The sequence below is a fragment of the Hemicordylus capensis genome, chromosome 14, assembly GCF_027244095.1.
Source record: "Hemicordylus capensis ecotype Gifberg chromosome 14, rHemCap1.1.pri, whole genome shotgun sequence".
Lineage (NCBI taxonomy): Eukaryota > Metazoa > Chordata > Lepidosauria > Squamata > Cordylidae > Hemicordylus > Hemicordylus capensis.
This window is the reverse complement of record NC_069670.1, coordinates 14,237,007-14,479,915: the sequence shown is the minus strand read 5'-3', so window position 1 is coordinate 14,479,915 and position 242,909 is coordinate 14,237,007. Positions and strand designations below refer to the sequence as shown.

The 242,909-nt window shown below is 53.7% G+C and overlaps 10 protein-coding genes, 1 long non-coding RNA gene and 1 other non-coding gene across 25 annotated transcripts; 9 read left to right on the top strand and 3 right to left on the bottom strand.

Moving 5' to 3' along the window:
• The first annotated feature begins 2,065 nt into the window (after window positions 1-2,065).
• KLC2 (kinesin light chain 2) lies at window positions 2,066-20,549 on the top strand. 4 transcript variants are annotated; one of them, XM_053278607.1, is made up of 16 exons: window positions 2,066-2,159; window positions 7,415-7,727; window positions 7,853-8,083; window positions 9,161-9,233; window positions 10,080-10,302; window positions 10,657-10,744; window positions 11,412-11,513; window positions 12,223-12,396; window positions 13,150-13,249; window positions 13,994-14,043; window positions 14,158-14,231; window positions 14,549-14,657; window positions 15,378-15,527; window positions 16,907-17,031; window positions 17,661-17,721; window positions 18,747-20,549. In XM_053278607.1, the coding sequence occupies exons 2-16, from the start codon at window positions 7,479-7,481 to the stop codon at window positions 18,825-18,827; spliced, it is 1,890 nt and encodes a 629-aa protein (XP_053134582.1). In that variant the 5' UTR covers window positions 2,066-2,159; window positions 7,415-7,478; the 3' UTR covers window positions 18,828-20,549. The 4 variants fall into 4 exon arrangements, with proteins under 4 accessions (XP_053134582.1, XP_053134581.1, XP_053134585.1 ...); XM_053278606.1 differs by having other exon boundaries at window positions 2,070-2,201; XM_053278610.1 differs by lacking the exon at window positions 2,066-2,159 and adding an exon at window positions 3,896-3,917.
• Window positions 20,550-22,031: 1,482 nt separating this feature from the next.
• Window positions 22,032-41,945, top strand: NDUFS2 (NADH:ubiquinone oxidoreductase core subunit S2). Its single transcript, XM_053278611.1, has 14 exons — window positions 22,032-22,160; window positions 24,242-24,345; window positions 25,535-25,725; window positions 26,003-26,123; window positions 27,920-28,032; window positions 30,465-30,539; window positions 30,652-30,729; window positions 32,011-32,096; window positions 32,310-32,429; window positions 34,560-34,689; window positions 35,921-36,016; window positions 37,065-37,148; window positions 39,923-39,980; window positions 41,349-41,945. The coding sequence occupies exons 1-14, from the start codon at window positions 22,072-22,074 to the stop codon at window positions 41,384-41,386; spliced, it is 1,383 nt and encodes a 460-aa protein (XP_053134586.1). The 5' UTR covers window positions 22,032-22,071; the 3' UTR covers window positions 41,387-41,945.
• Window positions 41,946-45,211: 3,266 nt separating this feature from the next.
• Window positions 45,212-54,449, top strand: FCER1G (Fc epsilon receptor Ig). Its single transcript, XM_053277235.1, has 5 exons — window positions 45,212-45,980; window positions 50,193-50,284; window positions 51,441-51,488; window positions 52,041-52,061; window positions 53,723-54,449. The coding sequence occupies exons 1-5, from the start codon at window positions 45,926-45,928 to the stop codon at window positions 53,840-53,842; spliced, it is 336 nt and encodes a 111-aa protein (XP_053133210.1). The 5' UTR covers window positions 45,212-45,925; the 3' UTR covers window positions 53,843-54,449.
• A 3,717-nt stretch (window positions 54,450-58,166) lies between these two features.
• Window positions 58,167-78,807, top strand: KHDC4 (KH domain containing 4, pre-mRNA splicing factor). Of its 4 annotated transcripts, none has more exons than XR_008312117.1 (14): window positions 58,167-58,321; window positions 60,347-60,587; window positions 61,678-61,806; window positions 63,392-63,471; window positions 64,955-65,007; window positions 65,249-65,415; window positions 67,310-67,521; window positions 68,374-68,434; window positions 68,831-68,888; window positions 70,053-70,303; window positions 71,323-71,475; window positions 74,921-75,005; window positions 75,992-76,071; window positions 77,376-77,442. XR_008312117.1 is itself a non-coding variant. In XM_053277258.1 (14 exons), the coding sequence occupies exons 1-14, from the start codon at window positions 58,275-58,277 to the stop codon at window positions 77,564-77,566; spliced, it is 1,836 nt and encodes a 611-aa protein (XP_053133233.1). In that variant the 5' UTR covers window positions 58,167-58,274; the 3' UTR covers window positions 77,567-78,807. The 4 variants fall into 4 exon arrangements, 2 of the variants coding, with proteins under 2 accessions (XP_053133233.1, XP_053133231.1); XR_008312116.1 differs by having other exon boundaries at window positions 77,367-77,435; XM_053277258.1 differs by having other exon boundaries at window positions 74,893-75,005; window positions 77,376-78,807.
• LOC128337745 (small Cajal body-specific RNA 4) lies at window positions 65,823-65,952 on the top strand. The gene has a single exon (XR_008312427.1). It is a non-coding gene; the product is annotated as a small Cajal body-specific RNA 4 (non-coding RNA).
• Window positions 78,808-80,095: 1,288 nt separating the features above from the next.
• RIT1 (Ras like without CAAX 1) lies at window positions 80,096-90,970 on the top strand. Its single transcript, XM_053277255.1, has 5 exons — window positions 80,096-80,333; window positions 83,807-83,863; window positions 85,316-85,389; window positions 86,689-86,880; window positions 88,193-90,970. The coding sequence occupies exons 1-5, from the start codon at window positions 80,189-80,191 to the stop codon at window positions 88,421-88,423; spliced, it is 699 nt and encodes a 232-aa protein (XP_053133230.1). The 5' UTR covers window positions 80,096-80,188; the 3' UTR covers window positions 88,424-90,970.
• Window positions 90,971-94,389: 3,419 nt separating this feature from the next.
• Window positions 94,390-114,853, bottom strand: SYT11 (synaptotagmin 11). Its single transcript, XM_053277253.1, has 4 exons — window positions 114,619-114,853; window positions 106,982-107,805; window positions 100,211-100,334; window positions 94,390-99,040 (listed from the first exon to the last, which is right to left on the bottom strand). The coding sequence occupies exons 1-4, from the start codon at window positions 114,650-114,652 to the stop codon at window positions 98,730-98,732; spliced, it is 1,293 nt and encodes a 430-aa protein (XP_053133228.1). The 5' UTR covers window positions 114,653-114,853; the 3' UTR covers window positions 94,390-98,729.
• Window positions 113,665-115,569, top strand: LOC128336934 (uncharacterized). The gene is made up of 2 exons (XR_008312115.1): window positions 113,665-113,925; window positions 115,149-115,569. It is a non-coding gene; the product is annotated as an uncharacterized LOC128336934 (long non-coding RNA).
• A 3,332-nt stretch (window positions 115,570-118,901) lies between these two features.
• GON4L (gon-4 like) lies at window positions 118,902-150,606 on the top strand. 2 transcript variants are annotated; one of them, XM_053277244.1, is made up of 32 exons: window positions 118,902-119,045; window positions 121,352-121,871; window positions 123,104-123,250; window positions 123,810-124,000; window positions 125,388-125,462; window positions 125,638-125,688; window positions 126,315-126,365; window positions 127,631-127,729; window positions 128,993-129,112; window positions 129,950-130,123; window positions 131,084-131,276; window positions 132,449-132,550; window positions 132,805-132,845; window positions 133,702-133,844; window positions 135,651-135,852; window positions 136,131-136,217; window positions 136,417-136,588; window positions 137,211-137,355; window positions 138,284-138,434; window positions 138,713-138,829; window positions 139,297-140,931; window positions 141,069-141,333; window positions 141,569-141,750; window positions 142,124-142,321; window positions 142,527-142,670; window positions 143,001-143,144; window positions 143,352-143,471; window positions 144,711-144,833; window positions 145,694-145,883; window positions 146,776-147,553; window positions 148,003-148,105; window positions 150,097-150,606. In XM_053277244.1, the coding sequence occupies exons 2-32, from the start codon at window positions 121,379-121,381 to the stop codon at window positions 150,253-150,255; spliced, it is 6,795 nt and encodes a 2,264-aa protein (XP_053133219.1). In that variant the 5' UTR covers window positions 118,902-119,045; window positions 121,352-121,378; the 3' UTR covers window positions 150,256-150,606. The 2 variants fall into 2 exon arrangements, with proteins under 2 accessions (XP_053133219.1, XP_053133220.1); XM_053277245.1 differs by lacking the exon at window positions 118,902-119,045 and having other exon boundaries at window positions 121,742-121,871; window positions 123,124-123,250.
• Window positions 150,607-150,724: 118 nt separating this feature from the next.
• On the bottom strand, window positions 150,725-160,468 carry MSTO1 (misato mitochondrial distribution and morphology regulator 1). 6 transcript variants are annotated; one of them, XM_053277248.1, is made up of 15 exons: window positions 160,172-160,287; window positions 159,214-159,309; window positions 158,622-158,757; window positions 158,462-158,531; window positions 156,705-156,780; window positions 156,144-156,189; window positions 155,874-156,018; window positions 155,609-155,768; window positions 154,252-154,383; window positions 153,440-153,592; window positions 153,188-153,319; window positions 152,577-152,761; window positions 151,911-152,015; window positions 151,701-151,816; window positions 150,725-151,038 (listed from the first exon to the last, which is right to left on the bottom strand). In XM_053277248.1, the coding sequence occupies exons 2-15, from the start codon at window positions 159,217-159,219 to the stop codon at window positions 150,806-150,808; spliced, it is 1,695 nt and encodes a 564-aa protein (XP_053133223.1). In that variant the 5' UTR covers window positions 159,220-159,309; window positions 160,172-160,287; the 3' UTR covers window positions 150,725-150,805. The 6 variants fall into 6 exon arrangements, with proteins under 6 accessions (XP_053133223.1, XP_053133226.1, XP_053133221.1 ...); XM_053277251.1 differs by lacking the exons at window positions 159,214-159,309; window positions 160,172-160,287 and adding exons at window positions 159,646-159,677; window positions 159,969-160,147; XM_053277246.1 differs by lacking the exon at window positions 159,214-159,309 and having other exon boundaries at window positions 160,172-160,468.
• A 1,458-nt stretch (window positions 160,469-161,926) lies between these two features.
• On the bottom strand, window positions 161,927-173,672 carry DAP3 (death associated protein 3). Its single transcript, XM_053277254.1, has 14 exons — window positions 173,538-173,672; window positions 172,708-172,819; window positions 171,543-171,589; window positions 170,517-170,630; window positions 168,998-169,099; window positions 167,683-167,791; window positions 166,589-166,681; window positions 165,432-165,562; window positions 164,733-164,813; window positions 164,342-164,500; window positions 163,032-163,091; window positions 162,640-162,729; window positions 162,249-162,366; window positions 161,927-162,097 (listed from the first exon to the last, which is right to left on the bottom strand). The coding sequence occupies exons 3-14, from the start codon at window positions 171,585-171,587 to the stop codon at window positions 162,012-162,014; spliced, it is 1,188 nt and encodes a 395-aa protein (XP_053133229.1). The 5' UTR covers window positions 171,588-171,589; window positions 172,708-172,819; window positions 173,538-173,672; the 3' UTR covers window positions 161,927-162,011.
• Window positions 173,673-174,021: 349 nt separating this feature from the next.
• Window positions 174,022-241,021, top strand: ASH1L (ASH1 like histone lysine methyltransferase). Of its 2 annotated transcripts, XM_053277242.1 has the most exons (28): window positions 174,022-174,448; window positions 181,849-182,392; window positions 191,632-196,423; window positions 206,196-206,297; window positions 207,818-208,562; window positions 209,646-209,825; window positions 215,221-215,315; window positions 217,989-218,062; window positions 219,938-219,983; window positions 220,179-220,287; window positions 221,101-221,307; window positions 221,449-221,595; window positions 222,868-222,976; window positions 223,662-223,823; window positions 224,694-224,788; window positions 226,046-226,203; window positions 226,711-226,863; window positions 227,742-227,796; window positions 228,412-228,544; window positions 229,592-229,840; window positions 231,184-231,270; window positions 232,138-232,228; window positions 232,909-233,047; window positions 233,787-233,959; window positions 234,897-235,063; window positions 235,468-235,508; window positions 236,286-236,590; window positions 238,313-241,021. In XM_053277242.1, the coding sequence occupies exons 2-28, from the start codon at window positions 181,964-181,966 to the stop codon at window positions 238,402-238,404; spliced, it is 9,135 nt and encodes a 3,044-aa protein (XP_053133217.1). In that variant the 5' UTR covers window positions 174,022-174,448; window positions 181,849-181,963; the 3' UTR covers window positions 238,405-241,021. The 2 variants fall into 2 exon arrangements, with proteins under 2 accessions (XP_053133217.1, XP_053133218.1); XM_053277243.1 differs by lacking the exon at window positions 206,196-206,297.
• Window positions 241,022-242,909: the final 1,888 nt, after the last annotated feature.

Here is a 242,909-nt window from a genome sequence, read left to right as displayed (position 1 = left end):
CTTCCAAACTGCAAACCGGATGCTTCAGAGGAGAGTGCAGCCCTGACCACAGCAGGCTGCAATCGATCTGAAGATCACCAACAATGCCTCCCACTTGTCGGAATTACACTTCAGTGTGTTTGCAGTTACGTTGTTCAAAGCTGATCCCAGATCTCTGTTCGCCACTTGCACTCTTTCACTGGGACAGAAGCCTGGTGGGGTGGCGGAGAGCTGGGTCTCATCGGCATAGTGAAGAAATCCCAGCCCAAATCTCCCCATAGCCTCCCCCAGTGATTTCAGACGGACTTGGAGAGAGAGAGAGACGAGATGGAGCCTTGCACTATCTCGGTTGAAGAGCTACTTTGCTTATGGTCCTAGTCCCCTCTCCTGTTTAGTTGGTACACACTTAACATTTGTGGGATTGTACTTTGGTGGGGCAGTTGTCCAGCTGGCAACAGATGGGATGCCCCTTCACTCTCTCTCCCCTCGACCCAGGAGACCTAGACTTCTGCCTTCACTAAGGCCCGAATCTTCTTTCAAAGAAGATTTATTGACACATGTCTGTAACTCAGAAGGGACTGCAATAAAGATGATGATTGCATCCATAATAAAACAGGGCTTATGCCAGCCGTACACAACTCTCAAACAGCAATAAAACCAGTGTCAAGCTTCATTCTTCAGGCTGTTACCTGATTGTTTATCTTGGTCAATGAATGGGCTATGTTCTACAGCCCCATTCTATGCAGGTTGACTCAGGAATTAAGTCCTACTGTTTGTTGAGCGGTTTAACTCCCAGATGCTGTTGTTGCAAACTTAATTAAATCTGCAGAAAAGTTGTATATGAATAAATGCTGCTGAAGAAGGTGGCAGGGAAGGGGTGGAAACTTGAAGTGCAGGATGCATCTATTCCAACAAGAAAAAATTAGCAAGGCCATCTAGAAGCAGAGAGGTAAAGGGAAGGTGTGCCATCGAGTCGGTTTTGACTCCTGGTGCCCACAGAGCCCTGTGGTTTTCTTTGGTAGAACACAGGAGGGGTTGACCATTGCCTCCTCCCGCCCAGTATGAGATGATGCCTTCCAGCATCTTCCTATATCGCTGCTGCCCGATAGAGGTGTTTCCCATGGTCTGGGATACCAACATACTGGCAGGGATTCAAACCAGCAACCTTGGGCTTGATAATCAAGTTATTTTCTGGGCTGTGCCATGAGTTCAAATCTCTGTCCAGCCATAAAACTCCCTGGGTGACTCTGGGCCAGGCATCTCACCCCCTACACTCCACCTAACCTACCTCACAGGCTTGTTGTGAGGAGAAGCACAACTTTGTATATTGCTCTGGAGTCCTTGGAGGAAGAACAGGGTATTTCACATGTAAAAGTGAAATAAATCTACTGATTCCCTTAGGCTTGGAACAGGAATCCTTACTCCAGAGTAAAGGAAACCTCTGGTAATGCCTGTATCTATACATATGGGCGGGGAGTGGGGAGCCTCTTCCCCAAAAGAGGTATACATTTGCCAAACTGTATCTGGCAAATGATATTGCGTCATTTGTCAAATATAGTTCTACAAAGATTATAAGAAGATATATGTGTGCACACGTTTGTAATGGGAGGAGAGTTGGTCTTGTGGTAGCAAGCACGACTTGTCCCCTTTGCTAACCAGGTTCTGCCCTGCTTTGCATTTGAATGGGAGACTACATGTGTGAGCACTGCAAGATATTCCCCTCAGGGGATGATGGAGCCACTCTGGGGAGAGCATCTAGGTCCCAGGTTCCCTCCCTGGCAGCATCTCCAAGAGAGGGCTGAGAGAGATTCCTGCCTGCAACCTTGGAGAAGCTGCTGCCAGTCTGTGAAGACAATACTGAGCTAGATGGACCAAGGGTCTGACTCAGTATATGGCAGCGAGCTGCCTATATTCCTATGTCTGCCAAATACGACATACACATAAAAAGAGCATTTAGACAGTACATACAGAGACACCCACCCCTCTATGTCGAGAATGTGCCCACATTCTTATTTGTCCGCCGACATCAAATGCTCCAGCCCGCCTGGGATCCCGAGAGGCGCCCTCCCCTTTAAGCTGGTTGTTTTGGGGCGGAGCCACACGCCGGCCGGTGCCGCTGCCGCAGTGCCTGCTGGGAAGGATGAGGCCGCTGGCGGCTGCTGGAGAAGCAAGAGGAGGAGGTGGGTGCTTGAGAGCCGCACCGGCGGAGGCTGCGCGCGCAGGTACGGGGGGGTGGGAAGGGACAGTGGGGGATGCTGGGCTGGGGGCTTCCCCCCAGGATGCCGGGAGGGGCCCCTCAGAGAAGGAGGGGGGTGGGGTGTAGCAGCAAGGGGAGCCCCCCACAGCGGGTGGGGGCTCTCCCCACAAAGCCCTGGCATGGGGGGATTGGGCAAGGGATGGGGGCGCCCCCCACCCAGGCGAAAGGACGGGGGGCTATGGATTGCAGGCAGCCAAAGGGGCCTCTCTTGGGTCAGTGGGGAGGCAAGGGGTGTCTCCCCAAGCTTGAGGAATAGGGCGGTATTATAGCCCCCCCCAAAGAAGGAAGGAGGTCTGGCTAGTGGGGACCTCACAAGCAAAAGGGATCCCCCCACCAAAAATGGGGGGTGAGGGCCAGGTAGAGTGAGGGGGACTTTCTTAAGAAAGGAGAATGTTGGGGGGTGCTGGGTGCCCCCTTGCCCCCCTGCCCCCCACCTGAAAAGGGGTCCCTAGACAGGCTGGGGAGGGAATGAGAGGTCCAGAAAGGGGATGAGTCCCTCCCAAGCTAAAGAGTTATATGTGGGGGGGGGGGTTGGTAGAGGGTCCCAGGTTAGGGAGAGGGGGGCCAGCCCACAGGCAGAGAGGCTTCCTCCCAAGGATGAGGGGCAGTGCGGGGGGGGGTGTTCGTGAGACCTGGTCAATGAGAGGGATTGGGAGAGATTTTGCGCGCCCCCCTCACCCCACCCCTGTGTCAAAAGGAAGGTGAGTTAGGGTCAGAGGGAGAAGTGGGGCTCCCCAGGTAAATAGGATTTTTTTTGTAGGGAGGAAAGTGGCTCCTCCAAAAAGGCAGGTGTGGAATAGATAGTAAATGGGAGTTTCCCCACAAAGAAATGCGGGGTCAGGTAGGGGTCGATTATCTCAACGAAGCAGAAGATGAATATGGGGTGGCGGCGAGGTGGTGGATTATTAGATCACTGTAAAAGGGAGGGAGTGAAGTTACCCAGAAATCTGACTGTCTCCAGATCGCAGTCAGGATCTGCCTGAAAAGCCGGGGTGGGGAGTTGGCTCGGTGGGAGAGTTCTCAGCCCCTGAGAGAGAAGAGTTATGGGGTGGGGTGGGAGGGGCGTGTTCCGGAATAGACCGAAGAAGCCAGGAGCCCCCCAGCCAGGTGGGGGCTGGGCAAAGAGTCCTCCACTAGGAAAGGGGTATATGGTGGGGCAGCTTTATTGGAGTCTTTTCCCTAGAAAGGGGGTGTTGAAGTGGGGGGAGAGCTCCTGTACACATATGCAAGGTGGGAGAAGCCCACCACCCCACTCCACCCCCAAGTATGTGGACTGGCTAGAATGTGCCTGCTTAGGTAAGAAGTGGAGGACGGGCTGGAGGAGATACCTCTCCCCAAAGATGAGAGATCTGTCAAAGATGACTCCCTCCCTCTCTCCCATCCTCAAAATCTGGATTGCGGAGGAGATGAGGCTCAGGTACAGCTCTCTTCCTGGACCTAGGGAGGAGAGGAGCTGTGGGGTGGACCAGAGAACCCCTTAGAAGAGGGAAGCTGTTCAGAGGTGATGCTTCTCCCCCCCTGAGCAAGAAGAGGTGTGAAGATCAGGGAATCCCCTTTCCGAAAGGCGAGTTTCTATATCTCTAGGGAAGTTATGGGGGAGGCAGTTCTCCCCGCCCCCATTCCTGAAAGGAGCAGTCACGTGGGAGGCAGCCTCAAGGTTTCCCCTGGAGGACAAGGGAAGGTGAATTTTCTCTCTTCTCAGTGCCAATAAAGTGGGGTGGGGTCTCCTGCCACCATCAAAGGTGATCAGGGACACATCCCAGTTCCATGAAGTTGAGAGGGGGGCAGAGAAGTGGGGTCTCCTTGGAGCAGAAAGGAAGGCTATCCCCCGCTGAGGTGGGGAAGGGGCTTTAGGGTCCCTCTCCAGCAAAATTAGGAGGGGGGAGTGATGGATGGATAAGCAAAAAAGGGGGCAAAGCAAGACTGTCCTGCCACCCCCAGAGAAGGAGGAGGAGGAGAAGGTCAAGCTGTGGTTGAGTGAGTGGAGATGCCTCCTTGAACATTTGAGAGTTTAGACAGATGGGAGACCACCCCTACCCACCCCACAAAACCTTTGGGGCAAAATAGCACTGTACAGAACACTGTCAAGAAATCCACCCCCCCTCCGCAAGAAAGGATGCTTCAGACCCAAAGCAAGGCCTACAGGAAAGTATTTAATAGGCATAAATCTAGATGATGACAGAAAAAGGGACCAATGATGTTCTGAAGGGCTTGGATGCTCCGCTTGCCGTTCACGTGGGATTTGGGGGGCACCTTTTTGTCGTTCTGTGGGTCTGCAGTGTCCCCTTGTTGGGTCTGGAGCCTGCAAGGCAGAGTAGGGGTGGATTGCTCTGTTTTCAGAAGCCTATATACTTGTCTCTCTCTCCCTCTTTAAATCTGCACCCCAAGCCCTGGTTTCTGCCAGTTTCTGCTCGACCCCTTCGCTTGAAGCATCGTAAATAAGGAACAGCCAAGAGAAAGGAATACATGCAGAAATGTCCACTCACTTGGGGGCGGGGAGATGCATAATTTAGGCTGACGGGTTGTTGTTTAGTGTCTTCCTTGGCGGTATAGGTGACCCATAGAAAGGACAGGTGTTCTTAAAGATAGATAGATAGATAGCTAGCTAGATAGATAGATAGATAGTCCGAATATGCCTGAGAGAAGGAAGAATCCAGTACCCCAGATATGGGGAGTGGGTGTGGAACTTCTCTGATTTGTGGCCTTCGGTGCCGTCCCTCACTCCGCAAGACCTGGGCGGGAGAGGAGATATGAGGCAGAGGCTTCATGCCTACAGCCCTTTGGAGCAAGATGAGGGGAACTTTGCTTCTATCGCAACGGGGTGCCGTTCGTTTCCATCGGGGTGTTTGGCCGGGGTTCCTGAGGCTGGTTGGGAGGAGATGCTGGTGGCTTGCAAGAGATAAGAGTGTGTTTCCTTGCTAGTGGGGGTGTCGGGCGGGGCAGAAGGGGGCAGCTGAGTCCATCTTGCCTGTGCTGTGCCTCGGTTTGGCTTGCTGGGCACACGGGACTCCTCCAGCCGCAATGCGTCTCTCTTGCCGGAGCCGGAGCCGGCCACCTGCTGGGGGGAGCCTAGAACTACAAAGGCAACCGGACACCAGAAGGAGAGGCCACTTTCTCTCCCCCACCACCACCGCCCACCGCCAGCTCCTTTACATTCCTAAAATGCTGGAACTGAAGTTGACCGGCAGGTCACACCCTCTGCAGGACTTCTGCTCCAGTTCCAGGTGCTGTGGTGGGGCTGGCTGGGGTTACTCAGCGGTGAATCATCACGCGCTTCTGGGTCTCCGTGCAACCCTCTGAGGCATCTCCAGCAGGTTCTGCGGCCCGGCCGGGCTTCGGATTGAGCCCTGCCCTGCTCCAGATGATTGCTGGGTGCGGAGCCTAGCAGAGACGCAGGCCGCCCGAGGTGGTGATGGTGGTGGTTGCAGCTCTGGGTGTGGTGTTGGGGAGGACAGCCAGAGAGAGTTCGACTTGGCACCTCAATAGCAAGCTCTAAGTGCTTCGAGTCCTCTGCGTTGCTGCTCTTGGCAGTCGGCACAACGTTCCTGTAGAGGAGGCCAGTAGGAGAATGTCCGCACTTGGCCTAAGGAAGCTGAGAGAGACCAAGTGGTTTGCTTAAGGCGACCTAGTAAGCTGGTGGTGGAAGCCAGATTAGAACCTGGAGCTTCTAGGCTTGCCTCTTTGGCCGCTTCACTCGCTCAGGAGGCGTTGCACGAGTGGTGAGTCCGCCTGCCCACCCTTGGCCTCCGCAGGCAACAGGGCAGATCTGTATTAGATAGGCAGGGCTTTGGCCACGGTGGCTGGGAATCCATGTTCCCTTAAGAGGGATCCCCAGATGTTGTTGACTACAGCTCCCATAATCCCTAGCTGCAATGGCCTTGGCTAGGGATTATGGGGATTGTAGTGAACATCTGGGAATCACTCTTACAGGGAACCTTGCTGGGAATGATGGGAGTTGTCCAACTCATCTGGGGCCCCAAGCTGGCGAACGCCTGCGATAGTGTTGGGCGAGGGCTTTGGAGACGGGAGTCCGAAATCAGATGCCTCTCAGCCCTGATGCTTGCCAGGCGGCCTTGGCTTAGGCACTCCCTTTGAACTTAACCTGCTTTACAGGGTGTTTGTGATGATGGAAGGGAGGAGAGGCTCTGTGTGCTTCCCAGAATTTCTTAGATGGAATCAAAATGGCAACCGCAGCCACCCTACAAGCCTGGTATGGCGCGTGTTACTGGCTGCCACCGGGGCTCTGCGAACTGAGCAAAGAGACAAGTGGTTGTGGGAGTGGTTTTGCTTGGATTGACCATCTCTTTATACCCCTGTCCCCAAAGTTGCCCGAGCAGAAACTTGCAGGAAGGGGGCAAAAAAATGGCAGGCTTGGTGCAGCAACAGGAAACCACTAGCTTGTGGTTTTTGCTGGGAAATAGGTTTGAGAAAAGCCCCTGGAATAACAGTGCTTTGCAAGACCTGTTTCAACCATTCAGTGGTTGGGATGACCTGTTTGATGTCCACGTGTTGATGTCCGTGGCAGGGGCATAGCTAGGGGAGGGAGGGATGTGTTCACTCCTCCCTCCGGCGGCCCCTCAGAGTGAAGGAGATGCTGAAGAAAATAAGGTGGGGTGGAGCTGGGGGCCCCTCAGGGGCTCAAGGGCCCCGGTTCTTTGAACCCGTCGGCTCAGTTATCGCGACACCCTCCCACGTGGTGATTCTCTTCAATTTTGGTCTTCTCCAACCCCCGCACAGCACCCCTCCAGTGGAGGTCGCTGGGTTCTGCCTTGTGTTTCTTCTTAGATGGCGAGCCCTTTGGGGAGGGGAGAGGAGAGCTGGTCTGGTGGTCGCAAGCCTGACTTGTCCCCTTAGCTAAGCAGGGTCCACCCTGGTTTGCATTTGAATGGGAGACTAGAAGTGTCAGCACTGGAAGAGATTCCCTTCAGGAGATGGAGCCGCTCTGGGAAGAGCATCTAGGCTCCAAGTTCCCTCCCTGGCAGCATCTCCAAGATAGGGCTGAGAGAGACTCCATCCTGCCTGCAACCTTGGAGAAGCCGCTGCCAGTCTGGGAAGACAACCCTGAGCTAGCTGGACCAGTGGTCTGACTCAGTCTATGGCAGCTTCCTGTGTTTCTGACGGGGGGGACCATCTTGATGAGTTCTGTATTGTTTCTTTCCCTACGTAAACCGGTTGCAGAACGGCATCTCAGTACCTGCCGCCGTCTCCCCCCGCCCCTTTCCTCCTGGGCCCGGGCCCAGCGATGGCGACCATGCTGTGCCTGCGGGAGGAGAAGCTGGAGAAGCTGAGCCAGGACGAGATCGTGCTGGGCACCAAGGCGGTGGTGCAGGGCCTGGAGACGCTGCGCACCGAGCACCACTCCCTGCTGGCCGCCCTCGTCGACACCGTCAGCCGCCTGGAGCCGCCGCCGGAGGCCAGCGCCAGCCAGGAGAAAGCCGCCCTCCTCCGCAAGTCCCTGGAAGCCATTGAGCTGGGGTTGGGCGAGGCCCAGGTAAGGCCCGCTGCGGGGGGGTGGGGGGGGGCGCCCGGCGGGTAGCCTGCCTGAGCCGCCGGAAGGAGCGAATGGCATCGACCCAGGGGGCGGCCTGCTCCCCTCTCTCTCCTGCCCCATCACAGGTGATCATCGCCCTCTCCAGCCACCTGAGCGCCGTCGAGTCGGAGAAGCAGAAGCTGCGGGCGCAGGTGCGGCGGCTGGTGCAGGAGAACCAGTGGCTGCGGGATGAGTTGGCCACCACCCAGCAGAAGCTGCAGCGGAGCGAGCAGGCCGTGGCCCAGCTGGAGGAGGAGAAGAAGCACCTGGAGTTCATGAACCAGATTAAGAAATTCGACGAGGACGTCTCGCCGTCGGTAGGCCGCCCCCCCCCCCCCCCTCCTCCGCCCAGTGAGCCGGGCTGCACGTGTCAGGACTGGTCTGGAGGAAGGGACGCTCCCTGAACTTGGGCTGCGGCATCCGCCACACCTCAGGCACTCGGAGTTGGGTTTGTGGGGGCCGTGTTGCGCCGTGGGCACTCTGTGTATGCCCAGAGGCTAGGCTTTGGCCAGCCGTCCAGTGTATGAGGTGAAGCTAATTCACGAGTCCGGGTTCCTCCCTAGATCCTCAACAAGTTGACGGCTACGGTTGACAGCTACTAGTCGGAGGGCTGTAGGCCACCTCCAGCCTTGGGAGCGGGTTGCCTCTGGGTACCAGTTGCGGGGGAGTCACAGCAGGAGGGAGGGCAGGCCCCTTTCAGCTCCTGGCTGTGGCTTCCAGCGGCATCTGGTGGGCCGCTGTGCGAAACGGGATGCTGGACTAGATGGGCCTCCTTGGGCCTGATCCAGCAGGGCTGTTCTTATGTTCTAATGTTCTAAATGAATTTAATAACATCTGATGGGTGTTTTGGGCGTGCTGGCATTAGTCTCCGTGAGCTCTGTCTTAAATCAAACTGAATTCCGTTTTATTTTTACACACACACACACACACACACACACACTTACTTGTTTTTAAAGTGGGTTTTACTGGGTTTTTAAAATTGATGTCCACTGCTTTCAGTGATTGTACTGGAAAAGGGGCCCACCTGCATTCTTTGCCTGATAATGCCTTTGTGTGACTCAGCTGCATCCGTGGCATTTGCTTTCAGACCGATGCATTTATAATGATGTTCTCAAACATTTGCTTGTGCTTGTACATGACGCTTTTATTTCATGTGGCTTGTTTTGTAAGCCTCCTTGTGCTTATTTTAATAGGGAAAGGTGGGGTACAAAACTTGCTCGAATTCAGCAAATATCAGTAGGTGTCAGAAGTGGTGCGATGCATGTGTCAGAGTAGCTCCGGTGAAACACGGGCATCAGCACTGTGTCTTGCCAGAGGAAGGGGGCGGAAGGAGGCCGCCTTACTGTTTCCTCACCCCTTGCGTTCCAGCCCTGATTTGCCTTCTCTCTGCCCAGGAGGAGAAAAGTGGAGAGACGGCCAAGGACTCCTTGGATGACCTCTTCCCCAGCGACGATGACCAGGGGCCAGGTGAGTGATGCAGGCCAAATTTGCCTCCTTGACTCTCCCTTTTGGGTCACGTCTGTTTGACCTTAGCAAGAAGCAAGTTTAGCTGCACATTGTTTCAGCTCCTTGTGCCCATTTCACCTCCAGTGGAGATCTTAATGACTGCATCCTGTGTTTTCTGTGGATCATGAGTGAATTTTGCTCAGATTGCCTTATCTGTGATTCCTCCAGATTCTTCCTCCTGCCATCTGAGTGGGGTGGAGACTTTCTAGGAATTTGTCAGGCATGGTAAAGGGTTAGAGGAGTGCTGAAATCTGGACTGGGGAGAGGAATTGGGAGCTTGGGATTATGGGATTGCTAAAGAGAACCTTCACGTCCAGAAATCTGGTATCGTCTGAATCCCAGGGTGTTTATGCATAATACAATCCAACACAACAAATATTTATATACCGCTTTTCAACAAAAGCTTCCCAAAGCGGTTCACATAGAAATCAGGTAAATAAATAAACAGAATGGCTCTCTTTCCCCAAAGGGCTCACAGTCTAAAAAAGAAACAAAAGATAGACACCAGCAACAGCGACTGGAGGGTTGCTGTGCTGGGGACGGATAGGGCCAGTTGCTCTCCCCCTGCTAAATAAAGAGAATCACCACTTCTAAAATGTGCCTCTTGGCTCAGTGAGCAGGGGACTGATCGTGTCTTTCTACACTAATGTGTAGAAAGATTCTCTCTCTGCCTACTCTGGGCCTTTAAAAAAAAAAGTGGATAGCCCTAGGGGGTTTGTGGTTTCAGTGTCTATGGGACATGGATGAAGGAGGCTCGGGCTACGGAGCCTGCTGTCTCATGAGCTCGTGGGGCTGATTCCTCTGCAGGGCAGACCCACAGCAGTGGAGACGCAGCCGCCCAGCACGGCGGTTACGAGATCCCGGCGCGCCTGCGGACGCTACACAACCTCGTGATCCAGTACGCCTCCCAGGGCCGCTACGAAGTGGCCGTGCCCCTCTGCAAGCAGGCCCTGGAGGACCTGGAGAAGACCTCGGGCCACGACCACCCCGACGTGGCCACCATGCTGAACATCCTGGCTTTGGTGTACAGGTGTGGCCTTGAGCGGATGTTGGGTCAGAGGGCTCTGTGTGTGTGTGTGTCTTGGCCTTTCAGAGTGGAATCAACTCCAGGCGTGCTGAGGGTGGGGATCATCCACAGAGGACTATCTCACGTACGCTTGGCACATGTGAACGGATTGGGACGGCCCCTGTGTGAGGAACCTAGCTTGTTGGGGGTAAACTTGTTAGGCTCCCTGATGGTTTGGTTGGTTGGTTGGTTGGTTGGTTGGTTGGTTGGTTGGTTCCTTCCTTCCTCTTTCTTTCTTTCTTGCCTGTGCCGTGTGTCTTTTCTACACCGTTTGAACGTGGGCTTTTCTTTGTGTTCCTCCCCCCCCCCGCCCCGCAGGGACCAGAATAAATACAAGGAGGCCGCCCATCTCCTCAACGATGCCCTGGCTATTCGGGAGAAGACGTTGGGCAAGGACCATCCTGCCGTAAGTGCCCTGCCTGGTCCCAGGGGTGCATCCGGGAGCCCTCTGGGCCCCCAACAAGCCTCGGCTGGGGGTTGCCTCCGCCCTGTGGGGAAGCAGGGTGCCTATGTGGCTTGTAAAAGTTTCCAATTGGCGTGGGTTTCTTTTGCAAGCGCCGGGTGCTGCTTTTTGAGCCGACGCCCCCTCTGTGGCCCTGTAACAATGCTTTGTGATCTCCGTGGGGTGGCAGCAAGGGATGTGTGTAGCAGCGAGGCCTGACTCCCTCAGACAGGCACACGCATGCACGCTTTCTCGTTGAGAGCCCCTAGCTCAGGGCTGCTCAATTCAGCCCCCTCCCCCAGCTGGGTTTGGACTACAGCTCCCATAATCCCCAGCCACAGTGGTCAGTCGCCAGGGATTGTGGGAGTTGTAGGCCAACATCTGCAGGCGGGCCGGCGTTGAGCAGGCCTGCTCTAGCAGAAGCCGTCTGGGTGCTGGTGGAGATCTTTCCGTTCTCATGCGGGCAAGATGGTACCCTCCTCCGTTTTAAACAAGAAAGGGAGCTGTGAGATCGCCCAGGTCTCCGCGCCTGCCAGATTTCCGCGAGATCTTCGGAAGCAGAGCCCTGGGGGCCGCGGGTCGGAGTGGGACGGTGGTTGCTCAGGCCCTCTTCCTGCCTTCTCGCGTGCAGGTGGCTGCTACCCTCAACAACCTGGCCGTGTTGTATGGGAAACGGGGCAAATACAAGGAGGCAGAACCGCTGTGCAAGAGAGCCCTGGAAATCCGTGAGAAGGTACCCGAGGAAGGATTTCTGGGGTTGGGGAGCTGAGATTTCCTGTTGGTATTGGTTCACTGGGGGGCGGGGGTGAGAGAGAGAGAGAGAGTGTGTGTGTGTCAGTGTTGGGTCCGTGTGCAACCTTATTTTTTTATTATTTATTTTATTTATTTACACAGTCAGACAGGTGTTATTGACTGGTTTGTTTTATCCAGACATCGAGTCCTTCCCAAGGACCTGGGATGGCTGAATGTTATTATCAGTGTTGCTGTTATTATAGACATCGTCGCAGAATATAGGCTGTTCCCAGATGATGATGATGATGATGATTTTATTTATTCGATGTCTATCCCGCCCTTCCAAAAATGGCTCAGGGTGGTTTACACAGAGAAATAATAAATAAATAAATAAGATGGCTCCCTGTCCCCAAAGGGCTCACAATCTAAACATGTTATAGGGAAAGCTCTTGAGACAGAAAGACGATCGATCTCTCTCTCTGCCCACTCTCACCCCTGATGTTCAGCCCACCAGGGTGAAAGTCAATGTCCTTTCTCCGGGAGAGGAGGGTGATCTCAAGAGACGCCTGCTGTGCTGGCGTCCGTCCTAGCTAGAAATACAAATGATGGTTTGTGATGTTCAAGTCGTGACGGGGATGTGGTAACGATATAGGGGGGTAGTGTTTGAAGTTTCCCTGGGCCCCCGATGATCACTGCCCCACCCATCCCAGGTCCTCGGGAAGTATCACCCGGATGTCGCCAAGCAGCTGAACAACTTGGCCCTGCTGTGCCAGAACCAGGGGAAGTACGAGGAGGTCCAGTACTACTACCGACGCGCTCTGGAGATCTACGAGTCGCGCCTCGGGCCCGACGACCCCAACGTGGCCAAGACCAAGAACAACCTGGTGAGAGAACGTGGGGAGAGCCCAGCTGGATCGGAGCCAAGTTCCATCTAGCCCTCTCCTCCCCCCCCCACCCCGCCATTCTTTGCCCTTGGCAGCCAGAGCCCGGAGGTAAACTGCCTCTGTCCCTGGAGGCTCCATTGCTCGCAGTCGTGGCCCTTGGCACTTTTTGGCCAAAGCACTGGAAGGTGGGAGCAGGTTTCTTTGGGCCCATGGCGTAAAATCGTGGCTGCACATTCTGCCTTGGGAGGAGAAAGTGCCCTAGAATATTTTTCGAGGATGGGTCTAATAACATGGGGCTGTAATAACAAAAGCAGATGCTGGTTTGGGTGGCATATGTACAAGTTCTCCCCTGGCTGCAGAAAACACTTCCTTGGCGTTCAGGCATTTGATGCAGTGGGGCCCCAACCATGCTGACCTCAGGCCAGACGGCTGGGATTTTGTCAATTTCTAAATTTGTGACTTCTGTGAATGTGGCCAAGTTCTGTTTTGTTGCATCCAAACTTCGTCGAGCTTGTATGAGCAATTTGAATATTTTGTAAATTATAGTGGTATTATTTTAAATGTTAGGCTGGCCGAAGGACCGTAATAAATTTACTTACCGACTGGGATTTGGCCCGGTGAGGCAAGCATTGTACAGATGCTCTCTGGACACCGTGTCTGATATTGGCAGTGGAGGCTGCTGTCCCGGAGAGGGGGTGGCACCCCCATGCCCTCCGCCCGCTCCTCTTGACTCTGAATCCTCCTCCCGTGCAGGCCTCCTGCTACCTCAAGCAGGGCAAGTACAAAGATGCCGAGGCCCTCTACAAGGAGATCCTGACCCGAGCGCACGAGAGAGAATTCGGATCCGTCAACGGTGAGCTCCCATGTGACTTGTCCCCTTGGCTAAGCGGGGTCCACCCTGGTGTGCGTCTGAGTGGGAGACCACACGCGAGCACTGTAAGCTCTTCCCCTGAGAGGAGGGGGCAGCTCTGGGAAGAGCGTCGATCTGCCTGCTTGCATGCAGGAGCTTCCAAGTTCCCGCCTGGCGGCATCTCCAAGATCGGGCTGAGAGAGACTGCAACCTTGGAGAAGCCGCTGCCAGCCTGGGTCGGCCAGGCCTGCTCAACTCCGGCCCTCCTGCAGCTGTTGGCCCACAGCTCCCAAATGTTTTGGATGATTTTAATTGTTAACTGATCTGATGTAAACAATTTTAATTGTAAACCACCCAGAGATGCAAGTTTGGGGCAGAATAGAAATATTTTTAATAAACACAATCAATCAATCAATCCCTGGCTGTTGGCTGCTGTGGCTGGGGATTATGGGAGTTGTAATCCAAAAGCAGCTGGGGGCACCCTAGGTGGAGCTGGCCTGGTGTAGGCAGTGCTGAGCAAGACCAGGGTTTCTTAACCTTGGGCCCCCAGATGTGGTTGGACTACAACTCCCAGAATCCCCAGCCGCAAAGGCCATGTCTGGGGATTCTGGGAGTTGTAGTCCAACCACATCTGGTGGTCCAAGGTTAAGAAACCCTGAGCTAGACGGACCAAGGGTCTGCCTCAGTCTTGGGTGTTCTTAAGGCGCCTTGATGTGTTCAGTGCGGCCTCTCCTTCCTTCTCCGCAGGAGACAACAAGCCGATTTGGATGCACGCCGAAGAGCGGGAGGACAGCAAGGTGCTTCTTGGGGACGGACCCGGGACCCTTGCACAGGCCTTGGGGGGCAGGACTCCAGTCGCCCTCCCTCAGCCCCTCCCCTTTAACCCTTCCCCTTCCTTGTGGTCCCCTCAGGATAAGCGCAGGGAGAAGGACAGCGCCCCCTATGGGGAATATGGAAGCTGGTACAAGGCCTGCAAAGTCAACAGGTAAATTCCGGGCCTCTTGGCTGAAGATGGAGCAAGCAAGTCGGGAGGGACTCGCTTCTGACTCGAAAGCAAAGAGAAGCCCAGGACCTTGAGACTCGGGGCCGAGCTGCAGTTGCTGGGACACCCAGGCCCTGAGGAGTCGAGGACCTCCTGTGTTTCCTCTCCCTCTCTCTTTCCGTTAATCAAAACTTTCTCCTCGCCAGTCAACTGGCTAAGCATGAGCATGCAGCCCCTCCGGAGACATCCCCTTGAGGGGGAAGGGCCAGGAAGGGCTAGTCTGATGGTGGCGTCTCTGGTCTCCCCTCTCCTGTCCGCAGCCCCACAGTCAACACGACCCTGAAAAGCCTGGGGGCTCTTTACCGGCGCCAGGGCAAGCTGGAGGCGGCGGAGACGCTGGAGGAGTGCGCCCATAAAACCCGCAAGCAGGTGAGGGGCGGGTGGGAGGGAGGGCGATCCCGGTGGGCGGGGTGTGTCTGCTTGATAGCCCCCCCACCTGCTTGCCCGTGGCCAGTCGGAAAGACTTCTAGGCGGCTAGATAGGGACGCTTTCCTCAAAAAGACTTGGCAATATAGGAAGGTGCCTTGTCCCAAGTCAGACCATTGGCCCAGCCAGGCCCGTGTCCTCTACTCGGACTGGCAGCAGCTTCCCAAGATTTCGGGCGGGAGTCTCTCCCAGGCTTACCTGGAGATGCTGTCAGGGAGTGAATCTGGGATATCTCTCTCTCTCTCTCTCTCTCTCTCTCTGAATGCACCATGGGCTGGGAGAGCAGTCTGGGGACCTTGGATCCTTACATAGGAACATAGGAAACTGCCATATACTGAGTCCGACCCTTGGTCTATCTAGCTCAGGATTGTCTTCACAGACTGGCAGCGGCTTCTCCAAGGTTGCAGGCAGGAGTCTCTCTCAGCCTTATCTTGGAGATGCTGCCACGGAGGGAACTTGGGACCTTCTGCTCTTCCCAGAGGGGCTCCATCCGCTAAGGGGAATCTCTTCCAGTGCTCACACTTATAGTCTCCCATTCAGATGTAACCAGGGTGGACCCTGCTTAGCTCTGGGGACAAGTCATGCTTGCTAGCACCAGACCAGCTCTCCTCTCCTGCCTCCTTCCCCATGTGCCCCCCAGCCTAATCACCGTCCTTCCTCCAGGGCATGGACGCCATCAACCAGAGCAAGGTTGTGGAGCTGCTGAAGGACGGGAACCGCTCGGAGCACCGGCCAAGCCGCGAGGGGCTGTCTGGGGCCAGCAAGTGCGAAAATGGGACCGAATCGGAGGAGGGAGCCGCCGAGTGGTCTGGGGTGAGGGCAGCGGGACCCGAGCCCAACCCCACCGGGATCGTTTAAGGCTTTCCTTTGGGAGCGGAGCTTGCAAAAAGGCTTCCTTGCTCCGTCATGGTCTCTGAGATGCTGGGCAAGCCCAAACACTTGGGGCTCCTCCGGGGCTCTTTGTGTCTTGGGCGCGATGCACGGATCCGTGGACCTCGTGACAAGCCCAAGAGGCGGCAGGAGGCTGGAAGGGCAGGCTGGTTCTTGCCACCGACAGCCAGGCTCCAAGCCCCCTGCGTGCTCCCAGGGAAAGGTGTGGTGTGTCGGCAGAAATCAAGGGAGGAGGTGTCGGGGAGGATGACCATGTCCCCGCCTCGATCTGGGCAGGGCGGCGGCCAAGGGTGAAGAAAATGATCAGGAAAAAATGATCAGGAAAAAATGTCGAGGAAAGAATAGTGTTAAAACTGCCATTTTAAAAATGCTGAAAAAATGATCACAACGAGCACACAAACAATTTCCTACCCTTCCCTGTTTTTTGCCGAGGCACTGCATTTTCGGAGGCGTGTTCACAGGGCTTGGAGCCTAGCTGGATGCCGTCTTACCCAGCGGCCAGCCATAAGAACAAGCCCAGCGCTTACTATATTTTTAGTCCTTTCCCGAAAGAGCTCAGGGTGGCCTCAGTGATTCCCAGGTTGGAGGGTTCATGAGTTGGTGGTTCTCCGAAGAGCTCCGGGTGTCAGGTGTGATTCCCGTGCTGGGCGGTTTAACTATGGTCCATGGTTAAGACCTCCTCCTGGTTAACGATGCGAATAAGCAGTGTCGCTTCTAGTTTTTTCCCCACCGGTGTGCAGAATCAGCTTTGTTCTGGGCGGCAGTATCAAGGCAGTGGGTGCGCATGTGCGTTCAGAGGGGGGTCTTCCCGATTCAGCCTGAGCGGGCTCTAGAATGAACTGGGCAGACGTCAAGCGACTGGTGAGCGCACGCCTTTAGAGTAGGGCTTCTCCACTTGGGCCCTCCTGCAGACGTTGGTCTACACCGCCCATCATCCCTGGCTATTGGCCACTGTGGCTGGGGATTGGGGGGGTTGTAGTCCAAAACCAGCTGGGTGGGTGGGTGGTGTGTGAAGTTGACCAGGCCTGCCTTAGAGGGCTAATAAGGACTTAACCGGGACCCTCCACTCAGAATCAGCTCACCTAGCTGAGCAAACGCTATTAGTCCCCACCTCCCATCCTGGTCAGTGTCCTCTCTTAACAGGGATTCCCAGATGTGGTTGACTACAACTCCCAGAATCCCCAGCTACGATGGCTTTGGCTTGGGGATTCTGGGAGTTGCCGTCAGCAACGTGGATCCCGATGGGCTCGCTTCCCGTCAGGGTGCTGACCGCCCTTCCTCTGCGCGCTTCCCCCTTCCAGGCGGGCTCCGGGGCCCTGCGGCGTAGCGGCTCCTTTGGGAAGCTCCGGGACGCCCTGCGACGCAGCAGCGAGATGCTGGTCAAGAAGCTGCAGGGGAGTAGCCCGCAGGAGCCCAGGAACCCGGGGTGAGTACTGGCCTGAAGGCTCGGCTTCTGCAGCAGAGAAGGGCAGCAAGTTGCCTCCAGGCTGGCAAGAGCCGAGGCCTATCGGCTGCAGCATCCTGCGGCCCCCAGAGGGCCCCCCTGCCAGGGGCCCCCAGGAAGCAGCACATTCTTCTCCTAAGCGGCTGGAACTCTGTGGTAGACTGCCTCTGTGCATGGGGGTTTCCCTTCCCAACAGACACACCGATAACACAAGACCAGCCCGGTTGGACCCAGACCCAAGGCCCACCTCGTCCAGCTGTCTGTTTCTAGCTGCGGTTCCCGAGTCATTTCCCTCCAAACTGAGCAAAGAGGCACCTTTTAAAAGTGGTGGCTGTCTTGTATTTAGCAGGGGGAGAGCAACTGGCCCTGTCCACCCCCAGCACAGCGTCCCTCCAGTGGCTGTTGCTGGTACCTATCTTCTCTCTCTTTTTAGATGGTGAGCCCCTTTGGCAACAGGGAGCCACCTTATTTATTTATGTAACGTTCGTTGAAAAGTGGGATATAAATATCAATACTGTATTATTTGCCTCTCTCCTTGGCCGAATCCCATTTCCTTCACCCTGCAAGCCAGCCTGCCTGACCTCTCGGGCGCTTTTCTCTCTCTCCCGCAGGATGAAGCGGGCTAGTTCGCTCAACTTCCTCAACAAGAGCGTGGAAGAGGAGTCGAGCCAGGTACATGGGGCGGGGAGTTGCAAGGGGGCCTTGCCTGGAGGATCGTGTGTGCCGGTGTGTGTGTGTGTGTGTGTGGGTGTTCCCCAACCTCCAGCTGCTTCTCCCCAGCCTGAGCGGGCCTGAAGGGGTTAGGGAAGCCTGTCCCGTTGGGGTTAGGCACTGCTTTCCTGGGGGCTCTTCCCAGCCAGCCAAATCGAGCCAAGGAAGGGCTTCGGTTAGACCTGATGGGTTTTTGGTGCTCTTGTATAAGGAGCCGTTTCCCCGGATTTCCCCTTTCCAGATGGATTGATCAAATTTCAAATCAAATCAAATCACATTTCGAACAAATCACATTTCAAATGGGATCAAATGAAATTGATCAAATTGATTGCTCAAAGATTGGTCAGATTTCCCCTTTCAAGATTGATTGAACTGTTGGAAGCGAATGGTCTTCTTACCCCACTCCTTCCTCCCAAGGTGCCGAGTTGCTGAGCCTTTCCTCCTCGCCACGACCTTGTGGTTTCGGCCAGGGCGTGTGTGTCTGGCCCCGGGTCGTGGGTCCGTAGCTCAGGGGCAGAGCCTCTGTTCTGCATGCAGAAGGCCCCGGGTTCAGCCCCTGGCAGCATCTCCAGCTAGGCCTGGGAGAGACCCCTGAGCCTGGAACCCTGGATTGCCGCTGCCGGTCCGTGTAGAGAAGACTGCGTTAGAGGGACCAAGGGTCTGACTCGGCGCACAGCCGCGTCCTCTGTTGACCAAACTGAGTACAGACTTGAACCCAGGTCTCCACAGTTCTACTCTAACCACTGCACTGGCACACTTGTCATGAAGCCAGCTTCACGGTTAGGACAGGGGGACCCCCCCCCCGCCCCCAAAGCTCTGGTGCCTGGGGGGGGGAATCAGGTGGCAGTGGCACCCCCAGAACCTTCCCCACTCTCTTAGCGGTAGGGCTGACCCTGAGCGGAAACGGCATCTTTATCGCTCTCGCTTCGGCGGCAGCTCCCCGTGTACTGACCGTGGGCTCCTTCCCTTCCTCGCTCTGTCTGCAGTTGCCCAGCAGCCTCTCGGAGAGCCGGGGCCTCAGCGCCAGCAACGTCGACCTCTCCCGCCGAAGCTCCCTGCTGGCTTGAGGAGCGGCAGCATCTGCTCCGGCTCGGCCCGGGTCGGGGCACGAAGATCGGGCTCGTGTCGGGCTGCCCGCCAGCAGGTGCCGCCCGGAAGAGCCCCCCACACACACACACCCCGCCCCTTGAACAGGGCTGGGGCCGCTGCCACTGCCCCTGGGCGGACTCGCACAGACTCACTCGCTCACTTACTCACTCGGTCTTCCTCTCGACGGCCGGCATGTTGCTGCTACACTTGTCTTCACCTTGTGGCTGGAAACGAGACTGTGTCGTGGCCGGGCGAGTCGTAGGGGCTCTGAAGCCGGCCCTCTCCCTCCCCTCCCCTCCCCCTGGGATCCCTCCGCTGCTGGCTGCCTTGGCGGGAGCAGGAGGGGTCCGCCTATCCGGACCCAGGGGCCCGAGTCTGCACTCCTTAGAAACGTTCTGGGTCCCCTCAGCCCTCCCGCTGTGCCCCTCCTCAGTGGCCGTGGGGTGACAGGAGCTATGGGGCCCCTCTCTGGAATCGTCCCCTCCCCGGAGCGCTGGCAAGTGACCTCCCTCTGTCCCAGCATGCTCTGCCTTTCCCACGCCAACTTCCTGGGCCAGACCTAGGAACTGGAAGGCGGCGTTTCATGAGCCCGGAGGGTCCTGCCTCTCCCGGATCCAAGGCCCCTGGCCCAATTTACTTGCCTCAGCCTGGGCATCCTGTACACTCCTTGGGGCAGTAACCTTCCATGGAGGAGGAGGAGGAACTACAGTTCCCAGCATTCTTTGCAGCACTTTGGTCAGCTGAGGTCCCCCCCCCCAGCTGCCTCCTCCCTTGCCCCCCGTCTGTCACTTCGCATCCGTGTGTTGGCCTCAGGGAGATGTTGCTTCAGCGTCCTGGTCCCTGCTGCCGTCCCGTGTGCCCGTCTGCTCCCCTCGGCCCTCTTTCTCCACCCCGCACCCCTTTTGATGCCCTCGATCGGTGGTTTCCAACCTTGGGGTCTCCCCATCTTGTTGGATGACAGCACCCATCCTCTCTCGCCAGAATAAATCACAGCTGGCGTTGGATGGGCATGGCCAAAGCAGCAAGAGCGGGGCCGCTGGGCTTTCTGCCCTGGGCCGCGAGCCTGTCTTGGCCAAGCACTGCCCGTCTTCCGTCGGGCTCCCTTCTTCCGCAAGGAGGCGGCGTTGCTGCTGGGAGGGGAAGAAGAGAGTCCTCCGGGTGGGGAGAAGCAGCCCTTCCTCCTCCGAATTGTGTGCCTGTTCTGAGGCAGGCTGGCCCAATCCTTCCCTGCACCCCCCCACCCCCCCTCTTGAAAGCACTTTGGAACTCCAAGCAGCGACGACTGGGCCTGCCCCAGTGCCAGGTGGGACGTAAACGGTGGCTGGAACCGGGCAGGGTGGGGGGAAGCAACACCCACATCTCTGTGCATGCACCTGCACGCACATCCGCCACTCGCCCACCCCCTTTCCCCCCACAGCCCAAGAGTGCACTGTTCCTTCTTGGCCGGTCTGCTGCTCGCCTCGGGCCCCCCGATTCGAATGCTGCCCAGGACGAGGCTGTGTGGCCGTGGATGCGTTCAGGGCCCCTCCCTTACCCTCTCCCCTTGCTGCCGTGGATGGAGAACCTTCCCGTTGACCTGGCCGAGGAAGGGACATGCCAGTGGGGAAGTGGGGTGGGGTGCAGAAGGTTGGGGCCAACGTTGCTCTGTATTTAATTATGTTGCTGTAGAAATTAAAAGTGGGGGGGAAACCTGGGAAAAATGTGTCCGTCTTGTCTGTGGTTGGCTTTTTCTCGACTGGTGGTTCAGTTCATGCACCCAATCTAGCAAGAGCAGGGAAACTGGGGTGTGGGGTGGGGGAAGCAGGGTCAAGAAGAACAAAATAACATTTTGTGCTTTGGCTGCAGTAGGGAGAAGGTGGGGGAAAGGGGAGGTTCCAAGGGAAAGAGGTGGCATGTTTGAGGAATTCGGAAGGAGAAAGCGGAGAGGCTTTTGAATGAAATGGTTAAAAAAGAAAAAGCATTTCTATGAACTACCTTGAGTCTCTGATGGGTAAGAATGTCCATGCATTTCAAAATAAAATATAATTACATTTTAATACGCGTATATAATATCCATAATACTTGAATATATCTGTTTCATATAATAACTTCATTGGCACACGTGTACATGCAAATTAGAAATTCTGTGGATAGAGAGGGAGAGAACCTGCTTCGCTTTTGCTGATTCCAAATGTTGCAGCGCGGACTTCATCTCCCAGAGGCCTCTGAGGGGCAAGGCGCGCTGGTGCCGGTATCACGTGACGACAGGGAAGCCCGCCTGCAATCGCTACATCGCCCTGCATGCATAATGCGGCATGCTCAGTAGCAGAGCTTGAAGCCGTTTGCCCTTACTTGCTCTGTTCTAAGCCACGCATTGGGTGCACAATCGAGATTATTACTGATTGATACTATATTTTATATTATAATGATTAATACGTCACACCATGCCATTTCTTAATAATACTTGTAATATAATCTATAAGATAAAGCCGCTTTGGCTTCCCCCACTCACTGGTATGCAACTCCCAGACCCAACCATAAAAAATAGAAACATACCATTGTCGCTGGTAGGTTCCAGACCTCGCCCAGTCTACCAGAAAAACCCCAAACCCTAAAACAACAACAATAATAAACTCATTACTTTCCCAGAAAATCTTGATAAACTCTCCCACTGGAGAGCTTAGGGAATGAGACCTCGTAGAGCTAGGAAAAAAGCCCAGAGTCACAGTGATTGCATTTGTTTGTAGCTTGATTATTACAGATAATATGATCATTATACTAATACTTGTAATGATATAGAATATAAAGCTGCTTTGCCTTCCCTCACTCACTGACATGAAACTCCCAGACCCAACCATAAAAAAATAGAAACATAAACTCATTACTTTCCCAGAAGATCTTGGATTAAACTCTCCCACTGGAGAGTTTAGGAAATGAGACCTTATAGAGCTAGGAAAAGTCTAGAGTCACAAGGATTCGTTTGCAACTTGATGATTAATCCTCAGTTATCATTGATAACATAATGATGATTATTATACTCATAATTGCAAACTGCAAGCCCTTTTACTAAGTCACATCGCACCACCTTCCCGTTTGCAAACCCCTGCACTGCTGCGGAATGATGGGGGGTGGGGGGAGCGCCAGTTCTTTGACCATACTAATAATGGCGGCCTTGAAGCGCTGGACAAAACGGAGCATGCGCGCCCCCGACGTCTGTTGCCGTCCGCGGTGCTGCAGGCAAAAATGGCGGCGCTCAGGTCCTTGTGGCGGCTGCGGACACCTTCAGGGTCATCTTGGGTGCAGGGTATTGCACTGGGGACGGCGCCCCACAGGTAACATTCCCCTTCTTGCATTGAGATTGGATGTATATTCCCCCACCCCCCTTTTTTTTTTGTGGCTGGTGTCTTGGAATTGTTGCAATTGCTACTCATCTGCTGCCCCAAGTTCATTTGGAAATGTCAAGCTGCTAGTCCTGCGTGTGGACTCAAGTTCTGACCGATCTGCAAGTCCTGCTGTCTTTAATCCTATGCATGTAGTAGGTATGATTACTTGGAGGCAAGGCAAGGGCATTCTGTATGTGGCCAGAGACACTGTTTCTGTCTCGGTGGCATTTGTGTGTTTCATTATTGAAAACATTTTGACATGGGGTGGGGGGAGGGTTGAGTCTCACTTTGCCTCGGGATATTTTATTTATTCATCTAGCACTGCTGACATGTGTGGTGCTTTACAAAGTAGGAGAGGAGTGGTCCCTGCCCCCAAGGGGCTTACAATCTGAAATTAAAGGAAGATCCTAGAGAAAGGAGAGGGATGTGAAGGGGAACAGGGAAGCAAACGTGGTTGTTATTATTATTAATAATTATTCAATTTCTATACTGCCCTTCCAAAAAGGGCTCAGGTGGTTTACACCGAGAAATAACAAATAAATAAGATGGATCCCTGTCCCCAAAGGGCTCAAAATAAAAAAAGAAACATAAGACAGACACCAGCAACAGCCACTGGAGGAATGCTGTGCTGGCTGGGGTTGGATAGGGCTGGTTACTCTTCCCCTGCTAAATAAAGAGAATCACCACGTTAAAAGGTGCCTCTTTGCCAAGTTAGCAAGGGTTTATACTAGTTAGGTACTAGTCTATCCTCTAATGGGGATTCCTGTTAGAGGATAGACTAGTACCACAAATCTTTAAGGTGCAACAAAAATCTTTTCCATCCCTTTAACAGTAGCTTCACGTGCAAAAACAGAGCAAGTTATGTTTTTTCATCTTTCCCCACTTTATCCCCATACTACATAGCAGGCTGCTATCGAAGACAGAGGAACGGACCAGTTAAAAATGGTGGCAACTCCACTAGGCTCATGCTTGTGAGAAGGTGGGGTCAGGTACCTAGATTCCTTCTGGAGATGATAGAGAAAAATGCAGACATAAGCTGCAGCTTACTAAATTTGCTGTGCCTGAGGAACATCTTCCCTGATGAGCAAGCATTTCAGCTGATCTCACTTCTGTTCCTTGCTACATAGGTATTTAAGTGTGATTCCTGATGGAGGCTCTGTGCCCTTAACAACCACACTGAGAAGTCTAAAGTTCAATTCCATGCTAGGGATCATTAGGAAGGGGATTGAAAAAAACTGCTAATATTATAGTGCCCTTATACAAAATTGTGGTGCGGCTACACTTGGAATACTGTGTACAATTCTGGTCACCACATCTAAAAAAAGGGACACTGTAGAACTGGAGAAGGTGCAGGGCAATCAAGATGATCAGGGGCCTGGAGCACCTTTCTTATGAGGCAAGGCTACAGCCATTGGGGCTTTTTAGTTCAGAAAAAAGATGGTGGGGAAACATGATAGAGGTCTATAAAATCATGCCTGGTATGGAGAAAGTGGAGAGAGAGAAAATCTAGGACCAACAAACAGAAGTACTTTTTCACACAACACATAATCAACTTGTAGAATTTTCTGCCACAAGATGTGATGACAGCCAACAACCTGGATGGCTTGAAGAGGGGTTTGGATAACTTCATGGAGAAGAGGTCTATCAATGGCTTCTAGTCGGAGGGCTGTAGGCCATCTCCAGTCTCAAAGGCAGGATGCCTCTGAGTACCATTTGCAGGGGAGTAACAGCAGGAGAAAGGGCATGCCCTCAACTCCTGCCTGTAGACTCCCAGTGGCATCTGATGGAGCACTGTATGAAACAGGATGCTGGACTAGATGGGCCTTCTTGGGCCTGATCCAGCAGGGCTGCTCTTAGGTTCTTATCATCCCCAGTTCTGCTGTGGTGGCTGGGGACCCTGTTGGAGAACCCCTTTTGTGGTCTGTTTATCCTTAAGTTACAAGCCTTGGTATCCACACTTCTCCGTCTTGTGGCTTTGCGCATAAATCTGCCAGATCTTAAAATAGTTTTTTGTGTTTCCCCCTTCTCAGATCAAAGCAGTGGCAACCCGATGTGGAATGGATCAAGGGGTATTCTGGTGCTGTCATGTACCCCACCAAAGAGACAGAAAAGTGGGTCCCTCCCCCTTGGAATGGTAAGTTTCCCTTGTGGTGTGCTCTTGAAATCACTGCTGTATTGTGAGGGCAGCACGGGGGGGGGGTCTCCATTAAGAGCAGAGTGGCTATCCCTCCCGAAATTCCAAAATTCAACTGGATTTTAAGCATCTCACCCAGATAGTTTAGCCCACCCAGATTTGCCCGGATTCCAGCTTTTTTTCTTTCTTTTTTTTTAAAGCTCAGTTCCAGCCCTTGTAGAAGCGGAGCTATGGAACAAAAATTATTTTCAAGCCAATTTACATAATATGCAAATTAGGCACCTGGATTTGGAAAGCCAGAATATGGCAACCCTAACCTGAGTTTAGTACCGTTGTGGGGGTGGGGGGAGGTGAGGCAAGCTCCCAGATCCAGCCTAGCCAAAGGCCACCAACCCTGAAAATAAACCAGAGTCTTAACCCAGGTTACCGTGTGGAAGGAGGGTTACTGGAGCCTGGGTTTGTCTGCTTTGCTGAGTCATCTTGAGATTTCAGCAGCTGCCCGCCATGTTTTACAGAGAGGGCTGCGGCTGCCAAGGCAGGGAGGCGGGAACGTGCCGCTCTGCACAGCCCTCTCTATGGTCACCAGCTTGTACTGGCATGAATGCAAGTTGCCCCGCCTCCTCCCCCCCCCCCGCTTGTGCAGCCAATCACATAGTAGCTGTGACATGCTGAGGTTTCCCCCTTCTGGTGTCTCGAGGCGCAAAGGTTTCAGAGAAGTGGACGGAGCCCGGTGTGAGGCTGGGTACCACCCCAGATACAGGGCGGCGTGGCACTTTGAGACGCCTTCCGCTCGCGCATGCGCAGGGGTTCATGGAACACCACCCAGAGATCTTCACCTTTCCCTCACACTCCTTTGGATCTGAGCCAGTCTCTCCGCCCCAAAGCAACATCAACGCAGCATCTTCATAATTAGGTTTCAGTCGGACTGCACGTTTTGCTCCATCATTCTGCTTCTACAAGGGCTCGAGCTTAGCTTTAAAAAGAAAAGAAAAGAAAATCTGGGCAAATCTGGGAGGTGGGCTAAACAATCTAGGTGAGGTGCTTAAAATCCGGGTGAAACCTGGAATTCCGGTGGAGGGCATGGCAACTCTAACCCAGGTTAGTCCGCCACGCACCTGGGTTAGTGCCGTTGTGCGTCGAGCCTGCTCAGTGTCCCACCTGCCGTCTTTCACTCTCTTGGCCTAAACAGACAAGGACCCTCCGGCTGAGAAGAAAGTCTCCAACCTGACCCTCAACTTTGGGCCCCAGCACCCTGCGGCCCACGGGGTCTTGCGGTTAGTCATGGAGCTGAACGGGGAGACGGTGAAGAAGTGCGACCCCCACATTGGCCTGCTCCACCGGGGCACTGAAAAACTGATCGAGTACAAGACGTATCTTCAGGTAACCCTGCCAGGATCGCTCCTGTCCCCCTGGTGAGCGACTGAGCCTCCAGGTTGGATGCTGCATCTTTTTGACGCAGGAGGCTCCCTGACCGGAATCACTGGCTGATAGAAGCTTTCCCTAACTTACTTAGAAATTATACCAATGCATTACATTTTTAGGGGGAAAGTTAGTGAAAGAATGCAATTGCCAGATGCTTGCTGTTGTATGTGTATGAAAGTCCGTGCTATGTGCGTCAACCAGCTCTGTGTATTAACACAATCCTGCTCCGTCTCAGGCTCTTCCATACTTCGACCGGCTCGACTACGTCTCTATGATGTGCAACGAACAGGCCTACTCCTTAGCCGTGGAAAAGCTGCTCAACATCCGTCCGCCCCTGAGGGCTCAGTGGATCCGAGGTGGGTGAGGGCCAGACAGCTTCTGTCTACCTCTTTTTGGTCAAAACAATCCCGGCTATCCACATGGTCACTTGCTGTATTGCTAGATTGTGTGGAAACAGCTCAGCAGTCCCCCAAAAATCAATGAATGGAAGAGGTTTGGCAAATCTGCTTCCCTTTGATATATTATAAGAATAGTCTCCAAGGCCTGTTTCCCACAGTGGCCCACCAGATGCCTCTGGGAAGCCCCCAAGCAGGAGATGAAGGCATGCCCTCTCTCCTGCTGTTGCTCCCCTGAAACTGGTATTTGGAAAGAGCCTGCTTCTGAGCCTAGAGGTAAGCACTAGCCACCAGCAGCTTTCCCAGAAAGCGGGCCAAAATACCAAAGCAAAATGTGGATTTTTTTTTTTTAAACCTCGATATATAGCGGGGAGAGGAGAGCTGGTCTTATGGTAGCAAGCATGACTTAGTTAAGCAGGGTCCACCCTGGTTGCATACGAATGGAAGACTTGATGTGTGTGAGCACTGTAAGAGATTCCCCTAAGGGGATGGAGCCGCTCTGCGAAGAGCATCTGAGGTTCCAAGTTCCCTCCCTGGCAGCATCTCCAAGAGAGGGCCGAGAGAGATTCCTGCCTGCAACCTTGGAGAAGCTGCTGCCAGTCTGTGTAGACAATGCTGAGCTAGATGGACCAAGGGTCTGACTCAGTATAGGGCAGCTTCCTGTGTTCCTATATCAGGCTACACTCTTAACGCACGATGAAAAACCAGAGTTGTGTGTGAAGTGCTCCCCGATAGCTTGCAGAGATTTGGGGGTAGATTTGGCGGATATGTGAAAGCACGCCTCCATTCTAGAGGAGATGCGATCTAAAAGCCAGGTGTGAAAAAGCCTCAGGATTAGTAGCCATTGATAGTCTTGTCACCCATGAATTTTTCTAAGCCCCTTTTTAAAGCTACCCAGGCTGATGGCCATCACCACCAGTCAGTCTTCGCTCTTATTTTATTTTCATCTGTGTGCGGAATGAGTTTTGTTCTTGGCGGCAGTATCTAGGCAGTGTGTGCAAACATGCAGTCAGAGTGGGGCCTTCCTGATTCAACCTAAAATTTGAGCGGACATCAAAAAATGTGTGAGCGCACGCCTTAGAGGGAACACTGCCACCAGTGTTCCTTCTAACAGGGACTCCCAGATATTGTGGACTACAACTCCAATAATCCCCAAACAAAAGCCATTGCTGCTGGGATTCTGGGAGTTGTTGTCGTCAACATCTGGGAATCCCTGATAGAAGGAACACGGGTCACCACATCCATGGAGAAGAGAGGCAGAGAATTCTATCGATTCATTATACGCTGTGTGGGAAAGCCCTTTCTTGTGTGGGTCCTAAATTTCCTGGCAGACAATTTCATGGGATGACCCATGATACTACATTGCAGCTGTTCGTCCCCATGAGCCAGTGCTGCCTCGAAACAAAAGCATATACTGTGTTTCTAACTTGGTACGGTTACTATAATTTCCCTACCCTTTAGTGTATCGGACTAGTCCCAGGGTGTTCTGAATTCAGATCCTCACTTGGCCGTGAAACTCAGTGAGTTATCTCGGGCCCGTCGTGCTTTCTCAGCAGAGCCTACCTCACAAGGTTGTTGTGAGGATGTGGTGCATGGGTGGGGGAGACCCACACCACACCACACATGCTGCCCTGGCGAGAATAAAAATGAAAGCAAGGCCTCTCTTATTTGACTGCCACCTGTCCTCTCTTCTTCCCCCATCTTGGTTCTTGGTTCTGTGTCTCGGTAGCTAACCCAAGCCTCTGCCTCTTTACCAGTTCTCTTTGGTGAAATAACACGTCTCTTGAACCACATCATGGCCATCACCACCCATGCCCTGGACATTGGCGCCATGACTCCTTTCTTCTGGATGTTTGAGGAAAGGGAGAAGGTAAGAACCAGCCCGGCTAGATTGGTCTACTCTGCCTGCAGAAGGCCCCAGGTCCAGTCGCCGGCAGTGCCTCCAGCTAAAAGTTTATTATTGGTTATTATTAAGGATATTTATATTCTGCTTCTCAACAAAAACGCTCTCAAAGTGGCTTAGGTAGGGAAAAGCACAATAGGAAAAAGATGGTTCCTTGTCGCTGTCCACAACGGGGCTCCCAGTCCAAAAGGAAGCCCACGGAAGACCCCAATAACAAGCACGGGGAAAGAAGCCATGTTGGGTTGGAGAGGGACAGTTGCTTTCCCCCTGCTCAAAATAAGAGAGCTGCCATTTTGGAAAGGTGCCCCTTGGCGCCATTTTGAGAAGGTGCCCCTTGACCCAGTCAGCAGAGGTCACTTAATGGGGCTGACCCTTGCCTGAGGGGGGCAAAGTTCATTCAAAGTTCATTAGTTATGGAGCATCTGCTTCTGCAGCTCAAAAGTTCCCGACACAGTTTCCATAGCCAAAGGACTGAGGAGATGGCTTCCTGCCTCAAAGGGGCTCCCAGTTTAAAAAAAAGAAACTCAAAGGAGGTCCCGACAACAGCCCCTGGGCTGAAAAGGCACAATTGCTCCCGCCCTGTTCTCAAATCAAGAGAGCCGCCATTTTGGAAAGGTGTCCCTTGGCGCCATTTTGAGAAGGGGTCCCTTGACCCAGTCAGCAGAGTTCACTTAACGAGGTCGACCTTTGCCTGAGCGGGGGGGGGGGGCAGGGGGGAGCTCATTTATTATTGATGGCGCACCTGCCCACTCTTTCTTTTTTCCCCCAGCCAAAAAAGTTCCCAAAGTGGCTTCCATAGCCAAAGGACTGAGGAGATGGTTCTCTGCCTTCAAGGGGCTCCCAGTCCAAAAAGAAACCTAAAGGAGACTCCAGCAATAACCCCTGTGAGGGACATTATGCTTTATCAAGGACATAGGAAGCTGCCATATACTGAGTCAGACCTTTGGTCCATCTAGCTCAGTATTGTCTTCACAGACTGGCAGCGGCTTCTCCAAGGTTGCAGGCAGGAGTCTCTCTCAGCCCTATCGTGGAGATGCTGCCAGGGAGGGAACTTGGAACTTTCTGCTCTTCCCAGAGTGGCTTCATCCCCTAAGAAGGGGAATTTCTTCCAGTGTTCACACTTCTAGTCTCCCTTTCATATGCAACCAGGGTGGACCCCGCTTAGCTATTTATTTATTTAACATATTTTTATACCGCCCAAAACTTATGTCTCTGGGCGGTTTACAAGAAGATAAAAACAAAAGTTAAACATTAGTTAAAAACAAAAACAAGAAATTTAAAAACAAGAAATTTAAAACACAACAACTTAAAATTTTAAAACAATATTCTAAAAACAACATTACAACAATCAAAACAATATCAGTTAAAAGCCTGGGTGAACAGAGGGGTCTTTAAAGACTTTTTAAAAGTGGTCAGAGATGGGGAGGCTCTTGTTTCACTAGGGAGCGCATTCCAAATCCTCGGGGCAGCAACGGAGAAGGCCCGTGTCCCTGAGTAACCCGCAGACGAGCTGGTGGCAACTGCAGACGGACCTCTCCTGATGATCTCAACGGGTGGTGGGGTTCATGACGAAGAAGATGTTCTCTTAAATACCCGGGGCCCAAGCTGTTTCGGGCTTCATAGGATGGGACCAGTCATGCTTGCTACCACCAGACCAGCTCTCCTTTTCCAGGTCCCTCTCTGGAAAGTTTGGAGCACTGATGCCGGTCCGAATAGATGCCGCTGGGTTAGATCAGGGCTTGGCAGCTGTTCCTCAGCATCAGCTCCTCTCCACCCCAGCCTCAGTGGCCAAGAGTGGGGGAGCTGGAGTCCTGCAAACCCCCCCTGATCTAGGCTGAACAGCCGTCTGACTTGGGGTAAGGCAGTTTCACCTCTTCAGACCAAATCCGGCCACTGCCTCTCCTCGCCCCAACAAGTTATTTCATAGCTCGAGGAAAGGACTTCGCCCAATTCCGCTCCCTGAAACTCAGGCTGGGAGAAGAGAGCTGGTCTGGTGGTAGCAAGCATGACTTGGCCCCAGAGCTAAGCAGGGTCCACCATGGTTGCATATGGATGGGAGACTTGATGTGTGAGCATTGGAAGATATTCCCCTCAGGGGATGAAGCCGCTCTGGGAAGAGCATCTAGGTTCCAAGTTCCCGCCCTGGCAGCATCTCCAAGATCGGGCTGAGAGAGACTCCTGCCTGCAACCTTGGAAAAGCCGCTGCCAGTCTGGGAAGACAACACTGAGCTAGCTGGACCAAGGGTCGGACTCAGTATATGGCAGCTTCCTATGTTCCTTCCTATGACCTTGTGCTTGTAGAGCGTATGCTCTTCCTAAAAATGGCGAGGGTTGTCCACGGGCTCTTAACAGATGCATTTCTTTCTCTCCTGCTCCCACCTTTTCTGGTCTCTCTGCAGATGTTTGAATTCTACGAGCGGGTCTCCGGGGCCCGGATGCACGCTGCTTATGTCCGCCCAGGAGGGGTCCACCAGGTCAGGAGTCAGTGGGGTTCGATGCCTTGATTCTTGGCGGGGAGGGCGGTTTGCTCTCCAGATGCTGTGGTGGGCCCTGGACCACATGTGCCCTGCTCTCCTTCCCCTTCAGGACATGCCTCTGGGGCTGATGGACGACATCTACGAGTTCGTGAAGAACTTCTCCATCCGGATCGATGAGGTGGAAGAGGTGAGGCTTTCGGGAGGATCGAAGGCGGGCTTTCCTTGCAGCTGCGGCCTTTGTCTGGCTGTGCGTCTTGTAATGTGGCAGAAGTCAAACGCACGGTTTCCCAAGACGTTGCTGCTGCTGCTCTTCTGACAGTTTCTCTGTGTAGCTGTCTTTATAACCATGCGGCATGTAAGAAACAGGTTCCTTGGTGGGGGGGGGGAATCCTCCAAGTGTCCTTGGAAAGGAATATAAACATCACATAGGAACACAGGAAGCTGCCGTCTACTGAGTCAGACCATTGTTTCCATCTAGCTCAGTTCTGTCCACACTGACTGGCAGCGGCTTACTCCCAGGTTGCAGACAGGAGGAGTCTCTCTCAGCCCTATCTTGGAGATGCTGCCAGGGAGGGAACCTGGAACCTTGTGCATGCAAGCAGGCAGATGCTCGTGCCAGAGCGGCCCCATCCCCTGAGGGGAATCTCTTACAGTGCTCACACATGGAGTCTCCCATTCAAGTGCAAACCAGGGTGGGCCCTGCTTAGCCAAGAGTACCGTTCATTGCACTCATTCAAATTGAAATTTGAATTTGAAACCTGCTGTAAGGTGGTGGCACCTTTTTTAATAATGCCAGCAAAGAGTCTCGGCAGAGGATTGGGCTATCAGCACCTCCCACCCTTGGTAGCTATATACCTCCATCAGGATCTGACGTGGCATCGCCCTGAGTGCCAGGGAACACCGAGGGAGAGGGGAGCTGCCCTCTTTCCTCCACTTCCAATCCCAAGTGTGCCTGGTTGGCCACTGAATAGGGCTGGGCTGGACGGGCCACGGCCTGATCCCGCCTGGCTTTTCTTAAGTTCGTATGTACCGTATGTGTCTTTTTCTGGACTTAAATAGTATCCCAGCGTAGACAGAGACCTGGCCAGAAGTGATCATCTGCTTTAGGATGAACTGATTTCCACCAGCACCAGCACCCTGTGAATCTAGTTTAATTCCTAAATCTACTCAGCAGTCCTGATTCCTACTCATGGAACTTCTTCATGCATATTGATCCACAGCACAGCCCACTGTGGAAATCGTAACATCCAAGCAAACCCTTCCTTTGGTCTTGGCCAGGAGGCCAAGAAACCTTTTGATCAATGAGATTCTTAGTAGTTTACAGATTATTTTCTTCATTAAAACAACATAGAACAATTTGTTTGGGGGGCAGCGAACAAATAAAGGATGATGATTTTTTTGAAAGATACCCATTTAAGGATCGTGTTTTTTGGAGTGGATACTTAATGCTCCGTTTTTCACTCATCAGTTGCTGACTAACAATCGAATCTGGAAGAACCGCACCATTGATATTGGCGTGGTAACAGCAGAGGAAGCCCTCAACTACGGTTTTAGGTAATTAACTTACAGAAATGGTGCATCTCATAAGAGTAAGGTAAGCCTGCCCCTTCTCCTCCCGTGTGGTAGGCACTGGAGTACAGGGGTCTGTATTGTTTCCAGCCGACAGAAAATGACCAAGACTCAAGATGCAATCTCCTTTTGACCTTGTGTTGAGTGTACAAATGACACATTCCTAGCTGTACCTCTCCTCTCCTCTCGCACTGTTAGTGGAGTGATGCTTCGTGGCTCAGGAATCCATTGGGACCTTCGCAAAAGTCAGCCCTACGATGTCTACGACCAAGTGGAATTTGATGTCCCAATTGGGTCACGGGGAGACTGCTACGACAGGTGTGTCTTTTCTTGGAGGAGGGAGGGAAGAAGTTGTGTGGGTGACGATGACATGGACAGCTTTCATGGTGCTCCAGCTGTCGCTTGCTAATTGCGGGTTTGAGTATCCGTGACTGGCAAACGGTCACGCACCCCACCAACTGTGACTTGAGTATTCATGGTTGGCGCCATTTTTTAAAAATTTCCAGCCATTTTTTGGCCAGTTTCCAGGGTCAATCCGAGGGTCCTTTACAGAGATCAGGGGGCAATTTTGGGTTTTTTTAGAGGAGTCATTTCTGGATGTCGGGGAATTTTTTTACCTTTTTGTGTGTGTGTTTTAGGCACTTTGGCACTCGCGATTTCCCTAACCCCCGTTCTCCCATTGAAGTCAACGACTTCCTTACCATGAATTTGCCAGCCACGGAGAAACAACTGTATTTATTTATTGTTCAGTTTTTATACCGCCTTTCATAATGCATCTCAAAGCGGCTTGCAAAAGTTAAAATACAATAAAATTCCAGAAAAGTAGCATTTAAACCCTTAAAATCGGTGCACACTCATTGAAATCGTATGCCGTGTCTTAGGTGGCCTTTGGTCCCCCATGGGTGCTAGGGCCAGTGATGGGGTCATCGCCTGAGGAAGAGGGTCTTGCCCAGTTCTGGTTTGATCCTGATGGGAAGGATGGAGTACATAAGACACGTGCATGGTGTGTGATGACGGAGGTGGGGGTGGCTGTTGGCACAGCCTTTGTTGTGTAAGAGGATCCGACAGATATAAGGCACCAAAGTCTGAATTCAGTGCAGGGCCCTGCCGGATTGGAAGCAGAACTGCCCAGGACCAGAGCGAGAACTCCTCCTGTCCCTTGTGAAGGGTAGCATATCTCTGTTCTCGGGGCATGGTCTGAAGGCCTACGGCGCAGCTCCCTTGCCGAAACAAAGCAGGTCTATCTCTGGTCATGCCTGGATGAGAGACGGCCTGGAATTCTTCTGTAGGTGGCCTTGAGATCTGCGATGGGAGAAACGTGAGAGAGAGACCTAAATACACTGTATTTAATACAGGCACGCCCTGACTTAGAAACATCCAGCTTAAAAACACCCGTACCTACCAACACAGCTCCATAACAGATTGCCTTAAGCAAGACCCCAACTTATAAATTACATACACACACGTCGTCCCTCTTGGGAACCCGGTGCGTTCCGAGGTGTGGACCTCCAGCTTACAAACCAACTTCGGGAACGCAACCTGTTTGTACGTTGGGGGCGTATAAGAACAGCCCTGCTGGATCAGGCCCAAGGCTCATCTAGTCCAGCCTTCTGTTTCACACAGTAGCCCACCTCTGGGGAGCCCACAGGCAAGAACCTAGGAAGCTGCCATAGACTGAGTCAGCCCACTGGTCTATCTAGCTCAGGATTGTCTTCACAGACTGGCAGCGGCTTCTCCAAGGTTGCAGGCAGGAGTCTCTCTCAGCCCGATCTTGGAGATGCTGCCAGGGAGGGAACTTGAAACCTTCGGCTTTTTCCAGAGCGGCTCCATCCCCTGAGGGGAATATCTTCGAGTACTCACACTTCTAGTCTCCCATTCATATGCAACCAGGGCAGACCCTGCTTAGCTAAGGGGACCAGTCATGCTTGCTACCACAAGACCAGCTCTCCTCTCTGACGGGAGAGGGGAGGGCATGCCCTCTCTCCTCCTGTTGCTCCTCTACAACTGGGATGAAGAGGCATCATGCCTCTGAGGCAGGAAGTGGCTCGCAGCCACCAGACTAGTAGCCATCGAGAGACCTGTCCTCCTCCATGAATTTGTCCAAGCCCCTTTTGAAGCCATCCAAGCTGGTGGCCCTCACCACCTCCCGTGGCAGAGAATTCCATAGATTCATTCTGCGTTGTGTAGGAAAAAGTCCTTCCTCCCGTCGGTCCTAAATTTCCCGACCTTTGGTTTCATGGGGGTGACCCCTGGTTCTGGTGTTGTGGGAGAGGGCTTGCGGTCAGCCCATCTCCTCCTCTGACCCGGAAGGCCTCTCCCACCATTCTGTATCTTCACTGTCCCCACCACCGGGACACTTACAGTTCCTTCCCAGGCTCTGTCTCTCGTCCCGGTCCTTGAGTTTCCTGAGCCCCGGGACCGTCCTCATCCCTGCCCTTCTCCCCGCAGGTACCTGTGCCGAGTGGAAGAGATGCGGCAGTCGCTCCGTATCATCTTGCAGGCCCTCAACAAGATGCCCGAGGGGGAGATCAAGGTGGACGACGCCAAGATCTCCCCTCCAAAGAGATCCGAGATGAAGGTAGAACCGAGCGGGAAGGGTTAGCGAGCAACGCCACGAGGCAGACCGGCGGAGGCCAAGTCTCTGGGCCACAATGGCTACGTGCTCCTTCTTTGGAAGAGGCCCGGGGACAAAACGTCAAGATGGGCCCCTACCTGCCTCCCCCACCTCTTTCTTCAGAGGCGGAGGGAGTCGAGAGCAAGCGGTCACTCCGCTGACAGCCCTCTTCTCCCTCGGGGGGTCCAGGGTTGCTGGTTTCCCCCCTACCCTTGCTCAGTGTTAGCTACATCCCTGTTGGGAGGCAGTCGGACTCTGAATATCAGTTGCCGGGGCCAGGAGAGGGCTATTGCCTTGCTTGCCCACTTGCGGGGGGCCTTCTGGAGGTGTCTGGGTGGCTACCACAGGAACGTAGGAAGCTGCCATATACTGAGTCAGACCCTTGGTCCATCTAGCTCAGTATTGTCTTCACAGACTGGCAGCGGCTTCTCCAAGCTTGCAGGCAGGAATCTCTCTCAGCCCTGTCTTGGAGATGCTGCCAGGGAGGGAACATGGAACCTAGATGCTCTTCCCAGAGGGGCTCCATCATCCCCTGAGGGGAATATCTTACAGTGCTCACACATGTAGTCTCCCATTCATATGCAACCAGGGCGGACTCTGCTTAGCTAAGGGGACCAGTCATGCTGGCTACCACTAGACCGGCTCTCCTCTCCAGTCCAGGCAGCAGGACTGGTGGCCTTAGAACGAGGGCCCTCTCCGTCGGAACCTAGGAAGTTGCTTTATACTGATGAGTCAGGCTCTTGGTCCGTTGAGCTCGGGATTGTCTGCTCTGACTGGCAGCAGCTCTCCTGGGGTCTTCCCCAGGCTTACCTGGAGATGCTGCCAGGGACTGAATGGAGGGACGTCCACATGCAAAGCGGGTGCTCTGCCACGGAACTGCGGCCCCTTCCCTCTCCATCTAAACATAGCCAAGGGGCCTTGCACTGAGTCAGGCACTTGGTCTGTCTTGCTCAGTCTTGCCAGCACTGACTGGCAGCGGCTCTCCAGAGTTCCAGGCAGGGGTCGTTCCCAGCCCTCCTGAGAGATGCTGCCAGGGACTGAACCTGGGGCCTCCTGGGTGCGACGCGGGTCCTCTGCCCCTGAGCTGCAGCCCTCACTCCTCCCCTCGCTGCCCAGCCCAGCCCAGCCTCGGTGCAAGGGGTCTCTGGCTTGGCTGCCGTCTCGGTCTTTCAGTGTCTCCTCCTTCTTTCGCCAGACCTCGATGGAGGCCCTGATCCACCACTTCAAGCTGTACACGGAGGGCTACCAGGTGCCCCCTGGAGCAACGTACACCGCCATCGAGGCCCCCAAGGTACCAGCTTTTGAGTTGCGCATTGTAGGGAGTTGGAGGGGACCTTGAGGCCGACCGTCAGACGGCCGGTCACCTTGTGGAAGCGCCTGTGAAACTTGAATCTGAACCTGGGCTCAACCCCCAGAACCAGCGTTCCCTGTAACAGGGATTGCCAGGTGTTGACTACAACTCCCATCACCCCCAGCTGCAGTGGCCTTTGGCCAAGGATGATGGGAGTTGTAGTCAACCCCTGGGCAGCGCTGTAGCAATCCACATGGCCCAGGACGACTACGACTTCTACGACAAGTGTTTATATGCCGTTTTTCAACAAAGGTTTCCCAAGCGGTTTACATAGAGAAATTATGCCCAAGTAAATAAGACGGCTCCCTGTTCTCATAGGGCTGATGTTTTAAAAAGGAGCCTAGGGGAGACACCGCCAGCAGCCACTGGAGGGAGGCTGGGCTGGGCAGGTCCAGGGGCTCTCCCCCTGCTCCAGTCAAGAGAATCGCCACTTTCATAAAGGTGCCTCTTGGCTGAGTTACAGGACTCTCGGCCAGGGTGATGCTGCTGCTTTCCCCCCTTGGTGTTTTTGACCGATTGCAAACTGATTGGGTCTGGTTTCATCTAAAGCAGGGATGGTGGGAGTTGTAGACCCACAACAGCTACAGACCCAAGTTGGAAAAACCCCGACCTGAAGGATTGCGTGGTTAGCCGCCTGTCTTGCTGAGAAAGGGTGGGATGCAAGTGTCTGAAATAAAATGCCCAGTTCAGGTCTACATTTCATGCATTCCCTGCTAACTGGGCAAAGAGGCACCTTTTACCGTGGTGATTCTCTTGTATTTAGCAGGGGGAGAGTAACTGGCCCTATCCACCCCCAGCACAGCATCCCTCCAGTGGCTGTTGCCGGTGTCTATCTGGCTTTTTAGACTGAGAGCCCTTTGGGGACAGGGAGCCATCTTATTTGTTTATTATTTCTCCGTGTAAACCGCCCTGAGCCATTTTTGGAAGGGCGGCATAGAAATCAAATTAATAATAATAATCATTTCTCTCTCTTGATCTCGTGCTGCAGGGAGAGTTTGGCGTGTATCTGGTCTCCGACGGCAGCAGCCGGCCCTACCGCTGTAAGATTAAAGCTCCCGGCTTTGCCCACCTGGTAAGGGGGAAATGCGCCCCAGGGGTCTGCGTCTGTGAAGGGAGAGGACCCAGGGTTCTCTGCAGCAGGGATTCCCCACTGCTGTTGACGGCCACTCCCAGAATCCCTAGCCGAGGACTGTTGCAACTGGGGATGCAGGGAGTTGTGGTCAACATCATCTGCTGAATCCCTGTGACAGGGAACCCTGAGGAGCACCTGGGAAGGGGGAAATGTAGTCTGGGTTTTAAGGTGTGTGTGTGAAGGGTGTGACTGGTGCCCGCAGAGGGTCTCAAACTGGTGACCCAAGGCATGTCAGGCAGGGATTAGGGATGTGTGAACCGGCTCGCCCTCGAACCGGGCCCGGTTAGGCTCGAGCCATCAGGCCGGTTCAGAGTTGAAAACTGTAAAAAATAAAATCCCTGGGTTCAGTGGACTCCGGGGGGATGCTGCTGCAGGGTGTGTGTGCGTGTATGTGTGCACGCACACGTGTGTGTCCAGCAGTTCTCACCCCACCCTTGAGGTCTTCTGTGAGCCGTTTTGGGATTTTTTTCCCTGACCACGGCCGCCGCGACCACATATAGGGCTGAAACTGCTCGAAAACAGGCCAAAACGGCCCATTGAAAACCGCAGTGAGGGAAACCGAGAGAGACAACCCGCCCCCCCCCCCCAGCAGGACCCCCAGAGGCCGCCAAACCCGGCAGTAAGTTTAAAATCTTATTTTATTTATTATTATGACAGTTTAGAACCCCAAACCGGCTCTAATTCGAGCTGAGCTGAGGTTCTAGTTCGGGGATGCCAGAACCAAACATGCCCGTTCTGGTTTGAGTCTGGTTTGGACTTGAACCGGACCGGGCTAATGGGCTTTGTGCACACCCCTAGCAGGGATACAACCCAAGGAGGTGGGGGAGAGATCAAGGTAGATGATGCCAAAGTCTTCCCTCCAAAGAGAGCAGAGATGAAGGCAGAACGGAACAAGGAGAGGGGGTGGTCTACTCCTTGGCAAAACCACTAGACAGATGGATAGGAACGTAGGAAGCTGCCATATACTGAGTAAGACCACTGGTCTGTCTAGCTCAGTATTGTCTTCACAGACTGGCAGCAGCTTCTCCAAGGTTGCGGGCAGGAATCTCTCTCAGCCCTGTCCTGGAGATGCTGCCAGGGAGGGGACTTGGAACCTGGATGCTCTTCCCAGAGCGGCTCCATCCCCTAAGAGGAATCTCTTCCAGTGTTCACACTTCTAGTCTCCCATTCATATGCAACCAGGGGAGACCCTGCTTAGCTAAGGGGACAAATCATGCTTTAGGTGCAAGCTCTGGCTTAGGGCCTCACCCCATGAGGGGCCTCCGACTTCCAAAAAAGTGACTAAATTTTAAGCTTTGCACAATGTATTTTCGTTTCTAATGCAGATAGGCTTATTTCCAGACAACGCTCTTGGTTCAGTTAGTTTCATGGGCCAAGATTGCTTCACAGGGTTGTGGACTTTCCCAGCTGTGTTGGCTGATCTTCCTTCCTCCGGTGCAAGGAGAGTGTCCAGCAGAGTGAACGGGAGGGCCCTCACTTCTGGCAGCGTGGCCAGCAGAAGGGCCGCTTCCTTCCCCAATCGTGTTCCCCTTCCTTCTGCCTAGACGGGCACCCGTTTCTCTCTGCCCCTGGAAGCCCCTTGTCACGCTGCTGTGGTTTGTGGTACGTGCACAAGGAAAGCTGTGTGCACTTCACGCTTCTGAACAGCTTAAAATAAATCTCAGAGCCACAATCCTGTGCCTGGAAAAGCCTTCGTCCTGTCGATCTCGTTGCACTTCATGCAAATCTTGGTTTCACTTTTGCATAATTCGGTTTCAATTGATGATGCAGAGAGACGCTCGGGTCTTCTCAAGTGACGGGAGTCTGTGACCGCTAGGAATCTTGTTGGGTGGCCAACTGGATTCAGATGACTTCATCAGGCGTTTGACCACGCACTGCAGCCTTTTTGTTTTCGTTTTTTAAGCAAGTTTCTAGGCCTTATTAAACTTCCTCTTTTTAACAAACGAAAGCTGGGATTTCTCGGGCTGCTGCATAGGGTGTCCCAACCTCACGTTCTGCATTCCTGCGGTCCTGGTACTGCATGAACTGTGGGAAGGTTTTTTTGTTTCGTTTTTGTTTAGTAAGCTGCTGGTACTTTCTCTTAAAGCATTAATTTAGTTACTTATTCCATTCATATACCACCTGATATGTGTATCTCTAGGCGGTGTACATAATATAAAATACAACTACTATAAAAACAGAATAATTTCACAGAATAAAAGCAATTAAACAGTTGAAACTTAATTTTAACAGGTACGCCTTGAGGGTCTTTTTAAAAGCAATCAGAGATGGAGACACCCTTATTTCGACGGCGGGGGGGCGCATGCCAAAGCCCTGGGGCAGCCACAGAGAAGGCCCCGTCCCAAGTTGCCACCAGATGAACTGGTGGCAACCGTAACCGGACCTCCCCAGATTATTTTGATAGGGGGCAGGGTTCATGACGGAGAAGGGGCTCTCTTAAGTACATTGGACCCAAGCATTAACTTGGAAGCAGCAAAACCTTTGGGTTACTTTCGCCCTCTGCTTTAAGGTGTAAACATAAATGTTTGTAAAAATAAACGCAGACCATCTTTGATAGTACAGGTAGCAGGGTGGGGATCCTCTGAATATATCTCTGTTGTTTGGGGTCTCCCTGCTGTTACCCCAAACTCGAATGGGCAAGCCAATCCACAGATCTCTCTCTTTCTCTCTCTCCTCTCTCTCTCTCTCACCCCAAACTGTGTCATCTTCCACAGGCCGGCTTGGATAAGATGTCGAGAAACCACATGCTTGCAGATGTGGTGGCCATAATCGGTAAGTGACCCTTTCTGCTGCATGTGGGAGCTCTGTGGGGCAGAATCAAAGGTTTGTCATGTTGGTGGAGGAGTGAATTTAGGAGTTCACAAGTAACCTGCCTTGGGAGCAAGAGGTTGCCGGTTGGAATCCCCGCTGGTATGTTTCCCAGACTATGGGGAACACCTCTATCGGGCAGCAGCAATATAGGAAGAGGCTGAAAGGCGTCATCTCATACTGTGCGGGAGGAGGCAATGGTCAACCCCTCCTGTATTCTACCAAAGACAACCACAGGCCTCTGTGGGCGCCAGGAGTCGACACCGACTCGATGGCACAACAGCTTGTGGTACTTCAGGTGTTGCTGAACTACAACTCCCATTATCCGCCACCACAGTAAATTGTAGCGGAGGATTCTGGGAATTGTCGTTCAGCCACAACATCTGGCGGGCCGCGGGTTGGGAACCCCTGAATTAGCCCATGCAGTTGAGAAGGAAACGAGGCCAGCGGTGGGGATGGATTCATAGCTTGCGGGGAGGGGAATGTCTCTTGGGCACAGTCCTCGGCTTCTCTAGTCAAATATTCGGGAATGCAGATTCCGGGCCAGACCTCCTTCGCCCTGCGGCTTTTGGAAGGCGCTGCCTGACACAGCAGATATTATTGAGCGAGGCCGACCAGCATATATGGTCGCTTCAGATGTCCAGCCCTTTCTGGGCCCACCTCGGATCTTTTCCGCTGGCTCCCCACAGACCTTCTTTCTCCGCTCCAGCCCCGCTTCCATCTTGGGGACCCCGAATCGGAAGGCAGGAAGGACGTCTGACACATACATAGAGACCTTGAATCTGCCTTATACCGAGTTAGAGCTTTTGGTCCTCCTGCCTCAGTATTGCCCACACCAAGGGTTCCCAACCTGGGTTCCTCCAGAGCTGTTGTGGAACTACAACGCCCATCACCCCCCAGCCGGAATAAATTGTAGCTGGGGATGATGGGAGTTGAAGTTCTGCGGCTCTTTGAATGAGACACTGATTCAATTGTGTGTTTAATTGTGTTTCAATAGTTTTGACTTTTTAAATTTTAATGGTTGAAATGTTTTTATCTTTTTATTGGTTATTTTTATTGTCTTGTAAACGGCCCAGAGAACTTGCGTTTCGGGTGGTATAAAAATATGTTAAATAAATAACATCTGGAGGAACCCAGGTTGGGAACCCTTGGTTTACACTGACTGGCAGCATCTCTCCGAGGTTTCAGGCAGGCGTCTCTCCCAGTCCTAACTGGAGATGCTGCCAGGGATTGAACCTGGGACAACTTTCTGCATGCCACGCAGATGCTCCTCTGCTGAGCTACGGCCACATCTGTATCCCTTCATCTTCTTCTCCTTCTTCTTCTTCTTAGGCACCCAGGATATTGTCTTTGGTGAAGTGGACAGATAAGCTCTGTGCCCTCAGGCCGAAGTGAAGCCATGCCTGGTACCCAGAGACTGTGTCCTCCGCCCAACACAGGATGTCGAAGTGTCGTCTTGCGTGTACAGTCCCCCGCGCGCGTGTCGGTGTGAGTGTGTGTGGCCGCCGCACACCTCGGGCGGGGCTTTGCTCAATAAAAAGTGTTCTCGGCAAACCTGCAGAATGTACCCAACCAGCCTGTGAAGTGAGGCCTCTGTGACCAGCTGAGGAGTGAGGCTTCTGCTGCCCAAGGCGGCTTCTCATCTGCCCTCGCCTTCCCAGCTGGGCTTCTTCCCCTTCTCTCTCTTTTCAGCGGTGCGTTTATGTTGGGCCCAGAGCGGCTCTGTCGGCAGCCTGCAGGCCTCTCCTTGTGGTTTGCTTCCTCCCTTCCTCTCTGCCACAGCTCCATCTTCACTCAGGCCTGTGTGCAGCTCATGCCAAAAGCATCCCAGCAGCGGGCAAGCCATTCTCCACGTGGCCCGCTCGGTCGCAGCTGGCGCAGGCCTGGCCTTCCCGACTGCAATAAAAGCCGTTCGTTTTTATTGATCGATTTCATGGATCTCCTGCTCTTCCTCCAAGGAGCCCAAAGTGGTTGCACGTGGTTAAATTTCTCCTTACAACAGTCCTGTGAGGTTGGTTAGGCTGCGAAAGACGCGACTGGCCCAGAGTCACCCAGCGATGGCCTGGGCTGAACGGGGATTCGAACTCGAGTCTTGGTCTAGCATTATTGTGCGTGGGAGAAGGTGCCTCGCCCTTCTCCTCCCAAAACTGTAGGCTGGTTCTCGGGACCGACAGCTGGGTCAGAAGAGTGGGGCTCCAAGCCTCCCCCTGCGTGTTCCTGAGAAACGGCCACCTGTGGGCCAAAATTGAAGAGTGGCGGTAAGGGACCGACGTGTGCTAGCTGTGATCTGGGTAGGGATGCGGTGGGACCCATGTTCCCTCTAACAGGGATTCCCAGATGTTGCTGACTACAACTCCCAGCTGTAATAGCCTTTGCTTGGGGACTATAGGAGTTGTAGTCCACAAGATCTGGGGATCCCTGCTAGAGGGAACACTGCGTGGGACGTGCTTTTCCTCCACCATGCTGGCTTCACAAGACGGGTTGGCCATTGACCGACCCAGATTGCAGCTAGCAGATGTCACTCACTCCCCTCCCTCACTTCTGTGTTTGCCTCCCCTGATAACTGGGCAAAGAGGCACCTTTTCTAACATGGTGATTCTCTTGTATTGAGCAGGGGGAGAGCAACTGGCCCTATCCACCCCCAGCACAGCATTCCTCCAGTGACTGTTGCTGGTGTCTATCTGGTGTTTCTTTTTTAGATGTGAGCCCTTTGGAGACAGGGAGCCATCTTATTTATTTATTATTTCTCTGTGTAAACTGCTTTGGAAACATTTGTTAAAAAGCGGTGTATATAAATAGTAGTTGTTGTTGTTAGCGTAAGAGCAGCCCTGCTGGGTCAGGCCCAAGGCCTATTTAGTCTAGCAGCCTGTCAGACTTGGTAGAAGGCTGCTTTTCTGTGTGAAGGGTGCCGAAGAGGGCAAGGAAGCCGCTGAATTTTCTCCATGCCTCCACATCCTCTTGGTTTCCCGAACGAAATTCCCTTTTTGCATTCTGGACCGGGTGGTGGTCTGAGTTCTTAGCGTGGCTCTTGATCGTATGTCGCCCACCCTGCAAAAGGACTGCTTTTAGAAGCGAGAGCGCCGTGTTTTGATCTAGGCGCCCGCTGCAGGGAATTGCTGCTTGCCTGCTGCTCTCGAAGCGTGTACTGAACTTGGAAGATTTGTGGCTTCTGCGGGTATTGGGCAAACAGTCCTTGAGCAACCCGGTTCATGGTCCCACTTCAGGGCAGGCAGACGCGGCATGAAAATAAACAAACGACACTCACAGTTCCTCTCCTGAGAGGCAAAAATAACACACACACACCCCGTTTCCCACCTTGGCTAGGAGCCCTCAGCCAGAGGTGATAAGATGTTTGCACATCATGTGTTGTGATAAGTCAGATGTCAAGAACTGATATGTGTTTTATGCATGTGGCAGTTTTGCCGGGGAGAGGCAGGAAGGAGGAGTAGCCCAGTGTGAGGTGGGGGAGATCCATGGGGAAAGCCAGGATTTCCTTCCTGTGTGTTTGACCTGGAGTTTAAGGGGTCCATCTCTCTCTCTTGTATAAGCCTGTAGGTTTTTACCGTATTTCCCTGAATCCAAGATTACTTCCCCCCACCTCCCAAGTTCTTTGGAGTTAGAACTTGGCGGAGCGTCTTAAATTCAGAGTCCTGTTCCATTTGGATAAAGATAGATATAAGCTCTATTTAAGCTCAGTTTTGAAGGGGGTCATCTTAAATTCAGAGTCGCCTTCTATTCAGGAAAATAAGGTAAGTGTAGGGAACCCCCAGGTTTCTAGTGTGGTGGTGTCAGGGCAAGAGCCATTGCCATTTTGGTTGGGCAGCCGTCAGACTGAATTGAGCAACTGTATTAGTGGTGTGCGCCAAACCTGTCTGCCTAGTTCAGTTTGAGTCTGAACTGGACTCAAACCAAACTGGGTGTGTATGGTTTTGTGGGGCACACCTGTGTGCACACACACACACACGCCCAGCTCAAATTTGAACTGGTTCAGGAGTTACAATTAAAAAAAGGTTTTTTAATTTACATTCATTGCCATAGTCCGGCAGCCTGCCAGGGGTGGGGGATGCTGGTGCAGCCGCGGGAGGGGTCTCTGCAGTCTCCCTCTCCCCCCACTGGCCTCACCCTGGTCCTGCAAGGGCCTTTTCAGCCCATTCCAGCCCTTTTTCTGGTGGCAACGGCCATTTTGGAAGCTGTCACGCGTGCTCCCTGGTCATTTGTGTGGCCTGGGTCATGACCCAGGCTCGAGCAGAACTGGGCCCAATCCAGTCCAAGGGCAAGCCCTCGAGTCGGACCAGTTCGATGGCGAACCGGCTCGACCTTGAGCTGGTTCGCACATCCCTAAACTGTATTGGGAAGCTGATTTAGAAATAAGATAGTTAGCAGATACCCAAGTGCTCTCAGTGAGTGAGTGAGTGAAAACTTACTTATATGGCACTAGTAAAAAATAACAGTTCCCCGCCCCAAGGGTTTTACAATTGAAGCCGGGCTCTGGAGTCTGACTCTCCAGAAATAAAAACATGAAAAGAGCCCAGTCGGATTGGGCGAAAGGTCTGTAAATCTCAGCATCCTGTCTCCACCGATGGACAGACAGTTACCTCTAGGAAGCCCACCAGTATGTAGGCAATCGCCTTTCCTTGCTGTCGCCTTCTCCCAGCAACCTGTGTTCAGTGATATACTGCCTCTGAACATGGAGGTTCTATTGAGTTGTCATGGCTAATAGGCAATGAAAGGTCTGTTTTCCTCCCTTAATGGGTCTGATTCCCCCCCTTCAAGTCTGTTTAAGCTAGTGGCCAGAGATCTGTCTCCGTTATTCCGTGAAGACGCTTTCACCAAGCCTTCCATGCCAGTGAGCAAAGGCAATTAAAATAACGCGTCTCTCTGTACACGGCCCCTGCAGCGGGATGCTACCGTTCGAGCAGAGGTCTCAACCCTGGCTATTGTTGGACTACAACTCCCATCATTCCCAGCCACAGCAGCCAGTAGTTGGGGATGGGTGGGAGTTGTTCAACACCTACGGGGGGGGGGGCCCTAGAGAGCCTCATTAGATTTCTCCTTTCCCCCCACCCCAATGCTTAGCAGTGACCATATAGTTCCTTCAGCCTTCTTGTGGGGCGTGGCCTATATGTACCTGAATCACCATGAGGACTAGAAGCTTGTGCTTTTATTTTCCTTGAATTCAAACGGGTTGTTTTTCCAGCCTTAATAGATGGTGGTTGGATCCCTGCGGTCGACAGTGAGTATGTGTGTGTGTGCACATATACACCCCCTTCTCGCTCATCTAAAAAGGCCAGCTGGGGCTGGCTTTCATTCTCGCTTTTGAGGCCTACAGCTGCCCAGGTGTGAACCAGTTTCACGTGAGCACCTGAGCACGTGGAAAACCTTGCCCAGCTTGCCTCCCGGACTGCGGCCAGACAGGTGTGTGTGCCAGGAGCCAGCCTGGCATGCCACCACAAGCATCACACTGGCACGTCCCCCCAACACTAATGGTAGGCCCTGTATTTGGGTGCACGCAGGACGCTGTGAGCAAACAGGTGCAGCAGGGGTTTCCTGCGTGTTGTTTTCTGCACCCCACGGCATGTGCATGCCTGTCCCCTGCTCTCGGCCCTCTCTGGGCTCTCTTGCCCAGTTCCCTAAAGCAAGCTGGAGAAAGGGGAACTCGAGGCCGTGCTGCTGATGGGCTATCGCCGAGCGCGGAGTCGAAGGCACCAAGCAGCGCGTTCAGGAAAACATGTGCTTGTGGTTGTGGGCAGCCCCGCCACATCGAGCACAGGGGAGCAGAAGCGGAGCTCGGGCGCTGGACACTGCCTTGGGAGGAAGCCGTGCGCAGAGCTGATCTCCCCGCGGCTTCGCCCTGCGTCCGCTGGGATTGATACGCCACTCCAGAGGGCAACTTCACCCAGATCTCCAGGATGAACCAGCATCTCCTGACCGTCCTCTTGGTTTTCCTGACAGCTGAGGGAGCAGGTAAAGGAGTGGGGTGAGGTGGGGTGGGGGAATACTCTCGTTGATTTACCGGACTTCTTGGTGTGTCACACACACTTGCAAGGGTTAAAAATCCGCTCTGTGCCAGACTCCGCAAAATAAATACTAACGGATTTCATAATTTCCTCCCAAATAAAAACCCCATTAACACAGCCCACTATCTCTCCCCACAAAGAATCCATTATCCGTTCACAACAATCTCTAATAATAGATTTATTTACCCTACCCTGATTCCAAAGGGCTCAGATATTCCCTTTCCTCCAGTCCCACTCCCAGTTTTATTCTTCCAGAAATCCTATGAGGCTGCAAGAGAGAAAGTGAGTTTTAACAACCAGCCCAAAGTGGCCCGACAAATGTCATGGCAGTTGAGGCCACATACTTGAACTGATAGATTAATCAACTTAAATTTGGGTTGATTAAGTGACAGGGCCAGTTTTACTTGGGTGGGGCTGCAATCTCACATCCTCCATTTGAAAAGACTCGTTTCCTAGGCTATCTGGGTTTTGTTGTGTCGGTGTATAATACTCCCATGTTCACAGAATGAGAAGGCCAATCTTAAAGATGGCCTCTCTTATTGCATCTACTCGCTTGTGTACATTCACGTCCTCACACTTTCTGTATCTCAAGAAGGTGCCTGTATTGAAGTTTTGATCGTATACAAATGTATTTAAAATGAGATTGATTCAAAGGAAGATGATCAGCTAAAGGATCCTTTAACTGGGCAACAGCCCTATTGAGCGTAGGTTTTGAAGAACTGGCCGTGTTGGATAGAACTGTGAAGTGCCAGCCAGTTCAAGCAGTTATTTGAGCTGAAATAAATATCATGTATGCAATACATTGTTTAGAAATATGCATGGCCTACTAGACCTTGGGATTCTCTCCTGAGTTATTTCTGGGTAAGGGGAAGTAACTCATTTCTGGGTGAAGCTCAGTCATGCAATCATAACAGCATTCTTAAGATCCCGACAGAAAAATCGGAGACTGGGCAACCAAGCCACCTTCCTGCAGCCCCAAAGCCTGCCGGAAATTATGAGCCTTTTGGTCGGCCCTCTAAAAGACAGAAGAGAGGGGGCAGTGGGGTTTCTTTTGACCGGGCCAGATTCTCTCACTACCATTTTAAGAAGCCGCGAGACTCTCTTCAGTGTCGATTATGGGAACAAATGGCTTTCTTCCTGGAAAGTAGAGCCAACTCTTTCGCCAGGGTCATTGCCATCCACCGAGATTCTGCAGAAAAGCAGTTCAGTTTCCTTTCTTGGATTGTCCATGCATGTGTGTGTGTGATATCCTGGTTTCACCCGCTAGTGGGTTTAATCCTCCCCGGTACAAGTCATAGGAACATAGGAAGCTGCCCTATTCTGCATTGGACCATCGGTCTATCTAGCTCAGGATTGTCTTCACTGACTGGCAGCGGCTTCTCCAAAGTTGCAGGCAGGAATCTCTCTCAGCCCTATCCTGGAGATGCTGCCAGGGAGGGAACTGGGAACCTTCTGCTCTTCCCAGAGCGGCTCCATCCCCTGAAGGGAAGATCTTCCAGTGTTCACACATGTAGTCTCCCAGTCAAATGCAAACCAGGGCAGACCCTGCTTAGCTAAGGGGGCCGTTCATGCTTGCTGCCACAAGACCAGCTCTCCTCCCCTTTACTATCTTTACAGGGGCTGCTGTTCTAACAGGGCCAGCCTATGAAAGGAAACTTTTTTAAAGTTCTGACGGACTTCAATGTCGTGGCTTCTAGAAAGACACTAGAAAATGTGTCTGCAAACATGAGAAAAGTAGGGTGTACCAGAAGCACAGCAATGTTGGAGCATGCCCTGGGAAAGTTGAGCCCCTGACCACCCCGTTATTTTCTCCAGAGAGGCACCAGAGGGAAAGCAAAGAGCAAGCCATTGCCAAGTGGGGTAGGGGATACGTGTCTCCCCACCACAACCACCGCTCCTAGCTATGTCCCCGGGGATCATAACGCCTCTTATCAGCATGCACACAGACGTGCCACCATGATACACCCATATCATTTGCATACAGCCAGTGTCTGTATATGCTTAAAAAGCGCAGTGCATCTATTTTTTCCCCCGAATAACCATACACACTCCGAACATAAAGCCAACCTTGCTGAGTCGGAACCGAGGCCCATCTCGTCCAGCAGCAGCAAGGCCTGAAGGCCCCTCCTCTCCCCGGATGTTAATCCCCATCAGCCGCTGCCATTTGCAGGTAGACTGCCCCGGGGCATGGAGGATTTACTTTAGCCGTCATTAGCTCATATTGAAGGCCATGCAATGTTTAAGGCCGTCAATGCACATCGGGGCTTCTTGGCTGACGGCTCTTGCTCCTGGCCGTGGTTCAGCGATGGGGCACTTGAGTTGCATGCAGAAGGTCTTGGGTTTCATCCCCTGGCAATATCGCCAGGTAGGGCGGGGAAGGGCCCCTGGCTAAAACCCTAAAGAGCTGCTGCCAGTCAGTGCGGACAACACTGAGCTAGATGGAACAGGGACCTGACTCGGTAGAAGGCAGCTTCATACATTCATCAGGAGTATTCCTAGCTCAGTGGCAGTGCACCTTCTTTGCATGTAGGAAGCGCCAGATTTAATCCCTGGCATTGCCCGGCAAGCCTTTGAAAGACCCCTGCCTGAAACCATGGGTTGCTAGAGGACCCACTGCTACAAGAACAATGGTCCAAGGAAGCATTTCTAGTTTTGGGAAGGGCTGTAGCTCAGTGGTAAAGCATCTGCTTGGCATGTAGAAAGACCCAGGTTCAGAGCCCGGCAGCATCCTCAGGTAGACCGGGGAAGGACTCGTGCCTGGAACCTAGGAGAAGCTGCTGCCAGTCAGTGTTGACAATCCTGAGATAGCTGGGCCAAGGGTCTGACTCAGTAGAAAGCAGCTTCCTACGTTGCTAGTGCTGAATCTCAGACAGGATGCCTGAAATCTTACGGCTTAAGCTTCTGAGACCACCACTGGGTACTCTACCCATTTTAGTTTGGATAAAAGGCACAGGAAAATGCCCACATCTGTCGTGCTGGTGTTCAAAGGAGATGTGTTACAAGACACCCTCCTCACACATACACGTACGCTGAGCTGTTAGTGGTCAGGTCTCAAGAGCTGGGTAGCCTTCCCGTTAGATTATCTACACTGGGGCCCTATCAATCGCATCGGAGCTGCTGTCACCTGTGGTTTAGCAGAGCGTTGGCTGGTCTGATGCTTTTGTGGTGGAGAGAGAGGCAGAGAGAGTTAGGTTCTGCTCTAAAATCATCTCTTGTTTGGGAGTGGAGTGTACATTTCAAAAAAGACCCGTCATGACACGATCTGGGTGTTTTTTTCAAAAGGTGGTACAAATCCCAAAGCTAATGTCGGAAGATAGCATCTATATTTAAAAGATGTGCCCTATTAGCATCCTGTGCTCATTTGTTTAAAAGTTCAATAGCACCAAACATCCTGATTCTCCCTGTTCTGGAATATCCCTGTTCCCACTTTGGTCCCTATTTCTATCTTTTTTGAATGTGTCCCTTCTTCAGGGTTGCTAACTTGGTCCTTTTTTCAGGGTTCTCTCCCTCGGGGCAGTGGTAATAATGTGGCATGGTTAGATAATTGATTATTGTGTGGAACGAAGAAGCAACCAGCGTATTGTAGCAAAAGCTTTTGTGGACTGCAGCCCACTTAATCAGGTGCCTTAAGTAGTGTTCTCAGGATCACACACACACACATACACAGACGTAAACAGTGAAGTCAAATGTTATTGAATTGCAGCAGGTTTGCTGACGGTTCTCGGTGAACCTTTGATATGCACCAGATAATCGCAGCTACCATTTTTGTTTGCAAATTAAATTTTTATTGATTTTGACAATATTTTTATTAACATTCACAACAAATAAACAAATAAGGACTTCCCGCTCAGACCTCTTCGTGAATCATCAACTATCAAATTTACCTTTGCTATAATAATGATTCAAAATATAGATGTAAACCTTACAAACACAATTTTAATCTACCCAACCTGCTGTTATTACTCAATTTCAAACCTTGCTGTAAAAATCCCAGCTACAATTCACAGCAGGAATCTAGAATAAAATCTTTCTCTCCTTGCTAAGTTGATGAACACGTGTTATGAGACAGGACAGTGCTTGTTTTCTCCGTTCAGAACTGAATAAACAGAATCAAGCCTCCTTGATACAGGTGTTTGAAATGTGCCTTGTATCTCTGCAGAGGCCCTGAAGGAACCAGAGATATGCTACGTCTTGGACGGGATTCTCTTTGTCTACGGCATTGTTCTCACTTTCCTCTACTGCCGCCTTAAGGTGAGTCTCACAGGTCTCCAATATTCACCCGTCTGCATCTTAACTCAAGTGTTGAAATACATAGAAATCTGGTCCCGTCCCATGCAAAATCAGGATTCTGTACCCTCCTGAAATTATGCAAGTTTGCATGGTATCTTTTGCTTTTGCAAGTCACGAGAAAGGGAAGGAACCGTGTGGTGGTCTTTGAAGGCCCGCCTCTCACAGGCATAGGTGACTCTAACAGAGTCTAGGGCTGGCTTGACAGGTAGGCTTCCTGCCTTCTTACTAACCCTTGCTCCTCTGCCTACCAGCGTGGTGTCGTGGTTAGAGTGCTGGACTAGGACCGGGAAGACCTGAGTTCAAATCCCCCTTCAGCCATGAGACTTGCTGGGTGACTCTGGGCCAGTCACTTCTCTCTCAGCCTAACCTACTTCACAGGGTTGTTGTGAGGAGAAACTTAAGTATGTAGTCCACCGCTCTGGACTCCTTGGAGGAAGAGCGGGATATAAAATGTGAAGAATAATAATAATGTTGAGCAGGGGCGTTATGCTTTCCTCTGCCCAGATCCTCTGCTGAGTTTTGCAGACCAAGTGGTGCTTGACGGCATGGGAACAGGCCAGGTGCTTTCTGGCGACTGACATCAATCTCCAAATGAGTGTAGTTCGGGAGATGCCCATGGCCCGATCCTGTGAAAAAGACCTCAGAAGATATTGGGGGTAGGCAGAAACTCTCCAGGAATGGCTTCTGTCAGAATTGCAGCCCCGGTGGACTTGGAGGAGGGATTTGAGGTCTGAGAGGCGACAACGCACAGGTGTTCTGTGAGGCAGTTGCGTGCAGAAGGGGCAACAAGGGAGGAAGAGCGGAGACGTTGGGAAGAGCAGGAAACCTTGGGGGCAGCAGAGGTGCAGTGGCAAGCAGTGTTCCCTGTAAGAGGGGCCTCCAGATGTTGACTACAACTCCCAGCATCCCCAGCTGCAATGGCCTTTGGCTGGGGATGCTGGGAGTTGTAGTCAACAACATCTGGGAATCCCTCTCACAGGGGACCCTGGTGGCAAGATCAGGGTGGCAGTGCTGATGTGCCCATATCTGAAGTGTCGAGACTTCCCCCTTACCCAAAATATGTGTTTGTTGTTGTGTGAAAGCTCATGCCCATTTCTTTCTTTGCCTTTCCTTTCAGCTCCAGCAACGAAAGAAAGCCAGAGCTGAGCCCAGCCCCATCTATGAGGTATGCCCCCCTCTGCAGTTCGCTTCATTCGGAGACGGGCCCTTTAGGAGGGTTTGGGCGTGAGCAGGCGCCTGCGTTGCTGCAGGTCCTCGGCAGTGACCCCCCAGCCCAAGGCCATGGCTGCCGCTGGGGATGCTGGGAGCTGTAGTCTACATCAGGGGTTCTCAGCCTTGGGTCCCCAGATGTGATTGGACTTCAACTCCCATCATCCCCAGCCCTGATGGCCTTTGGTTGGGGATGATGGAGTCCAATCACATCTGGGGACCTCCAGGTTGAGAATCCCTGGTCTCCATCATCTGGAAGCCTTGTTACAGGGAACACGGGTGCTCGGACCGAGGGCGGAGGACCCCAGAGACAGGGCAGTAGGCAGCCTGGAAGGCAGAATCAGTGGTGGGAATCAGAATCCTTGAGGGAGCACGAAAGGAACAAAGTGTATTTCTGGGGGGGGAGACAAACCTTTCGTTGCTTTCTGTTGCTTTCTGTACTGTGTTTTGCTTCTGAGCTTCTGAAGTCCCATCCCTCTCTTCTTCTTCTCTCTCTTCCCTCTTCCAGAAAGTGGAAGGAATCTATACTGTAAGTACCATCTTTATTTACTTGTTTATATCTATGTAAACCGCTCAGGGAACTGTTGTTGAAAAGCGGTATATCAATATTTGTCGGATTCGTGCCTATGCATGTGTTTTTTGGGGGTGGAGTGGGGTGTGGTATAGGCAATGGAAAGCATCTTTGTATAGGGATGTTTCCTGTCTCTAGCTAGCTGGTGCATTGTATCTTTATTTGAAAACCACTGTTTTGTGTAAATAAATGCTGAAGATGTTAAAGAGTTAAAAGCAGCCTTTTAAAAAGGGGAAATAAGATATCTGGGGGGGGGAACTAAACGAAAAATGACAGTCAGCCATAAAGTATAGCTATTTTTTCCTGACCTTTTTAGAAGACCTGTGAAAGCTGGTCATTGACGACTCTGGTCAACGGAATGGTTAACCATGGGCATCACCAACTATTTCCCTAAACACACATTTTATCTCTACATTCCATTTATATCTGACCCTTCCTCCAAAGAGCTCAAGGTGGTAGGTTTCTGTACTGCCCTTCATCCAAGGAAACCAGAGTACAACATGGAAAAGGGGAAAAAAAAAGAAATACAACCAATCACTTAAAATCAGCCATGCAACTACAATTAACCAAAAATGCAGCAGTCAAAACATCAAGGAAAGCACCTGCACTGGAAGTGACTAGGACTTCCTTTGCAGTGGCTGGGACCAGTTCTGAAGAGCAAAGTCAAAAGGAGACATGAAAAGTGACTCCTAAGAGCATAGGAAGGTTTTGGCTTGACCCCAAAAATAAAAGTGACCCTCTCTAGGGAGGGAATTCCAGAACTGGGGCACCCCACATAGGAAGCTGCCTTGTATGGAGTCAGACCACTGGTCCATCTTGCTCAGTATTGTCTACACTGACTGGCAGTGGCTTCTTCAGGCTTTCAGGCAGGAATCTCTCTCAGCCCGACCCGAGGATGCTGCCAGGTTCTGCAATGAGCTACGTAACCGTCCCATACAGTGCTCACACATAGTCACTTGTCCAAATGCAAACTAGGGTGGACCCTGCTTAGCAAAGGGGGCAATATATTAGAGTTGCCATGAACCTCAACATTCCGGGTTTCACCTAGATTATAAGCATCTCACCCAGATTTCTTAGCCAACCCAGATTCGCCCAGATTTCAGCTTTCATAATAAACAAACAAATCAATAAAAAGCTGAGCTCCAGCCCTCGTAGAAGCGGAGTTAGGGAGCAAAAACGTGCAGCCACTCTTCTGCTCAGAAATGATTTTCCAGCCAATTTGCATCATATGCAAATTACGCATCTGGATTTGGAAAGCCAGAAAAGGGCAACCCTACAATGTAGGCTGGTGACTACACATTCAGCTTCCCTCCCCACGAGAAAAAATTCTCTCTTTCTCTGGTAGCCACCAGCTTAGTTCCCAAAAGCACCAGAAGGAGAGCATTTTCAGATGAGTGCAGGTGGGTAGAGGAGCAATTTATTTTATGTAGCTTATTTTTTTAATTGTTCAATTTATATACTGCCTTTCATTAAAAACAATCCCAATAGCCCCTTTAGGCAGGCCAGGAGTCATGTGTTTTTAACTAGGAAGAAAGGAAGGCCAAGAGTGTTTCGGTCCTTCTTCCCGAGGCAGAAATGCGACTGAACAAACCCCCTCCTCTGCTTCCCTTTTCTCCTAGGGTCTCAGCACTCGGGATCAGGAAACGTACACCACCCTGGAACTCAGCAAATCCAAATCGACCCTGCCGGCCCCGCCTCCAGAAGAAGGGCAGCTGGTGGGATCGGGTTCGGGCTCCTAGAAACCTCCTTCAGCATGCCAAGCTGCAGCAACCCTGTATCTGTTGCCGCCAGAAGCTCGAGCACCTGTGCACCCCTTGCTGGCCCTGCAAAGCAAGAGAAAAGACTGACCTCTGTGACGTTGCCCATGGGGCTTCGATGGCAACAGATATGCACTGTGTATTAGCTGGGCTTGCTTGCTTATTCTAGGCAGCACCTTCTGGGGTGGGGTGGGCATCGCTTCTCAGCCTTTTGGCTAAGATCAGTGAAACATTCGCTAGGAAAGTCAATGTGTTCATTCATCCCAGTCGCTTCTTGCCTGGTGAAATTTGGCCATGGGATCAAGTGACATCTCTCCACGACCCCCACCCATCCCAGCTGCAGGCTACTTTGCAGCCCAAACCATCACAACAGCATACTTTATTTTCTTTAAACATTAGCATTCCCCGCCCTGTCCCATTCGGAGCACGTCTGACAGCAAGGAGAAGTGGATTCCCACCCACTCCCGGTTTCACGACTACGGGATGCACCTTGCATTTACTCACTAAAGGGCCGTGTATACATTGATGACATGATGTATAATGCCTTGCTTGCAAGCCGCGCCTCAGAAATAAATACGACGACCCAACAGTGGCGTGTGGTTCATTTAGGACGGCGGAGGCTGCATCTGTGCAGGTGAGAAGAGATCGGCCCAAACCCCTGGAAGCGTGGAGGTGTCGGTTAGCATTCAGGAACGCCAGGGAGGCATGGCCAGTGGGTTGGGTGTTGGCGTTCTGCTCCCTTCCGGAGACCATGTGGGCAGCAAAGTGAACACCCAGATGTAATCTGCTGTTTTTTTTCCACCCGACAGAGGAGAACTCAACAAGTACTTGGTTCATAATAATCACTGATGAAGGGGAGCAGGGAGAGAGTGTGTGTGTGAGAGAGAGAGTGAGAGAGAATATTGCAGAACCAGTTTAATTTTTTATTCTGCTATATATTTTATAGAAGCTATGTTGCAAACGGATCAGAGGAACAGCCCTACTGGATCAGGCGCAAGGCCTGCCTATCCCAGCATCCTGTTTCTCACAAGGGAAACCATTGTGAGAAATCCACTCAATGATAGCTATACCCCTGAGTGTGCCAGATCTAACTAGGAGGGCATAGGTTTCCATGCATTGTTACTGCTGATGCAGGTATGGGATCTGTGCCAAATAAAAGCGATTTTGGCTGGATAAAGCCACTGAATGCTATTTATCATGTATGCAGTACAGATCACGGCTTCTGTTTGGGGCAAGGAGGTTGGGTTTAGCTTCATAAGCTACAGGCTGGCCAGAGATTGCTATGTCACCCCAGAATGTAGGGTAGCCCCCGGATTTTGGCTCCTCCACCTGGCTGCTAAATTCCTCCCGGTTTAACATGGTTTTCAAATTCCCTGCCTGGATTGCTTGGATTTTACTCAGGATCCGATCTCATGGGAGGGCAGAGAAGGGGGGGGGAGTATACAACTCTGTCAAATTAATGAATAAAATGCACATTAGTTGCTGCATAATTTGCACAATATGCAAACCAGGTTGCCCGGATTTGGGAAACTTGAAGATGGCAGCCTTACCGGAGGTGCACCTATGCAATTTTGGAGCTTGGACCTACAAACCGTTGGAGCCTCTCCCCTCGCTTTCAAATTAAGCATCACCTTGCTCGGCCAGGCGGCCACACCACCTGCTAAATAGCACCTTTAGCACACCACAGGCTAAACAGGATGTGGGGTCTTCAGTGGCTGTGGAGGTAAGAGTGCCAGGGGTAAGAGTGCCTCTGAGGCTGGCACGTTTTAGGGAAAAACTAAAGTACCCTCGACACCATTTTTTCCACCTGTGGGAAAGGCCAGGTAATTCGACCGCAGCAGCAGAGACTGACTAGAAGGGAATTGATTGATTGATTGATTCGATTTCTATGCCGCCCTTCCAAAAATGGCTCAGGGCGGTTTACACGGAGAAATAATAAATAAATAAGATGGCTCCCTATCCCCAAAGGGCTCACAGTCTAAAAAGCAACATCAGATAGACCCCAGCAACAGTCCCTGGAGGGATGCTGTGCTGGGGGTGGAGAGGGCCAGTTACTCTCCCCCTGCTCAATAAAGAGAATCGCCACGTTAAAAGGTGCCTCTTCGCCCAGTGAGCAGGGGTTGCCAAGTTAGCAGGGGTGATGTGTTGATGTGTTTAGGAAACCAAAAAAACTCCATGTTTGCCCAGAAGACCTCATTCTAACTGAAAGTAACCCCAGCCCAGCTCAGGGACATCACTGCCTCTCATGATTGGCGTCGTTATCTCTCTCCAGCTAAAATGTATCTATGAAACTTGCTAAGACAGCTAAGCTTCCCAGGCCAGAAAACAGGATTTAACCAAATAAGGAGTAATCACCCGATGAACAATGAATCATTCGCATGCGTACTAGATACCCTTTTATTGCCACGTATACTGTGTCTAGGGGTGTCAGCATCATTTAGATCAGTGCTTCTCAACGTTTTTGGAGTCATGGACCGGTATATTATTCATGCACAGTTTCCTGGACCAGCCGTTAGTAAGGGGGTTGCCCCCCTTGCCTCCACCCCCAGGCACCCCCCAAAAAACAATTGTGGGCAGCTCTCCAGAGCTCCTTTCCAGGCAGTCCTCACTGCTGGATAATGTTCATTTTGAGGAAGTGAAATGAATGTTATCCAGCAGCAAGGGCTGCCTGGAAATGAGCTCTGGAGAGCCCCCAGAGGCCCCCTCCGGCCCAAAATTGGGTTTTTTGGGGTGGGGGTATTTTTTATTAGTGATGTCTCATGGACCGGTACCCAACGCTTCGCGGACCGGCACTGGTCCACGGACCGGTGGTTGAGAAACACTGATTTAGATTGTTTGTATAAATGTAAGATGCACCTGTAACCAAACTGTAATCGGTTTGAGAGCGTGAGCCTATTGATTACCTATTGCTGACTGCAGAGCAATAAACCTCAATGAATAATTCCCAATCCTTGTGTCTGACTGATTGGCTAAGCGGACCCAGGAATGAGCCCCATCCACATCAACAGCAGCAGAGACTCTTCTCTGCACCAAGTCAGAGCGGAGGAGAACAAGCCCTGCAGCCCCCTTTAGCCTGGCTTTATCTGATGGAAGCTTCCACGTAATCAGGCACATGTCCTGTTCCCCCCACTTCCATCATGATAAAGGGCATGCACAGGAAGACCAGGAGGGGGGTGGCCCAGGAAGGCAGTGGCCGGGTGTGTGTGAGTCATTTCCCTTGGTTTCTTGCACTCGAGGCTTATTTTAGCCCGGTCTGCCCTTGATGCAGGCAGCGATCCTTGATGCAGCCCCCAAAGAAACACTTTTAGCCCTGGCTGTGCCTGCTGCTAAATATGGGTTGCAGCCTCAGGTGGGAGATAACAACAACAACAACAATAATAATTCGATTTCTATACTGCCCTTCCAGAAATGGCTCAGGGCAGTTTACACAGAGAAATAATAAATAAATAAGATGGATCCCTGTCCCCAAAGGGCTCACAATCTAAAAGAAACATAAGATGGGCAAGGCTTCACCAGAGCTGAAAATGGAGAGGTGTTACGTTCCAGGTATTTGTCCGAGGATGGATCCTGGCGAGACAGCTTGTTGGAGGCCTGCAGCCGGGCCGTTTTGCAATATTGCCCAGGGCCATAAACAGGTGGCGTGTTGTTGCTACACAACATCAAGAGCGTAAATGCGGGTTGCTTGAGAGGTTGGTAGTAGTAAATATGAAGGGGATGAAACAAGAGCCTAGACCTCGTAAGTCCAGTGCGCTTTGCGTGCACTTGTTAAAATCCGAGCATGTATGCATGTACCTAAACCTTCCCAGGAGATCAGGGTGGTGGTCCTAACCCTCCACTGCTCCTCTTATGTTCACAGCAACCCTGTGAGGTAGGCTAGGCAGAGTGATCTGGCTAGAGGGTTTGGCCCAAGGCCAACTGGTGAGCTTCATGCCTGAGTGCAGAATGCTTATAACTATTTAATTTCCTGTTTGTCTTTTTGCAAAACTCAAACAGTTTCTTTAAGCAGCTTCTAACGCAGGGGATGCTTCACCTTTTATCCCTCCTGCAGATGTTGACCTACAACTCCCATGATCCCTGGCTACTGACCGCTGTGGCCCGGGAGTTGCAGTCCAAAAAGTTGAGCAAGGCTGCTCTAGTCTTTTTTCTACCTCTATGCGTTTTCACCCCATCAGCCATTGCGGGGGCGGGGGGGACCGCTGGGGGAGGAAGCCGGAAGCTCGGTCTGGCCCCGCCTCTCCACACCGGAAGTTCCTGTGCCTCGCCGCGGGCTGTCGGGCGCTCCTTCCCTCGCTGTCGCTAGGACGACGAGCGGAAGTCGCGTCGCCGGGGGCGGAAGTGACGAGAGAGGGGAAGTGTCTCCGCGGAGAGGAGTGGCGGAGGCGGCGGCCTAAGGCGGGCGGGGGTCGCCTGAGCCATGTCAGCGGGCGGCGCGGGGCCGCGAGAGCCCGGGGCCTCGGGAGGGTGAGAAGCGGCGGGGCCGGGCTGGGTGGGAGCCCGCCAGGCCCAGAGGGGAGGGCGGCGCTGGCGGCCTTGGTCCCCCCCCCGGGGAGCAGGGCCGGTGGGGCCTTCCTGGCCTGCGGGGGCTTATTTTGGACCCTTAAAGAGAGTGGGGGGGGGGCTTCCGCCTCTCTGCCTGGCCGCCTAAGCCCTCCCACCCCCAAACCTGTGGAGTGCTAAGGGAATGCACTCTGCACATGCTCAGAGGGATGAACGTTCCCACATCCTGCTGCTTCTGAGATATACTGCTTATCCACCTGTGTTTCCAAAGCGGTTTTCTCTCTCTCACACACGCACACACACAGCCAAAGGAGATGAGTTCCCTCTCCTGAAAGGGCTCGCCATCTAAAAAGACATGTAAGGCTCAGTGTGTTCCCTGTATCAGGGATCCCCAGACGTTGTTGACTACAACTCCCAGCTTCCCTAGCTGCACTGGTCTTTGGGGGTGATGGGAGTTGTAGTCACCAGTACCTGGAAATCGCTGTTGCGGGGAGCGCTGGTGAGGCAGACCGCTAGCAACAGCTGCTGGAGGTGGGTAGGGCCAGTTGCTCTCCCTGTCAGAGAGTCTTCACTTTGAAAGGTGCCTCTTGGGCCAGTTAGCTCCTTTTATTCTAGAGCTGGGTTTGGCTGCTCCGTGCCTCTCCCCACAAATGTCCCATTCATACAACAGTATAGGACATAGGAGGCTGTCCTGTACCGAGTCAGACCTTTGGTCCATCTAGCTCAGGTTTGTTTACACGGACTGGCAATGGCTTCTCCAGCCTTGCAGGCCGGAATCCCTCTCAGCTCTACCTGGAGATGCTGCCAGGGATTGAACCTGGGGTCGTCTTCTGCATGCAAAGCAGATGCTCTTCCACTAAGCTCCCACCCCAACCCTAAAATGAGGAAAATCTTGAAAAACTAGTATGTTGCATTGTAAAAAATGTGAAGGACTCTTTGGCGGGGTCGGTGGGGACTGAGAGGAAGTTTGGTATTGTAAACTGCTGGTAGGAGTCCGTTTTGAAAGGGATCAAGCCTGTGGCTTAGACTCATTTTGGGTTGATGGTTGATAACTGGTGTAGTATAGAGCAGGGATTCTCAACGTTGGGTCCTCAGATGTTATTGGACTTCATCTCCCATAATCCCCAACCAAAGGCCACTGGGGCTGGGGATTATGGGAGCTGAAGTCCAATAACATCTGAGGACCCAACGTTGAGAATCCCTGGTTATAGAGAGTGAAAAGGCTGATCTGCATAATGGAAGACACCTCCCCCCACCCACATGCCTCTGCCATGAATTATTTTGGTGGCTTTAGGCAAGCCGCTCTTTCACAGCCTTCCCATCTGTAAAATGGGGATAATAAAGTTGACCTTCTTTTCAGGATTCTTGTAAGGACAATAAGATAACATGATATGCTTTGGCAGCATTTGAGAATGGTGACTCTTAAATAAAGCTGTTATGATTTAGCACAGGGGTTCCCAACTTGTGGTCCTTCAGATGTTGCTGAACTGCAGCTCCCATCATTATTGTCATCCACAATAAACTGTAGCTGGGAATGATAGGAGTTGTAGTTCAGCAACACCCAGAAGACCACAGGTTGGGCATCTGTTTAAGCACTATCAGTGTATATGGTGTTTTACGGTGAACGAGAAGATAGATCCTCGCCTAAAGGGGTTCATGGTCTGCGAATGGACACAAGGAAGATGACAGAGAAAGGAGGGAAGTAAAAATGGACACGCTGAGGAATAGGAGGAGAATACTAACTTTGTTTTACAGGTTGTTGTATAGATTATAGTAAGAGAGTATATGTGATGCACTTTGGACACTTGAAAGTGTTGTATAGCTGCTATATTGTTAGCTCTGTGCAGGACCGAGCACTGGTCTAGCATAGAATGTGCTCAGGGAGATTCCCCTTTTCAATTCCAATTCTGGGCTCCTTGGAGGAAGACCGGGATATCAAATGTAAAAATAAAATAATAAATAAATAAATAAATTCTTCAAACTTCCCAGGCGTCGCAGCAAATGGGACCAGCCCGGACCGTCTCCAGCTCTCTTCCTCCTTCCTGCTACAACTCCGGTGGCCGGCCGCCCCGTCCAGAGCAGCGGAGACGGTGTGTCTGGGATGTCGGGGTCTGAGGGCTCTGCGGCTCCCCTGGGTGCTCTCGACGCAGCTGCCGCCGTGGCAGCCAAAATCAATGCCATGTTAATGGCCAAAGGGAAGCTGAAACCAACCACAAATTCAACAGACAAGGTCAGTGACTTGCAGGGGGGAAGGCATGAGAGGAGAGTGTCTGTCATTTAAAAAAATGTTGTTTTGGTGGTTGCAAGCACTTCAGATTGGGAGTTGGCACTTGATTTTTCATCTCCAGAGTTGTCACCATGTGCTGATTCTCATTATTTTATTATTTACTGTATTAATCTGAATCCAAGGCTACATTTTTTTCTAAGTTCTTTGATGTTAGAAATTGGAGGGGTTGTGATATTCAGAGTCATCTGCCTTTCAGCATAACTTGTATTTAACCTGTATTTTTAAAGGGAATTGGTTTAAATTCAGAGTCATCTTCTCTTTGGTAAATATGACACTTTTATGTTTGGCATCACTCTTCCAGGCAAAACTCCCAAAACAGATAGCTGACGTACACATGCAGATAGCTTACGTACACATGCAAGATTTGTAAGTTGATGCTAGTCAACAAGTGATGTCTGAACGATCTCATAGAATCGGAATTGCAAGTGTCCAGAAGGACAGTTAGTCTAGCTTTATGCCCAAGAAGCAGCCTCGGAAAATGAAGGAATTCTGGGTTCTTCCCGGGTGCCTGTTTTAAAGAGTCTAGATTAGCAGGAGAGAGTCTGGATTAGTGAATAAACTGTCTCTTGTCAAACAAAGAAAGGCAAAAGGGATCCTTTGGATGCTGGAAATTCTGTCTCAATGTCCTTGCATCAATGGAATAGTTCAGTTTTGTTAGGGGTGCAGATATTCCGTGGGAAATTCCATTGCCACCAAAACAAGTGAATGTCCAAGGGGGGCTGTAGAAGAGAGCTGGTCTTGTGGTATCAAGCATGACTTGTCCCCTTAGCTAGCAGGATCTACCTTAGTTGCATATTAATGGGAGACTAGAAGTGTGAGCACTGCAAGATATTCCCCTTAGGGGATGGAGCCGCTCTGAGTTTCCTGCCTGCAGCCTTGGAGAAGCCGCTGCCAGTCTGTGTAGACAATACTGAGCGAGATGGACCGATGGTCTGACTCAGTATATAGCAGCTTCCTATGTTCATAAGGGCAAACCTGCTGTTCAGATGTCAGGGCTTGAGTTGAATTGTGATGTTGTCCTCCTCTGTTACAGCTTCAGGCACCAGGAAAAGGCCCAGCTGCAGGCAAAAGCAAAGACGACCTTGTTGTGGCGGAAGTGGAAATAAACGACGTGCCCCTTACGTGCAGAAACCTCTTGACGCGAGGACAAACTCAGGATGAGGTCCGGCCTGCCGGTGGCTCGGTCTTTTTGTTGGTTCTCCTAGTTAACTGTCTGGGGGCCTCCTAGGATTGGGCATGTGACCAGTCAAATGCTGCCAAGTATTGTGGTGTGTTAAAGCAGGGCTCGGCAACCTTAACTCTCCAGCTGTTCTTGAACTACAGCTTGCATCATTGCCAGATGTAATCCATTTTGGCTGGAGGTGATGGGCATGGCAACTGAACAACAGCTGGAGAGTGAAGCAGGCCTACCCCCTGATTAAAGCATGACTTGATGAAATATGACGTTATATATGTGCTTGGCTAACAGGCAGTCTCGAGACCTTCTTAGTGGATTTAAAGCAGGGTTTTTGTGGCTCAGTTCAGTTGATTTACAGTCACTGACCAGATAAATAAACACACACACACAAATAAATATATATGTATACACACCGCTCAAACAGTAACAATAGCTAACCCAGCTATTTGTAAACCTTATAGAATCCAGCTATTCAGAGACACTCTTTACTTTGAATTCTGAGGGTTTTGGTAGACGTATACAGGAAAGAGACCCACCTGTTGTAAGAGGAATGTCCTCATCTTGGAGACCTCTAAAGTTCAGTACTTTGAGCTTGCATCTAAGACAAGATGTTGCACGGAACTAAACTGCTGCATCTGGGGAGGAGAGGTGCACTGTGCATTAAATGGAGTCAAAGCTTCCATGGGCCTTTAATGGCCTTCCCCCCCCCCCCCACCGCCATCACACTCTGTGTGTGTGTGTGTGTGTGTGTGTGTGTGTGTTGAAATTCTGTAGACAGAGTGCTCAGCACCATCATGAGAACTCACTGTTCTGAGCCTCGGCTTCCATTTAAGAATCAAAACCAAAAGTCTATTAAAATTTTGTAGATGGGCTTAAAAGGCTGTGGGTGAAATCTTGGAAGTAGCGATGGGGTAAATAATGTTTACTGTGATTGGGATGGCGCTTCTGCGCCTTGTTTTGCCCCCTTCAGCGCTCAGCAGCAGCACAACCAATGCTAGAAAATGGACTTGTTGAGAAAAATTGCAGACTACCGTATATTAAGCAAAATAAAATTAAGCAAAATATATTAAGCAAAATAAAAGCCATCGTGCACGTTATGCTCGGTCTGCGAAATTACCAGCTGCAGAAGTCGGCTGTTCTTAGTATGGAATTGAGATACTTTGCAGGTTCTTGGATTTTTCTGGAACCTCACAATACACACAACCCTGGGCGGCCTTTTCTAGAAGTGGTTTCTGGAAGCAGTCTTGAAGCAAACTCCAAATTAATATTTGGAATTTGGTGTTATAAAATGCAGCAATGGCCAATGGCATTTAAAGAGTGGCTTCAAAGTGGGAGTAGACCTGTCATCCTCCATAAATATTTCTATCGGTGGCTTTCAGCTGGGAATAGCAATATGGAACCTCCATGTTCAGAGGCAGTCTACCTTGGCATACCTGCCACTGGAGTTGAGCTGTTGGCTTCAGAACCTGCTTGTGGATGGGGCATCTGGCTAGGTGGACCTCTGGCTTTGGTCCAGCAAGGTGTTCCTTTTGTTACGTTACCTAATCAGAGGTGTTTTTCACGTCTGCAGATCAGTAGGCTGAGTGGAGCTGCAGTCTCAACTCGGGGAAGGTACATGACGGCAGAAGAGAAAGCAAAAGTCGGACCTGGGTGCGTATCTCTTTCAGTGCTGCCTCCTCCTTCTTCTCCGGGATGAAACAGTTGGCAGAAGGCACTCATTTCTGGTGGACATTTCCAAGTGTGTAGCAGACCTCGCCCTCTCCTGCCTGCCCTAGAGAGCTCCCAAAGCCGCAGCAGCACCGCCTTGCGGAATGCTCAGCGGACACCTTTCCCGCTTGCCTTCCGGTCTGATCTGAGCATCCGGTTGCAAGCTGGAGGGGGCGGAGCACAGGAAGCGGCCTCCGACTGAGCCAGGCCCTTGGTCCTTCTGGCTGAGGATTGTCTACACTGACTGGCAGTGGCTCTCCACTGTCTCTAGCATGAGTTTTTCTCAGCCCTTCCTGGGGATGCTGCCAGCGGTTGAGCCTGGACTTCTTGCCTACAATGCAGTGGCTTCTGCTACTGAGTTACAGACTTGTCCCAAGATAAGGGAGGCAGCGTTCCCTCGGACAGGGATTCCCAGATGTTGTGGACTACAGCTCCCAGAATCCCTAAACCAAAGCCATGGCGGCTGGGGATTCTGGGAGTTGTAGTCCACAAGGTCTGGGAATCCCTGTTCGAGGGAACACCGAAGGGATGGATTCCATTTATTGTTGTGAGCCGATGAAGCTGTTCACTTCTGCATGCAGGGCAGATGCTCTTCCACTGAACAATGGCCCCGTCTCCTATCTGCAATCCCAGTTCACATGTAGCCACCCATCCAAATGCAAACCAAGCTAGACTCTGCTTAACAAAGGGGACCGTCTAGGCTCACACGCCCACAAGTCTGCCTCTCCACTCTGAGAAGGAGGGATGTAAAACTTTTGTATCAGAAGCCTGATATAAAGCCAGACTGCTTGCTTGTCTGACTCCACCCTGCTCGTGGCAGATCTCCACGTCCTTGAATCGAGTTTGTTCCCAGGTGTCCAGGCCGTGGTTTTCTGCATCCTCCTTGCATGCCCGCCCCCCCCCGGCCAACGGAAGTGAAGTGTCTTCATGGGTAGCGTTCATAGGAACATGGGAAGCTGCCATATACTGAGTCAGACCCTTGGTCCATCTAGCTCAGTATTGTCTTCACAGACTGGCAGCAGCTTCTCCAAGGTTGCAGGCAGGAATCTCTCTCAGCCCTCTCTTGGAGATGCTGCCAGGGAGGGAACTTGGAACCTAGATGCTCTTCTCAGAGTGGCTCCATCCCCTGAGGGGAATCTCTTCCAGTGCTCACACTTCTAGTCTCCCATTCATTTGTAATCAAGGTGGACCCTGCTTAGCTAAGGGGACAGGTCCTGCTTGTTACCCCAAGAGCAGCTCCCCTCTCCATTCTGGGAAGCAAACTGAGCCCTCTTGGGAGCTAGGTTGTGGTTTTGGCCCAAGATGAGATGCTTCATACTTTTGACACAACAGCCAGGTGGATTTCGCCAGCTCGGGGGGCGAGTGCTGAGACCACTTGCCTCGAGCAGAGACCCACTTTTCAGTGCAGCCTGTGTTTGTTTTACAGCGACCGTGCGTTGTACTTGCACGTCCAGGGCCAGACGCGAGAGCTGGTGGACAGTAAGTAAACTCTTGCTTTTAACCCCTTGAAAATGACTCGTCCCTCAGAACGCCTCGTCTCATTTGAGTGCATGTGTGCTCCATGCGTACCCTTGTCATGCGCACAGGGAGCTGCCTCTTAATGAGTCAGACCCTTGTTCTGCCTAACTCAATACTGTCTACACTGACTGGCAGCAGCTTGCCAGTGCCCAGCTTGGAGATGCCGGGGACTGAACCTGGACTTCTCTGCTTTTGCCTGCAGGAGCTGTCAACCGAATCAAAGAAATCATCACGAACGGCGTGGTAAAAGCTGCTACAGGCTCCAGCCCAACATTTAATGGCGCGACGGTGACGGTCTACCACCAACCGGCCCCCATCACACAGCTGCCTCCAGCGGTCGGACAGAAGCCTCCGTTCCAGTCAGGAGGAGTGAGTGGTTGGGCGGTGGGGGGCCCAGTAATGGCTGAATTAGCGTGGAGGGTCGAACGTGGGCTTTAGGGGTGCCCTTAGAGCAGGGGTGGGCAAACTGGGCCCTCCAGCTGTTGCTGAACTACAACTCCCACCATTCCCAGCCACAACATTTTAGATTGTGAGCCCTTTGGGGACAGGGATCCATCTTAGTTATTTAATCTTTCTCTGCGTAAAACGCCCTGAGCCATTTTTGGAAGGGCGGTAAAGAAATCGAAAGAATGAATGAATGAATGAACGAACTGGTTGTGACTGGGAAAGATGGGGGTTGTAGTTGAACCACTGCTGGAGGGCCCAGTTTGCCCACCTCGCCATGTACCCTACTTGCCGTCCGGTCCTTGTGTTGTTGAATTGGTTTGAACCATGTGCCTAGAGGACTAAGAAGGCAGAGCCTGCTCAGCACTGGGCTCTGCTGATACTGTCCTCTTAGAGAAACCGGATGGGGAGAGAGGCCCAGCTTGCAGACATGTACGGGCCTCACTGTGCCATCCGACACCACCCCATGCTTGCTTCCCAGGGGAGTATCTGGACAGGAGCATGGAAGAGGCTGCCTGAACTGTGTTTCCTATGTGCCACATCTGAAGCTGCTGTCTACTGAGTCAGACCTTTGGTCCCTCTGGTTCAGGATTGCCCGCACCGACTGGCAGCGGCTCTCCGAGGTTTCTCTCCCAGCCTTTCCTGGAGATGTTGCCAGAGGCTGAACCTGGGACATTCTGTGTGTACAGCTGATGCTCTACCAGTGAGCTGCACCCCTATGGCTCAGGGTGGCATCGGTACTGCTGTCCGGCAATATTTCTACATCCCCTACTCCCAGGGTCTGATCACTTCTTATGGCAGCAGGAGATGGGCAGCGGGGCAGTTTTCGCCTGCCAGAGCAACTCTTGACTCTATCAAGCTCCCTCTCCTTCTGGGTTAAGCCCGTTGCCAGTTCCGTAAAAAGAAACACACACACACCCCCGGAATTGCATCCTTTGGAATCCTCTGTCCCTGAACCATCACTCCTTAAGCTTGAGATGCAGAGCCAGGCTCTCCCTCTCCGCACCCCCCAATAAATATTTGTCAGCAAGAACGAAGCAAGTGTGGACATGGGTCCCGGCATGGCCCCGTCTTAGGTGTCTGCATCTGGTCTGGCCCTTCTGTGGGCTTTTGAAATGGGTGGGAAAGCTGGGGATAGACTGCTTTGCAGGTTTATGTCATTCCCATGAACATTTTAAAACAAAAACAATGGCATTTGTAGAAGAAGTAAAGGAAAGTTGTGCCGTCGAATCGGTGTCGACTCGTGGCGACCACAGAGCCCTGTGGTTGTCTTTGGTAGAATACAGGAGGGCTTTACCGTTGCCTCCTCCCACACAGTATGCCTTGCAGCATCTTCCTATATTGCTGCTGCCCGATAGAGGTGTTCGGGGATTCGAACCAGCAACCTCTTGCTCCCTAGGCAAGTTAAGGCAGACCCCTAATTCTAGAGGGTTCTGGGAACTGCGGGCTTTCCCCTTCCATGCATTACAGGTGAGAACCTGAAGAATCCTGGAGTAATGTGGTGGCTAAGAGAATAAGCGATGATTCAGCCTTGCCTAGTTGGACTCTTGCCTTCGTCATGCTCTCACTTGCCAGCCTCGGGCAAGCCATGCTGTGCCCTCAGCTTCACAGCTGGAACGCGGAGATGGTGATACTTCTCCGCCTGTTGTGCAAGGCACTCGGAACAGTATACAAATGCTCCATCAACGTGATTTTATGTTTGTTTGTTTATTGTTAAATTTATATACCGCCTTTCATTAAAAACAATCCCAAGGCAGTTTACAAAAGTTAAGAAACATATAATAAAAAGGTTGCTAAGAGGATCTCTCTTTGTGCACAGATGCACTACGTCCAGGACAAGCTGTTTGTGGGCCTGGAACACGCCGTACCGACGTTCAACGTGAAAGAGAAGGTGGAAGGCCCCGGCTGTTCGTACTTGCAACACATCCAGATTGAGACGGGCGCCAAGGTCTTCTTGCGAGGGAAAGGATCTGGCTGCATCGAGCCCGCCTCTGGCCGCGAAGCCTTTGAGCCAATGTACATCTACATCAGGTGGGGCTTGTCTCTGGGATCCCTGGCCGATAGTCTTACCTGAAGACTAGAGTTGTAACATTGAGTTGATTAGCTAAAATCAAATTTAAAATAAGGTGGGTGCTTGCAGTTAGTCGGGCAGCAGATTTTACAGGGTCTTTACATTTATTTGAATGCAGGTACTATAAAAGCTGCAGGTAGGCTGGTGCCATCTGAAGAGGCATTCTCCCTTCTCAAATACATAATGGGGCGTGCTTCTTCTAATACCATCTGAGAAGAGGGATTCCCCCTTTTCTCTCACACTACATGGAATGCCTCTTCTGAGATGGTGCCAGTGTGATGCCTAATCTAAGAACAAAATGTGCTCTTTCCTTCGAAACGCGTGTCCACATGCAGATTTGTGTAAATTTCTTCGAGTTTTAAGATGCTTGAAAGGAGTGACAGCCCCTTTAAAGAAGGATTTTATTTTGAGGATAAGTTTGTGTCAGGTTGCCTGGTCTAACGCAATTGACTTTATACCTCCTAAATGAACTCAGAGCAGTGCTGTGGTGCTCTAATTCTACACAGTGGAAGAACTCTGAAGAGGGTCCAGGGCACAAAGCAGCCAAGTAATAATCAGTGTTTCCTCTAAGGCTTGCGCATGTGTGCACGCTCACATGTTTTTTTAATGTCCGCTCAGTTAATTTTAGATCCCGCTCAGGTCAAATGAGGAAGGCCCCATTCAGAATGCACGTGCGCCCACACTGCCTTGATACTGCTGCCCAGAACAAAATTCATTCCGCACACAGATGAAAAAAATGAGAGAACACTGGTTATAATTGACATCTTTGTAGGTTTTCCACACTAATCTGACTCGTTGTTGATTTTTCCCAGCCATCCGAAGCCAGAAGGTCTAGCAGCTGCCAAAAAACTTTGTGAGAATTTATTGCAAACCGTAAGTAACCCTTCTGCTTTTCATTTTGCACTGGCTTGCTCAGGTCATGTGAGTCTTAAATTCCTCCTTGGCTTTAAAAAAAAAAAAAGAAAGAAAAATTGCAACATTTGTATCTGCCAAGGTCTTTACAAATGTGCTGTGCTGGGTTTTCCATTTGCTTCTCCCTTTAGTCTCTTGATAAATGTGTGTTAACCATTCTGAGCACTGTGGCAGAAGAGAAAAGCGTATAAATCTAATAAACAAGCCAGCAAATAAATGACTAAAATCAGGAAGGGAGCAGCTCCCACCCACCTGGGGGTGTACCTTGGACCAGGGTCTTAGTCTTGCATTGAAGCAGCCAGTCTGGACGCTGGATTCCCAAACGGAGCATAACAGATCTGCTTGATCTCTCCCAAGGTTCACGCTGAATACTCCCGGTTTGTGACCCAGATAACTACGGCAGTGCCCTTAACAGGTGAGGATTGGCAGGGAGCCTAACTTGCGATGAAGGCTGAAGGGTTATGCGACAGGTCTCGTGGGAATGCAACGAAACCGGGCATTTCCAAGTGTGTATTGGCCACATGGGCAAAATCCTCATATCTGTTGTATGTGTGTTAATTCAGTTTCTGTGCCACTTCTCCGTTTCTGTACAGGAGAACCCCATTATTCGCAGGGGTTCCATTCCACGGGGACCCCTGCGGATAGCGAATCTGCGGATAACGCTGCATTAGGGCAATTGAAAATGGGGTTAAGTTCCCGCATGCCGGAAATTGGCCAACAAGTGGCAGTTTTTGCCCCATTTCCTCCCCAATCACCCCCAAAGGCCCCTCAAGCTGTCCTACCATGTTGCACTGTTGCCCATGGGGCCGAAAATTGAACAAAACCCACCTTTTCCGCCTCCATTTTGAGGCATAAAATGGCTCCCGATCTCTCTGGCAGTCAAAATGGTGGCCGGAGATTACCTCCGAGGCATGACAAGGTAGCAGGGATGTTACACTGGAACATCTGCAAAAAATACAAGCTACCTGTAGCCAAAAATTGGTGGGACCATAAAAAAGTTGTTGAAAATGAAGATGCAAAAATATTATGGGACTTCTGACTACAAACAGACAAACATCTGCCACACAATACACCAGATATAACTGTAGTTGAGAATAAAGAAAAACAAGTTAAAATAATCAACATAGCAATACCAGGGGATAGCAGAATAGAAGAAAAAGAAATAGAAAAAAAATCACCAAATACAAAGATCTACAAATTGAAATTGAAAGGCTGTGGCAGAAAAAGACCAAAATAATCCCAGTGGTCATTGGCGCCCTGGGTGCCGTTCCAAAAGACCTTGAAGAGCACCTCAACACCATAGGGGCCACAGAAATCACCATCGGCCAATTACAAAAAGCACCTTGACTGGGAATAGCCTATATTTTGTGACGATATCTATAATAACGGCAACAACATTGATAATAAAATCCAGCCATCCCAGGTTCTTGGGAAGGACTCGATGTCTGGATAAAACAAACCAGTCAATAACACCTGTCTGACTGTGTAAACAATAATAATAATTGTTACTATTAATAAATGTGGGGCCTTGGTCAGCGCAGGAGACTAATGGTGACCTTTTCCTTTTCGACGCCCCCAGGGTTCGCGCAGCCAGCGACGATAGCGACGGTCCCCCCCCAGCCACCCTATTACCCCCCCAACGGCTTCCAAGCGGGCTATCCGGTGGTCCCTCCGCCCCAGCAGCCAGTGCAGCCGCCCTACGGGGTGCCGGGGATTGTGCCTCCCGCGGTCCCCTTGGCGCCGGGCGTATTGGCGCTGCCCACCGGAGTCCCGCCTGTGCCCACCCAGTACCCAATCACCCAAGTGCAGCCTCCGGTCAGCACCGGCCAGGTAAGACCAAGAATGGATGGCCCATTGGTCGCTTTGAGTGAGTTGAGATCCGATTCCGCACGGCCTGTATCCCGCCCACCACTCTATGAAGCACACACAGTGCTCACCGTTTCACGAGGCAACATGTTGTTGTTTTAAAATTGGCCTTTAGGGGGCTGTAACGTCATTGGCAAACGGAATACAGGAGAACCTCGTTACTCGTGGGGGTTCCGTTCTGCGCCCACTGCTGCGAGGAACGGAGCCGCGGGTAATGAGGCATTAGGACTAGGGGGGAAGGGGGTTAGGTTCCAGGGTGGAGGGGAAAAACATTTTCAGGTGCCCAAATGGCCCCCACATGGCCCAGAACGTACTGTGACGTGCTCGGCAGGTCCCCTGTGTGCCCGGGAACGCCCTCCAAAGTGCAAAATGCCCCCGCAGACCGTAAAAGATCATGGGGAAAAGTCCGTGGGTGTTTTTTGTTGTTGTTGTTTAATGAGCCACAAAATGGCTCCTGTCTCCTCCTGGGCTCTGAGAGACAAAATGGCGGCTGGAAGTGACCTCCATGGTTACTTCCAGCCCTCTAGGAACCGTGGGTATGTGGGTTTGAACCCCTTCATGTCCGCGGATCCTGAAAATGGATACGCGGAATCACAAATAGTGAGGTTCTCCTGTACTATAGAAGGCAGGAAAGTGAGATGTTAATCCCTCAGGTGAAAGCAGAGCGTCTGCTCCATGGAGCCATTGGAAGTGGTGGCTGCTTTCTGTGCACTGGGGGCCTCTTTCAGGTTCCAAGGCCACAGGTTTGGGGTGTGGGTTCAGTTCCTGGGGAGTGGAGAAACCCTTCTTAGGGTTCAGATTTGGGTTTTGCTCCCCCCTGTGGTGGAGCACGTCCTCCTCTTCAGGCTGCCCCCTTGAAAGGGGAGTCGCCTTCCCCCTCTAGCCCCCACCCTTCCCTTCTGCTGCATTGTTCTGGAGTGAGCGTGTCGCCCTGGATCGCCAGACCCTTCAGATGTGCCTGTCTCCCCTTTTCTGGTTTCTAGACGCCGCTGAGCGCCCCTTTCCTTCCTGCCGCCCCCATCAAGACCACCTTGCCCGCTGGCGCCCAGCCACAGCTTCAGCCGCAGCAGGGCCAGAAGAGACGCTTCACCGAAGAGCTGCCGGACGAGCGCGAATCTGGGCTGCTGGGATACCAGGTGGAGTGACAGGAAGCCATTTTACTCCCTGCCCGCTGCCCCCTTCCGCCATGGCCCCCCCGGTTTATTCTGTGCCTCTGCTTGGGAGGCCTTCCAGACCCCTGCTTCAGCAGCTCCAGAAAATGACATTCCCTTGTTTCAAGGGCTCTCAACAGTCATAGGAACCTAGGAAGCTGCCATATACTGAGTCAGACCCTTGGTCTATCTAACTCAGTATTGTCTTCACAGACTGGCAGCGGCTTCTCCAAGGTTGCAGGCAGGAGTCTCTCTCAGCCCTATCTGGGAGATGCTGCCAGGGAGGGAACTGGGAACCTCCTGCTCTTCCCAGAGCGGCTCCATCCCCTGAGGGGAATCTCTTTCCGTGCTCACACTTCTAGTCTCCCATTCATATGCAAGCAGGGTGGACCCTGCTTAGCTAAGGGGACAAGACATGCTCGCTGTCACAAGACCAGCTCTCCTGTGTGTGTCCCCCCCCCTCGCCCTCCCAGCTTAATGTAGAAGTTTAGATCTTCAAGCAAGTGCTGAAGAGTTTCGGTTAGGGCTGGATAAAGGATTTCTTAGCCAAGTTTAAGAAAAATAACATTTGCAGGTTAGGCTTACGATGAAAGCTGATACTACATAGTACACGGATAATGGGGAATCACAGGGTTTTAGGCTCGCAATGAAGGACCGAGATGTAGGTTTGAATCACTCGCTGCAGAAACAAGAAGCACTGATTGGGGAAAACCCATTCGTCAGAAATCCTGAAGAATCCCTACTCGGAGAGGTTGGAAAGCAAGTCGCAACTCATCTTCCTTGCTTGAGTCACACATCCTTATTGCAAGCTAAGCTTCCTCCCCAGGCCTTGAGGTGTGTGCCCTCTTCTAGTGGAGCACAGGGCAAAATCGAGCTGTATGAATCAGGCTTGGTAAAGTCCTCGAAGGCTTAAAAACCATGTTTGACCCCTGGGAGAAAATACAGCGCGATCTTGTAGTGTTGCCTTGTCCATGCCTTTCGACACGTCTTCCGTTCCATTTTAGTCAGCGATTCCAGTGTTTTTTCTGTAGTTCAAGGCGGTGACTAGACCAGCCCAGAGTCTGCTTTGCTTCGGCAGAGTTGCAGCATCTTCTCCTGGCAGGGCAGGGCCTGGTCTCTGGTGTGATTTATTTATTTGTTTGTTTATTAGAAACATTTAATATACCGCCCACTCCGAAGACTCTGGGCGGTGTACAAAAACATGCAAAGCAAGACAACGTTAGAATTACATTCTAAATTCAAAACGGAAGGAACTAACAAAAAAGGGGAAAAAACCAAATAGGTAAACTACAGGGCAAAAGCCTGGTGAAAAAGAAAAGTCTCCAATAGAGATTTAAAAATCAATACGGAAGGGGCTAAATGAATCTGAAGGGGAAGGGAGTTCCAGAGAAGTGGGGCAGCAACCGAAAAGGCCCTTTTACGGGTCCTAGCGCCCCGAACCTCTCGGAAATCAGGGACCAACGAAAGGGCCATTTGATAAGATCTGACCGGCCGGGATGTAACTGGATGGGAGAGGCAGGTCTGTAGATAGACAGGCACCAAACCCCACGAGGCTTTGAAGGTCAAAACCAGAACCTTAAATTGAACTCGGAAGCGAATAGGCAACCAGTGCAATGACTGCAGGAGAGGGGTTACCCTGTCATATTTTCTGGCACCCATGAGTGGGCAAGCCGCTGCCTTCTGGACCCGCTGCATTTGGCTGGACTGATTTTGCAAAGAGAAATGTGTTTCCAGCGGGGCGGATTGCTGCCTCGGTTTCTGTCTTCCGTTCCTCTGGGAACATCTTCCTCTGTGTGGCATAACCCGGGGGTTGGGTGGAGTGCGAATCTTCCAGCCAGCGTGGTGTCGTGGCTAGAGTGCCGGACTAGAGTGAGGAGACCCGAGTTCAAATCCCCATTCAGCCATGAAGCTAGCTGGGTGACTCTGGGCCAGTCCCTTCTCTCTCAGCCTCACCTACCTCACAGGGTTGTTGTGAAAGAGAAACTCAAGTATGTAGTACACCGCTCTGGGCTCCTTGGAGGAAGAGCAGGATATAAATATAAAAATAATAGTAATATAATATAAAGCCCATTGCTGCTCCAGTGGGCATTATAATGTTTCATCTCCAGCGGGCCCATCAGCTTTGCAAACGGGTGGACAGAAGCCGCTAGGTCGTTGCGTGACCTGTCCACGCACACCGCAGTTGCGTGCAATACACTGGCCTGGTTCAGACCCATCATCTGAACCACGGCTTGGCTGAGCGTGAAGACGCCTGCAGGGGCCCTGCTCAGGCCTTCCCCTCCCTCTGGCCGCCACCAGCCGCCACCGTTTCCTGTGTTCGGGCATAATGGGGAACCGCCGTGAGCCGGATAGCGAGAGCAAAGGGAGGGTCCGTTCCCCGTCTCTCGGGCGCGCCGCAGAGGAAGGGGAGTGGTGGGCACAGCGGCTTGAGGCTCTGGCGGGCTCCGTCTCCTGGTGTGGCTGGACTGGGCCCCTGACCAGTTCACCTGAAAGCGAGAGGGAGTCGGCCGTTGTTTCAGGACACCACCCTTGCCAGCCTGCCCTTGGCGAAGGGTGTCTCTTAGGGAAGAAGGCAGCCCCATGGGGAGTCCCTACTCTCTTCTCGGCCTCGGGAAGGGCGAGGACACCCCCCACCCACCCCGCTGGCTCCAGCCTGCCGTTTGCGAGGCTGGAGTCGAAGGGGGTTTCCCTTGAACCAAGCCTAAAAAACAGTCCCGTCAGTGTGCTTGGGAAGGGATCCAAAGACCGCACATGTTCTCATCAAAACTCAGATCTGAGAGCCGGTGCAGGGGCATCAGATTTTAGATCTTCGAGGGGAACTCCTGTTAGTGCAGCTGGTGGCAAAGAACGTCGGAAGCGGCCTTCTACTGAGTCAGAACCTTGGCCCGTGTCGCTCAGCCTTGCTGACACTGGCTGGCAGTGGCTCTCCCAGGTGTTTTCCGAGCCCGACCTGGAGATGCCAGAGGTTGCACGTGAGGCCTTCTGCACGGGCTCTCCCACTGAGCCGTGGTGGCCCCTCCCTAAGAGGTCCCTGGTTGAAAACTCCCTTGACGGTTGAACTCTCAGCGTGACTTGACTGTGCCACTAGATTCTCGCCCTCCTAAATATGGAGGTACTAGGACTGGCCTGCCTTCTAGGGCCATTGTAAGAATGGTTGAGATCCTCTTTCCGGCCCCGATGTGACACTGGTGTTCCAGGGCAGATCTCGCATGAGCGGATCGAACTGTGATACCAGTTGTGACGTGCAAGTGGAGCACACAATGGGCAGAAGCCCAGGACGCGCCACGTAGCTGTCAGAGCACCCTTAAATAGAATGGCCCTCCTGCAAAGTTTCATTAAGGAGCTAATGGTTTGTGTCGTAGTTTTAGGTTTGCTAATGCCGCTGTGTTTTTCTGCTCATAGCATGGACCCATTCATATGACTAATTTAGGTGCAGGCTTCTCCAGTCAGGCCGAGATGGATGGAGCGGGTTCGAAGCCAGCAAGTTCCTCAGGAAAGGAGAGAGAGAGGGACAGGTAGGTGGCGATTTTCAACAGGGCCTTTTTGGTGGTGGCACCTTATTTGTGGAATTTAAAAACCGCCCCCCCCCCCCCAAGGCTTTAATTTGGCACCATCTGTCGGATTCCCTTCATGGATTTCAGGCATCAAGACGCTTTTCTTTTCCCAGGCATTTGATGTCTGATACTTTTTAAAAAGAGAGAATACTTTGTTTCTAGTATTGCTTCTACTTCGTTTTTACAACAGTGTAGTGTTGTTGTTGTTTTTAAATTGTGTATTCCGAATAAATCCCTAAACATAGAAAAACATCAGGTGTAGGAATACTGAATGCATTATCCAAAAACCACCCCGAGATGGAAGTGTGGGGCGGTCTACAAATTTGAGAGATTACAAAGTACTTTTTGCCTTCAAATAAGTGAGGTCTTTGGGCTGAGGAACAAGGAAAAGTCAATGCATTACACTCACCAGGGAGGATTAGAAATGTCTACATTTGGGCCTAAACGTGCATGTACATCTTTAGTACATGCTGGCTTGGGGAAAGAGCTCAAATCGAAAATGCAAAAGGCAAGCAGATGGCCATGCTGTGGGTGGTCAAAATTGGGTTCCTCGCTCGTTGAGCTGGTTTGTGCGTGACGGTCCGTTCCCAAATCTTCTCCATCCGTTCACCTGTGGTTGATAGCTGAGCTGTTTCCATAGCCTCGCAATACCTCGCGTGGCAGCTATATTAAAGGTCTGGCCTCAGCAGTCCACGGAGATATCCAGAGCCACAAATTAACTCTTTGAAACCGCAGAGAGGAGAACTCAGCTCTGCGTTCCCCAGGGCCCTTTGGGATGGGAAACAGACACTCACGCTGCTAGACAACCAGGCAGGCGAGTCTGGTAGAGATGCACCGTTTGTCCCACCACCTTGGGCAGATCACTGGGGCGGGTTTCGCAGGGTCTTTGGAAAGATGACTCGGAATGCAGCTGCCGTGAAAAACCCCGCTCTCCTTTCCCCGAACAGGCAGCTGATGCCTCCGCCGGCGTTACCGGTGACCGGGATGAAGGCAGACACCGAAGACAGAAACGGGTCCTTGGGCAATGGTGAGCATGTGCGGCGGGGAGGCGTGGCTGGTGCTCTGACCCTGCTAGCGCTGACTAGCTCCGCCTCTCGGCAGCGGCCCCTCCCTAGTGCTAAGCTCCACGCCTTCTTTCCGCTCTCGTATGCGCCATTCCTTTGCCTGTCCTCTGAGAGCCCCATTGACGTTGGTGGCTAGGAAGTCTGCGGCCAAGTCTTTTTGTCGCCCCTGACAATCCCCCCACCCCCACCCCTTTTTGGAGAACTTTTTGAGGCTAGATTGCTGTATTTTATTCTAGATTGCTGTATTTTATTTTATTTTTGGCTACGTTGGAATTACCAGCCAGGCTTGTGCCACTGAACAAGAATCCCAGAAGCTCTGTGTGCCTTTCCTTCTCATTTCTGTCATGCACGGCTCTCCGGAAAGGACGAAGGGGCTAAACGTTCCCTTCGAGGGAAGACAGGTCAGGGCTGCCCATAAGCTGGCCTTCTCCCATTCGGATGAGGAGTGTTGACAAGGTCAGCAGAAGCTGCATCCAGCTATACTTGGATCAGTGTTTCTGGGATCGATAGTTCTCCCTGCTGGCAGGAAGAGCAGTGGCTCCTTTTTGGGGGCACCAGGTTTGGGGGTTTCGTTCCTCTTTTTGTCACCCTCCCCTAGCACTGCCCCTCTCTCCTCCTCCTCTTCCCTCAGTGAGCTCAGGACACGCTCTAGAAAAGGACCGTTCTGCATTTGGAGTGGGAAATGGGGCACTTGCAAATTTAAAATGATGTCTGTCTAGTTTATTTTCCTCCTCCTCCCCCCCCCCCCCCAGTTAGGTGCTAAACTTGGCTTTTCTGCTGACCAAATTAAGCCTGAAATTTGGCACCTGCTCAGCCTTTTGGAGACAGAGGACGTCCCTTTTGGGGTTAGATTTTCTTCCTCTCCTTTTTGAACAATATTTGGACTTCCCTCCCCCCCCACTTTTGACGCGTGTATTCTTTAACGGTGAAATTGCCAGCCTTTCGTCTCATTTTGCTAACTTGCCTTTTTCTTCTCTTGTGTTTTTTTTCTTTTTTTTCTCTCTTCTCTGTTCTCTTACATGGTTCTGACGGATCACATGTGCCATGACTGATGCTGCTCGTGTGACCACCTGCCCGGGGTGACCGTGGGCTCTGTGACCTCAAAATGGTGTCCAACTAACCATTTTTTAATGATGCCTCTTATTTAATTAACATGTTTGGGGGAAATGTTTTATCTCTCTCTCTCTCTCTCTTTTTTTTAATCTTCTGGGGTGGGTTGGCGTCTCTCTTTTCTCTCTCTCTCTGTCTCCCTCTTTAGATCATCCAGCGAAGAAAATGAAAACCAGCGAAAAGGTGTTTGGGCTGGTGGCTTACGCCGGGGATTCCTCGGACGAAGAGGAGGACCACGGGGGTCACAAACCTACAGGTAGCTTTTCACAGGGATGGAATTTAGGATACCAATACCCAGCATCACAACAACGGGCAAAGCAACAGATGCCCTTTTGGATGGCGCCTTAGCTGCCTGCAACCAGCACCAACGCCCATTGTCTCTCTCAAGCAATAACGCATGTATATGATCAAACAGTCTCTGCAAAAATGTCCATCGCCCCTGGCCTCTTGCACAAGCTTCCGAGATGCAGTTCGCCTCTTCCGTGGCGGAGGCTCCTTGTGTTGTTTTAAAACAAACCTGCTCTTTCAGCAGTGGACTCGTCCGTCGAAAGCAACTGCTTAAAATCACAGGCTTGCCGGGACCCAGTTGGCGGATAACAGTGTTGGTGTGACGCTTGCAGGGGATGCCTTCCCCGTTTCCTGCCCGCTTATCTCATCCTCCCGTTCTGGACTTTAGAAGAGGCGGCTGTCAGCCGAGCTCACTGTAACATGCAAGCTTGTCTTTTGTCCCTAATTTAGCCTGCTGCCGTTCTGCTTTGTGTTTGCGTTGATAACTGGATTTTACTTTGTGTGTGTGACACTGGGCCCTTTTTGACTTGCGATGGAGGGGTGAGAGCCTGTGGCAGGAAGCGTGCCCTGAAGATCACCTTGCTTAAGATCGATTTCCCTCACTCTTAGAAATTTGAATTTTTTAAAATTTTCTTTTTGCTAGTTCTAAGCCTAATTGGCTGCACACGGGGTGTTTTGTTTTGTTTTTTGCAGGCAGGGGGGAACAGGCAAATTTAGTTCACCTCCCTCCTGCCCCCAATTTCCCAAAGTCACATTAGTGTGTGGAACAATACGTGGCTTTCTTGAAGGGATATGTAGGAAGAGGCGTTGAGAATCGTCCATTCTCATACTCTACTCTGGCCGCTCGGTGTGGACTTTTTTCTCCGGCAGCGGCATCAATACAATCTTGCTCTGTTCCAAAACCCACTTCCAACCCAACTCTACTTGGTGGCTGGTTTTGATGAAGGAGATTTGTTGAGTGTGTATCTTTTTGGAAACTGGCAAGATCCTGAAGTGGCTGAAGAAACAGAAGACGCTTGGGATGGTTTTATAGTGACTCATCCCTCTGCTGAGCGCAGAACCCAGGGATGGGACGGGCGTCGGCAGAGGGTACACTGTTGGGATCTGGATTTCTGCAATCTGTGTTTTGAAAGACAAGTAAAAGTTCAAAGTATTGGAATAAGTGTTGATTTCTTTCCTCCACAAGAACTATCTGGCAGGCTAGCTTTCTATGAAAAACAAAAAGCAAGGCACTCTTCTCTGATTTGTTACGTGTTGTAAATAAATTGAAGCATAATTTCATGATAAATGGATGAATATTCTGTTGGTTGCTCCCGTTTTTGTTGGAAAGCCAGGCGGGCCGCCAAGTGGACAGACATGGTTGCCCCCCCAGTATGAGCTGTGTTAAGGCTCTCAGAGCATAGTCTAAGGGCACGTGATCCAGCCGCCTTGCTTGAAGCTAAGCAGGTCTTGGTGTGGTCCATGCCTGGATGGGGAGTCCCACCTCCACCACCTTGGGGGAGGGGGCCGTGGCTCCCCCACAGGGGGTTCCTACTTGCCAGGAGTGGCTGAGCTTCTTCCAAGCCTGTTAACAAGTCTGTGGGGCTCTGTTCCTGGCAATATTACCTCGCTCCAAACTGTGCACGTCCTGGATACGAGGGCAGGCTTTAAACGGGATGGTTGGCTTCTTTTTATCCCCCTAGGCCACCCGGAAATTGGAATCCTGTTCATTTTCTTTCCTAAGGAAGCTCTGGCAAGGATTCACAGATCTTCCATAGAGAGGAGCGGAGACGGACCCGATCCAGCCCCAAAGAGTAGAGAGCCTTCCCTGCTGCCCAGGGCCCTCCCTCTTCCTCCAGACCCTGCCAGCTTCTGCGGCTGCAGCCACTAGCCAGGAGAGAGTCTGGGGGCCGGGCCCTGAAAGGAGTGGGGGATCCTCCTTGTGCCTTGGCAGCAGGTGAGGCCTGGAGGCTGGCTCAAGAGTACACAGCCCTGCTGCTTCCCGCCCGGCCCCCCATCTGCAATTCGCCCAGTGCCCTAGTTCAGGGTTTCTCAACCTGGGGGCCCCAGATGTTGAGGGACTACAACTCCCATCACCCCCAGCCATGGCCATTGTGGCTGGGGGTGATGGGAGTTGTAGTCCGTCAACAGCTGGCACCCCCAGGTTGAGAAACCTTGCTCTAGTTTTTACACCGAGCGCTGCAAACGCCAGCCTGGATTTCCTTCCTCGGGCCACGGAGGCCGCTGTCTCGCTCAGCGGGAAGGAGGGCTGTGCATTCTCCCCGCATAAGAGGAGATGCTGAGCCCCTGTGGGTGGGGTGGGGTGGGGGTACGAGGGCTACGTTCTAGGGGAACCGCTGGGTCAGCGCCTCGTCGTGGATCTTCGAATGAACCTTATGAACACGTTTGTTCATTTGTAAAGACCAACAACACCACCCCACCAGCCCCGCACCTTCGGCTGGGAGCCGGAAGTATCGTTGCAACAACCACACGGAGCTGAAGGCGTGCTGGGACGGAGGACCCCTTTGGGGAGGAGGAGCCAAGGGAAGGGGGTGTGGCTTTCCCCCGCGCGCGCTGACTCCGCCCCACAGAGGCGGCGGTTGTTGGCGCCATTTTGTTGGCGGTGGGCGGGGCGATGAGGAGGCGGCGGCCGTTGTCCTGACAGGGAGGCAGGCGGGCTGGGGGGAGCCTCGGAGCGCCGCGATGGACGGCTCAGGGGGGCCGCGGGGGCTGGCCGGCGGCGCGGGGGAGCAGCGGGCCTCCCCGGCCCTGCCGCGCTCCCCTCCCCCGGGGCAGCCCCGCGAGTACAAGCTGGTGATGCTGGGCGCGGGCGGCGTCGGCAAGAGCGGTGCGTGGGGGCGATGACGTCAGCGGGGAGGGGGAGAAGCGGAGGGGGTGGTGGGGCTCTCCCGCGGAACTCTCTGCCACAGGGTGCGGGGAGGAGGGAGCGCGCCTGACTCCTGTCCCCTTCTTTTTCTCTTATTTATTTATTTCAAATATTTATTTTTTAATATTTTTAATATTTAATATATTTTAATTTTAATATATTTTTAAAAAATAATATATATGTTTTGAAAAACTGCATTGCCTTATTAGAGAGGATCGTTGCAGTGACTGGGTTGGATTTGGCTATGATGATGATGATTCCTCCTTTCTTTTTCTTTTTTTAATATGTCCTGGAATTACTTGGGGGCGAGGGATTGCCCTGTCTTTGCAAGATGTCGGGAGGATGGACCGTATCTGGGTGCTGACGCCGCCGGCTCTTAAATGCATTGCCTCATCCAGGGTCGGGGTGGCGATTGCAATGGTTTTGATCGGTGGTTGAACTTTGTCTTGTCCTTTTTGTTCTCGGCGGGGGCTTTTCCTCTTAATATGTCCCGGTGTTATTAGAGGGCAGGGTTGGCATAGGGAGCTCCCTGCCACAAGATGCCGGGTCTGTCCCTGAGAGTTCTTGAACTGGTTTTCTTCAGCTGCTTCTTTTCATATCTATTTTTCTACTTTGATGACTGTTAGGGAGGAGTTTGTGTGGGGCGCTTCCTGCCCTAAGACAATGCAGATGACGGCCGTATCTGATGCTAAACAAATAATAAAAACCTGATGTAGAAAGGCTGTTGTAGTGGCTTGATCGGCGTGTTACAAGCCGGCTGCTTGAATTCATTGTTGTTATTACTGAGGAGAGAGTTTGCATGTGGAACTCACTGAAGCGAGATTCAGGGATGAGGAGCAAACCTGTACATTTCCCTCTTTTTTAAAAAAAAGTATCCTGTGGCGGAAGGCGGCTTGAGTGGTTTTAATGTTATGTATATATTTTTAAGTCTCCTGCTTTTAGCTGCGTTCTGTTTCTCTTGTTATTATTAGCCTTTTTAACACGTTCCAATATATCAAAACTGCTGTAATGCTTTAATTGACTTTAGTCTGTGGTTTTAGATTGTTTCTATCAAGAGGTGTTGGCACATGGAACTTGCTGTTACAAACTGGAATAGTTTTAGTGGCTTTTTAAACTGTTTGCTTAGATCGCCCCACTACCACCCCATCGCTAGTATTGGGTCATGGAGGGGTGATATAGGGAATCCCTCACAAGATGTGCGGGCGAAGGTACCTCGATTCAACAACGTATGGCACGAAATCAGCCGCAGGGTATGAAAGTGACACAGTGTTGATCCCCCAATGTTTACTGTTGAGAGAAACTTTTATTTGGCTTCTTGTTTTTGTTTTTTCCCCACTGCAGTTCTTGTCTATTTTCTTTCACTCGTATTTATAAAGCATCGCCCATTGCCAAATACTCAGCAAAAATTAAACACGGGCTCAGCAGATAGTCTTACTGCCTTGTGATTGACTCATCTTGGTGGTGGGGTGTTTAGCTTTAGTCAGCTGAAGCCAGGGAGATGTAGATAGAGATGTTTCGAAATAAGAAGTTGTTTCCTTATACTGTCAGGTGCCTGGTACACCCACCTTGGCACTGGTATCAGTATTGCTAGCAGCTTTCCAGAATCTAGGTAGATCTTTAAAAAAAAAAAAGATTTGTGTACAGTAATGGTATGCTTCTTTTAATGCTGTAGAAATTGTGGAGATCTTCTCTGCCGCTGAATTTAATTGCTTGTTTGGGTGTCTTTAAAGGTAAAGTAGGTAAACTCAGAGAGAAGGGATGGCTACGGTCTTGGTTACTACTACTACTATAATAATAATAATTATTATTATTATTATTTATCAAATGTGTATACTGTCCCAAACTAGTCAAGTTCTATTTATCTCTCAACTGTAGACATTGGGGAATAAACACTTCATCAGTCGCTTTCATATGCTGCTTGTGGATTTCTCCGAGTCTGACTTAGAAATGGGATGCTGAACACTAGTTGGACAGCCTGATCCAACAGGGCTCATCGACATGAAAATAAGGCCATACGAATGACCTTTTTGCCATCCACCTGGAATTCTGCATGGCAACATTCCCCTGCATTCCCCTGCATAGCCCGCAGGATGATGCCGGGCATCCAAGTGACGTCAGGGCTGAGAGAGCTCTTCCCCAAAATGGCTTGGTTATTTGCATAGTAACTACTTGGATAGTCAGGAAGTACGTCAGTTACTTCTTTCCTGCGGGCTTTCAGGCTGGGCCTTTCTCTGGCAGGCATTGATTGGAGCAGGGACCCTCTGTGTGCAAAGTAGGTTCGCTACCACTGAGCCCCCCCGCCCTTTAGAGGGGCATTCTCCATCATAATATGGCATCGTGGCCTTTCATATAGTAGTCGAGGTTACTGGTCACTCTACTAAGGAGGAGAAATCGGCTTGTATGGAAAGGAAGGGCTGGAACTGGGTGGGGTATGGAAATAAAAGGAGTGATGGGAAGAAAAGGGTGTGAGAGGGGGCTGACTTGAATGGATCTGAGGTACCTAGGTGCGGGATATGGGGGGGGGGCAGGAAAAACGAGAGGGAAGGTTTTGGGTTTTTTTTAAAGCCAGAAACGTTGTTGTTATTACATTTATAGCCCGCTTCTTCTCCAAAGAGCCCAGAGTGGTGTACTACATACTTAAGTTTCTCTTTCACAACAACCCTGTGAAGTAGGTTAGGCTGAGAGAGAAGCGACTGGCCCAGAGTCACCCAGCTAGTATTGTGGCTGGATGGGGATTTGAACTCGGGTCTCCCCGGTCCTAGTCCAGCACTCTAACTACTACACCACGCTGGCTCCTTTTTATAATGTGTGTTTATGTGTATTGTTGTATTATGTGTGTGTTATTTTAAACTGCCCTGAGCCACTTTAGGAAGGGCAGTATATACATTGAATAAATGATTAAAAATGGGGCGATGGCCCTCTTTGAGTAGCTCATTCAAGATATTCACCCCACCCCCAAAGTTGGAGGGCACCCTGGAAAAAAGCCCTGGATTCCTAGGAAGGGGCAGCAATATTGTGGGCAACCAGGTACCTCTCTGCAGCTCAGATGGTGGTTCCACCCTTGGAAAGTCAAGCTTCATCCTCACACATGATGTGCCTGGCATCTACAAGCCCTGTCTGTGTCCATGAAAATCTGGGCTGGGTTCACTCCCTGGAATCACTGCCAGGAGCCCTACAGGACGTCCACCCAAATCTGAACTTCCTCCTCTCTCTGACAGAAAAGGCCAGCCCTGTGCGTAGCGAGATGCATTCCCCTTGCTCTCCTGTGTGTGTGCACGTGTGTACTGTGCATCTTGTTCTCCTTTAGAGGAGTTCAGGACTGTGGGATTATACACATGGCTGTGGGATTATACACACCCAGTGACTTCTGATGCAGTGGTTTGGTTCGTTCTTCCTTGTCGCCCTAATCATCTGCTCTTGTGTGTCCCTTCTAGCCATGACCATGCAGTTCATTAGTCACCGCTTCCCAGAAGATCATGACCCCACCATTGGTGAGTGTGTGCCTGCCTGCTTCCTCTTCTTTCCTCCTGTAAATGATGCCTTGGCCCTATGCAGAGCGGTGGGTTTAGGAGGCATACCTGCCGTCTAGGAAGCCCCGGAAATGCTGAGACAAGGAGCTTTTGTTCCTTCACTTGTCTGTGGGCAATTGCATCTTCCTCCGACACCAGATATTCTTGTTCTGGGGGGTCTGATTAAACCAACATGGTGCTTGTTTGAATTTTGGTTCCATCTAACTTTCTAAGCCAGGGTATAAAAAAAGCCTTACCTGAACCTCTGAAGCTGCTGTCTATCAAGTTGGGCCATTTGTCCATCTAGTATTGCCAGCTTTGACTTGCAGCAGCTCTCCAAACCGGATCGGGCCTTTCCAGCCTAACTGTTAAGTGGAGAAGCAGGGAATAGATCTTGGGAGCCTGTGCATGCAAAGCCTGAGCTCGATCCCTGAGCCTATGCCATTCTGTCACCTTCCTAAACTGCAGCGAGGAATACACCAGCACGTGCTGCTTCTCAGGGAAAATAAACATATCTCCGAATCATCATTGGGCAGCAAAACGTGCCCTGGGCCTTTCTGCTTTAAACCTTAAGAAAGCAAGGTACAGGGGGAGTTTTCTGCTGTCTTGTCCAGCTGTGGAGAAAGTTATCAAAGCGGGTGTGTGTTTGCTTTGGAGACAGGGCTATACGAAGTTTTCTTCAGCGGGAGGAGCCTCCCTTGGTTTCAGGATGTACTGCATCCAAATATAAAAACAGACCGTGGAATGCAAGAAAATGTGAACTTCAGTAGCAGTAAATTATAAACATGTGTGGCTATATTAACCCCTTTTAAAAAAAAACCCACGAGAGAAGGTCATCCCCAGGACCCAGAGCTATTTTTGGCTATAGAGTTAGAGATGCCTCCTGATCCATCCTGCCACAGGAACTGGCCAGTTTCTGCCTACTGAAGAGGATGAAAATTCGCAGCAAGGCTGCCGTCCCTTGAGTGGTGGAGCTTATCCCGAAGCGGGACGTAGAGCGGGAGTGTGGATGTCTCTGGGGTGGTGCCTCACTCCAAAAAGCTCTGGAGTGCAGAAGGAAAGAGAGGGACACCCCAGTGGCGATGCTCTGTATCTTACGGAGGCTTGCGAGTACGGAAGGGGCCAGCTGCCGCCTCTGAGACCACTTATGGGAAATCTTTGCTGTCAGTTGACTATTAATATTAATAATAGCTGCCCAAGAGCCTTACGTGGCTTGTGACAGACAGATGGGGGTGTCTTTACACTCCTCAGTGGGATCTGCTAGGGCTGGTAGAAGGCTGACTTAGAGGAAAGACCGCTGAGGGGAAACCGTGCACAAATGGGTCGTCTGGGGCCCTTAGTTTGGGGTGTTGGTTCTGTAAACATGTCTGAAGGGTTCTCCTTTGCATTTGAACGCCTGTGCTGAGTGTCTGTGTGCTTCTCTCCCCCGCACAGAGGATGCTTACAAGATCCGAATCAGGATTGATGATGAACCTGCTAATCTGGATATTTTGGACACAGCAGGCCAGGTATGTAGTAATGTAGCGCTTACTGTTGTGTCAAAGTAAGTCTGTGTGCTGTTTTTCAAGCAGGAAAAGTTTGCAAAGTGGCTTTTCGAGCAGATGGTATGGGGGGAAAAAAGATTCCGTCGCACAAGAGCTCACAGTCTTTAAAACACACGCACACAAGTAAGACGCCAGCAGCAGCCACTAGAAGATATTCTGTGGGCTGAAGAGGGCTGTTCTTCTCCCCCTACTCTCTAGAAGGGAGCTGCCATTTTAAGAAGGTGCCCCGCTTTGGCCCCGTTAGTGGGGGCTGCTTCACAAGGCCAACCTTTGCCTGGGGGTGGGACGGGGGGGCTCATTGATTATTTAGCACTGGACTCTTGCCACACTGCTTTTCAACAGTTTCCATAACAAAAGCAATGAGAAGATGGTCCCCTGCCCCAAAGAGGCTCCCAATCTTAAAATGCTATCTCTTGCTCCCCCTCTCCACCGCCCCGGCTAAATAAAAGAGTGCCACCATTTGAAAAGACACCTCTTTGTCCAGGGTGATTTAGCACTTAGTGCTCTTGAGTATTCAGGATGCTTCCTGTGCATCATCTCGTCATAATCCTTGCAGCAGCCCTGCGAGGTATTTATTACGTTTAGCTCATACCCTCCACCGTGGAATTAAAAATCCTGTCCATAGGATTCCCTGCCACTTTCCCATCAGTATCCCGTCTCGGCTTCAGCAGGGTGGCTGTACCATTTGTCCTCAGCCCATGCCCCGGGGTCAGTACGATCCCCATATTTGAAGAGAGATGGTTGAGAGAGAACATAAGTCAAGCCCCGCTGGATCAGGCCCATTGGGTCCAGCATCCACAGTGGTCCTCCAGATTCCGCTGAGGAGCCCACAGGCGAGAGAAGCCTCGCCTTTTCCGTGTGCCTTCCGGGTTGACACGAGATTTGAACCAGGGACTCGCTGATCCGTTGCCCCACCGCTTAGTCAGGGTGCCACACCCAGCTGTGCGCGAGAAGCGGGCCTCTTCTTTTTCATCTTCCGACTGGCTTCCTTGGCCTGCTAATCGCGGGTCACCCGGGTTCTTGCATGCATGTTAGCATGATAGCCCCCCACATGCTGATTGCGGGGCAGGCAGCGGGCGGTTGAACTAGAATGTAATGAATGGTGACTGGGGATGATGGGAGTTGTAGTGAAGGTTGCCTGCTTTCCTGGCTCTGCTGCGAGGCCAGGCGTACGGCGTGTGCTAACTTGTGGCTGCTGTCCCCTGCGAACGCCAATGTTCTCTCTCTCTTTTTTTTTTTTTTGGTGTGTGTTTCTTTTCCCAGGCGGAATTTACTGCCATGAGAGACCAGTACATGCGGGCGGGGGAAGGCTTTGTGATCTGCTACTCCATTGCCGACCGCCGCAGCTTCCACGAAGTGCGCGAGCTCAAGCAGCTGATCTACCGCGTGCGCCGCACCGACGAGACGCCGGCTGTTCTTGTGGGGAACAAGTCTGACCTGGGGCAGCTGAGGCAGGTGAGGAGTGCGGAGTCGGGTTCGCCCAAAGGCGACTGTCCTTGGAGAAATGGCGTGGCAAATGGTAGGACCCGAGAGCTGGTGTTGTGGTAGCAAGCGTGACGCGTCCCCTTAGCTAAGCAGGGTCCACTCTGGTTGCATATGAAAGGGAGACTAGAAGTGTGAGCACTGGAAGAGATTCCCCCTCAGAGGATGGAGCTGCTCTGGGAAGAGCATCAGAAGGTTCCAAGTTCCCTCCCTGGCAGCATCTCCAAGAGAGGGCTGAGAGAGACTCCTGCCTGCAACCTTGGAGAAGCCGCTGCCAGTCAGTGTAGACAAGACTGGACTAGATGGACCAATGGTCTGACACAGTATATGGCAGGTCCCTATGTCCCTATGATTGCTTGTTTTGGAAGGGAGGGAAGCGTACTTGCTGCTGGAGGGGACTGCTGTATCGTCCCACAGTCCCTGGGTGGCTTCAGCTGAGCTGCACTCATCAGGTTCTGCCCTCGTTCTTGGAGAAGAGGGAGAGAGGATTTGAGGGCAGTATTCGGAAAAGGGACACCTGAAGAGTCATGACTGTTCGGGAAGAAATAGAATTAGGGGAAGGCGTCCAGATACCAGAGACGTAGGTAAAACAGTAGACGTGCCTGCTGGGCAGAAATGGGATGTGCAAAGTTCCTTTGAGGAACCAACGATTAATGAAACAGCAGTGCCACTCAGCAGGCTTGGAGCTTAGAGTACCTGAGAGTGGTGCAAAAATGTGAGTGTCAGAAGATGGCATATGACTCACTGACTTTGCTGCTGATTTTAAAAAGACGTGCCAACGGAAAGAGCATATACGGTCTCCTTTGCGTCCAGTCACCTCCTCAGTTTCTGACTTAAAATCGCGGCTTAACAATGTAATAAATGATTCACACACTTGGCGGAGTTGAGAGGACGTCCAGGTGCTGAAGGGTACCAGTACCAAGAAGATGATCCGGTGGCGATGGTCAGGAGAGTGTTAGGAGAAAAGGATCGCGAGTCCAGTGGTGTCTCCTCAAAATGCAGTGTGCCAAAGCTGAGTGAGTTCTGAGAGGGCCTCCAGTGCAATTCCTGCTGTAAGGAACTTGAATTCTAATGTGAAGGCAGACGTGCACAGGTACTTCCTTTCTAATGCAGGTAGGGTTGAAGGAGAGCCAGCATGAAGCAGAAACGCCCAGTAGGGATATTGCTCTGAAAGGCGGATTTTGAGGTTGAGAGCAGATTTTCCCGAACTTAAGGGCAAAGGGGCATGGTTAAAGGACAGGCCGGCTTTCATTGTGCTGACAGGCATGTGCTTTCTCGTTGGAAGGTCTCGAAGGAAGAAGGCGCCGCCTTGGCGCGCGAGTTCGGCTGCCCGTTCTTTGAAACGTCCGCGGCCTTCCGCTACTATATCGACGACGTGTTTCATGCGCTTGTGCGCGAAATCCGGAGGAAGGAGAAAGAAGCCGTCATGGCGTTGGGGAAGAAGGCGAGGCCTCACACCAGTGTGTGGCAAAGATTGAAGTCTCCGTTCCGGAAGAAGAAGAACTTGGTGACATGAATGGAAGGAGTCCGACCCCGGGGTACCCAAGCAGGGCAGTGGCCTTTTGGCCTTGGGCTTCTTCCTGCTGACTGTATCAATTGCAAGAACGGTTGCTTTAGAAAAACCTGGGAGGCTGTTCCCCCGAGGAATCCTTTATCCTGGTGACAGAGTTGTCGTCAACGTGCTTCCTAAATGTGTTTGATTCTTCCTGGAGAAGACCTGGCAAGAAGCCGCTGATCCTGAGGGCTGTGAACCAACCTGGCAAAGAAGTCCGAAAGACATAGCCAGCTTGGTGTGCCCACCCACTCCTGGTGCATCCCAGGAGGGCCTGAACAGTTGGCCAGGCACTTGTTCCTATGAGGCCCTTGTCAGCGGGACGCTTCTGTTGGGATGTGGGGCCGGACGTTTCAGCAGCATTTCAAAAGAGCAGAACATAATGTCGGTGGTACCGTCTGGAGGGCTATGACACGCCCTGTCTGGAAAAGCCACGGCATGTTGGTGGGGTGGAACTCGTGGGTTTTCTGGATTGTGGGTATGGGCAGGCTGACTTGTCGTAAATTAGGGGAGTGCCAAGAAAATGAGATCTTCTCAACCATTCACTGCATCCTCCCTGTGTCTGTTTCACAGTGAGGTGGCTGGACTCCTCCTGGATGTTCTGTTGAGGATGTGGGGGGAAAGTAACTCCATGTGGGAAGCTCTCAGCAAAGCACAGGAGCCCAACGGCCATCCGACCATATGCGATTCTCAAGTTCTAGTGCGTGCTGTTTCGACAGATGGCGTAATAATACATTCCAGAACTGTCACAGTCCTATGCTTAGAACTTCTAGAGTAGGACGCTTTTCGGTTTTGCAGGATATTACTTGTTCCTCCTCTTTGTGGGGCGGGGGCGCTAGAGATTGCGGGTGGGGGTACTGTTTTGCACAAGCTTTCTTGAGGTGGGTCTTTGAAAGGTCCTGTTTGATAGGACACCCTGCAGGGGCAAACTGTGTGTTGGGAGGTCCTTCACCTCCTCTTGAGAGGTGGTGGTGTGAGGCCAGTGAAAGGGGGGGGGATTCGAGGAAGGAAGTCGACTCGGTGTAGTGGTGGGATTGGGCAAGTTGGAGAGTGGAGGCTGGGTCAAGTGGTGCTCGGTGGAGGAAGTTGGCTGAAGAATTGTACTTGGAGGTGGAGCTCCCTAGGCAAGGGAGATCCCCTAGCTCTGTGGCCGAGCATGTGCAGAGGCGTCTGGCTTGGTTTGAAGCGGTTTCCTCACCTCAGTTCTCAAGTGTCTGGGTCAATGGATCGCACCTCGGTTGGAAAGCAATGGGGTAGCTGGTAGTCAAAAGGTTTTGTACTGAGATGTTCTCTGTGTGGGGGAATGCTGGCGAGGGGGAAAGAGAAGCACTTTACGGGACCCACCCCTCTTACCGGGCACGCATTAGACAACCTTGGGAAGACGGTTCCATTGCTTGAAGTTTCCTCACCTTTTCCTAAAGCAAGAGGCAGAAGTGCCTGGGTGGGTTAAAATTGCACCATTGATGCCTAGATAGTGCAGAGATCCCCAAGACGGGTGTCAAGGATAAGCAAGCGGAACTTGAATCGATGTCACTACATCTGTGGGGTAATGCAGGACCGCTTGGGCTGGTGTTAACCCTGGATCGGTTGTCTTGGGTAATTCTCTGCAAAACCAAGTAGTGAAAGCCTTTTAAGAAATAAATCAGCCCGCTGGACACATGAGCTCTTTTTAAAAACAAACAAAACAAAACTGCCTTTGCTTGCTCTCCTATTCAGAGTGATGGAGATGGTCGTTAAACTTGTGTTGTTCTGAAGGAAAAGAATCAAGTGTGATACTAGAATATAGGCGTTTCTGGGACTCTTCTTACTTAATTTTTGTATTGCTCTTAATTTTTGTATTGCAAGTCGTACCTGTGTTTTATCTATCTATCTATCTATCTTAGTTGCTTTACAAACTCTACAAACTGAACAATTGAAGAAAAACCACACATTCCATTTAGCAAGGAAGATTTTGAATGTATTATTGACTGTAGCAATATATGGCATATTTATATTAGTAAATTAACTTGATGCTCAATGCTGGATACTTTCCATAGCTACTAATCTAGGAACAGATCTGTAACTGAATGCTTTTTGTTGATGATTGCATCAGATACTCCTGGCATGTTTGAATGAGGCGCACAGGGCTTTTCCATCATAAATTGTAGCCAATGTCTTTGGAGCAAAATTAGTTTCAGTCTCTTTACAACTCAAGTTTCCTCCTTGAAGTCAAAGTGATGCAAAAACCCAGGGTGCTCATAATTGACTCGAAACCTGCCGCTTCCTGTCTGAAGCAGAATCAAAACAATGAAGCCAGGCTTTCGCCCTTGGGCAAAGCGATGAAGTTTCTGTGCCTTAAAATTCTTGCTTCAGCCGAAGTCAGCTTTCCGTGGTGCTAAAGGAGAGCCTCTTGTCGCCAGGCATGATTATGTATGAATAAGGAGCACTCTTCGGTGGGGGACGGACCCAGTTCGTGATTTTTACACACGAAGCTGAGAATGGCATTCGACACAATAAAGGTTTTGTAATGAAGACTCTCTGTTCTTCTTGTACTGTATACTGATGTCCAAGGTAAGACTTAGCTTTCGGGGGGGGTGGGGGGAAGTGGTGGAGCCAGGCATGTCGATTGCATCCTCTGAGTCGGGCTCCTTGCAAAATAAACAGGTGCTGTTGAAAAGACACCCAGCTGAGGTACTCGAGCTCCGTTAGGTGTTCCATGAATGATGAGAGAACCTAGAACATCTGCCACCCTTGAGGCACAAGAGTTTACGATTTCGATACAGAGGGATATTTCTGAGGCAAAAGGATAAGACTGCTACATAAGCAGTTCCTGTTTGTTGTCTTCCTGATTTTTAATGGTTCTCCATTACTGGGTATGCATTACTGTACTGGCATCCTTAGCCGGCACTTTGCGAGTGCCTAGACTCTCACGGGTTGAATGTGTTGGGGGGGGGGAACTCCCTGCAGAGAATGACTTGGTTTCAAGTCCAAAAGGGCTATTAGTGGTTCCCGTCCTCTTTTCCTCGGCGCTCGCTCTAATGGAATTCTGTCTCTGGAGAGTTCGTCTCCAGAAACAACACATTCTTTGCTGCTTTGGACCGTCATGACGGCCTCTGCTTTGAAGCGGGCTCCTAAAATGCGTCGCCTGGAAGTCGGTGACTCCCAAATGGTGGTCCAGGGTGCCCACTGGGCCGGGTGGAGTTGGGTAGATGGTCCTGATACCCCGTGATCATGACACAGGCTGTGCTGTGTTAAGAGAAATCGCATGCTCCCCACCGAGCGTCGTTGGGCAACCCTATTGTGTCTCCAGGTCTACCAGCAGGCCGGGGGAAAGGGGACATTTGCATCGTGCTTTTCCCTCGAAGGGAGTTGAATGCCCCTTGTCAAAGCAGACAAATGCAACTGGAAACGGATGAGGTAATGCCTTCCCAGTGAGACTGCGCGTGCACCGGGGTGGTGGTGGGGGGAAGCTGTGTGCAGCGTGACTGTCGCTGCTGGACCCAGGCCGCTAGATGGCTTCCCCACAAGTGCTTGCAGCCTGAGCCGTTCAGCTGGGAGGGGACGAGCATGTGAGTGGGCCGTGCGCTCCAACGGAGAGCGGAACAATGGGTCTGTGCTGGGAGCTTGGATTAAAAAGAGCATACCCTTTGCCGCGTCAGGCGGGGCCTTTCCTTTCCTGACCCTGAGGCAGTTGGGTGGTCGTCATAGCCTCTCCAACCTAGAACTCGGCCCCTGGGCGGCTGTGCATCCTGAAGCTGGTTCCAAGTGTTCATCCTGTGTTGCTTTGGAGGGTGAGGATCTCCCGGTCGCACCCTGCGGTTGGTTCTCCTTGGCTGCAACTCCAGCATCTCTTAAGACACGAAAGTTCTCTCGCTTTCTCAAGCGCCGTATCCTGTGGCGCAGCTCCAGGGAGGGCCGTACTCTGGGAACCCGAGAACGGCCGCCGTCTAGTTCCTGAGCAGAGCCCTCACTTGCTGCTTTGGATTTAAATCCCACACAGTCGGATATGATCAAGTTTCCAAGAATCTGCTTCTGTCGCAGCTGGCCCTTTTTGGCAACAGTGCTGTAAATCCAAAAGGGAAAGCCCGGGGTGGGGGTAGGGATGAGGAGTTGGCACCCTACGGTACAGATGAAGCCCTGCCCGTCAATTGGTTTCGCTTTGCTTCTAGTCCTCTGGAGGGGGGCAAAGCCACACTGTGGATTCTCTTTGGCCAGGTATGTCGCTTGATGGCACCTGTAGATGGAGAACCTAATATAAAAAGAGCCCTGCTGGATCAGGCCCAAGGCCTATCCAGTGCAGCCTCCTGTTTCACACAGGGGCCCACCAGATGCCTCTGGGGAGCCCACAGGCAAGAGGTGAAGGCATGCATGCCTTCTCTCCTGCTGTTGCTCACCGGCCACTGGTATTTGGAGGCATCTTGCCTCAGAGGCTGACCCACAGCCACCAGACTAGTAGCCCTTGATAGATCTGTCCTCCATGAGTTTGTCTAAGCCCCTTTTTAAAGCCATCCAGGCTAGAGGCCGTCACCACATCCCGTGGCAGAGAGAATTCCATAGAGTGATTATGCGCTGTGTGAAAAAGTCCGTCCTTGTGTCTGTCCTAAATTTCCTGGACTTCAGTTTCATGGGATGGCCCCCAGTTCTAATATGTGAGAGAGGGAGAAAGGTTTCTCTCCATCCACTGTCTCTACTCCATGCATAACTTGATACACCTCTGTCATGTCTCCCCGTAGTCGCCTCTTTTCCAAACTAAAAGCCCCAGATGCTGTAGCCTTGCCTCATAAGGAAGGTGCTCCAGGCCTCTGATCATCTTGGTGGCCCTCTTCTGCACCTTTTCCAGTTCCACAATGTCCTCCTAAAGATACAGTGGCCAGAACTGCATGCAGTACTCCAAGGGTGGCTGCACCATAGATTTGTATGAGGGCATTATAATAATTAGCATCTTTATTTTCAATCCCTTTCCTAATAATCCCTAGCACAGAATTTGCCTTTTTCATAGCTGCCGTGCACTGCGTTGACCCTTTCAACGAGCTGTCCATCACGTCTCCAAGATTAGGTCGGTCACCAACGGCTCAGACCTCATCAGTGTATATGTGAAGTTGGTGTTTTTGCCCCAATGTATGCATTACAGTTTGAAGAGATCCATTTGGAGCGCCTTACAATCTGTTTTGAATTCCACAACCCTAAACAGTTCAGTGTCGGTGGCAAATTTGTCCACTGCTTACCCCAACTTCTAGAACATTGATGCAACTTTTGGTGGTTAAGCACATTCACCAAAGCTTGTCGGTTTCTGGACATACAAAAACTGCTTTAAACAGAGTTAGCCTGATGATCCATCTAGGATGATCCATCTAGCCTAGTATTGTGAACTCTGATGGGCAGCTCATCTCCAGCAGAGATTTCCCCCATCACCCGTTAACAGTATTTTCCCCTCTAACCGGCTGCACCTCTCCCTCACTCCAGGAAACGCAAATTCAGAATCCTTACCGCACGGCCCAGGGTCCTGTCCTATCTTGCTCTAAGCAAAAGGGATTGGAGGGGTGCTCAGTCAGGTTTGATATTGGTCCTTCAGGATGGCATCTTACTCGCCCCTTTCCCCATATTAGCAGGAGGGGAGTCAGACTCGAAAGAGAATTCAGATTGAACAAGGGGCCTTTGGCGTGCTGAACCTGAGCTCTCCTGCTGAGCTTGCAGCCCCTGCTTCAAACACCCAGCTTGGAGATAGGAAGCCGGCGGAATAGGCCATTGATCTGGTGCCTCTCCAGTCCTCTGGCAATGGCCCTCCAGAGCCCTCGGGTGTGGGTCCTTTCAGCCCTGTACTTGGAGAGATTAAGGGATTTGACCCGGGACCCTCTGCATGCAAGGTGTGTGTTCCCTCGTTGAGCTCTGGCTCCGAGAATCGTTTTTATCTGTGCTTTTGCAATCTAGAAACTACGCCGTGGCCAGGCAGCTAAATTTAAAGTGACTCCATCTTTATTTGAACGCTCTGTGTGCGTTGAAACAAGGTTGACGTTACAGATAGCATTACATATTTTTTCTTGTTAGGTTAGCATTACAGCATTAGGCAGTTGTACACGGTTCAAGTTATTATTATTATTTTTTTCTTGCTTTTTTGTTTTGTTTTGACACAAAGTTGTAACTTGTCCAAGTTTTTTTTTTTTTAATTTTACAATAGACACAAGGTGAAAAGAAAATAGAAACTACCCCAAACAACCCACACCAAGGGGGATCTCGCGGCGAGGCGGCTGTCAAATGGTTCATTTTACATTTAAAAGGAAAAAAAATCTGACCCTCATTATCTTCCCCTTATTCCTGAGGAGGAATGGAGCTGTCCCTATCTGCCCAAGAAGCCTAAACATAATGAACCCTGAGCACGTTTTCCTTGACAATAGCGTCCATCTTTTGCTTTACAATTGGAGGAAGGAGAAATGATTTAGGCTTGAGATTTAAAAAAAAAACCCTAAACAAACGTTTTTATTTGCACTGAAAAGTAGAGAGGAAATGCTTCATTAACGCTTGGTTTGAGTCGAGCCCGCAGCAGTCAGAGGGGAGGAAATGGTTCGGTTCAGAGCAGCAAGAGTGACCGAAGCGAAGCGAGAGGTGGCCGTGAGGTTGGGGACCCAACCGGGGATTCGAACCGGTTGTGTAGCGGAGAGTTCACACCTGAAAGGGTGCACAATGCAGAGATACTGTGGCGCTGGCTGGTGGTTCTATCTCGGAAGAAGTCTGGTTAAAGTGTCTAACGGGCTTCCCTGGCAATCTTGAAGAGGGGCCCTATTTTGAAAAGCAAGCTGACTGATCCGAAAAAGCTGGGATGTGGTCTAAGGGCTCTTTCCACCTGCCCTTTTCAGAGGCCTCGGGAAAAGTGATCTGCTTTCCTTCCTCTGCCTTTACTCCCCCCCCCCATATCCCGCTCCTTGGTGGCTTGTGGGTGGAAGTCAGTGGCTGGGGGGTGCCTCTTTTGCTGGCCATGCTGGATAGAGAAAGCCGCAGAGCCCTTTGCCTGTGCACTGCAGCGAGGGGATGAGATCTGCTCTTCCCACTATGCGCCCTTGGCTTGTGCCTTCGCCCACAAAATAGCGCTTCCGGCGGAGGCACCAGATCTGTGCACCGGAAGAACGTGTGGGGAGACCGGATCTGCTTTCTCCTTGGCAATGGAAAAGTCTCTCGTTGCACCTGGATGAACTCTAGGCGTCTCCTGGGACGGGGCAGCTGAGCTCCAGTTTGGGGAAGCGCTCACCGCCTTCCGCATTTTCTGTCTAGAGAAGCGTGTGTCGCACACACCCTGGCCAAACCACATGGATTCCCCCCTGCGTGGACACCGGGGAGGGCTCTGGATGGTGTCAATGGCACCCAGCAAATCCAGAAAGCAACTGAAAGGAGGCAGAAACCTTTTGATGCCTTTTTTGTGGGCGGCGGGGCGGCGAGGGTACGCCAGTCCCAAGGAGAGCTACACAGAGGCCTTGGCACCCTAACGGGATCACTTCTGCCCCCTCGTGTGCTTTCAGGCATCCCCGGGCTCCGTTTGAGGCCTTCTGGGGGGTGGAGAGGGCCGCTAGTTCCTAAGAGTGGAAAGTGACTGAAGGAAAGTTCCGTTTCCACCCGTGCACGCACCTCCTTCTCCCACGGTTGTCTTGGTCAAATCGGTTCTTGGAGTGATTAAATACAACAACCCTGCAACGTCTGTTCGGCCAGAACACCACGCCCCGCGAGAAGCCGATCTCTCTTTCGAAGCTCTTGAGCTCTCTGAAAAACCCAACGGTGGTCTGTTTCCAGCTTCCGAAACACCAAGGAAGGAAGGGGAGGTCCAGATCCCAAAGGCTCTTAGGTAAGAAGGGGCTGAGACCCTGCTCGTTGACCTGCCTTGCCTCCCGGTCCTCTCCGCGGTGGTTCTGTGATTTTCTTTGGGCAGGGAAAGCACCTGAGCCTCGAACGGTCCTGCCCCAGTGATCTGCCTCTCTCTGCAGCAAAGGCTTTCCCTCGACACGTTTCTGTCTCTTGAGAAGGGCTTCCACCGCCCACCACCATCAAGGACTGTAAACATTGAAATTCTTCTCTTTCATTTTTGTTCGAACCTATGATACAGTATTTACACTCTACACAGGGCACAGGGCAAGGACGGGGTGTGTGGGGGTGTGAAACAGTGGATACTGGCACACGTGAGCTTCCTGCGTGCCCCTTGCTGTAACCTGGACCTGTCCTGCTTCTTTGCCAGCCCGATGCAGAAAGCTGTTAATTTAGGGATGACAGAAGGAGCGGCGGCTTTCGTGGGACCCCTTTCTATTGATGCGGAAGGGGCAGGCTTCGGGATTTCACAGAGCTCTTCAGCAGGCACTCCTGTCACTCAAGATGATGAGGGTTTCTGAGTGACTCTGGAAGCTTGCCCTCCTGTGCCAACAGAAGCTGGCTCAAAGGGGCATTATGGGCACGAGGCCTGCGGTAAGCCGAGGACAGAGTGCTGGCAGCCCTAGTGCCTCGATCCGGATCGCCAGTCTGTACCTTTTACAGACGGTCAAGCTAGCTGTGACTTAAAGCTGTTTGAATGGGAAGCTGTCCCAGCTCCAAATAATAAGAGACACTTAAAAACAAACCAACCAGCAACCCCAAAGCAGGAATGGTGGCATTTTTGTGGAATGTGACTGCCTTCCGGGCCCCCGTAAACATTGGGCTCCAATGCACAGACCCTCCTAGCTATTTCTGGGGCCAGTTCCACTGCGTAGGCAGCTGTCTAGGGCGGCAAAACTCAAAGGTCACCCCCTGCACTGGAGAGAGCATGCAGGTTCGAGCTGGCTGTGTGTTTTCAGTATGCCTACCTTCACTCCCGCCCCAGGAGAGAGCAGCCCAGGGTTCTCGGAGTCAGGGCTTCCCCACTGGTGACCCTCTAGATCAGGGATTCTCAACGTTGGGTCCCCAGATGTTATTGGACTTCAACTCCCACAACCCCTACTCATCCCCAGCCAAAGGCCACTGGGCCTGGAGATTATGGGAGTTGAAGTCTGATAACATCTGGGGACCCAACGCTGAGAATCCCTGCTCTAGATGTTGCTGGACTACAACTCCCATCACCCCCTGTGACAATTTGTTGTGGCTGGGGCTGCTGAGAGTTGTGGTTCAGCAACAACTGGAAGGCCACCTGTTAGAAACTCTGAGGCTGGGGATGACGTCTAGGCTAAGGTGGCACAACCTTTTGCTCCCCCAACCCCGCCGCGACAGTGACCGATAGATAAGGACTATGGGAGCTGTGGTCCAGCGTCAGCAGGAGGACCGGGTTTCTGAGGCCCTAGTCTCGGCCAGTAATATCTTTGCAGATATTACTGAACTGCAACTACCATCACCCCAGCCACAATTTATTGCAGCTGGTGATGATGGGAGTTGTAGTGGGGCAACATCTGGAGAGCCACACGTCCCCCCCTGGTGTGGGGGGTAAAAAGATCTTCAGCCAGCCCCGGCTATTGAAGCCTCCATCTTGGCCGCCGGTGGCGTTGCGAATGGCGTTATTCCCAGACCTTGTTGTACAGGAAATAGTTTTCGGCCAGAGTCGTCGGTCAAGCGAATCGCTCCCCTCACAAATCACTTTGCCCCACGGGCCAAATGTTGCACGAGAAGCAAACAGGCAGAGTCCGTTCACCCAAGTCACAGAAACAGTCAAGAATCCACAGCTGCCGGGTGGCGGACGAGACGGAGCCCGAATCGGTGGTTCCGCAGAAGAACTTGGAAAAAAAGGAAAAACGAGAGCGCGGGAAAGGGGGGGAAAGAGAAGCTGAAGAGGCCGAGTGTGGTGAATACCCACAAAGACAGTTCATCACGAACATGACTTCCAGAATGACAGAGAACCGTATCAAAAACTTCCCCTCGATATTGGTAAGTTATACTAATTGTTTCCCCGTTGTTGTTTTTTAAAACATTTGTCACCGGCATGCAATCGTGTGGTTACACTGTGTTTTTTTTTTAAAGTTTTTTTTTTTTAATATATAGATATATATATATTATTTATTTATATAGAGAGTGGTATTATTAAAATTAATGCTTCCCCCCCCCCCATTTTATTCGTTTTGCATTTCTGTTTTTAGTGCCCTGCCCAAAAAAATAAATGTTAAACACCACTAGAGAGAACCGGCCAGCTGCTCCTTACGGACTTTTTTTTTTTTAAAGTTCTACGACTAAAACCGGAAACGGAACAAAAGGAAAAAATAAAAAAACTGGGGGCGGGAGGGTGGGTGGGGGAGAGGGTGTGTGTGTCGAGAGTCTGTCTACACCCGGGCCAGCGCTCCAGTGCCTTTGGCTCACCCGGCTAGTACTCGCTCAAGCTGTGCCACTTGGCCACCTGTTTCTGGGGGCTGTCGCAGACCTCGCGCCAGTGTTCCACGCCGCCCGCCGTGACGCTGTGGGCCCCCAGGATCAGCCGCCCCACCGCCTCGTTCTTGGTGGTGCGGTCGAAGTCGATGACCAGGAACTCGATGCTGACGTCCGGGAGGAGATCCGCGGGGATGTCGTAGATGAAGGACTCGTTGAAGACCGGGTTCAAGGTGCACTTCTTGACGTGGGTCTTCTTCTTGGCGATGCGCTTCCTGCCGTAGTACACGTTCACCTTGACGTAAGGGTCTGCCGGTGGGGGAAGAGGAGAGAAGCCAGACAATAACACAGCCCCACAACCGAGCGGCCAGAGTGTTCCCGCGGGATTCCAGATGGCATAGCCCCTTGGCCACTGTTCCTTGAGACGGGTTCCCCGACGCTGTTGACTACAACTCCCAGCTGCAATGGGGATGGTAGTCAACAACCCCTGGGAAAACCCTGCCATGGGGCGACGCTGCTCCCAAGCACTGCATGCCCCACACTGCCAGGGGCAGGTGACGTGTGGCTGTCCAGCTGGTGCTGAACCACAACCCCCATCACCACCCCCGCCACAATTTGTTACTGCTGGGGATGATGGGAGTTGTAGTTCAGCAACAGCTGGAGGGCCGAGTTTGCCCACTCTTGAATTAGGTCATCTCCTTTTCAAAGGGTCTTGGCTCACGGCCATCGCCCCCATATAAAATCATGCATGGTGTGGAGAAAGTGGAGCGAGAGAAATTCTTCGCCCTCTCCCATCACACTAGAACCAGGGGTCATCCCATGAAATCGATGGCCAGGAAATCTAGGACCAACAAACGGAAGGACTTTTTCACACAGCGCAAAATCAGCTTGTGGAACTCTCTGCCACACAATGTGGTGACGGCCAACCACCTGGACAGCTTTAAGAGGGGTTGGGATCACTTCATGGAGGAGAGGTCTATGAAGGGCTACTAGTCGGAGGGCTATAGGCCACCTCCAGCCTCAGAGGCAGGATGCCTCTGAGTGCCATTTGCAGGGGAGTCACAGCAGGAGAGAGGACATGCCCTCAACTCCTGCCTGTGGGCTTCCAGCGGCATCTGGTGGGCCACTGTGTGAAACAGGATGCTGGACTAGATGGGCTTCCTTGGGCCTGATCCAGCAGGGCTGCTCTGATGTTGTTGTTCTGTGGCTGGACCTTCCACCAATTCTGTGGAAGCAGCCGTTTCTTTTGTCTGTCCCGAGTCCCTGCCTATCAGTTGCTCTAGGCGGCCTCCTGAATTTCAGCATGAGGAGAGAGGGAGGAAAGGTTGTTTCTCTCTCTCTCCACATTGTACAAACTGTGCATCATTTCGTAAGCCTCTAGCTGATTCCGCCTGCGCTCCTGATCTCTGCTATGGAGGCTCGTGCGTCATCGGACAGTATGCAAAAGCAAGTTGCGTCCACGCTGGAGTAAATAGCTTCTACCTGAGAGGCCGGTGATGTCCATCTTCGGCAAGTGTCTTGCTTTCAGCACCACAACGGTCATCCTCTGGGCAACAGGCTGGTAGGACAAGGAGACCTGTAGTTCCCCTCGGCTGATGCATTTCTGAGAAGAGAGAAGAAGAGTTCTCAGGCTCGGAGGCCCTTGGAACAGCAGCCACAAGCAGCAGCTGGGCACTCTTGCAGCAGGCCAGCAGGCTAGCCAGCCCCCCGTAGTCTTCCCCCCCAAAAAAGCGGCCTTTGGGAGGCAGCAGGTAAGGAGAAAAGGCAGACCGCTTCTGAACATGAGAAGCTGCCATCTGCTAAGTCAGGCCCTTGACCCGTCATGCTTACTGTTGTCTGCACTGACTGGCAGTGTCCAGAAGCTCTTTGTCTAAGGCTGGAGAGTCCTGGGATGGGGGTCTTGTGGCCGTGAGCATGATTTGTCCCCTTGGCTAAGCAGGGTCTGCCCTGGTTTGCATTTGGATGGGAGACTACATGTGAGCACCGTCTGCTGTAAGAGAGTCCCCCTAGGATTGGGGCCATCGCTCAGTGGAAGAGCGCCTGCTTTGCATGCAGAAGGTCCCAGGTTCGTTCCCTGGCAGCACCTCCAGGTAAGGCTGGGAGAGATGCTGCCAGTCAGTGTAGGCAATACTGAGCTGGATGGACCAAGGGTCTGACTCAGTAGGAGGCAGCTTCTTGTGCTCTTATGACCTTGATGCAACGTGGTCCCACCTGTCAATCCCCCTCTCCATGACTGGACTCAACCCCATGCAACTGAAATATGTGCATGTTCATACTCTCACCTTCATTGTGTGAAATATCAAAGTTTGCTCTTGGAATTAAGCAGTACACTTCCGCCTGTAGTCATTTTTCTACAATGAGGGACATTAGAAATGGTGGCAGCCTATACGTTCCACTAGATAGTCTGGTTTTTGACTGTAGACTGTCTTTCACTTTACCGCTAAGGAGCCATCCAGCTGCTGAATACCAACCGAGAGGCCTTACAGAATATTAGTCTTGAATAAAAGGTGACTTTAAATCGCATTTAAAGCCCTTTCTCTCTTCTCCCTCATTGTTGGGATAGTTATCCCACCTTTCCTCCAGCGGGCTCAGGGAGGCATCCAAGGCCATCCGAGCAACAAACCCCTCAGAGGTCAGTTAGGCCCAACAGAATCTTTGTGGTGGCTGAGTAGGGATTTGAATCCAAGTCAACCGATTCCTAATCCAGTGCTCTAACCACTGCGCAACACTCTCTCTGGATATTCTCTGCGTTTAATTCTACTGTGAATTTATTTATTTGGCATATTTATATCTCGCCCAAAACTTGCGTCTCTAGGTGGCTTACAATAAAATACAAATTAAAGTAAGGTGGTGCCGTCAAGTTGGTGTCGACTCCTAGTGTCCACAGAGCCCTGTGGTTGTCTTTAGTAGAATATAGGCAGGGTTTACCATGGCCTCCTACCACGCAGTATGAGATGGTGCTTTTCTGCATCTTCCTAGATTGCTGCTGCCCAACAGAGGTGTTTGTTTCTCATAGTCTGGGAAACATACCAGCGGGGATTCGAACCGGCAACCTCTTGCTCCCTAGGCAAGTGACTTCCCCGCTGTGCCATACAAATTACCACCATAGAAAGGCTAAAACGACAACTTAAAATTTAAAACCATGTTAAAAACTATCAGAACAGTATCTCATTAAAAGCCTGGGTCTCACAGGGCCGTCCCTAGGGCAGGGCAACCGGGGCAATTGCCCCGAGCCCTGCTCTGGGCAGCCTGCCCTCCTCTCTCCCCGCAGCCCAACTGGAGCCGATCTTTTGTGTCTGTGTGCAGCTTCAAAGGCTCCCAGGCAAAGCTTCGCCTCTTCTGCCTCTCAGCGGTTTGGTGGGGCTTCCAGAGAGGCCTCCATGCCTGACGCTCAGGAAAGAAACAAGCAAGCAGGCAGGTAGAGTGTCCAGCACCAGAGCTCTCTGCAGACCCTCTGCCCAGCCCAACCTTAGTAATGGAGGTGTGATGTGATTTCCTTTTTGTGTTGATCTCCCCCCTCTTGATTATTTAAGGATCGGCTTGCCACAGGGCTTTGGTACTGAGCAGAGATGTAGGGCAGGGTGGCAGGAATATGTATTTTTAATTGAAGTGGATTGGACAAATGGTTGGTTTTTAATTCCCCCCCCTTTAATTTAAAAATCTCCATCCAAAAAGTCCAATCAGTGGCTTGCTGCATGGCAGAAAATTACAAAATTGGCTGGAATTGAAGCCCTGCCATAGACCATCACTCCAACTTCATATGGAAGAATCTGCCCTTTGCCTTCATAAAAAAGGGTGAAATGCCCCCCTTTCTGCCTCAGCCTTGAGATCACCTGTGCTGGAATGACTTGGCATAGGGCTTTGGTATTGAGCAGAGATGTAGAGGAGAGTGGGGGAGATGTGTATATTTAAATTGAAGTGGATTGGACAAATGGTTGGTTTAAAAAACAACAACCCAACACCATCCAAAAAGTCCTATAAGTGGCTTGTTCAATGGCAGGAAATTACAAAAACCTGGAACAAACGTTTGTTTGCTTGCTTGCTTATGAATGCACTATGCTCGAGCTGATTTGCAACCCAGAAGGTCTGAGAAAAGCATGTGTTGTGCTTTTTTTAATTTTTATTGCTTTAGAAATGCATTGTATGTCCAAGCTGGTTGGACATGTGCAAAAAACTCACTCACACTATTTACACTGTATGTCATCAGTCAGTATGATTCTGTAATGATATGAAATGTCAAGGAGGCCCCGCACATGCTGATTCGCCCCCAGCCCTGCACCCTGCTAGGGACCGCTCTGGTGTCTTTACAGACTTTTAAAAGTTGGGGAGGCTCTTATTTCAGCAGGGAGCACATTCCAAAGCTTCGGGGCAGCAGCAGAGAAGGCCCGTCCCCGAGTAGCCACCAGACGAGCCGGTGGCAACTGCGGACGAACCTCCCCTGATGATCTCAATGTGTGGTGGGGTTCATAGCGAAGAAGACGTTCTCTTAAATACCCCGGGCTTAAGGTATTTATGAATACTTAGATACTGCTTTTCATTTCAACAAATCACTTGCGGAAGCAGCTTACATTAAAAAAATGATTAAGATGGTAGCCTGTCCCAAAGGGGTTCCCAGTCTAAAAAGAACCACAAAGTAGACACCACCTATAGCCACTGGAGGGATGTTGTGCTTGGGGCTGGATAGGGCCAGTTGCTCCCCCCACTGCTTATCCGAAGAAAGCCATCCCTTGAAAAGGTGCCCCTTTTTGCTAGTTTGCAGGGTAGATGGTGAGGGCCTCTTCTACTTGGTAAAACGCCATGCAAATCGACAGTCACTACAAAAATAATAAGGAAAATCCAACAAGCAGAATAGACTTGGCAGGGAAGATAGACAACCCAGAGAGGGGTGTCTTTAACCTGTCAAGCCTCCTGGAGATGCTGCTAGGGGTTTAATGAGGGCCCTTCTGCATGAGTCTGCTAAAGTACTTCAGAGACGAAGTTGCTTCCTACTGAGTCCGACCCTCAGCCCGTCTATCTTGGTGTTTGTCCGCACTGACTGGCAGCAGCTCTCCCAGGTTTCAGGCAGGAGTCTTTCCCAGCCCTACCGGGAGATGCTGCCATGGATTAAACCTGGGTATCGAAGCAGGGGCCCCACCACTGAGCAACGCCCCCCCCAAGGGAATGAGAATTCCTACTTCCAGACTATACTTGGAGAGAACCCAGATTCTCCCCCTTACTGGAATCAGAACCGCTCCCACCCCCCACGTTTTCAGCTGTGGAGCTCGACATCATCGGGGAAATGCAACAATTAGAACTCGGGAGCTGCTTTTGTGTGTGTGTTTGTTTACTTCCTTCAAGCTTTCAGAGTGTCCTGAAATGCTTCTTGGCACTGGCCATCTTGTCCAGAGTCGGCGGGGAAGGACCCAGCTCTCTTGAAAGGAAGCTAATGGAGTGGAAATGAAGCCGAGCATTGCCAAGTGTTACAAAGCCGCTGTGACGCCTCTCAATCGCGGGGCCAGGTTGCCATGGCCGGCACGGTCACCGTGTCCTAGATTCAGTGCCTTCTTTGGGTTGCCTGTGGGCCCTGGCTGCTTTGCGGAATCACAAGCGGAAGGGTTCCGGCCAAGCGTAAACTCAGACAGATGGGAGGACCAAATTTCGCACCCAGCAAATGTTCTGGGGACTAACGGTTCTACTTGGCTTTGTTGGCTCTCCATTATACAACACTGCTCTGCAAGTACCAGCCTCCCTCTTCAGCATAAGATGGCCCTCTTTCTTCCCAACTGGTGTCCCTCTCCTCTGGAACTCCCTGTCACTGGATCACGTGACAGCCCACGTTCTTGATTGATTAAGTTCAAGCATCTCTAAGATTCATCTGTTCACTCTGGGTTAGCCTGATGGGCCCCAGAGATGGCCCGGTTTGGGGTCGCCACCAAATGCAACCGGACCTTCCTCGATCATAACAAATGGAGCTACCATCATCCCCAACCACAATGGACTTTGTGAGGGTGATGAGAGTTGTAGTCGAACAGCCTCTGAGGGCTCATAGGAGCATAGGGAGCTGCCTTTGACCGAGTCAGGCCCTTGGTCCATCTAGCTCAGTACTGTCTACCCAGACTGGCAGCGGCTTCTCCAAGGTTGCAGGCAGGAGTCTCTCTCAGCCCTACCTTGGAGATGCTGCCAGGGAGGGAACTTGGAACCTAGATGCTCTTCCCAGAGCGGCTCCATCCCTTGTGTGGAATACCTTGCAGTGCTCACACTTCTAGTCTCCCATTTAAATGCAACCAGGACAGACCCTGCTTAGCTCAGGGGACAAGTCTTGATGTGTGAGCACTGCAAGAGATTCCCCTCGGGATGATGGAGCCGCTCTGGGAAGAGCAGAAGGTTCCAAGTTCCCTCCCTGGCTTCTCCAAGATAGGGCTGAGAGAGATTCTTGCCTGCAACCTAGGAGAAGCCGCTGCCAGTCTGTGAAGACAATACTGAGCTAGATAGACCAAGGGTCTGACTCAGTATGTGGCAGTTTCCTATGTTCCTAAGTCTAAGGAGAGCGGGTCTTGTGGTAGCAAGCATGACTTGCTGGACAAGATCCCTGCCTGAAGCCTTGGAGAGCTGTTGCCAGTCAGTGTAGACAAAGCTGCGCTAGATAGACCAAGGACCCAATTCAGCAGAAGGCTGAGTCGGATTCCTATGGTCCTAAGGCCGTGTGCCCCTAGAGATGCTGGAACAAAATGAGATTCGCCACCGACTGCTTTTCTCTCCTTGTTTCATCCTTGGTTCCAAATGTTTCCACTGCCTTGCTCCTCTATGATCCCTCTTCTCTTTCTCTCAAATGCTCTTCCTTGGCCTGTTCACCCTTACCAAACCAAAGACCTCTCCCTCTCTTTCCCCAGTCCATAAACCCTTTCCCTTGCTGCACCCAACCGGTGGAACACCCGTCTGCCAGGCACCTGGTCCTCTTCTTCTGCTGTGACATTCAAGTACCTCCTCCTTAAGAAACGTTCGGTGGCGAGGAGATAGGGTCTTGTGTTGCATGCAGAGGGCCCCAGGTTCAATCCGGTGTATTTTAACACCAAGAAAGGAGGCGGTCGCTAGGGTTCCCTCTAACTGGGATTCCCAGATTACGACTCCCATCACCCCCCTGCCAAAGACCATTGCCCATGATGGGAGTTGTAGTCAACAACGTCTGGGAATCTGGTTAGAGGGAAGCTGTTGCTTCAGAAAAGGCATGCCACGCTTCTCTTAGGAGGAAAGACCGCTTCTGCTCAGAGAAGCAGGGATGTGCAAACCAGCTTGGCTTGAGGGTTCGCCCTTCAAAATGGCTGCTGTGAGCCGGGAGAGGGCCGGAATGGCCCGAAAACGGGCCGAACCAGCCCCGTAAAACCCGGGGGGTGGGCGGGGGAAAAGCTTGAGAGATCCCTCCCTGGACCTCAAGGCCTTTGGAGGCCCCCTCTCCCCTGCAAATTAAGCATCATCACGCTTGGACCGGCGGCCACACCACCTGGAACAGACTGAAGAGGATTTGGGGGGCCCCAGGGGCTGTGGAGGCTCTGGACTTCGGTCCGGAAGTCCAGGGGTAAGATCACCTCGGCTTCTGCTTGTTGCCACCCCGGGGTGCATTGTCTAAAAAGGAGGGACCTAACCCTTCTTTTCCCAATGCTTACAGCACCTGGTGGTTTTAGGGGCACTGTAAACAGCAACATTCCACTGTGGATATTCCACAGGGGGACACCAGCACTCCCAAGTCCCATTCTGCGTGCCCAGAAGCTGATAAACATCTAAAAAGCCAAAAGATTGGATGATTCGTACAGGAAAAAGGCCCAGCTTCCGATCTCCCTGAGAAGCGAATTGAACGAGGACAGGAATAGACAACCTTGGCTCTCGAGCGGTTGCTGAACTACAACTCCCATCACTCCCCAGCTGCAGTTCATTGTGGTGGGGGATGATGGGAGTTGTAGTTCAGCAATAGCTGGCGGGCCAAGGTGGCCTGCTCCGGCATGAGATCTTACAACCTTGAGAGACGGAACCTGGAAGAACTTAAATCACCAGGGATGTTCTGTTGGAGGAAGCGGGTCTTCCAGGGGCGGAACCACCACGGGTCAAGGTTCCACCCATCAAGAACCACCACGGGTCAAGGTTCCACCCATCAAGAACCACCACGGGTCAAGGTTCCACCCATCAAGAACCACCACGGGTCAAAGTTCCACCCATCAAGAACCACCACGGGTCAAGGTTCCACCCTTCCAACGGAACGTTTGGGCGCCGCTTTCCTACCTGTATATTCCTTTTGATGATCTCCCGGGTGAGCTGGACTTTCCCGGTGCTCGGGTCCACCCCGGCCAGCGGCACCATGACCTCCCCGATGACGTCGTCCCGAGAGAAGCGGTCGAAGCTCAGCACGAGGAAGTGGAGCACCAGGTCCTGCAGCTGGCTGTAAGGGATCCCATAAAAGGTGAAGGTCTCGTCGAAGACCGGATCCAGGGTCTTGCGGAGGACGCGGGTCTTGACGCGGTGCCTCTTGTCCGGCAGGATTGTCATCTTGATGTAGGGGTCGGAGCCCTGATTCTGCTCGTCCATGACGGGCAAGCCATGGGCCTCCTGGATGGTGACCACTAGAGCCTTCTTCGGGAAGTTGTAGTCCACAGAGAAAGTCAGTGTCCCCAGCATGACATCATCTTCCGGGGACGACGCCGAGGAAGATTTGCTGCCTGCGGGGGTCAAGCTTTGATCCGGACTCAGCTCTTCTCGGTAATCCTCCTTGATGGGCAGCTGGTTGACGCAAGCAGCGGCGTTCACCCCGTTGGGGGTCTTGTCCGTGCCCACCAAGCCGGCTTCCGCAGCATCGACCGAAAGGCTCCCTCGCCCGTCTTGCCTGGCCGCGCCCGTCTTGCCTCGCCGGACCCGTATGATCTTCTTCTTGTTGCTCAGGGTCTCCGGGTAGATGCTGATCCCCTTCAGCATGTGGATGAACTTGTAGGGGGGAGTCTTGTGCTTCTTCTCGGCTTGCTGGTGGCAGCACGTCCACACGAACACGGTCACCGAGACGGACACCACTAAGACGGTGGCGCCGATGAGGCCTGCCACGATGGGGGAGACATCTGTGAAGGGGAAGGGAAGCCGGAGAGGACAAGTCAACCCGTTTGCAGCTGGGAAGCAGGGCAGAGCAGGAGGGGAGCTGATCTTGCAGGGGGAGTGGAGTGTGAACGGACCCCTTGGCTAAGCAGGGCCTGCCTCGGTTTGCATTTGGATGGGTGGCTACATGTGTGGGCACTGTCTGCTGTAAGCTCTTCCCCTTCGAGGACGGGGCTGTAGCTGAGAGGGAGAGCTTCTGCTTTGCATACAGAAGGTCCCAGGTTCGATCCCTGGCAACATCCCCAGGGAGGGCTGGGAAAGACCCCTGCCTCAAGCTCCGGAGAGCTGCTGCCAGCCAGGGCAGACAATCCTGCGCTGGGTGGACCAAGGGTCGGACTCGGTAGGAGGCAGCTTCCGGTATACCTCTCCTCAGGTGGGCTGTCTGAGCTGAACCTTGGAAGTGCCTCCTTTCCTCGATGGGGTTTGCATTGCAAAAGGAATAAGGGACGAATGCAACACTGCCAGCAGTTTGCACGGCTTGGAAGGAAATGCAGAGGCCTGTCATTCTCCTTTCTTAGTTTCACTAATAAGTGCCTGCTTAAGAGATGAGCTGGGCTGTTTCTGTTCTCTGCAGACAAAGTATGCAGCCTGGCAAACAGAACTTGTCCGGGAACTTGCCTAATAGGTCCTGTCCCCATCCCCCCCCCAATCAGTGGGGCCTCTACTTTTGATTTAAAACAAAAACTCCCACCCTGTTAAATAAAAGAGAATCACCACGTTAAAAGCTGCCTCTTTGCCAAGTGAGCAAGGGGTGGGGTGGGTTGCCAAGATATTTTGAATTCCATAGAAACCCCAGGCCTTGAAATTGACATCGGTTAGGAAAGGCAAACACATTTATAGAGTAGTTTGCATAATTGGTACTGCAGTGTGTGTGTGTCATGTTGCACTTTTTGTCTTGTAACTCAGAGGAGCTTTCCTGCGAAAGTAAATATGGAACGGAATGCATAAGTCATAAAACACAAAGGGATGACCTCATCTGTGCTGATGACATCACCCCATTAACTCCCTGCTTCCTGTTTTGGTGGAATGAAAAGCCCAGTGATTCCGAGGCACGGCAGAACAGGCTGTGTTTCTCCGGACGGAGGGCACTGAAAAACAGCACTTATTTTCCCAAGGATTACAGCATGGAGACCTTTCTGGTCACCAATCCAAATCTATTGTGGAAAATTGGGGAGTGTTTAGAATTGGGACGTTGTGACCAGGGATTCCCAAACGTTGCTGGTGACAACTCCCATAATCCCTAGCCAAATTGCAGCTGGGGATGATGGGAGTTGTAGTCAATAACGTGCTGGCCAGCTCTTGCATACTGAGGGATCCCCCCCCCCGTTTTAATTAGCATTTTTTGTGGCAATTGTGGGGGGGGAGTGTGCAAGCTCTTCTCAAAAACGCAAGAGCTGGCCAGCAGGTGGCGCTGTGAAATGGTGCAAGGTTTCCACGTGGGGTGTGGCCGGAGTCTAAGATGACACTAGGACAGGGGTTCCTAACTAGGGTTCCTCCGGATGTTGCTGAACAACTCCTCTCATCATCTCCAGCTACAATTTATTGTGGTTGGGGGTGCTGGGAGTTGTAGTTCAGCAACATCGGGAGGAACCCCGGTTGGGAGCTACTGCACTAGGGGAAAACTAGGAAATAGCCCAGAAGCCTGCAGCACTGTGTGTGTGTGTGTGGGAAGTAAGCTCATGCCTGGAATGTGTGTAAAAGCTTTGACTAGCCCACACTGTGTTGCTGTACAGAAAGATCCTCCCCAGGCTTAGGACTGGCTCAAGGTTGCAGGGGGACATTGCCCTGGTCTGGTGCCCTTAGCTAAGCAGGGTCTGCCCTGGTTGCCTATGAATGGGAGACTAGAAGTGTGAGCACTGGAAGATATTCCCCTTCTTAGGGGATGGAGCCACTCTGGGAAGAGCATCGAGGCTCCAAGTTCCCTCCCTTGCAGCATCTCCACAATAGGGCTGAGAGAGATTCCTGCCTGCAACCTTGGAGAAGCCGCTGCCAGTCTGGGTAGACGATACTGAGCTAGATAGACCAAGGGTCTGACTCAGTATATGGCAGCTTCCTAGGTTCCGAGCTAGCTCTCCATGAATCCCCTCTCCAGTGGCTGTTGAAGGCAATCCTTGAAGTGTTAAAGGCTTAATATTAATATTAAGAGCCAGCGTGGTATAGTGGTTAGAGTGCTGGTCTAGGACCAGGGAGACACGAGTTCAAATCCCCATTCAGCCATGAGACTTACTGGGTGACTCTGGGCCAGTCCCTTCTCTCTCAGCCTCACCTACTTCACAGGGTTGTTGTGAAAGAGAAACTCAAGTATGTAGTACACCGCTCTGGGCTCCTTGGAGGAAGAGCGGGATATAAATGTAAAAATAATAATAATAATGGCAAATATTAGAATACTAGTTGACATGGCCTGATACAGCTGGGAGTTACTAAAGGTTTCTAGTCAGGAGAGCTACATAAAACGACCCGTTGCAGAGAGAGTTGGTCACTGCCTACTGCAGGGACATAGGAAGCTGCCAATCTCCTGAGTCACCCGGTGGGTCCATCTCTGCATGCTCCACAGGTGCCTTCCTCCCTGAGCTACATAGGAAGCTGCCACATCCTGAGTCACGCCCTTGGCCCATCTAGCTCAGTGAAGATGATACTGAGCTAGATGGACCAGTGGTCTGACTCGGTATAACAGAGTGCAACCCCTGCTAACTGGACAAAGAGGCACCTTTTAACGTGGTGATTCTCTTGTATTGAGCAGGGGGAGAGCAACTGGCCCTCTCCACCCCCAGCACAGCATCCCTCCAGTGACTGTGGCTGGTGTCTATCTGATGTTTCTTTTTAGATTGTGAGCCCTTCGGGGACAGGGTTCCATCTTATTTATTTGTTATTTCTCTGTGTAAACCACCCTGAGCCATTTTTGGAAGGGCGGTATAGAAATTAAATAAATAAATAAATAAATAAATAAATAAATATAGAAGACTAATTGCGATTTTAAAACAGATTAAGATAAAATGATTACTTATCTACACAATAATATTAATAATAATAGTACTAAAACTACTAAGAATAAGAAAGATAAAATAGTACTATTTCTGTCATTAAAAAGCGCAAAAAAGATATAAATGATTAAAAGAGCATAATACTGTTTCTATGAAAAGCTGTTTTCTAAGGGAATAGCAGCTCTATCGTATTATAATACAGCCTTACAGTATTAGAGTAGTAATTTTAAACTAGTATAGTTTGATGGTTCTGTAACTTGCTTTTATTATTATGAATCATGCTCTACTGTTCTGTCTTATCCTGGTCTGGGACCATAATAAAGCTGATTGATTGCCTTCAGAGGACGAGTCTACCTCTCCTGTTCTTGTGTGGTAGCCCTTCCGATATTCAAAAGTGGTTCTCGTATCCTACTTCTGGAGACCCAGCATTTCTCCATGAGGCACGAAAGAGGAGAGGGAGAGCGTATGCTATTAATAATTCTCCGCATGCTAGGAGAGGCTGTCCCTTGGAAATGAAGCCTTCCTTTCAAACCCCCATAAGGTCATTCTCTTGGGGATGGATCATGGAGCTTTGGTAGGTTGGGATTCTTAGCATCTGTAATTTTTGAATGGGGATTGTAGCAACAGAATGGTCCTATCCTTTTCTGAGGTTTTCTTTCCTTGTCCCCCAGCAAAAGCTCTTCGGATCTGTGCACAGTTGAACATGGCACTCACATAAGTCAGGTTTTTATTCTTTAAAAGAGCAAGTTTCTAGCCCTCATGCTCGTAAAACAAAAAGTTTCAATGCGGGACACAGTGTGGCTGCAGTTAGTGATCCTACCAGTTTATATGTAGTGATCCTACCAGTTAATTTGTTTTAGCTCTTTACTGTTTTAGTGGTTTGTTTTAACTGTAAACCGCCCTGAGCCATTTTGGAAGGGCGGCATATAAATCAAATAAATAAATACCCAGTCATGGATTCCCTGTATGGCTGGCTATGTCCTCATGGGTTTGTTTGTGTCTAGGAAAGTGGTGTGTGTGTGTGTGTGTGTGTGTGTGTGTTTGTGTGTTGCAAGCGGTATGGACTTGTGGGGGGCATATTATAAGTTCCTGGTTTTTAATGTAGCACTAGGCTGAAATCACAGGAGTTGGGAAACAGGAATAACATAGAGGAGAACTGGTCGCTTATGTAGGTCTTGGCTGTTTTGAGGATGCTTTGAGGATGCAGAGATTCCTGGGTTTAAATTTCTAAGCAGTAAACGCCTGAAATAGGCTGATCACCAAACATATCGACCCCCAACATCCATCCCCCTAACAATACATGAAGGTGCTTTCTACGGAGTCAGACCACTGGCCCATTCAGTTCAGTATTGTCTGCTCTGACAGGCAGTGGCTCTCCAGAGCTTTTTCTCATCAGCTGAAGATTGAACTTGGGACATTCTACATGCCAAACACGGTCAGGCTCATCGGCCGCGCTCATATTGAAATGGCTTGAACAGCATCCTTCGTAGTGAATCGAACTGGGATCACATACTGAGGTTTGTCTAATCCAGGCTGTTTTTTGGTGAATACAGTCGGGGGTGCCTACACTTCTGTCTGTTTCTGATCATTTCCATGCATGCTTGTGCAGGAAGCGTAGATTCTGCTTCCATGCAACTGGTGGTCAGCGCAGAACCGGCCAGTGAGGCTTCAACCAGAACTGAAAAGCTGTGATGATGGGGTCTGGGCGGTTTAACTGAGCAGAGACGTTGCTGTCATGGTTACATTTCTCTTTGGCTTTAGGGCAACGGCAGGACCTGCTGTCTGCCCCAGAGGACTATAAAACGTTGCAGTTGGTGGTAAAAGCCATTCAGAGGGCTTTAATTAACACTTCCGTCTGTCTGCCGTCTGCAGACTTCACTTTAATTCAGAATTGCCTTTGGATGGTGATTTGTATACAAGCCCCAGAGTTTAAAAGACCAAGTGCATGTGGGTTTTGAGCCACTTGCACAGAGAACTTTAATATTATTATTATTATTTATTACTATTATTAATTCAATTTCTATACCGCCCTTCCATAAATGGCTCAGGGCTGTTTACACAGAGAAATAATAAATAAATAAGATAAATAAGATAAGAACAGTCACTGGAGGTCCTGTGCTGGGGGTGGAGAGGGCCAGTTACTCTCCCCCTGCTAAATAAAGAGAATCACCACGGTAAAAGGTGCCTCTTTGCCAAGTTATGAATCGAAGACTGGCAAAGAGAAACTAAAATCCTATTCTTTGGTATGTTGCTTTCGATTTGCAGGTGGGATGCAGGAAAAATAAGAGTGAATTTGTTTTCTTTCCTGTTTCTACAGTCATGCTTTGGCCAGAAACTCTGCTGCAGCCTGGCAAGGGAGGGCTGCCGCCGCCTCGATGCCTTGGTGATGGCCGCTGCAGCTAATTGTGCAGGTCTACATTGAGGCAGTGGGAGTTGAGGGCCAGTTTAAGGCAGTGGATGAATCAGAAGGCAGCTCCCTCGCCTAGATTAGAAACCTCAAACTTTCTGCCGGAGGTTAACACTCCAGGAAAAGTCAGCAATAGAAGGGTGGCGTGGAAGTGCTTTTCTATCTCTGGGTGAAGCTACAAGGGATGTCACTCCAGGTGGGGGCTGTGCCATGCCAAAAAGAGGGGTGGTAAGGAAACAAAGACAGTTCATACACACACACACACAGAGCTGGCTGGGGATGGGGCGCTGCCTGGCCCGGAATAGACATCACGTCATCCGCCTCCCCCCACAGAGCCACCAGTCTGCACCTGCTCCTCCTTCCTCCCCCAGCCTCCCATGAGGAGCGGATCAGGCCAAAGGGCCCCCGCCTCTCTGCCACCATGCCCAGCAGAGCTGGGATCTGCCCCTGGCACTGACCCAGCGAGCTCCCAAGGCTGGGCACGCCCGTGCACAAGTGGTGGGGAGCCGGATCCCGGGGGGAGGGAAAGACAGAAGTGCGGAGCCAGCATGGATAGTGTGTGTGTGTGTGTGTGTGTGGGGAGGGATTAGCAAGGATGATGTGGGGGCAAGCGTGGCCTGGAACGGGAAGCCACCATGGCCCAGGGTTGGGCGAACAGCTGGTGTGAAAGATTCCTATTCCGACGGGTGATTTTCTGGGTAGGGAGCTGGGATACGGGAGCGATGCTGAAGGTGCGGGAGAATCAAGGGGCAGAGATGGAGGAGGACGGAAGGCTTTTGCATGATGGGCAAGTGTGTGGGTGGTGGGGAACGAGGCAGTGTTTTAAACTCTTGTTTTTCATGAGTTCTTAAAGAGTGTGCTTGTGGGGAGGGGGGTAATATTTGGCAAGCCCCGCATTCCCTTTTGCTCCAGCAAGCAGCCTCCAAATATCCTCCTATGGTGGCGGTGGCGGGCGGGGGTGGTGGTGGTGAGATTCGCGCTGTAGATAGGTACTGGTGATGATTGGTGTTTCAATGTGTGGGCATGCTTGTGTATTGGGAGGGGGACTCGCTATAACCTGGCAAGGCCCAGAGATGGACGGGAGATGGTTGCTGCGCGAATCCGATGGTGCCAGGCCTAGTTGTTGTGTTCTGCCAGCAAACGGGATCGAAGAGGGCCGTGCCATGGGCCGATGCCAATGGAAGGAACGGGGGGGTGGGCAAGCCCAGAGTGGGGCTTGGGGCAGGGGAGGGTGCCGGCCGCGACGCCTAGCAAAGGCTGCTGTTTGCGATCCGGAGCGGGCAGGGTGTGTGTGTGTGTGTGTGTGATATGCGGGGGCGGGGGAGCGACGGAGGGAGAGACGGCGTCGAGCAAGGTGGCATTGCGCAGCAGCCTCGCCGGCCGCAACTCACCGAAGCTGGGGCGGACGCTGGCGATCTCTGCCATGGCGGCCCGCGACGGGAGCGGCGGCCTGGTGATCCTTCGGCAGATGCGGCGGCGCCTCTGCTCGTCGGCCCTGAGGATGCTCGGAGCCCAGGGATGCAGCAGCTGACGACTGGTCCTGATGCAGCGCTGGCTCCGCCCACTTCGAACGATCCCCGCGCAGGCCCCGCCTCCTCCGAGCCCCGGCCGAATGGCGAGGCCCCGCGCCGTCGTCCGAACCTGCCCGAGAGTGACTCGGCAAGGCGCGTGGCTTTCTGGCCGGTGGGGGTCGCTTGCGTGCCTGCTCGGGGGTGGGCGGACGGAGGTGCGAGTTGTGGGTGGGTGCGGGAGGTGCACGCGATTATTCTAGCTCAAGGCATTTATTAGAGAGCCTTTGCAACAGGCTTTGCATTGTTTATATTGATCTATAATAATTGCTCGCTCTCTCTGTTTGTAACTATTAGGGCAACCCAAGCTTTCTATCTGTTAAATAAGTGCACCTGTCATTTTCCTCTGTTAGGGTTGCCACTTGGAACTGAAGCTGTTCCTAGGATGTCCCCCCCCACTCCGTCCTCATGAATATTTATCTGGACAGGTGACAAGAACCTGGTGGAAAGGTCTAAACCCATGAAGCCAGTATGGCATTTACTGCACTTTCATTGTTGTCTGTGAGCTGCTGTCAAAAGGTGGAACAAAAGTAAATAATACAGCCACAAACATCTGGTATAACACGCATCTGATGATGTAACTGCTGTAATTGCATATTCTTCCCCTGATTACCCCTTCTTCGTTTCTGTTCCTTTCCTCTGTTGTCTCCCTTGTGTCTGTTTCTGGATTGTAACTCCCTCGGGGCAGGGACCTGCCCTCGCATTCTTTGTAAAGCATGGTGCTTTATGGTACATGAGTGGTTTATAATAAAAATAAGAACAAGTAGGCCGTCATCCATGAAAAGTTCAGCAATTTTGTTCATTTTTAAGAGATACAGCAAGATTCTGTGGTTTTCTTTAGAATGTGTTTCAAAGCTCAAAAGAAGATTGAAAGTGAGTTGCATACTGTCAGGGGCACACTCTGTCCATGTGTGTGTGTGTGTGTGGCCATGCTGCTCCCCACTTTTAATGCCGCTTCCGCATTATACAGAACAAACAGATTTCCCAGTGGTGATGTAATGGAGAAGCTACAGTTCTTGGCTTTCCATATGGGGAATCGCACAATTAAAACCAAGCGTACAGGTACGCAGAGCCTGGGAAAGCTTTTCAGTGCCCTACAAAAGGAACAGAATGTCCTATACTTGCCAATGTTGCTTGTGGAAGGCATCCTCGTAATTAAAAATGTGTTGAGAGTTAGGCTCTCTGCTTTGGCTTGATGGGATTTTGCCCTTAGTAGGGTACAATAAGGGTGTAATCATTGTAATGTGTCTTGAGTCATGGTCTTGGTAGCACTTGGCCCTGGCTTGGGTATGGTGACACACAGGTGTTATTCATCTAAACTTCATCTTGGATTGTACCCAGAGTCACACACTGCCTTATTCTGAGTCAGAACCTTGGTCCATCTAGTTCCTTAATTGCCGGCACTGCTGGCAACAGTTTCCCAAGGCTCCAGGCTCAGGGGTCTTTCCCAGACGTATCTGGAGATCAATTGCTGCCAGCAATTGATCCTGGGATCTTCTTCTCCATTCCAAAGCAAGAGCTCTACAACTGAGCTATGGCTGTTTCCCTTTGGGTTTGGCACTGACCACGTAGATGCCTATTTCTTCTCTACCCTTGTCATTTTGCAGATTTGCACAAATTGCTGTGCAGTCTACTCAGAAGGAAGCCCCTCTGCACTCACTAGGATTTAGTCCCTTGTAAACAGTGCAAGATGAATGTTTTTTGTTTGCAGTAAATAAAAGTTCAGGTTTGGAAAGTTGTTCCATTTGCAGCCCTATTTCCTTCTCCTATTATTTCTTGTTTACACAGTCAGACAGGTGTTATTGACTGGTTTGTTTTATCTAGACATCGAGTCTTTCCCAAGGACCTGGGATGGCTGAATTTTATTGTCAATGTTGTTGCTGTTGTTATAGATATAGGCTGTTGCAGAATATAGGCTGTTCCCAGTAAAGCTGCTTTTTGTAATTGGCTGGTGGTGATTTCTGTGGCCCCTATGGTGTTGAGGTTCTCTTCAAGGTCTTTTGGAACTGCACCCAGGGTGCCAATTACCACTGGGATTATTTTGGTCTTTTTGTGCCACAGCCTTTCAATTTCAATTTGTAGATCTTTGTATTTGGTGATTTTTTCTATTTCTTTTTCTTCTATTCTGCTATCCCCTGGTATTGCTATGTTGATTATTTTCACTTGCTGTTGTTGTTGTTATTAATTTATTCGATACCGCCCTTCCAAAAATGGCTCAGGGCAGTTTCCACAAAGAAATAATAAATAAATGATGGTTGCCTATCTCCAAAGGGCTTACAATCTAAAAAGAAACATAAGATAGACCCCAGCAACTGTCACTGGAGGTACTGTGTTGGGGGTGGATAGGGCTGGTTACTCTCCGCCCTGCTAAATAAAGAGCATCACCATGTTAAAAGGTGCCCCTTTGCTAAGTTAGCAGGGGTTACTAATGGGAGTTTGCTCACTTATTTCTATATTTGATTGACTCTGGTCCCGCCTTTTTATTCAAAGTAATCCCTGAGGCAGTTTAAGTAAAAAATAATGCAAGAATATTGCTGTTAATTCTCCCCCCACTTATATTTAGGATGGCAGCAGATTTCAGTAACCAAGAGCATCCATTAGGGACTGGATGGCCTGACCTCTGAGCCTGTGCTGTTTCTGAAGCTGTTTAATTTGCTAGCCTGAGTCAGGACAGTCTCTGTGTAAAGTATCTTGGGCTGCCCACCCTCCATGACTGGACTGGAGACTCTAGGAATTGGCCCAGGTACTTCTAGAACACAAGGCTGGAGATTTTAATGGCTTGAGAATTGTGGAAAATATTGGGGGAGAGGGGACTTGCCCGGAAGAGCTCCTAAGTGAGCTGGTACGTGTAAAGGCGATGTGTACACGGGCAGCACTCAGCGAATAAATAAAATAAGATAAGATTTTAAATGTGATGTAATAGTTGGTTAGGGGCATTTTTGGATTGGGCTCATTTTCAGATTTAAAAAATGACACACTTTAGTTTTAAACTGAAACGTACCAGTGTGAGCCAGTAAGCCTAAAAGCAATCTGTTTATGGTCAGCACTCACCCTCATTTTCGGGCTGCAGAGGGAAGGGGAGATGGGTGAAAATGGCTCCTTCTTTGTACCAGTATATGTCTGGATGTCAGCCATACTTGTTAGGGTAATGATGTTATAAACTGTACACTTTCTGATGAACTATAGTCGACTTTGGAGTACTATAATCAAAGAAGGAAGAGAAGACCTGGGTTGACACTTCAGTTGTAATATTGATAAATGGTGTTGGATTTGAAACATTAAAAACCTCAAGTAAAAAAAAGAAAATAAGATGTATCTATATGCGATGCAATGCACATATTGCTGAGAGTTTAAAATATGATTTTATTGATGGCTTAGGATAGTCTTTGGGCTGGTTTTCAAATAAAAATAATGACACACTTTAGTTTTAAAGGAAAATGTACAGTGATGCCAGTACTAATTAGGGTTTGACTGTAGAGTCCCCTGATCTGTTCACACGCTGGGTGGAATAATGCGTGTTATTGTGTCACCGGCGTGACACCAGACAACGACACCGAATCAGCAGGGTATGACGTCACGGGGGTTGATAGAGGCGAGCTTCAGCCCCGCCTCCACAGCCTGGCGACAAGCCCTTCTTCTGCCCTCCCGGAAGTCACGTGCCAGCAACTTCGCGCCCGAAAAAGGGGGAAAGATGGCGGCGCTCGGGGGGGGGGGTGGGCTGGGCCAGCATCCAAGATGGCGGCTCAGCCGTCCTCCTCCCATCGTTTCTATGGTTTTCTTCACACGGCCTGCCCCACTAGAAAGGCCCAGGCGCCGTTTTTCTCCTCATCTTTTGCCTTTTTATTGTCCTCGCTTTTCTAACTCCCTTAATTCCTCTCAAGAAGACTGAAACGGATTTATTTATTTGTCGTCAAGAGATATTCTTGCCATCTCGAAACCGCCTCGTGCGTGAGAGAGAGCAAGGTGGCGCATGAAGATGCAAAAGGGGCGCTTTGCATAATACGTAGCATCAAGTAACGAAACTAGCACGAGGTGAGAAGACCTCTTAGATGCATATCAATTGGTCAGATCGGGAATAATCGCCCAGAAATCGACGCCACCCCCCCCGTCGCGACGCCACATCCGGTCGCGTCGTTTCCGTTTCCGGTCTGGGGAAGCGGGCGGCTGCCGCTGCTGCTGCTGCCGGGCGAAATGGAGCGGCGGAGGCTCAGGCGGCGGTTCTGCAGGGAGGCGGTGACGGCGCTTCCTCGGTTAGTCTGGTCTGGGGTGGGTTGGCCCGGCCCTTGCTGTGGAGGGAGGCCATGGGGGTGATGCAGAGGGATCCGGGGCAGATCTCAGGCAGGGCTGCTGCTGCTGCTGCTGCTGACCCCTTCACGGCCTCCGCTCAGTCTTTTCATCAGGGAATAAAGGGCTGCCGTCTACTCCAGTCAGGACTGCTTGCCCTGGATGCCAGGAGCTCTCCAGCATCTCTGCCAGAGGCCTTTCTCAGCCCTACGTGGAGATGCTGCCAGAGAGTGGACCTGGGACCAGGGAGGAGAGCTGCTTTTGTGGCAGCAAGCCTGACTGGTCCCCTGAGCTAAGCAGGGTCCGCCCTGGTTGCCTATGAATGAGAGACTAGAAGTGTGAGCTCTGGAAGATCTTCCCCTCAGGGGATGGCGCAGAAGGTTCCAAGTCCCCTCCTTGACAGCATCTCCAAGAGAGGGCTGAGACAGAGATTCCTGCCTGCAGCCTTGGAGAAGCCGCTGCCAGTCTGTGAAGGCAATATTGAGCTAGATGGACCAAGGGTCTGACTCAGTATATGGCAGCTTCCTATGTCCTACCACTGGGCTGTGGTCCCTCGGTATAAGCTGTCCTCTGGGAAATGCACAAGCAGGACAGGGAGGCAAGAACCCTGCTCTGGGGTATGCCCTCAGCCTCTGGCCCCCAGGGGTACACTGCCTCTCTACATGGAAGCCCCATTCCTAACTGTCACGACTAACAGAAACAGAACAAGATCCCTGCCAGATCAGACCATCCAAAGTCCATCTAGTCTAGCATCTTGGCCAACCAGGGGTGAGAAGCCAGACATGCGGTAAACAGTACACCTCCACACATACCCTGTTGCTCCTTCATTATTATTATTATTATTTTACATTTTCTATCCCGCTGCTCCAAGGAGCCCAGAGCAGTGTACTACATACTTAAGTTTCTCCTCACAACAACCCTGTGAAGTAGGTTAGGCTGAGAGAGAAGTGGCTGGCCCAGAGTCACCCAGCTAGTTTCATAGATGAATGGGGATTTGAACTCGGGCCTCCCTGGTCCTAGTCCAGCACTCTAACCACTACACCACGCTGGCACAGAAGTAGTCGACCACTGGACCTGGAAATTGCACAGATTTCATGGCTTTATTATTATTTATTTATCATATTTGTATACCTATTTACACATACAGCCCACTGTTCCTCCAAGTACGTCCACCCCCACAATGACCCTAAGAGACACGTTTGGCTGAGAGCTAAGCAACGGACCCACCCAGTGAGTTTTATGGCTGAGCGAGGTTTTGAACTCATGCCTGCCTAGTCTGGTAGTCTAACCCAAGGGTGGGCAAACCTGGCCCCTCCCACCGTTGTTGAACTACAACTCCCATCTTCTCAGCCACAGTAATGTGGTGCACTTGAAATGTAGCCGGATGACCTAAGTTGGCCCACCCCTCCTCTGCTCCCTACATCCCGCTGGCTCCTGTTATCCTCTTGATAGACAACCACCAGTGGTCCTCTCCCTCTCCATGATTTGGTCTAAACCTCCCCCTTTAACGGGTTCTAAGGCAAAGGCACTCACAATGTCATTCTGCAGTATGAGATGATGCCTTTCAGCATCTTCCTATATCGCTGCTGCCCGATGTAGGTGTTTCCCGTAATCTGGAAAACATACCATCTGGATTTGAACCGGCAACCTCTGCCTTGCTAGTCAAGTCATTTCCCCGTTGCGCCATTAGGTGGCTCTCATAACCAGGGTCCATCTCCTGAAATGATGGTTGGCTCTGTTTCCATTGATCTCGGGGCCCTCGGAGGAAGAAGCTGTTTTTGAATTCCAGGCAGGTTCACCTGGGAAAAGGCAGCCCTTCATATCCTTGCGGTCCCAGATTGCATGGCTTTCAAAGTCAAAACCAGCACCTTGACTTGAGCAGGGAGACCAGTGGGTGTCTATGATGTTTGTTTGTTTACTTTATTTATACATCTATACCACCAATCTATATAGTGGCCCAGCCGCTGGGAGGAGGGTGTGGGAGGAGGTTAGACACCAGCAACAACCACAGCTGGGATGCTGTCCTGGGGACGGATAGGCTCAGTTGCTCTTTCTTTGGTAAACATAAGAGAACTGCCATTTTAAAATGTGCCTCTTTGCTCAGTTAGAAGGGGGCCCGGGTATAATACGGTCAGAGCGGCATGATTATAGTTGATAAAGCTGCCATGTTCCAAACTAGCTCAAGTTCCTGGACAGTCTTCAAGGGCAGCCCCACGTAAGATGTATGGCTAGAGTGGTCTAACTGAGGACATTGCACTCTTGTTGTTTGCAGAACGACGTCAGAGGAGCTTTAGTCAGGATGTTTCTTTCGCCGAAGATGCTGCCATGCAAGAAGAGAAGAGCCGTCGCGGCAGATTCCTCCGAGGGCGAGGCAGGGCTCTCTTCCGATGTGCCGTTTCTTGAAATGGAGACTTCTCCCGCAGGTGATGCTAACCAGCTCCACGACCTGGTGCAGCAGGCCAAGGGCGAAAGCAATCCTGTCTTGCCTGAAGGGAGAGAACTCGATGGCCCATCTGCTGATAGGCCGGTCGGTCTACCCACGCCGGATTTGCCAGTATCTTTTGGGGACTTGGAAGCTGCCAGTAAAGAATTGGGCAAGGTGGTTCTGACAGATGACGCAGGTCAGAAAGGCTGGAGGGAATCAGCAGAAGCTTCTTTGAGAGGGGGAAAGAAGAGCTTGTCTAAGGTACCACTGGATCTCTGTCAGCAGCAAAGAGAAGAGCCTTCGGGCGACAGGAGCCCTCTCGTATCGGAGTTTCTCACGGACAAGGAGCGGAAATTGAACCATGAAGGTAAACTAGCAATGTGGGCAAAATAAGAAATGCAAAGTGGCTTGCGTTTTTTGGACGTTGGTTTATTTGATTTATTTCATGCGGTTTTATCCTGTCTCTTTCGGTCCCACGGAAAGGAGCCCAGGGCATCTTACAGCAAAGTTTAAAAAGGATGTTTTTGTTTATCCTAGCCGAAGGCATTCTTCCACAAGTGCTTGTTGTGTGAGACCTTGCACACAAGTGTGCACGATGCTGGGATGGGTGTTATCGCAGTTGTTGTGATGCTGTTTGTGCAGGTACTGTAGAAGAGTCTCTTTGGATCTCTGGTGGCCACAATTTGGAGCACTGTGTACAGTTTTGGTCATTTAAGAAGGATACTGTAGAACTGGAGAAGGTGCAGAAGAGGGCCACCAAGATGATCAGAGACCTGGAGCACCTTCCTTATGAGTCTAGACTACAGCATCGGGGGCTTTTTAGTTTGGAAAAGAGGCGACTATGGGAAGTCATGATCCAAGTGTATAAAATTATGCATGGAGTGGTGAGAGTGGACAGAGAGAAATGTTTCTCCCTCTCTCACAACACTAGAACCAGCGGCCATCCCATGAAACTGAAGGTCAGGAAATTTAGGACCGACAAGCGGAAGTACTTTTTTGCACACTGCATCATTAATCTATGGAATTCTTTGCCATGGGATGTGATGATGGCCACCAGCTTGGATGGCTTTAAAAAGGGCTTAGGGAAATTCATGGAGGACAGGTCTGTCAAGGGCTATTAGCCTGGTGGCTGTGGGCCACCTCCAGCAAGATGCCTCTAAATACCAGTTACAGAGGAGTAACAGCAGAAAAGAGGGCATACACATACCGCTTGTCTGTGGGCTTCTTGGAGGCATCTGGTGGGCCACTGTGAGAAACAGGATGCTGGACTACATGGGCCTTGGGCCTGATCCAGCAGCAGGGCTGTTCTTCTGTTCGTATGACTGAGTTTGTTTTCTTGTGCCACACTGTCTAGTGTGAGGTCCAAAGCAGCACCCTCCTGTGCTGAGGACATCTTCCCCTTGAGGAAGGGCACCTCTTGAATCCAACTGAGAATAATTCACCTTCCACCTTTTGTGTCAAGCTGGGAAAGAGATCTAGAATACAAGCTGTGAACTGGATTCTAGTTGACCTCAATATAATAAGCTTGTGCCCCGACGCATCCTTAAGATGTCATGTTATAAGTGGGATTTCAGCACTTGTCTGATCTGTTGATTCTAGCCGTTAGCCTTTCTCCAAAGCTGGAGGCTGAATGGGAGGCCGGTGACGATGCGCCGTTTGCGAAGGCCCCAAGGATGTTGCAGAGCACCGAACTGCTCCAAGAGGCCAAGGAGGAGCCTGAGGAGACGGGGCTTTTTATCCCAGTGGGTGAGTACTGCATATGCCCTGGTTGCATATGAATGGGAGATTTGATGATGGTGTGAGCACTGCAAGAGATTCCCCTTAAAGGATGGAGTCACTCTGGGAAGAGCATCTAGGTTCCAAATTCCCTCCCTGGCAGCATCTCCAAGATCGGGCTGAGAAAGACTCCTGCCTGCAACCTTGGAGAAGCCGCTGCCAGTCTGGGTAGACAGTACTGAGCGAGATGGACCAAGGGTCTGACTCAGTAGATGGCAGCTTCCTATGTGCCTAGTTAGGGCCAGGCTGCCGCTCTCTGGCTTGGTTTTCCTTTGGGATGGGAGTGATGCCGTTGAACGTTGTTCCTGAGGCCTGAGTGCCCTTCCCTCGTTGCTCCAGCCACTGCAAGGAGTTTACGGCAGCGTGGGTGGTTCTTTCACCCCCCCATGTTAGCTTCACAGCAACAATGTGAGAGAGGCTTGGCTGGGGAGGAGGGAGCGATCTAGCTCCCTCCTGGACATTCGGAGTCAGGGGTGGATGGGCTCCTGTATTCTGACCGCTGTGGGTCTGCGATGTTTCTGGTTTCCAGAGGAGCAAGAAGAAGGAGGGAAGCGGAAGAGGAGGAAGGCGACGAAACGGAAACGGGAGGAGAAATGCCCGGAGGAGGACGAGGGGCCCCTGGCCTGCGACCTCAAATTGGACGACGCTCTGGACCGGACTTTGGAAGACGGGGCGAAGCAGCACAACCTGACGGCCGTCAATGTGCGGAACATCCTCCACGTGAGTGTGCGGCGGGTGTGAGTGGTGTGGTGTTGACTTTGCGACAGTCTTGCGAGGTAGGCTGATTTGGCAGGAGCGTGTTGAGGGCATGGATGGTCAGCAGCAGTGATCCGTCTAACAGGGATTCCCAGATGTTGTTGACTACAACTCTCAGAATCCCCAGCCATAGGCCATTGCAGCAGTGGATTCTGGGAGTTGTAGTCAACAGCATCTGGGGATCCCTGTTAGAGGGAGCAGTGGTCAGCAGTGCCTGGGAGCTACTTCCAGCAGGCATGCCGCGGAAAGAAACAGTAAGACTTTCCCTCGAGACCTTCCTGTTCTCGTGAGCTTTTTAAAACTAGAATTTTAATAATGTGTTTTAGATTGTTTTAATGGTGTTTTAACCTGTGGTTTTTAATATTAAAATTTGTACACTGCCTAGAGATTTGTATATCAGGTGGTATAAAAATGTGATTAATAATAACAACAATAATAACAGTAGCGATCCCAGGCAGGCAGATGAAAAAGTATCTTTAGCTGCTGGCCTTACTTGTGAAAAACTGTTTCTCCTGGAGAGAGAGAGAGAGACTGTTCAGGAATCAGAGATACATTTTTGTCTCCAAGTGTTGCAAGAGTCCCATCTGTGTCTTCCACCTCTCAGTGGTGGGAGCCTCCGGGGTGGTGCGTATTGTTAGTAAGGCCCCCGAAACTTCCTCAGCGCTCTGCACGGAATTTAAAAAAGGACCCCGGCTCAGCTTTGAGGCCTCACAGCCGCTGTATAAGCTGCGAATCGGGTCGTGGGCAGGGGGGGACAGGAGGCGACCCGCCAGGTGTGGGAGGAGACAAGGGGTTTGAGAGAGCCGCCTTGGTCCCTTTTGGGTGTCTGGGGCAGTTCGGATGCTCTGAGGGTCTCGGGATTAGGAGGAGGCTGGTTAGCGGTAGGCTCAAGAGGGATGGGGTGGGACAGCGTGCATGTTGGGGGCACACAGTGAACCCGCATGACCACCAGAGGGCACTCTGGTTGCAGAAAAAGAGGACCCGACGTCCAGTTAACAAGGAGAGTTCCTTCCCCTAAACGTGAGCTTCTCTATCATGGGTCCCCAGATGATGTTAGACTACAACTCCCATTGACCCCCGCAACATTGTGGCAAGGGTCATGAGCATTGTAGTCCAGCAGCATCTGGGGAGCTAAGTCTGCGATCCTCTAAATGGAGGATGTGGGGGGATTCTGAAGGCACCAGCGACCGGACCAGGAAGGTCTGGATTTGATCCTTTGGATCTTGCTCAGCTGAGGAGGAAGCCCCACACGTGTCTGGACAGACTTGGGCCTGTCTGGCCCAGGAATTCAGGGCGGACTCCTCGCGTCAGGTAGATGAAAGCCCCCTTCTGCTTGTGTGTGCCGCTGCAGGAAGTGATCACGAACGAGCACGTGGTGGCCATGATGAAGGCAGCCATCAGTGAGACGGAGGACATCCCCGTGTTTGTGAGTTTGCTTCCTCAGCGGGGGAGCCGGGGTCTGCCTCATCTCTTCCCTTCCACTCCAGGAAAAGGGGTGGGGGGGTGATGGGGAGGAGGAAGAGGAAGAGGGAAGCTCGGGCTGGGGAGAGGCTGGTGCCCATTGGAGCCGGCTGACGGGCCTTTTCTCTTCTCTCTCTCAGGAGCCCAAAATGACCAGATCCAAGCTGAAGGAAGTGGTGGAGAAAGGCGTGGTGAGTGGGCTTGCTGTTTGCCTTTGTTGCGGGCTGGCCTGAGGGAAACGGTGTCCTGATTCTAGGGGGCGTCGCCAAATCCACAGCATGCTAAAAAGCCCGTCGGTGGGGGTGGGGGGGGTGGGGGCAGCCGCTGGAAGTAGGGAAGGTTTCCTCCCTAGACTGTTCTAAGGGGAGCACATAAGAGCAATCGCCATGCCCGGGATGGTTGGAGGAGAGTCGATAAGAACACGAGAGCAGCCCTTCTGGATCGGGCCCAAGAAGGCCCATCTAGTCCAGCCTCCTGTTTCCCACAGTGGCCCACCAGATGCCCCTGGGAAGCCCACCGGCAAGAGACGAAGACAGGCCCTCTCTCCTACTTGCAACTGGGATTGAGAGGCATTTTGCCTGTGAGGCTGGAGGTTTAATTATCCCGGGACCTTCAAGGGCTCTGAATTACAGCTCCTCCCTACTTATATACGATTTTGTCATCTCGCTCTCGTTTTCCTTAACCTCACTCGATTAAATGTGCAACCTTCAGGGAGAAAGGTGGGTCCTGAGTCGACGAACTAGGAAGCAGGACTCGGTGATCCGCTGAGTTCTGAGGGCGTTTGTGGCGGGTGCTAATCACGGTTTTGTTTCCTCAGGTCATCCCTACGTGGAATATTTCTCCGATCAAGAAGGCGAATGAAATCAAGGTGCTTATCTGGCAGGGGAGCGGGTCTGACTCCTGACAGTTTTCAAGCAGGGATCCCACCCTGTGGTACTCCTGGTGTGGCTGGACTGCAACTCCCATCATCTCCGGCTGCAGTTTATTGTGGCTGGGGATGATGGGAGTTGTAGTTCAGCATCGGGAGTACCACAGACTGGGAACCGTTGTTGTAGCCGCTGGATGTGTTCAGCCGGTGACGTGTGCTTGCTGTATTTTCTCTCTCTTCGGATTTGAGTCATTTGCCCTCATAAATGGTTTTCCAAACTGCAGCAGTGTCTGTTGAGATTGCTCTGAGTTCTGCCCTGGGATGTCGGGAGTCTGTGTCTAAAAATTCTGCTCTCCTAATCCCCAGATGCTGTGAGCGGAATGCCTGATGCTAATTGGCAGACATTTCTTTTTCAGGCTTCACCGTTTTTCTTTCTTTCCCATTTTCTATTTATTTTTAAGCCCTTTCTGGTAGATTTGTTCAGCATTCAGGGATAGAATTTGAAACAGGGACCATAGACCTTAACAGGGCTGCACAACTTTCGTCCTCTTGAAGATGTTGGACTACAACTCCCATCATCCTTGACTATTGGCCACTGTGGCTGAGGATGGTTGTAGTTCAAAAAAGCAACTTAAGTTGTGCACCCCTGCACTAGAACTCCCTCTTCGTGCTTGACTCCCCTTCCCCAACACCCAGAGAACTAGAAGCTTGCTGCGTTTTAAAAAGCATGTGAAAATCCAGATACCAAGAGTCCTCCAGTTTTTGCTAGAGCTTCTGATAGCTTTGGGGTCTCATGCTCCAAGTCAGGGAATAGTTACAACCCAACGGGTTCTTCGACGTCGCTAACTGATGGAGGAAACAGTAGCAGTGATGTGGGCGCGTCATTAGTTTTTATTTTATTTTATTTTAATATTTTTATTTTTATTTTTACATTTCTATCCTGCTCTTCCTCCAAGGAGCCCATGCTTGGGTTTATCCTCACAACAACCCTGTGAGGTAGGTTAGGCTGTTAGAGATACATGAATGGTCCAGGGTCACCCAGTGAGTTTCATGGCTGAATGGGGATTTGAACTCGGGGCTCCCCCGTCCTAATCCAGCACGCTAACCACTACATCACAAATCACCGTCCATGTCGTGCCCTTTTTTCTTCATCCTCATCAGTAGCAATCAAGCCAAACCACCATCTTTGTAAGCCATTCCTTCCTACCCACTTGCCTTCGTATTCCCATGTTCTTCTCTGACATGTCCCGTCTCTGCCCTTGTAGCCCCCCCAGTTTGTCGACATCCCCCTGGAGGAGGATGATGATTCCTCAGATGAAGAGTACCAGCCAGAGGAGGAGGAAGAGGACGAGACAGCGGAGGAGGTAAACACTGCCAGATTGTGCTGGGATAGACGGTTGAATCTTCGGCAGCAACACTAGTCTGCAACGGAATTTTTTTGACCAGCGGCACCTCTGTGGGTTTTTTGGTGTTCACTTCCCCCCTTCCCCTCCCATGCTTTTATTTTTGAACAAACTGAACATGGAGGGAGAGCTGGTCTTCTGGTAGCAAGCGCGTATCGTCCCCTTTGCTAAGCAGTGTCTGCCCTGGATTGCATTTGAATGGGAGACCACATACGTGAGCACTGGAAGATATGCCTCTTACGGGACGGGGCTGCCCTGGGAAGGGCATCAGAAGGTCCCTCCCTGAAATCTCTAAGATAGGGCTGAGAGAGACTCCTGCCTGCAACCTTAGAGAAGCCGCTGCCAGTCTGTGTAGACAGTACTCAGCCAGGTGGACCGATGGTCTGAATCAGTAGGAGGCAGCTTCCCATGTTCCTTTGTATCTGGAGATGCTGCTAGGGAGCAAACCTGGAACCAGATGCTGGGAGGAGAGCTGGTCTTGTGGTAGCAAGCATAAATGAGCTGGTTTGCATTTGGATGGGAGACTGCATGTGTGAGCACTGGAAGAAATTCCCCTTGGGGGATGGGGCCGCTCTGGGAAGAGCACCTACCTGCTTGCATGCATGCAGGAGGTTCCAAGTTCCCTCCCGTCCCTGGCAGCATCTCCAAGACAGGGCTGAGAGAGACTCCTGCCTGCAAACTTGGAGAGGCCGCTGCCAGTCTGTGCAGACAATACTGAGTGAGATGGACCAAGGGTCTGACTCAGTATATGGCAGCTTCCTATGGCAATAGTTAAATGGTGCATCCATGCTAAGGTAGACAAGCCACACCCCAGTCCTTCCACATTGGATGTGATTTTGCTGTCCCAAAGCCCAGCTGCAGGCCTTAAAGTGTCCGGTGGGAGGAGGCATGCCAGCCGCTCACTTTCCTTATGCTTCCTGCTGGTTTCTGCAGAGCCCCCCGCCAACTGAGCAAAGAGGCAACTTTTAAAAGTGGCGCTTCTCTTGACTTGAGCAGGGGGAGAGCACCCGGCCCTCTCCATCCCCTGCACAGCAACCCTCCAGTGGCTGCCGCTGGTGTCTTGTCTTCCGTTTCCCTTTTTAGATTGTGAGTCCTTTGGGGGCAGGGGGCCGCTGGACTTATTTCTGTATATCGATGTCAACGGCTTTGGGAACTTGGGTGGGAGAGCGGCCTCTACAGATCCGCCACCGCCGTCTTCCTGACCTTTCCCGCTTGCTTCTGCAGAGCTTGCTGGAGAGCGACGTGGAGAGCACGGCCTCCTCGCCCCGCGGCGCCAAGCGGTCCCGGACCAGGCAGTCGTCCGATACGATGGAGACGGACGAGGAGGGAGGGCTGCCCTCGGAGGTGAGCCTGGCTCTCCGGGGTTCTCCTCCGGCACGGGAAATGCCTCCTGAGCATCACATCGGATGCCGAGCGCTGTGCAGTCTCAAGCGGGAACGCAAGCAAGGCCACGCAGAGCTTCCTCCATGCTGCTCGCCTGCCCGGGCCAAGTCCCAGCGTGGCCTGGAAGCCGGGAGGGGGGAGCTGGAAGGGGCTTCCCAGAGACCACCGGCCGGACCCCCACTCCCCCGCAGAAGCTCCCGGTTGAGACTTTGCCGTCCTGTCTTGTCATTGGGAGAGCCAGCGTGGTGTAGTGGTTAGAGTGCTGGACTAGGACCGGGGAGACCCGAGTTCAAATCCCCATTCATCTATGAAACTAGCTGGGTGACTCTGGGCCAGTCGCTTCTCTCTCAGCCTAGCCTACTTCACAGGGTTGTTGTGAAAGAGTAACTTAAGTATGTAGTACACCGCTCTGGGCTCCTTGGAGGAAGAGCGGGTTATAAATGTAAAAATAATAATAATAATAATAATTGGCTTGAGCCCCTCCTCGTAGCAGATGATCCGTTTCTCTCGCGATCACATGCTGATCCCACTCTTCCTCCAAGGAGTCTAGAGTGGTGGGCTGGCTTAGAGCGGTCCTCACAACAACCCTGTGAGGGAGCTTAGACGGGGAGAGAAACGCCTGGCCCGCAGTCACCCAGTCAGTTTCCCGGCTGAACGGGGGATTTGAACTCGGGTCCTAGCCCGGCACTCTTAACCCTTACCCCACCCCTTCGAGCAGCCCCGGAGTGGAGGGAACTGGGCTGGTCCCGGTTTCCCCAGTGATGATGATGGAGATGTTCCCTCTGCTGCTTCTGCCAGGCAGAGAAGGCCCCGACGCCGCCCCCCCAGCGGCACATCAGTGCCGAAGTTGTGCCCATGGGACCCCCGCCGCCCCCCAAGCCCAAGCAGAGCAAGGACAGCACCTTCATGGAGAAGCTGCATGCGGTGGACGAGGAGCTGGCCTCCAGCCCGGTCTGCATGGACTCCTTCCAGGTAATGGCAGCCTCCCCCTTCCCTGTGCGGAAGCGGCCTTCTCTTTAGCAAGGCCAGACAGGCCGCCGCCCTTCTGGCGCTCTCGGGAAGTGCCTTGGGGCAGCCAAAGGGCCGTGTGACGGATCCGTGACCAGTATTGATCTACTGCTTCTCAACAGAAGTTCCCCAAGCGCTGTACATGGATATAAATAAGTACCTCTCAACCGAAAGACCCTTCATTGTGCAAGAAAAACCGAAAAGCTGGTATACATATAACACTCTGGTGGAGAAATAATGAACCGGGGGGCGGGGGAGAGAGAAGGGAAATCGCCTGATTCTTCTCATAGGAACATAGGAAACTGCCATATGCTGAGTCAGACTATTGGTCTATCTCGCTCAGGATTGTTTTCACAGACTGGCAGTGGCTTCTCCCAGGTTGCAGGCAGGAATCTCTCTCAGCCCGATCTTGGAGATGCTGCCAGGGAGGGAACTGGGGACCTCCTTCTGCTCTTCCCAGAGCGGCTCCATCCCCTAAGAGGAATCTCTTGCAGTGCTCACACTTCTAGTCTCCCATTCAGATGCAACCAGGGCAGACCCTGCTTAGCTAAGGGGACCAGTTGTGCTTGCTACCACAAGACCAGCTCTCCTCTGCAAACCTTATGGCATCAGCCAGAGGGCTAAGGTTTATTCGCCTTGGAGAAGAATCAGGTGATGCCGCTTCTCCCCCCCCAGTTCATCATCTCTCCGCCAGCCATGGAACAGGGTTTTATCATGTCTGAGGAATTTAACAGCTGGGGGACGGAGGAGGTCTTCATCTGTGCTCATTTGTTTGCTTAACTGAGGGCTGCAATGCTTTATTGACCAACAACAAATATTTATATCCCGTTTTCCAACAAGTTCAACAAGGGCTTTACGTAGATAAATAACAAATAAATCAGTCAGACGGCCCCCTCACCTCCAGCGTTGGCCTTCTCCCCCCAGCCCCTAGAAGACAGCTTGATCGCCTTGCGCACCCGCTCGAAGAGGCCCCTGAAGGACGTGCCCCTCGGGCAGCTGGAAGCAGAGCTCCAGGCCCCGGATATCACGCCGGATATGTACGACCCCAACACGGCGGACGACGAGGAGTGGAAGAGGTGGCTGGGCGGCCTCATGAACGACGACGTGGGGAACGAAGGCAGGTCACGCGGCCGGGGCTACCTGGACCCCGTCTTGGTGGCCGGCTTTCGCCTTGGCACTCTTTGGGGAATAGCCCTTCCTCTGCATCTCCCTGCTGTGACCCCAGCTGACCCGGTCAGACTGTTATTTTTATTTTATTTTATTTTATTATTTATTTTTATTTTATTTTATTTTATTTTATTTTATTTTATTTTTATTTTTATTTTTATTTTATTTTTTTACTAATTTTAATTTAATTTAATTTAATTTAATTTTATCTATCTGTTTCTCTCTCTCTCTATTTCTCTCTCTATTTATCTAACTAACTAATATGTGTATATACATATATATATATATATACATATACATACATACACACACACACACATTCCCCAAATGCAAGTCTCTGGGCGGTTTACAACAATACAATGAAAACAACAAATAAAAAGGTCGAAACATTACAACAATTTAGAATCTCAGAACCACGTTCAGACGATTGAAACCATCCAACAGTTAAAACAGTATCTAATTAAAAGCCCCTCTGAAGCAGGGCTTCTAATTAGATACTGTTTGAATTGTTGGATGGTTTCAGTGGGCGCCAGGAGTCGAAATTGACTTGACGGCACACTTTGCCTTTTACCTTTTTAAAGCCGGGCAAGACGGTTGAGATATCTCTGCACTGCTCTCTGGGTGAGCAGAGAGATCCGAGCAGAGTGATCCCGGCTGTGATCCTTGGCTTCAAAATGCCCCGAGAAGCAGCTGCAACCGCTCTGCAGATATTTTTCCCCACCGGGGCAAGGGAGTGATGGAGAGTGAGTATAGGTATGCGAAAGCCCAGCCTCCTGCTCTGGCTCCGAGCCTGTCTTCGCAGCCATGAGGACTAGGAACCTGCTCAGTTTGTTGAATGAAAGCTATGATTCTCGGAATGCCAGATTCTTTTTTGTGGCAACCAGGGGAATACGGCCCTGGTTATAGGGTTGGGGACGAAAAGGAGCACTGAGGTCTGGATTCTGATTCAGAGTTTGATTTTAAAAAATATTCTTACCAAGGTATTTGGGGAAGAACCTGTGTCCACCCTGCCGCCTGCTTTGAACTCCCTACTTGAGCGACTTGCAGAGAAGGGGGCTGATGCCTTTTCTAGTTGCTCAGATTCCTCCTCTGGTCTTGTTGAAGAAACCTTTTCTCTTCTAGACGAGGCGGACGACGACGACGACCCGGAGTACAACTTCCTGGAGGACCTGGATGAGCCAGATACGGAAGACTTCAGGAACGACCGGGCCGTCCGGATCACAAGTACGTACTCCGGTGGGGCCTGGGTTCTGACTGGTTTCAGATCCAAGGTCTCTTTCTGCCCTGAGGAGGCTGGGTCTGGGGTGCTGGATGTGCGCAGACTGTTGCCGTTTTTATTATTTATTTTAGCTAACCTTGTCCTCAAAAGCTGGAGGCATAAAGTATTTGTTGTTAAATATTGTTGGTTGCAACACATGCGATCCATAAAACGACGCTGGTTAGGACTGCACATAACGCCCGTTTTGTATCTTTTGCAGAGAAGGAAGTCAATGAGCTGATGGAGGAGCTGTTTGAGACGGTAAGCGGCCGCCGACTGAGTCTGGCCCTCGGCCCATGCCGCTCAGGATTGTCAGCACTGACTGGCAGCGGCTATCCAAGGTTTCAAGCATGGGTCTTTCCCAGCCTTACCTGGAGAGGCTGTCCGGGCTTGAACCTGGGGCCTCCTGCTTGCCAAGCAGATGCTCTACCCTTGAGCTACGGCCCCATCTGTCCACCCACAAGGCTGTAGACCGATCTTGCAAATAAATCTGGGAAAGGGGCCAGCCCTCAAGAATGTTCATGTGCCCATGTGAGAGAGATAATTTCTTCATCTTATGCATGATTCCTGTCTGGAATCGGCTGCCACAGGCTGTGGAGGGAGGGGCACTTCGATGGTTTTAAATGAGGATTGGACAAATCTACAGAGAAGGACTGCTCCGTCAGAAGCTTTTAGCCATGGTAGTCAGTGGAACCTTCATGTTTAGGAGCAGTATACCAGTTGCTGGGGGAGGGTGGAGCAACATCTGGGTAGGGTCTCCTGTGCTTCTGCCCTGCTGATGGGTTTCCTGGAAGCATCTTGGCTGTCCCCTGTTGGACACAGGATGCTGGGCTAGATGGATCTGTGGTCTGATTCAGCCAAAACTCTGCTTTGGGTCTTACGTTCACATAATTGCCTGTGTTTGCAGCCCAAGTGTGTGTGTGTGTGTGTGTGTGTGTGTGGTGTGTGTGTGTGTGTTGGGGGGTGTTAGGCTTTCCCAAGTTTCCCTGCCTTGTCATCTGGAGGAGTTTTCTGCTTTCCAGTCTGCTGGTAAATGGGTGGGGGACCCACTGAATACCAGCTGAGACCCCTTGCCTTGAATGTGAGTTGGTTTATGGGCTCCTTTTTTTTGCCCAAGGCTGCCCCACTGATCTGGATGCCCTCTGTCTCTGCTCAGTTCCAGGACGAGATGGGATTCCCCAACGTGGAGGACGAGGGGCCGGAGGACGAGGACAGCACTGCAGAGGCCCGTCCGAATTTTAATACCCCTCAGGTGCTCAGGTAGGTTGGTCCGGTCGGTGAAACTGTTCCCGCCCTGAGCTGTTGGTTTTTTAGGGTGACATTTGCTTATAAGCATCTTAGCAGGCTCCTTGGAAGAAAGGCCTTTTCAGGGACTGCCCATCCTTTGGAACTCCCTGCCTCAGGAGGTTCGACTTGCCCCCATATGGGGATATTTCAGCAGTTGGCAAAGAGACACCTTTTTCGGTTAGCCATCCCTGAATTCGTTCGTCTCCTTTTTGTTTCCCCCCGTTTCTGTCTGGAACTTATTATGTAGATTTTTTTTTTGCTTGACTGTTGTAAGCCGCCTTGAGTTGCTTTTGAAAGAAAGGTGGGTTACAACATTTCAAATAGAATCCGGCCAACCAGCTGATCGCTTGTTGCGAGTTATTCTGGAGCAGGAGCGGCAAGTGCTGTAGATGTGGGGTGTGATCGCGGCCTCATGGGGTCCCCATCGCTCGCCCCACCTCCTCGGTCCGCTCTCAGCCCAGGGGGAGGGACGTCCGAGGGGTCCGTTGGTCGCTTGTGAACGGCGCGGCGGCTTCCCACCAGGAGCCGCGTGTCGTGGGCCGCCCGGCCTCCTTGTCTGTGGGGCAGGTCAGCGAAAAGGAATGCTGAATCTGTTTGGGAAGGGAGGCAGAGGAAACGCTGGGCCTTGGCCACCCGCTCCGGATTGAGCAGTACCGGAGGGGGGCGGCAAGAATGCTGTGCCCGAGCTACAAAGCGACAAGAGCATAGATTGATGCCGGGGGGCGGGCGGAGGGAGGGAGGGGGTGGGAGAGATGGGGGGGAGACTTGCCCACCGATCTCTGCCCACGTCCGAGTCCCGACTGACGGGGGGGGGGCGTCCCTGACCTGAAGGTTGCCGCTTCAGTCGCGGCTTCCGCTGCAGCGTCGCGAGAGGGTGGCTCAGAGGCGGAGGGCTGGTCTTGCGGCAGCGAGTGCGAATTGTTGCTTTTGCTAAGCAGGGTCCTCCCTGGCTTGCATTTGGATGGGAGACACCATGTGTGGGCACTGTCGGAGATCCCCTCCTTAGGGGACGGGGCCACGGCTCAGTGGAAGATCTCCTGCCTGCTTGCATTCAGAAGGCTCCAGGTTCCCTCCCTGGCAGCATCTCCAAGATGGGGCTGAGAGAGACTCCTGCCTGCAACCTTGGAGAAGCCGCTGCCAGTCTGTGAAGACAATCCTGAGCTAGATAGACCAAGGGTCTGACTCAGTGTGGGGCAGCTTCCTATGTCCCTAAGCAACGATGGTGTGTGTGTGTGTGTGTGTGTGTGTGTGAGAGAGAGAGAGAGAGAGAGAGAGAGAGAGTGTGTGTGAGTTGTGAGCAAAAACTCCCTCTTTCAAATCTTGTTGCAGTCATCACAGCTACTTTTATGCCGCTGTTCAAAAAACGCTTATCAGAGCGGTTCACACAGGGAGCCAATAGAGCCGTGATCCGCTTCCCAGTTGCCCCAGAACACCCGATCCCCAAAGTTACACCGAGCCGTGTAAGAAATAATAACAAATAAATAACAATAAAAATAAATAAATAAATAATAATAGAAGAGAATGGCCAGGCGTGGATTTGGCTAGAGAGCCTGAAGCTAAGCTGCCCGCGCCGCCTTTCTCGGGGGTGAGGATTCCGGCCTCCTGGGCAGGGCTGGCGCGCCTCCCGTCCCCCACTGCAGTTGCCTGGCCCCTGAAAGCCAGCTTGGCCGCATCCGCTGGGAACCGCCCCCCCCCCTTGGGAGCCTCCGGGCCGAAGCTCCGCTGCTAGCCGCGGATCGGACTCCTTTAGCCGGCAGCAACCTCTCGCTTCCCGCTCAGGTTCGAGGAGCCCCTGGCCAACCTCCTCAACGAGCAGCACCGGACGGTGAAGGAGCAGCTGGAGCAGCTGCGGGTGAAGAAGACGGCCGCCCGGCTGCCCCCGTCGGAGGCGGAGAAGGCCAAGGGGCACGGTGAGAGGCCCGTGCCGGTGCTGAGCATGGACGCCGGCCAGAGGAAGAGACTCCAGCAGCAGATGCAGCAGGTACCGTGCGGGGAAGGGCGGGCTGTTAGGGGGCGTCCCCTGGGACTGCCCTCCGGGAGCCCTGGCGGGGTGAAATCAGCCCGTGCGGGGGCCCAGCTTGGGGGGGGAGGAGTGGGGGCCCTGTCTGCCTCGAGGACAGCCCTGGTGCCGTTGGGTGTCCCTGGAGCGTGTGGGGCTTTGGGGGGAACGGAAGGGGTAGGTCTCCGCCCTGAGGAGCTTACAGGATACACTTTGACCCCGGGGCCAAAGCTGACCTCTCCCTCTTGCCTGCCTTGCAGCACGTCCAGCTCTTGACCCAGATTCACCTCCTCAGCAGCTCCAACCCTGGCCTGAGCTCGGAGTTCAGCACCACCCGGCTCTTCCTGGTAAGGCGTGGCTGGATCCTGTCCTGCAGCCCCTTGCGTTGCAGACGCTTCGGCCCTCTAGCGGTTTTGGGAGTACAACTTCCATCATCCCCAGCCACGGTGGCTACTAACCAGGGGTCAGGGGAGTTTAGGCCAACGGAGGGAGCCGATCAGCCAGCGTGTCGGCTGTGAGCGTCTGGCCTCTTCCTCGCATTCGCAGACCGAGCTGGAAACGTTTGCCCAGAGATCCAGGCTCCTCCACCGGCCCCTCGGTCCGGGCCCCGAGTTCCAGACGGCCTTCCAGCCCTGCAACCTCCCGGAGGCTCTGCAGCTCATTGAGGACTTCCACGCCCAGGTCGAGTGGAGCCCGCGCAAAGCTGTGAAGAAGAGCGGTATGTTGTGTGTTTGTGTGTGTGTGTGTGAGAGAGAGAGGGGGGGGAGGGAAGGAGAGATTCCTTGCTTGCTTGCTTGATTAATTAATTAACTCGGGGCTGCTCCTTTAGTGGGGGGTCGTAAGCAGTGTTGCCTCTAATAGGGATTTCCAGGTGTTGTTGACTACAACTCCCAGAATCCTCAAGCCCTTGAAGCTGGGGATTCTGGGAGCTGTAGTTAACGACATCTGGGAATCCCTGTTAGAGGGGACGCTGGTTTTAAGCTTGATTTCCTTTCTCCTCCATTACGGATACGAGGAATATTGATGTGCCACTTTTCAACCCAAATTTCCAAAGCAGTTTGTGTGGTTATCAACAAATGAACAAAACGGAATGGCTCCCTGTCCCCGAAGGGCTCACCATCTGAAAAAGAAACAAAAGAGGGACACCAGCCGCAGCCACGGGAGGGATACTGTGCTGGGGGTGGATAGGGTCGGTTGCTCTCCCCCCTGCTCAAGAAAGAGAATCGCCACTTTAAAAATGCGCCTCTTGGGTTCAGTTAACAAGGGGATAAAAAAAAAAGTGAGATGTAATAATAGAGATGGTAATAGTTCCCCTGCCCCGCTGTGGGTTCTCCCCGCAGTGAACAACTTCCCTTCCCTGCCGAAGCACGTGGCGTGGATCCTGGCCACCAGGCGGGTCTTCATGTATCCCGAGTTGCTGCCCATCTGCTCCTTCAAAGCCAGAATGCTGCGGGATAAGATCATCTACACCAAAGGGGAGGACAAGTAGGTGCCCGGGGCTGGGGGTGTGGTGGGCGGAGTGGGGTCCTTGGGGACAGAAGCCACCCTGTGCTGCTTTGAGCAAGAGAGGGGAGGGCGAGGCGGTGGGGCAAGGCCGAGGGGATCGGGTGTTGTGAGTTTCTCCCCCCCCCCCCCGTTGGGTGTGAATGGGCATGTGGCCATCCTCTGTTCAGTCCCTGGCAGCATCTCCAGGGAGGGCTGAGCAAGAGCCCTGCCTGAAACTCCAAAGAGGTCTTATCACTGAGCTGCAGTTTTTCCTTGTTGATTAAACAGATAAAATGCCCCCCTCGCCTCTCAAAAGCCACCTCGAGTCATGACAGCGACAGATGCCTTGATGTAGTGGGCCTTGGTTTACGAAGGCTTGTGTTAAAACGAATGTGTTCAGATTTAGGGTACTGCAAGACCCTGTGGCTTTGGCTGCATCGATCTCACATCGGAAGCTGCCATCTACTGAGTCAGACCCTTGGTCTGTCTAGCTCAGTATTGTCTACCCAGACTGGCAGCAGCTTCTCCAAGGTGGCAGGCAGGAATCTCTCTCAGCCCTCTCTTGGAGATGCTGCCAGGGAGGGAACTTGGGACCTAGATGCTCTTCCCAGAGTGGCTCTATCCCCTAAGAAGGGGAATCTCTTCCAGTGCTCACACTTCTAGTCTCCCATTCATATGCAACCCGGGCGGACCCTGCTTAGCTAAGGGGACAAGTCAGGCTTGCTACCACAAAGACCAGCTCTCTCCTCTCCTCTCCTCTCCTTGTGGCTGGTCTGGTAGTAGCATCCCCTAATGTGGCTTCTCCTCTGCAAGTCTTTAGCTAATCATATTGTTTCTGGTGGGGAAAGGGCCAGGGTTTGCTGAATCCCCCGGCACTAGCTCCTTGGGCAGAAATATTTCCCAACCGGGTTTCTCTTTCTCCCCCCAGTTTGTTAGCTTTGGGTCTGAAGCACTTCGAAGAGACCGAGGTCCCGAAACTCCTGATCAGCAAGTACCTCCTGACGACCAAAACGGCCCACCAGCTGACCGTGCGGATCAAGAACCTCGGCATGAGGCGGGTTCCCGACAACATCCTGAAGGTGAGTGGTGGGTGGTCTGCGGAGGGAGAGGCAGACGGAGCCTGGCGGGTGCCGCTTTGTGGGTCCCTGATGACAAGCGGGGATGCGTTTTTCCAACCCCAAAGGATGCCACGGCAAACCTGCCCGTTGCAGATGGGAGCCGAGGGGGGCCATGTGGTCTGGGTGCCTCTTCTGGTGGGCTTCCAGGCTGGTCTTGAATGGCTGGGCTGAGGAGTCAAGGGGCTGTGCCAGGAAGTTGCCAATGACCTCTCTCCCCCCCACCCCCCGCACTCCTCCAGTACTATAAGAAGACGAAGCAGTTGCCTGTCCTGCCCAAGCTTTGCGAAGAGATGCAGCCTGGCGAGTGGAAGCCGGCCCTGGAGAAGGAGGAGCACCGCCTGCCCTTCTGGCTGAAGGTAGCCGTTCCGTTGGCGCCCGGCGTCGTGTGCTCGGCCCTGCCGCCAAACGGCTCTTCCTCCCCCGGTTGGATCCTCACAACCACCCTGCGCCGGGGACCCGGCTGAGAGCGGGGCGACCGGTCCGAGGTCACCGAGCGAGGATTTGACCCTTGGCCCTCGCTAGTCCTGGTTCCCTTCAGCTGTGTCTCTTCCGATACAGGGGGAGGCTTCATGCTTCCAGTGTAAACCCTGCTTGGAGCCTAGGAAGCCCCCTGCTCCTGAGTCAGACCATGGGGCCGCCTCATCTAGCGCTGCCTGCTCTGGCTGGCAACAGCTCTCGTACCGCGGGCCGCGCTTGCCTGTCGTCGCCCCTCCAAATGCAGACCAGGGCAGACCCTGCTTAGCACGGGGGCCAGCTCTCCTCCCCTGGCTGGGCCTGACTCTGGCTGGTGGGTGACTGTGTTTCCGTTTCCCCCTCTCTCCAGGCCAGCCTGCCCTTCATCCAAGCCCACCTGGAGCAGACGGCCCGGCCCGCTCCCAGCCTCGGCAAGGCAGACGGAGGACCCGCGGAGGCGGCTGCGGCGGTGGGGGGCGAAAAGTACCCGCTGCGCATGCCCGAGGGCCTGCAGTGGATCCTGCGGCCTCTCTCCAGCCGCTTCTGCCAGAAGGCCTGGAGGCGGCAGCGGCCCGCCGCCAGCAAGGTCCTCCCGGCCCGCCCGGGCCTCGGCCTGCCGTCCGTGGGTGCCAGCCACTACCTGAAGATGGCCGCCAAGCCGTGCCCCCCGGAGGTGCCGCCCCGGAAAGGAGGGCCCGCTCCCAGGAAAGGGGTCCCCCGCCTGATCAAGCCCGCCCCGCTGCTGCAGCCGTTGCCCCGCATGCAGCACCTGAGCCTGCCCTCCGCCGTGGGGCACGGCGGCGGCGGCTTCGGGCTGCAGGGCGTCCTCTCCGCGCCGCACGCCGGCCCCAGGCCCTGCTTGGCCGCCGCCCTGCCCCAGAACCTGGTCTCCTCCGTGCCGGTCGCCTTCCAGCCCCGAATGACCCTCTCGGCGTTCCCCCTGGCCAAGACCCGGAAGCCCGGTGCCCCCAGAGGCTACCAGAAGAAGAAGGGCCCCAAAGCCGCCCCGCTGCTGAAAGCCGCCCCCCTGCTGCACCCGGCGCCCGTCATCTTCACCGTCCCGGCGGGTGCCGTGAAGGTGGTGGGCCTCGCCAATGGCTGCAACGTGCTGCAACCCCTGGCCGCCGTGGGGGGCCGAGCCCCACAGCCCATCCCCATCACCACTCTGCTGGTGAACCCTGCCCCCTTCCCCTGCCAGCCGCTGGCCACGCCTCCCCTCCCCTCCTTGGTGCTGGCCTCCAGCTCGTCTGGCGCCCCTGCGGCCGCCAAAGACCTCGAGGCGACCAACGCAGCCGCCTCCAGATTGGCCGTGGGCGGAGGAGAGCCCACCTGCCCTGCCGGGGCGGAACCCCCCGCGGAGCTGCAGGGACCCCCATCGTGTTCTGCCAGCCCCACTGCGGAGGAACATGGCCCCCAGCAGCCGGATCTGGACCCCGGCGTCCGAGTGGAGGCCTCTGCGCAGGCTTATGTGGAGATGGAAGAGGAGAGAGCCCTGGAGCGGCCGGCCGAGATTCCCTTCTCCCCGTTGGCAGAGCTCGGAGCGATGGCGACGGTGGCATTGGGCAGACCCAGCGACGCCCCCCCGGAAGCTGCCCCGGTCCCGGAGAGCCCCCCAGCCCAAGAAGACCTGGTGTTGGATCTCGGGCAGGAGCTGGACGTGGAGGCCGCCCCGGAGTGCCGGGCGGAGCTGAAGGGGGGCGGAGGCGGGCCGAGCCTCCGTGGGAACGAGGCAGGAGGGCAGGGGGGATCCGGGCAGGGCCCAGGCGGCACAGAAAAAAGCGGCAGCCCCCCGAAGAACTCCTCCGGCTCGGCCGCTGAGGCTGGGTCCGGCAGCCCCTTGGCGAAGCCGGAGGATTTGTCCAGCGTGGCCGGCCCCGAGGGGGCTGGCGAGAAAGAAGGGCCGGAGGAGGAGGAGGAGGAGTTTGACGACTTCACCCAAGACGAGGAGGACGAGGAGATGTCCTCGGCGTCGGAGGAGTCGGTGCTCTCGGTGCCGGAGCTGCAGGTGAGGCTTTTGGCCCGAGTGGAGAGGCACGCCCCACGTGGGGAGCAGGGGGCGAGTGGGGCAAGGAGGGGGCTCTCTGGGGGGCTGGGAAGGGAGGCCCGAGGGCTGAAAGGTGCTCTGGGTCTTCTGGCCTCCAGGAGACGATGGAGAAGCTGACGTGGCTGGCGTCGGAGAGGCGCCTGAGCCAGGAGGGCGACTCGGAGGAGGAGAACTCCCAGGAGGAGAACTCAGAGCCGGAGGAGGAGGAAGAGGAGGAGGAGGAGGAAGGGGAGAACCTGGAGAGCCTGCAGAAAGAGGACGACATGGCCGGCGAGGTGGCAGACCTGGCCGACCGGCCCGCCTCGCCCCTGGCCCTGGCCTGTGCCACCCCGGAAGTGAAGCCCAGCAGCAGGACGCCGCCAGGTGAGCGGGTTGGGACTCAGCCGGAGGGTGCAGGTCTGACCTCTACGGAGTCAGACCTTGGCTCCTTCTCGTTCAGGCTTGTCTACCCAGACTGGCCGCGGCCTTTCCCAGCCGGAACCAGAGACCTTGCCAGGGAACTGAACCCGGGACCTTCTGCATGCCGAGCAAATGCTCAGCCACTGACCTGCGGCCCGTCCCTTCCTGTGTTCGGAGACTGTGGTGATTGTCGTTCCAGGGCAGAGCGCCAAGGCACCCGGGAAAAGCCGGGGCTCCCACCGAGCCCGAGCGAAGCGGGGCCGGTCTCGCGCCAGCAAGGACACCTCCAAGCTGATGCTTCTCTATGCTGAAGACATCCTGGAGAGGGACCCCCTGCGGGAGCAGAAGGACCTGGCCTTTGCACAGGCTTATCTGAGCCGGGTAAGGAGGCCCCCCTCCCCTCAGCCCATCCGTGGGCCTCTCAAGTGTCCTGGAAGAGGAGCAGAATTGTGGGAGCAAGCAGGACTGGTCCCCTTAGCTAAGCAGGGTCTGCCCTGGTTGCATCTGAATGGGAGACTAGAAGTGTGAGCACTGGAAGAGATTCCCCTCAGGGGATAATGGAGCCGCTCTAGGAAGAGCATCTAAGATCCAAGTTCCCCCCCTGGCAGCATCTCCAAGAGAGGGCCGAGAGAGATTCCTACCTGCCTCCTTGGAGAAGCCGCTGCCAGTCTGTGAAGACAATACTGAGCTAGAGAGACCAAGGGTCTGACTCGGTGTCTGACCCGCTAACGGCAGGTTATTCCTCGTCCCTCAGGTGCGTGAGGCCTTGAGGCACATCCCGGGCAAGTACGAGGAGTTCCTCCGCATCATCTACGAGTTTGAGAGCAACGCCGGCAAGCAGATGGCCGTGGACCTTTACGCCCAGCTGCGGGGCCTCCTGCGGGAGTGGCCCCAGCTGCTCACGGACTTTGCGGCCTTCCTCTTGCCCGAGCAAGCCTTGGAATGTGGGCTGGTATGTCCTTTGTGGGGTTCACTAGGGTGGGTGCCAGACGGGTTTCTCCGGGGAGCATGTTCCACGGGCGAGGGGCCACCCCGGAGAAAGCCCTGCTCCCCCCAGCGGGGTGCTTCCCTCCTTGGCCCTGCTAGAAGGCAGCAATTGGACAGCGATGTCAGGCTTGTGAGCGGTGACGATCCGCTTCTGCTTCCCTCCTGGGCAGTTTGAGGAACAGCAGGCCTTTGAGAAGAGCCGCAAGTTTCTCCGGCAGCTGGAGATCTGCTTTTCCGAAAACCCTTCCCACCACCAGAAGATCATCAAGGTGCTGCAGAGCTGCGCAGAGTGTCTGCCCCAGGAGATCATCGAGGTGAGATGCTCTCCTGGTTGCCAGAGGGCCTCTACCCTTCCCCTTTCCGGAGGTCCCTCTACCCTTCCCCTTTCCGGAGGTCCCTCTACCCTTCCCCTTTCCGGAGGTCCCTCTACCCTTCCCCTTTCCGGAGGTCCCTCTACCCTTCCCCTTTCCGGAGGTCCCTCTACAAGGCAGCAGCAGAGCCAGGCTGCCGGGGGTAAGGAAGAAGAGCCCTCTGCTGGCTCAGGCCGGAAGCCCCAGTATCCTGTTTCCAGCAGTGGACAGGCAGATGCGTCTGCAAAATAATATAGCCCGGCCTCTTTCTCTCCCTTGGGCATCCCCGTCCAGTTGAAGACCCAGATGTGGCAGCTGCTGAAAGGACACGACCATCTACAGGACGAATTCTCGGTCTTCTTTGACCACTTGCGGCCCTCGGCCAGCCGCTTGGGGGACTTCGAGGAAGTCAACTGGACGGAGGAGAAAGAGTATGAGGTGGAAGTCTCCCCTACCCCACAATCCTCCTGGGCAGGTTGGGTGGGTGGGGGCCCGTTTTGCCTGGCCGGGGAACCTTAAGGGTGGGGAAAGGCCTCTCCAGGTTCTGACGGAGGCAGTGTGAAGTGGTAGGGATCCCCTCAGACGACAGGGCCTCTGTAGGGCTGCCACCGGGCTCTTTAAACCGCTCCTTGTGTTTCTCCCCAGTTTGATGGGTTTGAAGAAGTATCGCTGCCGGATGTGGAAGAGGAGGAGGACCCACCCAAAATCCATGCTGCCTCGAAAAACAAGAAGAGGAAGGAGCTCGGGGGGCAGAACACTGACAAGGTGAGGCGGGAGGCACAGAACTCAGCCCTGGACTGGACTTCCAGGGGACCCGAGCCTCTGAACTGCTCAGTCAAGTTTCTAGGCCTCAAGGTTGCGAGTCCAGGCTGGGGAAAGCGTGGTCATTCCCTCCCTATTTACCAGGCATGGCGAGAACATGACAGGGGAACTTGTAGTGTAGCGACACTTCTCACCTAAAGCTGGTGGGACAGCTCTATAAAGCAAAAGCCTTTTCCATTGCTTTTTACGATACAACAACCAATATTTACAGTATATACCCCTTTTCAACAAAAGTTCCCAAAGCAGTTTACATAGAGAAATATAAATAAACAACTTAATAAATTGACTTGCCTGTCCCCAAAGGGCTCACAATCAAAACTAAGATCGACACCAGCAGTAGCCACTGGAGGGGTGTTGTGCTGGGGATGGAGAGGGCCAGTTGCTCTCCCCGTGCTCAATAAAGAGAAAAGCATCCCGACCGATCTCCAGATGGTTACTGCTGCTTAATGTGGAAGCTGGATTAAAGGCTAAAAGCAAGGCGTATCTGGAATTGGCCACACACAACCTAGTTGGGTGCCTTCATATTAGGAAAGGTTGTATCCCGCTTTCCCCACGTGGCTCAGCTGTGGACGCAGGAGGCCCTCTCAGTAGCCCTCACGTTCCTGGAACATTTTGCCACAATATCGGAGGATTTGATCCCAGAGGTTGCCAGTTCGAATCCCCGCTGGTATGTTCCCTAGACTGTGGGCAGCAGCGATCTAGGAAGATGCTCTGAAATGTTTGTTTTATTTTAATAGAGAATTATAATAAAAACATCGTTAAGTCCATACAGTCCAAATCACAGATTGGGAACGCCAACCCATCGCCATCATATCACAAAACTCCCGTAGAGCAAAGTAATGAAAGTATGTCTATAAAGTCGAAAGGAAAAACCTTCCTATCGGAAGATGCTGAAAGGCCTCATCCTCTCATACAGCGTGGGAGGAGACAATGGTCAACCCTTCCTGTATTCTACCAAAGATAGAATACAGGGAGCAGGGAGGTTTAAAGTTTCAAGAGGCGCCCTCCTTGCTTCTCCGCTGGCGTGTGGGGAGGTTTAAAGGGGCAGAATGACCAGGACAATCTGCACCTCTGCAAACCAGTTTAGTTGGGGGGGGGGTAGACCCACGTATAACCGAAACTACCCCCCTCCCTCCCTCCCCCGCGTGGCTCGTTGATGGCTGCTTCTGCGTGCCATTTCAGGAGGCGGAGTGGGCCGAGGGGGCCAAGGAGTGCTGCTGCGCCTGCCACGAGGGGGGCGGCGACCCCCGGCTGAAGAGGGGCAAGCGGAGGAGCTGCAACCACTGCAGCGGCGGCGGCGGCAAGGTCAGTGCGGAGCCCGACGGGGCGAGGGGGTGTGTGTGCCGTTCTGGGGGCAGCCCTGGGCTCTCCAGTGGCGGGGGGCCCGCCACGCCCATCAACCTCAGTCACTCTTTATTTTGGCCGGGGATGATGGGAGTTGTAGTTCAACGACTGTTTTGATTTTGTTGTCAACCGCCCAGAGCTGTAAGTTTTGGGCGGTATATAAAAATGTGTTAAATAAATAAAATAAAATAAACAGCCCGAGAGCCCAGGTTGCCGGCCTCTGCCTTAGAGAGAGCCGGTCTTGTGGTAGCAAGCATGTCCCCTGGGCTAAGCAGGGCCCACCCTGGGTTGCATTGGAGCAGGAGATGATCTGCGTGAGCCCTGCAAGAAAGAGGGCCTCTCTGGGAAGAGGGGCCAGGTTCCCTCCCTGGCAGCATCTCCAAGAGAGCCTCTGGCCTGCAACCTGGGAGAAGTTGCTGCCAGTCTTGGTAGACAGTCCTGAGCGAGAGGGACGAAGGGTCTGGCTCCAGTAGAAAGCAGCTGCCTACGTTCCGGTGAATTGATGCTTTTTTGCCTACCAAGGAAGCTATCAGCACAGGCAAAAGAATTCTAGAGTGTTTCCCTTCTGCCTTCAGTCGGAGCCGATGATCTCCGGCTCCCATTGAAGCAAATTGCAATAGTTCACCATTCTTGCTGCAAGTCCTCCCTTGGAAAAACCCGGTTGTGCTCAGAAACTGGGCTAGAAATCTGAAGCCTTTGCATCCCTGCCGTTTGGACGATGCAGGGTGAAACTTCAGGATCCTAGAGTGTGGCGTTGGGGAAGGGGAGCACCCAGACCCCAAGGGCTGCGAGGGGCTTCTGAACCCCTTCTTGGCTTGCAGGCAGGAGACGGCCGCTCGTACCGGAATAAGGACCCCCAGGAGCTCAGCGACAGCCTGGCGCCGCAAGAACAGAGCCCCCGCCCGGAAGGGAAGGAGTCTGCGGAGGAGGGGGCCGAGCCCAGAGAAGACGGGGACGCGCCCCCAGGCAGAATGAGGGCAGCAGCCAGGAAGGCTGACGGGAGAGCAGGAGGTGCGTGGAGGGTCGTGCAGGGTGGCAGGGGGCCTGGTCACCCGATTGCCAGGCAGACCCCTTCTCCGTCTGCTCCCCTGGCTTTTGGCCGTTTCTTTTTGTGCCTTGATTTGGAGGGGGGGGCGGTGTTAAGGGATACAAGGACCATCCGGATTGCCCTGGGTGGGGACAATACAAAGCAAGGATCCCCGCTAGATCTGAGCAGGGTAGACATTCTAGAAAACAAAGGGTCCCCGTGCACGGAACTCGGAGACTCGGAGCCTTTGGGGGGCCGGCAGCCATCTTGCTGATGACTTGCGTTCCTGTGAGTAAACCGCTCTGAGAGCTTCTGTTGAAATGTGGCGTCTCAACGTTCATAGTCGGAGAACTCCCGCGCACCCAGAGCACGCAGTGCTGACTCAAGGAGCCACCACAGAATCCTGAGTGCGACTTGCATTTTTCCTCCTCTTAAAAAAAGGAAAAAGAAAGAACTTGGTTCTTGGCCAGAGGGAGGCCGGGGTGAAGGGTGCAGAGCGGGGAAGGGCCTCGACCCGGCTTCCACGGGGGCCCCTGCATGTCAAAAAGGTCCCCCTCCCTTTCTAAGGCATACTCTAGTCCAGGCCTGCTCAACTTAGGCCCCCCCCAGTTGTTTTTGGACTACAACTCCCACAATCCCCAGCCACAGTGGCCAATAAATAGCCAGGGATTATGGGAGTTGTAGGCCAACATCTGCAGGAGGGCCAAAGCTGAGCAGCCCTGTTCTAGTCATTGGAGGAGCTTGCTTGCTGGGGTTCCTGCACACAGGGAAGAGCGGGGTCAGCAGGAAAAGCACCGCCCCTTGGCTCTGGACTTGATTCCCGTGCCGAGCACATGTGAACCGGCCGCCGCTCTGTCGTTGCCTCCCCTTTCCCAGGTTCTCGTGTGGAAGGAAAGTCGCCCGCGAGCAAAGAAGGCCCCTTGGAGGGGGCTGCTCCTCCAGCCAGCAGGCCTGCCGAACCGTGCGCTCCGCAGGGGCCCCACTGCCCCAAGAAGACACCGGCAGGGGATGCCCCCCAGCCGCTCTCCTCCCCGCCTCCCACGGCCTCTTCCCCCGTCCAGCCGCCAAGGGCCGCCCCGCCCAGGCTGCATCAGCACAAAAGCGGCTCGTGCGCCGCAGGAGGGGATGGCGAGGCGGGACGCGGCCCGAGGAGCGCGGAGGCTCCCCCCGGCCTGGGCAGAGACGCTTTGGGGTCTGAGGCGGCTGCAGGGACGGCGTGGCGGCTGGGCTCTCCCGACGCCGGCCCTTCTCCGGCTCGGGCTCTGCCCCAAGCGCTTCCTCCGCAGGCCAGCCTCTCGGACAAACTTGCTGCTCCGCCTCGCCCGTGTCTCAGGGTGTCAAGGAGTGGAGACAGAGAGGCCGAGGGGGATGCCGGCGGCAAAGGAAGGGACCTGGGGGGCTCGCCCTCCCAAGACCGCGCGGGAAGAAACTCTGCGACTCAGGCGGAGGAGGCCTCAGGGGCTCGTAGCCCGCAAGCCCCGGCCGGCGGCGGCCGAGGGAAGGCCGCCGGCGCGAGCGAGGGTTTGCAGGAACCGCGGCGGCAAGCGGAGGGCGGCGCGCGGGAAGAGACGCTGCCCCGTGTGACGGAAGCCACCGTGTGTGCCAAGAACATCAAGGTCAGCTCCACCGGGGAGAAGGTCGTCCTGTGGACCAGGTAGGCGCCGTTGCGTGCGACCCCCGGCCGATTTCTCCCCCCCCGGGGCAGAGTAGCCACGTCTTGCTCCCCTGCTCAAGGGCCAGCGGGGCTCCTGGGATGGTCAGGGGAAGCGGTTTTGTCCTGGAGTCTCTTGGGCCCCCCCACCGGATCTGCGCCCCACTGAAGAGGGAACCAGAGGAGGGGAAAAGGGCGGGGCGAGAGGCTCCGAAGCCGTGCCGGGGAGGGAAGGCCGCCTTGGTGCCCTGTCAGACTAATTGGCATTCGGCCCTGTCCAGTGGGAGCAAATGGACGGCCTGTTTGCCCGTCTGAAAGGGATTTCCTCCTGCAAACGGGGAGAAAATGGATGCCCAGGCACTCTTCCGTCGGCCTAACGCTGCTGATCGAGCCTGGGGAGAAGTTACAGGCCTCAGTTGCCTCTTCCCACAGCGGACACCTTGCTCTTCCAGGGAGGCCGACCGGGTCATCCTGACCACCTGCCAGGAGCGAGGAGCTCAGCCGGACACGTTCAACGCCATCTCCCAGCAGCTGTACAACAAGACCGCCGAGGAGGTGAGTCCGTTGGGGAAGGTTGTCCCACTGTGGGCAGCGAAGGCCGAACCCAATCTCTGCGCTTTCTGGTGGGGGCCGGCTTGGAAACACCACCTCGCTAAGACTCGAAAGCGGATTTCTTTATTTGTATTTTTTTTAATTCTTGCATTTCTACCCCACTTCTTCTTCACGGAGCCCAGAGGGGTGTACATGGTTCAGTTTTTATCCTCACAGCAGCCCTGTGAGGTAGGTTAGGCGGAGAGTTAAGTGGGTTTCATGGCTGAATTGGGATTTGAACTCGGGACTCTCTGGTCCTAGTCCAACACTCTGACCACTTGCACCACACTGAGATTGGAGGAGCAGGGCTGGTCTCGGGCTGACGTGGAAATAACAGTCTTGACTCTTACAAGGGTTCAGTCACTCATTGCAGTTTATTGTTTGGAACAACCTGCACTTACGGACTATATATGGGAGAGGCTTTAAATTGCTTGACTTCTATTTTAAAATATACCGTCCTTCAGGGCAGTTAACAAGAAGTTAAAAACAATTCAGTAAAAACAACAGATGCAGTTAAAAATTAAAAAGAGCGAGGGACGGTTCCTTGGCCAAAAGCCTGGATGGTCACAGAATGAGATTTTGTTCTTAGTGCTTGTCCTTAGTGTGGGTTGTGAACCACACTGGACAGAGGAAAGCAGTGCAATCACCCCGTGCCAGCCACGTTTTTACCAACCGTGGTTTTGAGTATATGTGATTAGGAAATTGTGACAGGTCTTGCCAGCTGTGACCGGAGTATCTGGTGAGGTTTTTTAGTGATTTGGGGGTGGGGTGGGGTTCAGAGGTTCAAACTGCTCATTCCTCTTGCTGTCCCTTACCAATTTAAAATGCCTTTGAGTGATCTGGGGGTCCAAATTTAAAAAATCCCAGAGGTTCAATCTGCTCATTCTTCTTGGTGACTCTTGGCGATATTACAGGATTTTTTGTGATTTTTTTAAAATAGCATTTTGGGGGTATTTTTCTCTTTATTTTGGGGTCTTTTTGCAGTTGTGGTTCCCCTAACCCCCCGTTTCCCATAGACTTTAATGCAGGCCTGCTCAATTTAGGCCCCCATCTGTTTTTGGACTACAACTCCCATAATCCCCAGCCACAGTGGGCAATAGCCAGGGATTATAGGAGTTGTGGGCCAAAATCTGCAGGAGGGGCAAAGTTGAGTAGCCCTGCTTTAATGCCTCCCCAGTGGCGAGGTTTTGCCAGAACGGAACCAGAGGGATGACTGTATAGTCATCAGTCACTGAGCTGTATTTTATGGATAAACTTCCCATTTATTGGCGTTTTCCCTTTCAGCTCTGTACTTGGTGAAAACTAGCATGGATGCATGTGCCTATTTCTGTTTAGTGGTTTATCCCTGGCTGTTCATTGCAGGTTCCAAGGAGAGTTAAGGGGTAAAGACAGAACCAACTCTCCTAGCTGAATTCAGGGGTCGGGGGGGAATGTAGCATAGAAGGGAACTGGGCGGGTGGGGCAGGCGTGTTGCACATCTGTCCTCGTGGGATGGAAATCTCTAGATCCTACCCTAGGGAGGAGAGCCGGCCTGGTGGTAGCAAGCATGACTGTGCCCCTTAGCTAAGCAGGGTCCACCCTGGTTGCATATGAATGGGGGACTTGATATGTGAGCACTGAAAGAGATTCCCCTCAGGGGATGAAGCCGCTCTGGGAAGAGCATCTAGGCTCCAAGTTCCCTCCCTGGCAGCATCTCCAAGCCAGGGCTGAGAGAGACTCCTGCCTACAACCTTGGAGAAGCCGCTGCCAGTCTGTGTTGACAATCCTGAGCTAGATGGACCAGTGGTCTGACTCAGTATGTGGCAGCTTCCTATGTTCCTCTGTACCCATTCCCATGTGTTTTAGGGAACTGGAAGCCACAAGATGTACAGCCTCCGGCAGGACTCTGCGGAGCAAACGGCCTTCCTCCCTCTCCGTTCTGAAAGCAGCGGGTTCTGCTCTTCTTCTTCTTCCAGGTCGCCCACCGGTTCAGAGAGCTGATGACCTTGTTCCACACGGCCTGCGACGTTAGCTCGGAGGACGAGGAAGACGGAACAAGCACCAGCAACACCGACCAGCTGTCGGACAGAGACCCAGGCCTCTCGGAGGAAGAGCGGGAGGAACAAGGTTGTTAGGTAGGAGAAGCAGCCCTGAGGTCCTGAAGAGCTTGGCACCCCGTGCAGGGCGGCGAGGGAGGATGTTGCCAGCATCTCCTCCTCTGCTGTCACTGGCTCCAGAGTCCTCTGTTCCCCCTGCCCCCCATCACGCTGAAGCTGCCTCTGAAGGCTCCCGAAAGGGAGCAGGGGTGATCATCTGCTACATACTGGAAGGATGTGGATTGTACTGACTTCTGGATGACGTCCGATGTAAATATTTTAAGACTGGGGAAATATGTGCACTCTCTCCCGTGCCTCTTCTGGGTGGATATTTATTGTGCAGTGGTATTGGAAAACAAATAAAGCCATTCTCTTGTGCTCAAAGAGAAAGCAGCGCCTCCTTACCTGCGTACGCAGAGCCGGTGGGTGTTTCCGAGGACCCGGCCGACTTGGAAAACCACACACCCCGCCTTGAGCAGCCCAGCACACGAGGCGAGGCTTCTGTCGGTTGCATCAGCAAGTTTATTTTTTTTAATTACTTTTTTTGTTTTTAAACGAGGCCAATCGCAGTTCTGTTACAGGAAAATAATCAGTCTGTCTCGTCCTCGGATCCTTCTGCAGAAGAGCCCAGTTTGTAACAGTGGGATAGCGTCCTCAGCTCGTGCAAGGCCTCCTGGAAGTCCTCCATTTCCACCCCTGCGGAGAAGAAGCTTGCCCACCGGCGGACGTCCATGTGGTGCAGCTCTGTGTAGAAATGATCGAGGGTCTGGCGCAGGGCAGCGGAGGACTGGAGGGCGGCAAGGACGGGGATGCTTTCAACAGCTGGAGGAGGGAAAGAGAAGACGACTGGGCACAAGATTGATTTTTTCCAGGCCGCTTTTCTGTTTTCACAAAACGACGCAAAGTGGCACACCATGACCGCAGACAAACAAACAAACAAACCGCAGCTCCCCAACTATTTATGTATTGCTTTCCAAGAAAAAATTCTTAAATCTGGTTTACTGTATTAACCTGAATCCAAGACTAGTTTTCCCGCCAAGTTTTTTGATATTAGAACTCGGGTGGTCATCTTAAATTCAGAGTCCTGTTCCTTTGGAGGAAGTGCGGGTGTAAGTGTATTTAACCTCCATTTTTAGAGGGGTCTGTCTTAAATGCAGAGTCAGCTTCGATTCGGGCAACTACGATACGTAGAAAAAGGAAAGGACGGCTCCCTGTCGCAAGAGCCTTTGCTGAAAGGGCTGGGAGAATAAAAAGAACTTGAAACTGAGTGGACAATAAGGTAAGACAGTGCCTGGTATCTGGGGAAATGACCAGGTCTTTTCAAAGGGTTTTCTACAATGCGGCTGGTTTTTGTACGATTCGGCTGTCTTGGCCCTCTCCTCGTCGTATCTAGCGCTGCCCTGAGATTGCAGTGAGGGAGATTGGCCCGAGCCGAGTAGCCCCCCGTTTCCCCGACAAGGGCGGCCCAGGCTCTGGCTACTTACTCGCTGGGGCGCTTGGAGGCTTGTCTAGGAGGTGCCCTTGCTTGTTCAGCTGAGGCGAGAAGAACCGGGGATAAGGAGCCAGCAGTTTGCAAGGCCCCCGGAGCAGGTACGAAGTGCTGCGGAGTGAAAACAGAACACGCGTCAGCTCTGGCCGCTGCCTCCCCCCGCCGCTTCGCCCCGCTACCCACTTCCTCGCTCAGTTCCACCCACCTGAAGGTTTGGGAGGACACCGTGTACAGGTAGCGGGCCAGCACTTCCTGCCCCGTCTCACACATGTGGAGGATCGACTTGGGTTCGCTGCCTGGGGGCGGATTGCTGGAAGAGACAGAGGGGCAGGCTCGAGGGCAAGTCCCGACGGTTGCCACGTCCTCAGAGGTCAGCCCTGAGCCTTATCCAAGGAGCTGCTAAGGGCCACGGCTCCTGTGTGTATTGCTACGCTGCTTTTCAACCAAAGGTCCGCCAAGCGGTTTGCGCAGAAAAATAGAAATCAAATGGCTCTCTGTCCCCAAAGCACTCGCAATCGTAAGCAATGTTAGGGAGATGGCAGTAGCAGCCACTGTAGGGGTGCTGTGCTGGGGCTGGAGAGGGCCAGTCGCTCTCTTCCTGCTCCATACAAGAGAATCGCCACTGGGAAAAGGTGCTGCTTTGCTCAGTGAGCAGCGGGAATGAGTTCAACAAAGGTTTTGGCTGGCTGTAGTTATCCGCATGGCACTAAATCCAGCCCCAAATTTGGGTCACCGGGGGGCGGGGGGTGGGGAAGAGCAAGAATGTAGCCTCAGTTCCCTCCTGGAGTGATGAAAACCTGGCCCCTAGTCCCTGGAGGACAAGCCCGAGTCCGTCAGGCCCTGCTGCGATACAGGCGCACACACTTCTTACCTGACCTGGAGGTCTTTGCTGACCCCTCTGAGCACCACCGACTGAGCAAAACAGCGGCTCTCTCTTTGCCCGCCACATCCAGACAGGGGGCTCCAGGGCACGGCGGACTGGTGGCTGCACAGAGCATCAGGAAGGGACTGTCCCTCGGCCATCGGAAAGGGCACAGCGGCCACCGTAGCGGCTACCTGAAGCAGGGGAGAGGATGCAGAGGCCCCCTCTGGATACAGGACAAGAAGGGAGAGGGGCCTCCCCCAGGCACGCCAGGCTCATGGCTGCCAAACCCGAAACCAGCCATCCACACGGGGAGAAAATTGTATTTTTTTACCAAACGACGTTGCTTTGACCGCTCTTCCATGGAACAGACGGGGGAACTAACTTGAAAATAAGCCCATAAAATTCCTTCCCAGTTGCCAAAACGCGGTGGAGTCAGAGCTGCACTCTCTCTTCCCCGTAACAGGGATTCCACGCTGGTGCGGACTACGACGCCCATCAGCCCCTGCTGCTGCAGCCTTTGGATTCCCAACATCATCTGGGAATCGCGGCTCGAGGGGCCACCGGCGGGATACCCTGATCAGGAGGACTGTCAACCTTCCTCTCTTTCACTAGGGTACCTTTCGCCCTGAGAAGTTCACGCCGTCCGCGAGCTGCACCATGGAGAGCGGCGAGGTCTGGAGCCGGTACGGGGCAGTGACCGTGTCCAGCACGGGGGCGAGGATGGCGCTCGTGTGGTACTCCAGGGAGGCCTGCAGAGGGGGGAGAAAGCCGCGGCCTGCTTGTCGGACGGGGTGTTGCTTCCCAAAGAGCAACGGGGATCCTTCCCGTTCTGTGCGCCCAAAGGCCCTCCTCCCTCTGGGCATACTCACATCGTAGCGGAGGTGCGGGAAGGCCACGGGGCCCGCCGGCCGGAGGCCCAGGCTCCCGTTCAGCGACAAGGGGCAGAAGAGCGAGCTGTGGCTGGAAAGGTGCACCACGCCCAGGACGGTGTTCAGGAGCCGGTAGAGATTCCTCTGGGGATCCTGTGAAGCGGGAGGACGCCGCCGGTCAGAAGCCACGGGGCTGATGGGTGTCTCAAGGGCTGGGTGGGGGTCACCTTTGCTGGCCCCTCACTTTTTGCATTTGGGGGGAGTCTGAACGGCGGGGCGGCTGCGAGAGGGGAAGCGGCAAGGAGCAGGCAGCCAAATGGTACCACAGAACCCCGTGAGCCGTGTAGGTGACTGGAGATCTGGCTCGAAAGCAGCCATCTCGGGGGAAGGATTAAGGCAGCTCTGGGTCATCCGAGACACTGCCTGGGCTAGTGGAAAGGGTTAGAGAGACGGCAGAGAATCCCGGGGGAGAGAGCAGAGTTGGTCAAAAGGGGGCCTGTGCGTTCGATATAAATCAATGCTGGCATGAATTCTCTCCCTCCGTGAGCTCAGTTGGCAGTGTGCGTGAGGCTCCCGATGGCTCTCTTCGGGCTCATTCCAGCTGTAGCCCACCCTTCCTCTGTGGGGCTGCCCCATAGGGGTCCCCTCACAAGAACCCTGTGCATTCGGCTCGTGGAAAGAGGCTCATCCGAGGCGAAGGGGCGACCTGGCCTGGCCTGGTATGTCATCCTTCCTACAACACCGGCCGCCTGCGCCATCTCGCTGTCCCCGCGAGGAAGAGACGGGAGCGGAGGGGCCCAGTTCAGACTTACCGCCCTGCTAAGAACCGGAGTCAGGCCCCAGCTCAGGATGCCCTTCCCAGCGTACTCGTCATGGAGCAGCTCGGTGACCTTTGCCCCGACGCCCGAAAATCCATTGTGCAGGTCACAGAGCACCTGGAAACCCTGGGCCAAGGGAGAGAAAACAGGCAGGGTGTGACAAACGCCGATCTCCCATCATCTGGACGCGAGAGCATCACCACACAACGTGGAGCCTCAGACGGGAGCAGTCTCTAGAAACAGAATAAAGCGGGGTGATTTTTCTTTTCTTTTTTTTAACTATTCTTTTTACAGGCCTCTCTGATTTGGTTTGTAACTCAGGGGGTGAAGGGGGATTTTCTCTGGTGCAAACTCCTCCCCAGACATTCTGCAGCTACGTGTGGGCTTGTACGTGGAATATATTTGCACGTATCCCACTGCAAAATAAAGAGTTTTCCCTGGAATTCCACCCCAAGATCAGGAAGGTTCAAGCTCTGTTGAACCTACCAATAATCTTGAATCGTTTCTTGGCCTCACGTGAGCTTGCTCTGAGACAAAGGCTTTAATCTACGACATCCTCAAAGCGGTTTACATGGATATAAACAAACAAACAAACAAAATAAAATGGCTCCCTCTTCCAGAACATGCAGGATTTTAAAAAGAAACGTAAGATGGACACCAGCCACAGCCACTGGAGGGATGCTGTGCTGGGGATGGATACGGCTGGTTGCTCTCCTCCTGCTCGATAGAAGAAAACGGCCAGTTTGAAAAGGTGCCTCTTTAGCAAGGGTCTTCAGCCCCAGGAATGGGGAGGAGGAGCTGCAGACCCACCCTCTCACTGGGTGTCAGGAGGACTCATCTACCTGAGACTCTCATAGGAAGCTGCCATATCCTGAGTCAGACCCTTGGTCCATCTCACTCAGGATTGTCTTCACAGACTGGCAGCGGCTTCTCCAAGGTTGCAGGCAGGAATCTCTCTCCGCCCTATCTTGGAGATGCTGCCGGGGAGGGAACTTGGGACCTTCTGCTCTTCCCAGAGCGGCCCCATCCTCTGAGGTGGGAATCTCTTCCAGTGCTCACACTTCTAGTCTCCCTTTCATATGCAACCAGAGCAGACCCTGATTAGTTAAGGAGACAAGTCGTGCCTGCTACCACCAGCCCAGCTCTTCTCCCCAGCTGCGTCCAGTTGAGGGATCCTTGCCGATCCGCCACCAGTCTTCCAGAGATCTAGCAGCAGAGTGAGATCTACCTGGGGCCCCCTCCTCCCATTAGGGTCTGCTTTACAACACAACCTGCCCAGAACCCACCCGGTATGGCCCCCCTTTCCCCCAGGCCCTGGCTTGGCAGGACAGGTGACGGCAGCCAGGCCCACCTGCAGGTAGTCGCACTCTTCCACGTAGAAGTGCAGCCGGTCCTCGAGCTCCTCCAGGTAGGAGTCGTCCTGCAAGAGCTTCTCCCCTTGGCCAAAGGCCTCCAGCCGGCCGGATTCCCTAGGAGAGAGAGGCGGGGTCGTGCCAAAGGTGTCTCCAGGGCTATGAGGGAAAGGCCAGTGGATTGTCTAAATGGGGCTCAGGGCTTAAAAGGGTCTCCCACCCCTCTCCCCAGCTTTCCAGAGCAAACAGAGACACCAGCCTTACCCTTCGTGATTGTACTGGTGGATGGTCAAGACGCTACGAGGGTGCAAGTGTGTCCGGAGGTAGTCGGACCAAGCGTCCATCGTGGCTTCCAGGCGGGGGGTCTTCTGAGCGCCGCCGTCCGGCCTCTCGGGAGCTGGAGGCCTGTCTGAAAATAGCACAGCCATAAGCCAGATGCACAGGAACAGGTCCTTAAACATCCCTATTCTAGCCTCCCCATTCTAACCCCCCCCCCAGGAAGCCCCCTGGGCCCAAGCAGACACACTTCTTTACCACCAGGGCGGGTCCGGGAAGTGTTGGCAGTGGAAGGTCTGTTGCCCTGAAAGAGAAGGAGAGAGAGAGGTTGAGCCAGGGCCGCAGTGTTCCCTGTAAGAGGGATTCCCACAGGGTGGTGTTGACTACAACTTCCAGCATCCACGGCTGCAGTGGCCTTTGGCATCCCTGTTACAGGGAAGGCTGTAAGAGATTCCCCTCAGGGGATGATGGAGCCGCTCTGGGAAGAGCAGAAGGTTCCAAGTTCCCTCCCTGGCAGCATCTCCAAGATCGGGCTGAGAGAGATTCCTGCCTGTAACCTTGGAGAAGCCGCTGCCAGTCTGTGAAGACAATACTGAGCTAGATAGACCAAGGGTCTGACTCAGTATATGGCAGCTCCCTATGTTCCTAAGGCTGACTGTCCTGTTGAATGAACAACAAAGAAGCCCAAAGTGGGCCGCCTGGGCATCCAAACAGAGCCAGAAGATGAAGGCAGCAACAAGGGAGGGAGCAAATGGGTCCCACCCTTCACAACTTGGGTACCGGGGTGGAAAGCGAGCCAGGCCCAGCTGGGGCTCTTACCTCTGGCCTGTCGAGGCCCTGCAGGAAGGGGTTGGCAGGGGACGGTTGCTCTTCGTGCGTTGTCAGGCTCCCCTTCCTGGAAAGCGGAAGCGTTTTAGCACTTGGCCATATGCACATAGACCGCTCAGGCGCCCTCTCTGCTCTGCTCACTCCGCCCAGTCGGGATGTGCACGGAACCGGTTCGGAAGCTCTTTATGGGCCTCCGAACCAGTTCGAATGACCGACGGTTCTGCTGGTTCGAAGGCGGTGGGGGAGGTTGTTTTTAAGGTTGGGGGAGGGTGTACTTATCCCTCCCTCCGCTTTCCCCCTGCTGGCCCTGGGTTTTTTGAAAGTTCATTGTAATTAATCGTTAACAACTTCTCATGACTATATCAGCCCTTCGCTTATAAATGCCTGCATGATCCAATCTAGGTGTGTGACGTAAGAATCGTATCATCAGCGGAAAGTAGGAAGGGCCATCTTATTTCCCAAGAGTTTACTCAGAGAAAATGACCCCCCGCATTCAGAAATTGTACCATTTGCAAATACATTCTTAAAAAGTGGGGTAAGAACACAGCCTTGTCTGATGCTTTCACTGCAATGTGGTCAGACAGCAACTCCCCGAAATGTTGTCAGGCAGAAGCCCAACAGGTGAAAATCTCACCAGAATTGGCATACAGAAGCTTTACCAAAGCCCAGCGAGAAGAGAGAGTGAGTGAGTCTGTCTCTCTCTCAGCCCTCCCTTTAGATGTGAGATAATAGCAGTGTCAGCCATGATCACAGGATGGCACTTTTTTCTCACAGCTGGGTGAATTGGCAAGGGAAGGAAAATGTCTGCGAGTGGGGGCTTCTTGTGAGGAGGTATCCGGGGAAAGAGACTTGCTGGTATTCAGAGCCGCTCCAGGAAAACACTCCATCAATTTACCAAATGGAAGTTTACGGGAAGCAAATCTGTCACAAGAAATGCTGTGAATGGCCAATGTGGATTTACACAGAAACAAGTTACACTGAGCCAAGTGGGGCTTGCTTCTGAGGAGACCTGCCAGTGATCCCAAACCTTTTTCAGACTCGGGACCCACCTTCCAGCCCAGCCTGCTCATCTCCTGTTTATTCCCTTGCTAATGAGGAAGGCCTGCTTGGGGCCCCTCAATCAGCCTCAGCCTAAGCTTGGATTCAGTTCTTCTTGTCTTAGCCTTCAGGAAGGTGAGTCCCTTGCCCCACCAGGGAGGGGGGAAGGAGTAAAATGAAAATCATCATAATCCTAGAACAATGGTTGCAAACTGCCTGTCCAGTTTAAGAAGTATTTTTCCTGGGGTTTCTAGTGGGTGAAGGAAGAGAGACTTTGGTATTAATGCTTTGCTTGTAAAGTGGCTTTTGTATTTATTGTGGTTCAGCGGTTGTGGGGGAGAGACTGACTCCTGGATTAATGCTGCTGGTAGAAAAACTGCTTTCAGATACTAGCTGTGCTTTTTCTGGGGTGTGTGTAGGAATTGATTCTGCTGTTTTAAAACTGGCTGCAAAAGTAGGAGGTGGGGAATTCTGCATTCTGGATTAATTCTGCTGTTTTAGAGTGAGTGGTGATGTGCTTCCTTGTTTCCCATTCTGTCTGCAGAAAGAGGGTTAGGGACACTTCTTTTCTTTCCAAATTGCAATTAGTACCGCTGATGGTATTTTATGCTCAGTCATATCTCTGCTGGATAGCTCTCCCCACATCCCTTAAGAATGCCAGATATGTGCTCCTAGGATGTCGAAAGCAGTGATATAAGAGAGAAGCTCACCATGCCACCGAGGGGTTGGTTCTCTGATCCGGGTACAGGTCTCCCTCCTTTTTCAAAGAGCCCAGGCTTCCTGCAGAAAAGCAAAACAGAACCATCAGGAGGGCAGCCCCAGGGCGTATGTCTGGGTGTGCGGCCCGTCTCGGTGGTCCTGCAAGCTTGCCTTTGAGGTCCATGAGGATGAGCCGTGGTGTGTAGGTCTCTTGTCCCTGGAGCGTTCTCCCTGCTCGGAAGAGGACGTCATGCCGAATCTCCTCCTCTGATTTCTCAGCCACAGGGTCAAAGCAGAAGGACGCTTCCTGGGAAGGAGCGGGGCGGGGTGGAGGAGAGGAGAATGGGTAGTTCCTGGCAACTGGAGCTCCGACAACAGTATTTATTTATTTATTGTTGGTTTGATTTCTATACCGCCCTTCCAAAACTGGCTGCCAGTTTTGAGTTACCAGTTTTCAGGGACTATACCTACTGATTTGGCCTTCCTGCCTCTGTTTGGTATAATGTCTTTTGCAGACTTGCTTTTTTGAAGCAGGGAGGCAGAATTAAAGGATGTTATTATTATTAATGTATTATTAATTATTCTATTTCTATACCGCCCTTCCAAAAATGGCTCAGGGTGGTTTTGACAGAGACCATGCCTTGATCACAACCCACCAGGTGCCACCCGCCCCTCCCACGTCCCTCTCTGGATTCCACCCACGGGCTGTTGAAAACCCACCCAAATTATGAAGTAAGGTGGATGATCATTATTATATAATTACATTCATGTGTAGCGTCACATAGCATCCTAGCAGTTCTTGGCCATTTTTCTTTGGATTCAGGAGCCAGACATTGATTGTGTGACAAAATTACTGGACCTAGTGATGGGGATGTGGGGAAAGTAAATGGGCTTCTCTTGATTCCCTTTGCAAGTTACATACTTAGAACAGAAAGATGCGATTAAGTAACTCTGCCTCTCTGAATATCTTAGTCTAGGGCAGGCGCTACTTTTAGATTTCTCAGTGCCATGGCACCCTGGCAGATGGGATTTGTCAAGCCCTGTGTTATAGTAATATAATTATATAGAGAACCAGCATCGCGTAGTGATTAGAGTGTTGGACAAGGATTGGGAAAACCCAAGTTTGAATCTCCATTCAGCCATGAAATTCACTGGGTGACTCTGGGCTAGACCTGTATCTCTCAGCCTAACCTACCTCGAAGGGTTGTTGTGAGGGTTGTTGTGCTCCTTCGGAGGAAAAACGGGATACAAATATAATAAATAAATAGGGTGCCTATACTAGTGTACTATATCGTAGTATCAGATAATTACATGCTCTATGTGTACAGTCTTGTATTAACATAATCAAGTATACAATGCCATCAGAGCTTGGGTCCCTAGAGGGTGTTGGATAACCCTGCCCCAAGGTGATTCCAGTTGGGGATGATGGGAGTTGTAGTCCATCACCCCCTGGGTCCCAAGATCGCCAGCCACTGCATTATGTTATTAAGAGTTAAGATATAAAGCGGGTCCTCAGACCTGGCTCCCTCTATGGTATTGCATTACAACTCCCCTTAGCCCCAGCCACAGTGGTTGAGCTGAGGGGTGATAGGAGTTGTAGTCCACCCCTGACGTAAGAAATAGAATGCGCGGTGTTTGACATTGCTGCTGTTCGCCCCGCCCCTTTGCAAGCCACGCCCCCTCCTGCGAACAAGCCCCTTCCCGTCCAATCACCCGCTTACCTGGAGGCCCCACCAGTGGGCGCCCACGCTTCCCGCATAGTGGCCCAATTGGAGCGTCACCACTTCGCGGATCCCCGCCATCCCCGAGCGAGAAGCACGTTAGGCGGCCGTTGAAGGGGGACCGGGGGAGGGGAGAAGAGAGAGTGCGCACGCGCGGAACGGAGCCTGGAGAAGGAATAGAACAGTGACAGGCAGCGACGGGTGTGTGAGGAAGGAATGCACAGCGCGCGTCCCTATTGGCTCGGGGGCGACCAATCGCAGGCAGCACAGGGTCGAGTGGCGCCTCGTCTTCTTGCGAGCGCGCGTCTCCCCTCACCTCTCTCCTCCCTCATTGGCTGGATTAGCAATAGTGGGCGGAGCTACGTTAAGAGACTAGCGACGCCTCTCTGGGCCACTTCCGGTTCCCTCGTTGGTTTCCTGGCTGCCATGTTTTTGCTGTGCTCCGGAACGAAAATGAGAGGTCAGCACAAAATTCCATGGGGCAGGATGTGTGGCTGTGGGGAAGGAGCCTCCTCTCCCGCCCCCCAGACACCGCACAAGGGAGGACCTACTGCCCTTTTAAGCCCCAGTCGTCTTTTATATAAGGGGAAAAAATATGGTTCTCAAACATATTTAATGTCCAGTCCATTTTACGCCCATTGTAGGCAGGAAGTGGAGGGTGGGCCTCTGGTGTACAACAGCCCTGCAGAGTGGTGTCCTCTGAACCGTGCAGTGTGCTTTGAACTTCCTGACAGAAACCCCGCTGAAAATACTTATTACTGCAGCAGAAAGTGCCATCCCCTTTCCAAATGCCCACCAAACGACACTCCCATATTTCTGTGCTCGAAATAAGTATCAACTTAACTAGGAAATAAGCCCTAGCTTTCAGGCTAAATAATAATGGCCAAAGCTCGCTCTGCATCTTTACTGGAAGTTATTCCAGCCTTTGAATTAGCTGGTACAGTGGCGAGATAAACATGATGACGACACTCAAAGCAAGTCTCCATTGTAAACCTTTTTGTTGCGTATAAACAAATCCAACAAACTTCTATTAAAATAAATGTTTTGATCTCATGATGTTATTATCATTGTGTGATATTGAACAGTATTTGAACCAGCATTCTTGTGTAGCAAAAGCTGAAACTCTTCCAGCCAGCTCAAGCTGATGAAAAGCACAGGGGTCCTTCTGTATGCAATAAAAAGGTCTACAAAAGGAGAGTTATTCCAGCCTTTTAGATATTTTTGCGGGGTTATTCTCTGTGCCTTACACAGCTGTGGGAGGCAAGGAAAAACACTAGCTCCTCCAGATAACCCCCATTACACAGGCACTCCAGGTTCTCTTCTTTGTGGCCCTGTTAATACATTAACATAATGTTTAAGAAGATTTTTGTGTATGTTTTGACTTAGGAACATAGGAAGCTGCCATATACTGAATCAGACCATTGGTTTATCTAGCTCAGTATTGTCTTCACAGACTGGCAGCGGCTTCTGCAAGGTTGCAGGTAGGACTCTCAGCCCTATTTTGGAGATGCTTTCAGGGAGGGAACTTGAAACCTTCTGCTCTTCCCAGAGTGGCTCCATCCCTTGGGGAATATCTTACAGTGCCCACACTTCTAGTCTCCCATTTCTATGCAACCAGGGTAGCCCCTGCTTAGCTATTGGGACAAGTCATGCTTGCTACCACAAGACCACTTGTTTTGTTATTATTTACCACCCTAAGACGAACGCTTGGGGCGGTGTACAAATCTGAAAAACCAATAAGAAAAAGGAAGCCTGTTCAAGTGGGAGGACGAGGAGTTTATTGGACAGAAAAAGGAGTCGCTGCTGCTGTGATGCCACAATGATGAGTGCGACGCCAGCCTCACAAGAAGGCGCAGAGTCGCTCAAATTGTCCAGGGTTGCCTCCGCTGAGGAAGTGGAGCTCCTGCCGGCCTCCGTTTGTGCTGGCTGGTGAGAAAGTAAGAGAGGATGAAGTGAGGGGGGTGAGTGGGTGGATTGTTCCAGCCACATTCCCTCTCATCACAGGGGTGCGGAACGGAGCTGCCAGCAGCAAGGTACCCATTGCGGAGTCCTTCCTCTGGCTGGGAGCTAGGCTCACCTTTTTCATGCAGAAGCCACCGGCGATCCAAGTAGTACTGGTAGCAACTCTCAAACTCCTGCTCATTGTAGTTGAAGACTTGAATGGGAACGAAAGGGTCCAGAGTATCAAAACCCTCCTGGAGATGGGGGAGAGTCATGGGAAGAGTAAGCTGAACAAGCTCCTGCAGTTCTCGTTTTCCCCAGCTCATCCAAGATGATGAGCAGGGGCACTGAATTGAAAAACCAACCACTCCTTGAAATCTTAGCGAGACAAAGCAGAAATGCCACTCCCACTAGACACAAATAAGGGCTCCAATTGTGTGAGACCAGAGATGGCCCATCTGAGGCTCCCTGGTTGCTGCTGGACGACAATCCCCTTCATCCCCAGCCGCCACGGCCCACAGACTCACCTTTCCCAGCAATTCGTGGGGCAGGTAAGCTCTCCGGGGTTGGAAGAGGGCACCTGTCTGGCTGAGGGTCGTCACAATGGCGCCTCCACTCTGAAAACCAAGAGCAACCCACGTGTCCAAATCTGGAAATCAATCCTCAGCTGGCAAACCACGCTAAAATGTCTCTATTCTTCCTTGTGCAAATCATCTCACTCTTTTTGCCCGTTAGTATGACAATGCAAAAGGAATGGTATTCCAGCCCAGGGATGCAGATCCCATCCCCCAAAAAGCATTTGAGGAGACCTCCCCTCATTTTACTGAACTCCCCCCAAGTATCTTTCCTCCCCACCCTACCCCAAATTGAGGACCTGCTCCTCAAGCTTCCACTCTGCACCCCACTCCAGCTTTCTCACCCAGTCGTTGACCAGCATCTTCCTCAGGTTGTGGACCAGGGTCAGTTGCTCCGGGAAGACCTAAAGAAAATGGAGAAACCGTGGAGAACACTTCCAAGGCTTCTCTTCGGCTTCCTGTGTTCCTAAGGTGCCTCCAGATTGCCTGGTGGGTGGCTGGACTTGCATCATTGGGGCAAATGGTGCCGCCACTAACGGAGATCCAGTTGGCGGAGATAAGAGGGCCTTTTCGGTTGTGGCCCCTCAGCTCTGGAACGCCTCCCCTGAAGGACAGATCTATCAGTGGCTACTTAGTGTGGTGGCTATAGGCCACCTCCAGCCTCAGAGGCAAGATGCCTCTGAATACCAGTTGCAGGAGAGCAACAGCAGGAGAGAGGGCATGCCCTCAGCTCTTGCCTGTGTGGGCTTCCCAGAGGCATCTGGTGTTCCACTGTATGAAACAAGATGCTGGACTAGATGAGCTTCCTTGGGCCTGATCCAGTAGGGCTGTTCTTATGTTCTAAGAGCTTTACCATGCTCTCTCCCTCAGTGCTTTGTCTGGTGTTGCTTTTTTAAACTAAACACATCTTTTTAAAGAGACTTTTTAAATGTTTCACTTGTCGCTTATATCTGGTAGGTTCTTCAGTTTTTAATAGTTCTCCGTTTTTAGCTTTTAAATTGACTTTGAATCTGAATCTCAAACTGTAATTGTGATTGTGGTTTTAGCTTGGATTTTTTAAAACTGAATTTGGTAAATGTTATTAGTCTGATTTTACGTTGCAACTATTTCATAAATGTTTGTGAGCCACCCCAAGCAGGAGTGTACTGGAGGAGCGGAGTATAAATGCTTTAAATAATAGTAATAAATCCAAACCAGGGGAGATCCTCTGATCTACCCTACAGGGCTGTGGTAAGGATTACAGAGACAGTGGCGAAAAAGCACTTTGGATGCTCGGAGAGCACTGCAAGAGGGAAGTATTGCCACAGCATTGATCCCTGGAGGATTATTTGAGCATGATGCCGTTTTTGCTGCTGGCGCCAGAGAAAACTCTGAGGGCTTGTTGGTGTTGCTCTGCAGAACAGTTCAGAAAACAAAACAAAGGTTTGCAAAAACACGGCTGCCATTTGATTAAAAGAAACTGCATTCCCAGCAACACGCAGTCTTATCACTGCAGCATTTTGTCCCATGCAGCGCCGACAGGGCATCACTTCCCTGCTGCCATCTGCCCCAGAACAGCCATCCCTGCTGAGGAGGAAAGCCTTGTGGCAACCCGGGCCCCCTCCCGTCTCCTCCCTATGCTCAGGGATTGTGCTAGAGAGCGAGGCGCCCCTACTTTGCTTTTGTCTTCTGTCTTCAGCGTCGTGCGTCCCCAAAGGGAGTTGACTCCGTCCACAGCCACGAGGAGCTTGAAGGATCCCCGAGAGCACTGTTGCTTCAGCTCTTTCAAGACCACCCCCACAACGTCGCTGGCATTTTTAACCCGAGTCAAACCCTGCAAAGGGGGAAGAGATGGAAGATCCATCACCTAGGGGGCCAACAGCCCCCTTCCTGCCCCCTGCCCCACCACGGCTGCCAGACCCATCCATCGACCCACTGGAGGCCCAGACCACCCCACTCCAACTTGGTCATGCAGGCCAGATGAAGCACGCCCTCCCCTCTGGAGTGCCGGCTTCCTCTCCCATCGGCTCTCCCCGATCCCAGGGAGCACGTTGCAGTCCCCTCACCTGGTCTATCACGTCGCTCAAGGGGCTGCCTTCCTCAGTGCTTTCCCGCTTGCCCCACAGATACTTCTGCTGTGTTTTGATCTGCAGTGGGCAGGGATGAAGCATCGGTAAGAGCTGGACACAAAAATGCCGGCAGGGTTCTGACGCCCAGTTCCTCCCCGAGAGAAGCCGGATCTGTGCTTGCCCCTCTTCCCGTCACACCACCCCTCACTCAACAAGAAGCTCCTCAGTTCTGCACCAAGGCAAGAAGTTAACAGGGCAGGCACATCTCAGCTTTCCTTATGGACAGATACTTGAGTGCATTTTCTTGCTTTTCCTTGAAAGTGGAGGAAAAAGCAGAGATTCCCTTTAATTTGCAGGTCCTGCAATTCGGAGGGCCAACAAGCTCAATATTGTCTGCCCTGGCTGGCAGCAGCCGTCCAGAGTTTCAGATGGGGGTCTTTCCCAGCCCTACCTAGAGATGCTGCCAGGAACCTTCTGTATACAAAGCTGGGGCACGGCCACTGAATTACTGCCCCGTCCCCACAGAACATCTCTTGTAAAAATGGCCTGTATCAGTTCGCCCCCTTCCTCTCCGGAGAGTAAAATGCCGGACTGCCCCATGCAAAGCACCATCAGCTCCCTGAAGGAAGAGAGAGCCAAGCGGTGGAAAGGAGGCCGCCATTTCTCCCCCAAGGCCCAAGAGCAGTAGCTGCTGACCTCTTTCAAGAAGCGCTCGTTGGTGAGTTTGAAGTTCTTCAGCCAGCTGGAGGCTTCTATGGGCTGATCCAAACGCTCCTTCTTGTAGGAAGACGGGAGCAGCTCCTTGCAGTTCTTTACCCAGAGGTGAGCTGGAAGGAAGGGAGACAGGAAAGAAAGGAAGGAAGGAAGGAAGGAGAGAGGGAGAGAAAAAGAAAGGACGAAGGAAAGGGGAGGGAGAAAGGAGAGGGAGAGGGAGAGAAGAAAAAAGGAGGGAGGGAGAGGAAGAAAGAAAAGGGAGTGGGGAAGAAAACAAGAAAGATAAGGGAGGATAAGGAAGGAAGGAAGAAGGGAGGGAGAGAAATAAAGAAAGGAAAGGAGAGGAAGGGAGAAAGAAAGGACACAGTGAAGCTGCATTCTGACTCCAGTTCTAATCCAGTTCAGATAGTGTAATGCAGGGAGGAAGTGGTGCAACCCCTGGCCACATCTTTTCTTAGGAACACTGGAAGTTGCCTTATTCCGAGTCAGATCCATTTAGCTCAGTATTGTCTGCACTGACTGGCAGCAGCTGTCCAAGGTTTCAGGCTCAGGGGTCTTTCCCAGCCCTACCTGGAGATGCTGCCAGGGATTGAACCTGGGACCTTCTGCGTGCAAAGAAGCTGCTCTGCCACTGAGCTACAGGCTCATTCCCAATCACAGGAAGATAGGAAGCTGCTGTATACTGAGTCAGACCCTTGGTCCATCCAGCTCAGTATTGTCTACACTGACTGGCAGCGGCTCTCCAAGGTTCCAGGCAGGCGTCTCTCCCAGCCCTACCTGGAGATGCTGCCAGGGATTGAACCTGGGACCTTCTGCATGCAAAGCAGATGTCCCACCTCTGAGCTTCAGGGCCCCATCCCTTAATGGAACTATCTTACAGCTCTCGGAGGTTTCAGGCAGGAGTCTTTACCAGGAGAGAGGCTGCCAGGGACTGAACCTGGGACCTACCTCATGCAAAGCAGAATGAGTTGTGGACCCACCCCACTTCCTAATGAACAAGAAAATAATAAAACCAGCAACGATCAGATCAGCAATGCCCAACCAACAAGGCCGTGCTAAGGTTTGTTAGTATATTATGACAAGTTTAGAGCCTCTGGCTAAAGTGCCGGGCAGACGCTGAGATCACGGATCATCCTTACCATCTGGAATGTGCAGGATTAGCCAGTTTTGCCTTGCGCAGTAATGGATGGCGTGGCAAAGGGTCATCGTCTTGCCAGTGGTCTTTTCCCCATCTTCAAAGACAAGCCGTCAAGGAAACCACAGCGGCCCCATCACTGGTTCAGCTGAAGAGAAGGCATACGGTACCCCCCCCCCCCGCCGCTGCGAGAAATGCGCCTGGCCCAGGGAGCACCAGGGATTGCGTGGAATGAGTGTGCACAGACGAGCAACAGTACAAGCTCGACAAGTGGAGAAATAATCTACATGGCCACAAAACTCGAAAAAGCCAGACTAGCGGAGAATTTCTAACCCTTGTGAATGAAGAGGGATGGGGAAGGGGGGCGGAATGCTAAGTATACAAGAATGAGAGAAGTACTGTGGCACGGTTGGGTTGAGATACTTGAGAATGATGTTTGGTTTAGTTGAACCATATTTCCATATTATGTCTAAACCAGGGCCTGCCTGCAAACCTTGGTTTGTTTAGGGGCTGACAGCCCTGGATCTGGAACCATGGTTTGATTTGCATTTAAGGCTCTTGCTCTGCATCAAGAGGTTGCTGCACCAGGGTGAAGCGAGTGAGCCTCTACAGCCACGTTCTGAGCAGATGGGGAAATTAAAGCAGACGAGCAGTAAAGAAACCACGGTTTGCCTGCTGTATGTCTGGGAAATCCAATCCAATCATGATGTGGGTTCTCAATTACACTTGGCACAAACCATGGTTTTGTGGTATCTGAATCCAGCCAGCATCGGTGGATAGACCAGAGAAATCTGAGCTCAGATCTTTGCCTCTGTCTCCGAATAGCTGGTTTCAGAATGTCCCAGGTGAAGTAACATTTTATTTTCCTCGCTAATGGTCCTCTTCGCCCCATTCTCTTTCCATCCATCTCGTGCAAGTGCATTTATCAGGCCGCCCTCTGCTAATTCGTTCATTTGCAGCTTCTCCCCTCCATTATGAGAGCTAGAAAGCTTGGCTTTTACCCACCAACCCAAAGCATACGTTTCGGGATCCTGCGTCAGAACCCAGGACTTTAGGGCAGGCCCAGGGTCACGTATGCAGCCCTCCTCCACAGGATACAGATAACATATCTGATAGCTGGGTGAGCAAAGTTGGTGTGTTTTAAGTAGCTCAGCAGTTCGAGGGCTGGCTTCCGCACCATGAAGCACGCTTCGTTGAAGGTTTTGATCTGTCAGGACAAGAGAGACACACACACCGAGTGGATAAAGGCCTAGGAGAGAGAGCATTACAGCAAGCCACACTTTAAACGTTGTCCTATCTCTCTTTAAAGAGAGATACCTGCCAGACCGCGTTTGCCCCTATGAATCTGCCAGGACTCTCCGCTCATCGTCTCAGGCCCTGCTCATGGTCCTGCCACTATCAGAGATCTGGTTGGCGGGGTTTAGAGACAGGGCCTTTTTGGTTGTGGCCCCTCGGCTTTGGAACGCTCTCCCTGCAGAGCTTCGCTATGCTCCCTCCCTCAGTGTTTTTTTAAAAAAACAACTTTAAAAACACCTTTTTAAGGAGGCTTTTTAATGCTCCATTTTTGGTTATATCTGGTAGTTCTTTAGCTTTTTATAATTTTCAGCTTTTAAAACAACTTTTAATTTGAACCTAATAATGCGGGTGGTTTTAACCTGACTTTTAACTTGTTTGTTCAATTTGATTAATTTTATTATCTTTATTGTATCTTGTATCTATTTCATTGTTGTGAGCCACCCCGAGCAGTAGTAGACTGGAGGGGCGGGGTATACATATTTCAAATAAATAAATAATAATAAAGCTCACACAAACACAGCTTTTCCCCCCTCATTATTTTTAGACACATGAGAGAGAGAGAGAGGATGGTGGGACTGCAGTTGAACTTTCAATTTTCATACCCTTAGTGAATCCTAAAGAATTACTCAGTGGCAGAAGTCAAAGGCAGACTTGGTGGGAACTTTACTTATTAGATTCTGCAGAGAAAAGGCTGAACATATGAAAGTTCAACTGCATGCTCCTTGGGGCAGGGATCTATCCATTTCTACCGATCTATTCATCCTTCTACCGAGTCAGACCCTGGGTCCGCCTAGCTCAGCACTGTCTGCTCTAACTGGCAGCATCTCCTCCAAGGTTCCAGGCAGGGAGTCTTTCCCTGCCTGACCTGGAGATGCTGCCTGGGACCCCCTTGCAGGCAAGCAGACAGATGCTCTACCCATATCAAACCCCGATGACCGGCATCGGCTCACCTAGCCTGGCACGGCCTTTTTCACCTCCTTTCCAACTCGCGCGTTTCAGCCTGGGACCTTGTGCGCGCACACACGGGGGGGGGCCCTTGCAGAACACCCCCCGACACACACACACACACACACACACACACACACACTCCACCGCCAGGCCAGCGAGGAAGACAGACCTGCAGCCTGAAGCGTGGCGGGAGTCCGTGGGGGAACGTCGCCTCCAACTCCTGGAGCGGGATGCTGTAATGCTGGCCCAGCTGCCCTTCGGTATGGCTGCCCTGCAGTTTCGGAAGAAGCGCACACAAGGCACAAGGCTGACCCAGCTTGTCCACCAGCGATGCTGGTCGTTACCTCACTGCTTTTCTGGAAGTGACTTTTTTTTTTTTAATTGTTTAAGGGGGCGGGTGGGATGCTGCCGAGAGGAAACCACAACAGCAAGATGCTCTCCTGTTGACCCCACCCACCCCCTTCCTCCGCTGTATCCCTTTCGGGGGGGAGACATGAGGGGCTGCCCGGGCGGGGGACCTTCTTCCGCCTCCGTTCATTCATTCAGCAGCAGCTGCTGCTGCTGGCGACTCAGTCCAGACGGGACTTTTGTTCGCCACGGCGGTCCAGAGGCTGGTTGCTGGGCAACGCCAACTGGGACCTGGGAGGGCAGGGGATAGTCCCTTTGCCATCTGGGCGCTGCTGCTGGAGCGCGTCCAGGTCACGTGGCGGGGAGCCGCCTGCCTCGCGCGGTTGCCATGGAGACCCCGGAAGAATCGGCAGCCCAAAGGCTTCTGATGCGAGGCGCCTCCAGAGGGCCGGTGATCCTCCGCGGCGCGAGTGGGCTGCGGCTCACGCTGGGAGAGCCAAGCGACTCCGAGCGGCAGAAGGAGGCACCCCCCTCCCCACCTGAAGGCAGCCTCCAAGCTAAAGTAACGGTGGCGATCCGAAGCAAGGACCGTGTCGATCTTTTGCGATACGAGTGTGTCCGAGGCTGGCATGGATTTTAGCGTGAGCAGCACAGCCCAGCCCACCCCTTTCTCCAGTTTGTTTACTGGCATGTAAACGAAGCAACCCAATGCCCCATGGTTGGGCAGCCACCACACTGTGATCTCCTTTATTTCAGCCAAAGTACGCTGAAATACATATAAAAATGTCGGAGAGTATACAGTCGTCATCAATAATAGAAGATGCTATTCCCAGCGGATGGACGATGCGGACGTCTACTGAATTGAGTCTATCTAGTGCCATCGCTTTGACTGGCTGGGTCTCTCCCCCAGTCTTGGGCAGACGAACATAGGAAGCTGCCTCCTGAGTCAGACCCTTGGCCCATCTAGCTCAGGACTGTCTACACTGACTGGCAGCAGCTCCCCCAGGTTTCAGGCAGGAGTCTCTCCCAGCACTAACTAGGATTGAACTTGAGATCTTCTGCATGGAAAGCAGATATTCTCCCACTGAGCAATTGTCCCCATGGTCCACCACTAGACTCCTTTTGACTTGTGAGACCAGGGACTGGACCTGCGATCTTCTACGTGCAAACCTGTGTCTTAATTGTAGTAGTCCAAATTGCACTACTCAGACCCAATCTGCTAAGGAAAGCATGGACAAGCCAACCATTCCTCCATGACCCCTTCATTCCAGTTCCCAACAGCCTCCGGGCACCTATTCAGGGTGCCCTCCTTTGCACACAGCTTCCTGGCAGTAACTCACTGGGTCCATCTCACTGGTACGGAAGATTTCTCTGGGCTTCTCCGGTGGAAGCTGGGCATCCTGGATTGTAGCCGTGCTTTGCCAGGCCCTGGAACCAGTGTGGAGAAAGCCGTCCTGTTCCAGCCAGGAAGAAAGAGAGCACGTTTCAGCCAGCAACAGACCACAACCTCTGAAGGGTGGGCCCCAAACACAGTGGCCCCTTGCAAGCAAGGCCAGTCGGCCTTATAAAAGCCTCCATCCCTGTGTGTGGGAAGGGGGAGAAATTCAGGAGCCCAGTGACTTCTTTGTGCTACTACATGCACATTTGTATCCCATCTTTTTTCCAAGGATCTCTAAATTCGAACCCAGGCCATCCCGATCTGTTGCTTAACCATGACTCATTTCAAAAAGTTACTTCCGTGTGTCTCTGGCTGTGTTCTCTAGACAGCCCTAGGCCGGCTAGTATCTGTACCAGGGACTGAACTGAGCATCTTCTCCATTCAGAATGTGCACTCCAAGTCATCTGGATAAATGCACGAGAAGGAAAAAGCTCTCTTCCTGGGACCTCTACGGAAAGCCGCCCTTGCCAAACTCTGCTGTCAGCAGATCCGAGCAGCAGAGATCTTCGCAGAAGTTTCAGAAGCAAACAACTACACAAGAGAGGTGAAACGGGCATGGCTTAGACTCCCAGAAGGTAGAGCGGTTTTGGACAGGCATTGCCATTCTTCATCAGTCCATCGGAATTCTGCAGCAACTTACAGGGCCTAGAAGGGAAGATGTCCCGTTTCCCCGAAACAGAAAGGCTAAAGGAACTGGGTAGACTGGACTTAGATGCACTAAAACAGGGTTTCTTAACCTTGGGCCCCCAAGACTATGTTGGACTACAACTCCCAGAATCCCCAGACATAGCCTTTGTGGCTGGGGATTCTGGGAGTTGTAGTCCAACAATGTCTGGGGGCCTACGGTTAAGAAACCCTGCACTAATATATTCCAGCTCAATCTGGTGCTGAATTCCCAGAGGGAGACTACGACATGCAGGGGACTCACCTTGTATCCCTGACAAATGAGCCTCTTTAGGGTCCTCAGCATCATTCCTGCCCATAAAAACAGCAAAGCTTAATTCAGAAATATCTTACAGAAGGTCAATTGTGATGCATATTTATTTTATCAGAATATTCATACCCTAACTTTCTATTTCTCCAAGCTGGCTATTAGGCTATTATTACCTTAAGTAAAGTTGTGCCATTGAGTCGGTGTCGACTCCTGGCACCCACAGAGCCCTGCGGTTGTCTTGGGTAGAATACAGGAGCGGTTTACCATTGCCTTTCAGCATCTTCCTATATTGCTGCTGCCCGATAGAGGTGTTTCCCATAGTCTGGGAAACACCTACATTGTGTTTCCCATAGTATATCCCATAGTCTGGGGAAGATACCAGCGGGGAGTCTAACCAGCAACCTCTTGCTCCCTAGGCAAGTTACTTCCTCGCTACGCCATTAGGTGGCTATATTAGCCATCTCAGACCTGCTGAAAAAAGCGGTGAGGCTGCCTACAGCAAAAAATAAAAAGGTCTAAAAGGGTTTAACAGCCCTTCTTGGACTCATGCCCCGTGAACATTTCCAATTATTTTAAAATCATTATACTTAAGTTGCACCTCAAATTAAACATGCCAATAATTATATATTACAAGAGATTCCCCTGAATTTCCAGTGTCTGCCAAGAGTCCAATCTAGCTGCTCTAAAAAAAATTCCAGAAGTGGTAATGTTAGTCTGATGCAACTAAAACAAAAGTGTTTTGTGGTATCTTAAAGACAAACAGACTTATTGTGACATCAGCTTTTGTAGCTTTAATCTACAGAAGCCTGTTAAACGCCCAAACTCTGTTTTGCTTCTGGCCATTCGTTGATTTTATTCCATGTGATTTCAGGGACTGCCCAGGTCTACGTCTCCCCAGAAAAGCTGACACCGGTAAGTTCAGTCTATCATAGAATCTCTGAGGGAATCTTTAAGAATAGCTGGTTATTGTGCTATTTATTAAGTATAAAGCCCTCCTAGAAAGGCTATTTCATTGAATGCTGCCCTCGCCCCATCATTTTAATGGCAGTGGACTCTATTATGTATCCAAGCTGGGATAAAAAATTTTTTTAGTATTAACCTACAGAACAAAACAGATTTTTTTTCAAATAAAATGATTCACAGTTTTAAAAATACCAACCTTTCACCAACTTGTAGATTCTGAAAAGGCTTTGGTTAACAGTATCGGCAGATGGATGCTACTGTATGATGACTATTTCAAGTTGGAGGAAATGCTCTTTGGGTTTTTTTTCCTGTGTTGAAGATGAAAATCAAATGATCAGAAGCAAGATCAACCTTGCCAAAAGGACCTTCCAAATGTCTTGGAATGCATTACCCTTTATATGTAAAGTACACCAGCTCTGTCACTTCAAAGAGAAGAAGTTGCAGAAAGTTAGAAAGTAAGAACAGCCCTGCAGGATCCGGCCCCAGGAGGACCCTCTAGTCCAGCATCCTGTTTCCCACAGTGGCCTACCAGATGCCTCCGGGAAGCCCACAGGCAAGAGATATGTGCAATGCACACCGTGCATGCCCTTTCTTCTGCTCTTGCTCCTCTGCAACGGGTAAGTTCTGCACGAGTGATCTGATGCAGTTAGTTCCTGGCCTGAACAGTTATCTTACACACGTCAGTTGCACGAAGGAACCCGAAGTGTCTTGATCAACTCACTTAGGGCAGTGATTTCAATCCTCTGTCCTGAGGAACTCCGACGTTAGGAGCCTTCCAGAGGAAAAGGAGGATCATCCTTAAGATCACCCCCAGGAGACCCCATGAATTTAGTGTGTGCACGTTCCAAGTGATTTAGCACACCCACACTGAACAAGTGAATAGGAACAGGAGCAGTGACTCCGGATTAAAGAGAACTCTTCAATCCTACCAGACCCGGAAAAAAAAGCACACGTGATGCTGCAAGATCAGAAAGCCCCGGGGCACCCAGCACGCCTCATCAGATTGCTTTGATTTCTCCTTCTCACCTTAGTGCGCTAGACCCATTTTTCCTTCCATGGGCGCCGCCATATTTATTTCTCGGCGAGCGAACAAGTGGAAAGCCCGAGAGCCCGCCCTCGCTGAGTACGGGAGCCGCGAGAAGACACTTCTCTGCTTTTTCCGCAAGCGTGCGAGCGCGCTCAGACACCGGCACGCCCAGAGAACGTTGGTTGGTTAGCAGGCGGCTTGATTGACAGGTGGGCAGGCGCGCGCCGAGCCGGCAGAGAGGCGCGCGCGCGCGCACACACACGCGAAGGTCGGCAGAAAAAGGGGCGGGGCAGGAGAGAGAGAGGGAGAGTGCGTCTGTGCGTGTGCATACATCTATGTGAGAGAGGGGCAGTGGGCGTGGCCAAGGGGAGCGAGCGGAAGGGAGAAGAGGGCGGAGCGGTGGGGGTAGTAGGCGTGGCCAGAGAGAGCGAGAGGAAAGGGGAAGAGGGCGGGCCGGCGGGGGAAGAGCGGGGGAGTGGGCGTGGCCAAGGAGCGCGGAGTGAGCGAGCGCGGCCGAGGGGGGGGGGGTCGCGCGGGCAGGCGGCGCGCGTGCGCGGCTGGGCTGTCTCGCGGCCGCGCTGAGGCGAGGGGCGCTGCTGCTCCTCCAGCCGCCGCCGTCGCCGCCGCCGCTCGCGCCGCCATTTTGGATCCGCGGCCGCCCTCCGCGCAGCAGCAGCAGCAGCGAAGGGAGAGCAGGAGAGGCGGCGCCGCTGCCGCCGCCATTGCCCGAGCCCCGCCGCCGTCGCCGCCTCCCCCCATTCCCCCTCCACCCCCGCCGCCGCCGCGCCTCACCCTGGCGTCGCCCGCCCGCTCGCCGGCCTCCCTCCCTGCCTGGGCGAGGGCGGCTGGCCAGGCCTGGAGGAGGATGAGGCGGCGCGGAGGAGCCCCGGCCGGGCCTCGCTGCGATACGGTGAGTGCCGGAGCCGGGAGCAGGAGGAGGAGGCGAGGCTGGAGCTGGGCCGCAGGCGGAGGGAGGGAGGGGAGGGAGGGAGAGGGGAGGGATCCCCGGCCTGACAGCCAGGCCGCTGCCCGCATGGGGAGGAGGAGGAGGAGATGCTGATGGGGCGGGCGGGCGGGCGAAGCCCTGACAGGCCCCCATCCCTGGGGCGGAGGGAGGGAGAAGCCTCGGCCCTGCCGCTGGGGCAGGTGGGGGGTCCTGACAGCCAGTCCCGGCGGGCAGGGGTTGCTCCCAACTGGCCCCCGCCTGGCTGCCTCTGATGGGAGCCCTCGGATTGAGGCTGGTCCTGGCAGGGCTCGGGAGGCGGGTGGTGAGGATGGGAGCCCCAGTACCAGCACACTCTCTCTGTGTGGGGATGCCTGGGAAGCTCTCCCTGGGTGTGTTGCTGCGCTGCTGCACACAGCGTGCCCTTTTCTGTACTGGCGGAGTTGTTGTTGTTGTTGTTACTATTGGGGTGGGAGGTGGTGCTTCCGAGGCGAAGAGGAGTCCCTTCCCTGACATACGCACACATGCCTGGCCTCCCCGTCTGTCTGTGTGTGTGGTGGGTGTGGGTATGGCAGAGGAGTCCCCCTTGGCCGCAGATCCCTTCCTGGGAGTAGGGGATGCCTGACAAGGTCTCCTTGAGTGGGTTGCGCTGCACACAACGTGCCTTTTTTGTTTGTTTGCAAGCAGGGGAGGCGGAAAACGGCGTGTGCATGCCAGGCTTGCAGCCTCGGCCTTTCCTGCCCTCCTGCAGATTTGGTGTCTTGGGACAGGGAGCTGTGCACGGAGCTCTTGCAGTGGCACTTATTTTTATTTTATATTTTGGCAGAGTCTGCGGGGCGGTGGGGGGGAGTGTTATGAAAAATCCGAAATTCTTGCAGCGTTGTTGGGGGTTGCCACACCTGCAATTCTTGCAGTCTTGTGGGATGAGGTCTTGGATACTTGCGGGGTTTGTGTTAGGGTCTTTGGTATGGAATTATTGCAGTCGCTTTTAGAGGCATTTTAGGATGGCTTGATTTGCCGAGGTTGCGCATGGAATTCTAGCAGTCTCATTGGGGGGGGGCTTGTGCGTGGAGAGCTCTTGCAGCTTCACTTTAGGGGACAGTGATCTGTGGAGTTTTGCAGCTTGGGAGGGTTGGTCCCTAGGAGGCTCTGTTTAAAGGTGGCTGGATATCCCCATATAGACACCTTGTAGTAGAGTGAGGAAATTCCTCCTTGATCCCATCGTGGGAGTGTGTGTAGTTTTCTGACAGGATCTTGGCTAGGCTGCAAGGGGGATCCTGCTTGTATGAGCTGAGGAACAAGGCAGCAATCCTGGTGATTGTGACCTTGGGGTGGGTGAGTGGGCACTTGAACAGCCTGTCCCCACCATCCCAGAATCTTTCGTGGCAATGACGATCTCCAGACTAGGTTCTTCCAAGACAGATCTCTGTGTGTGTGTGTGATTCTTTGCTACAGAGGACCACCTCGGAACATATCGGAGTTCTTGCACAAATGTGCTTCCTTAGCAGGAAATAGCCCAGTGCGTGGTGCTCATGCACATGTGTTTTGCTGCATGGAGAAGTCTTGGGAAACCCACAACCAATCACTACTTCCCGGCCCGTGCACACATGGCCAATAAATCACCATAGCTGACAATTCCCTGTGTGCTTCTCACATTCATTTCTCTTGCTTGGTGGCCCTTGGTTCCAAGTTTGTGGAGATCAGACTGCTCTGGGAACCTGGAAGGATTGGAGTCTCTGACACGAAAGCCTGTGTGTTAAGGAATGGCGGGATTAATGCTGTGAACCCCTTAATCTTCCCCCTCACAAAAATTAAGCTTGTTGGATTTTAACAGTCCCCAGGCTCCTCTGGGTAGAGACTCATTCATTTTCCTATAGTGCTGTGTAAGACATAAATATATGGGGGAAAAGGAACTGTTCTAATTTTTGCTGCACAATGGAAGCTTTTGAAAGCATCTGCTCGGTTCCATATAATTCCAAGGTGCATGTAGGAGGGTATTACGGCTTGCCTTGTTTGTTTGGAGGAAACTTTATTACAGGTAGTCTGTTTCTCAGTCCCTATTCATCACTTGCTGCTGTGCCATTTTTGGATCTCACGTATAGTTCTCCCTGCCGCCCCGGCCTTTTCCTCTCGGCTACCTGATACCATTCAAGTTGCATTGGGCTTGGAACTGGAGCTGTTTAAGCGCCAGATTGTACGTCACTTTCTCCTTAACACTTCAAAGTTTGGCTTCAGGTTTTCTGTTGGTAAGCTCCTTTAGGCAGGAAAGATGTGACTGCTGCATGACATGCCGTGTCTGATGCATTGTTGGCACTCATAGGAACATGCAAAGCTGCCTTATACCGAGTCTGACCAGTGGTCCAGTATTTGCTACTCTGACTGGCAGCATCTCTCCAAGGTTTCAGGCAGGGGTCTGTCGCAGCCCTACCTGGAGATGCTGCCAGGGATTGAACCCAGGACCTTCTGCATGCCAAGCAGATGTTCCAGGATTGAGCCATGGTGTATTATTTACCAGTTCATGGAAAATGATAGTACCGTTTATCCCTGTATTCCACTGCTCTTTAAAAAGAAAACCCAATCTCCGGTGCTTAAGTGGAGCTCTCAAAGGACTTCCATCCTTCCAGACGCTGATTGAGTACATAGCTCCTTGGATTCACTGCTGGTAAAGGACTAGGTGCTCCAGAACTGTCAGTGGGCCCACAGCAGTTGTATGCTTGTGATTTAGGACCACTTGGGCTATTGCTGCTCAAAGTTATTGCCGGCCTTGATTATGAAGGTATGGCATGGGTAATCTAATGCCCGCTGTGCCTGTGTCTCGGGGAAGTTCCATGATATCCGGACTCCTTTTTTGATCTGAAAGCTAGCCTGTGGAGTGCTACTGCTCCCTTTGGGAGCTTGGACTGGTGCATGCAGGCTGGTTATCCCATGTTGCTCTGACAGCATCCTGGTGAGGAAATTTCGGGTGGGGTGGGTGGATTTGAATCCAGTGCCAGCCCAGCACTTGGTACACCACACTAGCTCCCTCTCTTAGCCTTGTGCCCTTCCGTTTCTCATTTTAAGGTACAGCATGGCCTTCTGTTGCAGAGCGTGGACAACTGTCGGTTCAGTCCCTGTAGTGTGGTTGCTCTGTATAGCTGGGAATTGGCTCCCTTCTGCTTGATGGCGTTGCGTGTTGCTCACAAGCTTGTCTCTTCCTTCATCAGTGGTTTTAGTAGAAAATGTGGCCCACTTGGGGCGGACACGGCAACAGCCATTGCTTCTGGCTCATGTTAACGTTCGCCCAGGGAATCCCAGGAGACAAACTTTTGGAATTGTCTGGGAGAGTTGCTGATTGGGTATTCTACCCAACGTATTTGTGTTTTGGGATGGAAACTGACCCCAGGCAGAAAATTCCTTATTGGAATGGACTGATTTGTGTGGAGCAACGAAGCGGAGGAATTTATTGCTGTGTTCTACTGAGTGTATCTGGAGCAGGACTGTGCCCTCCCCCCCCAAAAAAATTCTGAGATGTTCGGCATGAGCTGAAGCATTCCAGCTCTGACATGGGATGTCATTTGAGGTGGAGAATGGTTTCCAATGACAAACCTTTAGCTCTCTGAGCCGGGAGGGAATACCCAGAGTGTGTGACATCCCATGTCTGACCCAAGTTTCTGTCCTAGGGACAGCTCTTCTCCCTGTTCAGGGGAGGAGAGCTGGTTTGGGGGTAAAGGTAAAGCTGTGCCGTCGAGTCGGTGTCGACTCCTGGGGACCACAGAGCTATGTAGTTTGCTTTGGTAGACTACAGGAGGGATTTACCATTGCTGCCTCCTGCGCAGTATGAGATGGTGCCTTCCAGCATCTCTCTATATTGCTGCAGCCCGATATAGGTGTTTCATACCAGTGGGGATTCGAACCGGCAACCTCTGGCTTGCTAGTCAAGTCATTTCCCCGCTGCACCATTAGATGGCTTCTTGGTCTTGTGGTAGCAAGCATGAATTGTCCCCTTTGCTAAGCAGGGCCTGCCCTGGTTTGCATATGAATGGGAGACTACATGTGTGAGCACTGCAAGAGATTCCCTTTAGGGCATGGGGCCACTCTGGGAAGAGCACCTGCCTGCTTGCATGCAGAAGGTCCCAGGTTCAATCCCTGGTAGCATCTCCAAGGTAGGGCTGAGAGAGACTCCTGCCTGCAGCCTTGGAGAAGCCACTGCCCGTCTGTGCAGACAACACTGAGCTTGATGGACCGAGGGTCTGACTCTGTATATGGCAGCTGCTTATGTTCCTAAGCATCCTAATGTGCTTTATCTGTCCTCTTCAAATTCTTGGATCCCTGCAAAAATAAAAATAGTCCACAAAAGTTTCTAGCCCATGCAGTGGTCCCTGTATAATTTTTTTCATCTCTGTGTGGAATGAGTTTTGTTCTGGGCGGCAGTATCAAGGCACTGTGTGCGCACATGCAGTTAGAGTGGGGCCTTCCTAATTCCACCTGAGCGGGCTCTAGAATTAACTGAGCGGACATCAGAGAACTTGTGAGCGCGTGCACACGCCTCAGAGGGAACAGTGAGCCCATGATATTAGGATTAGAAATTTGAATGCAAATAGAAGCAATAGGGGTAGAACAATGAGTAGAACGCATGGCGAGGGTCATTCAAAATGTCAAGTGGTGAGCAAGCTTTTGTATTCTCCAGGTCACTTCTAGCCTTCAGAGGGGTTTGGGGAATGTGGAGAGTTAGGAACATAGGAAGCTGCCATAGACTGAGTCAGACCCTTGGTCCATCTTGCTCAGTATTGTCTACCCAGACTGGCAGCGGCTTCTCCAAGGCTGCAGGGCAGGAATCTCTCCCAGCCCTGTCTTGGAGATGCTGCCAGGGAGGGAACTTGGAACCTTCTGCATGCAATTATACAGATGTTCTTCTCTGCTGATTTTTAAGAGGGCCATCTGACATTCAACATCGTCTTCGATTTGGGTAAATACAGGTAGCTTTTTATGTCCCTGTGGCCTTAAAGAAAAGCATCAACCTTCTATTACTTTTGGATTTTTCTAATGGGCTGACACTATAGTTTATCTGTGTGTGAGAAACTAGAGAGATCTGTCTAGTAATCTGGGCGTAACCATGGCAGAGAGATGAGTGGTGATAGATCACTGGAATAGGGGAGTGGCTGAAAGATGGAGCCCCGGTTCCGGGAGCCCCCAAGAATGAATCTCGCTCTAGCATGAACATACCAGGCAGCCTAGGCAAGCCGCTCCCTTGGAGCCTCCGTTCCCTCTCTGCAGTCCAGAGATGCTGATCTACCTTGCAGGGCTGTTGTAAGGGTTGCAGAAGTGCCCTGGTCATTCAAAAGCAGGCCTGTGTGCTTATCAGGAGACGCCGCCTTGTGGTCCTGAAGGCCTTAGGGGCTTCAGCCATCCCTGTGGTGTTGGGAGAGACAAGGCTTTCTCCAGGGGCTCCCCTGGGGAGGGGCAGTGCTTATGGGGCAAACCGCTAGAGGGTGTTAGTGAGATGTGTGCACTCAAACCCCAAGCGCACCCCTGTGGCAACACTCTGGGAAATAGCCCTGCAATTCCATTGCAATCCTATTACCAGCCGCGGTTGCAACTTTTTTTTTAAGAACAGAGGAGTCTGGCAAACCAGATTGGCAGCTGGCTACATAAAATAGGCTTTGTGGGGAAGAGCGGGGAAGTCGGTATCGGGGCCGTTTGGGTCAGGAAGACACATGTGCCTGGCAAGGAAGGATGGCTAGCCCTCTGCCATGGAAGAACCAGAGAGCCCTCAGGCCTGCAGAAGCCCCGGATGTCCAATCTCTGCCTGCACCTTTCCTTCCCCCTCCAGACTGAAGTCTCTAACAGGGCTGCAGGACTGGGGAGTACAACTCGGAGGATCCCTCCCAACCACTGGAGGGCCCCACGTGTGCAGACTGTGACCCCCGAGGACGAGCGGCTGGCTCTGTGTCCTTCGTTAGCTTGTGCGGTTGGTCCGCTTACCCGCTCCGGGAGTCCAGATCCAAAGAGCGACTCGACCCCTGGGCATGGCCAAAGGTTGCTGGGCTGCTTCTTGTTTTCCAACGGCTTGGTGGGCCATCTGGTGGGCCACTGTGCGAAACAGGATGCTGCACTAGTTGGCCCTCTTGGGCCTGATCCAGCAGGGCTGTGCTTAGGGTCTTATGTTCTCGCTGCTGTGCAGGTTGCTGTGTCCCAGGTGGCGTTTTCCTGTCTCTTCCGGTGCCGGGGGACTTCGACAGCTGCTTGGGAAGCACCAGGCCGGCGCCCCTTTGGGTGTGCAGCACTGGTTACAGAGTGGCTTGGATCGTGGCCGTGGAGTTTCCCCGTTCATGCTGATGGGAGGGGCCATTGTACACACGCATCCTTTCCCTCTGAAGCATTCACCTGTCCCAGAAGGGGCTTTGCCAGCCTGCAAATCTCGGAGCCCCACACAGGGACCCGCGTTCCCTCTCACAGGGATTTCCTGATGTTATTGACTACAACTCGCATAATACACCACCACCACAAATATTTATATACCGCTTTTCAACACAAGTTTCCAAAGTGGTTTACATAGAGATGAATGAATGAGAAAGATGGATCTCTGTCCCTAAAGGACTCACAGTCTAAAAACTGAGGTTGCTGTGGTTTCCCTAGCCAAAGGCCTTTGCAGCTGGGGGGATGCTGGGAGTTGTAGTGAACAACATCTAGGAATCCCTGTTAGAGGGAACACTGACAGGGACACAGGCAGCTGCCTTCTGTTGAGCCAGACCCTTCACCCATCTAGCTCAGTCTTGTCTACTCTGACCGGCAGCAGCGCTCCAGGGCTTCAGGCAAGCCTTTCCCAGCCCTACCTGGAGATGCTGCCAGGGATTCAACTTGGGGTCCTTCTGCATGGAAAGCAGGTGTTCTGCCACAGTGCTATGGCTGCATCCCCAAAGGGTCCTCTCCTCCAGACGCTGACCACACACTGTTTCACTTTAGCAAGGTGGGCATATCCTGAGCCCTAGGGATTCTCAACCTGTGGGTCCCCAGATGTAATTGGACTTCAACTCCCATAATTCCCAACCAAAGGCCACTGGGGGTAGGGGTTGTGGGAGTTGAAGTCCAAGAACATCTGGGGACCCACACGTTGAGAATCCCTGCCTTAGATCATAGTCTGGGACCCCACATCTGCATTGCAACATGTGTAGCCCTCTGGATTGCGGGGGGGGGGGGGAATTATGCCGTAATCTAAAGCAGTAGGTACCTGTAGATAGGTTAGAATTGTGTGCATACTTGCAAGGCTAGATTTATCCACCTGTTTTGCAGGGTGTTTTTGAAAACGGAGGGTGCTGAATCTCCGTTCTTTGGGCTCACTTGAGTCCTGATTGTGATGGCTTTCCTTTTTGTCTCTCCCCCCACCCCAGTGAGAAGATGCCAGCTGCAGTTTTCTGGGAAGATCAATCTGCAGACCACACACCGACTCGCTTCTAAAAAAACCAAACCAAACCCCCAAACCATATTGTGACAGCACGTACTGTGATGGACCCTCAGAATTCTGCTATGTTAGGGCTGGGTTCTGGTTCTGAAGGGTTTCCTGAGAAAAGCCCCTCGGCAGTGGCCACAGGCGCGGCGGGAGGCAGGCGGGAAGCGGAGCTCGATGGTAGCGCGAAGGAGGAGGAAGAGAAGAAGAGGAGCCGCGAGGGGAGCGACGACGGGGAGCTGGGCAAGGATGCGTCTCTGTCGGATGCCCAGCAGGCGCAGCAGTTTTCTGTGAAGGAGACCAACTTTTCGGAGGGGAATTTAAAACTGAAAATCGGCCTCCAAGCGAAGAGAACGAAAAAACCCCCCAAGAACCTGGAGAACTATGTCTGCCGGCCGGCCATAAAGACCACCATCAAGCAGCCCCGGAGGGTGCAGAAGGGTGGGAAGATGACGGGCGAGAAGGAGGACCCTGGCCCTGCCAAGCCGGTGAGTGAGGCGGGGGCTGGAGGGGCGCGGGCCCACCGCCAGGCAGGCTCCCCTGCAGGCTGTGGGGCTTTGAACGGGGGCTGTCGGATCTCGGCTGCAGAGTCTGCAGAATCTGACTCTTTGGAAGAGAGTAAACGTCTTGAAGAGATCCAAGAAGTCTTGGATCTTCTCAAGCATGCGCCCCATCTTCTGAAGCTCGTGCATGGGTCCTACTTCTTCTCATTTCTGCTTGCAAGTGTCTGCCTTTCACCTTCAGCTTGGCTCCCTGCTTCCTTTTTCTATTCTCTCCCCACACCTCCCCAACTCTCGGCATCCCCCCCCTTCCCCCTTTTCCCCTAAAAGGTAAATAAAACTGGCCGTGCCCCTGGCATGGCCCACCTTAGTCTGATACTCGAGTTTGGAGTTGCAGCCTGCCAGTGGAAGAAGAGTGTCCTAGACTGGTGACCTTTCAGCTGTGTCCCCAACTGCGTGTCCGTTGAGGGAGTCACGTCCATGATCTTGTGGCTCCCTGCAAATGTGTGGGGGTTCCTTCCCAGGAAGGTCAGTCCTGGTGGGTGAGCGTCTCTGGAAGCCAGCTTGCCTGCAATTCCCAGGTGTCCAGGGCACCGCCGGAGAGGAGCGTTGAGCGCATCCGGTGTGAATGTCGGCACTCCCGGGCCAGTCGATACCCTGCGTGGACGGAGGGCCTGTCCTGCAGGGTGGCCAAGAACTCGCTCTGAGCCGCAGGGCAGAGGCTAGGCCGCTTGGGCTTTCCAGCTGCTGTTGAGCTACAAGAAATGGTGGCTGGGGATGATGGGAGTTGTAGTTCGGCGGCAGCCGGAGAGCCACGGTGGCCTCGCCTTGCTGCAGGGGTGCCAGGGCACGTGAGTAGGAAGATTGCCCTGAGGCAAAGGTCTTTGCCAGGCAGTGTTCCCTCGAACAGGGATTCCCAGGTGTTGTTGGGGGTGTCCGTGACCTTCTTGGTGTCCATATCCAAATGCGTGTTCTTTTCCCCGAAGCCATTTATGGCGTGAAGGCAGCTGAAACGCAACATAACCGTTTCTGTGTTCAGCCAGCAACAGCACCGGTTGGCACGCAAACCAGTGTTCTCTTTTAGCACGAGTGTAAAAACTTTGGGAAACCCAGTCGCTTGGTTCCACACCCTGGATAACCTGGTGGAACCGGCCCCGTGTTTCCTGGCTGCTTCGAACTTTATAGGCAAGTTTTGGCTTAATGGCTTTTTACAAGCCATGGCTCTGGCTGAAGTTTTTCCACGTTAGCTGAGCCGCCCGTTCCCGACAGCTTTTCTTTCAAATGCTGCTGCGCTACGTAACTATACTAAAATGAGCAGAGTGGCGTTGCCTCGGCAGAACTGTGGTCTGGGCATTGTGTGAGAGAAGATGGTAACCTTATGTGGGATACTTGGCCCTCTCTTTTCTTTTAAAAGACTGACTTTGGGGTGTGTGTGTGTGTACTTACATATATAAATATAGCACGCAAACGCACGCACGTTGGCGGCTGACTCTGACATCTGAGGGGTCGTGACTTTGGGATGTGAGAATATCGCGGAAGAAGTGGAACTGATACTCATCCCTTGTCTCTTTTTCTCCCTTGTCAGAATTTGGATTGTAAGCTCCTTGGGACAGGGAACCTAGCTTGTTTTGTGAGGCGTGGTGTGCACTGATTCTGCAGCATAAACATGTGATTAAGGCTGCAACCTCTGATTGGTTAAATTGATTAGACCTCTTTTGATTGGTTGAAAAGGGGCCTTTGATTCAGCAGCAGATCTTAAAAACAGTTGTTATGGGGCATTTTCATAATTCGAAACAGACTGATTGGACAACCTTGTACAACATGGCGATGTTGTTTCAGGCAAACTGGAGTAACTTCTCACCCTTTCCCTCTTTACAAATTAGAAACACACCAAATTTTGCTGGTCCACGCAATGCAAGCAAAGAGCAGAATTGCACGTTACATTCAAGGTCTGACCCCCCCACCACACACACGCTGTAGATACCAGCTCAAGTAAAGTAGTTTGCTAAGGCTACAGTTGCCTTTATTTGTTTGTTTATTTTATTACATTTATATTCCGCTCTTTCTCCAGAGAGCCCAGAGCAGTGTACATCGTTATGTTTATCCTCACAACAACCCTGTGAATTAGGTTAGGCTGAGAGATACAGGACTGACCCAGAGTCACCCAGTGAGGATTTGAGCTCGGGTCTCCCCGGTCCCAATCCAACACTCTAACCACTGTGCAGATACAGCCTGAGCATCCCAGAGTGTTTCATAAATTTTGCTGTCTATCCAGAATAATCCTACAGAGCAGATCATTTTTCCCAGCGGCGCATGGAAACGGTGAGATAATGTCAGCTTGGCCGATGAAGCAAGATGAGGTGGCCGCCTTGGAAGGCGGATTCTGGGTACCATTAGAGGGCAGCAATTTATCAAGCTGTTTAATTAGCGTTTCCCCTGGGGTGGGCACCCTTCCTCTTCCTCGGAGGCAGCGGATGCTCGAGATCTTGTGGTTGAAATGGGTTTCAGCCAAGTTCAGAGGGCCTGCAGAGGGGTCCCTTTTCGGTTGCAAAGGTGTGTCCTCCGAAAAGGAGGGGAGCGGAGCCACTGATGATGGGGAGGCACGATAAGCAGTGAGCTCCTGTCTAATTGGTACATCATGACTCTTGTAAATAGTCTTTCAAATACTGGGAATTTGTGTGAACAGTTCTTAGGACTGGGAGGTGCCGAATTGTAGGGCTGGAACAGACTGTGTTGGGCTTTCCCCCTCTAGGCTTGGCATTTAATACTGTGGCTGGCAGCAGAGAGCAACCAGATGCATAACGTTGAGATGCTTTCTTGAGCAAATCTGAGTCCCTCGGAGCGTTCCGACTCGGGGGCTGGGGGAACACTTTTGGGCCTCCGAGGAGACCGCTCAGATGATTTCAGAAGCTGCCGTCCTCTTGGTTTGTGTCTGGAATCCTCAGCCCTGGTTGACTCGGCAGCGATGATCACGGCACTGTGGGCATTTGTGCAGAGGGTGCCAAGCGGCAACCATGTTTAACTCTGTGTATTGTAGAAAACCACCCTATTTCTTGTCCCAATAGAGGGAAGAGCCTCTGATTTTCTGGGGACTCGCTTCTCTATGACCAAACTGGTTTATCTTCTGGATTGATCCCATGACTAATATCTAAACTGGTAGCTACTTCAGTTCACATTTTCTGATCTCAAACCCTTTACCCTAGTGGCAGCAGTATAGTGACTTTCTGACGTGATTTGCTGGTGTCCGAAATGTGCCTTGTACATGCTCAGAGGGGGCTCTCTTCTTAGCCTGTTCCGGGCTGAGTCCTGCTTCAGATGGAGCCAGGACTCTGGGGAGCAGGTGCTGTACGAAAGGGCCTTTGTGATTTTCTCAACCATGAGGGCTAGCAACTTGTCTTTCTTAAAAAAAAAAAAAAGGTGTCGAAATCTGCCCTAAATGCAAAACGTGGCCAGTGACCCCTGCAAATGCATGCATCCCCGCTTGGGCTTCTGTGATAGAGGGTGTGAGGCTGCCTGTCCCCTGTCCCTCCCGCATCTGCCCAAGGCCCTCGCAGATTGTTGCCTCCTTTGTCTCGGCTTGTAATGTGCTCAGCCGCCTGGTAAGGTATCGGTTTGCTTTCCTGGGAAATCAGCGCCCAGGCGCTGCAGCGGCAGAGCAGTCTCTTGCTGGAGGCACAGCTGGGCAAAGGCAGCCGCTGGAATATTCCACCTATTTATAGCCGCGCGCAGCGCTCAGACTATTCCGGTCTCGGGGACGATGTGGAGGCACGAAGGTGACAGCCGCGAGCTTGGCGCTGACAGCTGTAACGTGAGGCAGTTGAGACAATGGCACAAGATGGAACCTGCTCCCGCTCTCGCTGCGCTCCCCGTTTCCCCGCGAAATTGCTGAGCGCAGGTCTCTCTCGGATCCTTGCGGCGTCCTTGGCTCTGCAGGTGAACGCTGCGGAAGGCGCTTCCTCTCCTCCGCTGGCTCACTGGCAGCCCGAGCCTGAACACGCACGAGGCAGACGGTGGCCAAGCGCGGGGAGGCTTCCCTCCTTCGGCTTTTACAGCTGTTTGGGGGGGGGCATTTTCTTCAAAAGCTCAGCCCTTGCAAGGAATCAGATTATCTTAAGGGGGGGTGTGCGTGAGCGAGAGAGCGCGATGGGCACATCCATGCGTTGAAAAACAGGGTGCATGGAGGCAGCAATTCTGTCATGGGGAGGAGCTAATCCCCCCCTCCCCAAGCTCTTCTGAAAAGAGACAGTGGATTCAGGGGCAGCTTGGCCTTGAGGTAGGCCAAGGAAGAGCCATCGAGGAGGAGAGCTACAGACCTGCGTCGTGAGGCACAAGTCTCACTGGAAGGCTCTCATAGGAACATAGGAAGCTGCCACAGACTGAGTCAGACCACTGGTCTATCTAGCTCAGTATTGCCTTCACAGACTGGCAGCGGCTTCTCCAAGGTTGCAGGCAGGAATCTCTCTCAGCCCTACCTTGGAGATGCTGCCAGGGAGGGAACTTGGAGCCTAGATGCTCTTCCCAGAGCAGCTCCATCATCCCCTGAGGGGAATCTCTTGCAGTGCTCACACATGGAGTCTCCCATTCAAATGAAAATGTGGGCAGACCCTGTTTAGCTAAGGGGACAAGCCAGGCTTGCTGCCACCAGACCAGCTCTCCTCTCGTAAGCAAGCCTCGCTCATCTTAGTTGAGGCCTGGGCAGCAGAACTTGCTTGTGGATTAAGGCCTCGGTGAGCATCTGTGGGGGTGCCTTGGAGGTTTTTGCACCTCCAGCCGTGAGATGTGTTGGACCAGCGCTGTGATGGCAGTTGTCTTAAAGAAATAATAAATAAATAAATAAATAAATGCATTAAAATTCAGTCATCCGTTGGGACAGGGAAATCGCACCGTGGCAGGATGTTCCTAGCTCCACGGCCCACCTCGCAGATGCATATTTCCAAGATCTCCAGCAGCCCAAAGCGATTCCCCGCACTCAGGGGAGTGGGACGGCCCCCCGTGCAGGGAGCTCTGCGTGGTGGGTCTCTGCAGAGCTGTGGGTCATCATTGTTCTTGAGTGGTAGAAGGATTTCCACGCGAACTGGCTTGGGCCGGACCGCTTGGCTGCTCCCCACGGGGATGGGGCCCTAGTAGCTCAGTGGCCGAGCATCTGCTTTTGGCATGTGGGAGGTCCCAGCTTGAGTCCCCAACAGAGAGCCCTGCCCGAAACCGTGGTCAGCTGCTGCCAGTCCGTGCAGACCGTCTGGAGCCACCATACCAATGGTCTGACTCGGTATGACTGTGTTGCGGAGAGGAGGGTGAGAGGTGAGTGGCTTCCCAGTGGCTGCTCTGGATATCGGCTGGCGAAGGTGGAAGTGACTCAGAATGGCCCCGTTGGGTTGGATCTGAAGGGCACTCCGGGTTCCGTTGCTGACTGGGGCCATCTTGGTATCCCGGACGCCCCTGTGCAGGGTGTGGGAAAGAGCGTGATCAGAAGCTGGTGGTCGGAGGAAGACCGCCTCAGTACGAAGGGGGTGTGTGTGTGATGGTGGACAGGGCCTAGGGTGCAGGGGTGAGGCAGGGGTCAGGCTGGAAGAGCAGCCGGGTGTCTTTGGGGGGCATGGGAGGCCCCGGCAGGGGTCAGGCTGTAGGTGACGGGGTCCTGGGACCAGGGAGGGGCTGGCTGTCCGGGGGGCCAGAAAGGGCCCAGGGTTGGGTTTCAGAGCAGCAGTCAGGTCAGGGGAGCGGTGGGGGGGAGCTCAGGCCGGCAGCGTCCTCCTCCCGGAGACTGAGGAGCAAGCGAGGGCTTAATAGGCCGGCCTGGTGGCCAGGGACTGGCCCTGGGGTCAGCTGCCGGAGCTCTCCTGCCCTCGAAGCCCAGAGTCCAGTCTGTCGGGCTTGTGGTGGAGTGTCAGAGCGGGACTCGGAAGTGCCGGCAGGTGGCCCTCGGGACGTGTGGGGCTGGTGCTCCCGGGCGGTGTGGTGCCAGCCGGGCCTCGGAGGAAGGGAAGCCGCTGGATCTGCCGCCTGGGGGCCTGCCTTCGCCTCCCGAAGCGGGGGCCGAGGGAGCCCAGCGGCCAGCCCTGCACCCAAACCTGCGGCCTCCCCGAGCCGCGCCACGAGAGCAGGGCCGGGTGGATCTCCCGAGCGCGTGCCGTGCCCTGCCGAGCGCAGCCCCCCCAGCCGGCGCCCGCTTCCATGTAAGGGAGCCCCCGGCACTCCTGCTGGCTATTTTGGGAACGCCGGGGCTCTGGGCCTGCCTTCCCGGCCGCCTGCTCCTTGCCTGCCCGCCCAGCGCGCAGCAGCCCTCCTCTCCCTGCAGCCGTGAGGCTCGGGCAGGAATGTGCGTGAGCTTGCAGCTGCCGCTGCCGTGGTGGAGCTGGGCTGGGCGCCAGACACACACACACACACTCCCTCCCTCGGCTTCACAATCCCTCCAGCGCCAGCAGCTTTCCAAGTCAACAACAGGACGGGGATGGAGAGGCAGCCACCCTCCGTCTGTCACCGGAGTGGCAGCTTCCCCTTGGTGGGGGGGGCAAGGCCTCGCAGTGGGCGGGAGGCGGAGGGAAGCCCCAGCCGGGGAGGAGGCTGGAGGCTGCCAGGTGGGGCCTTCCCCGCTTCGAGACTGGCATGTGGCCCTGTGGCCAAGAGTGCCGGCTGCCCCCCCCACCCCAGCCACCTCGGCCACGGACTTCAGGGCCCCTGCTGAGTGGCCCTGGGCGACCCCCCGGGCTCTCGGCCTCCGCTCCCCATCTGCGCAATGGCTGGTAACCCGCGTCCCCTGTTCCCAAAGGTGGTTGAGCACTGCTCCCGGCATCCTCAGCCGCAGTGGCTTTGGGCTGGGGATCGTGGGAGTTGTAGTCCGCAGCGTCTAGGAATCCCTGCTGCAGGGAGCACTGGTGGTCACAACAGCCTGCCTTGCCGGAGGAGCGTGAGGAAGGTTGCGATCATTGCAGGAAGAGCGGAATATGCATGTAAAGAAATTTTAAAAATCATGTTGCTGGCATGTGTTCTTGGCCTTCCTTGGCTAGAACTCCACGCAGCGTCCCGAGGCTTCCCAGGCAGCCTCCCATCCAGGCCCTGACCAGGCCCAGGCCTGCTTAGCTTCCACACAGTCCCTACGCCGCGTGTCGCTTTGGCCCCACTAGCTTGCGGCCTTTCAGTCTTGGGGTTCACTTGGAACCCCCGCCTGCAACCTGGGGGGCCCATCAGGTTTGGGGGCTGCCAAGGTCCATTTCCCGCCCCCGCTTAAACAGGCAAGTGGTTGCCTGGGGCCACAGGTGGGGCTCATGTTCTAGGCCAGGCTCAGGCCCGTTGGTTGTAGGCCTCAGTGGGCCCAGGAGGGGCCCAGGTTTTGACTAGAGTCCTCCAAGGATTTGCATAGAAAAATAGCCCAAGGGCTTCCTGTCCCAAGGGGCTCATCAGGTAGAAAGAGAGAGCGAGGGAGAAAGCAGGGCGGCCACAGCCACTGGCAGGGATGCTCTGCTGGGGCCGGACAGGGCCAGCTGCTCTTGAGAAGCACTCCTGGGGGAAGGGGCCTCTTGGCTCAGGTAGCACCGGGCTCTGAGGCACCTTTTGAAGGGGGTGGTTCTCTTTCTTTCGCAGGGGGGGAGCCACTGGCCTCACCCACCCCCAGCACAGCATCCCTCCAGTGGCTGCTGCTGGGGTCAGCTTTCTGTTTCTTCTTTTGACGGTGAGACTTTTGGGGACAGGGAGCCACCTTCTTTTTTTAATTGATTCTTTCTCTGTGTCAACCCCTGCGGAGACTTGGGTTGAAAAGCGGCCTCTAAATATGGGTTGTGGTTCAGAACGGCTGGCTCCAGTAGCGATCTGCCCCTGGCTTGAGCTCTGATCGTTGGGGAGTTTCTGGCTTTGGTTGGGACGGTTTGCCTTCTGTCGCTGTCGTGTTGCGTTGGCCGTAATGCGCCCCTTGGTTTGCTGTGAGCGGCGCTGGAGGCCTGGATGTGCTGGCAATGCAGGCGAGGAATGTGGCCTGTCCGCCCCACCAAGCCGCCCCTTCTCCCCGGGGACTTGGCTTTCCTGGGCTGTCAATTGCCAGTGTCTCTGTGCATCGTTTGCCGACAACAGCCCAGCCTCTCTGGCGGCCTGCACGGTTTTGGGGAGGCCTCCGCCATTCAGCTCTGGGGAGAGCACTGACCCCTCGGGCTCAGCAGCCCGTGCCTCGCGCGTCTCCTTCCCGCCCTGGTTCCGCTTGGCGTGCGTGCGCTAAATCATCTCTCCTGTGAGACGGTGAGCTCCTTGGCAGGGCTGAGGACTGTTCCCCTCGGTCTTCTGGAAATCCCCAGCATGCTTGAGATGCCATGAATGGAATATTAATTACTGAAAAGTATGAATGGAGGAGTTCCTTCAAGTTGATAATTGTACAGCCCTCGTAATTGGATATGGGTGTGCTCTCGGGGTGGGCTTGGGAATCAGGCGTGGAGGGCGGTGGAACGCCAGAGAGACTGGTTTCCAGGCTCTTTAAGCCTGGTTGGCAGCCAGTTTTGCCCTTGAGGAGAGGGTCGGGGCAGGCCAAATCCTCAGCTTTCTCGGCCCCGCTGTACCAAGCCTAACGCTTTGGACACCAGACCCTTCCTGCCCCCTTTTCACCTTGGGTTTGGCCAAGGGAGGCCAGGTGGCTTTCTTTTGGCAAGCCATTTTGGGCGTGGCTTCCAGTTGCAGACATCCCTTCCTCAATCCTTTGGCCCTGGGACGCCCTAGCAAACATGGTCTTTGTTCCGTACAGTTCTTGCTGTCCAAAGCAGCAATACTGCCTTCTCGGGACGTGAGTCATGGGCCCTGCTCCCCGCTAGGCCACTGATTCCCCAAGGCCCCTTAGAAACCATGTTTGGTTGGTGTGTGACGTGTGTATATGGGAAGCAAAAACCCACTTTCTTCCCTCGGTGTGGTTCTCTTCTCTTCTGTCGGCCCCCTTCCCTGCTCTCCTCCGTCCCTGGTCCCTTGGTGCTGCTTTCTGTACCACCCGGTTCCCATTTCTCAGCCCTGTAGCACTTCATTCACAGAAGCAGCTTGTCAGCAGGACCTGGGGTGTAGATAGTGCTGACGAAAGGTCAGGTGCTTCCAAATGCGAGGCGGCGGCGGCTGCTGCTGACACACCGAGCGTTGACTTGGGTGTCTTCAACATTAGAGAGAGGTTTCCCCCAGCCCTTCCAGTACAATAAAAAGGAATGCGCTTTCTTTGTGACTTGGATGCTTAAAGCTGTGTTGTTTTTTCTCTCCTGGTTTATTTGCAGGACCCTTCAAAACTGTACAAGAAGAGCGGAGACCCCGCCATGGTGGAAAGCTCCCCGGCTGAGGGCCGGCCCAGAGAAAGCAGCCCTCTTTCGAAGAAACCCTCCCCGCTGCACTCGGACGGGGTGGATTATGGGAAGGCCGCGCTTGCCCCTCTGGCCGGGAGTCGTGAGCCGGACTCCAAGGACAGAGTTCCGGTGAACGGAGCCCCGACGGTGACGGAGAAGTTGGCCCAGCTGATTGCCACGTGCCCGCCCGCCAAGTCTTCCAAAACGAAGCCAAAGAAGCCCCCCCTGGCCACGGCTTCTGGGTTTGCGAAGGACTCGGGGAAGAAGCTGCCGGCGCCGGCAGCCGGCAAGGACTTTGTGAAGAAAGCGCCTGGCAGCGGCAGCGTGGGCGCTGCAGTGGGCAGCAAGGATTTTGCAAAGAAGCCCCCAGGGCCTGGCCTCGGGGCGGGCTTAATGAGCAAGGACCTGGGGGGCAAGAAGCAGCCGGCGGGGTGCCCCAGTGGGCCCGGGCCTGTCGGCAAGGAGAGTGGGAAGAAGCAGCCAGTCCTTAGCTCTCCGATGGGGCTGGCCAGCAAGGATAGCGGGAGGAAGCCCCTGGTGGCGGCTGTGCCGGTTGGGCTGGCCAGCAAGGAGCCTGGCAAAAGGCTCCTGGGGACTGTCGGCTCGGTTGGGTTGGCCAATAAGGACTCCGGGAAGAAGCTGCTGGGGGCCGTCGGCCCGCCTGGGCTGGCCAACAAAGACTCGGGCAAAAAGCTGCCCGCCCCTTGCAGTCCAGTGGGGTTGCTGCCTAAGGATGCCGGGAAGAAGCCTCCAGGAGCGGACAGCCTGGTGGGGTTCGGGGGCAAGGACTCGGGCAAGAAGCTCCCAGGCTTCGGGAGTGCCAGCGGGTTGCTGCATAAGGACCCGGGCAAGAAGCTCTTAGGGTCTAGTGGCCCAGTGGGGTTGGCTGTGAAAGAGGCAGGGAAGAAGGCCCCGGGGTTTGGCACTGCGGCTGCCTTGGCTGCAAAGGACCCTGGGAAGAAAGTGGCCGGGGCCCACAATCCGTCGGGGCTGGCGAATAAGGACTCGGGAGCCCTGAAGGCAGACCCGGTGACCCCGTCTCCAGAGCCCTACAAGCGGTGTTGTGGTCCCAGCTTCATCAGCCACGAGGGGCCCGAGCCTGCAGGCGTGTTGAAAGACGGCGTCGGCAGCAAAGCGTTCGAGAAACACGCCCCGCGGCAGAGCAAAGAGAGCCTTGCGGACAAGTCGGCGGCCCAGAAAGAAGCGGCCGGTGGCGGAGGCAAAGACGGGGCCTGCGCCCACCAGGACCCTTCCCCCTCCAGCGAAAGGAGCACTTGCGAAGCACCGAAGCATGAGAAGCAACTGCCGGTGTATTGCACTTCCCCGGATTTCAGGACTACGGGAGGCGCCTCGGACATGTCCACAGCCAAATCTCCATTCAGCGCCGTCGGAGAGGGCAACCTCCCCTCTCCCTCCCCAGCCGCCTCTGTCGCTGCTTTAGCCCGAAGCCCCACCGCTGTCTTGGCTCAGCTCGCTTCCAACCCGTTGCATTTCAACAACACGCCCGAGCTCTTAGAAGGGGTTTCTGAGCAGATCAGCAAGACCCCCTTTGCCTCGGAGGGGGCCCGCCTGAGTATGAGCCGGCTGTCCCACCCGGGCTCGCTGGCTGCCAGCAAAGGGGTTGGCCGAGAGCTCCACGATTCCAAAGCCACGCCGGCGGAGGCCCCCAAAGCCGGTCCCGTCTTGGGCAAGAAGCCCAGCTTGCAAGCCGTCTCCAACCTCCGTGCGGCCATCGCCCCTTCCGTGGTGAGCTTCTCCAGCTTGTTCCACAACAAGCCCTTCCTCAAGAGCAGTGCCATGGCTGTGTCGGGGAAGCCGTGTCAAGGAGCAGAGCCCCTGAGCGGCAGCCCGCCAGCCAAGCCCTTAAAGAAGCGGAAAGGAAGGAAGCCGCGCTGGACGAAGGTGATCTCCAGGGGTAGCTGCCAGCCTCCCCAAGAGCTCGACCTGGGAAGGCCCGAGCTCTTCAGAAACATGGGCTGCGGTCCGCTGTCCAGCAGCAGCCTGGACCAGGCCAAGCTCTTTAAAAGCGCCGGTCCGCCTTCCTTTGCAGAGCACGACTTTGTCAAGCGCCAGTTGCCCAAGCTCAGCAAGTCCAGCAGCCTGCCGTCTCTCTCGCTGCTGAGCCACGTCGAGAAGGAGCCTGGGAAATTCTACAGCCCTCACTTGCAGGCTGCTGGTGTGTCGGACGACTTGTTGCCCGAGATGTACAAGTCTAAGCGGGGCCGGTTGAAATCCAAAGAGATGCCCCACTTGGAAGGCCCCCCCAAAAGGACCCTGAAGATCCCTGCCTCGAAAGTCTTCTCCGTGCAGTCGAAGGAGGAGCCCGAGCCCCCCGTGCTGCACCCGGAGGTGGAGATCCCCTCGCTTCGGGAGAGCCTCGCGGAGCAAGCTTTTCCAAAGAAGAGGGGTCGGCCCAAGAGGCAGATCCGATCGGGGGTCAAGATGAAACCGCCTGTCCTCTCCATGGCGCCTTTTGTCACTGCGGACAACTCCGACAAGCTGGAGTCTGAACCCGAACAGCCACAGAGTGGGGATTTCTTTGAAAAGGCGGACCCGCTGGGGAGCCCCGAGGAGCTTGGGAAATCGAGTGCCTGCCCCATGACTGATCTGGAGGAGGAGCCGGACCACAAGGAGAGCAAGCGCAGCAACGGGCAGCTCATGAAGACCATCATCCGCAAGATCAACAAGATGAAGACGCTAAAGCGGAAGAAGCTCTTGAATCAGATCCTCTCCTCGACCACGCCCGAACCAAATAAAGGGAAAGTGCAATCCAGACTCCACACGACGGTCTCGACCCTCGCGGCCACCTTTGGCTCGAAACTGGGCCAGCAGATCAACGTCAGCAAGAAAGGAACCATCTACATAGGAAAGAGGCGGGGCAGGAAGCCGAAAGCGGTCCCTAATGGCCTCTTGGCTGCTGGCTCTGCTGGCTTGGCGGTGCTTGAGAAGTCTGCCCAGCAGGCCGTGGGGATGGCCCTGGGGCAGGCGGTCCCGCCTCTCCTGCCGTCAGCCACGAGTAACCCCGAGATTCTCCCCTCTCCCGTTTGCTCTCAGTCTTCCGGGGTGAGCGGGGGGCAGAGCCCCATCAGCAGCGACATGGGCTTTGTGGAGCCGAATTCGGTGCCCTATTTGCACCTCCACTCCAGGCCGGGCAGCGTGGTCCAGACCCTCGCCATGCGGAAGGCCTCCAGGGCCCGGAGGCGGCTCTCCCCGCCCACCCTGCTGCCCAACTCCCCCTCGCACATGAGCGAGCTGAGCTCCCTGAAGGAGGCCACGCCGTCGCCCATCAGCGAGTCGCACAGCGACGAGACCATCCCCAGCGACAGCGGGATCGGGACCGACAACAACAGCACTTCCGACCGGGCCGAGAAGTTCTGCGGCCCCAAGAAGCGGCGGCACTCCTTCGACCACGTCTCCCTGGTGGCCCCCGAGGCCTCCGCCGTCCTGAGCGGCCTCAAGGAGAAGCACAAGCACAAGTGCAAGCGCCGGGGCCACGACTACCTGGCCTACGACAAGCTGAAGCGGCGGAAGCGGAAGAAGAAGTACCCCCCGCTGCGCAGCCGGCAGGACCCCGACTTCCTGGCCGAGCTGGAGGAGCTGATCGGCCGCCTGAGCGAGGTCCGGATCACCCACCGCAGCCACCACTTCATCCCCCGGGACTTGCTGCCCACCATCTTCCGCATCAACTTCAACAGCTTCTACACGCACCCCACCTTCCCCTTGGACCCTTTGCACTACATCCGGAAGCCCGACTTGAAGAAGAAGCGGGGCCGGCCGCCCAAGATGCGGGAGGCCATGGCGGAGATGCCCTTCATGCACAGCCTCAGCTTCCCCCTGTCCGGCACCGGCTTCTACCCTTCCTACGGCATGCCTTACTCTCCCTCCCCGCTCGCCGCGGCGCCCATCGGCCTGGGCTATTACGGGCGGTACCCACCGGCCCTGTACCCGCCTCCGCCCTCCCCGTCCTTCACCACCCCGCTCCCGCCGCCGTCCTACGTGCACACCGGCCACCTGCTCCTCAACCCCGCCAAGTACCACAAGAAGAAGCATAAGCTGCTGCGCCAGGAGGCCTTCCTCACCGCCAGCCGGGCGCCCCTCCTCTCCATGAGCACCTACCACCCCAGCGTCCCGCCGGAGATGGCCTACGGCTGGATGCTGGAGCACAAGCACCGCCACCGCCACAAGCACCGGGAGCACCGCTCGGCCGAGCCCCCCCAGGTCTCCATGGACGCCTTGGCCGCCAGCGGGCCCTCCCGCACTGTCCTGGAGTCCCTGAAGCGCTACCGCTTCGGCAAGGAGGCGGCGGGCGAGCGGTACAAGCATAAGGAGAAGCACCGCTGCCACCTGGCCTGCCCGCACCTCTCCCCCTCCAAAGGCCTGCTGGGCCGGGAGGAGCCCTGGGTCCGGAGGGAGCCGGCCGAGGCGGGCTCGCTGGCCCTGGGCTTGCAGGCCCCGCTGCCGGTCGACTGCCTGGACGCGCCACCCAGCCTGCCTCTGGGGAGGTTCACGCCCAGCTCCGAGCCGGCCGGCAGCGACGAACACACGAACCTTTTCACGAGTGCAATCGGCAGCTGCCGGGTCTCCGGTGCCGCCGCCGCCGCCAGCAGCGGGCGCAAGAAACTGTCGGACGGCTCGGGACTCTTCAGCCCGCAGGACGCCTCGCTCGGCCGGCCCCTCCGGAAGGAGACGTTGCCCCCCCTGGAGAAGGCGCTGCCGACCCTCTCGGGTAAGGAGCCTCCTGGGTTGCATGTGGACGGAGGGGTTGTCTGAAACGGTGTTTCTCGACCGGTGCCGGTCCCTGAGCAGTTGAGTGCAGGTCCAGGAGGAATTAATCCCCCCGAAAAAACAGTTTCGAGCTGGTGGGGGGGGGGGGGGCCTCCATTGCTGGGAGCTCTCTGGAGCTCATTTCTAGGCAGGCAGCCCTCGCTGCTGAGATAACGTTCATTTTGAAGACGCTAAATGAGTGTTATGCCAGCAGCGAGGGCTCCCTGCCCAGAAATGAGCTCTGGAGAGCTCGCAGCAACGGTGCCCTCCCCACCCACCCCTGGCCTGAAATTGTTTTGGGGGGTGCCGGGGGGGAGTGAGTGGGGGCGACCGCCTTACTAACTGCTGGTCTGGGAAACTGCGCAAAAGAATGTACCGGTCCATGACTCCAAAAAAGTTGAGAAACACTGGTCTAAAAGAACCTGCCTGGGTGGGGGGAGTGAGCAGGGCCGGCTTGGGCGCCTGGTTGCCGACGGGAAGATGCTTTGGGGCCAGACTGGGCCGGTGGGTGGCTCTGTCCAAACCAAGACCTTGAGGGGGGCGTGTTCCTCCGCCCAGGAGCCGTGAGGTCGGGGTCTGGAGCGGGAACCGTTGAAGCCTGAAGGTGGGGCAAGGAGAAGGTGCTCCAAGGAGTTGCTGCCCTCACTTGGCTGGCGGGGTATTGTTGACCAGGTGCGGGCAGAAGGCTGGGGTCCCAGGTCCCCCATCACACTCCGTATTGCCTGCCACTCCCGTGAGGCTGCCAGAGGTCGTCTGGCCTCGTCTTGGCTGTCCTGGTGGCTTTCCAGGGTCCTGGGCAGAGGATCATGGCCGACTCCCTGAGCCTCGTGCCTGGAGATGCCAGGCCCCGTGCAGCCTCCTCTGCCGTGTTGCTTTGGCCCCTTCCTGATTGGGGCCATGTCTGCCGGGTCCATTGGTCGCTTGGCTGCGTGGCCTTCTGTCTCCGAGCAGGGCTTATGAGCACCGAGCTTAACTCGCCAGCCAGTTACTCTGGTGGAGCGAGGAGAAGAGCTGGTGCCATTGTAGGGGAGAGTCCCAGGCAGCGAAAATCGGAACGCTGGCCCCCAGCCGAAGGGATGCTTCAGTTGCCAGTCCCTGACGCCGCAGACTCACCTCTGTTTCCGGCCAGCCCCACCCGGAAGCCAGCTCAGTGGGCCTGTCTGCTAGACACCAGCCCATCTCGGTGGGTGGCCTCCTGACCTGTGCGGAGGAGAACACGCCTCTAACCAAAAGGGGTCTCGCGACGCCCGGAGGGCGGCCCGATTTATTGGAGCGTGGGCTTTCCTAAATCCTTCTGCCACAATAGATCTCCGCTCCTAGGCGGTCAGAAGATTTATTCCTAGTTTTTTTGCTGTGACTAACACAGCTGCTCCTCGGGTTGCTACAGTTATTACATAGTCTGCGGGGCGGGGGGATCTTTTTCTGTTTTGGCCAGTTAATCTTATCTATCCAAGAGTTTGAGCCTTCAGATCTGGCAGAGGCAGTCCCCCTCCCCGGCATCTAGACACGTCCAGTTGGTCCCTTTCCCCCTCCTCCCGTCCGTCCCGACTGGCCTTGGCTTCCCTTCCCCCAGGGGTCAGGCACCCAGCTCCCGAAAGCCCCGCGCTTCACTCCCCTCTCGCCCGCGCTCCACGCAGCCCCGGCTGACCGGCTCAAGGGGTTAAGGTTGCAGAACAAGAGGAGGAGAGAACAGGTTGTGTTGGTGAGTGAGTGCCGTTCTGGGAATTTCCTGAGGAATTCCATTACCGTGAGTGAGCCGGCGTGGACTTGATGAGAAACAGCCTTAATTAGAAGAAAAACAGAGACGTTGCAGGCCGAAGCGCCCCCCCCCCCCCCGTGCCATCTCTGAATCATTGCGTCTCTGCTGGTGCATTTAATTGGTGAGTCAGATGGAAATGGATCGCTTTCAGTAAGTGCCTTTCCCACAATTGGAACCAGCTGTTGGTGCTGGGGAAGCAGCGTTGAGCTCGGCGCTGGATGCTCTCACCTTCCTCAGCTGCGTCTCCCGCCCTGTCGTGCAGCCGGAGCCGCCCGGAGAGCAGAGTCTCTGGAACCTTCCGCGCGGGGGCCGTTCCACGCACTTGGAGGCCAGCCGGACGCTCCCTGCTGGGCGTGTCCCTGTGACCGAGCTGCACAACTCTGGCCCTCCTGCAGCCGCGGGGCCACATCTGCCATCAGCCCTGAAGTGATGACCCTCTTCCTTGAGCAGGGGGGGAGCGACTGGCCCTCTCCACCCCCCAGCACCGCCTCCCTCCAGTGACGGTGGCTGGTGTCAATCTTGTGGTTTCTTTTTAGACTGTGAGCCTTTTGGGGACAGGGAGCCATCTTAGCTCTTTCTCTAGGCAAACGGGTTTGGAAACATTTGTTGAAAAGCAGTATAGCAATGTTGGTGGTTGTTGCTGACTGCTGGCCGCTGTGGATGATGGGAGTTGTAGGCCCAGAATTTCGCAGCCCTGTTTATGTAACATTAGGAAAGACTTGCAGTGATTTTTTTAATTAAAAAAAAATGTACTGAGGGGTTCTCAAACTTGGGACCTGGGATGTTGTTAGACTTCAGCGCCCATCATCCCTGGGGCCATTGTGGCTGGGGATTATGGGAGTTGAGGTCAGGCAGCATCTGGGGGCGCAAGTAGGAGCCCCCCTTGCTCTCCGGAGCTCTGGGTGGTGTCAGTGATGCCTCCCCTGCCCTCTTCTGTCCTCGCCACAACGGAGCCATCATTGGAGAGTGACAGCCGAGGCCAAGGGGCCGCACTCTGTGCTCGCCGTTCCCAGCGCTTCAACCACCCTCACGCTGGCTCTCTGCACACGTGTGTGGGTCCCTTGACTCTGTGTGGTGGCCAAGGGCAGGCTGGCCTGCAGGTTGCGGGAGGAGTCAGGGGGCGGGCCGCCTCCCCCGCTGCACCAAATCCCCGGAGGGTCCTCGGCGTCTTCCAAGCCTGGAGAGGGTTGGTCACCCGCAGACACGCCCGACCCAGCAGGAAGCGTCCTGTCTTTTGAATCTTGGCTCTAAGGAGAGCAGCCCTGCTGGATCGGGCCCCAGCAGACCTCTCGAGTCCTGCCCCTGTCCCCCACCGAGGCCCGCCAGATGCCTCCGAGAAGCCCACGGGCCGGAGGGGAGGGCATGCCCCCTCTGCCGCTCTTGCTCCCCTGCAAGTGGGATTGAGAGGCAGTGTGGAAATTTCCAAAGCTGCTGCCCGACTCTCCCTCATCCCCAAAGATCAAGTCCCCCCCGCGTAGGTGGTTGTCTCTAGGGAGGAGGGAGCCCCTTTGCTCTCGGTTGTCTCCACCGCCATTCTCCCTGCCCGGCACTCTGAGAGCGAGCTTGGCCTGAACCCTGAACCTAGGAAGGTGAAGGAGACTTGAAAGGTGTGGCTGAGACGGGGAGGCATCCCTTCTGGGGTGAGAAATGGAGTCCCAGAAGGCTCTGGCTTGCTCAGAAAGCACAGAGGCCACAGGAGGCCAGTGTCGCCTCTAACAGGGAGGCCCAGGTGTTTGTGACTACAACTCCCAGAATCCCCAGCTGCAGGGGCTTTGGCTTGGGGGTTCTGGGAGTTGTAGTCAGCAACATCTGGGCGTCCCTGTTAGAGGGAAGAGTGGAGGAAGCAGAGCTCTGTAGGTCAAGGATGGGGTGCAGCTGCACAGAAGTGCAGGCAGGCGAGCTCAGTCACCCAGCGCTGACCATGGGGGTGCAAATAAATGGAGAAGTGCATGGAAAGTGTGGGCGTGGCGAGGCGTCGGCTCCAGCTGGCCATGTTGACCGTGGTTCCTTCACACAATTTACAGATGCTTCAGGGAAGCAAGAATTAGGACCGGGGGAGATTTCAACTACCCTGATCCCTGTTGGGGGAAGGAGACTGGAAAAGAGGCAGAGCAAGATTGGAGTGGACCCTGCCACCCCCACCTTCTTCTTTGTGGGGTGGGAGAGCAAAGAGCAAAGGGTTGGCCAGGTGCAGCCCACCCCACCCCCCAGGGCCTAGAGACTATACCCCACACCTTTGTTCAGTTATAGCTATACAGATATGATCGATGTTTATACATCACTTTTCAACAAAAGTTCCCAAGGCAGTTTACAGAGAAATAAATCAAGATGGCTCCCCTGTCCCCAAAGGGCTCACAATCTTAAAAAAAAAAAAAAAATACAAGACAAGACAGACACCAGCCACAGCCACTGGAGGGATGATGTGCTGGGGGCGGATGGGGCCAGTTGCTTGCCCCCTGCTAAATGCGAGAGAGTTGCCACTCTGAAAAAGTGCTGCTTTGCTCAGTTAGCAGGGGACGAGACCGTGTGATGCTGCAGTTTTTGATTTTGTGGCAAGCGGAAGGTGAGCTTGAGCCCGCAGCTTGGATTTCAGGAAAGCTGATTTTAATAAACTCGGAGAAGCACGAAGGAGGCTGCTGGAGCCGGAGCCGAGACGGGCGCTCCAAGCGGGTGGGAGCTCCGAGAGGAGGCGCTCGCAACAGTTCCAAGGGCAGAGAAAAATGGGGGGGCCTTTAAAAAAGCCCCTGGGACGGCCCGGAAAGCTCAGCAATAGACCCGAAACAGGAAAAACCGGATCGGTCTAAGGAATGGACGGATGGAGCAGCCACTGCGGACAAACAGTCGCCCAGGCCTGCCATGTTTCTCCGGAAGGAGAAGGCAGCGTTCCAGGGGGCGGGGGGGGGCAGAGAGAGGGTGGAGCTGCTCGGCCTCCCAAAGGGGGGAGCTGAAATAACCGGGACTCCGGCCGCCCTCCCAGTCGACGAGGGGAATTCCCTGCTCAAGTGGTGACCGAGGCCCCAGATTGGGAATGCCCTAAAGAGCGGTGTCTGGCAACCTTGGCCGTGGCGCTGGGCAGCAGGGTGGCTACTCTGTCCCCGAGTGTGGCATGTTCGTCAGAAGCAGCCGGGAGTCCAGGGTGGCGGCGAGGTGGTCGGGTGGTGGTGGTTCTTGTTGCTGTTGTTGTTGTTTGTTTATTTGATTTCTATACCGCCCTTCTTCCAAAAATGGCTCAGGGTGGTTTGCACAGAGAAATAATAAATACATAAGATGGCTCCCTGTCCCTAAAGGGCTCACAATCTAAAAAGAAACACAAGATAGACACCAGGAACAGTCACTGGAGGGATGCTGTGCTGGGGGTGGAGAGGGCCAGTGACTCTCCCCCTGCTAAATACAAGAGAATCACCATGTGAAAAGGTGCCTCTTTGCCCAGTTAGCCGGGGTTGGCAGATGACACCCACCTGGTCAGGCCGCTGACCACCGAAATGGATGGCAGAGAGCTCTGGAAGGGCCTCTCCCGACGGGGTGAATCCAGGTCTGTCTGCAGACGTGCCGAGTGAGGCCCGCTGGGGCGATCCCACCCCGCTTTCACACAGACACCCCTGGGATCTGGGCGTCGCGGACCAGCCAGGAAAGCGCTGGGGGCGAAGAGTTCCTTGCAGCCACTGTGAAGGAGCCCGGTGGTGAGGGGAAGGGGCTTGAAAGGGAAACGGCACTGCAGCGGTTGGTGGCCTTGAGGCGGCAGCTGCTGTTGGACTACAACTCCCATCATCCCCAGCCACAAAACATGGCAGTCAGATAGGCCTGTGTTCCCACTTGTGGGTAGGACGCTGGTCCTCTCCCTGGAAGCGAGTGAATTGGCCAAAGCCATCTCCCTTCCCTAAGCCGCTCACTGTCTGAATTGGAAGAGCAGGGAGACCGAAACGGTGTGAGCAGACGCGGCTACCTCCAAGGAGCCCTGCTGCATCCCAGGGGGGTCTCGCTCAGCCTCCTGTTTTGCAAGCCCCTCTCCTTTGTAGAAGCCCCCTCGAAAGACATCAGCTGCGGAGAAGTGCTTACCTTGAAGCTCCTGGTCCTTCGGTTTTATTGGGCGACTCCCAAGTTCTAGTGTTATGTGGGGCGGGCGGAGGGACGGGACACACGGTCTCTCCACTTCTTCCACACCATGCATGATTTCATAAACCCCGTTGTGGCTCTTCCCCCTCTAAGAAAACATGTGGGTTTTGTTTCAGCTGGTCCCGAGGACCAAAGGGTGGGGTGGACGTGAAGTTGGTGGCCGAGGACCCTCCGGAACCTATTCTGGACTTGTGGGGTGGCTGCCCCCTTGTTGCAGACTTATTTGGGAAGAAGGCAGCTGTGGGGAACGGCTGCTCCTGTCTCCTGTCCCCTGGTGTCTGGCTTGAGGGAGGGGGTCAGAGGGACCCTTGACGGCTGCGGCATCCCAGTCGCTTAGATCCAAGCAGTTAACTGTAGGCTCTCGGCACGTTCACGTGTGGAACTCGTGATTGCTCTGACCTGGGAGGTCATAGGGGGCGACATGAATTTAGGCGGCTTCAGCGCTTAGGGGGTGTTTGGGGGAGGGATTTTTTCCCCATGAACGACCTGGCCGTTCTTCCTGCCAGCGCTCGCAAGCGTCCTGTTTAGAATGTGCCAGAAGCCAGAGGTTGCGATCTGTTGTCGCCAGAATAACCCGTCGCCATCCAAGCAAGAAGTTATTCGCTCACCTGCCCACCCTGCCTGCATTTGTGGGGTTGTTTCCCCCTAGCAAACTTGGATCTTGCCTTTCCCAGGCTGCGAGGGTTTAAAACCAGCCATAATAGACTTCAGCACCCTCAGCCGTGCAATGCAGCTCTGGCTGGCACCCAGACGGCATTACCCCCGAGTAGTCCTACTGAAGTTGAGTTGCCGTTGAGAGTAACCTCTGCCTTGTTGAGTAACTTCGTCTGGATGCCAGCCAGTGGCTGCATCAAAAAGCAGCCCAGACGCCCAGAACCCAGCAGGGTAGAGGCGCGAAACGAAGCTTCCCGGAAAAGCCAGGCCTGCACTGGATGCTGGCACGCGGGCGCAAACAGGGTGCAAAACTAACCGCCCATTTTGGGGAGCCCCACATCCTGTGGCACAGCAGCCGCCTGAAAGGGGGAGCAGCCTCGCTTAGCGTCTCTGCCTGGAGGCCACTTCTGTTCCCCGCAGGGCAAGAGGAATCAGGGAAGCGTTTTTTTCTAAGCTTGCGCTTTCCGGTCAGCCTGTTCGCCTAGGCTCAGCTGCTGCGCTCAGAAGACCAACGATGGCTTTTGGGCCAGCCAGTGTCTCCAGGAGTCAGCAGCAGGACTCTGCCTTTCTAAATCCGAACCCACACTGGCCTCCCCTGCCGTTGACCTTTAAGCATCGCAGCGACAGCTGCGGAGTAACGGAGCCCGAGGCGGTGGCGGCGAAGATGATGCCATGGCCGAATACCTCCGCCCTGGTTGCGTCCAGGTTAGACTCCGGCAGCGCTCTCTACACTGCGTGCCGGTTTTGGAAGCTCGGCTGGGGTTTTCACGGGCTCGGAGACGGAGTCGTGCCAGTCCGGTTCTCATGCACGGTGTGGATCAAGTGGGTAGAGAGGCGTTCTTCTCCTTCCCTAACCCAGGGTCATCCATCGGAGCGAAAGGCGGGATGCTTCAGGACAGACAAAAGGGAGGACTTCTTTACACAACTCGTAGTGGAACCCATTGGGCGGGGGGGTGTATTAAGGGCGGAGGGGGCCTTGCCCCCCCTCCCCCAAGCAGACCCGAAGTGTGCTTGCGATCAGAGAACGCCCAGGGACTCAGGCTTTGCCAGCCCACCCAGCTGCGAGCAGATGTGCACACCAGCCTGCTGTGGGAAAGTGTGGCACTGGTGCTGAACGGGATGCTTTAAGTTTCCAGAAAGCCGGGTGGGGGGGAGCCCCTGAGGGATTAATAGCTGGGATGCCCTCCAAAGGACGACCAGAATGCCCACCGTGAGCAGGGGCTGCTTCCTGGAGGTCCACTGGGAATGCTGGCAGCCCCGAATACCAAGAGATAGGCATTGATTTTTAGCCGAGCCTTTCATAACAACAAGAGATTATAATAGTAAAGTCGGAGGGTAGCATAAGAGATGATGGCCGGCAGCTCTTCTCTCCTGCCCTCTGCTCCTGGGGCCAGCCGCTGCCACCGGTTGTGGTGATGGCCACCAAATTAGATAATCGCCAAGCTAGATAAAGCTCTCAGTGGCTTAGGCCCTGGGTATTTAAGAGAGCGCCTTCGCTATGAGCCACACCACCCATTGAGATCGCCAGGAGAGGTCCGTCTGTGGTTGCCACCAGCTGGTCTGGTGGCTGCTCAGGGACGGGCCTTCTCCGCTGCTGCCCCGAAGCCTTGGAATGCGCCCCCTGCTGGAATAAGAGCCTCCCCATCTCTGACCGCCTTTAAAAAAGGCAATCAAGACACATTTGTTCACCCAGCCTTTTAATTAGATGCTATTAATTACATCATTTTTTTTAAGGTTTTTAAAACAATTTCAGTTTTTTTCTGGTGTCATTTGTATTGTAAACTGCCCAGAGTCACAAGTTTGGGGCAGTATAGAAAATACGTTAAATCAATAAACGGTTTTTCAAAGGGGCTGTAGAGAACTTGGTGGAGGGAAGGATTATCAGTGGCTGCTAGCCTGGATAGCTGTACCCTTCCATCAGGATCAGAGGAGAGCATGTTCCTGAACAGCAGCTGCTAGGAAACGCCCATGGGAGGGGGTGTTGACCTCTTTCCCCCACTTGTGGGCTTCCCAGATGCACCTGGGTGACCCCTTTGTGAGGCAGGATGTGGGGCTGGGTGGGCCTTTGGCCTGATCCAGCCGTGCTTTTCTCAAGTCTCTATGTTACTTACTTGTTATTTCAGGGCTCAGCGTCGCCCTTAATAGCCCAGGTCTAGGATATGTTAGGAAGTAACTGCCTTCTCCTGTAAGGCCTGTGCTGTTGATCTGTGCCTTGCTTCTGTCAGAGGTATAGCGAGTAGGCACGGGATGCAGAGCCTTCTCTGGTGGGCCCCAGATTGCGGCCTGCCTTCCCCAGAGAGATCCACTGGGCTTTCCCCCGTGTGTTTAGACGGGCAGTTAAGACTTGCCTGTTTCAGAAGACCTCTGATTGTGATAGCCATGCTGGGTTGATGGCAGGGTTCCCCTATAACGGGGATCCCCAGATGCTGTTGACTACAGCCCCCAGCATCCCTGGCGGCAGTGGCCTTGGGTTGGGGATTGTGGGAGTTGTAGTCGGCAACCACTGGGACTCCCTGCGACACGGACCACTGGTGGATGTTTCTGTCTTGCCGTGATGGTCTAGTGTGGCTTTTGTGGATCTTCATGCTGACATGATGCATTGGGGCTGATGCCGCCGGGTGGTTTGCCACTTGGAAGTAGGATGGGAAAGGAAGATCTAAATCAGGGCTGCTCAACTCCAGCCTTCCTGCAGATGTTGGCCTGCAACTCCCATAATCCCTGGCTATTGGCCACTGTGGCTGGGGATTGTGGGAGTTGTAGTCCAAAAACAGCTGGGTGCGGGCCTAAGTTGAGCAGGCCTGATCTAAATCCATTGAAATAAACAACCCTGTGTGCATCTGCAAGGTGTCGGCTGCTGGGTATCAAGTGTAAGCCCTGTTGGACTTCCCATGCTGGCCACCCGAGGGCCTGGTAGCTTCACGTGCCAACTGCTGGAGGACTCTTGGCTCTGAACCACACCGCAAGGAAGGAACCCCTTAAAGAAGGTGGGACTTGGCTGATAGGGAGCCGGAGAGAGGTTCTCCCTTCGCCGATAGGTCTCTGAGAGTCGGAGCGGAGTCCTCCCCAGTGGACGGCCCCATCCTTCCCCACGTGGGGGTTGTTCAAGCTCCAAGACGTGCTCCTCTGAAACGCTCTCTGCACTCTTCCCTGACCCAGCTAGGCACAGCTGAGCTTTTCCTTCTTTCTGACCTGCGTCCTCCTCTCCCAGGAACGCTTCCCGCCCAGGACAAGCCCACGCAGAGGCCGGCAGAGGGCATGGCCGGCAGCCCTTCCCGGAAGAGGTCTTCGTCGGAGAGCACGTCTTCGACAGGCAAGTCCCCCTTCCTCCTCCCTTTAGCCTCCTCGGTGATCCAGGAGGGCTGGCTGGAGGCTCCAAGGAGTGACCAGAGACAGCTCTTGGGCAGAAACTGGTCCCTGGCCGGCTCTTCCAAAACACACCCAAGGAGCACGGCTGGGCGGGAAAAGATGGCAGTTCAACCAGTGGAGGAGTCAGATTGTTCTGCAGTGGCTGCCTCCATCCCAGTCCTTTTTCAGCAGAAACCCTGTCAGCAGAGGTCTCTGCCTACTGTCGCATCTTCAGTAGCTGGCTTCAAAGGAGCTGCAAGTCTGCTGACTCCCACTGCCTTCGGAGGAACAGGCCGTCTTTGTTGCAGGAGCCGAGTAGGTCCTTTGAAGCAAGTTGTGAAGGAGTGAGACTAGCGATAGACCCCCTGGGGATTGGGTTTTTGCTCAGAAAGCCCTGGGATCAATCGCGTCGTAACCGACACATTTGACTCCTCCTCTTGGATCGCAGCCTTTCCCCCACCTTCCAGCCGTGATGGGTGGCAGACGGGTAAACACCCTGATTCGTGTACTGGTTTGACTCTCGGTTTGAAGTGAGTTGCCGACACTAGCGGGAATCTCCGGGTCCTCTCGGGCCATAAAACCCCTTGGCATGACTTCACACGACAATTGTGTCAGTGACCCGCTTCAAACTTAGGTTTGAGCGATAGTGTGAATCAGGCCGGAAAGAGAAAAGTGCAGCAGAACCAGGGGCTAACTTAACACCGTGGGGGGGAAAATATCTGCAAATCACAAGTCAGAAAGAGGAATGAAGGGGAAGGCCCGAAAATCACCCCCGAAAATCACGGAAACACCTCCACACACCATTGCCAAAAAATCTCGCCAAACTTCAGATACTCAGGTCGCAGTTGTTAGTACCTGCCACAATTCCTGCGTAAAAACTGTGATTAGGAAATCCGTGGTTGGCGAGGGATGCCTGCAAAAAAACCCCCAGCCCCTGCAAGTAGAAACCAGCATAGAGGGAGCTGGAAAGGTGTCAGCCGAGTCTTTTGCATCCCACCCGGCAGTACTGTTGATTTAAGATGACGTCAGAAGTCCGGCAGGAGTCCTTTCCCAGCCCTACCTGGACAGGCTGCCAGGGGCTGCACCCGGGTAAAGCAGAGGCCATGGCCCCTCTGTAGGAAGCTGCCTTCTACCGAATCAAAATCTTGGCCCGTCTCGCTCGGTGCGGTCTACCCTGACAGGCCATGGCTGATGGATTGCCCTTGTAGCTTCTGCTGTCGTTTCGTGGATTTGTTTCTAACCGCTGTGTGACGTTTAGAAATTACTATTAATGTTCCAGTGGCGTTGAATTTGTTACGTTTTTACAATATTTCATTACTAGCTGTTAACTGCCTTGAATTGTTGCCTAAAGAGAGGCTGAGAAACCATTAGAAAATACAGGTTGAAATGGTTTTGGCCCCTCTTCCACCCACAAAGAGTGTGTGTGTGTGTGTGTGTGTGTGTGTAACTGACTCTGACTCCCCTCCTGTTTTTCCCCCTCGCCAGTGGCCGGGATCCCTGCGCGCAGTACCAGGCTGGGGACCGCGATGGAAGAGTCCGTGGAGAATCTGTTGCAGCGCATGGCGCAGCACGAAAGCCCCGGCGTGCTGGACAAAACCCTGGAGGCGGTCATGGCCAGCACGCCTGCCCCTCCCGCGGGGAGCCCCAGCCGCAGCCCCAGCCGGGAGAAGAGCGGCGGCCTCTCCATCCTGGGGGGCCCCCCGAGCGACTCGGGCCGCGACGGCCTCTCGCTGCTCTCCGACCGGCTGGCGGGCGGCTACTCCCCGCACCACCTCAAGAGGAGCATGGTGGAAGCCATGCAGCGCCAGGCCCGGAAGATGTGCAATTACGACAAGATCTTGGCCACCAAGAAGAACCTGGACCACGTGAACAAGATCCTCAAGGCCAAGAAGCTGCAGCGGCAGGCACGGACCGGCAACAACTTTGTCAAGCGCCGGCCGGGCCGGCCCCGGAAATACCCCTTGCCGTCGGTGGTCTCCGTCCACGCCCTGCAAGTGAGCCGCCTGGTCAGCCCGGAGCTCGGCAGCGGGGAAGGCGGCTGCCCGCTGCGCCGGGGCCCCGACACGGTCACGGACGCCATCGAGTCGGTGGTCCAGGGGGTGAACGTGAAGGGGTGGAAGAGGAAGCGGTGGCTGGAGGAGGAGGAGGAGGAGGAAGAGGAGGAGGAAGAGGAGCACGCCAGCAAGAGGCAGATGCTCCTCCCGGAAGACGAGCAGGAGAGCCACAGAAGGTCAGGGCCGGGGGAAAGGGGCACATGCCTAGGCTTCCCAGCCACATTTGCAGATAAACCCAGGGGCAGAGTTGGCTTTGGGGTCAGGAGAGGGCCACACGGGGTCTGCGAGATCTGAGCACACACACAGCTCTGTGTGTTTGTGTGTGTGTGGGGGGGGGGTCTGTCTGGATCGCTGTCCACCCGGACCGGCAGCAGTTCTGCCAGAGGCAGAAAGGTCTCTTTCCCAGCTCTGCTGCCTTTGGAATAGAGATGTGGGGGGCCGAGCCTGTCCCCGAGGCATGTACTCTGCCCACCGAGCGAGGGGCCTCTCTGGCCACTGGGAGCAGCCTCCCGTTCCCTACAGCCCGGTCCCTCCTCCAGAGCCCTTTCCAGGCAACGGCGGGCAGGCGCCTGCCTTTCTCCCAGCCCTGGTAGCATCAAGCCGGCGGGGGGGGGGGCGGGTTGGGGGCAGGAAGTGGCGTCCCCGGCAGAGGAAGTGGCTCTTGCCGTGATCTGGCGGCATCGGGCTCCCTGCAGCCTCCTCCCCCAGGCCCGAGGACCCGGACGTGTCCCTGCGCCTGCCCGGAGGCATGTTCCCGGGGGCCACCCCCTCCAAGGGTCTCCCCCAGCTCTGCGGGTGGCAGGGTACCTAATCATGCCCACCTGAACGGATGGCGTCGTGGGTTGGCCGGGATGTCACTATCGCCCGCGCAGAATACCTCGTCTCTGGAACGCTGCTGGCTGTCTAAAGCTGCCTTCTGCTGTTCCCCAGACCACCGGGCCGCCTGGTTGTGTTGGCCCTGACTAGTAGAGACTCCAGGGTCTCAGCCGGAAGTCCTTCCAAGATCTTTCTTGATGCCAGAGGTTGAACCCCGGACCTTCTGCGAGCAGAGCCCCAAGCTGGGCCCCTCTCCATCGCAGGCCCCTTATGGGCAGGGGTTCCCAACCTGGGGCTGAACTACAACGCCCATCATCCCCAGCCCCAATCAGTTGCGGCTGGGCATGATGGGAGTTGTAGTTCAGCCTCATCGGGAGGGCCACTGGCTCGGAGCCCCGGCCTTACGGAATGACGTTGCTGACCGTGCCCGATTTCCCTTCCAGCTTTTCTGAGATGGGGCCCGAGCCCCCCGCACCCGAGGAGGCGACGGCGAAGCCGCGCGAGCCGGAGGGCGTCGAGCAGCCTCCGACTCCCCTCGTCCCGCGGGAGAAGAAAGCCGCCCGCCCCCCCAAGAAGAAGTACCAGAAGGCCGGGCTCTACTCCGACGTGTACAAAACGACCGAGTGAGTTGGGTCGCTGCCAGGTTCCCGCCGGCGCGGTTGGCCAGTGGCTGCCCCAAGCGGGGGTCTTGGGGACTGGCGCATGGAGCCGCAGCCCGGCGCCTCCCCAGGCCCTCCCGCTTGGCCCTGCCACTGAGCTGCAGGGTCGGCGTAGGCCAGGCCCTTCCTCCTGAGCATTTGGAGCCCCCCGGTTTTAGAAGGGAATTTTAGAAGGTTGACTTTTCTTTTAGCACTTTAAAATGGGTGGTGAAAATGTCCCAGGCATAGTCAAGTCTGTGTTTAACAAGCACTATATTAGAATTTTTCAACCAGAGGAGGCGAAGTCTGTCTAAATTATGAAAATGGGTGCCACGTTCTTTTTTTTGGTCATTTTGTCCAAGACCGCCCTACCTTGTCAGGTTGTTGTGAGGATTAATGCCAGTCCCTTCTCTCTCAGCCTAACCTACTTCACAGGGTTGTTGTGAAAGAGAAACTCAAGTATGTAGTACACCACTCTGGGCTCCTTGGAGGAAGAGCGGGTTATAAATGTAATAATAATAATGATGATGATGATGAGGCGGTGCATGTGACAGGAGCATCCTTCCGGCTCATGCCCCGCCTTCTCTCTCCTCTCACACCCAAATCCTGCTCCCCTCACGGCCACTGGGCAACAGCATGACTTCACTGACATTTCCACCCATCGTGAGCCAGGTTTTGCTGCCGTGGTCGGGACGTGGCTTTGCCCACTGCAATTGGGAGTGAAAGTGACGGGTCAGACACGGACACTGCAGGCCACAGCCCCCAGGCTAGCTGGGGCAGGTAAAGGCTTTGCCCTTCCCCAGCCTGGAAGACTCACTGCATTTGTCCTCACTGTGTGACTGGGAAGGAGACCCCAAGGCAGCCCCAGGCTGGTCAGGATTGAAGACTGGGACGAGGGTCAGTGACCAGCCCTCGCGGAGGACCCGCTTTGGGCTTGCTGCTGTCCCGAGACGACTGCGTTGGAGATCAGTCCGATCAAACTCGAAAGCTAAAGAGAAGTGCAGTGGGTTGGGACATGATGATGCTGTGCCTGCATTCAAATGTCTGTACGCAGGTACACTTGTTTGTGTGAATGACTGCCGGGGTTCTGTTTAAATGTGAACCTGGGTACAGGTCCCTTGGATGCATGGTACAGATAGGAGCCTAAGAAGCTGCCTTCAACTGTGTCAGACCCTTGGTCCATCTAGCTCAGGATTGTCAACACAGACTGGCAGCGGCTTCTCCAAGGTTGCAGGCAGGAGTCTTTCTCAGCCCAGTCTTGGAGATGCTGCCAGGGAGGGAACTTGGGACCTTCTGCTCTTCCCAGAGCGGCTCCATCCCCTGAGGGGAAGATCTCACAGTGCTCATACTTCTAGTCTCCCATTCAAATGCAACCAGGGCAGACCCTGCTTAGCTAAGGGGACAAGTCATGCTTGCTACCACCAGACCAGCTCTCCTCTCCCATACCATGGGGTGGGAGGTTGTGGGGGACAGCCCTGGCTTGAGGAAATTGTCTCACAAACTCAGGCTTGTCTACCCAGACTGGCAGCAGCTTCTCCAAGGTTGCAGGCAGGGATCTCTCTCAGCCCTGTCTTGGAGTTGCTGCCAGGGAGGGAACTGGGAACCTTCTGTCTGCAAGCATACAGGTACTCTTCCCAGAGCGGCCCCGTCCCCAATGGGGAATATCTTAAAGTGCTCACACATGTAGTCTCCCATTCAAATGCAGACCAGGATGGACCCTGCATAGCAAAGGGGACAATGCATGCCTGCTACCACAAGGGAGTGGACTACTGTACATGGATTCAACACCACCTGTGAATAAGTGTCAGGCGCATACAGCAGGCCTTGACGCATTTTCTTTGGATCTAGCAGCCAGGCCATGGACAAAATTACCAAACTTAGTGATGGGCATTGGGTGGGGGGGGTGTTGGGGTGGTGGTAAATGGGCTTCTCTTTGTCTCCTTTTCAAATCACATCATTAGAAGAGAAGCGAGGCTCCCTGGGGCAAAGACAGCTTTTGTTCAACCAATCTAGCTCTGGTCTGCCTAGCTTAGCTAAACTTCTAGGCGCCAGGACTCCCTGACACCTGGGATTGGTTATGCCCTGGCATGCACATCTGCGCGGCCTTGCTCCGTACACAGCCCGCACACGTCTTGGATGTCATGTGTGAACAGGGCCCCTGAGACAACCCACTAGGGCCCTACAGACCGGGCAATCCTCTCTTCTCATGCCCACTTATTTATTTATCATTATTCATTTAGGACATTTATATACTGCCCCATCCCCAAAAGGTCCCTGGGTGGTTGACAGTATAAAACCCATGAAAACATTAACGTAATTAAACGACTTCAAATACAATAAGAACTCTTAACTTTTAAACCTTTGAAAAGTTCGACTTCTAAACTTTCAAAAAGGCACTGAAGACCTGTTTGATCGCCCAGGCTTTTAATTAGATGTATGGTTTTAATATTTGAATGTTGGGTTTAAAATGATTTTAATTGTTTAGTTGATTTTGATTGTAAACCACCCAGAGACGCAAGTTTTGGGCTCTATAGAGATACGTTAAACAATAAGTAAATAAAACCGAAGTTTTAAAACGATAAACGGGAAGCCTGACTCAACAGGTAGGTTTTTCGGTCCTCCTTAAAAACGTTCAGGGAAGGGGAGACTCTAATTTTGTGAGGAAGTGCGTTCCAGAGCCCCGGGGCCCGGTTTCCACTCGGCCAGCTCTTCCGACTGTACCTGGTTCCCGGGCCCTGAAGAGAAGCTGCTTAAACCAGAGGGGCTTATTTTCGTGAAAGGCTGAGACTCGGGCATCCCCCCCCCCCCTTCCGCGCCCCACACACTCACACCCCTGCTCCTAGCCCCTTGCCCAGCCCTATAGGAAGGGGGAGGGATCTGCCCCTGCCACCGTAGGTTGGGGCCACCGTAGGTTGGGGCCCCGTAGGTAGAGGGATCTGCCACCGTAGGTTGGGGCCCCGAGAAGCCCTGCCGGCCGGCGGGACGAGTGGCTTCCGTCCCCACAGGCTGACAGGCACGAGGGATGCTGGCAAGGTTTTCCCGACTGGCAGCAGCCCAAGGAGGAGGATGAGCCCGGACCTGTCCTTGCTCTGGGATGCGGCTTGCCTCTCGAGAGCCCACACGCGAGATTCCTGAACGGCATCCAAGTCCAGGAACGCTCTGCTCGCAAGGGGTGTGTGTGTGTGTGTGTGTGTGTGTGTCTGTCTGTCTGTCTGTCTCATCCGCATTGCCTAATCCCCCTCTTCCCCCAAAGGACAGATCAGGAGCTCCTCCACTAAAACTGGGTAGTCGTTTGTCCTCCTGAGAATCCTTGCAGTAGCTCCGCTCATGAGCGTAGCCGTTCTCCCCCCCACCCTGAGCAAGGAAAGAGCCCCCGCTTTGGCCCCCGGCTGCTCGTTGGCAAGGGGGAGGGTTTCGAGGATGGAGGTGTTCCGTGTCTGGCGAAGCGAGCCAGAGCCGAGGTGGGTCGTCTCCGTCTCCGAAGCAAAACCCAGAGAACGCCAGCGTGTATGGACCTCTTCGTGAACCTGGGGCCGCTTGGGAATAGATTCTTCGGGCATGCCTGGCATCTCCAGGTGGGGCCGGGAGAGACCGCTCTCGGTCTGAGTCCCTGAAGGGTCGCTGCCAGCCAGTGCAGACAATAGTGAGCTAGATGGACTGAAGGTCTGCTTCAGGCGGCTTCATTTCTTTGTTGTTGATTGGTGGGGGAGACTCCCTTGCTTCAGTGGAATGTGCATAGGAACCTAAGAAGCTGCCATATACTGAGTCAGACCCTTGGTCTATCTAGCTCAGGATTGTCATCACAGACTGGAAGCGGCTTCTCCAAGACAGCAGGCAGGAATCTCTCTCAGTCCTATCTTGGAGATGCTGCCAGGGAGGGAACTTGGGACCTTCTGCTCTTCCAAGAGCAGCTCCATCCCTTAAGGGGAATATAATCTTCCAGTGCTCACACGTCTAGTCTCCCATCCATATGCAACCAGGGCAGACCCTGCTTAGCTAAGGGGACAAGCCAGGCTTGCTGCCACCAGACCAGCTCTCCTCACTAAACTAATGCAGACCCTTGCCAATTAAGGGTGCCACATCAGAGGTAGGCATTTCACCCTAATAGCACCATCAGCCCAGCAAGGAGGCGTTGTTCAGCGGAGCAAAATGTAGACAATATTTCTTGCCCGGCCGGTCACTGCTTTGCATGTGGTTTAAAGGTAAAGTGTGCCCTCGAGTCGGTGTAGACTCCTGGCGCCCACAGAGCCCTGCGGTTGTCTTGGGTAGAATACAGGAGGGGTTTGCCATGGCCTCCTCTGAGATGATGCCTTTCAGCGTCTTCCTATATCGCTGCTGCCAGCGGGGATTCGAACCGGCAACCTCTGGCTTGATAATCGAGTCATTTCCCCGCTGCGCCTTTGGGTGGCTACTGTATGTGGTTTGGGGACGCAGTATTGTTACCACAGCACAGCTCCCTCTAGTGGTAGTACAGTTTCCTGCACCCTTTACTACTAAATGTCCATTGGAACTGATCTAGGGGAGGGCAGTTCAGTGGGCCAAAATGCAGCCCACGCTGAAAAGAAACCAGCTCCTAACTTGCATATTTTCATTGCGTGGGACCACGCGATTTGGCACGCATCAGTCACAAACTCAGTCCGTAGACAGAGCACCGTTATGGCACTGTTGTTCAGAAAGCGGAGAGGATTTGTCTGCTCTGGGGGGGAAACAGGAATAGATAATAAACACATTGGTGTCACGTTGCTTTTCAACTTGCCATCTTGTTTCCATTTCCCTTACTAACCCGCCAGGAACATGTCCAGATTTATTTCTCATCCTAAGGACTAGGAGTCTGTGTGCAGTGACGTTTGGGAGGATGCTTTTCCCCCTCCGGGCCCTGCAGAGTGTACAGAAAAGGGCTCCAAGTTCTGCTCTAGCTATAGTTTTGCTTGCTCTAGTGTTGATTTTGTTTGTTTATTTAGCATACTCCGCCCCAATATTTGTGTGTCTGGGTGGTTTACGTAAAACAGCACAAATGCACAACATTAAAACAGTGAAACAAATTAAAATGTGAAAGGATGTTAAGATCTGCAAGTCTGATTCAAAGCCTGGGTGTTTTAAAGCCCTTTGCTTGCATCAGTCACCCTTAGAACAGCCCCATATGGGACAGCCAGTCCTATTTATCCGCTCCCCCACCTCCCGAGGGAACAGTAGCTTGCCAGAAATCAGACTGCTTTTGAGAGCGGAGGGAGGATCCAAACCCAGCTCACGGATCCCACTCTCTGCTCTCCTCGACCCAACCACACCCACCAGGGCGCTTCTCTCCGGGATGGGATAGGGTGGTGATCACGACGGCACGGCCCAGACTCTCACGCTCACCTTGCTCCTTTCCGCTTCCCAGCCCCAAAAGCCGACTGATCCAGTTGAAGAAAGAGAAGCTGGAGTACACGCCCGGAGAGCACGAGTACGGCTTGTTCCCGGCCCCGATCCACGTGGGTGAGTGGCCTGCCGCCTCGTCTCGGCCCGGGAGGGGATCCGAGGGGGTGGCGACGTCTCTCGGCCTGTGAGCCGGCTGTCGCTCGCAGGGTTCAAGAGTCCTCCGTCTGGCCCGATGCAGGGAAGCTCGTCCCGCGAGGGGAGGAAGGGGGTCACGCAGCGTTTCCTCCCACAGAGTGCTAGAAGCCGGGGAGGGTCACCTGGCCGGGATGTCGTATCGGGCTGCGTTGCCAAGAGGCCGGTCTCTTTCCCAGCCTCCTGCTTTCAGCTGCAGCCGCCGTTAGAAGCAGCCTTGCTCTCAGCCCAGCAGTACTATGCAGTGTCCCTTCTAGCAGGGGTTCCCAGATGTGGCTGACTACAGCTCCCAGAATCCCCAGCCACAGGCCCTTGCAGCTGCGGATGTGGGGCAACGTGCTGCCTGCACATTGCCCCGAGCTCCCTGAAGGAAAGGCTCGAGACAAAGGCGATCTGTCGACGCAGTCCGTCTTTCAGTGGCATTGGGCAGTCAACCGTTGGGCCTGTCGGGAGGAAGAACTCAGCCCTGCCTTGCCCGGAGCAAGCCTGAAGCCCCTTCAGCCCCGGCTCTGTACCTGGGGTTGGACTACAGCTCCCATCATCCCCAGCCACAGTGGCCCGACGCCAGGGATGGGGGGAGTTGTAGTAGTCCCAGAACAGCTTCAAGGTGGCCACCGCAATCCAGCCCAGCCTCCTCTCTCCGGCGGTGGCACGAGAGAGGCCTCCATGAAGCTCATGAGAAGGGCAGGAAGGTCATGGTCTCTGGCTGGAGAGCTTCTTTCAGTTTAGATGGGCTGAGGAGTTTGAGTTTAGACGTTTAGAGTTTAGACGTTTAGAGTTTAGACGTTTAGAGTTTAGACGTTTAGAGTTTAGATGTTTAGAGTTTAGGAGTTTAAGAGTTTTAGTTTAAACTCTAAAGTTTAGAGTTTAGATGGGGGACATGGCAAAAGCGGGGAGGGATAATCCCTCCTCCCCCAGTTCCGTGGCCCCAAACCCAACACTCAGCACATGCACACCCCAGCAGCGAACTTAGAGAAAGAATTAGGAGAGCTGATCGTGTGCCTTGATCGCTCTTGTGAAAAGCCTTGCTAAAAGGACCGTCTGGCCCAGCATCTTGTTTCCAGTAGTGGGCAGCCAAAAGCCCACAAAGAGGGCAGGAAATTGTCTGCCACTCTCTGCCTCTGCCCGCCACAATCTGGTACTCAGAGGTACACTGCCTCTGAACCTGGAGGTTCCATTCAGCAGTCTCGGCTAATAACCATGGATAGGCCTCCTCCACCACCAATTTGTTTAATGAGGAGGAGGAGGAGCTTGCCTAAGCTAGTGGCCGCCACAGCCTCTTGTGGCCGTGGGTTCCATGCCCAAGTTCGGCCTTGTGTGAAGCTTCTTTTTCCTGCCAGGCCTGAACCTGCTGCCAGTCAGCTTGGTCTGCGGCCCCGTAGAAAGGAAGAGTGTCGGAGCCGAATCCTGCTCTGCCCAGCAGTCACATCTGTGACCTTTTTGGTCACCCCCTGCCACGGCACAGCCACGTTCCTCTGTGGGAGTGGAAAGGAGAAGGAGGCTTCTGCTGCCGTGACCCACGCGGAGACCCCTGGCCTCCGCGGCTTCTCTGGGCCGGAGCCTCACGCCGTGCTGGGCTGCACTCCCTTTGGGCTCCCTTTCCGCCTGGCCAGGTCACTACCTCGGCTTTATTTACGCCAGGAGACACAAACAAACACGGGCTATCAAGATAAGGCGGCTTTTAACGACTCCCGGGCCTGCCGGAGCAGCCGAGCCCGGCTGGCTGGTCTGGTGCCTCGGGGAGGGCGGGCCGGCAGCTCCCTGGGCCGGCTGCCAGGCCCTTGAAAGAGCCCTTTTGTTTCCCCCAGTGAGGTCATCGAAGTGAAAACAGATTCCTTGCGGACTTGGCTGTGCTTCCTTGAACTCGCCAGGCACAACTTGGGGCTTTGAAAAACAAGAGGCCGGTTTTTCAGAGCTGCTCTCTTTCGCCTTCCTTCCCTCCCCAGTGAGCTCTTTGGAGCAGGGCAGGGGAGATGCTGCCCGTCTGACTGCAGCCAGGGCAGCCTCACTGACCCCACCGCCTTCGCTGGCCTCCCTTGCCCTCCAAATCCCCCTAGAGCGGGGGGGGGAGACGGGGGACGGGCCTGGCCTGCTCCCACCGGGCGTCTCTTGGGTCCTCCCTTGGTCCGCGCAGAAGGGCCACGCCGCAGGCTTCCCTGTGCACTGCTTTCCAGGTGGATTTGCAGCGTCCGCACAGACCAGGCCCGCGGCCCTTCCGGCCTGGCCTCCTGGTTCTCACAGTGGGCCCCCAGAGGCCTCCGGGAAGCCCGTGACCAGCAGACGGAGCTCCTGTCTGCCCCAGCCGGGCTTCCTCGGGAGAGCTCCCCCGGTGGGTTGGGTTTTCCGACTCCGTGAGGTGCCCATAAGCCTGCGCCGCGCCACTTCAGCCCTCAGTTGGACTCCAGCTCCCATCGTCCCCGGCCACAGTGGGTGGCCAGGAGCCAGGGATGATGGGAGTTGTAGTCCGGGGGGGGTCAAAGTTGGGCAGCCCTCTGCCTTAGGCCAGTGCCGCCGTCGCCGCTGCTCGCCACGTTCCTCGCTTTCGTGTGCAAGAACATCGCTGACTTCTGCCTGCCTCCTTCTTCTCTCCCCTCCCAGGAAAATATCTCCGCCAGAAGCGAATCGACTTCCAGCTGCCCTACGACATTCTCTGGCAATGGAAACATAATCAGGTATGGGGACCCCCGATCGGAGAGTGGCACGAGGGTGCCGGAGAAGCCTTGGAGGGTTTCTGCTGGGGCTGCCTTGGTGCTGGCTGTGCATTCAACTGGGCGGGCAGTAGTGGGGGGGGGACGGGACCCCTTTGAATATATATTTAATGCAGACAGTTTCCATTCCCTCCCGCCCTTGCAAAATAGCAGCTGCTTGACTCTGGGAAAGTGGCCTCCCTTAAGCCTAGCTGGGAGCTTTTATTCTGGTAGCGCACTTGGCTTCTTCCGCAGGGATCTTGGTTTTTTTTTTGACACGCCTCTGGAGAATTCAGATGTTCTGCCAACAGCACTGAAAAATTTCAGGCCTTATTTTTCTTGGACCCCGTCCTGAGCGGAGTGGGGTTCCCCCCCGCTTTTCCTTCTTTTTCCACTTAGAAGATGGAGTTTTCGGAGGAGGAAAGCACTGAACAGGCCCTCCTGCGTTCTGACTCAAGAGCTCTCGTTTCTCTCTCTCTCTCTGTGTGGCTAAATATTCTCGGGTGGCTTTCCAACCGAGAAATTCCCCAGAGATGTAGCTGCGGGTTAGACGAGCGAGGTGTCAGTTCAGTTCTTGCTCTGCCTCCGGAAGCAAGCTCTTTTCTTAAAGATGTAGTCCAAGACGGGTTGGACTACAACTCCCATCACCCTTGGCCATTGTGGCTGGGGATGGTGGGAGTTGTAGTCCGGCATCTGAGGGCCCAGGTTGGAGAAGCTCCGCCCTACAGGACTAGAGTGTGATGAGATAATGGGTGGGAGCCATTTGGACACTTCCAAGCACTGTGTGAGAATTATAAGAGCCAGCGTGGTGTCGCGGTTAGAGAGTAGAACTGGGGCCGGTGGGGACCCGAGTTCAGATCTCCATTCAGCCATGAAGCTCACTGGGCGACTTCTCTCCGCCTCGCCTCAGCTGCTTCTCTCTCAGCCTAGCCCACCTCGCAGGGTTGTTGTGCAGGCGAACCTACCCACGTACACCGCTCTGGCTTTCCCTGGAGGCAAAGCGGAATATAAATGTAGAAATACTAATAACCGAGTGTTTTGTTTTCTATCGGAAAGGCTCCAGAGTAGCTCAGTGAGCCAGCACCAACGCAACGTTGTGTGGTCCAGGGAAGGCCCGAGGCCTTTGGGGCCCCAGCAGATGGTTTGAAAGCACTAAGCAGCTGCGGGCCTCATCCATGCCTGGGAGCTCCGTGTTGGAGCAGGAAAGAAACCTAGTGGGCAGGATCCAGCCTCAGTCAGTTATGGCCGAGCACCACTGGAATAAGTGAGACGCGGCTGACGGCAGGTCCTTTCACTTCCATGGGATTTCGTCATGACTAACTCAGCCTGGCTCCCGCCCAGGAAATGTGTGCATTTTTGTTGGTTTAGCACATGTTTATCCCACCCCCTGTGTACATCTCTGGCTGGTTTTGTTTTTGAAAATAAGAGCCCAAAGGCTTTGATTTCCCAAAACAGTTTCTTTAAAAAGTCACCCTCCTCCTCCAAGGGTTTACTGTTTTCCAAACAAAGTTCTCAAAGCGGTTTGCAGAGAGAAATAAATAACCAGTAGATAAGATGGTCCCCTGTCCCCGACGGGGCTCAGCCTTTGAAAAGAAACACCAGGCAGACCCTCAGCCACAACCAGAGTGGAGGGCCGTGCTGGGGCCGGGCCGGGCCGGGCCAGTCGCTCTCCCGCTGCGAAATGGATGGGCCTCCTCCATCAGCCTCTGTTAAGGAGAAATCAGACATTTCCTTCTTGGGGGCGGAAAGCGGGGAATAACTTCCCTTTCCCCCCCGTGCACAGAGCCTGTCAGGCGGCAACCTAATAAGGCCCGGGTTCTTCTTCTTCTTCTTCTTCACTCTTCCTTCTTTTCTTTCCAGCTGTATAAAAAGCCAGATGTCCCCCTTTATAAGAAGATCCGTTCTAGTGAGTAAGCTTGTGTTTGTGTCGCTCTGTTTTTGTGGAGCCCCCCCCCCCGCCCCGCTCCCCCTTTTGGCCTCCGGGCAGCAGCTCCGCTCGGCGGGTGCCTTCCTCTCACGGGCTGAAGTGGTGGGGCTCGCAGGTCCCTGGCGACTGTTCCGGAAGCTGATGGGTTTCTCCCCCGTCCCTCTTGAACCGCAGACGTCTACGTGGACGTGAAGCCTCTCTCTGGTTACGAGGCCACCACTTGTAACTGCAAGAAGCCCGAAGACGGCCACAAGAAGGGCTGCCTGGATGACTGCTTGAACAGGTACGCCGCCAGCCTTGGGGGCCCAGGTTTTGGGGGGGGACTACAACTCCCATCATCCCCTGCTGCAGCACATTGGGGGGGGTCTTGAGCAATGTTCCCTCTCTCACAGGGATCCCCAGGTGATGTTGCCTCCAACTCCCAGAATCCCCAGCTGCAGTGGCTTTTGCTTGGGGGTTCTGGGAGTTGTAGTCCACCACATCTGGGAATCCCGGTGAGAGGGAACACCACTGGCCATGAGTCGCAAAGCCTTTTTAGGTTGACCTCTTGCCAGCGCTATGGTACGGCTGCAAGCGTGTCAAGAGCAAATTCCAGCACCGGGTTCTTCCCTGTAACGCCCAGGGGCTGGTGATGGCCCCATCAACCCTCCGTGCAGCCCCTGTATTTACCTGAATTTAAGATGAGCTCTAATTGCGGGGGGGGGGGGGGTGTCGTCTTGAATCCTGCCCCATTTGGCTCAAGAGATGTCAGCTGTATTTGGCCTCTGTCTTTACGGGGGCCGTCTTCAATTCAGAGCCATCTTCTCTTGGGATGCACACACTGGGTGTGACGCTCCGGCTGGGGCTGGCTGCTCTGCTGGAGACCCCGGGGCGTCCTGTGGTGGCGGCTGTCCCCATTGGGCCGTGGGGTGCTTTTCCCAGCGCAGGGGATGGGCACTCTCTGGGGGGCAACGGAGCCCTCTGGAGCCATCCTGTGCAGAGTCCTGGGGGGTGGGGGTGGTTTGCAACCCTCCCCAGCGCTCTCCTCCTCGGGGGCCCTCCCAGCGCCCTCCCTCCCCGGCTCTCAACCTGCCCCCTCCTCCTCCTCCGCCGGCAGGATGATCTTTGCCGAGTGCTCCCCCAACACCTGCCCCTGCGGCGACCAGTGCTGCAACCAGCGGATCCAGCGGCACGAGTGGGTGCAGTGCCTGGAGCGCTTCCGGGCCGAGGAGAAGGGCTGGGGCATCCGCACCAAGGAGCCCCTCAAGGCCGGGCAGTTCATCATCGAGTACTTGGGAGAGGTGGTCAGCGAGCAGGAGTTCCGGTAAGGGGCGGGGCTGGCTGAGGGGGCGGGGCCGGCTGGGGGCGGGGCTTCGGCCCCCGAGTCGGAGCAGCAGGCTGCTTGGGGGGGCGGGAAGAGGCCCTCTGGCTCCTCCGGCACTCAGGCTGTGTCCCCCCCCCCCAGGAACCGCATGATCGAGCAGTACCACAACCACAGCGACCACTACTGCCTGAACCTGGACAGCGGGATGGTGATTGACAGCTACCGCATGGGCAACGAGGCGCGCTTCATCAACCACAGCTGCAACCCCAACTGCGAGATGCAGAAGTGGTAAGGAGGGCCCGGGCGGGGGGGGGGAGCCACGCTCAGCGGGGCCTCTTCCACGGGGGAGTTGCCGGGGGGGGGCGCCCGAGGCTCTGCCCCGCCCGGCAGCCCCCCCCCCGAGGGCTCCAGGATGTTCTCGAGCAGGGCGTGGCAGCGATGGCACCTGATGGTCCCCAAACGCTGGCACGCTCCCCCCCCCAGCACCTGCTCTTCGGAAGCCGATCTCTCCCCCTCTCTCAGGCCGCTTGGCCCTTTACAGAAGACCCCTCAGCCAGCAGCTGTCTGATGGCAGGGAATTGCCTGTCCTTTGGGAAGGGCCCCCCTGCGCCCATTTAGAGAAGCCCTTCTGCCTTCAGCCGGGGAGCAGGTCCCCTTGAAGCTCTCCGTCATGGGAGCTCCCTGACATCACGTCTTTCCTGAAGCGTGTTGATTCTCACCCCCTCCACACCCTCACGTGGCAGGGTCAGGCCATCTGCACTTGGCTGATACATAACGGCCACAAGATAGACATAATGATCCGTCATGGCCACGGGCCTTCTCCGTTGCCGCCCCTGGACTTTGGGATGCGCTCCCTGTTGAAATAAGAGCCTCCCCATCTCTGGCCACTTTTAAAGGGCACTGAAGACACACTTATTCACCCAGGCTCTGAATTAGAGTCAGAGTTCTAAAAAATTCTAATACTGGGTTTTAAATGTGTTTTTAACCTTTTACATGTTTTTAGTTGTTAATTGGTTTAATGTTTTGAAATGGTTTTAACTGTAAACCGCCCAGAGATGCAAAGTTTTGGCTGGTACAGAAATATTTTAAATAAATAAATAACAGTAAAGAAAGACTGCAAGCTTCTCGGGGCGGAGACTTCTCCTCTGATCCTCTCTAAAGCACCATGCCAATGTCATGGCGCTGTAAATCAAAAGGCCTGGACCGTGCAGACTCTGGCTGGCCCCCAAACCAGAACCAGCCCCTCCTTTCAACCCACGGTTGATTCTGGCTTGGAGGTGAGGCTGGGTTGCCAATTCAGAGGTGAGTGCAAATTGGGGTGGCCCCAGTGAGGCAAGGAATTGGGGCAGGCATGAGGAGGAAGGCGTGCCCGTGCCTGAGGCACAGCCCTGACGGCCACGGCATGGTTTGCCCGCCACCATCTCTGCCCCTGCCCTGGTACGTGGACAGACAATGGGATCCGGATCTGCTCCCGATCCCACTCCCAAGCCCTTGCAGCGTCCGGGCTGCCGCTGCCCTGTCCCGGATCACAAGCAGGCCCTCGTCCCTCTTCCCCCGCAGGTCCGTCAACGGCGTCTACCGGATCGGGCTGTATGCGCTGAAGGACATGCCTGCCGGCACCGAGCTGACTTACGATTACAACTTCCACTCCTTCAACGTGGAGAAGCAGGTGAGGCCGGCACGGAATCAGCTCCGTGCTTGGGTGACGGACGCGGCCCGGGCAGTGATTTGCAGGAGCTGGCTGTCAACAGCCCTGTGCCGCGGAGACGGCCCCCCACGTCAAGAGTGTGGCCTCGGACGCCCTTCAGTTTAAAACGCGAGGCGGAGGTTTATTGCGTGGTCAGCAGCTAAGGGCCAGGTGGGCTTCCTTGACCCCCCTCACTGTCCAGTTTCCACTCTGGCCTCTTGAAGCCAGCCCCGATTTTAAGAACCCCCCTCAAAACCCACGTCGGTCGTTTCCAGGGAAGAAGCGTCCGCTCGGACTCTGCAGAGTCTTCCTTTAAGAGGAATCTGGCGATTTCCGGGCCGGCCCCAAGGGCACTCCTGCTTTTAATGTGTTTGAATCGGTTTGGATCCTGATTGCAGAGCGGGCAGGCCCTCCGCTCTTGCCGGTGGGCTCCCCAGAGGCCGCTGGTGGGCCACGGTGGGGAAACAGGGCCTTGGGCCTGAGCCAGCAGGGCTGTTCTTCTGTATATCAGCCAGCCGGTTAGTTTAGAGACCCAGAAAGGTCTGCCCGTGTGTTCAGGAAGGCGTTCTTCTCCGCGTGTGGGCTTGGAAGCTCGGGAAGAGCTTGCCAGGATCACACCCTTGGCAGAGGACAGTTCAAGAAGGGCCTCCTCCTTCTGTCCCCCCAGCAACTCTGCAAATGCGGCTTTGACAAGTGCCGAGGGATCATCGGGGGCAAAAGCCAGCGCATGAACGGCCTCCTGAGCAAAGCCAACCAGCCGGTCACCACTCAGAGGAGGCCCAGCCGGTCCAAAGAGAAGAGGAAATCAAAGCACCAGTTGAAGAAGAGGGTGAGTCTGGAAGCACACAACCCATAAAATCACACACACACCAGCAAAATACAAAACAAACTTTTTTTTTTAAAGTCAGTGGTTCGGAGCTTTAACCACTACACCACACCAGCTTCATTAGTCACCATTCACAAGATGTGCCAGCCAGCCTCATATCTCCAACTGAGGAAATGCACAAGATCCATTCTGGACTAGGTGACACCGCTCAGGGGACAGGAAGCACCTGCCAACTGTACATCCTGCCACGCCCCCTTTTATCACGGCTGAAACGCCTCTCAGCTTGCCCCAACAACCTGGGGGTCGTAACCAACCTCACAAGGCTGCTGGCAGGAGTACCACAGAGCTGTGGGCTAGAGTGGAGGGAGCGGCCTTCTCTATGGTAGACCGACTGAGCCGGAAGTGGAGGAAGGGCCCTACCCCGTTCAGCAGTCACATGAGCAAATAATTCAGGAACGGGGGTCTCATTTGCCCACTCGGGCCTTTTACACTTTAAAATAATGTATAGTGGTTTTAATTATATTGTAAACTGCTTTGAGATTATGTTAATGAAAAGTGGTATATAAATTGAACAATAAATAAATAAAAGGCCTTAGTGGACAAATTGGAATCCCTATTCCTTACGTCCAAGGGAATCAGTGATTACAGTGGCGACTACCATCCGTGTTCCCCTGTCCCAGGGAATCCCAGATGCTGCTGACTACAGCTCCCAGCATCCCCAGCTGCAGTGGCCTTTGGCGGGGGGGTCCTGGGAGTTGTAGTCCACCACATCTGGGAGTCCCCGTGACAGGGGGACACGGATGGCAGTCGCCACTGGCTCTGTGTCCCGTCGTCCTGGTTTCCCATCTGAAAGCGGATCACTTTGTTTTGCAGAAGGGCCACGTCCCCGAGGAGCCCAGCGAAAGCTCCAGCACCCCGACGAGACTGACTCCGCAGCTGCAAATGAAGCCCATGTCGAACAGGGAACGGTGAGCGGAGGAGGCTGCCCCCCCCGCGCCCGCCAGCTCCCCTCCGGCCTCGCCTTCCTCGGGGCCGCCCTTGCCTCAGCCACGGCGGGAGGGACAAGCCGTGGTTCTCGGTGGGCTCGTAAATGAGCATCGCCACTCCGTGCGGTCTGGATGAACGAAGCATCGTTCCGGCCGCCACTCTGTCTGCCGAGGCAGACCTCGAAACGAGAGGGCCGCGGAGATGGAAAACCGGGGCTGGGGCTGTAGCGTCGACCTTGCGTGGAGAAAGTGCCAGGTTCCATCCCTGGCAGCCTCTCCAGGTAGGGCTGGGCAAGACCCCTGAGCCTGGAACCTGGGAGCACTGCTGCCGGTCAGTGTAGGCACTCCTGAACTGACTGGACCAAGGGTCTGACTCAGTATAGGGCAGCTTCCTGCGTCCCGATGAAAGCAGACCAGCCGTTCTCCTTGGGCCGTGGTGGAGGTTAGCTGGAGCGGGTTCCTTCTCTCCGCCCACTTGCTCCGGAGGCAGGCCGACGCAGAGGCCTTGGTGCCCCGATCCCAGCCGTAGCGGCTTCAAAGCTGTCAGACGCTTGGGTGGGCCTCTTGATTCTTCCAGCATCTGGCAGCCACATCTGCCCCCCTCGCCCAGGGATGGCAAACATGGCCTCCAGCTGTTGCTGAACGACAGTCCGCTTCCCAAGTCATGAATTGAATTCATAAATTGAGGCTGGGGGTGATGGGAGTTGTAGTTCAACTTGGGCTGGACGGCTGCCTTTCCCCACCCCTGCGCTAAACCATGGCCTCTGTGTGCGCACGAAGCCATCATTTGTGCTCCGAGCTGGGGTTGGTGGAAAGAACGGATGTGGCGCAATGCCTTTAGGGGAGGCTTTTTCGGAAACAGCCCCCACCCCTGCCGTACCTGCCCCTCCCTGGTATCCATCTGAGACTATCCCGAGCCCGCCCCCCCCCCATTTCTCAAGCTTGGATGGCCCCTACCACCCTGGTGGGATGTTTGGATTTATAAATAAATATTTATTTATTTATCTCTCTGTGAACCGCTTGGGGGGCTTTGGGTTGAGAAGCGGCGTATAAATATCCATCGCCCTCGTGATGTCGGTTTCCGTGGCCTCCGCGGAGGAGCCCCACGTAACTCCTGCGGCCTGGCGAGGCGATCCGAGGACACCCCCCCCCCCCGAACCGGCGGCCCTCGGAATCTGGGGGGCTCTTTCTCCCGGCCCGGGCTCCGTGGACGAATGACGCCTTCCGTTCTCCCCCTAGGAACTTTGTGCTGAAGCATCACGTCTTCCTGGTGCGCAACTGGGAGAAGATCCGGCAGAAGCAAGAGGAGGTCAAGCACGCCAGCGACAATCTCCACTCCGCCTCCTTGTACACCCGCTGGAACGGGATGTGTCGGGACGATGGCAACATCAAGTCTGGTGAGGGGCCGGGGGTCCCGTCCCCTCCTGGTCAGCAGGAAGCTCCCAGTCCTCTTGGGCCACCTCCCGAGTAAACGGGAGCCGGTTTGGGGACTCCTCCCCTCGCTTCCTCATATCGGCCACCCAGCCTGTGCAGTCCAGGCACACAAATCGTTCCGCCAAAGGCGCTAGCCCACAATTCGCCGTAGCCGGCCTTGCCGCCACGGCAAGCCGCCGACAAAAATGGGCCGCCGTGCTCCTCAGGAGGAGGTTGAGAGCTGAGGGCAGCAAGGGAGACTGGCGGAAGGGATGGGAGGAGAACCGGCTGGGCCCTGAAACGGTGGGGGAGGAAGGGAGAACTCGGGGCGCAGATGCTCTGTGCCTGGGTCGGCTAGTTTTATTTCTTGGGAACTTTTGTTGGAAAGCGGTATATAAAACATTTGTGGTAGTAATCCTACAGGGGGAAAGTCGGGGGCTTTTTACTGATGGCATCTCTCTCCCCCCCCGCCCCCCCCGGGTCTTTTCCAGACGTCTTCATGACACAGTTCTCCGCCCTGCAGACGGCGCGCTCCGTGCGGACACGGCGACTGGCCGCCGCCGAAGAGAACCTGGAGGTGGCCCGTGCCGCCCGCCTGGCACAGATCTTCAAAGAGATCTGCGACGGCATCATCTCCTACAAAGGTGAGGGCCGCAGAGGGCCAGGGCAGGGCAGGGTCCCGTCCCCCCCAGAATATGTGAAGCAGGGGAGGAGAAGCTCCCTGGCCGGGTTCGAGCGACTGCTGTGGCTTTGCTCTTCCCCACAGCAGCGCCTCGGGATCTGTGGGGTGGGCCAGCTGTGTCCTGTCGCAGGGGTGCCCGGATGTTGTTGACTCCAGCTCCCATCATCCCCAGCCAAAGGCCATTGCCGCTGGGGATGATGGGAGTTGTGGTCAGCAGCATCTGGGAGCACTGCCCCCCCTCCCCGTCCAGCGTTGCCTGAGGAATATGATGCACGTCTGCTTCTGCAATACAGCAGTGGAGAAAGCTGGGGGACAGGAGGGGAGGCAGGCTGGCTGCTGGCACAGGCTCCGCAGAGGGGCCCCTTTCAGAGCCCTCCAAGTTTCACCACTGAATAGTAACCCCACTGCAGATGAGCACCATGTGTGGCTGTCAACTGGGGGTGGGTGGGATGAAAGCAGACCTGAATGCCTGAAGCGGCCTCACCCCGAGTCCAGGCGTTGGCCCGTCGAAGCCAGCACTCTCTGCTCTGACTGGCAGGTCTCAGACAGGGGCCTTTCCCATCATGTGCGGCCTTTCGCTGGGGATGATCCTGGGCTAGAACCCGGGACCGTCTATAGGCAAAGCATGTCGCCCTGGCGCCTCTTTCGCCTGACCGGATGTGACCCCCAGGGAGTGGAGATGAGGCAGGCCACAAGCACGGGGCCAAGTGGATTTGTTTCCCATGCACAGTGGCTCAGAATCGCTCCCCGGCTGTCCAGAAGAATCAGCCCCCGCCCAAGGTGTGGAACCGACCCCCGCCCCGGGCACATTGCTTTGACACGTCTTTGCTTCCTTCGTAGATTCCTCCAGACAAGCACTTGCAGCTCCATTGCTGACGCTTCCCCCAAAGAAAAAGTAAGTTCTTGTCCCGTAGTGAAGAGGGTGGTGGTAGGCCTGCGATTTAAGCATCTCTCTCATCATAAACAGAGCTGGCCAGCAGCTGCCTGAACCAGAAGCAAAAGAAAACTGCAACTTAGCTATAGGATGGCTAGCTCTGGTCTCCCGCCCCAAACGCTCTTTGCAATGACCGTTTCTTGACCTGCCGTCTGACTCCGACCCGTGATGGAGCCAGGCAGGCCTCCCTTGAGAGAAAACCTGGAATCGTCGGCTTGTTTTGAACCGGAACCCTTAAATGGAAAACGTGGCAGCTCAAAATAGACAGCTCAGGCCCTTGACTTGCGTTTCAGAGATGGATGTTTTATCTTCCTAGGTTTGTTTGTAACCATCTTCTTAAACGTTAAAAAGATAAACAGCTTTAAAAAAAATAAAATTCTGAGGGGAAATGCTTACTGTAATCATTTAACAGAGCTGCATTGCGCGCAGATATTATTCTGCATGAAATGCACCTCAGTCAGGACCGCTTTGTAGCCGTGCCTGAGCGGGAAATTGAACACAGAACCCAAATGACGTCGGTTTCCATTTATGGCTGCTGGTGACACGTTGCGCCTTTCCTCCGCCGCTCGGTTTTAGAAACGCCGATTACTACGAGAAGATCTCGGATCCCCTCGACCTTGTCACCATCGAGAAGCAGATCCTGACAGGCTATTACAAAACGGTGGAAGCTTTTGACGGCGACATGCTGAAGGTCTTCCGTAACGCCGAGGTGAGTTCCGATGCTGAGCGGGTGGGACCCTTCCTTTCTAGGGGAAGATCCAGGCTGGTCCTTTGACACTGGGGAAGGGGGACCCCGAGTCAGGCTGTCTGGAAATCCCTTCAGGGACAAGGAGAGCTTGTTGGCCACCTGAGCCTTTGTTCTTCACCTGGGTCTCACCTCGGGAAACAAGAAGTGTTTGGACTGAGGTGGGCGATGCCCTTGGCCCACAATCAATCAATCAGTCAATCAATCAATCAATATTTGGTCAGTCGGTTGGTTTATATACCGCCCTTCCAAAATGGCTCAGGGCGGTTTACAATTAAAACAAACCACTCAAACAATAAAAAGCTAAAACAAATGAAAAACAATATAACAACGATCAACAATTTAAAAACATTTCAAAACAGCGATTAAACAATTCCAGTAATTAGAAGCCCCCAAATCGGGTTAGAATTTAAAAACCCTGGAAAGCCAGGCCAGACAAATACGTTTTAAGAGCTTGCTTCAGGCGTATGCTCTGCAGGGATGCATATGCGCCATGCTCCAAGAGGGAAATTCTGAAGCGAGCTCTTAACCCGCGTTCCGCAGCAGAAAAGCTGGGAAATTGCACATGTGGTGAATTTACATCTGGATAATGTGCGTCATACACACTCAGCCCCTACTCCTGACGCAGCCCTCTCGCTGGCTTCTGAGATTTCAGCAGGCATTGCCCATGCGCTTTCAGTCCAGAGGACTAGAAACTTGCTTTTTAAAAATAAATAAATAAATGCGGTTGGGCTTCTCTGGAAGCTGAATGCTGCGCGCAGTACCGCATTGTGTGGCTTTTCTGTCCTTCCGTGGGATCAGAGACAGTGCGCAGACTTGCAGGTGGAAGGCGGGAGGCTTGAGGAATGGTTCGTTACGCAGGAAGGAATTATCCAGGGCAGAGGGACCAGTGGGTGGGTGAGCGGGAGGGTCACTCGTCGAAAGCTTCACGGTGGCCAAGCCTGGAGGGCCGGAAGAGAGGCTCGGAGGCCGGCGGAGGAGTGAGTTGCTGGCCTTCTCTTCCCTGCTCAGAAGTACTACGGCCGGAAGTCTCCGATCGGGCGGGACGTCTGCCGGCTGCGGAAGGCCTACTACAACGCCCGCCATGAGGCCGCCGCCCAGATCGACGAGATCGTGGGGGAGACGGCGAGCGAGGCGGACAGCAGCGAGACCTCCCTGTGCGAGAAGGAGAGCGGCCACGAGAAGGACGAGGACGTGATCCGGTGCATCTGCGGCCTGTACAAGGACGAAGGGCTCATGATCCAGTGCGACAAGTGCATGGTGAGGGCAGTCCCGGCCCCCTCCTCCTCCTCACCCATGCCCGCCTGCTGATGAGAGAGGCGTGCCCCACATGCACAGTCGGGGCTTCAGGGGCCCCGGGAAGCAGGGGGCAGCCCCACAGAGAGGCTTCCGTCTCCTGCCTGCCCCTAGCTGGTCTCTCTTCAGCCGTCTTCAGAGACGAGTGATGATGTGTTCACATTGTAAACCCAAACTGGCTTGGACGTTGCTGCTTGATATGTATGTGTGAAGCTGCCGGATCCAAGCCTGGGTCCCTTGCGCCCGATCTTGCCGGAAACAGGGCTGTTCTCCTGCTGTGACTGGCAGCCGCTCTTCGGAGACCCAGGTGGGGGCCTTGCCCGGCTTCTTTTGGGGTGCAGATGCCAGAGGTGGGACCAGCTTCTTTCCTCCCTGCCTTCCCACAAGGAACTCTGGGAATTGGAGTCCTCTTCCCTCACTCATTGCAGGAGGCTGTCCTCTGTGGGGGAAGAGAGACAAGATGGACTGACTGTCTGAGTTAGGCTTCCCCCCCAGAGTGCCGTGGGAGCAGGACCCTCCCGGTTGCAGTCCCCCTTGGGACAGGCGGCAGATCCTCCCCCCCCCCCCGTAGCCAAGTGAGGGAGCAGGTGGCCTACAGCCCCCCACTTCAGCCTGCTGGGCATGTGGGAGTCTCTCCTTCCCCCTTGGTGACTCCCTGCCCGGAGAAGAGGGCCAAGATGAAACCTCTGGAGCTGCCTGCTGGTCCATCTGTCTAGCCTGGGACCGTCTCCTCTGACTGGAGCCAGCCCCAAAGTGTGGGGACTCCTGTGGGGCAGAGAAGGGTGTCGCTTGGTGCTGGCCCGACTAGTCCGCAGGCAATTTCGGCTCCTCTGCAGTGCATTTCTGGCCCCCTTCCTTTCTCTCTGCTTTTTGCGCTCGTCGCACCCCCCTCTTCAGCCTGTGCGGCCCTCAGGGCCCTCCACAGTAACACAATCCGCCTCATCGGTGGATCGAGTTACCCTCACAGCGGCAGAGCCGGCATCGCCATTGCTGTGAGGTTGTCCAGCAGTGGCTGACGGGAGGAGGAGAATTACTCAGAGTAGCCTCGTTGACATTAAAAGTTAGGCTGTGCCCAACTTGTGCTTCTGATGGTGTCCTCGCCCCAGAGTACCAGGTGTTCTTTCTGCTGCGTGAGTGAGGAGTGAGGATTCTTTCCTCTTGAGTGGGTGAGGAGGCGGATGGGTGTCCGCAGCTCCCTGCTGTTAGGCCAGGCTCTCCTCCTCCTCCTCCTCCTCCCTCTCACCCCCAGCTCATGGAGGAGGCGTCTGTTCTCTCCCACCTTCTTGATCAGTTCTTCTCTCCTCCAGGTTTGGCAGCACTGCGACTGCATGGGGGTGAACTCTGACGTCGAACACTACTTGTGCGAGCAGTGCGAGCCTCGCACGGTGGACAGGGTAAGCCACGGCCTGGCTCGACAGCCTCGGGCCTTCTCTGTGGGTTTGGCATGGGGCAGCTCTAGCAGGGGAAATGGGTCGGAGTGCCCTCTCGCCAGCTCTCCCTGCCCAGAAATGCCGGAAGTGTCATCCCTCCAAGTTCTCAGCACCTTCCCAAAATGATGACACACACACACACCCCGCCCCTGGGGTTCCTTGGGGAGAAGATCCCACACACACATTGGTGCGAAGTCACAGAGGGTGCCCTTAGATTGGGGAAAAGAGGAGGCTCCCGAAATCTCTTAGCCAGACGCATGCATGGTGAGAAAGTTGAGATGGGGTAGTCCGTCCTTCCTTCCTTCGTTTCTATACTGCCCTTCAAGCTAAGATCTCAAGGCGGTTAACAACAAGATAAAAATACGACGGAATCTGAACAAATACAGCTAAAAGTTTAAGACGGAGCAAAGGACAGTTCATTGGCCAAAATCCTGGATGAAAAGGGCAGTCTTGTGGCCTTGCTTAATAATACAGCTTGGGCGGGGGGTGGGGAGAGACTGTACTAGTGCCTTTCCCACATCATAGGAACCTAGGAAGCTGCCATATCCTGAGTCAGACCCTTGGTCCATCTCGCTCAGTCTTGTCTGCCCAGACTGGCAGCAGCTACTCCAAGACTGCAGGCTGGAGCCTCTCTCAACCGTCTATTGGAGATGCTGCCAGGAACCAGGCAGATGCTCTTCCCAGAACAGCCCCCCCCCCGGGCAATCTCTTCCTGAGTTCCCCTGTGTAGTCTCCCATTCAAATGCAAACCAGAGCAGACCCTGCTTAGCCAAGGGGACAATTAAGGAGCGCAGTGACGCATCTCAGCCTTTTCTTGTGTGTTCCCCGCAGGAGGTGCCCATGATTCCCCGGCCCCATTATGCCCAGCCTGGGTGTGTCTATTTCATCTGCCTGTTACGGGATGATCTGTTGCTACGCCAAGGTAGGTGTCTGTCCCCCCTGGAGTTCAGCGGTGGGGCCCTTGGTGGTCTGTGATCTGCTGGCTGCCCAGAGGCTGGAACCTCACTTGTCCATCAGTTGCTGTGGCCTACCTCCTCTGAAACAGGGATCTCCAGCTGATGGTGACTACAACTCCCATCATCCCCGGCCCAACTCTCTTGCCTCAGGGGGTGATTGGAGTTGTAGTCAGCAATATCTGGGGCCCCTTCTTACAAGGCCGTGATACCCCAAGTACCACCTCCGTGTCTCGAGGCAATAGATGTAATTTAGAGCAGGACCGCACCCCTTTGGCCCTCCTGCACAGGTTGGGCTACGACTCCCATCATCCCTGGCGGTCGGCCACTGCGGCTGGGAGTGATGCGAACTAGAGTCCAGCAGCAGCAGGAGGGGCTGGAGTTGGGCAGCCCTGACCTAGAGAGCCAGCAAGAGGATAGAGTTATTATTTCCATGCCCTGCTGGTGAGGTGCCTGCAGTCACCGGAGAAAGAGGGTGCTGGGATGGATGGACCCTTTGCCCGGTCCGGCAGGGCTGGAAAAGCCAGGAATTGAACTGGGGGCCTTCTGTGTGCACAACGCAGCCCCTTCCGCACGCACCAGGATCCCGCCCGTCTGCCTGGCCCCTGGAAGGCAGAGAGGCAGTCCCCGGTGTGTTTTCCCTTGGCAGGTGACTGCGTGTACCTGATGAGAGACAGCCGGAGGACCCCCGACGGCCACCCCGTCCGGCAATCCTACCGCCTGCTGTCCCACATCAACCGAGAGAGACTCGACATCTTCCGCATTGAGAAGCTCTGGAAAAACGAGAAGTACGGGCGGGCGGGCGCATGGCAGGCCCTTCCCCTCCCTCCCCTCCGAGGAGTCTCCGCCTCTGCGGCGGAGTTTCCATTCTCATGGTCCTTGGAGACAGCAGGGCTGGGAGCTAGTAATCAGGCAGCCGCATGGCGGATGCCGCCGCCGCCGTTCAGATCAGTCAGGCGTAGGGGGGAAGTGACGGTCTGGACTGCCGCTTCCCTTCCGGGACGCAGAAGCTCAACACGATCGGGAAATTCTCCCGGGTTGGGCACCTTCGGATCGTGGGGGACCGCCTGTGTTCTGCGTCCTTGAGAAGCAAACCCGCGACTCAAATTGAGTTTTGCCAAGCTGGGTGCACAGATCTGGGATGATTGTCGCCCCATAACTGCAACGTTTGCTCGCCTGGAGTTGCCTTTGGCCGCTGCCGTTGTCCCAGAACTGCGGCAGCCGCGTTGGGTCCCCCCTGCTGCCTTCCGGAGAGCCCCACAGACACACAGAGCTATGGGAAAGAAGAAGAGGGACCCTTGAACAGAAATGCAGTTTTCTGTCTAAAAGATGGTTGACCGCTTACAAAAGGCCGGCTTCCGTGTCGAAGGTTGCATTGCGTGCTTTAGTGTCGATCACAGGCGCTGGTGACCACCAGCACAGGGGAAAGGGGGCCTCCCTAGAGGGCGTGAGTGAAGTCTGCGGGCAGGTGCGCTTGAGGCCCTCCCCTGGGAAAACCTCCTCCTCCTCTCTCTCCCCTCCGCGCAGGGAGGAACGCTTTGCCTTCGGCCACCACTACTTCCGTCCACACGAAACGCACCACTCCCCCTCCCGGAAGTTCTACCACAACGAGCTGTTCCGGGTGCCGCTGTACGAGATCATCCCCTTGGAGGCCGTGGTGGGGACTTGCTGCGTGCTGGATCTCTACACCTACTGCAAAGGCAAGTTCCTGGCCCCCACCCAGGTTGTGTGGGGCTGGCTGCTTTCCCTCTGATGCCCAGACCCGCATGCAGGCAGGCACCAATGACATCACCCCGTCCTCCCCAGAGTCCTCACTCACAATCGCAGGCTGTCTGTAGTCCTGGCTGCCTCCTCTCAGACAGTATCTGGAAAGCGGGGACATCATAGAGGTCCCCGAATCGATGCCTCGTGCGGAGAAAGTGGATAGGGAGGCGACTTCTTCTTCTCCCCCGACACTAGAGTTCTTAGGGTCACCCAGTGAAATTGGTGGGCGGTGGATTTAGGGGAGTCCACTGAAAAGATTTCTTCCCGCAGTTCAGAAGCAGCTCCCGGAATTGGTCACCAGTGCTGCAGGACGTGGCTTGACCTTGATGGCTTTTGGGGGGGCGGGGGGGGGCCGTGGTGAGCTCCGTTGCTGACGGCTAGCTGTGGCCGCTCAATGGAGCCTCCACGGTCAAGAAGCGCAGGGTGCCGTGGCCTATGGTGGTGCAGGATCAGTATTGCTTGAACAGACGCAGGGGGCTAGCGGGGCGTGTGGGCGGGCTCTTCCTTCCGTGCCCTCCTGCTGAGTCACCTGCCCTTGGGTGGGGGCACACCTAGAGGAGGGGAGGGGCTTGTGCGGAAACAGAGGCCGCAGGCTTCTCTGAATGAGGGTCTGAGTCGCTCCTCTGTGCTCAGAAAAGTCAACGCCGGGGGGTGCCAGAAGTGTGACGTGTCCCTCCTCCTCGTCTTGATCCAGTTTCCAGCTCAGGGCAGATTTGGGGGGGACCTGTCGCCTTGCCCGGGTGGGGAGTGTTAAAAGGGGCCCGCCAGCCCTGCAGTTCTGCAGCCCCCCGGCTGGAGAAGCCACTGAGGCCTCCTCTCTCTGGAGGGCCTCCTCTCAAGCAAGCCCCTCCTGTTTCTCCTCCTCGGCTCCAGGAAGGCCCAAGGGCGTGAAGGAGCAAGACGTCTACATCTGCGACTACCGCCTCGACAAGTCGGCCCACCTCTTCTACAAGATCCACCGGAACCGCTACCCGGTGTGCACCAAGGCCTACGCCTTTGACCACTTCCCCAAAAGGCTCACGCCCAAGAGAGATTTCTCGGTGAGCCGCTCCTCTGACCCCGCGGTGCTTGGGGGGGCGGGGGCTATCCCGGAGTGGGCTGCTCCACGTACGTCCCTCCCCCTGGCTGGTAGCCCTGGAGAAGAGAGGGCCCTCCCATGCAGGCGGCTTCTCACCACCACTTGGCTTGCCCGGCACAGGCCCGAGACCACCTTTCCTGGCCCTGCCTCTGCACCGTCCTCCCCTTGACGGCCGCCCTGCTTTCCAGAGAGACTTGGGGTGGCGAGGCGGAGCGTTGCCCCCCCAGTTTGAAGGCCCTGCTCCCCCTTCCCCCTCTCCCCCTTCCCCATCACCTGGCTTTCTGCCGTGCCAAACCTCCCGCACGCCTCCAGTGCCGCGGAGGCCCTGAGCTAGCTTCTAACGGTCCCCTTTGCTCTTCCTTGCAGCCTCACTATGTACCAGACAACTACAAGAGAAATGGAGGCAGGTGGGTCCTGGATGCTCTGGTGGGGGGCGGAATGCTGGCCCCATCTGGTCTCCACCATATCATACAGCCTCAGTCAACCCCTTTCAACCCCCAGCCAGGAACAGCCGGACCAAGGCGGCTGTGCTAGATGGACCTTGGGGATGGTCCCGCTATGCGGAGAAGTGGGATAGGAACATAGGAAGCTGCCGTCTATGGAGTCAGACCATTGGCCTATCTAGCTCAGTATTGACTTCACAGACTGGCAGCGGCTTCTCCAAGGTTGCAGGCAGGAATCTCTCTCAGCCCTAGCTTGGAGATGCTGCCAGGGAGGGAACTTGGAACCTCGATGCTCTTCCCAGAGGGGCTCCATCTCCATCTCTCCCAGTGCTCACACTTCTAGTCTCCCTTTCATATGCAACCAGGGCGGACCCTGCTTGCCTAAGGGGACAAGTCATGTTGGCTACCACAAGACCAGCTCTCCTGGTCTGGATTTGGGTGCTCAGTGGCATTATTGATTATTGTTTATTTATTTGAAATATTTATACCCCGCCCGGCCCCTCCAGTGCACTACTGCTCGGGATGGCTCACGACAATAAGATAGACACAGATACAAGACTTTACCCAAGACACTAGTGGCGCCTTCCGCAAGGAAGGCCCGGCTGGCTTCGGCCCCAGTTCTGAGGGGGAGAGCCTGACCGTATGGCGTCGAACCAGCTTGCTTCCCTCCGGCGGCTGAGCGTGCGGCTTTATTCTGCCCTCCTTAACGCTTGGCTTTGCGTGTGGCGCCCCGTTTCCTAGGTCGTCCTGGAAGTCCGACCGTTCCAAGTCCCAAGCCAAGGACCTTGGCCAGGAGGAGGACCCGCTGCCCCTCATGGAGGACGTGATCGCCAGCCAGGAGCCCGCTCCCAGCGAGCCGGTGCCTGCCCTGGAGGAGCCCGAGAAAGAGGCGCCCCCCCCGGAGAGCGGCGAGGCGGACAAGAAGGCGGAGGAGAGCAGCCCCGTCCCCCGCTGCCCCTGCAGCCCGGAAGAGCGCCGGCACCTGCAGCGGGAGAGGCTCAACCAGATCCTGCTCGCCCTCCTCGAGAAAATCCCAGGGAAAAACGGTGAGAGGCCCCTCCCCCTCCCCGCCCCCCGAGCCTGGCGCGACACCATGGGGCCCGAAGCTCTGGGGCAGGCCTGCGCCACCTACCCCACCCCCTCCCCGCTGTTTCTGGACCCTGTGGACATTTTATATTATTCTTGCTCTAGGAGTCTTTTATGAGGGCCTGTTATCGCAGGAGGTATTAAATGTGCTGGAGACCGTATTTACCTGAATCCAAGATAGGTTTTTTCCAAGGCCTCGCATGTTAGAAATCAGGGGGGTCCCTTAAATAAAAAAGAAAGAAAATAAATCGGGGGGTCGTCTGAAATCCAGGGTCCTCTTCCTTTTGGGTAAATAAGAGTAAAACCCTGTTTTTAACTGCTATTTTTTTAAGGGGCTCCTCTTACATTCAGAGTCAGCTTGTATTTGGGTAAAGGGATGCTTGGTGGATCTCTCTCCTCTTTTGTTGTGTGCTGGATTTATAGATTGTGGGGCCTTGGGGGATTTTGACGGGTTCATGAATGCTACCAGCTCCAGCCCTTCCAAGGGAACCTGAGTCCACCACAGAGAGAAGATGATCCTCATTAGGGTTAGGGGCAGGCCCGGATTAACGCAGAGGCAAAAGAGGCATTTGCCTCCGGTGTCAAAATTTGCTGCATTTCTCTGGGGCGGCCACGGCAGCATCGAGCGAGAGGAAAGCCCCAATGACTTAAATTTTTTTTAAAAAGCCTCATTGGCAGTAGCTGCTGCGGGGAAAGGGGCCAGTGGGCGAGGGGAACGTTTCCCTTTCTGCCCCCTACAGGAGAGCCGCCGCCGCGGCTGGTGGCTGCAGGGCGGGGAGGGAAGAGGGCCCCCCCTTTTTTAACCTCTGAAAGCCCCCTGCCGTATGGGCCACAGCGAGCTCAGCTCTGCCCTGCTCCCAAGTGAGCAGTCTGCGCATGAACTCTGCTGCCTGCCGCCCGGCTGTAGATAGTGCAGTAACCTGGGCGGAGGACAGAGCTGAGCACAGCAGCAGACTTTTAGAGGTAAAGAAAAGGGGGGCATTTTCTCCCCCCCACCCCACCCCCCCGCCTGCAGCCAGCCTCCGCCACTGCGGCGGTCTTTCAGGGGCAAAAGGGGGGAATCCCCTCGCCCAGCAGCCCCCTTCCTCGCACCGACCGCTGCTACTGCGGCTTTATTGTTAATTAAAGTAAAAGGAGGGAACTTTGCTTCCACCCCCACCCCCGCAGCTACCGCTGCTGCCCCACAGCAGCGGCATTCCCCCACCCCACCCCCCAAGTATTTTCCCCAAGGGCAGCCGCATCTGGTTAGCGGGGGGAAACACACTTCGTTCTGTGAACAATCCAGAGCAAAAGTCCACTCCGAGAGCTTCTTCCCCGTCCCGTCCCTGTTTAAAGTGCAGCGGGCGGCGCTGAGGGGCAGGGCCTTCTCAGTGGTGGTGCCAAGGTGCTGGAACGCCCGCCGCAATGAAGTCCACCTAGCAGAGGTGTTTGGAATGGCAGAGTAAGGCTCACCCTCCTAGGCGACGGCTTCTCTTCAGCCCTTTGCGTTGGCCGGTGTGAACCTCCCGCCTGACCCAGTCCTTCTGCCCCTCCAGTGGCATTGTGCTGCCAGGTTGATGTGGCCTCCTTCCTTCTCCATGTCCCCTTCCCTGGCGTCCAGGCCTGCCTTAACGACTTCCGGGGGGCGCGGCCAGGCCCTATGAAGAGCCCCCCCTGCAGCCCCTCTCTCTTTCCCCCCACAGCCATTGACGTCACCTACCTGCTAGAGGAAGGTTCGGGGAGGAAGCTACGGCGGCGGACGCTGGCCCTTCCGGAGAGCAGCTTCAGGAAGTGACGTCGCATCCCGGAGAGAGGCTGTGGCCTGGAGTTCCGCTGTTCGATGTGCGTGGGACTGATGGACGGGCGAGGTTGTACCTCCTCCCTGCACCTCCCAGTGTGTTGAGCGGAGGGAGGGGCCGGGGGGGGCGGCGGAAGGAAACTGACAAAACGGTTCTGTAGCACTTAGTCAATGCGATTGGGCAGCCCTGCCCCGCCCCGCCCCGCCCGGCAGTGCTCTTATGGTGTGTGTGGTGTTGGGCGTGCCTTGTTGTCAATGTTAAGGTACTAAGGAAACTTTGTGGTTTATTTGTCCGAGATGGTCAAATTTCGGTTAATTTATTTTATTTTTTATTTTTATTTTTTTTTGCTCCGATGTCCCCACTCAGAGGAAGGGGAAAGGGGGTGTGCGGAGGGGGAGCGGGAAGGTAAACAGGTTCGGAACTGGTCTCCTTCAGTAGGAATCCTCCCCAGGACCCGCCACTTCGCTTTACCTGCGCAGCACTGGACATCCGGACCCGCTGTGGCAGTGCTGCCGAGGGAGGCAGCCCAGCCTCGAGGGAGGGACGGAAAGCACGAAGCGGAGAGGCCGGCCTTTGCCTTCTGCGAGTCGTCTCAGAGGACGGGCGGCGCTTTGACCACAGGAGGCGTGTCGGGCGGATCGTGTGGGAAGCACCCCGTCGGCTCAAAAGCCCCGGCAAAGCGGTTTCGGTTTGAAGCACTTGTTCTGCGCCTGGAAGCCTGGGGTAGGCGGGATGAGCATTTTTGTTTCACTTTTTGCTGCAGAGAAGTTTTCTAGAGCAAGTCGAGTCCTGACGCCACCCTGCTGGGATCTCCTTTTTTCTTTTTCTTTTAAAAAATAAGCTGTGGTTCGTGTGTGTCCAGTGTATTGTGAAAATTTAAAAAAACAAAAGCAAAACACCCTGTCAAAACGGCGAAGATGGCGGGTGGGAAAAGCAACCTTTCACTACATGAACCTTGGAGCAGTATTTCTGAGCGAGTATTTGTTGTGAACCGTAGACTATTATCCACTGACTACACTACTCTTGTGTTGCGTTTCCTTTCCCCCCCCCATTTCTTTTTTCAAGGAAGAACTGTACAGCTTAAAGTGTCCGTCTCTGAAAGAGACAGTGTATTTGACACTCCTGCCTCTCTCTGCCCTCATCCAGGGGGGGAAAAGGTGTTACCTCCTCCTATTGATGGCAGTGAAGGAAGGATTTCCTTGTTTGTACCTGGTACGGTCTTGAGCTGCCCCAGTTAACAGTTGCCCAGGTCCAGAGGTGCGACCCCTCCGTGGTCTCCGGGGCCTCCGGTCTGCAGGTTAGGCAAAAGGTTGTCGGCAGCTGGGCCTACACTGACCCTTTAACCTGGCTTGTCTCTCTTTGACGTTCATATGCATATTACAGTCCTGTTTTAGATGTCCTTATAAGAGAATCCCGTTTTTCAATGTGCCAAGTTGTATATATCTTAAAAAAATCTTTTTCTTTTGCTACGTGGTTGTAAAGCAATATTGTAGGCTCCTCTCATGTTCCTCGACGGACCAAGCTCGTCCCGATTGTACATTCTTGTTAACTATAATTATTATTTTGCTCTTAGTTTGGAACAACAACAAAAAAGAGACTCATTCCATTTAAAAATTTTACCTGATGATTTAAAAAATAAAAATAAATAAGAAGTTAAAAGTGTGGGAGGGAGCGGGGGGGGTGGGAGAAAGAAAAAACACCCTTTGAGGAGAGAAAAAAATATTTTATTAAAAAAAAAAAAGACAAATAAGAAAATAGTTTGGAATATTTTCTTACTGTAGAGAAGCATTGTACAGGAGAACCCGGAGTATAAAATACTCATTTGTGTCGTGGGTGGGGGGAGAAAAAAAAAACCGCATGTCCGATAAACCCTTATTGAGTCGCTCCATTTAGTTCAAAACCGGGGGGGGGGGGTTGGAATTGTCATCTCGAAATGGTGTTAAACACTAAAAAAGAAAAAGAGAAAAAAAGAAGAAAAAAGGTCCTTTTTAAAAAGAAAAAAAAACTAACAAAAAACACGCCCAGAAGCGAGACACTTGCTCTGCCATTTTATCTTTCTTTTGTTGAAAGACTAAAAACAACGTTTTTTAGACAATCAAATTCTAGGTAAGTGCGAAGAATTTGTGTTGGGTTTTTGTTTTGGGGTTTGGGGGATTTTTTTGGTTTGTTTTTTGTTTTTGTTTTTTGTTTTTGAGTTTTTCGGTTTTGTTTTTCTTACTGGTGTAGAAAATTACTGACTTTTTTTAAAAGAAAAAAAATTGGGGGTTGGGAGGGAGTTATTTTGTATTAACTGAGGAGACGGGCAGCGTTTCACCCAATCGCTGATGGGAGGCCCAGAAAAAGAGGAAGAGAAAATTTAAAAAGCACTACGTTTGTTGCAAATATAGATACGAACTCTTTTTAGTCTGCATGGGGATAGGCCGTGTGGTTGCTGAGAAGAAATGCTGCTAATATATTTCCTTTTTACAAAAGCATATCTAAATTGACCATTGTTTTGTTGTTAATCTTTGTAAATTATGTATTACCAATTTTAACATTGGATGTAATTGCATAAAAGGCCTGCATCTCAAATACTGAGAGATTCTAGTATTAAATGGAAAAAAATGTTTCTTATTCAGTGGCTTTGGGGCTTTTCTTTGAAGTTCTGTTTTATGTTCGCACAGCCACACACAACAACTGACTCAATTTCTAGGAATGCTTCCTGTTCCCTGATCCTTTGCCTTTTTAGCCAAGAAAAGGCTTCTGGGCAGTGTTCCTTGGAAGAGGGATTGCCAGAAGTTGTTGACTACAACTCTCAGCATTCTCAGCTGTCATGGCCTTTGGCTGGGGATTATGGGAGTTGTAGTCAACATCTTAGAATTCCTCTTATAGCCTGGGGACCGCCAAGACTAATGGAATATATGGTGGGAAATACTATTGTGGAAAGTGCACACTTTGCCAGATGCATGAGACTCATTCACATTGCAAGGGGGCGAGACTCTCGCACATCCACCCACCCACCCCACCCCATCCGTGCTGCCAGGCTGGGCGAGCGGGCATGCATTGCTTCCAACCCGCACTGGACTCTGCAAGGCGGCAGCACCCCCCTTGGCCCCCCCTCGCCGCCCCTGGAATGGTTGCGTCCTCCTCCTCGTGCTGCAGCTGGAGACGCTCTCATTGGTGGGGGCCGCGGAGGCGGGTTGGAACGTTCAGGCCCGGAAGACGAGACGATAGGCGGGCAACGGGGGGAGGGGAGGTGACGAGCGGAGTTATCGCGATGACTCGGAGCCCGGGCGATTCCTCTTTGCGAGTCGACGGGAAGAGAAGCTCCGGAAAAGCGCTTCTTGTGGCGGCGGCGGCGAAGGAAAGCCAGGAGAGCCGGTATCGGGGGCGCGGAGGGGGGCATTTGCCCGGTGCGTGGCGTCTGTGTGAGGGGGGCGGGTGGGCTACATGCTGGGAGGGCCCCCTCGGCCCCCGCCACGTGCAGGCAGGACCCCGCGCTTCCCCTTTAAGAGCCCTGCTGCTGCTGCTGCTGCTTCGGTCCCTTCTCGGCGTAGCTTTTTTTCGCAACACGTGTTGCTTCTACCCTCTATATAATCGCGCCTCTGAAAGGGGCGCCCACGGGATATCGCGGCAGCCGAGGGTGCCCCTCGCTGCTCCCCGTTGCTCTCTCCTGGACAAGGCTCTAGGCCAGGGTTACTTAACCTTGGGCCCCCGGGAGTTGTTGGCCTACAACTCCCAGAATCCTCAGATGCTTTTGCTTGGGGATTATGGGAGTTGTAGTTCATCTGGGGGTCCCAAGTTAAGAAACCTTGCTCTTGTAGGCGAAGGCTAGGATCCTAGGGAGTAGCCGCCTTGTGTGCTGTGTGTGGAGTCCGACCTCTGGTCCGTCCCGCTCAGTCTCGCCTTCTCTGACTGGCAGCATCTCTCCAGGGTTAGGGTTGCAGGGGTCTCTCCCAGCAGGGGCCTTTCCCAGCCCTCCTGGAAGATGCGGTGGCGATCAGGGGTTGTTGGACCGGGGAGGACCTGGTGGCTGCCAGGCAGATGCTCTGCCACAGAGCAATGGCCTCGTAATGTGATAGTCGTGCCCCGATGAAACTGGGCAGCGATTCCTCAGTCGCAGAACTCTGCTGCTGCAGCAGCTCGCTGCACATCGGGTGTTGCAGTGCGGCGAGGAAGCAGCCTGGCTTGGAAACTAGCACACTCCCAAATGGAGAGTGCCCGTCCAGCCCTCTTCCCGCCATGGGTACGGATGCAGATCTGCAGGCATTCACACAAGGAATGGGGCCTGGCCATGGGCTGAGATGGCAGTGGGGCAGAGTGAGGAGGGCGGAAATTAGACAGAGCTGCTTCAGTTAACTTACTTGTCAGCTGCTATAGATCAATAGAGCCTCCATCTTCAGAGGCAGCATACCCCTGATCACCACCTTGGCGTGCGTTTGCAAGCACTGGCCAGTGAAAATCGCACAAGGTCCCTGCTCAGTGCATGGTTAGTGTGTCAAGATGCACTAGAAAGAGCCCG

What these genes read in the sequence shown, in the direction of transcription:
- SYT11 (XM_053277253.1), bottom strand. Translation starts at nt 114,652, where the DNA reads ATGGCAGAGATCGCCAGCGTCCGCCCCAGCTTCG. An exon ending in TCATCAAAAGGAATATACAG is followed by an intron (nt 100,335 to 106,981) that starts GTAGGAAAGCGG and finishes CTCTCTTCTCAG; the next exon opens with AAATGCATCAGCCGAGGGGA. An exon ending in CATCACCGGCCTCTCAGGTA is followed by an intron (nt 99,041 to 100,210) that starts GAAGCTATTTAC and finishes CCCCACCGGCAG; the next exon opens with ACCCTTACGTCAAGGTGAAC.
- DAP3 (XM_053277254.1), bottom strand. Translation starts at nt 171,587, where the DNA reads ATGATGCTGAGGACCCTAAAGAGGCTCATTTGTCAGGGATACAAG. An exon ending in AGCTATCAGATATGTTATCT is followed by an intron (nt 166,682 to 167,682) that starts GTATCCTGTGGA and finishes TTGTCTTTGAAG; the next exon opens with ATGGGGAAAAGACCACTGGC. An exon ending in AGACAGAAGACAAAAGCAAA is followed by an intron (nt 163,092 to 164,341) that starts GTAGGGGCGCCT and finishes CATTTTCTTTAG; the next exon opens with GTCTTCCCGGAGCAACTGAC.
- GON4L (XM_053277244.1), top strand. Translation starts at nt 121,379, where the DNA reads ATGTTTCTTTCGCCGAAGATGCTGCCATGCAAGAAGAGAAGAGCCGTC. An exon ending in AGGACGAGACAGCGGAGGAG is followed by an intron (nt 127,730 to 128,992) that starts GTAAACACTGCC and finishes TTGCTTCTGCAG; the next exon opens with AGCTTGCTGGAGAGCGACGT. An exon ending in GCCTGCCCTTCTGGCTGAAG is followed by an intron (nt 138,830 to 139,296) that starts GTAGCCGTTCCG and finishes CCCTCTCTCCAG; the next exon opens with GCCAGCCTGCCCTTCATCCA.
- NDUFS2 (XM_053278611.1), top strand. Translation starts at nt 22,072, where the DNA reads ATGGCGGCGCTCAGGTCCTTGTGGCGGCTGCGGACACCTTCAGGGTCA. An exon ending in GGATCGATGAGGTGGAAGAG is followed by an intron (nt 30,730 to 32,010) that starts GTGAGGCTTTCG and finishes TTCACTCATCAG; the next exon opens with TTGCTGACTAACAATCGAAT. An exon ending in GCCCTCAACTACGGTTTTAG is followed by an intron (nt 32,097 to 32,309) that starts GTAATTAACTTA and finishes TCGCACTGTTAG; the next exon opens with TGGAGTGATGCTTCGTGGCT.
- FCER1G (XM_053277235.1), top strand. Translation starts at nt 45,926, where the DNA reads ATGAACCAGCATCTCCTGACCGTCCTCTTGGTTTTCCTGACAGCTGAG. An exon ending in TCCTCTACTGCCGCCTTAAG is followed by an intron (nt 50,285 to 51,440) that starts GTGAGTCTCACA and finishes CTTTCCTTTCAG; the next exon opens with CTCCAGCAACGAAAGAAAGC. An exon ending in AGCCCAGCCCCATCTATGAG is followed by an intron (nt 51,489 to 52,040) that starts GTATGCCCCCCT and finishes TCCCTCTTCCAG; the next exon opens with AAAGTGGAAGGAATCTATAC.
- MSTO1 (XM_053277246.1), bottom strand. Translation starts at nt 160,252, where the DNA reads ATGGCGGGGATCCGCGAAGTGGTGACGCTCCAATTGGGCCACTATGCG. An exon ending in AGGGCCTCGACAGGCCAGAG is followed by an intron (nt 156,190 to 156,704) that starts GTAAGAGCCCCA and finishes CTTCTCTTTCAG; the next exon opens with GGCAACAGACCTTCCACTGC. An exon ending in AGCAAAGACCTCCAGGTCAG is followed by an intron (nt 152,016 to 152,576) that starts GTAAGAAGTGTG and finishes TGTCTCTTCCAG; the next exon opens with CAATCCGCCCCCAGGCAGCG.
- RIT1 (XM_053277255.1), top strand. Translation starts at nt 80,189, where the DNA reads ATGGACGGCTCAGGGGGGCCGCGGGGGCTGGCCGGCGGCGCGGGGGAG. An exon ending in AGATCATGACCCCACCATTG is followed by an intron (nt 83,864 to 85,315) that starts GTGAGTGTGTGC and finishes TCCCCCGCACAG; the next exon opens with AGGATGCTTACAAGATCCGA. An exon ending in TTTTGGACACAGCAGGCCAG is followed by an intron (nt 85,390 to 86,688) that starts GTATGTAGTAAT and finishes TTCTTTTCCCAG; the next exon opens with GCGGAATTTACTGCCATGAG.
- KLC2 (XM_053278607.1), top strand. Translation starts at nt 7,479, where the DNA reads ATGGCGACCATGCTGTGCCTGCGGGAGGAGAAGCTGGAGAAGCTGAGC. An exon ending in CCAAGACCAAGAACAACCTG is followed by an intron (nt 12,397 to 13,149) that starts GTGAGAGAACGT and finishes CCTCCCGTGCAG; the next exon opens with GCCTCCTGCTACCTCAAGCA. An exon ending in CAGGAGCCCAGGAACCCGGG is followed by an intron (nt 17,032 to 17,660) that starts GTGAGTACTGGC and finishes TCTCTCCCGCAG; the next exon opens with GATGAAGCGGGCTAGTTCGC.
- KHDC4 (XM_053277256.1), top strand. Translation starts at nt 58,275, where the DNA reads ATGTCAGCGGGCGGCGCGGGGCCGCGAGAGCCCGGGGCCTCGGGAGG. An exon ending in GAGCCCGGGGCCTCGGGAGG is followed by an intron (nt 58,322 to 60,346) that starts GTGAGAAGCGGC and finishes CAAACTTCCCAG; the next exon opens with GCGTCGCAGCAAATGGGACC. An exon ending in CTCCGTTCCAGTCAGGAGGA is followed by an intron (nt 65,416 to 67,309) that starts GTGAGTGGTTGG and finishes CTTTGTGCACAG; the next exon opens with ATGCACTACGTCCAGGACAA.
- ASH1L (XM_053277242.1), top strand. Translation starts at nt 181,964, where the DNA reads ATGGACCCTCAGAATTCTGCTATGTTAGGGCTGGGTTCTGGTTCTGAA. An exon ending in CCCGGCCCCGATCCACGTGG is followed by an intron (nt 215,316 to 217,988) that starts GTGAGTGGCCTG and finishes CTCCCCTCCCAG; the next exon opens with GAAAATATCTCCGCCAGAAG. An exon ending in TGATCTGTTGCTACGCCAAG is followed by an intron (nt 232,229 to 232,908) that starts GTAGGTGTCTGT and finishes TTCCCTTGGCAG; the next exon opens with GTGACTGCGTGTACCTGATG.